This window comes from Lynx rufus, unplaced genomic scaffold, assembly GCF_022079265.1.
Source record: "Lynx rufus isolate CCGP_SWC_20201006 ecotype Redwood Valley unplaced genomic scaffold, mLynRuf1.p SCAF_13, whole genome shotgun sequence".
NCBI classification, from domain to species: Eukaryota; Metazoa; Chordata; class Mammalia; order Carnivora; family Felidae; genus Lynx; species Lynx rufus.
The window spans coordinates 51954506-52242863 of NW_025814827.1; the positions used below are offsets into that span (position 1 = coordinate 51954506).

The 288358-nt window shown below is 36.8% G+C and overlaps 2 protein-coding genes, 1 non-coding gene and 1 pseudogene across 6 annotated transcripts; 3 read left to right on the forward strand and 1 right to left on the reverse strand.

Annotated features, from left to right (window-relative positions):
* Window positions 1–10545: 10545 nt before the first annotated feature.
* Window positions 10546–79004, forward strand: G2E3 (G2/M-phase specific E3 ubiquitin protein ligase). Of its 3 annotated transcripts, none has more exons than XM_047075561.1 (15): window positions 10546–10917; window positions 34228–34268; window positions 39282–39379; window positions 42398–42499; window positions 46208–46332; window positions 48211–48376; window positions 56176–56282; window positions 56967–57083; window positions 60211–60335; window positions 60440–60572; window positions 63438–63745; window positions 66158–66339; window positions 69994–70166; window positions 74880–75070; window positions 76428–79004. In XM_047075561.1, exons 2-15 carry the CDS (start codon window positions 34232–34234, stop codon window positions 76682–76684), a joined length of 2121 nt encoding a protein of 706 aa, XP_046931517.1. In that variant the 5' UTR covers window positions 10546–10917; window positions 34228–34231; the 3' UTR covers window positions 76685–79004. The 3 variants fall into 3 exon arrangements, with proteins under 3 accessions (XP_046931517.1, XP_046931516.1, XP_046931518.1); XM_047075560.1 differs by having other exon boundaries at window positions 10546–10648; XM_047075562.1 differs by lacking the exon at window positions 39282–39379 and having other exon boundaries at window positions 10546–10648.
* Window positions 79005–81231: 2227 nt separating this feature from the next.
* SCFD1 (sec1 family domain containing 1) lies at window positions 81232–199447 on the forward strand. 2 transcript variants are annotated; one of them, XM_047075563.1, is made up of 25 exons: window positions 81232–81289; window positions 87735–87805; window positions 89785–89873; window positions 91121–91211; window positions 93407–93529; window positions 94970–95057; window positions 99604–99693; window positions 102975–103030; window positions 103976–104061; window positions 106158–106257; window positions 124555–124694; window positions 128007–128097; window positions 128669–128742; window positions 129418–129499; window positions 150591–150687; window positions 154410–154480; window positions 156979–157058; window positions 162231–162293; window positions 168228–168303; window positions 176956–177009; window positions 181363–181415; window positions 183887–183920; window positions 185482–185547; window positions 195348–195416; window positions 199071–199447. In XM_047075563.1, the coding sequence occupies exons 1-25, from the start codon at window positions 81232–81234 to the stop codon at window positions 199092–199094; spliced, it is 1926 nt and encodes a 641-aa protein (XP_046931519.1). In that variant the 3' UTR covers window positions 199095–199447. The 2 variants fall into 2 exon arrangements, with proteins under 2 accessions (XP_046931519.1, XP_046931520.1); XM_047075564.1 differs by having other exon boundaries at window positions 81237–81289; window positions 154413–154480.
* LOC124509013 (U6 spliceosomal RNA) lies at window positions 97258–97361 on the forward strand. Its single transcript, XR_006961374.1, has one exon. It is a non-coding gene; the product is annotated as a U6 spliceosomal RNA (small nuclear RNA).
* Window positions 114538–115333, reverse strand: LOC124508878 (MICOS complex subunit MIC27-like; annotated as a pseudogene).
* Window positions 199448–288358: the final 88911 nt, after the last annotated feature.

Here is a 288358-nt window from a genome sequence, read left to right on the forward strand (position 1 = left end):
ATCCAGGGAGTGTGCAGACAGTACCTGCCCAAAGATTTATAGAGGTATTTTTAGGTATAATAGGTGTTAAATTTCTGAACCGGGAGTTTGTCTGAGGGAGCTGACTTCTTCCTTCTGACTTGGCAGACAGTTAATTTTTTCAAACCCCAAGAAACATTCTTTATATTGACATACTGTGTTACAAATGGGGGTCTGATAATCTCCATCTGAGGAGTTGAAGCATTTCTCAATAAAATAGCTTAGAGGTGGTGATTCTGCAAAGGCCATAATAGAACCTTTACAGTAAGTAGTTAATTTAGGGATTCCATTTGGCCAATAGAAAGTACATTTGTAAGCTCGTGGGTCTTTACTACTATTTTGAATATAATGTTTGATGAGAGATTGAGTAAGAAAGAAACATGGGACTTCTGAATAGGGGATTACTAGACGGACCTGATAAGTGACAGGGGAAACAGGTTTCTGTAAATCTGTTGTGCGAGGGGGTACATGAGTGAAATTATACACAAGAGTAACTCTAGGATTAGAATGACCGTACTGATGGAGGCTTTGGATGATGGATCCAACAATTGGTCACATTGGCAACAGTGGTTAGTGTTCCTTGTCTCTCCAGAGTCAGTGTTTTGTTGAAATCTCAAAGAATTTATAATCAAGCTATGAGCTGAAGGCCACAGGTCAGTGAGTTAGAAATATGTAGTCTTCAGGTTGCATGGGACACAGTTACACTCTGTTTTCTCCACATCTTTGCCAGGACTAGTTATTTTCTGTTTTGTTTGTTTGTTTGTTTGTTTGTTTTATCACTATTCTAGTGGCTATATTTCTTGTAATATCTTTTGTTGTTTTTGATTGGCACTTCCCTACTGTTTAATGACAGCATTCTCTCATGTGCTTAGTGATTTGTGAATTTTTCTTTGAGAACTGTTCTTTTAAATCTTTTGTCCATCTTTTAATTGGGTTATCTTCTTATTATTGAGCTGTAAGTTCTTACTATATTATGAATATAAGTTCCTTGTCAAATTATATGATTTGCAAATGTTTTCTTCAAGCCTATGGGTTTGTCTTTTACCTTTGTTAGTGGTATTCTTTGAAGTGCAAATGTTTTTAAAAATGGTGATGTTCAGGGGCCCCTGGGTGGCTCAGTCAGTTAAGCTCTGACTTAGGCTCAGGTCATGTTCTCACAGTTCATAACTTCGTAAATTCAGTAAATTTGAGCCCCGAGTGGGGCTCTGGGCTGATAGCTCAGAACCTGAAGCCTACTTCAGATTTTATCTCCCTCCCTCTCTCTCTGCCTCTCCCCTGCTCACCCTCTTTCTCTTTCTCTCAAAAATAAATAAACGTTAAAAATATTTTTTTAATGATGAAGTTCAGTTTATCAAATTTTTCTTTTATCACTTGTGCTTTGGTATTGAGTCTCGGAAATTATTACCTAATCCAGATAATTTTATAAATTTTCAATTTCCAATTATTCATTGCTAGTATATAAAAAATACAGCTCATTTTTGTGTATTGATTGTATATCCAAAAACCTGTTAAACTCATGTAAAACTGTAGTTGCTTATTTGTAAATTCTTTCAGAATTTGACATAGACAATCTTGTTGTCTGCAAATAAAGAATGCGATTTATTGATTGATTGATTGATTTTTAAAGCCCTTGTTCTTAATATTAGTTTTTGTGTTTTTAGTCACTTGCTGGTATGAATCTAACACCTGGCTGTAATTTACTTGTGATTGACTAAATCATACAATCTTACTGACTCATGGGTTTGTATACATTTTCCTTTGAGAGACACTCAGCATTCCTTGGCACCAGTTTCTTGTAGTGAATCAAGGAAACCCAAGGTTTCCTGGGTAACTGAACTCAATCATTAGGTGAATATTTAGATGGTAAACAACATAACAGGCCAGACAGCCATAAATCTAAACTCCCCTATCAAATCATCTCTATGATAGAAATGGATTTTTCCATCTTTGCTGAAATAATAATTAAGGTGCTTTCATAGGAACTAGCTTTTGTAACCAATTATTTACAGGAATACAATTTTAAAGAGCTCTAAGGAGCAGATAATGTACATTTGGAGATTGTCTCGCTGTCACAGATTTTACAAATGAGTTATACTACCTCTCTCCTTTGCCTTAAATCTATCTAAGCATCTCAATACTACAGATAGCCTTTCTTTGTGCCAGTGATGGCAAAATGTTACCATGCTATTTGACAACTCCTGGGAGTATGTTAGTAGAGAATATATCATCAAGTGGTCTTCAGCGAACATGTGGTATGGGATTTGCACTACAAAAGCATACTGGCCACTACCTGAAATGCGGCAGGGATTGCACCTTGGTAAAATAAGGCCAGACATCAATCAGGGCTCAATTTAGACATGAATGCCCCTCTTAGAAAAAGAAATCTTTAGATAACTTCATTAAATGGGCAGAAAACTTGAGCTTGATTTGAGATCCAAACTTTTTCTACTCAAGGGGAATTCTGGACTGCTTTCTTTTCTCCTCAGTTCTCTTGAATACATGTTTTACAAAAGGCCTAGAAAGTTGGGAGGATTTTACATGCTATGGGTTAGAGAATAGATGATATCTAAGGTCTTTTACCAAATCAACATCCACAATTTTGCAGATAAGAAAACAACTTTCCCATAAAAGCCAAACTATAATATTCACTGATTGTTTTAGGTTAATGTCAAGCTTTTTTATAGCTGCTCATATGTCTCATGGGGTGTGTGAATTAAAATGCTGTGATGGATAAAGAACAGCCTTTGTATGCAAATGAGCTGTGTTTAAATATCAGTGTTTACTGTGTCTGTAAACAGTTCTGTCTACTGTGACCTTCAGCAAATTACTTAATTGCATTAAGTTTCATTACCTATTTTATTAGTCAGGATTAGGTAAATCAACTTTTGAATAGTTTTAGCCCAGTGTTTGGAATGTGGAAAGTATTGAATAAATTTTAGTGTCCTTTTTCCTTTCCTATCATATATCCCCTTCATTAATCTCGTTTCTGAGAAATCTGATTGAGCATTATAATCACTGCCCACGTACTGAGGTTTAAATCTATTACCGTACAAACACCAGAAAAGAGGTGAACTGCTTCTTGAGATACCAGACTTGTAAACCCAAATTATTGAAAAAAGGAGGAGGGAGAGTTACATACCAAAAACATCATATTTGACTACCCACAAATTCTCACTATCCTTTTGAGCAACAGATAGAGTTTATTAAAACTAATGCATTCACTCTTTATATTAACAAGGATAAACTTTTCCCGTTAGCTGCTAAGGTGGAAAGTAGAGAGCAAGTCACTGAGGAATTTATCACAGGCTCTAAGGGAAGAGGTAAGGAGTATGGTGAAGATCCACTTGGGAGGCAAGTCTGGGTGATTCTAAGTGGACCGCCAGACTCAAGAAACTGGACGTGGAATGCTTCATGCTACTGAGAGAAGGAAGATTATGTTGGCTATATGTTGTGCCCATTTTGCCTAATTGTAATTACCTTTAAAATAGCCTCTCATTTAAAGTTTACAACATACCTGTGCAGTAGTTACTATGATTTACATTTTATAAACCAACAGTAATGCTCAGAGGATTGGGTCCTTCATATGCAGCTTGTAAGTAATGGTGCTGGTATTTAAATCCCAGCCTGTCTAGATGTAAAGGCCACTTAGTTATTGTGTGAGTTAGTGTTAGTTCTTACCACTATACCATTGGTCTCCTTGAAGAATTTTCCCTAAAGAACAGTCATAAAGTCTAAGCTAGGCTTTAAGCAAGTGTCTGCCTCCTAAATGGCAATTCTGTGCTCTGGACTTTTGAAATTTTCTTCCATCCCCATCAAAAAATGCAGGTGAGGACCAGGCTGATTATAACTGACTCACTTTATCAACTCACTTGAGAAGTCATTTCCCTCAACTATTCTGGGACGGATTAAAAAATCAAAGTACACAATATAAACTGAAAACAGTTTTGATTGCCAGCAATTGTATCCAAGAATTTTTAAGATTCAGTTCAAACATGTTGTTCATTACTTGATTTATTCTGGGTGGCATTACCAGTGCGTGGAGTTACTCTTAACTGGAAAAAGGCTCTGATTTCTATGTAAACACTTCAGGCCAAAGGATAGCAATTAAAAAAAAAGCAATCCAGACAACCATTTGAATCACCAACATGGAGAGGAGGAATGCTAACATAAACACATCATAACTTTGACCCATATAAAAAATCATGTCTCATAATGGCTGCAAGCAAACTTTGAGCCCTTCTTGCTGAAATCATGCAGTTACCCAGCGGGAATGGTATCATTCCAAATCACTGTTGTTAATAAACCTACTTATTATCCAAACAACCCTGAAACAAGAAACCTGAAATTGCTGTTTTGGGTGGTACTTCCTGCTGCCAGGAGGTGGTGTGTTTGACTTAAAAGACAGCAAACCACAGTTAGATTAAAAATTTAGATCAAAACATTTATGTGAGTGAGACATTGAGGGAAAGAATTCTGTTTGGTAGCAAACAGCCTACTTGTCCTAAAATGCATTCTGATTCAAGTTCAAAAATTGATGTAAAAAGACTGGCCAGGCAACCTAATATAAGGAGTATTTCACTAATTACATAGTGAAAACTCCACACAGAAATTTATTAGCACTGCTGACATATGTATATATGTCATATACTTATTGTCATATACTTATTTGGTACAGTGTTCTCATTATGACTTGCACACAAGAGGTGATCAATTAAATGAACTAATTTGTCTTGCAAATAAGTATATTCTAAAGTATTTGAAAATTACTGAGAATCATAGAAGAAAGCCTATGGAACAGACAAGCCTATGGAAAGCCTCTTACACAGAGGGTAAGAACAAAAACGTCCATTAAAAAAGAAAGTAGAAACAACAAATCTGAGGTAAATACAGAAGAGCAGGAATAGTTAAGATACAGAGTTAGTTGGGGAGATAATTATTTCTATTTCATACTTTCAAATGCTTGTCAGATGTTAGAGAAATAGAATTTTGGGAATAGTCTCATGATAGCCTTTATTCTTCAGAAGGACTAATTGTGACATATTTTAAACTGTGCTGGCTGATAGCCACTAGTCACATGTGACTAATGAACACTTGAAATATGGTTAGTACAGTTGAGATGTGATATAAGTATAAAATGTAGAGTTGACCCTTGAATATCGCGGGGGTTAAGGGCAGTGACCTCTCCCCTCCCCCCACCACAGTCAAAAGTCTATGTATAACTTTTTTTTCTTTTAAGTAGGCTTCATGCCCAGCACAGAACCCAACATAGGGCTTGAACTCGTGACCCTGAGATCAAGACCTGAGCTTCAATCAAGAGTCAGATGCTTCACTGACCAAGCCACCCAAGCACCCCAAAAATCCACATGTAACTTTTGATTCACCAAAACTTAACTACAAATAACCTCCTATTGACCAGAAGCCCTGCTGAGAACATAAACAGTCAATTAACACATTTTTTATATTATATGTACTATACACTATATTCTTACAATAAAGTAAACTAGAAAAAAGAAAATGTTAAGAAAATCTTCAGGAAGCGAAAAGACATTTAGAGTATTATACTGTATTTATTGAAAAAAAATCCACATACAAATGGACCTGCACAGTTCAAACCCATGTTGTTCAAAGGTCAAGTGTCTACCAATTTTGAAGACTTAGCACAAAAAAAGAAAGAAAAAAAGAAAGAAAATTATTAGTTTTCTAATTAAATAATACCAGTCTTCATTTTCCTGTGTGTGTCTTTGAGACTTCAATAGCCCTAACTTTGGAGGCACTGGTTTGGGGGCAAAGCAATATACAGCTTTGTGAAGATTCTTGATAACATAGATGTATCCTAACTTATATAATCACCTCCCTCTTGATGAACAGTTCTTTCCAATTAGGAGTGCATGTTTATTTCTATAGGAGAATCCCAAAGTTGAGAAAATTTGGTCAAAGAGTTACTTTTCAAAAGAGTTGTAGTAGTGCATGCAACCAGTAGATGGGAATGCATATTTTACCACCACATCTTCCAGGTGTTGGATGTTATGATTTGTTTTAACTTTTGCCAGTCCAAGAAAATTTTGGTTGGGTGGTAGTAAGGTTGAGTATTGTTTTGTTTATTGTCCTTTCTCATTTCCTCTTCAGTGAATTACTTGTTCACTTCTTTTGCCCATTGTGATTACTTTTTTGAAAAAAATCAAATTATAAAAATTGTTTAAATTAGAGTTGTTAACCTGTATCGTATATATTATAAATATTATCACAGTCTTTCATTTATCTCTTGAGGTTTTATGGTGAGTCTTGCCAACTAAATACGTTAAACTGTAACATAGTCATTTGTATTTGCAGGAGAGGAAAGATTTTTTTCTCAACCCTCTTATATTCAGAACTTGGAGTCCTGCAGATTAAACTGGCAAAGACAGACTAACAGGAGGAAAGGTATATACTTTTTCTTTTTGATTTTACATGCACAGGGGGTCCATAAGAAAAAAAAAAAGTAAAAACCCAAAGAAGTGGTTAGGCTTGAGAGCTTATATACTGTTTTAACAAAGGGCAGTAGGTTGTGAAATGACTAGACAAAGGAAGAGGAGTGTGGGCTTCTGGGAGTGGTAAATTGTAGGTAGGTAAATATATAAGGGGAACTAATGGTAGATAAAAGTTATTTAGTAAGTCTTTTAATGTAATTTATTTATTTTTAATTTTTTTAAAATGCTTATTTTTTTATTTTTTAAAAATTTATTTATTTTTGAGAGACAGAGAGAGACAGAACATGAGTTGGGGAGGGGCAGAGAGAGAAGGAGACACAGAATCCAAAGCAGGCTCCAGGCTCTGAACTGTCAGCACAGAGCCAGCACAGATCCTGATGCGGGGCTTGAATCCACCCACCGTGAAATCATGACTTGAGCTGAAGTCAGATGCCCAACCGACTGAGCCACCCAGGCACCCCATAAAAATGTTTACTTTTGAGAGAGAGACAGAATGCAAGTAGAGGAGGGGCAGAAAGAGAAGGAAACACAGAATCAAAAGCAAGATGCAGGCTCAGAGCCTGATGTAGGCTTGAACCCACAAATCATGAGATCATGATCTGAGCCAAAGTCGGCCACTTAACTGACTGACACACCCAGGCACCCCTAATGAGGCTTTTTAATGCGGACTCATCAATGCCATCTCCACCTCCACTGCTAAGGGATGTTCTTCTTTTGGTACAGGGAAGAGGGAAAATTTACAAAGGGAAATTTATGCCCTGCTTTTGTTAGATGACAGAAGGCAGAGAATTCTTCCCATGTCTGCTTCTCAGTTACCTTCAGTTCAAAATAATCTTTATGCCAAAGTGGCACATTTTGGCATGGCACATTCATCTTTTATTTTATGGCTTCTAAGTTTCCTTCTTTCTTTAGGAAATCTCTTTAACCTAAAGTAACAGTTTCTTCTAACTTTTCTCCCAACACATTTTTGTTATATTTTTTATATTTCAATCTATAATTCTTGTAGAATTTTTCTACTGAGGTTGAGATCTAACTTTTTATCTTCCAGATAGCCAGTTACTGCCATTTCTTGTTAATTTGTGAGTGAAGATATTCCTTGCCCACTAAACTGAAATGCCACCTTTATATTCATATTCTATGTATAGTTGAATTTTTCTGGATTCTCTATGTATTTATCTTTTTTATACTAATAATTTTTTTCCCTACTACTCCTTGATCAAAGTAACTTTGTGTTAGGTTTTACTACCTGGTAAGACACATTGACTACTCTCGGCCTCTGCTACTCTTCTTTTTCTAAACTATTCTTAAATATTCATCTTCCATTTGCAAATATTGAAATCACTTATGGTCTCCAACTTTTTACATATACTATACTTAAAAAAATTATTTCTAGGCATTTTATTGTTCTTGTCAGTCACGTTGCTTGTGATAAGAATCTTTCAAAGGAAGTTCTAGGAGCTCTTCTGCCACACTTTGTATTGGCTTTTATGTGTGAGCTGATGACTATTGGTCCCAGATGTGTTTTTGTCCTGTTTTCTGTGGCATATGGAGTGAATACGAGGAGGAAAGCAGGGAAGAGAGAAGGTTATATTAGCTGTGGTTCAAAATTTCTAAGGATTCCGTTCTTAGCTATTTCAGATTACTGAGCGGTTACCAGAAACTAAATAAGACTCTCTTGTGTGTTTTTTTTCTCTCCAGTTTTTGCAGCTTTTAGTAAGTGGAATACTCATATCAATGTATTTTACTTAATTTAAGAATTTTATTAGCTATCTGAATGCCCAGTTTGATGGCCAGATTTATTAGTTTAAATATATCCTGCAGTGAATATATTCTTTAAAATGTTTTTAAGTCTGAGGTTACTCAGACTCCTCGATTTAGTCAGTGAGTATTTATTGTAGATCTTCTGCGATAATGAAATGCTGTAGCAGTACTTGAATACTGATTTTATTCAAATTCACCTATAGTTATTCTGAAGTGGGGAGGGGAAGGAGTAACAGTTTAAAAAGTGCAAACAAGCCTGATATTCCACTTAATAGTCACCAGCCCTAGAAAATTTATACAATTAAGCCTAAAAAAATGTCAGTGACTTTAAGGGACCCTCCACTGCAGATGAGAAATTAGTATCATTGGTCTGACTGATGACAGGGCTGCTGGTGATATTTTGTCAACATCTTGACAAGAAATTAAAGAATTTATTGAGAGTCCAAGAAGAACTGAGTAAGGAAAACTCAGATGACAAACATTTAAATAAAACATTAAAACAAAACAAAACTTGCCTATATAGTTGTATTAAGAAATAATATTTTTATTGTATTTTATAATTGTCTTGGGAGCTTCCCCTCCCCCATTTGAGTATTTAACTTTTGCTTGTGAATAACTTGAGGATGTAATTCATGTGAGGAATAAAACTTAATGGTGGGAAGGTGCCAAGACATATGAAAGAAATAGGAAAATATATGACACAGTTTCTGCTTTCAAAGAACTTGAAGGAGCAATATATTTATTCAGTGGGGCCACTTTAGAAATGTGGTGGCATTAAATAATACAACAAATTATAAATGACAAAATGTGTGGTCAAACCATTACCATATAATTTGTTGAATAAATCTATGAATGAATGGACACAGACTATTCAAACATTTTACTTTTATACATTTATTAACTTGATTCTATATCTAGAATATATTAAATTTCTAATATATTCAATTTCTAACAATCTTCACTTAAAAAAAGAATTCAAATTACAAGAGTAAAACATGCTATTAGTTTAAAAATTCAACTGGTTATAAAGCAAAAGGTAAAAAGTCTCTTCACATCCTCATTCATCATCTGACTCACAGAGATAACTTTTTTGTTTACTATCCATCCAGAAACTTTGTGTGCCAGGCACGTTTACATACTTTAAAAGAAGGATACTATGTACATAGTCCTTTTACAGCTGATTTTTTTTTCATTATTTCATTTGAGTATCTACCGATCTACTTCATTATTTTTAGTGCCAGAACAATATCAGATCCTAAAGTATCATAGCTTATTTAATCATTCCCTTACTGATAGACATTTAGGTTATTTCCTATTTCCCACTATTAAAAACAGTACACCAGTTAATAGGTTTACGCTCCCTTCTGTCAGATTATCTGTAAAATAAATTTGTAGAACTCTAATCTTTCAAATTGTAGTTTTGACAGAGGCTGAGGGTGTTCTGTCATGGATAGATTGGTTTGAAATGATCTGTTTACGTAAATCAATAATATTAGGTGTGAGGATGATCTGGTGGCAACGCCAAAATCAGAGTTTAGTTCCCTTTTTTTTGAGGAGGATTGGGGCTAAGATATGTTCGGTCTTTCTTTTCCTTATAGCTCCTACATATATCCCTTCAGAAGCGGTCCTTGGTAAACACTATTGTCCCAAGAATTTCACAGGACAACTGCGTAATAATCATGTAAAATAGTCTCGTTATAGGCGAAGAAAAAAGATTTGTCGCCTTCTAACATGTATCCTCAAGTATTTTATTTGGAACCAGCAACTAGTCCGATCACTAATTTTTAATTTGTGGCTCGAGTAAGTGTGATTGGTGCACTTGGCTTTTTGTCTTCCTTAAACAGGGGAGGGAAAGTGGTTAAATGTCCTACTGTGCCGGGATTGAGGAGGGCCAGGGAAAGCAGGTTTGTGTAGGGTTTGTTTTTTCCTCTGGGCTGCAGCTGTTGCTTACGGGAGGGCGATGGGAGGGGTAAAAACGTCAGGGCTCCATTAGTGCTTTTATTCTCTCCAGTCCTTGAAGGACGCGTCTCTGTCCATTTTAGAAACAAGAGCATCCCCGCAAGAATCACCGGGCAGGAACACCAACGCTGCGTCCGGACTTTTCTGTGAACATATGTAAGGAGTCAGACAAAAGACTCTGAAGCGAAGGTAGCACACCAGACCCAACATGCCACCAGAAAAGAGCCGGGGTCTCCTCGTCCCTCCCCGCAACGTCCCACGTTGCCGTGGGCCCCGCCCCTTGTGGGGGTGGAGCTTAACTCTATTTCCGGCTTGCAGGCGGAAGTGGACGAATTTGAATCCTGTGGGCCGTTGGATGGGGCTGCTCGAGGTCAGCTTTGCGGCTCTGCGAAAGAAGGGAAAACTGATACGACCGCTCTGGAACTTCTGCTCAGCGTGCCTTGGTGAGTGAATGGGGAAAGGGAAGAAACTGAGTATTCCAGGGAGAGAATTCGGACCGTCGGATGGGACAGGGGTCGAGAGGCGGGACAGTGTAGCGGAAATCGGAGGGCCTTGGGGAGTGTCGGGTGGTAGGGCCGGGCGTGGAGACTGGGAAGTCGAGGTGCCGGGAAGCGTCTCGCGGGCCAGCGCTCACAAGCCAACTCTAAGTATTGAGGATTCGGAGGCCCCCCCCGTCCCTGAGATTAAGCCTTGTTCAATCTCTGACTTTCTGGTAAATACAGTTTAGTATTTACGCCAATTGGACTCGAATGCTGAAGCTGTAACAGTAGTTAAATCTAATTGCGAAAGCGTTACCACAGGTAAAAGAATCTTCCTTTATTAAAGATGGAAGGTTAGGGGCAGGTTTAGAATGAGATGCTCTACGTGGCTCTGCGTTTCTCCTAAGAGGGATATTCGGAGTAGTCTTTATGACTTTGGACTGCAGGGAAGTGACAGCCTTTGAAATGCCCGGTGGGGATTTAAACTGAAATCTGAGTATCCTTTGTATTTAAAACCCGGATATTTTTCTTTCACGAGTGACATTTTTCGTGAACCGCAAAAATTCGAGACTCTTGCTGATTTAAACTGACGACGGTAACAGTGATAATTTACAAAGGTCTTAGTTTGCTAACAATAGTGTTAAGGTTTAGTTAGCTCCCCAGAACTACCTTTTCACCTCCTTCATTCATTGGCCAACTGGGTTATTGTGGAGTCATAATGGAAACGCTCTACTAATGTTTCCAGCATTGGGCTTTCTTTGTTTGGTTTTGTTTTGTTTTTGCTGTTTTATTATTAGTGATGAACTACCTCAGATATCAAACTATTTAACCCCATAGCAAAGCCATGCCTTCTGGAATAGTTTGAATGTGTACCCTACGTCTAAAATATAAATGAGTTTAAATATAGAGAAATGTTATGTTATTGAAGACTGTCACACTAATTTTGTGTTGCTTTATAGGAACTGATATTTTGTGTTTCTTTTAAACATAAAAGTGATATTTTGTGTTTCTTTTATGGTATCATACCATAAAAATGTATAAATATCTTTTTTAAAGTATTCTTTCATCTATTACTGGCTAATCCTACTTTCCCATCCTACTAGTGAACTTTTGTTTCACTGTTAACCAGGTAAAATAGATTCAAATGTTGAGTAGTTACGATTGTTGACATTTAAACATTTGGGTGAGACTTCAGCAAAGACTTGAGCTTTACTTTTAAGAATTGCAGACAGGGGCGCCTGGGTGGCGCAGTCGGTTAAGCGTCCGACTTCAGCCAGGTCACGATCTCGCGGTCCGTGAGTTCGAGCCCCGCGTCAGGCTCTGGTCTGATGGCTCAGAGCCTGGAGCCTGTTTCCGATTCTGTGTCTCCCTCTCTCTCTGCCCCTCCCCCGTTCATGCTCTGTCTCTCTCTGTCCCAAAAATAAATAAACGTTGGAAAAAAAAAATTAAAAAAAAAAAAAAAGAAAAAAAAAAAAAAACAAAGAGGGGAGAGACAGAGAGGGGGAGACACAGAATTGGAAGTAGCTCCAGGCTCGGAGCTGTCAGCACAGAGCGCGACTTGCAAGGCTCAAACCCTGAATTGTGAGATCTTGACTTGAGCTGGAGTCAGAGGCTTAACTGACTGAGCCACCCAGGTGCCCCATCTCTACATTTTAATCTGTTACTTGTCCTTACCTGGACTTTTTTTTTTTTTTTTTTTTTTACTGAGTTTTTGCTCTCTCTGCCTAAACCATTGTGAATTTCAAATTTTATTGTGTACACATTACCTTGAAGGGCTTACATTCTGATTCCGACACTTCAAATCTCATAGATTGGTGATCCAGTAAGTCTGGAGGATGGTGTTGAGGAATCTGTAAATTTAATTGGAAGGTTAGAACATTTGACAAGGGTTTTAAGAGTACTGACTTGATCTCTTCTAGCGAGGCATTATACTGGTTAAGGGCATGGAACTGGAGTCAGATTGCCTCAGTTTGAATTCCATCTGTACCATTTTGTAGTTGTATGACCCAAACAAGCTGTATTACCTCTCTGTGCTTCAAATCCCTGAACTGTATAATGGGGATAATAACAATACCTTCCTTGTAGGATTATTGTGAGAGTCAAATGACTCAACACATACAAAAATCTTAGAATAGTGTGTGGCACATAGTAAATGATATATGTATCTCCTCTTGAATTACTAAGCATGTACAGACCACATTACACACATTATCTCAATCTTCACAGATAACACTGCAGTATGTACTATTTTCAGAGTCCAGAGTGCTAACCATTACACGATGGAACCCCACAGTATGTACTATTTTCAGATAAAACTAGAGGCTGAGAGGAGTTCAGTTCTCACACAACTACCAAAATATTTGACCAGGTTCAGAATCTAGATTTGATTAGATTATGCCTCTTTAAAAATATTATCATTATTATTACTTTAAATTTTTTAATGTTTTATTTATTTTTGAGAGAGAGAGAGAGAGAGAGACAGAGTGTGAGCAGGGGAGGGGCAGAGGAAGAGAGGCTGACATAGAATCTGAAGCAGACTCCAGTTTCTGAGCTGTCAGCACAGATCCCGGTGTAGTGTTCAAACCCAAGGACCATGAGATCATGAGATCCTGACCTGAGCCGAAGTCGGACACTTAACCGACTGAGCCATCCAGGTGCTCCATTATTATTATTATTATTATTATTATTATTATTATTATAAATAATGCTTCCTGCCTTTCTCTGCAGTCTATCCTTCCAAATATTGCTTCTTAAAAATCTCTGATTATGCTTTGTCTACCAAATATAATTCTCAGCTCTTTCTTTCTTTCTTTCTTTTTTCTTTCTTTCTTGCTTTCTTTCTTTTTCTTTCTTTCTTTCTTTCTTTCTTTCTTTCTTTCTTTCTTTCCTTTCTTTCCTTTCTTTCTTTCTTTCTTTCTTTCCTCTTTCCAAAGCCCTTGTCAGTCTGGTTCCAATCTCTGTTTACAAGCATCAACTTCGTAATATTCTACCACTCTTTTCCAACCTGTGATGTTCTAGTCATACTACTACCATTGCCCAGATCTGTTCTTTATTGTTTTTATGTGTACTTAACATGAACTTTATGTTCCTCTAAGATTTTACCCAATGGGTTTCAAATAATTTGGTGGACTTCCCCAGGCAGAGTGCTTCTTCCTCAGTGCAATTTAGTTGTAAACATAGCACTAGACTGAGAGATCTTACCCTCTTTGTCTTTATATCTGCAGTTTCTTGGTTCGGAACAGTGAGTGTCCTTGTACTCTGAAACTGTGTTATGTTCAATGAGTGCTTATTATTTTAACAATTTAATACATTGTGTCACGTCATTGCTGAAGAAGTTTTTAAATGTTTTCTGAGGTGATAGTATGTAATTCTGGGTAGTTTAGTAGAGATTTTAGTGATACCATATGGTTTGTATATTTCACAAGTATGGAAAAGTAAGTATAGAAATTGTAGGCTCAGAAGACATTTCAAGTGGGAAAAAATTAAAAGCAGTATTTGCTAACATTCATGGAACTCCACATGCTTTGTATATATTTTCTCACTTAATCCTTCTAGTCATTTTATTATTTTCCCCCAGGCATCAAAAGATTTAGTTACTTAAAAAAAAACTTTTTGCATTTAACTTCCTCCGGGTGGAATTTTTTTATTAGTATAAGAATAATATATGTTAAGTGTAATTAGATAATTATAATAGAGATGTAGTACCACTTGTACATACATGAATATTCATTTCTACATTAATTCAATTCTAAATTAAGAAAATATTGGGGAGTTAAAAAACAGCAAAATTTGCCTTTCCTTTTGAGTGTGAATAGCTGTTATTTGACCTCTTTGCCCATTACCTTTTCTTTTAAAAACTGCCCCATAATATAAGGACGTTATTCTAAAGACCATTGGGTAGGGTTTGGTGTAAGAAGGTTATTAGACTCCCATTCTACAACACCTTCTCCAGCCAAAGTAGTACCATGTATTTGAATCAGAGCTGAATATCCGATGCAGGCTAGACCATTCATATTTCTTCTTGAATTTTGTTTTTTTTAAAAAAATTTTTTTTTTCAACGTTTTATTATTTATTTTTGGGACAGAGAGAGACAGAGCATGAACGGGGGAGGGGCAGAGAGAGAGGGAGACACAGAATCGGAAACAGGCTCCAGGCTCTGAGCCATCAGCCCAGAGCCCGACGCGGGGCTCGAACTCATGGACCGCGAGATCGTGACCTGGCTGAAGTCGGACGCTTAACCGACTGCGCCACCCAGGCGCCCCTCTTCTTGAATTTTGGAGTTGGGATGGCAAAAACTATTAGAGCCAAGCCAAAAAGGTCTTTATATTGCTGAGATCACAGTGGAATCGTGACTATGAAAAATGTTGCATATGGAACCAATGAACAGTGGGGGAGAGGAACCTGTCTTCCAGAGACTAGTTGTAAAAGTCAGTATAAACGTATAACTTTATTCCTTTTCCTTTTTTTGTTAAGACTGTATTTTTTTAGAGCAGCTGTAGGTTCATAGTAAAACTGAGGGAAAGATAATATTGATTTCCTGTGTATCCCTTCTCTCCCACCCCATGCATAGCCTTTCCCATTATCTACATATCCCACTACAATGGTACATTTGTGAAAATTGTTGAACTACACTGACACATGATAAGCACTCAAAATTCATAGTTGAAGTTACAGTTCATTCTTGATTTTGTGCATTGTTTGGATTTGGGCAAATGTATAATGACAAGTATCCATCATTATGGTATCATATAGAGTATTTTCACTGTTCTAAAGATATGCTCCTCTGCGTTTTCCCAACCACTGATCTTTTTACTGTCTTCAGAGTTCTGCCTTTTCCAGAATATCATATAATTAGAATCATACAGTATGTAGCCTTTTCAGATTGGTTTCTTTCACTTTGTAATATGCATTTAAGTTTTCTCCATGTCTTTTCATGGCTTGATAGATAGTTCATTTCTTTTTATCACTGAATAATATTCCATTGTCTGGATGATCCACAATATACCTATCCATTCACTTACTGAAGGACATCTTAGTTGCTTCCAAGGTTTGGCAATGGTAAATAAAGATGCTGTAAACATACATATGAACATTTTGGTGTGGACACAAGTTTTGACCTCTTTTGGGTAAATATCAGGGAGCATCCTTTCATAACTGAGGTAGATCCTACTTAGTTGTGGTATATAATTTGTTAAATACATTGTTAGATTTGGGGCCCCTGAGTGGCTCAGTCAATTGAGCAACCAATTCTTCATTTGGCTCAGGCCATGATCCCAGAGTTATGGGAGCCTAGCATCAGGCTCCGTTGCTGAGCATGGAACCTGCTTAAGATTCTCTCCTTCCCTCTGGCCCTCTCCCCGGGTTGCACTCTCTCCATCTTTCTCTAAAATAAATACATAAACAAACAAACAGATTTGATTTGCTAATATTTGGTTGAAGATTTTGGTATCTGTGAGAGATACTGGTCTGTAGTTCTCTGGTCACGTCCTTGGTGTTGGTATGATGAAGGTAATGATCACAGTAAGCTAGGAAGCATTCCTTCTGCTTTAATCTTCTGAAGGAAGTTGTAGAGAATTGGTATAGTTTCTTCCTTAAATGTATGGTAGGATTCACCAGGAAACCCATCTGGGCTTGGTGCTTTCTGTTTTGGATGGTTATTAATTACTGAGTCAGCTTTTCTGATGCAGTCGAGTTTATTTCTCCTTGTGTGAATTTTGGCAAAATGTGTCTTTGAAGGAATTGGCCCTTTTCATGTAGATTATCAAATTTGTGGACATGAGTTCATGGTATTCCTTTGTTATATTTTTAATGTCCACAGAATTTGTAATGGTATCTCTTCTTTAATTTCTGATATTAGTAATTTGTGTCCTTTCTCTTTTTTTTTTTTTTTTGTCCTGGCTGGAAGCTTACTGACTTTATTGATCTTTCCAAAGAACCAGCTTTGGTTTTATTGATTTTTCTCTATTGATTTCTTATTTTCAATTTTGATTTCTCCAATTCTTACTACTTTTTTTCTTGTTTAATTTGGATTTAATTTACTGTTTTTATAGTTTCCTAGGGCAGAAACTTATGATTGATTTTAGATCTTTTCTTAAAAAAAAAAAAATTTTTTTTTTTAAGTTTATTTATTTTTGAGAGAGAGAGAGAGACAGAGCATGAGCATGGGAGGGGCAGAGAGAGAGGGAGACAGAATTCCGAAGCAGGCTCCAGGCTCTGAGCTGTCAGCACAAAGCCTGACTTGGGGCCTGAACTCAGAGACCGTGAGATCATGACCTGAGCTGAAGTCGGATGCCCAAACGACTGAGCCACCCAGGCGCCCCAGATCTTTTCTAATATATTCATTTAGTGCTACAAATTTCCCTCTAAGCCTGCTTTCACAGTACCTGTCAAATTTTGATGAATTATGTTTTCATTTTCATTTAGTTCATAATATTTTGTATTTTCTCATGAGATTTCTTCTTTGACCCTTAGGTAATTTAAAAATGTTGTGTAGGGGTGCCTGGGTGGTACAGTCCGCTGAGCCTCCGAATTCAGCTCAGGTCATGATCTCACAGTCTGTGGGTTGCAGCCGCGTCAGGCTCTTTGCTGACAGCTCAGAGCCTGGAGCCTGCTTTGGATTCTGTGTCTCCTTCTCTCTCTGCTCCTCCCCTGCTCGTGCTCTGTCTCTCTCTCTCTGTCAAAAATAAATAAAATTAGGGGCGCCTGGGTGGCTCAGTCGGTTAAGCGGCCGACTTCGGCTCAGGTCATGATCTCGCAGTCCGTGAGTTCGAGCCCCGCGTCGGGCTCTGTGCTGACCACTCAGAGCCTGGAGCCTGTTTCGGATTCTGTGTCTCTCTCTCTCTCTGACCCTCCCCCATTCATGCTCTGTCTCTCTCTGTCTCAAAAATAAATAAACATTAAAAAAAAATTTTAAAAATTAATAAATAAACATTAAAAAAATTTTAAAAATGTGTTGTGTAATCTCCACATATTTTGGGATTTCCCACTATCTTTTTGTTAGTGATTTCTAGTTTAATTCCATTGTGGCCTGAGAACAGACCTTGTATCATTTTGATTTTAAGTTTGTTAAGGACTGTTTTATGCCCTAGTATATGTATATGGTCTTGGTGACTATTCTATGTAAACTTGAGAACAATCTGCTTTCTGCGGTTCTTGGATAAAGTATTTCATTATATCTAGTTGTTTGATGATGATGTTGAGTTCAATTATCAAGTCAAGTTCCTTACTGATTTTCTGCCTACTGGATCTGTCCATTTCTAATAGAGAGGTTTTCAAGTTTCACCTGTTTGTCTTTGCAGGTGTATTAGTTTTTGCCTCTCATAGTTTGCCTCACATAGTTTGACACTGTTAGGTGTGTACGTGGTAAGTATTGTTACGTCTTCTTAGAAAGTTGACCCCTTTATCATTATTTAATGCTGTACTTATCCCTTATAATTTCCTTAAAGTCCACTCTGTGTAAAATTAATATAGCTACTCCTGCTTTCTTCTAATTAGTATTAGCATGGTATGTTTTTCTTCATCCATTTATGTTTAATTTATATTTAAAGTGGATTTTTTTTTGTAGAAAACATTGTTGGGTCTTATTTTTCAATCCACCATGACAAATCTTTTTTTTTTTTTTTAATTTAAATTTTAGTATAGTAACATTCAGTCTTTTAAATTGGTATAGTTAGACCACTGACATTCAACATGATTATTGATATAATGTCATCATGTCAACATGATTAACGTCTACCATATTTGTTATTGTTTTCTATTTGTGGCCCTTGTTCTTTTTTCCTGTTTTGTCTCCATTCTTTTTCTGCCTTTTGTGGTTTTAATTGAGCATTTTGTATGATTTTTATTTTTTTCTCCTCACTTAGGATATCAGCTATATTTCCTTTTTAACTTTTTTTTTAAAGGTTATTGTGGTTTTTTTTTTTTTTTTAATGTTCATTTATTTTGAGATAGAGTGAGAGCATGCATGCACTCTCACCAGTCAGGGAGGGAGAGAGAGAGAGAGGGAGAGAGAGAATCCCAAGCAGGCTCTGTCCTGTCAGCAGAATCTGATGACCAGCCGTGAGATCATGACCTGAGCCAAAATCGAGAGTCAGATGCTTAACTGAATGAGCCATCCAGGTGCCCCTCCTTTTTAACTTTTTTTAGTGGTTGCCCTAGAGGTTGCAGTATATATTTATAACTCATACAGTAATTGTATATGTTGTTGCTATTGTCATTTTGAACATACTGTTGTCTGTTAGATCATTAAGAATAAGAAAAATAAAAGTTTTTATTATTTAATGGTCTTCTTTATGTAGATCCGAATTTCTGGATATTTTCTTCTAAGAACTTGTTTTAACATTTCTTGTAAGGCAGATCTACTGACAAGAAATTCTCTCAGGTTGTGTTTGAGAAGATCTTTACTTGTTCACTTTTGAACAGGTTTGAAGGATAATTTTGCAGTATACAGAATTCTAGATTGGAATTTCTTTTTCCTTATCACTTTAAGTATTTCACTGCTGTCTCTTCTTGCCTACATGGTTTCTGAGGAGACATGAAATGCGATTCCTTCCTTTGTTCTTCTATAGGTGAGTTGTTCCCCGACCCTCTCCCCCCACTCCCCTTTTCAGGGTTTTTTCTTTAGCTTTGATTTTCTGTAGTTTGATATACCTAGGTATAGGTATTTTGGCATTTATTCTGCTTGGTGTTCCCTGAACTTAGTGGATCTATGGTTTTATGTTTGACAGTGTGATTTGTCATTAAATTTTTAAAACATTTTTTTAAATTAAATAAGCTTTATGTTCATTGTGGGATTTGCACCCATGACCCCAAGATCAAGAGTGTCATACTCTGAACCAGACACCCCTGTCATTAAATCATTTTAAATAGTTCTTCTATTCCTTCCTCTCATTTGATATTCCCAGAATGTGTATGTTATACCTTCTGTATTTGTACCACAGTCCTTGGATTTTTTTTTTTTTTCCCAGTGTTTATTCTCTTTGTTCAGTTTTCAAAGTTTCTGTTGAGGTATCTTCAAACTCAGAGATTCTTTCCTCAGCCAGGAGGAAAATCAATCAAAGGAATACTTTATTTCTGTTAAAATGTTTTTGATCCCTAGCATTTCTTTTGGTTGTTAGGATTTCCACCTCCCTTCTTACATTGCCATCTGTTCTTGTATACTGTGTACTTTATCTATTAGAACCCTTCACATATTAATCATAGTTGTTTCAAATTCCAAATCTGATAATTACAACATTCCTGCCATGTCTGGTTCAGATGCTTGCTCTGTCTTTTCAGATTGTGCCTTTGCCACAATGATTTGTAATTTTTTCTCGATACTCATACAAGATGTACTGGGTAAAAGTAGTTGCTATAAATAGGCCATTAGTAATGTGGTGGTGAGGTGTGGGTGAAGGGGAAGTGTTCAGTAGTCCTATGATTAGGTCTTAGTTGTTTCACGAGCTTACGTCCCTGGTCTGTAAGCTTAGAAGTATTTCTCAGCTTCTCCCACATATTTCTCAGCTTCTCCCTTATATTGGACAGGATGGCTAGAGTAGGCTGGAGTCAGGTATTTCCCTTCCCCCGAGTCAGTTATGCTCTGATAATATCCTAGCAGGTTAGGCTCTGGTTAACTAGTTTCGCCTGAGGGCAGGCCTTAATTAAGAAGAACTGAATGCTTTGGCATATTTCAAAATGGTACCTCTTCCCCTCTTCCTGCCAGAATGACAAGATTTTTCTCTTATATTTACTGTGGGATCCTGGTCGATATCTTGGTTGAGTTCCTGGTGGTAAATCTCAACAATATTGTGAGAAGTCCCCATAATTGTCCCCCCCCCCGAAGTTTTTAACTCTGAAAATTGTGCACATTGAGCCGCTAGCCATTAGTTAGCTACAGTTCAGATTTTCTTACCCCAGCACTGATCCCGCAGTGGTTTAGCTGGTAAATCTCTGCTGAACTAAGCTGTGACTCCCTGTCCCCACATGTCTCCATTCTTGAGGGCAGTGGTTTTGTCTGGTGTCCCTCCCTCTTACTGATCCAAAAAATGTTGATTTTTCAGTTTTTTCAGCTCTTGTTAGGATGGGGTGGGGGCTTACAAGCTGCTTACATGCTGCTTTTCTTTTTAATTCAAGCAAATATATTTTTTAATGAAGGTATTAACTATATATCTTTCTGGTAATAGAATTTGTATAGAATAAAATTCACCCATTTTATTTCTTTGTTTATCATTATTATTTAATTTACATCCAAGTTAGTATATAGTGCAATAATGATTTCAAGAGTAGATTCCAGGGATTCATCTCCAGCGCATAACACCCAGTGCTCATCTCAACAAGTGTCTTCCTTAATGCCCCTTGCCCATTTAGCCCATCTCCCCCCAACCCTTCCAACAATCTGTTCATTCTCTGTATTTAAGAGTCTCTTATGTTTTGCCCCCCTCTCTGTTTTTATATTATTTTTGCTCCCCTTCCCTATGTTCATCTGTTTTGTATCTTAAATTCCACATGTGAGTGAGGTCATATGATACTTGTCTTTCTCTAATTTCACTTAGCATAATACCCTCTAGTCCCACCCACATTGTTGCGAATGGCAAGATTTCATTCTTTCTGATTGCTAAGTAATACTCCATTATGTATATATATACTACATCTTCTTTATCCATTCATCTGTCAATGGACATTTGGGCTCTTTCCATACTTTGGCTATTGTCAGTAGCGCTGCTATAAACATTGGGGTGTGTGTGCCCCTTGAAAACAGCACATCTGTATCCCTTGGATAAATACCCAGCAGGCAGTTGCTGGATCATAGGGTAGTTCTATTTTTAACTTTTGAGGAACCTCCATGCTGTTTTCCAGAGTGGTTGCACCAGTTTGCATTCCCACCAGCAGTGCAAAAAGTTTCTTCTTTCTTCGCATTCTCGCCAACATCTGTTGTTGCCTGAGTTGTTGATTTTAGTCATTCTGACTGGTGTGAGGTGGTATGCAGTTTCGTTTTAATAAATGTACTTCATTATATGAATGTACCACAATTTATCTCATCCATTGTCTGTTGGTGGACAATTAGGTTACAGGTTTTGACTATAAAACTAAGAAAATTTTTTAGCCACTGTGGATATTTGTGTATAATGCAGCAAATGATAGGTTGCACATTTAGCTTTTAATTGAAGTAAAATTCAGTTTTATAAAATTAGCCGTTTTAACCATTCATTGACATTTAGTACATTCACAGTGTTGTACAACCATCACCATTACCTCCATCTAGTTTCAAAACATTTTTATCACCCCTAAGGGGAAACTGATAGCCATTAGGCAGTAATTCTGTATATTTTATTCCCCCAGTTCATGGAAACAACAAATTTGCTTTCTGTCTCTATGGATTTACCTATTCTGGATATTTCATATAAATGGGATTATATATTATGTGACCTTTTGTGTCTAGCCTCTTTCACTTAGCTTGGTTCTAAGGTTCATCCAGGTTGTAGCATATATCAATGCTTCTTTCTTTTTTAGAGCTAAATAATATTCTATACTATGGATGGACCACATTTTGTATAATATCATTTTAATGAACAAATGAGTCATTTCTATTTTTTAGCTATTGTGAATAGTACTGTTATGAACATATTCAAGTACACGAACCAGTACAAGTTTTTGTTTGAAAATGTTATCAATTCTTTTGGATAAGTCCTTAGTGTAATTGCTGGGTGATATGGTAGTTCTACATGTGATTTGTCGAGCAACTGCCAAACTTCTTTCCACAGTAGCTGTTCCAGTTTGCATTCCCATTAGCCCCATATGAAGTTTCCAATTTCTCTGTATTCTTGTTTTTTTAATTGTAATCATTTGAGTGGACATTAAGTGGTATCTCATTGTTGTTTTAATTTGAATATTCTAATAACTAATGATGAGCTTCTGTTCATGTGCTTGTTGACCATTTAAATATTTTCTTTGGAGAAATGTCCATTCAGACTGCTTGGCCTGTTTTTAAATTTTGTTGCTTTTGTTGTTGAGTTCTAAGAGTTTCTTATATATTGTGGATACTTGCTCTTTATCAGGTATATGATTTCCAAATATTTTCCCCCATTTTGAAGATTGTCTTTTTCTCTTAATTGTGTAGTCCAAATTAATTTTTGTTGTTTTGTTTCTTTTTCTTTTTTTTTTATTGGCTTGTGGTTTTGGTGCCCTGTGTAAGAAACCATTGCCAAATCCAAGGTCATGAATTATCCTTTAAGATTTTTATAGTTTTTGCTCTTTCGTATTAAGTCTTTTATCCACTTTGAGTTTTGTTTTTTTGGTTTTTTTTTTAATGTTTATTTCTTTTTGAGAGAGAGACACACACAGAGAATGAGCAGAGAAGGGGCAGAGACAAAGGGAGACACAGAATCCGAAGCAGGCTCCAGGCTCTGAGCCATCAGCACAGAGCCCTACGCAGGGCTCAAACTCAGGAGCCGTGAGACCATGACCCGAGCTGAGGTTGGATGCTTAATTGACTGAGCCACCCAGGCACCCCTGAATTAATTTTTGTATATAGTGCAAGTTAGGGAGCCAACTTCATTGCTTTGCATGTGGCTACCAAGTTGTCCCAGAATTATTTGTTGAACAGATTGTTCTTTCCCTATTGAATAGTCATGGCACACTTGTTAAAAATTAATTGATCATAGATGTGTGACTTTATTTCTGGACTCTTCGATTTAATCTATATGTTTATCCTTATGCCAGTATTACCCTGTTTCAATTACTACAGCTTTGTGGTAAGTTTCCAAATTGGAAAGTATGAATCCTTCACCTTTTCTTTTTTGGTTTTGACTATTCAGGGTCCCTTGCAATTCATATGATTAGGATCAGGTTTTCCATTTCTACAAACAAGAATATCGGATTTTAATAGGGGTCGCATCAAAACTGTAAATAGATTGCTTTGGAGAGCATTGCCATGTTAACAATATTAAATCTTACAAACATGAACACAGTGTCTTGTCCTCTATTTGGACTCTTTAATTTCTTTTAGCAATGCTTAGTGACTTCTAGTGCATAGAGCTTGCACTCATTGGTTACATTTATTTCTGAGTAGTTGGTTCTTTTTGATGCTATTATAAAGGGAATTCATTTCTTATTTCCTTTATGAATTGTTCTTTGCTATTGTATAGAAATACAACTGATTTTTTTTTTTAAATTTTTTTTTTCAACGTTTATTCATTTTTGGGACAGAGAGAGACAGAGCATGAATGGGGGAGGGGCAGAGAGAGAGGGAGACACAGAATCGGAAACAGGTTCCAGGCTCTGAGCCATCAGCCTGACGCGGGGCTCGAACTCACGGACCGCGAGATCGTGACCTGGCTGAAGTCGGACGCTTAACCGACTGCGCCACCCAGGCGCCCCGAAATACAACTGATTTTTACATGTTCATTTGCATCCTGCAACATTGCAGAATTTATTAGATAACGTTTTTTTTGTGAATTCATTGTGATATCTGCATGTAAGATTATGTCTTCTGCAAATAGAGCTACCTCTTGCTTTAATGTGGATGCCTTTTATTTCTTTTCTTACCAAATTATTCTGGTTGGAATGTCCAGTACAGTTTTGAATAGAAGTGGTGAGAGTGGCATCGTTCTGCTCCAGATCCTTTGTGAAAAGCTTTCAGTCTTTCACCATTGAATATGATATTGGCTGTAGGTTTTCCACAGATGCCTTTTCATGCTGAGGAAGTTTTCTATTCCTAGATTGATGAGAGTTTTTATCATGCAAAATGAATGAGTTTTGTTAAATGCTTTTCCTACATCAGTCAAGATGATCATGTGACCTTTGATGATCATGTGACCTTTTTCTCTTATTTTGTTAATGTGGTGTATTACATTAATTTTCCCTATGTTGAACTACCCTTGCATTACGGGGATAAATCCCACTTTGTCGTGGTATATACTTCTCTTAACAAGGATTCAGTGTTCTAGCTTTTTGTTGAGTAGTAATGTGTTTAGCATTGGTATCAAGGTAATCCTGGCTTCATAGATTGAATTAGAGAGTGTTCCCTCTTTTTTTTTTTTTTTTTTTGGATGGTTTTGAGAAACTTTGCCAGATTTTCTTTAAATATTTGATAGAATTCACCAGTGAAGTTATAGGCTTGGACTTTGTTGGAAGAGTCTTAGTTACTGATTTCAGTCTCTTGATATAGGTCTGTGAAATTTTCTATTTGTGCTTGAGTCTGATTTGTAAGATTATATAATTTGTTTAACCTAGTTAATTATCTAAATGGTTGGCATACAGTTCACATAATCCTTTTTATTTCTGTAAGATCTGTGGCATGTCTCCTTTTTGTTTCTGATTTTAGTAATTTGAGTCTTTCCCCCCACACCTTGGTAAGTCTGACTAAAGGTTTGTTATGAAGAAGCAACTTGTAATTTTATTCTGTTTTTCTATTTTTTATATTTAATCTTTTTGAATTACTTCCTTTTATCTTCCATTTCAGTTTGCTGTTCTTTTTTAGGCCCTTCAGGTATAAAGTTATGATACTATTTTAAGGTCTTTAAATTTTTAATGTCTGTATTTATAGTTGTAAATTTTTCACTGATTACTTTTTGCTATATGCTTTAGGTTTTAGCGTATTTTGTTTTCGTTTATAGCTTTTCTAATTCCCTTGTGATTTCCTGTCTTTTGCTTGTTTAAGATGTGTTGCTTAATCTCCACATTTTTGTGTTTTTTTCCAGCTTTTCTTCTTTGATGTGTTTGTTGGCCTTGTATTTCTTCTCAAGTATGTGTTCAACTCCCAAGCTTGTTTTATAAGGCCAACATTACCCTGACACCAAAGCCAGATCAGGACACTACAAGAAAAGAACTACAGGTCAATATTCCTGATGAGTGTAGATGAAAAAATTCTCCGAAAGATACTATCAAACCAAAGTCAGTAGCACATTAAAAGGATCATAATACCACATGATTTAGTAATTCCACATCCGGATACTTATCCGAAAAAAATGAAAATACGTGATTCAAAAAGATATCTGCATCTCTGTTTATTGCATTATTTAAAAGATGTGAAAACAACCTAACTTTCTCTCTGCAGATCAATAGGTAGAGAAGATATTGTGTGTTTATATACACATTGGAATGCTTAACCATAAAAAATAATGAAATCTTGCTATTTGTGACAACATGGATGGATATAGAGGGTATCATGCTAAGTGAACTAAGTTAGACTGAGAAAGACAAATACCATATGATTTCACTTGTGTGTAGAATTCCAAAAAACAAAACAAATAAATAAAACTAAAAAACCAGAAACAGACTCATAAATACAAAGAACAAGCTGATGGTAGCTAGTGCAGAAGGGGTGTGGGAGGGAATGGGCAAAATAGGTGAAGAGGATTGAGATACAAACTTAGAACTGTCAAATAAATAAGTCAAGGGATGAGAAGTACAGCATAGGGAATATACTTAATATTGTAACAACTTTGTATGGTGAGAGATGCTAACTAGACTTATTGTGATGAGCATTTTGTAATGTGAATGTTGAATCACTATGCTGTACATGTGAAACTAATGCAATACTGTATGTCAACTGTACATTAATTTAAAAAAATGATTATATATCACGATCAAGTGGAATACATTCCCAGATACAAAGATGGTTCTATGAAAATCAATCAGTGTGACACATCAAATTAATAGAATGAGAAGTAAACATCAAATGGTCATACTAATAGATGTATAGATGTAGAAAAAGCATTTAAGAAAATTCAGCATCCTTTTACGATAAAAATTCCCAACAAATTGGGTACAGAAGGAACATACCTCAACATAAAAGCTCAAACATAACAAGCCCACAGCTAACACCATACTCTGTGGTGAAAAGTTGAGAGCTTTTCCTCTGGGATCAGGAATAAAACAAAGGTGCCCATTATCACCATTCCTATGTAACATAGCTGGAATTCCTAGCCCAAGCAGTTAGGCAAGGGAAAGAAATAAAAGACATCCAAATTGGAAAGGAAAAAGTAAAATTGCCTATTTGCAAGATGACACGATCTTCTATTTTGAAAATCCTAAAAATCTTACCAAAAAACTTTTAGAATAGCTATCTGCCTGGAATTAAGAGGGAATTTGGCTTACTTTATTCTATTAATTACCTATTACTATACAATAAATCACCCCAAAACATGGTGACTTAGGACAGCAAACCTTATCTGACAGTTTCTGTGGTTCTAACTTAGGGTTTCCTGTGACATTGCTCTCAGATTGTTAGCTAGTCTTCAGTCATATGAAGACTTAATTGAGGCTGGAGAATTTGCTTCTTTTTTTTTTTTTTAATTTTTTTTTTAAACCTTTATTTATTATTGAGAGACAGAGACAGACCATGAGCAGGAGAGGGGCAGAAAGAGAGGTAGTCACAGAATCCGAAGCAGGCTCCAGGCTCTGAGCCTTCAGCACAGAGCCTGACACGGGGCTCGAACTCATGAACCACAGGCGAGATCATGATTTGAGCCGAAGTCGGATGCTTAACCAACTGAGCCACCCAGGCGCCCCTGGAGAATTTGCTTTTAAAATGGCTCACTCATCATGGCTGTGGATAAATGCCTTATTTCCTTGCCAAGTGGGCCTTTTGTAAGGAGCATCTTCAAGTCCTTATGACTTGGCAGCTAGCTTCCTCCAGCACAGGTGATCCATGATAGAGAGTAAGGGGTGAGTCACAATGCCTTTTATGACCTAGTAGTCATAATATGACCTAATAGTCATACATTGCCATTTCTTCCAGGCGTCTTGGTAGAAGCAAGTTACTGAGTATGGCCACAGTAAAGGAAAGGGAGGGAAATCAGGCTGTAACTTTTGAAGGGAGGAGTATCAAAATGTGAATATCCCTGACTGACCAAGTGGAGGTAAGCAGTGGAAGAGACTCAGAATACTTCTTGAGAGTGGTTTCTTGGAACTCTTCATTAAATTGTTGATGTCTCAAGGAAGGAGAGAATTGTTTGATATTATTTTGAAGACTAAGTTTGTTAAGACTTGGGCTGTTATTGAGACATGTTTACATATCATTGTTTTCCTCCTCCCATTTAGGAAGTCTCAAAGTTCATGCACTGGAAGGAAAACAAATGATAAAATCAATCAAAAATATGTGAATAGTCCTCCCCCCCCCCCCGAAGTTTTGTTTTGGAGACTGTTTGAAATAAAGCAGTCATCAGTCAGGAATCAGCAAAAATTTTAGTTTCAGGTACTGGGCATTAGAAAGAAGGCTAATGTCAACTGGTCAAAAGTATGAAATAAGTGCTGTCTTTAGAACATCCAATTCGGGGATAGCTTTTAATTTTGATATAATTTTAAACTTCTAGAAAAGTTACAGGAATATATACAGAATTCCTGAAAAACAGCCTTTTTTCAGATTCAGCAGTTGTTTGTTTTGTGACATTTGCCTTGTTAATTTTTCTCCTAAAACCTAAAAATCAGCCTAAAACCTCCAGGCATAAAACTGTAGTGGGATACAGTTAGGTTTATTAACTCATTGTAGTGAGAGAGATTGAAGATCAGAGGAACCATTGACTTCTCACTGTAGGGTAAAACAGATTTATTAAAGGATTTTGAAGAAGAGTGGCATCTAGGTGACATTTAAATGAAGTAGTGTTCTGATAGTGTTAAAGCAAAGCCACAGCCAAGCTGTATCTAAAGGAGTCAGCATCAGATCTGGACTGCACAGTGGACTTATGGTGTTGTTTCCTTGAAAACTACAAAATTAAGAGAAAGGAGGAACGTTGTGTTTGGTACCTTTGTTGGCAATTGAGATTTTTTTCTCTGTATCAGTTATTTACTTTGATCCTCTTTGAGAAAGTTTCCTTATGTCCTTTTCTAGTCATTTCCCTGTCTGAGAGACAAGCACTGTTCTGATATTTTTCATGGTGGATTAATTTTGTCAGTCTCAGAGCTTCATATGAATGGAATAATGTAGGTATGAATGGTATGTAGTTTCTTTCACTCAGCATAATATCTGTAATGTTCATCTGTTTTGTTGCATCTTGCAACACTTCTTACCTTTTTATTGCTATGTAGTATTGCATTTCATCAACAAACTGCAATTTGTTTATCCATTTTCTTAGTAATGGACAGGTGGGTTTCCAGCTTTGGAGCAGGAAGAAGGCTGCTATGAACATTCGTGCTTAAGGTTTCTGTCTATATATGTTTTTATTTCTCTTGGATAGATAAATAGATGTGAAATTCCTGCATCAAAGGCTAGTGTCTGGGTATATGTTTAAGAAAGTGCAAAAACTTTTCAGAATGAAAAGTTCCTTTGTACATTTCCACCAACAATTTATGTGAATTTCTGAGTTGATTTATATCCTTTCCAGTGTTTGGTGTTGATAGTCTTTCTAATCTTAGCCATTATTATGGGTATGAAGTGGTCTGTCATAGTGGTTTTAAATTTTTTTTAAGATTTTGTTTTTAGGTAATATCTATACCCAATGTGGGGCTCTAACTTACAACCCTGAGATCAAGAGTTGCATGCTTTACAGACTGAGCCAGCCAGGCACCCTGTTTTTAATCTTTATTAACCTAATTACAAATGATGTTGAACATCTTTTCATGTTTATTGACCATTCATATATCTTCCTTCAGGAAGTGTCCATTTATGTCTTTTGCCCATTTTTTCAAATTGGATTATTTTCTTTTTATTTGTTGAGTTGTAGTTCTTTATGTATTCTAGGTGTAAGTCTTTGTCAGACACAACTTTTACAAATACGTCCTCCTCGTCTGTGGCATGCATATTTACTTTCTTAATTGTATCTTTTGATGAGTGAAAGCTTTTAATTTTGATGAAGCATAATTTGTTTCTTTTTTTAAACGTTTCTTTTTTTAAACGTTATTTATTTTAAGAGACAGGGAAAGAGAGCAGGGGAGGGCAGAGAGAGAGGGGGTGGAGAGAATCCCAAGCAGGCTTCGCACTGTCAGCACAGAGCCTGATGTGGGGCTCGAACTTATGAACCATGAGATCATGACCTGAGCCAAGATCAAGAGTCAGATGCTTAACCAACTGAGCCACCAAGCACTCCATAATTACTACTCTTTTTGTTAAATTTTTTTGGTTGTAGCTTGTAAAGTTAGTTCTATGATCTACTTGAAATTAATATTTCTGTGGTGCGAAGTATGGATCAACTTTCATTTGTTCATTTATTTTCCATATGGATATTTAGTTTTTCCAGCACCATTTTTTGAAAAGACTTTTCACCATTGATTGCTTTGTTACCTTTGTTGAAAATTGAATGACTGGAAAAATATCTATTTCTGGGCTTTTTAGTTTTGTTCCATAGGTCTATATGGAATAGTGTGTGTGTATTAAATTTTTTTTATCTTCTTACTCATTTTTGAGACAGAAAGCACAAGCTGGGGAAGGTAAGAGAAAGAGGGAGACAGGAACCGAAGCAGGCTCCACACTGACAGCAGAGAGCCTGATGCCAGGCTCAAACCCATGAGTTATGAAATCATGACCTGAGCTGAAGTTGGATGCCCAGCCGACTGAGCCACCCTGGCACCCATGGAATAGTATATATTACTACACTTTGAAAAACTGCATAAAGTGCTTATTAGATATTGGCATATGTAGGGAAAAGTCTTTACTATACATGTTTTGGTAGCATTAAAAAATTTTTTTAATGTTTATTTTTGAGAAAGAGAGTGTGAGCAGGGGAGGGGCAGAGAGAAAGGGAGAGACAGAATCTGAAACAGGCCCCAGGCTCTGAGCTGTCAGCACAGAGCCCAGCAATGGAGCTCAAACCCATGAACTGTGAGATCATGATCTGAGCTGAAGTCAGATGCTTAACTGACTAAGCCACCCTAGTGGTCTGGGTGGCTACCTAGCCACCCTGATAGCATTTTAAAAAATGTTTATTTATTTTGGGAGATTGAGGAGAGTGCGTACCACATGTGTGAGCAGAGGAGGGGCAAAAGAAGAGGGAAAGATAGAATCTTAACCAAGGTCCACGCCCAGCACAGAGCCCAACACAGATCATAACCTGAGCCAAAATCAGAGCTGGATGCTTAACAGACTGAGCTACCCAGGAATTCCAGGAGATCTTTCTTCAACGTTTTTTTTTGTTGTTTTTTTTTTTTTTTTTTTTGGGACAGAGAGAGACAGAGCATGAACGGGGGAGGGGCAGAGAGAGAGGGAGACACAGAATCGGAAACAGGCTCCAGGCTCCGAGCCATCAGCCCAGAGCCTGACGTGGGGCTCGAACTCACGGACCGCGAGATCGTGACCTGGCTGATGTCGGACGCTTAACCGACTGCGCCACCCAGGCGCCCCATCAGGAGATCTTTCTTAAGATCAGTTTATAGCCAATGACTGTTGGAGGCTTTTCAGCATGGTTCTGTACATACTTCTGTGATACTTTTTTATGTCTTGTGATACTGATGTTCACTTTTAATTCTTATATTTATTTGTAAGTGTGAGAAAGTTCTTGTTTAGTGCAGAGTTGTGAGACTAGTAATTAACCAAAAAGTTCAGATACCTTTTTTTTTTTTTAAAGGTAACATAGTTATCTTTAAGTGTGTTATAAAGATCTAGGTAGAACTTCCATCACACTGTCCATCAAGAGATGCTCTGGGTCTTTGTAGTGGGAAATGGAAAAGGAGGAGAAGATGTAGCCACTTAGAAAGCTTAGTCTAGAACCTTGCCCATCATATCAGTATCAAATATGTATCAGTTGTGTTCAAATATTTATTAGCACTGTGCTGAATGATGTGGGAATTTTACCCTCAGGGCATTTGCCAGTATAGCTGAAGAATTAAAAAAAAAATGAAATAAACATAATACAGAGTAATATGTGATTAATATTTGCATTAAGGTCATTGAGAATTTAAAATATCTTTATTATACGTGTCTGTATTGTGGACCTCAGTCATTATTCTGAATTACAATAAATCTAAAAGTAAAAAATAGATTCAGTTTACCCACAGAGGGTAGAGGGTAAGGAATTATAAACTGTAGAGAGTGACTCTCAAATGTAAACCTGTGGTGCTGGATACTGACTAAACATCATTTATAAATTAAAATTTTTATGTTTATTCTAACTGAACTGTTATGTGTTTATGGACTTTTCTGCAATAGATTCTTATGTATGAATGGATTTATGATAAGCAGAATTCATCATCAGAGGTTGAATTATAAAGAAGTCCTAATAAAAGAGGCATTTTATCTTCCTATTGTATTTCATTAGTTTTAAGATGAACCCCTACCCCCATGCACCTTTTAACATGTTTTAAAATTAGGTTATGGTCCTCTTTCACTTTTGGCCACTGGGGCAGTCTGCAGTCATTGCATGAACATGTATAAACATCAAAAGCATTGGGACACCTGGGTGGCTCAGTCAATTAAGCGTCTGACTCTTGGTTTCTGCTCAGGTCATGATCTCACAGTTCATGGGATTGAGACCTGCATCGGGCTCTATGCTGCCAGCTCGGAGCCTTCTTGGGATTCTCTCTCCCCCTCTCTTTCTACCCCTACCCCATGTTCTAAACAATAAAAAGAAGTGTTGGGGTGCCTGGGTGGTTCAGTCAGTTAAGCATCTGACTTTGGCTTGGGTCATGATCTCACGGCTCATGAGTTCAAGCCCCGTATCTGGCTAGGTGCTGACAGCTCAGAATCTGGAGCCTGCTTTGGATCCTGTGTCTCCCTCTCTTTCTGCCCCTCCCTTGCTCGTGCTCTGTCTTTCTCTTTGTCAAAAATAAATAAACATTAAAAAAATAATTTAAAAAAAAGTATTGTCATATGCGTATAGAGTATGATCTGTGCCTCTAAAAAAGAAAAAGCCTAAAAAACACTAAAATACTCCTTTAACATTGCATTAATGGTGTGGAGAGGAGATGGGAAAGGTAGGCTGGACCTACTTAATTGGCAAAGCTTACTCAATGTGGGGCTCTTTTGTTTTATAGATTCTTTTAAGAAATACCAATATTGATAGCACAGATGGTTTTGTAAGGAAGAACCAGGAAATAATGAAGGCTTGAAGACAAAATAATGCAAAAGATTTGGCCTATGACTTTTTATAAAAACACAAAAGTGACTTTTTATATAAGAAATCAGTTCTTACAATCAGTATGAAATCTAAGTTCTAAATTGTAAAAAAGCATTGATGGAATTTGATAGCCATCTTTGTGGGTATTTTTGTCCTTCCTTTGATATTTAATATTCTGTTATTTATTGTGTCCTTTTATTATTTTCATGTGAAGTGGCATAGTCACTCAGTTATGGGTTAGTCTATTCCCACTTACGAGCTCTGTGACCTTGGACAACTACTTAACCTCTGTGAGCATTGGTTTGAAAATGGTAAAATGAGATTACATTTACTGACTAGCATTTTAAGTTAATTCTTTTCTACTTAAATTCCAAGAGCTTACACATACATTATCTACTTGAATCTCATAACATTTTAAGTAGGCTATTTATATATTTTTGGTAAAGTGAAATTTTGATGTTAAGATAATGTCCTTCCTCAGGGGCGCCTGGGTGGCTCATTCGGTTAAGCATCCAACTTCAACTCAGGTCATGATCTCAGTTTATGGGTTCATGCCCTGTGTCAGGCTCTGTGCTGACAGCTCGGAGCCTGGAGCCTGCTTCAGATTCTGTGTCTCCCTCTCTCTCTGTCTGCCCCTCCCCACTCATGCTCTGTCTCCATTTCTAAAAAAAAATGAATAAACGTTAAAAAAAAAAAAAAAGATAATGTCCTTCCTCTGTTTGATCTTTTGGAACTAGAGAAAAGTTAGAGAAGGTATATTTCAGTAATGAATATAAGTAACTTTGTTAACTAGTAAGGAGTGAGGAGACAGAGGCAGAACAGTGTCTTTCAGTATGTACGTGGTTGAATGTTGTACCCGAAGAAGTGATATGGCAGTCAGATGCTTAAAGCTCTGTATAGAATCCCTGCAAATGCAAGTCACAAATGTAGTCTGATAAATGTTTGTAGGCTACTTAAATGTGAATGGCATTGCTATTGATGGTGTGACTTTTTTTTCCCTACACAATGAACAAATTCTTGGTAAAGTTATAAACAAAAATAAAATACAAATTTTCTTGATTTAATAGGAGTTCTAGTTTGGAAATAATTCATTTTATTCTAAAATAGCAAGGAAAAAAAGACTGTATTTATGTGTCAAATAGGCTTCAGTTCTAGGTTAATGTAATTATAATAGTTTTGGGGTTTTTTTAGTTTTTTTGCTTTTTGTTTTTTCTTTTTTGTTTTTTACCTGTTCAGAGCTCCAGCTGGAAATTTGAAAGTCTGTACTGTTATATAGGTCTTTTTGGTACATTACAGGATATCCTGCAATCCTCACCTCTTTCCACCAAAAGCCAGTAGTCATCTTAATGTTTTTGACAACTAAAAAAATATTTCCTCCAACTTTAATAATGTTCCCAAACTTTGCCATACTTGTTAAAACTATTGGGTTTAGATGTATGAAAGGTAAGGAAATTAAATTCTAGAGAAAGAAATGATTATGCAACTTATTTGTAATCATGGAGTGACTAAATTTTATTAAAGTGGGTAATTTGAAACTTTAAAAATTAAGATGGCTTATAGTATGTACTTATTTTTCCTAGTAAAATGAATGAAAATAAACCCGGTGCTTCACAGAATCTTGGTAAGTAAAATATTTAAAACATTTTCAGATATAATTATTTGAAATATATAATATTGTTTATATATAATATAAACAAATATAATATTAAGATATTCTACTCTTGCCTTTTTATTATATTAAAACTTTGTAGAGTGCTGACTCAAAATAGGAATGAGTTCCTTGGTCCATGCTTTGTTCATACATCCATATAGTAAAATAATAATGTCGTGTGTATTCATTTCAAGAAAAATCCACTGTAAGATAACAGTTTGTCAGATTTTATTCATATTCTCTATATGTATTTATCAGGTATGTGTTTTATCTGAATAAAACAGCATTATTTAATAAACACAATTTTTTTCATCTTTTTTGTATGACTTTTTCTTAGAAAAGGAAAAATGCGGGTAAGACCATTTTAAACAATACACAAAACCTAACATGAAAAGGAAGACTTATCTGTAGGTGCTCGTAACAGTCTCAAATAGATGCATACCTTTGCTTTTACTTGTTCTTCATTTGTTAGTTTAAACAGTAATATATTGATTTGCTACCATGGAAAATGAGAAATTTAAGTTATGCTCTTCTGCCATTACTCCACTCATTTACCCTTTGTAAGATTTAATTTTTGATGTTCTCTCAAATTAAAAGTATTGTACTTAAAACTGTCTTGACCATCACTAATAAAGAGTGTCTCTTAACTCCACCTTCATGGTTGATAAAGAAATTTGTGCTCTTACTCCTCCCTGTACTTTGCTTTTCTGCTTTTACCTACAGACTTCTACCAACTATGTTAATTGTTCAGAAACTTCGTAATTCATGGACTACCTTCATGTATTTGTTAACTGCAAATACTGCCTTTACTGTTATTACTTAATATTTTTCCTAAGATTGACTCAGTTTTTTACTTATCTGAATGTGTTTATTTCATTATTTTAATACAGCTAGTATCATTTGCTCTAGTTATAAGGTGATCTTAATATAGTGAAGTCAGAAAGAACACTGTTACTGCATTTTAAATATTAAAAGTAAAAGACAACAAAGTACAAATACAAACGAAAACAATCTACATATAAAAATGGATGCCTGAAAACTAGTGTGTTCTACATCCAGTGTTTCCATCTCCTGGGTGAAGGTAGGAAGGAGGACAAATGGAAAGCTGCAGGTTCATGGCATCATAGCATATGCAGCTCTATCCAGTGCTCATCATGAGGACTCCCATTCTGTAGTCTTAGCTAATTCCTTGTATTTCTCTTCCTCTTGATAGCTGCATGCATAGTTACAGCTAAAATTACAGGCACGGGGATGAAAGAATTTAAGATGAGAGCAGATGAGAGCTGCTGGTGTAAGATGTCCTGTAAACAAATGGCAATTTGCTGGAGTTGATGTGGTCAGTTACTCTGTATGGGGACAGAAGGGGAGTTGACATATTTTGAAAGATTGCGGAAAGGGCTTTCAGTTATGGCTAACCTTTAGTGACGGAGGGCAGATATAGGGGGGGATATTTCATAATATTAAATATTAGCTTATGATGTTTTTTTTCCAGTCCTGGAATCTATTTTGTGAGTACACTGTTAAATGTAGTACCATTTCTTTTTCTTTTCTTTTTTTTTAATGTTTATTTTTGAGGGAGAGAGAGAGAGAGACAGTGTTAGTAGGGGAGGGGCAGAGAGAGAGGGAGTCACAGAATCCGAAGCAGGCTCTAGGCTCTAGGCTCTGTGCTATTAGTATAGAGCCCGACACGGGGCTTAAACTCACAAACCGTGAGATCATGACTTTATCTGAAGATACTTAACCGACTGAGCCACCCAGGCGCCCCAGATGTTGTACCGTTTCAATGCATAACATCCATTCTTGATTACATGTATTAACTAAAGGTAAATGAGACTGGCTGCTGTAATAGGTAAATGCTGAAGTCTTAGTGGTTTAACACAACAAAAGTTTATTATTTGGTTAAGTTACAGTCCAGTGTGAATTGGTTAGGGGAATTGGAGCAGATAGGGGGTTTCTGCTCCATGCAATCACTTAAGAGATTTAAGCTCCTTTCATCTTATATTGGTTAGCTACCTTGAGATTCTCAGAGTCTTTTCTCTTCATCTGGTAAGATTTTCTCATAGTTTTACTAGTATGTTATTAGAAATTTTCTTTACAAGTAAATATAAGGTAGAAAAGTTTGATAATTATAATACTAATGTTTATTCAGCTCTATCTAGCTGCCACACCCTTTTAATTATATTACGGTATACCATCTCATTTAATCCTTACTAAGGCATAGTTTGAGGTAAGTACTCTTGTCCTCATTTTTAAGATGAAGAAACAGAGCCATAAAGTGTTTATGTGACTTGTCCAAGATTACACAGCAGGAGTGTGGTGCTGAAATTTAACTCAGATCTCCTTGACTCTACAGTTTGCCTTTATGAAATTATTATTGTTATGGTAAAATACATATAACACAAAGTACACGTAACTATTTTAAAGTATACAGTTTGATGGCATTTAGTACATTCACAGTGTTGTACAACCATCACCACTATCTAGTTCCAGAACATTTTCATCATCCCCAAAGGAGACTGTACCTGTTAGGCAGTTACTTTTCATTTCCCTCTCCTTAGCCCCTGGAAACCACCAATCTGCTTTTTGGGCTGTCTGTGGATTTACCTATTCTGGATAATGTAATCTATTATATTAATGGGGTCATATACTATGTGACCTCTTGTGCTTGGCTTCTTTTATTTAGCATGATGTTTCTAGGCTCATCCAGGTTGTAGTATGTATTAGAGCATCATTCCTTTTTATAGCTGAATAATATTCCGTGGTACAGATATAATGTATTAATTTATTCATTCATCCATTCATTGATGCACATTTGGTTTGTTTTCCTTTTTTAGCTCTTGAGAATAGTGCTGCTATAAATCTTAGTATTCAAGTATTTAGTTTGAACATCCATTTTCAGTTCTTTGGCATATATACCCAGGAGTAGAATTGTTGTGTCATATAGTAACTATGTTTAAAATTTTAAGCAACAAAAAATATTATTTTTCCTAAGTCGCTGTACCATTTTACATTTCCACCAGCAGCGTGTGAGGGTTCCTATTTTTCCAGATCCTTGCCAACATTTGTTATTTTTGGACATTTTGGTTGTAGCCATCCTAGTAGACGTGAAGTTGTATCTCATTGTGACTTTGATTTGCATTTCCCTGATGACAGATGATATTAAACATCTTTTAATGTGCTTACTGGCTATATATCTCCTTTGGAAATTGTTTATTCAAATCATTTGCTCCATTTTTAAATTGGTTGTATTTTTGTTGTTGAGTTATAAGAATTTCTTATGATGCATTCTGGACACTAGACCCTTAGCAGGTATATGTTTCCAAATATATTCTCCTATTCTGTAGATGGTCTTTCCACTCTCTTGAGTGTTCTTTGATGCACAAAAGTTTAAAACTTAGGTGAAGTCCAATTTATTTTTTCTTTTTTACTTTTGCTTTTGGTATCATGTGATTCCTAAGAAACCACTGCCAATCCAAGGTTATAAAGATTTACCCTATATTTTCTTCTCAGAGTTTAGTTTTGGTGCTTACATTTAGGTCTTTGATCTGTTTTGATTTAATTTTTGTATGTGGTGTCAGGTAGGGGTTCAGTTGTATTACCTTGCATGTGGCTATCATATTGTGCTAGTAACATCTGTTGAAGAGACTGTTCTTTCCCTCAGTGAATGATCTTGGCATCCTTGTTCAAAATTAATTGACCATAGATAACATGTATAGGTTTATTTCTAGACTCTTTTTCCCCGATTGATCTATATCATTGTCCTTAGGCCACTACAACACTGTTTTGATTTCTGTGGCTTTTCCTAAGTTTTGAATTTCCTTTCTTTTTTTTTTTTCCATATCAGTCTAACTAAAGTTTTGTCAGTTTTGTTGACCTTTTCAAAGAATCAACTTTAGTTTTTATTCTCTATAGTTTTTCTGTTTTCTATTTATCTGTGCTGTAATCTTTATTTTTTTCTTCCTTCTGCCAGCTTTTGGTTTAATATGTTTTTATTTTTCTAGTTCTTTAAGGTTAAAATTGTTATTGATTTAGGGTCTTTGTTTTTTCATATTGGCTTACATAGAGATCAACCAGAGGTGAAAGCTTAGGGTTTCTGGGGTCTTTTTCTGAGCATGTATCTAGTCCTGAGCATGTGTGTGTCTTTCTAGATTCCCAGGTATCTGTAGGAGCTTTTCAAAGCCTTTATTTATCCTTGTGTCCCCTTTTCCCAGCCTCTTCTTTCCTGGGTGTTTTGGTCTGTTACCTGCTTGTCCTGTCTGTTACCCTTTGGTGCAAGCTGCTTCAGCTAGTATATTTGTCTAAGCACTTTTGACAAATGGTGAGACTCCAGCCCTGAGAAAGTTCTGAGGCAAGCAAAACAAGGGCATGCATCTGAGCTCATCCCTCAGGGATCCACCACACAGATCAAAACACATAATCACATTTCTTTAAGAACAAGGTTCATTTCACCTCCTCTTGGACAAGCCAAACCTGGAACAGGGGCCATCGTACCTAAGGCCAATGCTCAGCTGGAGAGTGGGGGATGGTAGGCAGGTAAGTTAAAATGCCACAAAGTGCTCATCAGAATTTACCAGCTTGTTTCTTTATTGAGCATTCTCCTAAGTGTTGTAAGTTTTAAAACTAGATTTCAGAGTTTCTAAAAAATTGATTCTGACAGTTTTTGGCAGCTTAAATGTTGCCTTAGTGGGGAGATAGTGTTTTGGGGTTTCCTAATCTATTTTCAGTGATTACCCTACTAGTTGCCATTTTGACGACACACTAGAATTCATCATTAAAGATAAATTAAAAAAAATGCAAAGTCTAAAACACTGTTTATTGTTTAGAAATAGGTGTTAGAAATTTTAAGTTACTGATAATAGTATAATGTGATTTGCTCTCTCAGAAAGAATTGAACACCTCACTTGAGAGAAGCTCCAGTTCCATAGGTTTTATTTTAAAAATTTAAAAATATTTTTTATATCTATTTACTTTTTTCACTGTTAGCTTGTGTTTTTTGTCGAAAAAATGATGACTGTCCTAATAAATATGGAGAAAAGAAAACTAATGAGAAATGGAATCTCACTGTACATTACTATTGTTTGGTGAGTATAATTTATAATTAAATCCTGGAAATTTGATATTCTTCTAAAGAAGACAATTAGATCTTGATGGCTGGTTTCTGAGAATTGGATAAGTCATTTAACTTCTTTTTGGATCTCATTTTGCCTATATCTAAAATAAGGTTTTTCATTTATCAAATTCTAAGATCCTGAAATTAGTTGGTATGTATGAAGGAAGACCTGTCATCATTATCTGTATTTTTGTCTAACCCTTTAGGGCCTAAGTGAATAAAGGAGAAAATGGTTAGGGCTTTAAGGTGGTATCTTTTTTTTTTCACTTTTTTGTTTCCATTGTTGCAAGTGGTAAATCTCAGAAAAGAGTTGTTGAAGGTTCAGGGAATAGAAGGAAAGTATTTTACTTCACAGAGAACCTGCAAAAAAAAGTTTTGAATGAAGGTAATAAATTCTTGTGGAAGAGGAAATAGGTGAGTTTATGGGTCACTTGGAAGAAAGAAAAACTGATTTCATACTGAGAATTGGTCTCTCATTTGTTTCCCCTTTCCTTTACCAACTTCTTACCTCACTCAGTCTGTGCCTTATATTAATAGCACCATCACTACCTTAGCATGCCAAGGTTGCATCAGTAGACACAATATTTCCTGATAGTATGTAAGTTATATATTGCTTCTTAGCAAATTATCCTGAAATTTAGCAGTTTAAACAGTTATCTCAAACACTTTTTGAGGGTCAGGAATCTGGTATTGGCTGAGTTTGGTAGTTCTGTCTCAGGGGCTCTAATGAGGTTGCAATTCATATTGCATGTAAATTGCAATATGGGTTCAGTCAGTCATATAAAGGCGAGAGAGGGCAGAGGATCCATCTCTGATGGCTCACTTTACATGGCTTTTGGCCTTAGTACTTTCTATGTGTTGGCAGGAAGCCTCAGTTCCTTACTTCCTGGGTACCTCTGTAGGGTACTCACAGCATGGCATCTGGCTTCTTTTAGAAGAAGTGGTAAAAGAGAGAGAAAGAAAAAAATGGAGAGATAGATTGACACCAAGATAGAACCATATGACCTAGTCTTCACTGTCCCATACCACTGTCACTTTTAATTTATTCTCTTTGTTAGAAGTGAGTCATTAAGTTGAGCCCACATTCAAGGCAAAGGGAAATAGGCCCCATCTCTTAAAGGATGAAGTATCAATAAATATGTACATCTATTTTCATACCCACCCCAGGATCCCTGTTAAAACTCTAGATACTTCTTGAGAAACCATTTAACATATTTCTTGGTGATTCTCTAAGACTATAGTGTTGTGTCTCAGGTACCCTATGGATTAAATAGACTTCTGGACTGGCTTAGGAACCTAATTACTTTGTACCAAGATTTAAGGGAACTTGAATTTGGCATTTCAAGTTTATTTGTAAGTTGGAAGTCTTAAATTTTGTATCACCAAAGAAAACCTTTTCATTTTTCTAAGAGTTTATTTTACTTTTTATGCAGAAGAATCAGGGGAGCTATTTTATTAGTAATTGGGTTATGTTTTCATAGCCAATTCTTTTTTTTTTTCCTTCAAGTTTATTTGGAGAGAGAGAGAGAGAGCACGTGAGTGGGATAGGGGCAGAGAGAGAGGGAGAGAGAGAATCCCAGGCAAGCTCCATGCTTGCCCAAGCACAGAGCCCAGCGTGGGGCTCAATCTCACAACCATGAGATCATGACCTGAGATGAAACCAAGAGTCCAAAGGTTAACCTACTGAGCCACCCAGGCGCCCCCATAACTAATTCTTAAGTAATGTGTATTTTTAGGTTTAGGATGTATTATATTGATTAAAATAATCCTCTAATCACAAATTTAAAGTATTTTTAAATTATTAAATATATTCAATTTTATGAAAATATCCTTTATATTGTTTGTCTTTAATGAGTATGATAATTCAAAACATACCCAAGGCTCAACACGTCAAAGATTCCATTTCATTGTGAACAGGAAAGTACAGTAATGTTATAAATGGTAATGGAATGTTAGAGTTGAAAGAGACTTATAGGGGCGCCTGTGTGGCTCAGTTGGTTGGGCCTCTGACTTTGGCTCAGGTCGTGATCTTGCGGTTCGTGGTTTGAGCCCCGCATTGGGCTCTGTGCTGACAGCTCAGAGCCTGGAGCCTGCTTCGGATTCTGTTGTCTCCCTCTCTCTCTCTCTCTCTCTGTTCCTTCCCTGCATGTGTTCTGTCTCTCTGTCTCAAAAATAAATATTTAAAAAAATTAAAAAAAAAAAAAAGAGAGACTTAGAGACAATCTAGTCCAGTGTTTTTATTTTTGTGTTTAAGGTCAGAGATGCTAAATTACTTGCCTAGAGTTCCAGAAAGTTCCAGGACACAGAGCCTGGTTTGCAAGCCAGGATTTATTCATAGTCCCATGTGTTTTCTTGATTCATGTTGCCTTAACATATTTAAACTGAAGTTAAAAGATTTTTAAAAATTCAAACATTTATGTTAACCATGATTCAGTAGGTTTCCCTGTAAATACTCCTTTTATGATTCAGAATCCAGCTAGATTTCAAGTTGGCCTGAAATATCACTGATAAACTGAATTACCTCCATAACATTTACTGATACTACATTTACACCTTACAGTATTTCCCACTATTTTTTCTAAAACAGGTGTTTTCTGCCTTCCTTTCTTTCTCTCTTTTTCTATTATTTTCTGGAATGCTTTTAGAAACCAGTTTGGTTATAGGAACTGTTAATATACCGTGTCTTCCAAATCAAAGAATTTGAGTAGCCTCTTACTTTGACCATGAAAAATAACTGTTATAGATAAGAGGCGCTTGAAATTTGAGTTATGTCCATTTTTCAGTGGAACATTATCGATCTTCTCTCTATATATACACATACACATGATTTATATATACATATATATATATTTATACATTTTATATACATGTATATATACATATATGTATATGTGTACACACATATTTCATATATATATACACACACACACACATACATATATTTCTAAACTAGTTAGAGTCTGTTTTCTAATTGAGCATATATTTATAGTTGATGTCAAGTGGAATTTGGCAGAGAGGTAAAGAAGAAGAAGGAGTTTACGGTTTTCTAATAGAAGACATCAGGAAAGAAGTGAACAGAGCTTCTAAACTGGTAAGTAAATTGTTTTACTCTTTACACTAAATACTGTAAGTATGGTCATACTAGGGAGGTTTTTTCCCATCAGTTTCCCAACTGGAAATTTACAAGACTTTGATTTTATGTTCAAATGCTTATTTTTGTCAAATAAAGTAAATTTAAAAGAACACTTTGTATATTTGCAATGAGAGTGAGGTTAACCAACCCTCAATAATACATGTGACAATGCTGGTTTCATATCCTTATTTTATTCCAGCCTATCTATCATTTCACCTACTCTTACCATCAGAATTGTGAACATACTTTTACTCTGCTATTCTTCAAATCTTTAATCCTGAGTCAACCCAGTCATTCACTTTTCATTCCTATACCTCAGTTAGTGAGTTGGCATGATGGGTTGAGGTGGAAATTATGCAGCTGGGCAGACCAGTAATTTATGATCTCTACACCTCTTGTGGCCATTCTGTGACATTGTGTACTTTTGTTCACTTCCTTCTCATGTTCTGCAAGGTAAGTACAGTAAAACCTTGGATTGTAAGTAACTTGTTCTGCGAGTGTTCTCCAAGACGAGCAAACATTTCTAATAAATTTTAATTTGATAAATGAGCGATGTCTTGCCATACAAGTAGTATGTGACACTGAATGTCACATGATCACAACTGAACCAGTGGTTCTTCTCTTGCTCTCACTGTGGGATTGTAGGTGATCGTCTCCCATGCTCATATGCTCTGTCTCAGCTCGTGGTGTTTGGCAGAAATCAGTGATTTTTCAGAACGTTGAAAGGTGCCCACAACTGGCACTCATGGGGTTTTTTTTGTCACTTCAAAACACTATTTACAGTCCTTTGCCTTTCCATACGAGAGTTAGGTTAGGAATGCTTTGTTTCATTCTAGGTCAGGGTGCCTGCAGATAACAGACCCTTTCCTCCTCTGCCTTATTGCCAGTTATATTAAATACAGTATATGACAAGCGTTTATTAATACTGTACTGTAGTCAACATCTGTGCGAGTGTATACAGTGGCCCCCGTGCAGAAAAAGTTTCCATTGAGCCAAGAGCAGTGATTCTGTTAGTGATAGTGGAAGTTGTCCTACACATAAACCTCCTCTGTCTTGTCTCCCTCACTTCAGCCATGAAGGTCTTCAAAGGTTAATTTGTTTATTTTTCTTTATATTTTGTGTTTTCTTTATTATTTTGTATTATATTACAATCCTGTAATCATTTTTATATGAATTTTTTTGGGTCATGGAATGAATAATCTGAGTTTCCATTATTATGAGGAAATTCGCTTTGATATACAAGTGCTTTGGATTACAAGCATGTTTCTGGAATGAATTATGCTCGCAAATCAAGGTTTTACTGTATTCTAAACTTTAACCCTTTGTTCATCTAATTATAGTTTGTGAGTCTTCTGTGTGATACCTACTGTATTAAACACAAGGAAAGAATTATAGGTTTCCATGTGGTGTGAGTAGAAATAAGGAGAATTAGAAAATGAGAAGGTTAAAAAAAATGAGAAAAAAAAAAAATGAGAAGGTTGGAAGTATAGGGAATTCCGTCCAGAGGAAATGATAACTGGAACTGATGATTTTTATGGAGTAGAGATGAAGAGCATTGACACATCATAGTTGAAGAAGTCGAAGAAACGTTGTCTCATCAATGTAGGAGTTGTTTACAATGATAGCAAGAATTAGATACAGAGAAAGGCACCAAAGTCTCAAGGCAGGAGAAGTTAGTAGGTAACAGAGGATAGATGTCATTAGGCTCAAAGGACCAGAGTTTTTAAAGTATGAAGGTAGAGTTGTGGACTATAGTCTGTAATAGAGAACTAAAATAATATTTTGATATCCCCCTTGCTTTTTTCCATATCCTCCTCCCAACCCTTGCCAAGTCTGAATGAAAATGAAAGATGATGGGAAAATAAGAAATTTCATCCAAGAAATTCTGAAAGGGAAGCAAGACCTTTATTTTAGTTGAGGCAAAAAAAAAAGGGGGGGGGGAACAGTTATTTTTAAATATGTTGAGGAGGCATGGGACTAGATGGTGGGATATAACTGTAGGGCATAAAAGAAAACCTTGGGTGAAAGGTTAGCAGTGGCATTTATCTAAGGACTATGTGAGAATATTAGTATCAGAATTCCTCAACCTTCTGATGATTAGTGAACTTGTGGTGAAATATGACCTGAAAGGATCTCCTTACAGTTTGGAAATACCTGTTTTCTAAAAACATCTTAATCCTCTGTGAGCGTATTGTGAACCTTTAAAAATATCCTCATCCTTGAGTTGTCTCCATTTGTGACCTGAAGCTAGAGTTCCATATGTCAGTTTATGGGAGGAGCCTCAGGTTGGCAAGGTATTCTCCAGTGACCTAATGGTACTTCAGGGTCAGCAATAAGACTACATACTCCCTTCATCAGTGACCATTTTATAATGGCTGTCTCAAGGGTTCCAAAATGTTTTAGATACTGCTGTGTATTTTAGTAATGATTGAATTATCTAATATTAGTCTTTGTGTTCATATACCAGTGTTATATTTTAGTTAGTGCCATTGGTATTGTGTTTGTTCCTTAGGGCTACCATAATAAATTACCACAGACTAGGTCACTTAAAACAGAAATTTGTTCTCATACTTCTGGAGACCAGAAATTCCTAATGAAACTGTCAGAAGGATTGATTCTTTCTGGGTGCTCTGAGGGAGAATCCCTTCCATGCTTCTCTCCCAGCTATTGGTGGCTACTGGCAACCTTTGGCATTCCTTGGTTTGTGGCACCATAACTCCTGTCTCTGCTTCCAGCTTCACATGTTCACATGGCTTTCCCCTCTGTGTGTCTGTGTCTTAAATGTCCCTCTCCTTTCACTTATAAGAACGCTAGTCATTTGATTTAGGGACCACCCTAAATCTAGGATGGTTTCATTTTAAGATCTTTAACTAACTTACATCTACAAAGACCCTCTATCCAAATAAGATCACATTCATAGTACCAGGAATTAGGACTTGAACATATCTTGTTGGGGGGAGGTCACTATGTAACCGATTATGAGTACCTAACACTTTTTTCATTTAGTTAGGATAGAGTGATTGATCCTAGCAGATTTTTTTTTTCTTTTTTTTTTACAGATTGGTTTCTAGTATTGTTCGGCTGTTCTCCTTGATGAGTATTTCCTAGTTATGTGTTTTTTATTAGATTTGAGACTTTTTTTTTAATGTTTATATATTTATTTTGAGAGAGTGGGGGAGGGGCAGAGAGAGAGAATCCCAAGCAGACTCTATGCTGTCAGCACAGAGCCCGACATGGGGCATGACTCCATGTACTGTGAGGTCATGACCTGCGCCAAAATCAAGAGTTGGATCCTTAACCAACTAAGCTACCCAGGCGCCCTGAGATTTGAGATTTTAATGTATAGCCGTTATGTTTACAAATCCTTTAGTTGAAAGTATTTGAGCCAGGTAGAAAGGAAAAGAAGCATCTCTGTCTCATCCACATGTTAGATGGGAGATGAATCCTTTATGAAAAATTGTTACAGTAGTGAATCTTTAGTGTCTTTAGATTGTTTCTGGGTTGGACAGTTTTTTTCAGGAAATTGCTTTAATATACCATCATCATAGCTGTTGTAAGATGAAAATAATTTCAGACTCCCCACAAAGAATATTCATTTATACCTGGGTCATATTATAGTACTCAGCTTTCGTATGTTATGATCTCTGTTTTCGTATTTTCTTCTAGAAATGCTGTATTTGCAAGAAAACTGGTGCTTCAATTGGATGTGTTGCACCCCGATGTAAACGAAGTTATCATTTTCCATGTGGACTTCAGAGAGAATGTATTTTCCAATTTACTGGCAATTTTGCGTAAGTTAATTAACTATTGAATATGAATGATGAATGTTAGGGAAAAGTAGAAAATGGATATGGATATCCCAATGATAATTCCTTTGTAAAATTTCTTTTCAGAGCTACACTGAGTTTACACATATATGTACATTTATGTTTTAAATACTTCCCTCTTGGGGCGCCTGGGTGGCGCAGTCGGTTAAGCGTCCGACTTCAGCCAGGTCACGATCTCGCGGTCCGTGAGTTCGAGCCCCGCGTCAGGCTCTGGGCTGATGGCTCGGAGCCTGGAGCCTGTTTCCGATTCTGTGTCTCCCTCTCTCTCTGCCCCTCCCCCGTTCATGCTCTGTCTCTCTCTGTCCCAAAAATAAATAAACGTTGAAAAAAAAAATTTTTTTTTTAAAAATAAATAAATAAATACTCCCCTCTTTTATGGAGTCATCACTGTCTTCAAAGTCTTGGAAATTGCCAGTGTAGAATGGGCTTAACAATTAATATTCACTTTCAGCTTTCAACCCTAGAATATGTTACGGAACCCTTAAATTATTCATATTTAATAAAAATTTCCACCTTTCATAAGTCTAGATTTTTATGTCATGTTTTTAGATTTAGGATCCACTTTTCTTCCACAGGGCCAGATATATTTCTCATTGAGTAAATTAAAGGCATTTAAATTTGGTGGAGTCCAAAAATAAATATTATGCCCTGGAGTGCCCCAGACAATGTTTACTTCCTGAATCAAGCTTTAAACATCAAAATTTATGAATTTTAGTATTTGATATTATTAGTGTCCTATTTCTTGTGGTCTTTGTGTTCTTGAACTATTTAATGGATTGTTACCATGTATAAAACTGCAGTTTAGAAAATACAAGAGGAAATAAATTTAGTGACTTAAAATAAGTTTTTACTTACATTTTATGTGTTACTTGATTAAAATATTTTTTAAGTTTAAATTCCTTCTTTTGTGCATTGTTGAGTATAATGGTGTTGCTAACAATATTATTACATAGGATTCTCAACATAATACTAGTTACTGAAATTCTGTGAGTTAAGTCTTAACCAACAAAAGGTACACATTCTGAATGTCCAGCTCTCCTTGCTCATAGATTGTGAAATGGATTTTTTTAAATATCAAATTTATTGTCAAATTGGTTTCCATACAACACCCAGTGCTCATCCCAAAAGGTGCCCTCCTCAATACCCATCATCCACCCTCCCCTCCCTCCCACCCCCATCTACCCTCACTTTGTTCTCAGTTTTTAAGAGTCTCTTATGCTTTGGCTCTCTCCCTCTCTTACCTCTTTTTTTTTTTCTCTTCCCCTCCCCCATGGACTTCTGTTAAGTTTCTCAGGATCCACATAAGAGTGAAAACATATGGTATCTGTCTTTTTCTGTATGACTTATTTCACTTAGCATAACACTCTCCAGTTTTTTTTTTTAAGTTAGTAATAGTCAAGCTTTATTAGGTAAAGAGGTAGAGACAGAACAACTTCAAATTCTCATTATCTTACAATACTATTTCTCAACTTTTTATTCATTATCACTCCTTTAGAGAGAAATATGAAGTTAAATTTAAATGATACCCATTCATATGAATGTCTTACAACCACGAATTTATTTTTCCTTTACTTTTTCTTTTTTCTTTTTTTTTTTAATTTACATCCAAATTAGTTAGCACATAGTGCAACAGTCATTTCAGGAGTAGATTCCTTAGTGCCCCTTACCCATTTAGCCCATCCCCCCTCCCTGTGAGATGGATTTATAGTGCCAAGGTTCCTGTCTATTGTAGGTTAATTATGATACAAATGAGTTTTCTTTTATTAAATGCAAATTACAATGCTAGCCTGATTGTGCTTTGCAATTTATTAGATGTTATTTTTAAATAATTTATATTTTTAGGTCATTTTGTTGGAACCATCGACCTGTTCAAATAATTACATCTAATAATTATAGAGACTCCTTACCATGTACCATTTGCTTGGAATATATTGAGCCTATTCCAACTTACAGCATATTACGAAGTCCTTGTTGTAAGAATGCTTGGTTTCATAGAGACTGTTTACAGGTAAGATATCTTGTAAACTTTTTCTGATATAAAATTTGTTGCTTGCTGATTTGAATTTCATTTCATTTATTTTATTTTTTTTAAGTTTATGTACTTACTTATTTAAGTAATCTCTACACCCAACATGAGGCTTGAACTCACAATCCTGGGATCAAGAGTCATATGCTCCTCCAACTGAGGATGGCAAGGTGCCCTGATTTGAATTTTAAATTGGAAAGAGTTGACATGTGTATTTTACCTGTACTTGTAACTTTTAAAAACAGCTTAATTAAAGCATATTTTACATATGAAATATACTGTACTGAAGAATTACTGTATTGAAATTTACTTTTTTGAAGTGAATATCAAACTAATATTTTAATAAATAGTTTAGAATACTACCTTTTAGTTTTTATTATGCTTGAACATTTTTGTTGTTTTTACCTAAGGCTTTTGTTTGTATTTCACAGTGAATAAAACACAGATTTAATTCCCAAGTTCATTTACATATTTAAGCTTAGAAGACCAAGATATGTGAAATGATAATTTAACTGTAAGCTAAGATACTTAAATGTTAAGAGGCCTTTAAAACAAAAACAAAAACAGAAACAACTGTGGTCAAAACTATATGACAGCTTCTTGACAGGGACTGATTACTGTTTAATGAATTAAAAGCATTAGTTCTTTTTGAAAGCCACCTTGTATGTTAAACTTGATGACAAGTTATTAAGTAGATACCATACAACACATAACATTAAGTAATTGAACAGTTATTTGATTCAGATGATTCTTGAAGATTTTAAAAAGATCTCACTTATTGATAACATCATATACAATAATGTACATGTGTGAACCGGCCAACTGATAGTTACAGTTAATAGAATGCCAAATAATAAAGGATTTAAGTTTAATGCTTTTATTAAAGTTTGGCTTTTATTATTGTTTAGTAAAATATAATGTTATTATTGATTATAGGTTATCCACAAAAGTACTTTTTAAAGTTAAAAGATGTTATAAATCCTCATATTTCAAGGCAGTCTTAAAAGTATTAATAATAGTAAAGTACTTGAATGAATCAAACAATAGGCAACAACTTCAGTTTCTTCTCAAGTAGTGGTCACTCAGCCCAGTAAAAAATAAACTTTCAAAATTACAGTTTCTCATAATAAACCCTCTGCAGTTTCACCAGGGGTTGTGTCCCCTACCTTTGAACTTACAAATCTTTTAAGCCATCCTGATCATTATGTAGAAATAGAGAATATTCAAATGCACCTAATGGACCCTACTTTGTAGCACATGTGGATAGAATGAGTGAAGCACAGAAGTTGAGTGTGGGATCTGATGATGGTGTCTACACTCAAGCTCTTTTGGTACACCAGAAGGCCAGAATAGAACAACTTAAAAAGAACTCGAAATTCAAAAGAAAAAGCTGGTTAAACTAAAATCTGAGGTCATTGAAATGGAAAATATTCTAACTCAGGGGCACCTGAAAAGATTAAATTCCACATCCCCAAATATCTTCTCTCAAAGAAATGTAGCAGTTTAGAATTGTAGTAGACCATTCCAGATTGACCTTGACATTAACCAAAGAAATTGATCTTTTTTAAACCTGAGGACCACATTTTAATCTCAGCACTATTCATAACTTCTATGACAATGTGGGATTTGTAGATCCTGTGCCACCAATACCCAAAGATCAAAGGTCCACTATCAAAACACCAAGGACTCAAGACACAGAAGATGGTGAGGGGTCTCAGTGGAATTGTACTGCCTGTATTTTTTTGAACTATCCAGCCTTAATCTGCTGCAAACAATGTGAGATGCCAAGGCATCTGAGCCAAAAAGCCTTATGTCTATAAAGTCACATGTGAAGTTCAAGAAACTGGTCTGTCATCCAAGTTTTTCACAGTGCTATTCACAGTACATAAACTTAAATAGCATAGTCATCCTATGCTACATAGGATTTTGTCAGAGTGATGGTGTGACAAGATGCTGTTACTCTAATGTTAAATGTCAGTCCACAGAGCTAATAATACCTTAATAATAATACCTTGCCTTAATCTGCTGCAAACAATGTGAGATGCCAAGGCATCTGAGCCAAAAAGCCCTATGTCTCTAAAGTCACATGTGAAGTTCAAGAAACTGGTCTGTCATCCAAGTTTTTCACAGTGCTATTTCACAGTACATAAACTTAAATAGCATAGTCATCCTATGCTACATAGGATTTTGTCAGAGTGACGGTGTGACAAGATGCTGTTACTCTAATGTTAAATGTCAGCCCACAGAGCTAATAATACCTCAATCTAATGTCATGGGCAGTTGAAATTCATCTTGGTTGCCCACTGTCTAACCATGTACAGTGTTACCAGTAGCCCATTATGGATAATTCTTGTTATATTAATGCCTAGGTGTTCCCAGTTACCTTTTCACCCTCATGTCACTACTGAGTTTTGATGGGAGGAAAGAGTAGAATGATGGCTTTCTTTTCTTTCTTTCTTTCTTTCTTTCTTTCTTTCTTTCTTTCTTTCTCTCTTTCTCTCTTTCTCTCTTTCTCTCTTTCTCTCTTTCTCTCTTTCTCTCTTTCTCTTTCTTTCTCTCTTTCTTTCTCTCTTTCTTTCTCTCTTTCTTTCTCTCTTTCTTTCTCTCTTTCTCTCTCTCTTTCTCTCTTTCTCTCTTTCTCTCTTTCTTTCTTTAGCTTTCAGTGAGGGGGTGCCTGGGTGGCTCAGTTGGTTAAGTGTCGGACTCTTAATTTTGGCTCAGGTCATGATCTCCTGGTTTGTGAGACTGAGTCCCACGTTGGGCTCTGTGCTGACACAGAACCTGCTTGGGATTTTCTCTCTTCTCTCTTCTCTCTTTCTCCCTCCCTCCCTCCTTCTCTCCCTCTCTGCTCCTCCCCAGCTCACATGTGCTCTCTCTCAAAATAAAATAAAATAAAATTTAAAAAGTTTTCAGTGAAACACTACAAACATGAAGAAAAAGAACAAGGTTTAATTATTTAAAAACTGTTGCTGCCTCATAGTGCCAGTGGATAGGGGAAGAACTTCATGAATTCGTGGAACTCTTGGCCTTGTCTTTGTTGTCCCAAAAACTCCACTAGGTAAAGCCAGCTTCTGGGATCTAAGGATGAAAAGGAAAGCAGCATGTGTTGTTTGTACAAACATGCAGTGAAATATCCCAAAGCTTTTCCAGCTGTACCAATCTTGAGTCTGCTTTAAGGGATTTCTTTATTATTTTCTTTATTTCTATGTGTATAGTGTGGTAATATTTTGTTAACTGATTTTCTTGTTTCATCTTAGTGATTAAGCATATTGATGTCCCTTTTAGCTTTACCTGAGAAAAGCAGTGCCTTAAAATTAAAAAGCATTAATAAAATGAAACCGTGCACAACTTTTCTGTACTTTGTCCTCATGAGTGCCAGTGTTCTGTGAAGACATACAGACAGATGCTGGCCAGTGTATTGCAGGAAATACTACAGGACTTATGTCTCTAAGTCACACTGTGTACTGAGTTTAGCAGTGGGTGGCACAACACAGCGTTTAGTCTTCCACAGGGAAGCTTAAAACAAAAGGTTTTTAACCCACTGATAGAACAACAACCTTAAGCAGAACTTTCATAAGAGATTACTGTTGGGAAAGTACAGTTTTCAAAACCTGCAAGAGCAGCAGTACGTACAGCCCTTTTTGGGGAGAAGCTTAAATGCTTTACTGTTGGGACAATCAGTATCAAACCTGACTTGGTAGCAATATCATGTATATTTGTAAAATGAAGCTAGTCATGTTTAGGACAATTAAAGAAAAGCTGAGAAAAAGAAAAGCACACGCAAACTTGAACACTGAAGCAACCTCAAACATATCTTTATTTTGATGATATATTTTGATAAAGAAAGTAAATCAGATGATCAGGAATGTATATAACTAAATGAAATAAAGAAACAACAGTATGCATTTTAAAAAACAGAATTATGAAATTATATATTCATGCTTAACAGTGGGGTAAAGGGACGTGACAAAAATGTAACAAAAGGTAGGAGATAATGTTACCTGTCACCCACTGTAAATGTCTGCAAAAGAGATTTTTTATGTGAGTTAGGATTATTACAGGTAATCTTAGATGAATGTCAAAACCTTGACTTCTAGGTTGTATCTGGGAAGGAATATGACAGTCCTAGTTATACCATAGACCCAAAAGCCCTTAATATGGTGCATTATGTTTTAAAATGAGGCCTTGTTTTTTAGCTTCATCTGATAAATCAGTTTTTATTTGTATTATTAATAAAATGTAATTTAGATAAAGAAAAATACCTGAGTAGTTTTTTTGGGTTTTTTGTTTGTTTGTTTGTTTTCGTTTTTTTTTTGTTTTTTTGTTTTTTTGTTTTTTTGCATGAGCCTTGAACTTTTTTATATTTAGGATTATTCAGTTAAAAATGGCAGGGCGGAGCCTAATTTTGTTGGGTAAATTTCATAAATTCTGTCAATTCTTACAAAGAAGTATTTGTAAAAAAGGATCCAGAGAGTGCAATTCATAAATATCGGGAAGAGTTATCTTTGCCTAATGAGGAACAGTTCACATTTTATGACAATTTTACAAAAACAGTTTTTTCTTCATTAAGAATTTGTATTTGAAAGAATGTAATTATTACCAAATGTATCCTCTTGTTAATTTGTAAGAGTATATTATTTTTCAAAACAATTAAGATTTGTCTCAATTATTTGTTGATAATGAAACAGGTCTCAGACTTGACCCTAGTATTCATATGGCTTTGTGTGAACACTGAAAATACCAAATTTCTAATCCCATCATTAAAAAGTTAAAATAATATTCTTACAACAGTGTAGGCCTACTTTATGCAATTATAATATAAAATCACAGCCACACGGACACCTATGACAAATACTAACATGCCGTTATTACTTGATTAGAGCCCAGTAAAAGCTAATTCTTGAGTCATGTTCAGTAAAGGAGCTGACAGTGCTTTGCCATTCTGTCACAAGTCTTAACTGAAATAGTAAATGGAGTTTTTCCCATTATATATCAATACCCAAAGAAAAAAAATTTCTTTTAATTAAAAAAAAATTTTTTTTTAGTGTTTTTATTTATTTTTGAGACAGAGAGAGACAGAGAGGGCAGAGAGAGAGGGAGGGAGACACAGAATCCGAAGCAGGCTCCAGGCTCTGAGCTGTCAGCACAGAGGCTGATGCTGGGCTCAAATTCATGGACTGTGAGATTATGACCTGAGCTGAAGTCGGACACTTAACCGACTGAACCACCCAGGCGCCCCTCAAAGAAAAAAATTTTTTAATTCCTGAACTTCATTAACATAAAAAAGTCGAAGGAAAAACAGACTGAAGAAATAGAATGAGAATTGTATTTGGTTAAGCATATTTCATCATTTGTGACCACTACATTGGGATTTTGTGAGGAGAGCATGCAGATTAATATTTTAAAAATTGGTGGTGCCTGGGTGACTCAGTTATGTGTCCAATTTGATTTCGGCTCAGGTCATGATCTCACCATTCGTGAGTTTGGACCCCACATTGGGCTGTGTGCTGACAGCACAGGCCCTGTTTGGGATTCTCTCTCTGCCCCTCCCCTGCTTGTGTGCACACACGCTGTCTCTCTCTCTCAAAACAAATAAGCATTTAAAAATTGATGGAAACTTTTCACTCTGTGTATGTAGAGAATTGCCACTATTCTTGTTCAGTTTGGATTCCTCCATCATTGCAGTGGTCTTGTTGGTATCTTCCATATGCCCCATGTTGTTGTTTTTTTCCTCCATACTAGACACTTTCATGTATTATATACTCTATTTACTAAGATCTTGGTATCTGTGTATACAGTTGCTTAAAAACCCTTTAGTTCACAGATTTTAGTAACTTGTTGCTTCCCTCGCACATTTTTAAAGTTTATTTATTTATTTTGAGAGAAAGGGAGGGGTAGAGAGAGAGGGGGAAAATCCCAAGCAGGCTCCAGCTGTCATCACGGAACCTGACCATTGGGGCTCCATGTGTCTATCTCTAGAACCTTGAGATCATGACCTGAGCCAGAATCAAGAGTCGGGGCAACCGACTGAGCCACCCACACACCCCTTCCCTCCCACATTCTGTGTGTGTGTGTGTGTGTGTGTGTGTGTGTGTGTGTGTGTCCCACTTGCTACTTGGTGGTTGCTTTTGTTTATATTTTATTTTTTTAAGTAATTTCTACACCAAATGTGGGACTTGAACCCATGAGCCTGAGACCAAAAGTTGCTCACTCTTCTGACATAGCAGTTAGGTGCCTCACTACTAATGTTTTTTGAACCTCAAGTCTAATTTGTTTTCATTATCATTCATAAATTCCCCATCTATCAGCTCAACCTGGTAGCTATTTTTGTGTATCTTTATTTGTTGCTAGCCTCTGCCTTAACCCTCTGTGATATAACTTTAGACACTTTTTTTTTTAAGCTAGACTTTCGAAGGAGCCTACTAACTGTCCTTTTCTCCTGCATGCTTTATTCCTTACCAGTTTTTCACATACATTACTGGCTTTGATTTACCTGTCTAACCTCATTACTGAGTTCAGTATTGCCAGCATGTAATCCCGAAGTATATTATTAATTAGTTCCCTGATCACATTGTGCTCTCTCTTGCCATGGAAACTTGATATGTGCAATTCCATTTCCTTATAATGTCTTTTGTCCTATTTTCCTGGTAAACCTTTGTTTCCTCTTCCAAATTTTGCTTTGACCTCGCAATTCCTGTGACATTTTTGTCAGGCTCTTACATAGACTTAGGTACTTCTTCCTCTCTCTTCCATGTATATACTTAAAGACACACTCTTTTACAAATTATAATTGTACCTCACAAAAATTCCTTGATATAGGATCTAAGTTATTTTATGTTTCTATTTTTGGTACATAGCATAGTGTTCAGCACCTACACAATGGGGGGTAAATAGTTATTAAATGAATATGTGCTGCTAGTTTTTTTAAATAGAGATTGGCTACTCTTTCTAATAGGTTTATAGTTTTCTGTTTCCTTGTACTCTCTGCCTGAGGGCTCTGTATTTCTATGTGCTGAAAGTGAGAATAGGTTTTATAATTCTCCCCTCTTAGGAAAAAAGTAACTTCGAGATTGAGTTAAAAACAGAACCAAGAATAATTTATAGTAATACTTATTTAAACACCCTTCCAGATGAAGTAAGTCAATATTTTTACTGTTTTATTCACAGAGAGTGATGGATAACACAATATTTGAGGACAATAATGACATTAGGGGCACCTGGGTGGCTCAGTCAGTTGAGTGTCTGACTCTTGATTTCGGTTCAGGTCTTGGCCTCATGATAGTGGGTTTGGGTCCGACGTCGAGTTTTGTGCTGACAGCATGGAGCCTGCTTGGGATTCATTCTCTCCCTCTCCCTCTCCCTCTCCCTCTCCCTCTCCCTCTCCCTCTCCCTCTCCCTCTCCCTCTCCCTCTCCCTCTCTCTCTCTTTCTCTCTCCCTCCCTCCCTCTCTCCCTCTCTCCCCCTCTCCTACTTGCTCTCTCACATAAGTAAACAGTAAAAAAAGAAAATGACCTAAGAAAGAAAAAATAACAAAGGTTGAGAAAAATATGTGAGTGATAGATGTAAAGCTAAGAATAGCTGATTCATTAACAATTATTTTTGATCATTGGGGGAAAAAATCTCAAAATTTTAGCAATAGAATAACTTCATTTATCAAAGCTTGAGAACTAGCATAGAAAATTTGTTTTCATAATATATTAAGTCAAAAATATCACATGTTCTGTTAGCTGTTATAATTTATAATTAAATTGTTAACAATGGATTTCTGTTTTCTATTACAGGTTCAAGCAATAAATGCAGGAGTGTTTTTCTTTAGGTGCACAATATGCAATAATAGTGATATATTTCAGAAAGAGATGTTGAGAATGGGAATTCATATTCCTGAAAAGTGAGTACCATTTAGCCTTTGACAAAAAAGATAATTTAAATGTAGTATTTAATAACTGGAAATAATCAAAATAATCATTTATGAATGATTAAAATTATAAATAAGCAGCCATCTTAAATGGGGAAATGTAAAGCTGCTGCCCCCCCCCCCCCAAAACTGCCTCCTTCTTCCCAGATTGCTAGTTCTTGAGGGCAGGGGCTGTGACTTAAATGTCTTATTAATTGACTTACAGTCTCTTAATAAATACCTCAGTGTGTACAATATTAATTGGTTGACTTATACCCAAGTAACAGACTTCACAATGGTATGTATAAATTATCTAAGAGAATCAGGATGTGGTTTAAAGTGTATAAGAAGGATTTTCTTAATACTTAAAGAGGAGGAATCCAGAAATAATGGCACTAAACTTGACGTTTAAAAATTAGAAGTGAAATATTAGGAAAAATGTAAATTTTAGAAAATTTCTAATTTTTCATTTAACATTTGAAAATTCACTGTAAGAATAATTAACTGTAGGATAAAATGACACTAATAGATATATATCTTGAAGAGAATGATTAATCCTAAAAAACAAAAGTTTTATCCTTATCCCCAAGTATGTGAAAAGTTTTTTTATATTCATTACCAATCCTTTTATGTAAAATTTTAGTTCAAAGTGTATTTTATATCTTTCTTCATTTACAGAGATGCATCTTGGGAATTAGAGGAAAATGCTTATCAAGAACTTCTGCAGCACTATGAGCATTGTGATGTCCGGAGATGTCGTTGCAAAGAAGGGCGAGACTATAATGCACCTGATAGGTATGTTGGGAAGTCCCATGTGTTTAGTGTCCTTATTTAAACCGTCGGTTGAGGAAGTAGTTTTCTAGTTCGTGAAATGTAGTTTGGCTCTTAGAATGTTTGAAGTTTTAACTTGCAGGTATATTTATTAAATGCGTTTTTACAGAGAAATTGTTGTCCGCATAGTTGTAACTTATTTCTGTGGTGTATTTACTGAGCCTTCATTTTCTAGAGCTACACTGTCCTATATGGTAGCCACTAGCCACATTGACTGTTGAACACTTGAAATGTGCCTACTCCAAATTGAGAAGTGTTTTAAGTGTCTTCATTTGCTAAGCCTGCCTTAACAACAGAAATTTATTTTCTCACCATCCTAGAGATTAGAAGTTCCAGATAGAGGTACCCGCAGGTTTTATTTCTGCTGAAGCCTCTCTCCTTGTCATGCACATGGTTCCCTTCTAACTTTGTCTTCGCATGATTGTCCCTCTGCCTGTTTCCTAATGTTCTTTTCCTGTAAGAACACCAGTCATATTAAATTAGGGCCCATCTATATGACCTCATTTTATCTTAATTATGTCTTTAAAGGCCCTATCTTCAAATACAGATACATAGTGAGGTGTACTGGGTTTGGGGACTCCAACTTATGAATTTGGAGGGGACACAATTCAGCCCATAACAGTAAGACAAAAATAACTTAAAGTATCTTGTTAATAAGTTTTATCTTGTTAATAAGTTTTAAAGTATCTTGTTAATATAATTTTGTATATTTGTTTTTATATTGATTACATGTCAAGCAAAATCATATTTTGGAAATGTTGAAATTCGTTTCATCTGTTTCTTTTACCTTTTTCAATCATGTACTAGGAAAGTTTAAATTAAATGACTCGCATTGTGTTTCTTTTGGATGGCACTATTCCATAGCTTAATTTAACTAAAATAATCTAGCAGTATTCTTTTGGATCACTATAAAAAGGGTTTGGCATTTGAAATTTATTGATTATTCTTAAGTACTGTCAGTGGATATTGGCTCTAATCTGAATCAATAATCATTATGTGCCCTCTGTGTACACTATACTGTGTTGGATACTAGAAATCAAGAGTATCTTCCATTTTTTAAGATGTAGAATAAACAGTAACCAATCTAGTTTTGTTGAAATTTATGGAGGATATTTCAATAAATTTTTAATCCCTGTTATGCAATCTTACTTAACATGGCAAGCTGAAACTTAAAGTGCAAAGCAGAATATTGGGAGCCTTGTTTCTCATGGAAAGTGATTTGGCTGGGTAAGATACCTCTTATTTGCAAAGACTCAGCTGATGTCTTGCCAGCTTTGAAAAATTTCCCTAAGCAGCTCTTACCATTCCTGATTTCCCATTCTGGGCTGGGTTTTTTTCTTTTGTGTGCATGTTACAATATGATTGACATTATTCAAGTTTGTTTTTTTCATTAGACTGAAAATTCTTTAAGGGCAGAGATCTTATCAAAGATGGCAAGTGTTGTATATTCTTATGTGACTGGTGATCCTGATTATTCATTTGTAAACACCAATAATACCCCCTCTAAAGAGTTGTGCTGACACACAGATAAGATGATGTATATAGATGTGCTTTGTAAACAATAAGGTATTTTAGATTTCTTTTTTTTTTTTAAGCTTATTTATTTATTTTTTGAGGGCAGGTTCGGGGGCAAGCATGAGTGGAATCCCAAGTAGGCCCCACACTGTTAGTGCAGAGCCTGATGTAAGGCTCAAACCCATGAACCGTGAGATCATGACCTGAGCTGAAATCAAGAGTCAGACGCTTAACCAGTCAAGCCACCCAGACGCCCCAGCACTTTAGATTTCTAAGAAGCAAATACGTTCATTAATGCTGATATTTTCTAAATTTATTCACCCAGTCAGTAGTTACCAAGCTCCCTTTTCTTTCTAGCAGTTATTCGAGATTGCTATCCCTTCTTATTTCTCCTGGGGCACAATACCTGCCATTTGAATGCTTTTTCTGGTAATCTCACTCCCTCGTCCTAGTGATAGAAAAGCAGTTTTGCTGAAAGGCACCATGGTGTAGTGGTTAGGAGCATGGGCCTGAATGAAGTCGGGTAAACTAGGTTGGAAGCCTCACTGAGACTTACTAGCAGTGTAAATTTAATTGGGCAAGTTATTTACCCGTCTATACTATGGTTTCCTCTTCTTTAAAATGAAGGGTAACAGTGGTTTTCCCTACATTTTAAAATTACAAGGATTAAACTTTTCGTATAAGAGTGAGAACTGGTCCTAGTGTATATTAAGTGCTGTGCTCTTCTTTCTCTTCATCATCATTTGGCAGAACTATCGGGGGAAGCTGGGGAGACACACAGCTGTAGACCCATATCCCATATCCACACAGAGAGAGTTTCACCTATACCTACTGGACGGGAGGGTTTCCAGTTGCCTCTCTCATCACCTACACATCCATGCACTCAGGGAATGTATATCCATTTTGATTCATTGAGGGTCTACTCATAATCAAACGAAAAGTAGGCACCACACCACAACCCATACCCACACCTATACAGAAAACACATATACCACACAGCCTAGTGGGAAACATGGGGGTGGGGGTGGGGGTGGAGGGGAACAAATAAGAGAATATGAATATGGGCAAGATAGTAACATCTGGATCCTGTTGAGCTGCCCAGTATCGGTGTCTGAACAATCTTTTGTAGGAAGTAGTTCCTCACATTGAATTGGAAAGATATTTTAGGTAAATAATATATTTAATGAATGCTTCTTCCATGTTGGACGCATTCACATAGCAATCTCCCTTTGGCTGTAGTAATTTCCAAATATAAAAGAAATTTTTTTCTTTCTTAATCATATTCTTTCTAGTGTTTATATTTTTGTGTATGTGCATGTACATGTTGATATTTAGTTTAGGTCTTTTAAATTAGCGAATATTTAGAGGAGGAGGTTATAAACATAATAAATGAAATAGGAAAAAAATACTTGAAGAAAAAGTAATATAGTATCAAAGCAGATAATCTATTTTTCCTCCTTTTGTAGAAGAGCTGGTTATATGTGGTTATATGTGCTGGCCTATGGTAGTGCTAGTGGTTGGAATTAGACCAAGTTAATACCAAAATGTAAACATCTGTTTCTCTTTATATCCTCAGCAAATGGGAAATAAAGCGCTGTCAGTGTTGTGGTTCTAGCGGAACACATTTAGCTTGTTCCTCATTACGATCATGGGAACAAAATTGGGAGTGTTTGGAATGTAGAGGTATTCTCTACAATTCAGGTAATATTTTGCAATTTTGAATAAAGAATTTTTTTTAAATGTATATTATTGAAAAGTTTCTTCCTATATTTCTATAATGCTAACATAGGGTTTTAAATCTGCAGAGGATTTCCAAAAAGCCAAAAAGCATACATTACCCAACACTAATAATGTGGGAATAACTGATTGTTTGTTGGAAGAATCATCACCTAAATTACCCAGACAGTCACCTGGAGCCCAGCATAAAGATCTTCTGAGGTATGTATTTTGAATTGGAGAAAAATATAAACTTTTTTTTTTTAAAGTAAGGTCTATACCCAATGTGCAGCTTGAACTCATGACCCCAAGATCAAGAGTCACTTGCAGTAACAACTGAGCCAGCCAGGCAATCCCTATAAAACTCTATTTTGAAAAAAATTACAATAGGAAGTAGCTTTATACACTTAGCATATTAGCTGATGTTAGTATTCTGGAAGAGTGTGTTTTTTCTTTTTCTTTTCCTTTCCTTTTTTTTTAATGTTTATTTTTGAGTGAGAGACTGTGAGCAGGTGAGGGGCAGAGAGGAAGGGGGACAAAGTATCCAAAGCGGGCTCCGTGCTGACAGCAGAGAGAGATCATGACCTGAGCCACAGTTGGACACTTGACCAGCTTAGCCACCAAGCATCCCTGAAAGGCGTTTTTTGTTTCGTTTTTATTTTTGTTGTAATGTTTATTTATTTTGAGAGAGAGAGCAGGGGAGTGGCAGAGAGCAAAGGAGAGAGAGAATCCCAAGCAGGCTCCAGGCTGTCAGTGCACAGCCTGATGTGGGGCTTGAACTCACAAAACGTGAGATCATGACCTCAGCCAAAATCAAGAGCTTAACCAACTAAGCTACCCAGGTGCCCCTGGAAGAGTGTTTTTTAAACTAGGACCAACATATCATCATGAAGTCAGTGTAACCGACATGAAAAAAAGAAAAACAGGCTAAAATAGAATGTGAAATATCAGATTGCACTGCACATAGAAAGAATGTGTATGAAATTTATTGTGTACTAAATCATGATGTAAAATACATATTATAGATCATTTTAAAGGTAGTTTAAAATATCAATATACTGTGTTACTTTATTAAAAGGAATCATTTAATATAGATACTATTTTTTTACTTTATAATCATTTGCTTAATATATTTGCTGTCAGTGTCAGAGGTCTAAATGTCACCTCTTTAGAAAGTTTAAGACATACTTACAAGTATTATTGTATTGTATTAATGCCTAAATATTTTCCTACCTGGTCCGGTTCACCCCTTCCTTTAGGCAACCTGGTGGTCCCCGGCTCCCAGGAGGTCACCATATTGATGCCGAACTTAGCGCAGACACCCGATTGGCATAACGCACTGCAGCCCAGAACTCCTGTGCTCAAGCTATCCTCCTGGCTCAGCCTCCCTAATGGCTGGGACTACAGGCGCGCACCACCGCGCTCAGCGATGCTTAAATATTTTCATAAAAGCAAAATAAGTAACTTTAAAATCATTCATAAACATTTAAATAAGACTAGAATTACAACCTTATTCTGTGTCAGGTATTTATTCAGCCGAAGTTAAGATTTTTAAGTATATATAACTTTACAAAGGAGCTTATGAAAAAAAACAGACAAGTAACATTATAGTAGCTAAACATGTTGAAATATTTTTTGTTAACAATAGTATCAAGTTTAAACTGAGAAAGTAAAGAATTTCTGTGAAAATATTTGATAACTAGATTTATGGATAGAAATGGAATATGAAGTATTCCAAAAGTGTTTGAATATGAAGCTATTTCAAAAAGTAAAGAATTGCTGTTGTAAGATACCACTTGTGTTAACTGAAAATCTGTTAAAAATGTTTTTATATTACTTTTAGTTATCAAAAAAGATGTTCACCTTAGTTTTAAAAATTTTAATATGTAGGTTTCCAAAGATGTTATACCAGGGAAGTTTGATTCCTTGTTCCATGCTTTAGCATCATATTCTAAAAGAGTAGCATTGGCATTTCCATTCCAGGCAGGAGCAAGAAATCAACCTGCTACATGAAGGCATACTTCTGAAGGATAGTCTTAATTTCCAAAAGACTGGTTTTCCTGCAACTTGGGTTAATGAATAGTGAGAGGGTTGTGTGAAGAAAAAAAGCAAAGGCTGACCCACATTGGCGCATTATAATGTTTTAGGATGAGAAAAAATTATACTTGATGTAGAAAGATGATCCATGGACATTGCTCCAAACAGAATTATTTTGAGTACATTAATTCCACGTACAGATGGAGAAATTGAGGCGGGGACAATTGAGTCAGTCCATACGATTGCCTGGAGGTCTTATCAAGACACAGATTGCTAGGCCTCACGCTCAGAGGTTCTGGTTCTGTTTACCTGTTGTGTGGCTCAAGAATTTGCATCTCTGGGGCACCTGGCTGGCTCAGTCAGTGGAGTATGCAACTTTTGATTTCAGGATTGTGGGTTTGAGCCCCACTTTGGGTGTCAAGATAACTTAAAATCTTGAAAGAAAAAAAAAAGAATTTGCATTTCTAATAAGTTTCCAGATGATGTTGCTGCCGTTGGTTTGGAACCACACTCTGAGAATTACTGGTCTATACTAAAAAGTACGATTTAAAGGGTTGTGAATTGTGTTTATAATATTAGCTCTGCTGTTAACTAACTCTATGATTAAAAATACATTGTGTAATCTCTTACAACTGTGGTTTTCTCATAGAGTAAGCAAAGATTATATTTGTTCTATTTTTAAAGGATCTCGTGAACTTGAAATACACTTAAGCAACTGTTTATTATAGCCATTGGCCAAGATGGTGAGATTCTGAGCTTCTGACTCTTATATCTGAATCTACTAAAATGATCAAATTTGATATAAAGATCTGTCAACATTCTCATAAATCATTTATGACATTACGTTTTAATTTGGTAGGAAATTGGGAAGAAGTCAAGAATTTAGAATCAAGTCAAATAATAGGGGACCTGTTGTGTGCTTTTGGGTGGGAGTTGGTGAAGAACTTCCTTTTAATGTAGTTTTCTATTTTTTTATTGGCTATATAACTGCTGTGTCACATGAAGTACTTTAGAGTACTTAACTTTTATGTTTAAATTCATGTTTTATAGGCAAGGCAGCAAATTTAGAAGAGATATATCAACAATAATAATGGAATTAGGATTTCAAATTAAAAAAAAAGCTAAAAGATTATGGATTAATAAAGCCAATATCTGGAATAGTGCCTTAGATGGATTCAGAAATCAAAACTTTAATCCTTCATACACAATTGAAGTAGCATATGTTAATGAAAATGATAATTTTGGAAGAGAACATCCTGGATCAAAGCAAGAATTCCTAAGTCTCTTAATGCAGCATCTTGAGAATTCACCAATATTTGAAGGGTCCTTGTCTAAGAACTTGTCTCTAAATTCTCAAGGTAATTGTTTTATTTATTATTGTACCTACTGAAGATACCATGTATAAAGAAGGAGATAGTTGGTTAGAATTACTATTCTGTCTTGTGGTCGAAATGTATAGTTCACTTTGTTAATAAAATACCGATTGAATCACAGAAAAGAGAAGGGGGAGTGATACTTTTACAAGTAAATTTTATAGTGAAACGTTTTTTATTTAAGAATATGCTTAATTTCTTTATAACAAATATCCTCCTTGGAGTGAATTCATAATTAACTGTAGCTTCTTAAAAATGTACTTTATATTCATTGTAATTTCATTTGAATAATGTAGCCAAATGGCATGGATGATTATTTGAGCCCTTCTTGTTCACATATTTGGAGTTTGCTGATAGGATGTTTCTTTACAACCTAGGATTTTTATCAGATACTATTCTGGTCCATATGTAATGGATTTTTTTTTTAATTTTTTTAATCTTTATTTTTGAGAGAGACAGAGACAGAGCAGGGGAGGAACAGAGAGAGAGGGAGACACAGAATCTGAAGCAGGCTCCAGGCTCTGAGCTGTCAGCACAGAGCTCGATGCGGGGCTTAAACTCACGAACCGTGAGATCATGACCTGAGCCGAAGTCGGACGCTTAACCGACTGAGCCACCCAGGCGCCTCTGTAATGGATTTTTTAATGTACTTTTGCTTTCAAGAACTTTTTGTGTGAAATTATGTATATGATACTTCTCTGGTAAGGAATTAAAACATGCATCTCAGAAGATGGTTAAAAAACCTTTTTGAATTAAAAAAAAAAGCATGGTTAATTCTAGCACTCTTTAGGAGCTTTTATACCACTTTTGCTGTAATAGGAAATTTGAAAGAAGTCTCATTTTATTCCATTTGAATTTCCTTCTATGTATGTCATAGAACTTACTTCCTCACTTTTGCCTGAATCATTAAAATAATTGAGAACTATCAAGATTTATTTGTATTATATGCACTACACTGAGTTTAATTCTAAACTCCTTTTAAAAAACAAAAAACAACAACAACAAAACACAGTCCAAATAATCAGCAATGTTAATTCAAGATAGTTTTGGTGCAGTGAATGAGTGCATGAATTCACAAAATCTGAATTCAGTTTCGTACACATCTGCTTCATTAGTTTTACATCCTTAGGTTAATTATGTAGCCCTCTCTGGAACTCAGGGTGTTCAACTGTAAAATATGACTGCTAATACATTGCATATAAAGTTATTGTTGAGGAGATTTCATTTAGTTCATGTATTGATAATGTTACTTATTAATAATTTGCTCAGAACAATTTTAAGGAAAATTTACATGATATCTTTTTGATTTATCAAAGTACCTAAAACATTTTATTTATTTTTAAGTTTTTATTTTAATTTAAGGTAGTTAACATACAGTGTTATATTACTTTCAGGTGTACAATATAGTAACTTGACACTTCATATATCACCCTCTGCTCATCATGACAAGTGCACTCCTTAGTCCCCATTACCTATTTAACACATCCCCCCACCTCTGTCCCCTCTGGTAATCATCTGTTTGTTCTCTGTTCTTAAGAGTCTGTTTCTTGATTTGTGTGTGTATCTCTCTCTCTCATATTTTTCCCTTCGCTGGTTTGTTTTGTTTCTTAAATTCCACATATGAGTGAAATCATGGGATATTGGTCTTTTTCTGACTTACTTCACTTAGCTAAAACATTTTAAATGATAATTTTAAAAATATTGAAATCTGTGATTACATGGTAAGATAGCATATACTGTTGGGAGTAAATTTGTGCCATTTGGAAGATAATTTAGCGCTGTGTATCAACAACCTTAAAAATGTTTACGTCTTTTGAACTACTAGCATATGTAGGAATTTATAGTAATCAAGTAACCAAAGATATATAAACAAGAATATGGAAATAGGTGTTAATATTGTGTCTCATATAATTGAAAATGTAACTTAGCTAACATAGCCATTATAAGATGGCTTACATTGTAGCACATTTGTAAATTAGTCTTAATACATTTATTAACTGTAAATTTGAATAATTTTGAATAACAGAAAAAGTTTACAATATAATAAGTGAAAAAATGCAGAAGTCAAACTATTTGTGTATATAGTAATATACATATGAGAAATTTACATCAAAATGTGCACACTGGTTATTCTGGTGATAGGATTATAGGTGATTTTTGTATTAAAAGATTTTCTGTATTTACATTTTCCTATTATGGGTCATTTTTTATTCAGAAAAATATATTTAGGTGAGATCTATATTTTATACATGATTCTAATTTCTGTGAATTAAGTTATTTTACATTTATTTAAGTTTTTGGGTATTTAATTTTACTGTATATGTATTCATCACATATGATGGTTATCTTATAATAATAATATAATTATATTTGATGTATTTTTATCTGTATTTACAGCTCTGAAAGAGAATCTTTACTATGAAGCTGGCAAAATCCTTGCCATTTCCTTGGTTCATGGTGGTCCTTCACCTGGTTTCTTTTCTAAAACCTTGTTTAACTGCCTTGTTTATGGACCAGAAAATACCCAACCAATTTTAGACGATGTTTCAGACTTTGACGTGGCGCAAATGATAATCAGGGTAAGAAATGTACTTGTTTATTAAAATAAAGACTATATTCTAGTTATATTTGAATGTAAATGATGGACCTATGATAGAATAATACTTCTCTTTTTGTGGTAGTTAAGGTGTATCATCAGTTCTGTTTACCAGCAGAGTTCACAACCAATTAAGAGATAGATGTTAAGTAAGGTCAGACAACTAGAGATCAAAGGGCCAGGCTTAATGTTGATACAACCAATTGGATAATGTGACTTTGGTCTTTGGTCAAAATGGCTTGTTAACACTTCTCAGAATTAGATGGATTTATCTACCCTGCTAGAAACAACATAAGGCAGGCTCCTTATTGCCTGCTAGAGAGCAGATGAAAGTATACTTTCCTACAGGCACATGGATATGAAGAGAGCAAGGACTTGGCTTATCAGTCAAAAAACTTACTCTAACTTCTACAGGGAGATAAGAGTGCTAGGTGGAGAGAAGGACAAGGCTGAATTTCTTCTTTATAGAAACAGTGGGGAGACTCAGTGTTTCCACCTAAAAATAGTTACGATTTTTTGAGCCCTGTACTACATATGACCTTAAAAACAAAATTTAACTATCATAATGCCCTATAAGTATCCCTGTCTACATACGTGTTACTGATTTGGAAACTAATGGAGACACTGAAATCCATTCAACTTTTTTTCCTTTAACCTCCTTCCTGCTTAAGCCTACTCTGTTGTCTCAATTGATAGGTAGTATAGTTTAATGTTTAAAAGCACATGCTCAGAAGTCAGATTTTAATTTAAAATAAGTGCTATAAACTGTGTAACCTTGGGCATATCAGTTAATCTTGTTAAGCCTCAGTTTTAAAACTACAAAGTAAGAAAGATGGAAGTCTGTCTTTTTTATTTGGCCCAAAACACTTCATCCTAAAATGGTAGTTTAAATTAACCCTTTAACTCTTCAACTTATTTTTCCTTTTTTCCTCTTTACTAAAACATGTACTTTATTATAACTTCGTTGTTTCAGCTTCCTCTTTCATACTCATTTCTTCTTATAGTCAGGCTTCTGTTCCCACCACCATTATCCCAAGTTCCCTAGTTTGTAGCTGATCTCCAGGGATCTAAATCACCATATGCAAAGGCCTTTCTTTCCTCATCTCCTTTTGTAATCACGACTGTCTTGGAATTCATCTCTACAGTTTTTTGTTTATTTTTTGTGGTTTTTTTTTTTTTTTTTTTTAATATTTACTTCTTCCTACTCCTGATACTTGGGGTAGTTTTTAGGTTTGTCTTAACAGTCCTCACTCTGTACTATTTGGAAACCTTCTCCTCGCCCATAACCTTCTAAATGATTCCCAGACTTGTGTTGTTGAGCCCCTAGACTTTTATATCAAATAGGATCTGAATCTTGCTGACACACTAAGCCAAATATATTTAAGACAGAACTATTTTTTCCCCAGAATTTGTGGGGTTTTTTGCCTGATTTTTGTTTTCAAGAGATTTCTTATTTCCATGCCTTTCTGGAGAATGGGTCATTTTCATTCCTCCGTATTCTGTTTATCAGTGTGTGTCAAGTCATCTGTCTCTAAAAGTCGCTTATCTTCAGCCCTTCCTTCTTATTTCAAATGCACTTACTGTACCAAACTCAAATTATGTCTAGGCGTAAATAATTAGGGTATTATTCTAATATTCTTATTCAGGATGATTCTTTGAAAAGTAGTTATGACCACATTGCTTTCTTCCTCAGGAATCTTCAGTAACTTCTCAATACCTATTGAACAAAGTTAGGCTCTTCATTAGGGCATTTAAGACTTCCAGCCCTCCTCATGGCTTTATCTACTCCTATTTCTGTGCTCCTATCCATGTTTGTTCATTCATTTAGTTAACAAGTAACTAGGTACCCTATACTGGTTCATCACTGAAGATAGGGTAGTGAACCAAAGTCCCTGCTTCCTTGAAATTTACATTTTAGAGGGAGGACAGAAGATAAATAAATATATAATATACTGTCATGTAGTAAAATGTATTATAAAAATAAGTAAAACAGGGGGCACCTGGGTGTGTCGGTCAGTTAAGTGTCTGACTTCGGCTCAGGTCACGATCTCACAGTTTGTGAGTTCAAGCCCCACATTGGGCTCTGTGCTGACAGCTCAGAGCCAGGAACCTGCTTCAGATTCTGTGTCTCTTCCACTCTCTGCCCCTCTCCCACTCATATTCTGTTTCTCTCTCTCTCTCTCTCTCTCTGTCTCAAAAATAAACAAACATTTAAAAAAATAAGTAAAACAGAGTAAGAGAGGAGATAATGTTTGGGGTATAATAAGTTGGAGCTTAGTCTTAGCTTCCCTAACAGAGACCCCAACAGATACTCATATCTCCAAAACTTGTTATCTAGATTTTAGTGTAGAGTCTGACAAATTATGGCTGTAGGCCAAGTCTGGCCTGCTGCCTCTTGTGTTATAAATAAAAGTTTTATTGGAACACAACCCTACCCATTTCCCATTTGTTTTGTGTCTGTGACAGCTTTCACACTATAGTGGCAGAATTGAGTAGTTGCAACAGACACCCTATGGTTCACAAAGTGTAAAATGGTCTCTGGCCTTTCAGAGGGCTTCTATTTTAGCAGTATAGTTATGATACACCAAGTCATCTAGGGAATTGGATTCCCTCATCTCTTGTGTAATCATGATATTGTCTTCATCTACATGAAGGTTGTTCTTAAAGGAGGAAATAGAAGTAGAGTTCAGAGAAGTTTGACACTCACATTCCATTAGACAGCTCTTAATCACATATAGCCACATTGAGCTGTAAGGAAAGTTTGGCTGTGTGCCTAACTAAAACTCAGGTTGGGTTTGGGGGCATAAGGTAATATTACCCTTCTGAGTGTGAAGGTAGTATTTTGATGAGGGTAGTCAGGAAAAACTTCTGGGATTTCAGCAGAGATCTGAAATGAATGAGGAAAATCATGTAAATCTCTGAAAAAAGTCTTTTGGAAAGAAGAAATAAAAAGGAAGTTTTCTATTCAAATAGACTATTGACTGCTTTCTATTTTTCTTTTTTTTTTTTTAAGTTTGTTTATAGCGAGGGGCAGAGAGGAGAATACCAAGCCCCTGTACCATCAGCGCGGAGCCTGATGCGGGGCTCCATCCCAAACCATGAGACCATGACCTGAGCCAAAATCCAGAGCCAGACAATTAACTGACTGAGCCACTCAGGCACCCTGACTGCTTCCTATATTTAATCTTTCTTTCCCTGTGTAATTTTGTTAAAGAGCTAACCTATATGGAAGTGTCTGGCATATAAATGGTCAAGAATTTCTTTGTTTTATGTTGTTCCCTCAACTATTCTTTTGATTCTATCCCTCTTTTAAGTCTTAGCTGATACTGTCTTTCATGAAATCTCAGGTTATCTCATTTGCCTCTCTCATGCTATGTAACTGTTCTGTGTCAATTGTTGCCTCAGATGTAAATAAATTTCTATATTAAAGTGGCATTATACTCTATGTTTCTTGAAGGCAGAAATTTACACTTTATTAAACTGGATTGCCATACATTTATTATAGAAAATAATTCTTGATATACTTTCACTCCACTCTGGTGTTCTCTAGAATTAAATTTAAAGTAGTAAGTGTCATTTGAATGTAAATATCATTCACACGTAAATGGGTAAACTGGGTATATTTTCTTCATTATAGGTAAATACTGCAACAACTGTGGCTGACTTAAACTCAATAGTAAATGAATGCTATAACTATCTCGAGCTTATTGGATGTCTAAGACTTATAACATCAATAAGTGACAAATACATGTTGGCAAAAGATATACTAGTTTACCATGTAATTAAGAGAGTCCAAGCACCCTTTGAAAGGTAAGTTGTTTATATGATTCTCTCAAATTACATGTTTAAAGTGATTGTCTTATAATGTTAGATATATTTGATAAAAATTTAAGCTATTTTAAATAGTGCTTTAAAACTAATGTCTTAAGGATAGTTACTGTTCTTAACCCTTTTATATGGAGTTGTGTAAATGTCTCATACTTGGGTAGGAAAAGTAATCATTGTCTCAACTTATAATTATTTTTCTAAATAAAAAATATTTTAAATTTCTTAGCATATAAGCCAACTATTCGATTTCTACTCATTCACTTAATAACTATTTATTGAGCACCTGTTGTCTGCTGGGTAATAAGTACTAAGCATTCTTTGATTAACAAGGTAGGTGTGAGCTTTGCTCTTTGTTAGCTTAGAACACTGGTCTTCAAACTTTTTGTTCTAGTCACCCTTAAAAGAAGTTTGGAAATTTATGGTTCTCGCATTTTTTCTATTCTCATAATATAAAATACATATGAAAGTAAGCATACTGGGACACCGTGTAATCACCACACAAATCTAATAATTACTAGTCAGCCTGTGGCCAGTCTTGTTCATTTACCTTTGTTAATCCATAGATTTAAATACATTTGATGCATTCAAAACCATTACACTTAAGTTCTAATTGTCTCCATATTTTGCCATTGTAAATCTTCTTTTGTTTCTTTTGAGTTTTGTTTTTTTTTTTTAATGTCTCTTTATTTTTGAGAGAGAGAGTGCAAGCATGAGCGGGAAAGGGGCAGAAAGAGGGACAGAGGATCTAAAGTGGGCTTGGAGCTGACAGCAGTGACACGATGTGGGGCTTGAACTCATGAAACCATGAGATCATGACCTGAGTTGAAGTTGGACACTCAACTGACTAAACCATCCAGGCGCCTCTTTTTTGAGTTTTTCTGATGTTAACCTTAATGATCTATGATAGCTTTCTTGCTGTATGGTATGATGAGGTCTTTCAGGCTCTGTTTTGCATTTTGAACTAAGGAACCTTTGTTTCTTTGAAAGGGGAATAGTATTTGAAAAACACAATCTGGATGCTAGGAATGCTTATTTTTGCCAGATTAGTCACTGTTTTTAGGCCTTTTCAGTGAAGCCAAACTAGGAAATATAGGACTGTTTTGGTTTGGTTTCAGGTTTTTAAGGTAAAAAAATATATTGGCTTTTAGTGATAACTTCAAATTCACTACTACAAGATTTTTAACTTTTTCTTTGCTCCATGTTGAGAATCTTAATTGTCAACAACACAGGAGAATTAAAGTATGAAATAATTACTCACTTGATTTATTCCACATTTCATTAATAACAGTCTCAAATAACATTACCAACATTATCACCAATACCATATTAGTATTGAAAACAGATTAACATTTTTCTAGGGCTGTGTAAATTATTGTATTTTAAAAACATTTGGAATATTCTGTTTTTATACTACTAACTGAATATACATTTTATTTTCATTTTTTATTTTTAATAATTTTTATTTTTCTTCTTTTTTCTTTCTTTCTTTTTTTTTTTTTTTTAGCATTTATTTATTATTGAGAGAGAGAGACAGAGCATGAGCATGGGAGGGGCAGAGAGAGGAAGAGACACAGAATCCGAAGTAGGCTCCAAGCTCTGAGCTGTCAGCACAGAGCCCTATGTGGGGCTCGAAGTCACAAACCATGAAATCATGACCTGAGCCAAAGTCAGACGCTCAACCTACTGAGCCACCCAGGAGCCCCTACTTATTATTTTTATTAATGTTTATTTCCTTTGAGAAAGAGAGGGTGAGAATGGACGTAAGTTGGGGGGGCAGAGAGAGAAAAGTGGGGAAAGAGAGAATCCCAAGCAGGCTCCTTTCCATGCTCAGTGCAGAGCCCAACGTGATGCTGATCTCACCCCTGTGAGATCGTGACCTCACATCAAGAGTCAGATGCTTAATGGATTGAGCCACCCAGGCACCTCTATTTTTTGTGATTTTTAAAAATTTTTATTTTAAAATAGTGTCAAATATTTGCATGGTTCCAAAGTCTAATCTATAATGAAAGTATATTGAAAGAACTCAGAGGCACCTGGGTGGCTTAGTCGGTTAAGTGTCTGATTTTTGATTTTGGCTCAGGTCACCATCTCACAGTTTGTGAATTCAAGCCCTGCATCGGGCTCTGCACTGACAGCACAAACCCTGCTTGGAATTCTCTCTTTCCCCACTTTTCTCTGTCTGCCCCTCCCCAACTTATGTCCATTCTCACCCTCTCTTTCTCAAAAAAAAAAAAAAAAAAAAAAAACAACTCAGCTCTATGATACCAGTTGTATTCAGAGGGGTATAGCTTTCATCTTTATCACATTCACCTTTCATTCCCTGATGAAGTAATCATTTTAGTGATTTTCATTGCTTATCTTTCTATTATTTATGGGTTTAAAAATTTTTTTTAATGTTTATTTTTGAGAAACAGAGAGAGACTGAGTGGGGGAGGGGCAGAGAGAGAGAGAGGGAGAGAGTATCCGAAGCAGACTTCAGGCTCTGAGGTGTCAGCACAGAGCCCGATGCGAGGCTCAAACTCATGAGTCATGAGATACGACCTGAGGGAAGTCAGGCACTTAACCGACTGAGCCACCCAGGCACCTCTACTTGGGGTTTTTTTTAATGATAGCAGATAAATATTTGTGTGAATGTGTACTAATTTCTTTTATTAGATAAATAGTAACATACCATCCACTCTTTTTTCTGGTCTTTTTTTTTTTTAATTGGCAATATATTCTGGAGATCACTCCACAGTAGAAAATACTTGTAGTTTAGAATCTCTATCACATGGCCTTTTCCTCTCTGTGTCTCTTATAAAGAGACACTTTATAATCCACTTGTCATTGTATTTAGACAGCCCAAGTAATCTAGATAGGATGATCTCAAGATCTTTAATTATATTTATTTAGACCTTTTTTTCCAAAGGAAAAAGTCTACGTCTTTTCAGTCTACGTCAGGATGACTGACAGTATTAGGGTTTGTTTCTGGCACATCTCTAGAGCTAGAGCATGGAAACAAACTTGGGAATTTGCATGCCTGATACAATTCCTCTGCAAGTGGTTTGTAATAGGGTGGTAGAGGGGTATACAGAGAAATGAGCAGCTAAAAGGGATTTCAGAAAAGGAAATTCATAGGACTAGGTAATAAGGGATGGAAGAGGAAATAGTTAAGGATGACTTTTAGATTTAGCTATCCTAGTTTGAGGGATAATGGAGGCATATACTGTCAATTATGGTTCAGATTCTGGTAGTAAGCTAATTAACTTTCTTTTGGACTTGATAATTGTTTGGTTGCTTGGAATATATGGTAACAATTAGCCTGTTGGGTATATTTCTGGGCTGGAGGTAATAGATTTTATAGTGATGAGTGAGTGTATACCTGCTAAATACAGCCATGGGAGAGGGTAAGGGAGAAGAGAAATTGGCCTTGTTACAGATCAATGAGGGAGAAACAGCAACATTTAAGGCAAAATAAAGAAAGACGAAGCTTTGTAAGAGCCTGAAACGATCTGGCCAGAGAAATAAGAGAAACCAGAAGACTGATGCTGTAGAAGGAGATCATTCGTGAACTTAGGGCAGTTTTTCCTCAGATACAGACAGGAATGGAATAAAAGTGAATAGGAAATAAGCAAATGAAGATAGTGAATGTACATTAATCTTTCAAGTGGGTGGTCTCCTACTTCACCATGTACTTAGAAAGGAAAACAGATGGGATTGAAAGAATTTTTTTTTTCTATTTAAAGATGGGAAAGATAAGCACATTTCTGTGCTCTGGAGGAAAAGCCAATAGAAAAGGAGATGAATCTGTAGCAGGTACCTAAGAAGGTGGGTAGGGGATCTAGAGCCACAGGTAGGGCTCAGTCAGTCTGATAGGCAAAAATAAACCTCCATTCTTCCTTACTAGTAAGAATGTGCATTTTTAAAAGTTTACTTGTATTTTGTTAATTACCCATTCATATTTAGCTCATTTTCTATTAGATTGTTCTTTCAGAAAAATGACTTCAATTTTTTGTATATTAGAGAAATTAGTTTTCTTTAAAAAAATTTTTTTTTCAACGTTTTTTTATTTTTGGGACAGAGAGAGACAGAGCATGAACGGGCGAGGGGCAGAGAGAGAGGGAGACACAGAAACGGAAACAGGCTCCAGGCTCTGAGCCATCAGCCCAGAGCCCGACGCGGGGCTCGAACTCACGGACCACGAGATCGTGACCTGGCTGAAGTCGGACGCTTAACCGACTACGCCACCCAGGCGCCCCTGAGAAATTAGTTTTCTGTCATGTATATAACAAACATATTCCCACTTTTTTTTGTCTTCTTAATTTCTTTTTAGCAGTACATATTTTAATTTTTTTATGTGGCTAAGATTTATTACTACTATTTTTCTTTGCATTCTCCAGGCATCTTCATTCTTCTACCAACTAACTTTGCAGTGTAAAATACTTCACATGTCTACTTTTTTCCTTTTAAAAAGTTGTTAGCTTAATTTATAACTAGTTTATAAACTCAAATAATGTGAGCAGATAAAATATTAATTTTATATTAGTATACCTGTTTGTTATCGATTTAAAAGTATCATATCATGTATATCTATATTATTATATATTTTTCCTCATATGTAAGTATATGTGGTAGTAAATTAGCTAGAAATGTTAATTTGTAATTGTAATACCGAACACATGTATAAATGTTGGCTTATTGTTTATTTCTCTTAAGTTTTAAGCAGGGTCTGAAAACTCTTGGTGTTTTGGAGAAAATTCAGACTTACCCAGAAGCATTTTATAGTATCTTCTGTCATAAACCTGAGAATCTTTCTGCAGAAATCCTTAGTGATCTTTTTACAGTCCGCACATTATCCAATGTACAGTCTTTGGGGTTTTGGAACAGTTATTTACAGGCTGTTGAGGGTATGTGGATGTTTTATTTTTTTTTAATTGTCTTAGAAAATTTGTTATAGTATATTAGTTTATTTCTTTGAGTTTTGCTTTTTGGTAATAAGACTTTTCATCTAACTCCATATTTACAGAATGTATTTCAAGACAAGTTTATATGACTGAGTTAAAAGTGATCAGGAAAGATTACAGAGTAAAGTTAAATTTTGCAATATATTGTCCTCTTGATAATTTGAGGTGAAAGGCATTCTTATGTGTAATTTTAAGAAACAAAACAGATGAACATAGGGAAAGGAGAAAAAATAAGAGAGAGGGAGGCAAACCATAAGACTCAATTACAGAGAACAAACTGAGAGTTGCTGGAAGGGAGGTGGGCAGCGGGATGGTTTAAATGAGTGATGGGCATTAAGGAGGGCACTTGCTGTGATGAGCATTGGGTGCTGTATGTAAGTGGTGAATCACTAAATTCTACTCCTGAAACTGATATTACACCGTATGTTAATTAACTGTTATTTAAATTTTTTTTTTTCAATGTTTATTTATTTTTGGGACAGAGAGAGACAGAGCATGAACGGGGGAGGGGCAGAGAGAGAGGGAGACACAGAATCGGAAACAGGCTCCAGGCTCCGAGCCATCAGCCCAGAGCCTGACGCGGGGCTCGAACTCACGGACCGCGAGATCGTGACCTGGCTGAAGTCGGACGCTTAACCGACTGCGCCACCCAGGCGCCCCAATTAACTGTTATTTAAATAAAAACTTGAAAAATAAATAAATAGGGGATTGCCACAGCATAGAGTAATCCTAAAACTAGTCATCGATTTCATCTTTTGCAATGTTAAGTTAAATTGAATTATTCTTCATCCATTGCTTAGGGCTATGGAAATGGTAAATATCATTGAGCATTAGCTATGTAAAATCATTCCATTTAAATTGAGCAGGAAGGATTTAAATTTTAGTTAAAATTCTTCTTAGGTGGGCTGTTTAGTTGTTTTACACCATTTATTTTTCCTCTCTGCATTTGATGAACTAGTTTCTTAAATAGGGATGATCCGGAAATGGTTTAAAATTATTTTTATTATGCCCACTGAACCTCTTTAATTATATGATAATTTTATATTAGAGAAGGCATTCGAATGTATAATGAGTAGTTCTACTAAATGATTTTCTGAGTTCTACTTTGAGGTTCAAATAAACATTTATTGGATGTACAGTTTTCCTCTTATTACATTTGATCTGGTGATTTAGTTTGTCTAAGATAGATGTTAGATTCTCTGCCTTTAAATATTCATTCACTGTCTAGTTGGGAAAGAGTCTATGATGATAGCAATATATATAACATGGATTTATTTTTCTTTTTTGGTAAACTTTTCAGATGGTAAATCTGCAGTAACAATGGAAGACATTCTTATTTTTGCAACTGGTTGCAATTCCATTCCACCAGCTGGATTTAAACCCACTCCTTCAATTGAGTGTCTTCATATGGATTTTCCTGTCGGAAACAAGTGTAATAACTGTTTAGCTCTTCCAATCACCAATACATATCAAGAATTTCAAGAAAATATGGATTTTGCCATAAAAAACACTCTAAGACTAGAAAAGGAAGAAAGTACTCACTACATTGGACATTAAATGTTTTGAACAAAGACATGCTTCTTTAAAAGCTGCTATTGATACTTTTGTTTCAGAAATCTGTCCATCATCATTTTTCAACAAACTTGTCAGCTTCTTGGCCCAATAAAATTTATGATATGAACATAAAGGAATGTTTTGGCCATTTAAGCTAAAAACTTTTTGTGTTAAAGTATACCAGTCAAAGTTGATATTTTTCTATTTTCTTAAAATACATGCTTCATAAACTTTAATATAAATAGTTTTAAAATAGCTGTACAGACTTTTTTCAAGTATAATAGCATGGTGTATATATTTATATATATATATGTGGGGGAAAAAAACTTGTATTCACTATTTCTGCAAATTAGTATTAGTTACAGGATGCCACAATGTTTTTTCTAGTTTTACAAAATTTTCAAATTATTTCTTATTTTAAAGCATTAAATAGAAAAGCTAATTGATAAATCCTGTTATATAAATCAAAGGCATATATTCCAGGGAACGTGTTATAAGTGTTTTTTTTTTTTTTCTAGGATGGCACTAAATTGATTAAAAATGCTTTTAGATTACTGATTTATATTAAAACAGACCTTCACTGCAATTAGATTATGCCTAATGGGAAGTATTATATGAAAAGCAGAATTGCACAAATATTCTAAAATCTATGGACATTCCATATAGTCTTAAGAACACTTCTGAGGTGGATAAAATATAGTTGAAAATACCTAAGAAAGTGTCTTCTTTAAAGCCTTGTCTTTAATCATAGGATTTTTTTCCCCTCTCTGTATCCCCTGTGTCGTATTAAATCACATTATGTCTGATCCAGAATCATTTTTGGTGTCTCAGTTATCTCAGTGGATCGCCATGTGGTAGGTTTGACTATTTGACAGTTATTTATTACCAAGATGGTTGTATGATAGGTAAACTGGTACCACTGTGTTATACAGTTATCTTCTTTGCTCTTGAAAGATATTGTTATTATAAAAGCAACCTAGAAACACGTAAGAAAGAAATGCAAATAGAATGAAAAACCCACTCTGATGTCACCATGCAGAATTAACTACAGTGTTTCATTGTATCTTACTATAAACTCTTTACCTTTCCTTGCCTTTTAAACTTTATTAATGTTACTAAAAATTAAAGAACACCTAAAAGTAACAAAAAAATCACATAATAACAATTTGAAGATACAAAGTCCCATGGTCACGTCCCCATGTGTATGTTCTTACAAAAGAAGAAAGTGGAAAAGTCTTATGTCCCTAGTCTGTTATCAAATATTAAATGGGTTTTCCACCAAGGTAAATTGGATAAGAGGTAAATCTTTATGAGAGGTTGGTTTTAATCACATTTTTTAAATATACATAGCAGATAATCAACTATCATCATATTCTCCCCAAGACATCCTTTAATTATTGATACTTTTTAAAGGAAAACAACATATCTCTTAATACCAAAGGAAAACTAAAACATAATCCTAATACAATTTCCTTTGTTACACTTACTGACAGACCCAGCAAATTACAGTTTCATTTTAACTTGAAGTTTTTAAGAACTTGACACAAGGCATGTCTTTGTCTTGATTTGTTAAATTATCAAAAGTAATTAAAGGATTAATAAAAGTTTGAATGCCTAATATAAACTTCAAATTTTCCATATAGCTTTTATTCTAAATGTGATGATAAATTGGATATTTCTCAACCCTACCTAGATTTTATGAAATTAAAAACCAGTATAAACCAAATAACCTAATTAAAGCTATTTTCTGGTCATTTATAGTTTTAATTTCTCCTGAAGTGGTAATTAAAACTGATGAAATTTCACACAGTTTTTGGGTAGGGTACGGTAGGGTTTGTATGGAAGCAATATGCTTGGTTGGCGATAACTAGAAACAGTATTTCAGTTCCTCATTTCACTATGTTATGTGTAGACAGGGACTTAGGGATAAGGTATGATGTAAATAATAATTTAGGATATTCACATTTTAAAGTGAAGCATACTTATTGCAAAGCATCTTCTGGGTTTAAGGATGTTCCATTAATTTGATATTTAGGTTAATCTGTATAGTCAAGGCATAGTAGAGAATCCTATATTTATTTTCTGCAGTGTTACTATGTCAAATGGTTAATATTGTGATTGTCCTTTTTCTTTTTTCTATTCATTGTTATAGCCAGTGCACAACTCTTACTGACATTGAATTTCTAAAGTCATTATGCTATGAAACCTTATCAATGTGTATTTGTATTTCCTAACTGTTTGAGTTGTCAAAATGCCATATATTTCAAGTTTGTTTTACATTGGTCTCAATATTGAAGAAAACCATAAAGTCACCTATTACACATCTGCTAATGGTCTTTGGTTAGTTTTAAATTCGTTGTTTTTAGACATCTTTTAAGCCTTTTGTTATGGGAACTTTGTCTGAAGACCTTTTATACAATTCTTTATATTCTTGTACTTAGTCACTTTAGTGTTTTAGTATTTAAGGTTAAAGTTTCTTTAAAATATTTCATCAAACTGGGTTATGATTTTATACTTTGTAATATTTAATTTCCATATTATGAATAAGCCATTGTTTGGGTCAAGTAAAAAGCTTTCATTTGATTACTAACCAGAGAATTCACTTTGGCTTCTACTTTATGCTAAAACTTTCAGTAATTTTTTCCCTAAATTTATGTAATCTATTGTTACTTTTATACTCAATACTGAATGCTAAGTAAAGGAGATTATAATAGGTAAGTTTTCTCCATGACTTTGCCTTTAGTATTTAGCCATTATAAGAAAATGATTAGAACAAGATTCTATTTATGATAATGTAATTCTTTTTTATATAGGGATTATCACATGCTTCTTTGTTAGTTTTAGAATAAGCTATTAAACTACTGTTCATGCTGTAAGTAATGCAATACAAAGTTTTATGCTTCAAGTAATGCAATACAGAGTATAAGAACACATTGAATAATGGATTACTTGAATGTGTATGTAGTTTAGAAAATTTTGGATTGTTTTGAAAAGACCCAGTTTTCAAGTTCTCATTTTGACTCTTTCTTTTCCAGTTGCCCAGCATATGCCAGGTATTATACTAGGTGATAGTTGATGTGTCAGCCTATTTTTCCGTTGTTTTTTTTTTTTTTTAAGACTTCAGATGTAACCAGAAAACATAATTACAATGAAGTTTGTTAAATAAATATGTTCATGCTACTAAATGTGAAGTGCTTATATGAGCTAAATTAAATAACTTGTTAGGATTTATTGAGGTTAAGATTCTGACAATACTAGATCCAAGATCCTTTTCATATTTGAGAGATCCTGAATCCTCTGACTGACACCTGAGAACCTCTTCAGTAAGCCATTCTGTGACATTCTGTATTAAACTTAAAACTATTCCCTAATGTAAAATAATAGTTTTTTTGTCAGGATAAATTATTTAAGGCAAAAATCTGGATAGGTAGAGCCAGGCTACAGTAAATAAGGGGTTAACACTCTGAAGCCATAGTTTGATTCTTTCTGATTTTAAAAATGGGTAACAAATTCCTTTCTCAATCTCAGCCTCACAGGGTCTATTTTCTATTTGTCTACTGTAATCATTCTTCTGTGGAGTATAATATTTTATATGTTTTTGCCACCCTAAGTGCATTCCTTAGGACACTATATTATTTCATATGTATATATTGTATAGAACTGTTAAACATTGTTTTAATGTTTTATATTACTATGACTCAGAGTCCTGGGAAGAAGTCTGTGATAGAACTGAAATGGTTAACAGGTTTGCGTTTGAAAGTAAAAATACACAAATCAAGATTGGGCTTTCAGATACTGGAAGATGGGAAAGTCTATATATTCTACATTCCATGAAGACAAACAACGAAGTACAACATTCCCCTAGGGTAGGAATTGTTATTTCTGTTTAATTACAGTACATCTAGATCATTGGCAATGCCTTCAAAATAACACTGAATAAAATAGTAAATGTTCCAGTTAAATTTTCAGTGAATATGCCAGTTAGCTGTGAAAACTAGAGGATGCAGTTCTTAAAGAATGTAGGTTCAAATGAATGTAGGTTCAAATTAGAGCAATGCTCCAAAGCTGCCTGTTTCCCTGGGAAAGGGGGAAAGGGGAGACCTCTCCTGCTGCACTGGGAAGGAGAATGGAGTCAGCTTTTAAACGCCTACTTTGTTCCTGAAGCTTCATTTACTTTAGTCCAGTGATCTTTAGATCCCCTAGAGCCTTCTCACCACTTAAGAGATCTGTAAACGACCAATTTAGTATTTAATTAGGTTCTTAGCATTACACCACGCTCCTACCCTAACAACTCTATTCAACGCAGCTACCATCTGAGAAGCTGTGGCTTGATTAGATAGGATAAAAATTCCTACTATTACGCAGCTGGAAAGTAAGCACTACCAGGTGTTCAGGTACTAAGTTCACTGCGTCTCCAAGTTCTGAAGAGAGCTGAAGGAGGCGGGATCCGGCCACCAGGAACCTCCCTTGACCCCGCCCCTCTGGGCTTTGCTTCCGGGGCAGTCCGGGCAGCCACGTAATCCTCGGGTTCTTCGCTAACCGGGCAGTGGATGGTGGGAGTCAAGATGGCGACGGCTGCAGCAGCCAGTATTCGAGAGAGACAAACAGGTACGTCTTACTCCCTTCTCCCTGCGGTCTTGTGCCTGTGGTGGGGATTTCTTCTTCTCCTGCTTGTCGCCCTCCCTCGGTCGTGGTGTGTGCAGCTCTGAGATGGACCTCCTGAAGCTCAATCCAGTTCCCAGAGCATCGAGAGCCCCTCCCCTTTTGAGTTTTTAGGCAAGAGATGTAATAGCTCGAGAACGCGGCCTCATTTGTGGTTCAGGAAAAGGGGCATAAGGGTTGCTATGGCCCTGCTCTTGTCCCTTTTCTGCTGGGCCTCAAAAGGCCATCACAAGAATATCTGGCAGCTGGCAGATAACAACATAGATATTCCCCTGTGTTGCCACCTATGAAGTCTCCGGGTTTGTTTCTGTGCCTGGTCCAGGTCTTCTCTAGATTTTAATGTTGAAAGAGTTTTGTTTGGGGGCATTTCCTTCACAATTACAAAATTTAAGTATTCTTTCAGAGCAGCTTACCTTCTGCCATTTCTCTTCTTTGGACCAGTCTTTTGGGGGTACCTGAAGAGAAATGCCCAGTGATAAAGATTTCCTTCTACTGGAATGGAATTCAAGAATGGCAAAAACCAAAAGAATTAGTAGCTTTGTCATTTTAACTGTTTGACAGATTAGTATTGTAAAACTATTAGTTTCATCCTCGATAGAGCAGTCATACAGCTTCTGTTTGTACCGTTAAATGTGTTTTTTTTTAAGTACATATTTCTTCCCTTTAGCTTTCATATTTTTACATGTTAGATATTTTGTTTTTACTTATTTTTTGTAAACTTCTGATGACAACAGAGTTTATACTTGTTAGCTACAGACTAATGGTTTGTTCCTGTTAGCGAATTGTCCTGAAAGTTGGCAGGCTGTGAATTCTGAGGAGCTGATAGAAACAAACCATCAAGAGTATGCACAATTGGAAATTCTTTCCCTTGTAATTAAGTTCTTTTGAATGTTAATTCGAACTGGAAAATAAATGGTTACAATTAATATGGCTTACCAGAAGGGATTTCAGCTGTGCTTGATTCCTTCCTTAGGACTATCTAGTAATAACACAGTGCATATGGAATTGTGTTCTGCTTTTTCCATTAGATAAATTTAGTATAAGCTATCAGGTGAAGTTACGCATAATTTTAGTAAGTAAGGTTTGGGGAATACCTGCCATACATTTTACCAGTAAGCAAATAGAAGCCCCACTTGTCTTTGCAGTATGGTTCTGACAGCTTAATGAAGCTCAATGAATTAGGTCATGTTACATATTAAAATAAAATAACATATCAAGGAAGACTTAGAAAGCACCGTTTTGCTTAGAAACCAATAGAAAGCAGCGTTTTGAAAAATAAAATTTTTATGGTAGTAATTTTTATATGCAGAAACTTTGTAGAATGTTGAATCCTAATATAATTTCAATTTCTGTGGAAATACACTTCATTGTAGTAAGATTTCACATTACAACTAGATAGGTTATGCCATAATAATCATTTATCAGATTAGTACTCTAGTTGAGTTCTGTCTTATTTTCGGACAAAGGTAAACCCCTATATGTGTGCTAGAGTACCAGAAGTAAACCTTTCCCTCATGACTATTGAGAATGTTTTTGGAAGTAACTCAAAATCAGTTCTCAAATATTCTAGATGAAGACACCATGGGACACAGGAATTTGCGATCTATTTGGGTAGATAATAGCTGATACTGAATAGTATTCCTAAGCATTGTTTTAAGTGATTTTATGTGTATTGTCTCCATTTTATAGATGAGAAAACTAAGGTATAGAGAGGATAACTAACTAGCATGGCTATTTTTTGTTTTCCTGCTTGAAGAATATTTATCTTTTAAAGGTCACCTTAAAAGTCATCTGATTTGTGAAAGTTTCTTGGATCACTCACTCTCTTTATTCTTACCTTTAGTGCAACAGACAACATCCTGTGTTATCTATCGTTCCCTTCATGCATGCCTCTCTGTTGAAGGTTCTTGCTCAACACTCCCGCTTCTCAACCTTGGCAAGCCGCAGATCCACTGCTTTCTTTCTTGCAGTGACCTAATGTAGCCTCTTGGCTTTAGATATCATCTATATGCTAATAATCCCCAAGTTTATATCTCAGGCCTGGACCTTTTCCTCTGAATTCCATTTACCCCATTTCAATTAATAGCAACTCCACCCTTGTAGTTGGTTGCACAGGTCAGAAACCTTTAAGGTTTCTTGACTTCTGTTTTTCATATCCCACATCAGATCTGTGAGTAAATGTTATCAGCTCTACTCTGAAAATACATTCACAATCTGACTGTTGGCATTGCTTTCACGCAGGTGCAGAACGCCAAGAATTTCTGCAGTAACCTCTTATTTAGTTGTTTTGCTGTTATATTCCTGTTCCCCTTCATTTTTTTTCCCCACAAAGTAACAAAGTGATCTTGTCACATATTTGCGCAGAACTCTCCAACAGCTTTCCATTTCAATCCTGGTAAAAACCAAAATAATATTATAGTGGTCTACAAGGCCTTATGTGATATATTTCCTGCTTAACTTTCTGATCTGACTGCCTATTACTCTCCCCTTTGCTTGAACACGTTGGAATGCTCCCACTTGAGAGCCTTTTTATTTGTTACCCCTTTCTGGATATTCTTTCAGAGACATCTGCATGGCTCACTCTCTCATCTTTACTCAAATGTTACCCTCTCAGGAGGCCTTTCTTGTCTACTCTATTTAAAATTACACTGCAAGGGGGCACCTGGGTGGCTCAGTCAGTTGAGCATCTGACTTCGGCTCAGGTCATGATCTCACAGTTTGTAAGTTCAAGTTTGATAGCTCAGGGCCTGGAGCCTGCTTTGGATTCTGTGTCTCCTCCTTTCTCTGCCCCTCCCATGCTCATGCTCTGTCTCTCAATAATAAATAAACGTTAAAAAAAATTTTTTTTAATTACACTGCGGGGGCTCCTGGATGGGTCAGTTGGTTAAGCATTTGACTCTTGATCTTGGCTCAGGTCATGATCTCACGGTTATAAGTTTGAGCCCCACATCAGGCTCTGCGCTGACAGCATGGAGCCTGCTTGGGATTATCGCTCTGCCCCCCCCCCCTCAAAATTAATAAACACTAAAAAAAATTTTTTTAATAAAAATGAGTAAAACTAAAATTACACTGCAGCTCTCTCCCCTTCCCTTTGTTTTACTCCATAGCACTTAATATAATCTTATATGCCATATGTTTAACTTAATCTGTTGTCTTTTTACCCCAACTAAAATGAAAGTTCCTTGAGGATAGGTAATTTTTATTCAGTCTGTTGTGTTTAGTGCCATCGGCTGGAGCAGTGCCCAGCATATGGTAAACAATAACTAAACATTTGTTGAATGAATAGTAAATGTGGTTGAATATATAGCAGATGAGTAAAGAAAATATTTCAGGTTAGGGTGAAACTATATTAACCAAGTCTAGAAATGATATGTTTAGAGCCAATAAAGAAAACTAGTTTGCCATTTCATTTAAAAGCAATGATTTAAGCCTATAGGAGAGTTACTCTGATGAAACTAAAAATACATTCTTACATATTCTTTGAACACAGGCCCTGTACTTTATTAAGGAATCCACTGTGTCAAAATCTGTTAACAAGTTAGCCAAGGGTCACAGTTGAAGAAACTCACCTAGATGGGACTAGGAAGGCAGATGTGGGAATATCTGCTGATACTGGCCTTTTTCAGTTAAGTAAGGCCTAGCTCTAGAGAAACTATACACCTGGGACTCTGATGCAGCCTGGGCTGTGGTTTTTCCTAGTTGTCCCAAGAATGTGAACAGTTCCTAGAAACAAGATTTTCTTTTTGTTGGGCCATGGGTGCCAGGGTGATGATGGCTATATTGCCTGGAGGTGGAAGAACTTGCCAAAAGCTCAGTGGGAGAGTTCATTCTGCAGCACCTTGTATGCTTCCTATGTTACTTCAGTTTTAAGTACCAAAGTGTTTTTTTGCTTGTTTATGTATTTTTTTTTTTTGTATAATATCATAGTATTTGTAAGCTTGGCATTTAATAGAGGTTTTTCTAGTGTGTGAATCAATATACCAAAAATTAATACACTGGTGATTTGAATATTATATGGTCAATTATATATACTATATATATAATATATAGTATAATGTATTATGTAGGGAAGAGTATGACCTGTAGATTATTTTGTATCAATAAAGTCTAATCCAAATGATTTTATTTTTTATTTTTTAATTTTTTTAAATGTTTGTTTATTTTTGTGAGAGAGACAGAGCAGGAGCAGGGGAGGAGCAGAGAAAGAGGGAGATACAGAATTCGAAGCAGGTTCCAGGCCCTGAGCCATCAGCACAGAGCCCGATGTGGACCTTGAACACAGGAACCATGAGATCATGACCTGAGCCAAAGTTGGAAGCTTAACCACCTGAGCCACCCAGGAACCCCCAAATGCTTTTAAAGATCAACCAAATAGATTTCAGGGTTGCCAATCTTAAAAATTTAATTACCCAACTAATACCCTTCCTTGAATATTTGGCCTTTCCTTTTTTTTTTTTAAATTATTAATTTTTTTTTTATGTTTATTTTTGAGACAGAGACAGAGCATGAATGGGGGAGGGTCAGAGAGAGAGGGAGACACAGAATCCAAAGCAGGCTCCAGGCTCCAGGCTCTAGGCTCTGAGCTGTTGGCACAGAGCCCGATGCGGGGCTGGAGCTCATGAACCATGAGATCATGACCTGTGCAGAAGTCGACGCTTAATCGACTGAGCCATCCAGGCACCCCAAGGACTTTTCAACTTCACTCAGAAGTATAGAGAGATTTTAATTTTCCTTAGAAAATATTTCTGAATCTGTAATACACATGAACAGATGAGCACTAAAAATCTCAAAATTCAATAACACATAGAGCATAACTGCTTTGATTTTAGAAATTGTATATTTTCTTATCAGGAGTTATCTACCATATCTTTGGGAAAGTCTCACTTTTTCCATGGAGCATATAATGTTGAACAGTATAACTTTTCATTGAATCTGATGAGGCAAATTGGTCATAAAATGTATTACAAGATAACTAAAACATAGACCTACTGTATGAAGGTTTTGTATATGAACCACTTAAATATATCCTATGTAGTTTTTGTTTTTCAAAAGAGTGATGCTGATCTGTGCTTTCAGCCAGACAGTAGTAAATAGACAACAACACCAGTTATCTATTGAGACCACTGCAAATTTGTAGTTGATAAAATTTCTTTTTGCATCTGTATAAAATGTATGAGGAAATGTCTATTGATGTCTTCTGCCCATTTTTAATTGGATTATTTGTTTTTTGGTTGTTAAGTTGTATAAGTTCTTTATATATTTTAGATGCTATCCCTTTATCATTTGCAACAACGTGGATGGAGCTAGACAGTATAATACTAAGTGAAATAAATCGGAGAAAGACAAATACCATATGATTTTACTCATGTGGAATTTAAGAAATAAGACAAGCAAAGGAGAAAGAAAAAGAATAAACCAAGAACAGACTCCTAACTATAGAGAACAAATTGATGGTTATCAGAGGGGAGGTGGGTGGGGAGATGAGTAAAATAGGTGATGGGGATTAAAGAGTACACATCATGATGAGCACTGAGTAATGTACAGAATTATTGAATTACTCTATCATATATCTACAACTAGTATAACACTGTATGTTAACTATACTGGAATTAAAATATTTTTAAACTAAAAAAAAAATGTAGTGTGGGGCTTGTCAGGAGGAATGGAAAAGGCTTCTTTCAGAACATTTTCCACATTGTCATCTGGGGACAGAAAATCTCCCCAAACACTTGCCCAATTAGCTGTTGATGGAATGGTCTTACACAGTCTGACCTGCTTTTACATATCCATTCATTTGATTTATCAGTTTTACTAGAGTGATTTGTGCATTTTGTTTTGAGGTGGTAAGTAATAGATGAGGGGGGTGGGGAATGAAATCATGAAAAACAATGATAATTTTTTTTTAATTCTTTTAATGTTTTTTATTTATTTTTGAGAGAGACACGGAGTGTGAGCAGGGAGCAGGAAGAGAGAGAGAGGGAGACACAGAATCTGAAGCAGGCTTCAGGCTCTGAGTTGTCAGCACAGAGCCTGACATGGGGCTTGACTCACAAACCATGAGAATGTGACCTGAGCTGAAGTCGGTTGCTTAACTGACTGAGCCACCCAGGCGTTCCACAATGATAATATTTAAAAAAATTTTTTATAATGTTTTTTATTTATTTTTGAGACAGAGAGAGACAGAGCATGAGCAGGGGAGGGGCAGAGAGAGAGGGAGGCACAGAACCTGAAGCAGGTCCCAGGCTCCGAGCTGTCGCACAGAGCCCGACACGGGGCTCGAACTCACGGACTGTGAGATCATGACCTGAGCTGAAGTCGGATGCTTAACCAACTGAGCCACCCAGGCGCCCCCGACAATGATAATATTTAATAAGACTGTTTTCATTTCCAGTGGCTTTGAAGCGTATGCTGAATTTCAATGTGCCTCATGTTAAAAACAGCACTGGAGAACCAGTATGGAAGGTAAGAGACTTTATTTTTTTTTAATTTTTTTATTTTTTAAAAATTTTTTTTTCAACGTTTATTTATTTTTGGGACAGAGAGAGACAGAGCATGAACGGGGGAGGGGGCAGAGAGAGAGGGAGACACAGAATCGGAAACAGGCTCCAGGCTCTGAGCCATCAGCCCAGAGCCCGACGCAGGGCTCGAACTCACGGACGGCGAGATCGTGACCTGGCTGAAGTCGGACGCTCAACCTTTAAAAATTCCTGTTTTTTAAGCTTGTTCATTTTAAACTTTATACTTTCTTTCTTCAGACAGACTAGAATTCAGCTGCTTAGGTTTACACTTGTTAGTTCATAGTCACTTTATATTTCTTTTTTGCTAGTAATTGAGAACAACTCAACCTGGTAACTATTTGGGGTGTTTTGAAAACTCTGATGATCCTTATAAGTCCTTTGGTTAACTCTAAAGATGGTTAAGGTCATCTATATGAATTCCTAGGTTAAGCTTCAAAATATCCCCTAATTTTTGCCTTCTTTCATGTTTATTTGTGGGCATCCTGTTATTGCTCCTTGAATAAACAATGCTCGATTATTGTTTCTAAAGCCTTTATTAAGCTTTTGAATTAAATAGCTCGAGAATTTCTTGGGTACAATCTGATTTGTGTCAAATTCTTTCCCTATCCATTACTTATGTATCACAAGATTAATAATATAGATACATTGAGATTTAGAGATGGAAGATATTTATGAGAAATGAAACACCCAACCTCTTAGAACTAGAGCAGAAGAGTTTTAGCTTTTATTTTTTAATTTTTTTTATGTTTTTATTTTATTTTTGAGAGAGAGCATGAGTGGGGAAGGGGCAGAAAGAGAGGGAGACACAGAATCAGAAACAGGCTCGAAGCTCTGAGCCGTCGGCACAGAGCCCGATGCGGGACTCATGGATGGTAAGATCATGACCTGAGCCGAAGCCAGACACTTAACTGACTGAGCTACCCAGGCACCCAAGAGTTTTAGCTATTCTAAAGGAAATGCTGTCATATAGGAAACACATTTTTTTATGACAGCATGTTTCATCCCTCATTAGCAGTTTCTTACTCTGTAAAGAATTATTGATGTAGTTGTAAAGAAACACTAGTTGAAATTTCTCTTTTATTAGCCTTAACTCTAAAACTAATTTTAAGTTAGAAGATTCAGAGTTCTTTCTACCCCTCAAAGATGTCAGTTATAATAGTTTAGAATGTGAAGAAATGTATGTGACAGAATAAGGCTAGCATGTACTCTTTAGGGACTTAATTCTTTAAAATTGTTTATTTATGTTTATTCATTTCCTGAGAGAGAGTCACACAGGGGAGGAGCAGAGAGAGAGGAAGACACAGAATCTGAAGCCTGCTTCAGAGCTCTGAGCTGTCAGCACAGAGCCCATTTCAGGGCTTGAACCCAAGAACCACAAGATCATGACATGAACCGAAGTCAGATGCTTAACCGGCTGAGCCACCCAGCCAACCCAGTCACTCACTCATTTTTTAAATGAGCATCTTACTAACCTGAGATGCTTAAATTACCAAATTTTCTTTACAGTCTTAGAACTTGTTACCCATTAGTTTTGAGAGGGACTATTTTTACTTCTCTCTTTTTAGAAAGGATTGATGTAAACTTGGTGGGGAAGTGTATGTGAGTTTGCTGAATATTAAAGATCCTTTATTATAGCTTAAGATAAGTATTTTGTAGTTGGTAGTACGTTTATCCTAGCAAAAATATTCTATGAGAATAAATTTATGTAATATTAATTTAGCCTAAGTGATCATGCTTTAAAAACTAGATTATGACATACGTGAACGTTTTGGGCAATGACAGAAAATATTAAATTGAGGTAAGTATAAGAATTCAGCATACATGATTTATTAAAATAGAATATACTTCAACATTGTCTTAATATGAGCTCTCTGTCAGCTGTTTATTGATAATGTTTCGAAAACACGTTTTTTTTTAAACCAGGTGCTCATTTATGACAGATTTGGCCAAGATATCATCTCTCCACTGCTATCAGTAAAAGAGCTGAGAGACATGGGAATCACTCTGCATCTGTGAGTTTTAACATGTTTCTAATAATGACATTTGTTTTCAGATACATTGCTAAAGGATATCTTTGGCCACCTTGAAATCCAGTTATTAAAGGACATCATTTATACAGAAAATGTTAGGTTACAGTACTTGTATAAAACAACATTTAACTATTTACTTTGAAGTTAGAAATAATTCTCAGTCTGAGGTTTTATAATTTCAGAATTTAAATTTTCTCTCTCATGTCTTTTCGTAAAGACTAGTTTACCCTCTTATATGAAAGAACAGAACTGGTTGTCTTAAGTTCTCTTCCATCTCTGAAAATTTTTTATTCCTTCAATTTGAATATGCTTTTTATTTATTTTTTTTTAATTTTTTTTTTTTTGCATTTATTTTTGATAGAGACAGCACAAGTCAGGGAGGGGCAGAGAAAGAGGGAGACACAGAATCTGAAGCAGGCTCCAGGCTCTGAGCTGTCAGCACAGAGCCCAACGTGGGGCCCAAACTCACAAACCGTGAGATCATGACCTGAGCTGAAATCGGACGCTCAACTGACTGAGCCACCCAGGCACCCCTGAATATACTTTTTAAAGAATGTCTAAATTAGTTTATCGTTAATATGAAAAATTTAAGTATCTATGGGATAATGATTGTTAACCACTATAGGAGCTATCTATGTTGTCTTCTTAACTACTGAATGTATTTGATTATATTATTTCTGGTATGTTTGATAAATATAACAAATCTGTCTCCCTCTGTCTCTGCCCCTCCCCTGCTCTCTTTCTCTCTCGAAAATAAACATTAAAGTGTGTGTGTGTGTGTACACACACACACACACACACACACACACACTTGATTTTACTTATGGTTAAATTTTTTCATTGTTTTTAAAGACTCCTCCAGCTTCCTGTTTTCCCTCTCTTGGAGAACTGAATTTTTCCTCTGCTCACCCTCCCCCAAACATATTTCTGTGAAAAATGGGAATAAAATTGCTATTGAATGTGCTTTAGTTCTTATTCAGGAAGAATATTGGTATTAGAAATAAAGGTGATTGTAATAGAAGAGATGAAGACTGACATTAGGATCTTACTAACAAATAATGTTAGCAGTGATAAAAGGAGAAGCCTGGGTTAAACGATTAATTGAAGCAAGAGCTTTTAGTGTACTGGTCATTGTCTATAAAATGATTCATCCTTGATTTGAGAAGTACTGTTTTAAACGATCTTTTTAGATAAATGACTAAGAAAAAGTTGAATTTTATGTTCTTTAGGCTTTTACACTCTGATCGAGATCCTATTCCAGATGTTCCCGCAGTGTACTTTGTAATGCCAACTGAAGAAAATATTGACAGAATGTGCCAGGTAATATGAGTTCTTATATGTAGAGACAGGTTTTTTTAATTTTTTATTTATATTATTGATCAAAAAATTTTTTTTCAGGAATAGAATTTAGTGATTCATCATTTAACATTTAATAGCCAGTGCTCATCCCAACCAGTATCCTCCTTAATGCCCCTCTCCCCTTTAGCCCTTGCCCCCATTCAACACCCCTCCAGCAACCCTCCGTTTGTTCTCTAGTTTTAAGAGTGTCTTATGAGTTGTCTCCCTTCCTATTTTTATATTATTTTTGCTTCCCTTCCATTATGTTCTCCTGTTTTGTATCTTAAATCCCACATATGAGTGAAGTCATATATTTGTCTCTGACTGAACTAATTTCACTTAGCATAATACATTCTAGTTCGATCCACAGAGTTGTAAACGGCAAGATTTCATTCTTTTTGGTTGCCGAGTAACAGTTCATTGAATATGTATACCACATCTTCTTTATCCATTCAGCAGTTGGTGGACATTTGGGCCCTTTCCAAACTTTGGCTATTGTCAGTAGCCAAACGTTGGGGTACATGTGTCTCTTGGAATCAGCATTGTTATATCTGTATTTAACTCTAGCAATTTTCTTCCTTATCTCTGTAGACATATATAATATCCAAAACAGTTTCATTTCAGAAATACAAGATTTATCCTAGTTGTTTCTTTTTCCCTTTACAAATTTGTAACTCCTTTTTCTGACAGTGACAAACATGACTCCCAATATCCTCAACATACTTATTTTCTCAGTCCTCATAATTATTAGTCCTTTATCCTTTAACCAATGTCCCAACCTTTGTTAAACCACTGCCCTGCTTGCTACCTTCTTCACACAGCCTCCAAATCCTCAGTTTTTCACATTTAAACATCTCCAATACCAGATGCATCTTAAAATTGATGGTGTGTTATAGAATTTTATTGGCAGCATTAATTCTTTCTTGGTGTTACATAACATAATGGTGCCTCTTTCAATTGACATTTTCTTAGATTCAAAGAAATGCAGGCATACCTTGTTTTATTAGGTTTCACAGATAATTCACTTTTTTAGAAAGAGAAGGTTTGTCACAACCCTGCATCAAGCAGGTCTGTTGATGCCATTTTTCCAATAACATTAACTCACTTCCTGCCTCTCTGTCACGTTTCGGTAATAATCAGACTATTTCAAACTCTTTTATTATATTTGTTATAGTGATCTGTGATCAGTGATAATTCACTGAAACCTTAAATTTTTTAGCAATGAAGTATTTTTTTTTTTTTAACGTTTATTTATTTTTGAGACAGAGAGAGACAGAGCATGAACGGGGGGAGGGTCACAGAGAGGGAGACACAGAATCTGAAACAGGCTCCAGGCTCTGAGCAGTCAGCACAGAGCCCGACGCGGGGCTCGAAATCACAGACCGTGAGATCATGACCTGAGCCGAAATCGGACACCTAACCGACTGAGCCACCCAGGCGCCCCTCAAGTATTTTTTAATTAAGGTATATACTCTTTTTTTAGACATAAGACTCTTGCACACTTAATAGACCACAGTATAGTGTGAACATAATTTTCATAGACACTGGGAAACCAGAAAATTATTTTGACTCATTTTATTACAATGTTCACTTTATTGTGGTGGTCTGGAACTGAACCTGCAATATATCCAAGGTATGCCTGTATGGTTATTTAGATATCTATTTTTCCTAGAGTTTAAGAAGATAAGTAAATTTGATTTAAGAATTTGCATAACTTAAATTATGGTACTTTTGGATGATTGAGAAGTAATACTTCTGGAATGGGTCATTGGAATTATGTCTGAACAGTGAAGGAAGTGTGTTGTTTTATTAAGAGCAATAGAAGGTATTAGCTGCAAAATATAATAAGCATTTTACTATACAAGAGAGCCATTTCTGGAGATTTTTGAGAAAAAGGCAAATAAACTCTTTCAAAGCAGTTTTGTGTGATACTATAATTAGTAGAATTTTATTGATAATAGAATTATAACTTTAATTATTAATATATAGGTCCATTATATCTGGCAACCAAGTAACTAGTACTTCTACATAACTTTCTTCTCTTGGGTTTTTTTTAATTGTCATTTAAATATGTGTATTATCCTGCAGAATCTTACTCTTAGAGTATCTAAATGATTTCTGTCTGTGGTCATCTTTTATATGTGTGCATAGGAATGAAGTATTCATTGTATTTATAGGATCTGCGAAATCAACTCTATGAATCATATTACTTAAATTTTATTTCTGCTATTTCAAGAAGTAAACTGGAAGATATTGCAAATGCAGCATTAGCTGCTAGTGCAGTAACACAAGTAGCCAAGGTAAGAGATTTTGATTAGCTGATGACATTTTGTTAATGTAAAATTTAGTGTATTTTAAAACCTGTTAGTTCACTTAAGTTTCTCATTTACAAAAGACGAGGTCAACCTAAGAAATATTTAGACTCAATACTTTTTTTGATAATGTAAATTACCTATAATTTGAACTAGGCAGAATACACCAAACTAATGGTACCTGTTATTTGATGAATTTGAAAGATAAAAATAAAATGCTTAATCAGTCTTTGTTTTGGTCTAGGATTTGTATCATCTTTTTAGCTCAACTTAGAAATAGTTTGACAGTTGGGTTGTTACAAACTATACTAAAAATATGTTGACATTATTTTATTTATAGTCACTATAGTCACCGTATTATCTTCAGGTCTTACTTAGGAGAGAAGATCCAACGAAGTTACATTACATTTTATAAGAGGGAAGGAATTTACAACAGGCCAGCAGTTCTACATCATATTTACCATTTAGATAGGTTCAGCTTAGTTATAAATAAATCTGTAAAATCTTTTCTTGGTTATAGCAGTACTGTGCCTTGTGCTTCTTGACATTGGACAAGACATGAAATTCTAGGGAATCATATAGGGCAAATAAAAGACAAAACAACCATGCATTTGCTTCCCATTTTTTCCCACTGAGTTTTCATTCTAAGATTTAGATAGTCTACTATTACTTCTGATTAGTTTTTGAGGCTTATGTTTTAATGTTCTTTCTTTTCAAAGTTTATTATTTTACATAAAATAATAGGAATGGTTTTCAGTTTGTTTAACTAAATTCAGTATACTTCTAAGAATTTTCTTAATTTTTTTCCTGATTTGCCCTTCTAAAGAACTAGTATAACTTTTTTCCCACTTATAAGTGTTCATGGTGGAAAAATTGTTACTATGACTTACTTAGGAAAGTGTGATTAAAGTGAACATAAAAATTAAATTGCAATTTTTTTCTTCAAAACTGATATGCATTCCCATCCCAAGCACAGTTTTTGAAAAAATCTTTTTATCTTCATAAATGTTGTTGTCTGAAGATAGTACTCTCCTTCTTGATAATTTATTGACCAAAGTCTTGTTTATATTCCTTTTTAATATCAACTCCTCATTCTTACCCAATGAGGCAATCTGCCACATGGTATAATTTTTAGTTATTAAATATAATGGTAATTTTTTCCATTATTTTCCATTGGTTGATTAAGTCAAGCTAAATGTGCTTTCAGTATTGCAAAATTGGGGTGACTGGCTGGCTCAGTCAGTGTAGCATGCAACTCTTGGTCTCACAGTTAGTGAGTTTGAGGCCCACATTTGGCTCTCTCCTGTCAGCTGGAGCCTGCTTTGAATATTCTGTCCCCACCCCACTCATTCTCTTTCTCTTTCAAAATAAATAAAATTTTCAAAAATATTGTAAAATTGATGTATAAACCTTTTCTTTTATTTCCAGGTTTTTGATCAGTATCTCAATTTTATTACTTTGGAAGATGATATGTTTGTATTATGTAATCAAAATAAGGAGCTTGTTTCATATCGTGGTATGTAAAAACAGGAATATTGTAATTCGTTAAAATGAGTGATGTACTGTAAAAAAAAAAATAGCACATTTAGTACTCTCAAAAACCAGCTTTGTTTACAGTAGTACAACTGTAAAAGATTTGTTAAAGCACACAAAACAAGTCTTAGACTGAATTTTGTCACATATAACAACATGTACTAGACGTGTTTTGCAAGCTCAATGAAGTACCAAACCTCTGACTTTTTAGGTACCTACCCCACAGCAGCTTACATGAATGGTTTATTCATGACAAGTAAGACAGTATTTTAGTAGTAGGATTCAATGAGTCTTCTACTACTTTGACTCTTGGACAAGAACAAGTTACTCTGCTTCTCTGTGCTTTAGTTTTCGTCATCTGTAAAGTGGGAATAATAATACTATCTACCTCACAGAGTTTTTGTGGGAATTAAATGGATTAATGTGTGTAAAATGCCTAGAAAAGTTTCTGGCACATAAGTATTCACAAAAGGTTGGCTAAGGCGTCAACAGCTACTATAGCACTATTAAGGAATGAAGTATAGGTGCCATTTTCAAATACAGATTGTTAGACTCCCTTGATTTTTATACCTTGTTTATTCACCAGTAGATTGAATATTTGTATTTGATCAAATGCTATCTAACCATCTCTGGAGTTTGCATTCCCACTTTTGGTAAACAGACCATTCCTGGATGTAGATTAAAACTAACAGGCCACACATGCATACAAACACACAACCACACAACACCTATACCACATTTTATTGTCTGTGTTGCTTTTTCTGTGTGTGAAACACTTAACATGAGTTCTACTTCTTTAACCTTTTTAAGTATACAATACAGGGGCGCCTGGGTGGCGCAGTCGGTTAAGCGTCCGACTTCAGCCAGGTCACGATCTTGCGGTCTGTGAGTTCGAGCCCCGCGTCGGGCTCTGGGCTGATGGCTCAGAGCCTGGAGCCTGTTTCCGATTCTGTGTCTCCCTCTCTCTCTGCCCCTCCCCCGTTCATGCTCTGTCTCTCTCTGTCCCAAAAATAAATAAACGTTGAAAAAAAAAAAAAAATTTAAGCATACAATACAGTATTTACTATAGATAGTGTTGTATAGCAGATCTCTAAAACTTACTCATCTTGCCTACCTAAAACCTAAAATCAATATTTCCATTGATTATTTATATGGAATATTTTAAAGGAAACGCAGACTATAGGAGATAATGATTAGCCAGTTTATTGAAATAATAATTTTGCTCCCTTAGGATTGAGATGTTTGTGGCTAAAATTTCAGTGGTTCTTAAGTGGAGAGTATGTCCATCTAACAGGACATTTGGAAACGTATAAGGGTGTTTCTAATTGTCACATTTAGCTGGACTCTACTAGCATTCATTGAGCAGGACTAAGGATGCTAGATGTTCTGCAGTGTGTAAATGATGCTCATAACTGAAAACTATCTGCTCAAAATGCCAGTGGTACCTATTATGAAATACTGGACCAGATGTTAAGCTCCCTGAGAGAAGAGAACATCAATTTTTTGTTTTTACTGAGCTCTGTAGCATGCTTTGTTGGTGAAATTAAACAACATCCTTAAGTGTTTGGTGAATTACCCATGTCATAGATTTTTGACAGTTGTTACTTATATAAATCTATTTACAATTAACTGAGTTGTAAATTAATTAGCTGTTTTTTTTTTTTTTAATTTTTTTTTTTTTCAACGTTTATTTATTTTTGGGACAGAGAGAGACAGAGCATGAATGGGGGAGGGGCAGAGAGAGAGGGAGACACAGAATCGGAAACAGGCTCCAGGCTCTGAGCCATCAGCCCAGAGCCTGACGCGGGGCTCGAACTCACGGACCGTGAGATCGTGACCTGGCTGAAGTCGGACGCTTAACCGACTGCGCCACCCAGGCGCCCCTTAATTAGCTGTTTAAGAGGCGCCAGGGTGGCTCAGTTGGTTAAGTGACGGACTTCATCTCAGGTCATGATCTCACGGTTGGTGAGTTCGAGCCCCACGTCGGGCTCTGTGCTGACAGCTCAGAGCCTGGAGCCTGCTTCAGATTCCGTGTCTCCCCTGTCTCTACCCCTCCCCTGCTCACACTTTGTGTCTCTCTGTCTTTCACGTTGAAAGCCCAGTTTTCCTTCAGCTAACCTTAAGCTAAACTTACCAATTGTTAGATTATTTGTAAATCTGGTTATATAAAAACAAAGCACCTTGTGCTTACTTCAGCAACACATAGACTAACATTAGAACCATACAGAGATTAATGTAGCCCCTGTGCAAGGATAATATGCACATTCATGAAGTGTTCCATTAAAACAAAGCAAAACAAACAAAAAACTAACCAAGCACCTTAACTTTTTTGATCAGTTAACTCAGATTAAACAGACTAGATTCTAATCAGTACCAATGAACAAGCTTAGTCCGCATACTTGGTTTGCTGAATTCCCTTAAACAGTTTAAATTGCATTTATAAATTTAGTATTTTCTTTAAATACTTTAAAAATGAGACCAGGCAAATTTATAAATCTAATATTTAAAGAATTTGTAAAAATAATTAAATTTATAGTGAGCCTAAATTCATTACACCTTCACATACTTATAAATGTAATTAATTTTTTTCTTAAAGAATCATAAGTCTAAAATTAAGAATTAACTTAAGAATTAAATTTAAAGTACAAGTTTAATATTAAAGCATAATTATGTGATTAATTGTCTAGATTCTCAATAGTATATTTATAATATTAATAGTTCTATAAGCACTTTACAATACAGGTTCATTTACTTCTCAGAGTAACTTTGTGAAGTAGGTATTATTCCCATTTTCTGAATGAAGTAACCAAGGCACTGATATTCAGTAACTTGATAAGAAAATGGCAGAACCAGGTTACTAAACCAAGGCACTCAATCCAGAGACAGTGTTCTTAACCATTTGGTAATGATGTGCCAAATCCTCTCAGACATTGCAAGTGCTTTAAGTGATCATGTTATACAGATTATCCCAAACATAAATATGTTGATATCATGGCTTTTATTAATATCATCTACTTTTCATGAATTGGGAATTTATCCAATAAAGGAAGCAGATTTATCTTTTCAAAGTCAGCTACTATCTCAAACCAAGTTGTTAACATAAATGAGTTGAGGTCATTGATGGGCATTTTTTTTGACTCTTCGAGTCAATTCTCATTTAGAGGTGTGAGACCAGTTCATAGGACCTCAGGGCTGAAGGCTTCCATTTGGATTTTACCTGTACCAGTGATTGACAGAATGAGTTGAGTATTTCTCCGGATTGGTGTAGCTTGAATTTACATAATTTACATTGTATCTTTTGTCCATTTCATATGATTGAATGAATGAATGACAGTGTGCAACATTAGCACATTCCCTCATCCAGATTCTGTATTGCCTGGTTGAATTCTTTATTATTTTTATGTTCTCTGCATGGTTCATACTTTCTTTAAATATTTCAGTATATCCAGTTGGATTCTGCTGTCCTCTCATGATAATCACAAGTTGTATTGAGTTTTATATTTGTTTTCACATTTGGGGTGTTGGGAAATTAAAAATATTATATAGATAATATTTTAGTCCAGTCAGTCTCTTAAAAATATTTACTGAGCATCTACTTGTCAGATATTGGGCCAAGGTATTGTGTGAGATGGAAGATGAGTAAGGTAAGGTCTTTGTCTAGCATAGTCTTCACAGCAGTGTGGGTTTTTTTGTTTTGTTTTTTTAATGTAGCCCTAAGAATCCTCTGAGGTGCTTGTCAAAATTGCAGATTTCGGGTGCTTGGGTGGCTCAGTTGGTTAAGCATCTGACTTCAGCTCAGGTCATAATCTCACAGGGTTCATGAGTTTGATTCCATGTCAGGCTCTCTGCTCTCAGCACAGAGCCTGCTTCAGATCCTCTGTCCCCCTCTCTCTCTGTGCCTCCCCGTCCTTCCCACTTTCCCCACCCCCATCTCTCTCTCTCTCTCAAAAATAAGTAAACATTAAAAAAAAAATGGTAGATTTCTTAGAATTATCAGAATCTATTGAATTGAATCCCTGAGGAAAAGGGCTAAGAAACTTGAATTTTTAATAGCTTCCAGAGAAACTTCCTCTTCTTTCATATTTCTAGAGTGATTCTTATACCCACTGAAGTTAAGAAACCACTTAGGTACAGTGTAATGCGTCAGAAAAGAAATTCATGTAACTTAATATAATACAAAGAAAATTATATGTGACACTGGTCTTGCAGTAATTGATTTGCATTGTCCTTTTCTGGCAGTAGTTGGTTAATGAGATCAATAGTTTCTGGAAGCCATCTAATGTTTGTGAATAAAATTATGGAATATGATTTTTTTTATTTTCTGGCAAAAATTTTGTATACTTTATGTGGTAGATTTTTTTCTTAATACTACTCTGATTTTGAGGTATTGTGTTTCTTTGAGATAGTATAATTTTTAATGGATACTCATTCACTTAAAAGTTTAACACCTAAAAAGTTTTACTTGTTTAACTATTACCAATGTTATCAAGCATAAATTTTGGTACTTTTTTCCCCATTTGTTACTTTAGCCATTAATAGGCCAGATATCACAGACACAGAAATGGAAACTGTTATGGACACTATTGTTGACAGCCTCTTCTGCTTTTTTGTTACACTGGGTAAGTTTTCAAATCTTTCTGGTTATTTCTTCAAAATAAATTACTTGACAGCTCATTTTCATCTGTTACAAGATCCTCTTGTCTGGATCTCTGTAGGCTCTCTCTCCAGAATTGGGATAAAACATATATACTGTACTATACAGAACCATAATTTTTCTAATAATTTGATGTACTTAATTCCTCTTGAGTTAGCATTTCTTAGCTCTGTTGGGTTGTTTCCTTAGATGTCTTTGGTAATTATAATTTTCTACATTTGAATGGTTTGATGGTGACTTAAACTATGTGCCTGCTAATTTTCTTTTAATATTCCATTAGGAAAAATTTCAGATATACTTTTAAGTAGAAAGATAAGTGTAACTATTAAGGTACACTCAGAAGGTTCCAGAAAACACTAAATTTACGTATAATATTAATCTATACTCTCACAATTTTAAACATTTCTTTGGTATGTCTAAATTTACTTACAGCTACTTTGCATTCAGTACCTAATGTGTCATTTTATGCTTTAGTATTACTAATAGATGTGTTTAGAAACCTTCAAATTGTGGGGCACCTGGCTCAGTCGGTTGAATGGCCAACTCGGTTTCAGCTTGGGTCATGATCCCAGGGTTGTGGGATCCAGCCCCATGTTGGGCTCCATGCTGAGTGTGGAACCTGCTTAAGATTCATTTCCTCTCTCTCCCTCTCTCCCTCTCTCCCTCTCTCCCTCTCTCCCTCTCTCCCTCCCTCCTCCTCTCCCCCTCTCCCTCTCTCCCCCTCTCCCTCTCTCCCTCCTTCCTTCCTCCTCCCCCTACCCCCCTGCCTCCCTCTCTCCCTCCCCCTCTCCCTCCCCCTCTCCCTCCCCCTCTCCCTCCTTCCTTCCTCCTCCCCCTACCCCCCTGCTCCTCTCCCCTGCTCGAATTCTCTCCCTCTAAAAATAAAATTTTTTTAAAAAATAAATAAGTATCTAAAAAAAGAAACCTTCTAATTGCAATTTTAATTTTGTAGACGCTGAAAACCTTAACAGTTAAAATGATCACACTGGAAAGTTTCTCCATTTCACAAATGAGAAAATTAAGCAAAAAACAGATACTGTGAATAGTTAAAGATATAGACAAGTTTGAGGAGAATTCGCATGCAAATTTTGGGGTCCCTCCTTTTAGGGATTTTCTCCTATAATTTCCAGCCCTGAACTCCAGTCTTTGATTCCTTGGCTCATTAAGTCTTCTGTTTTCTGCTGAGCTCTTTCTCTTCTGTGCCTTGCAAACTGGAAAGTAACTTCAGAAGGAAAGCTGGTTAACAGCGTATCTCATTTTTCAAATCTAGCTGTTCTTTCAAGAGTTTTACATTCCTCCACTTTCTGCCTGCTTTTGAGTACCTTCAGTACCTTCAAGTGGAGTTGTTACTGTTGTAAACAAAGCACATGTATATATAACTTTCAGTCATTAAACAGACATAATTAACCTTCCTATTTGCCATCCTACACATTCTCCATAAATGTGCTGAATGCTAAGGTTTTCGTGGATGTAAGATTGTTTTACCTTGGTGATCGTTGTGTTCTCATGATAAAGGTAGATTGAAAAAGAGCAGTATAAAGACCACTGAAGTATTAGAGCTACCTTTATTAGGTACAGTGTTAGAAAGTGATTTTTGCAAAAGAGAAATTGAAATTCCTGCCAGTCTGATATAGGAGGATGTCAATAAGAAGCTGTTAAATGAAAAAAAGCAAATTTAAGAACAGGATGTATAATACCTCTTTTTGTTTTTTGTACTCTTCATAAACGCACTTAATAAGACTATATGGGGCGCCTGGGTGGCTCAGTCAGTTAAGCGTCTGGGCTGATGGCTCGGAGCCTGGAGCCTGTTTCAGATTCTGTGTCTCCCTCTCTCTCTGCCCCTTCCCTGTTCATGCTCTCTCTCTCTCTCTCTCTGTCTCAAAAATAAATAAACGTTAAAAAAAAAAATTAAAAAAAAAAAAAGACTATATGTAGAAAATAACCTGAAGACATCCATGTCTAATTCTTAGTGGGGATTCTTTATTTATTTATTTTTATTTATTTATTTATTTATTTAATATATGAAATTTATTGTCAAATTGGTTTCCATCCAACACCCAGTGCTCATCCCAAAAGGTGCCCTCCTCAATACCTATCACCCACCCTCCCCTCCCTCCCACCCCCTCATCAACCCTCAATTTGTTCTCAGTTTTTAAGTCTCTTATGCTTTGGCTCTCTCCCACTCTAACCTCTTTTTTTTTTTTTTTTCCTTCCCCTCCCCCATGGGTTTCTATTAAGTTTCTCAGGATCCACATAAGAGTGAAACCATATGGTATCTGTCTTTCTCTGTATGGCTTATTTCACTTAGCATCACACTCTCCAGTTCCGTACACGTTGCTACAAAAGGCCATATTTCATTTTTTCTCATTGCCATGTAGTATTCCACTGTGCACATAAACCTCTTAGTGGGGATTCTTTATGGTGCTGGAGTGAAGAGGGTTAACTTTATATATTTCTAATATTATTTGAATTTTTTATAACAGGCATATATAATTTGCCCTTAGAAGAAAAGAGCTTTAAAAATTTTGCTAATATTCTACATTTTTACTTTTCCAGTTGACTGAACGTGCTTTGTATAGAATTTAAAATGCAGCAATTTCAGCATATAAAGATTACAGTGTTCTCAGTTTTCTGAGATTTTCAGTGCAATTGGATTTTTTTTTTTTTTTTTTTTTGTATAACTGTAGGATTTCAACCTTTGATAAAACTTGGAGTAATAAAGAGAGAAGTTAAGAGGTCTAATAGAGTTGATTCAATAATGAACTGAGGCCTTTGAGGAGCTTTTCACGTTACGTGAAGAATATGTTATCTTTAATTTTTTTTTTTTTAGACTGTAATACTTCATTGTTAATTTGTAAAATAAAGAATAATAATAACAAACCACTAAATTAACTAAGCTCTTTTCACTCTTTTCCTTTAAGTCAAATTAAAGTGAATCCTGTGAACAAACTCTTTGAACCTGTCTGTAGGAAGTCATATATTGATTTAGTTAATTCATTGAAAAAAATCTCTGATTGCACCGATTGACCAATGCTATATAAAAAAAATAATCTTTTTTTTTTTTTGACTCCCTGATGTTTCTTTTTTTTTTTTAAACCTTGCTTTTACTCTTGAGATAATAAATCTTCTTATGTTTGTAGCCTGAAATTGTACATACTTCTATTGTATTTTTGATGCTTAGGTGTTTTATAAGTATCCATTTTAATTATTAAGAGCTGAAATCATTGCTAACTATTGTTACAATAGGTGCTGTTCCTATAATCAGATGTTCAAGAGGAACAGCAGCGGAAATGGTAGCAGTGGTGAGTTCATGCAGATATCCATTGGCAATAAATAATAATGTATCAGTTGTTTTCCATAAGTACCTCAAGTGTTTTTGTTAATATTATATGATTACTATGGGTTGTATACTAAATACCAAAAGCAAGTATTTTTATTTTTTAACACTGGAATTCCACAAAAGATAAAAAGTAATCATTGTGTACTTTACATGATGGAGAAAAATGATTTTCTCTGATGTGCTGTTCCAGCTTTTCCTTGTTTACTAAAACGTATATTCGTCTTTCCGCTTTGTGTCTACAAGTAGTATTTTACACAAATTTGATCCCCCAAATCATTTTATATTTAACTTCATTTAGCAAATGTATATTGTCATAACCATTTTTAAAATGAAGTTCATTTTGCTATTTTACTATATTGGAGTAAATTGAGCATTCAAAAATTTGCTTTAAAAATTAAAAAATAAGATTTAGAGAAGTTACAAAACGAATGAAAAGGAAACAAGGTAAGTGGTATTGAAAGATGGAAGATACACTCACCTTGTTTAGTTTTCTTAGCCAAAGTGAATCATTGATTGATGGAGGGCTGCTTTCTTTCACATATCCTGTCTCTATTCTGGAACCTCTTGTGGCGTCACTCTGTGGACACATTCCTTATACAAAGAGTCATGACTGGGGAAAGACGGTGGCTCATTGCAAATTGTTGCTGTACCTAAAGTAAAAATAGTGAATGAAAAGTGATTGGAAGTCAAATCAGGCCTGAGTCACAGTAGAAAAGGCATTGTTCTTTTTAAGTTCAAGTTATGATAATATTGAATAAAGAAGCTAAAATATTTAGATTTTAGAATTGCTGTTTTGTAAAGAAATCCCAAGTTTCTTGATTATGAAACTAAGAACATATTATGATTTTCCTGAACAAAATTCTGTGAAATTGTTTTTTAGAAGTTATTATCAAATTTGATTTTTCAGAAACTAGATAAGAAACTTCGAGAAAATCTCAGAGATGCAAGAAACAGTCTTTTTACAGGTGACACACTTGGAGCTGGCCAATTCAGGTATTATGTTAGTTAATATAGGACTTGAAAAATTTATAGATTTATAGCATTTTTTGGGTTGTTTTCTTATGTTATAAAATACCCTTATACTTGTAATTGAAATTTGTTTCTTTTTAATGAGGTAATCACTGTCACGGTTTTGACTCAGATTGTTCTTGTAATACAAGTGGAATATTTTATTTAATTTACGTTCTGTTGTTAGCATTTTATCTTTTGCATTTTTGTCATCTGTAGGGGAAATTTTTCTCTTTATATGGCTTTGAAGGTCAGAAGCCATTTTATACCGATTATCATTAAGCCTGTTGGTAATAACATTAAAAATAAGTGGAAAACTTGTGATGCTTTTGTATGTCTTGAGCTACCAACTGGTTTCTGTTTTTACCTTGAAATATTTGTTTATTAAAATCAATGGGCAATATTGGTGTAAAGAAGTAGAGAAACCCACACAGATGGCTGAGAATTATTTCAAGGGGAATAGACAATATTTTGGAAAATTAATTCCTACCCCCACTTTTAGGTGAATTAATAAATAAAGCCTGTGAAAATAAACTGATACTTAGAGAGTATAATACCTTCTTGGAATGATAATTCTATGGTAAATTTCCATAGACTTCAAGTTAATTTAGATGGATCCTACGGTCTTATGTACTATTTCTATAATTTGCAGTTTATACTAGCATTGTGTTTCAATTGTTTGTTCGGCTGTCTCGGCTCCTACGTTATTTTAAAATCTTCTGTGATTTCATTGTTGGCTTTAAATATTCTTCAAAATGTTTCTCATTAAAGAGAGCAGAAATGTGAAATTCTCAGCTAATTTTTTTTTTTCAACAGAAGGAACTACTATAGCATATTTTACTTAACAGTTCCCTTCTTACAGTGCTCTTATAAAAGCCTTAGAAACCAATATAAAGGCACTGTTTTATTTTGATAATTTCTAAAAACTTATTTATAATAATATTAATAATAAATAATTTATAACATAGTGGTCATTTTTAATTTGTTGGATGCATTTCTAAATTATTTTAATTAGGAGTCAGTAGCCTTACTGTTGTTAAATACATTTGAATCCATTTGTAGGTTAATGATTCTCCATAAGAATTTGGCAATGTCTGGAGACCTGTTTGGCTTTGACACCTGGGTAAATGCTACTGGAATCTAGTGGGCTACATTATAGGATGCTGCTGAACATCCTACAGTGCACAGAATAAGCCCCAAATCTCACTAGTGCTGAATTAAGAAACTGCCATAGGCAATCCTTCCTTGCCTTTCACCTAGCTCTGGAGTAATAAATGATAGTAGGTGGTAACTTTGCTACTCCTACTTACTTATTGCAGAGTTTTATAATCAGTGCAGTGCATTTATAATCAGTACAGTGTAATGAGTTACTAAAATGGTCAAAGGTCTCTAGCAGGAAAAAACGTGCATAATTAATATAATCAGATAACAGTATCTTGTAAAATTGATGTATACTCTTGATACAGTAGTGCCAAATTGGCAACCAGATGACTTTGTGCCTCACTTTGCTTTAAGTCTGCTTCACATCAATAATATATGAAGTATCTGGTAGGTGAATAATAATATAATTAGGTACCATTGTGGCTTAATGCTTTTAGTTTTATATCTTATAATGGGATAAGGTTTCATAAGGTTCTTCTCTAGAGTCTGCTGTTTTGAATTTGTGTTTACAGAAAAAAAGTTGTAATTTGTTATTTGAAACTGTCAAACATTAGTGTACATTTATAAGATCCTACTCTGTCTTCTAATTTTCCCAGAAACTGACAATAGCTTTCCTTTTTTCCAGAAATGTGAAATACAAATCTGAATAGAAGCAACTTATTCTTACTTTGATAACTATACAATTATTCTGTAAAAGTACTTGTATAGATTTTATCCTTTAAGACAATTCCCTGAGACTTAATAATCTAGCATTATACACAGGCTCTAAGTAGTCCAAAGCATAGAGCAAACTATTATGGAATGTTAGTATTAGCATACTTATTGTTCATATCAGAATGGTATATACTGAAAGGTATTAGAAAAATGGAGATGTATATACTGTTACCAGGAGTTATATAATTTTTTAAATATATTTACAGCTTCCAAAGGCCTTTATTAGTCCTTGTTGACAGAAACATAGATTTGGCAACTCCTTTACACCATACTTGGACATATCAAGCCTTGGTGCATGATGTACTGGTAAGAGGCTAAATATACTACTTTTTACTAAAATGTAGTAACATTCATTGGTCCTTTTAATTTAAAATTAACGTCATGGCTACCAAAACACAGATGAGAAGGATGGAGGTGAGAAATATGAAAGAAAAAGTGACGGGATTTGGTATCACTGGATGTGGATGATGGAGAATAGTGAAGCGTTGAATTTATGATCTTTAAAGTGTAAGATTAATCATTTGTATTGTTGCCAGTGATGGAAAGAAAAGGAATGGAGAAAATGAGTGACTTTTAAAAAAGTTTTCATACAAGTTTTTTCATTTGTTTTTCCCATACTGAGAAAGTAAATAAATAATATGTTTCTCTCTGGGGAGGAAAGCCATAATTTCTCCCTTTTTCCTGGGAATCAGGTAGCCTCATTTTATGGTAAAAAGAAATAGTAATTTTTATATTACACCACATGTTTTCTGAAGTAATTCCATATATTTAAAATCATGTTTGAAACAAAAATCTGTATTTATATGCATACATATATTCATGTATTAAATAGTGTGTATGACATGTGATATACACGGATAAATAAAAGAGCCCCAGCCTTCAAAGGCACTGGGCAGAAAATATGTACACAAATAATTTCCGTGCAAGGCATAATGTAATAAAGCCAGAATAGTCCCCATTTGATAGAAAAATTTAGACCCAAAGTTAAAGAATTTGAACCTAAATCATTTGCTCTGCAAAGACTAGCACTCTAATTTACTAATTTCTGGCCCAGGCCTCTAGGGATTATAGTATATAATAATATCGTTATTGCAAAGAGTTCCTGAAGTGTCATATAGAAAAGAAATGAAAAACATGACAATAGATGGTTTTTTGTTTGGTTTGTTTCCTTAAAACCCATATTCTAGCTATAAGGTTTATTTAAATAAAGTATTTATTTTGAGGGAGAGAAGGAGAGGGAATCCCAAGCAGGCTCCGCACTATCAGTGTGGAGCCCTACACAGAGCTTGATCTCTAGGACCATGAGATCATGACCTGAGCTGAGATCAAGAATCAGACACTTAACCAACTGAGCAACCCAGGTGCCCCTCCTGGGGTCTTGTGTTGTTTTAGACTCTAGGATGAGTGTTGATGTAATAGTAGGCAACTCTGATTCAGTATAGAGGGCAAGAAGAATCAAAGGGACTAATGAATTAAACCCTGAGTAAAGGAACATGGAAGCTAGTTTTAGGAGGTCATGTAAGAGGCTGAAGAAGAATTCAACAACTACTGGAGGGCCTACTCTCTGACAGAATATTTGGGGAAAGATCTAAAGGAGGTAAGGTAGTGAATTAATATCTATATGGGAGAATAGCATTCTAGGCAGAATGATGCCTAGCATGTTTAAAAGATAACAAGGTAGCCAAGATGACCAGAGCAAAGTAAGGCAGGGGGAAAATAGCAAGAGATGAAGTTAAATAGGATATGGGAAACCATGTAGCATAGGACATTATAGACTATTGTAGAGATATTGACTTTCAATTTGAGGGAAATGGGGAGCCACATGCAGTTTTGAGTAAAGGGTGACATCTGATACACATTTTAAGAGTATCACTCTAGCTGCTGTGTTGAAAACACTTTCTTTGGGGGGCATACGAAGAGTCAGGAGACCAGTAGGAAGCTATTGCAGTTATCTTAGCAAGAGATAATGATGGCCTACAACAGGATGGAAATGGTAAGGGTTATGACAATCTTTGGAATGTAGAGCATAGGATTTGCTGATGAATTGGATGTGGGATCTAAGAGAAAGAGAGAAGTCAAAGATAAGTCCAGAGTATTGCTTTTGCAAATGGATAGATGTTATTTATTGAGATAGGAGAGACATGGCAGGAGAAATTTTGGGGGCGAAGATCAGATGTTCAGTTTTAGACATGTTAAATGTGAGATGCCTGTTAAAATATTCAAGCGTAGATATCAAATAAATGTATGAGTGTGGAGTTCAAGAAGAACATCTGGTCTAGAGAAATAAATTTTGGAATAGTCCATATATAGATTTAAAGCCAAGAGATAAAAGGAGATAACTAAGGGGATGAATATAGATAGAAGAATCCAAGAACTGAACTCTGAGGCATTTTTCAACATTTAGAGGTCAAGGTGAAGAATAGGAACTAACAGTATAATGTAGCAAGAACCAACCAGAAGTGAGAGATGAGAACTAGATTTGTGGTGTTTTGGAAGGCAGTGAATTCACTGTTTTCAGAGAGGAGGCAGGAATCAACTTAGACAAATGCTCAGGACTAAGAAGTCACCAATGTGTGTGGCAACATCAAGGTTATTACTAACTGTGGTAAAAGCAGCTTCCATAGTGTAGGGGCAGAACACTGAAGTAGGTTTAAGAGAGATTGAAAGAAGAGACAGAATGAATAGAGACAAACTGAAAGAGTTTTTGCTGTTTAGGAGAATTGAGAAAAGTGGTGATTGCTGCAAAGGTGAGGTAAAAAAACAATTTTTAAATGAGAAAAATTATAATTTTTTTAAATTATATTAAATATTATACATTAAAATTTATAAATTAAAAATTTTTAATGAGAAAAATGCCTCTGTAGGTGGCATTAATGGTCAGGATGAGTATAGACCAGGATTTTTCAACCTTGGCATTGACATTTTGGACCCAATAATTTTTTGTTGTGGAGGGCTGCCCTGTGCATTGTGGGATGTTGAGCAGCATCCTTGGCCTTTACCGTCTAGATGTCAGTAGCACTTTCTCAGTTGTGACAACCAAATGTCTACACACAGTGCCATACCCAGACTAGGAAGAGGTGTAAAACTGCCTCTGAGTGAGAACTGCTGTTATAGACTAATAGCAGGAATTTCAGAGGTGGAGTTGTTTTAGGGAAGAGGACAAGTGAAGAATCTGGGAGTAGCAAGGAAGACCCCTGTCTCAGTCCTGGGTCCAACCAGTTGGAGTTCAGTTAGAGCAAGAAAGTACAGTGGAAGTTTCGAGTAGATGTTCAGAAAAGGAGATTTGGCTGTTGAATGAGTAGGAGTTCCAGAGGGTATGAGAGAATGGTTTCAGGAATTGGTTAAAAGTGAGAGATGGGATCTGAGGGAGGTAGTATAGGGAGCCATACAGAGATGGGCATGATGAGATAGTTTTGATTATCTTAGATTTGGTTGGTGGGTTCCTGGCTTTTGGGTGGGAGCTAAGGGTGGTATAGGTTAGGAGTCATCTCTTCATTCCTGCTGGTTGCATGTGGAGGCTGTATAGAGCATTAAGATACTGCTATTTTTTCTAATGAAAGTACTTGATGCTTTGAGCACAGGAGTTAAGGTATATGTACAAGTAATTGCACTGTGAAGAAATAGGCTTTTATTCCCCTTTGTTGGAAGAGAAAGTTGGGAAACATAACTTAGAGCAGAGCTTTCCTGAAGCCAGATAAGGCTTATACTGGTCTTTGAGGTTTTCAGTGTAGAGTGAAATGAGAATAGAAAGGGCTGTGAATATTAATTTTTTTGTGTGTGCATTACCTTTTATTACCCTTGTATTTTTGTGAGATATATAATGCAGTAATATTTATTTCCTGTTCTTTGGAGTTAAAATAATCCTTTTAAAAATACAAGGTGCTAAAAATAGATGGTAGAGGGTTTGTTTGTTTGGTTGGTTGGTTTTGCTCTCATCTTCAATTCACACAATTAAAAGTTGGCAATCTTGTGTCCGTAAAAATTCAGTTCAAAAAAATATTTTTTAAAATGTTTATTTTTGAGAGAGCACATGAGCCTGAGCAGAGGAGGGGCAGAGAGAGGGGACAGAGGATCTGAAGTGGGCTCTCTGCTCGCAGCAAAAAGCCTGATGTGGGACTTGAACTTATGAACGGTGAGATCATGAGCTGAGCCAAAGTCAGATGCTCAATCGACCACGCGACCCAGGTGTCCCTCAAAAAAATATTTGTAAGTGCCTGTTCCATGCTAGTCACTGGGATATGTGGTAAACAAAGCAGATGTTACCCCCTGATTGCATGGAGGTTGGAGTAATGGATTCCTGTGGACATTTGGGTTATTGTTGGTTTTAGTTTTTGTTACAAATAATAGAACACATCTCTAGTTAACTTTCTTAGGCTAGGTTCTCAGATTCCATATTACCTTTAAACAGTCTTTTCTCAGCATTATTATCAGAACATTTAGGTCTTACGAAAATAGTTTCCTTAAAGAGATTGGTTAAGATAAACTACACAAGTTACACTGACTTAATCCTGTTCGTTAATTTTATTTTTTAATTTAAGATTTTTTTAATTAAAAAAAAAATTAAATTCCAGTACAGTTAACATACAGTGTTAGGGTTTCAGGTGTATAATCTAGTGATTCAGCAATTCTGTATATAACTCACTGCTTGTTAAGAGAAGTGTACCCTTAATCCCCTTCACTTATTTAACCCATCCCCCCTCACCTACGTCTGTTCTGGTTATCGTCTCTTTGTTCGCTATAGTCCAGAGTCTCTTCTTTGGTTTGTCTCTTTTATTTCCTTAGTTCATTTGTTTTGTTTCTTAAATTCCACAGATGAGTGAAAACATATGAAATCATATGTGTTTGAATGCATTCTTTCTCTGACATATTTCACTTAGCACTATGCTCCCTAGATCCATCCATATTGTTGGAGATGCAAGATTTCATTGTTTTTTTATGTTTGTATAATGCTCCATTGTGTGTATATACCATATCTTCTTTATCTGTTCATCTTTTGGCAGACAGCATGTTCTTTCCATAATTTGACTATTGTAAATAATGCTGCAGTAAACATAGCATTGCATATATCCTTTCGAATTAGTGTTTTCATATTCTTCGGTTAAGTACCCATTTGTCCAATTACTGGATCATATGGTAGTTCCTGTTCATTAATTTTAATGCAGTTTCTAAATATGAAAAAACTATAACTGTGATATCATAAATTATGTCATTTTTTTTTTTAGTTAAAACTGCTGCTTTTGAGGTTTCCTTGAAATTTTTAACATTCTTAATAATTATTCCCTTTACCTCCACAAGATGGAGTAAAAGTTCTAGATAGGAACGGTAATCTAAAATTGGAGCTTGCTTTTTATATTAAAAATCTTTGCCTGAAAATCTGGAACACTGATAGTATTTATATATCTAGACCTTGGAAACAACTGAAAAACTCACACAGCTTCCCTGTGTGCCAGAAAGAGTGTGGTCATTTACCATGGGAAATACACTCTTCTAGTGAAAACCTTACAGTGCCCCTTTCCTTTTACTGGGATATAAGAAGCACGATTAATAATTAGTCATGATTCCTTTTTATTATACCCTGGTTGTGGGAAGGGTAGATTTGATTATTCATCTGCAATGAATAGTTACCATTGGGCAAAGGGGGATGGGCATTATTTCATCTTAGTATCTTGTTCTTTACTTGGGCTTTGTTTTTTCATATCTCAGGTGCCCTTTTTGTGTCTTTGGCCCTCTGCTACTGACTTTTATTATTTGAAACATTAAACCACAATTTATACTAATATGTCAAGGGTTTTTTTTCCAATTGAAGAAAGGAAGTGGTTTCTAAATAAGTACTTTTAAAAGATTATTAGAAAAGCATTTTAGAAGCACTCCTTTTTTATTTTTATTTTTTTATTATTTTTTACTTTTTTTTATTTTTTATTTTTTTAATATGAAATTTATTGTCAAATTGGTTTCCACACAACACCCAGTGCTCATCCCAACAGGTGCCCTCCTTAATGCCCATCACCCACTTTCCCCTCCCTCCCACCCCCCATCAACCCTCAGTTGATTCTCAGTTTTTAAGAGTCTCTTATGGTTTGCCTCCTTCCCTTTCTGTAACTTTTTTTTTTCCTTTCCCCTCCGCCATGGTCTTCTGTTAAGTTTCTCAGGATCCATATAAGAGTGAAAACATACGATATCTGTCTTTCTCTGTATGACTTATTTCACTTTGCATAACACTCTCCAGTTCTATCCATGTTGCTACAAAAGGCCATATTTCATTCTTTCTCATTGCCAAGTAGTATTCCATTGTATATATAAACCATATCTTCTTTATATTTGTCAGTTGATGGACATTTAGGCTCTTTCCATAATTTGGCTCTTGTTGAAAGTGCTGCTATAAACATTGGGGTACAAGGGCCCCTATGCATCAGCACTCCTGTATCCCTTGGGTAAATTCCTAGCAGTGCTATTGCTGGGTCATCGGGTAGATCTATTTTTAATTTTTTGAGGAACCTCCACACTGTTTTCCAGAGCGGCTGCACCAGTGTGCATTCCCACCAACAGTGCAAGAGGGTTCCCATTTCTTGACATCCTCGCCAGCATCTATAGTCTCCTGATTTGTTCATTTTAGACACTCTGACTGGCATGAGGTGATATCTCAGTGTGGTTTTGATTTGTATTTCCCTGATGAGGAGTGACGTTGAACATCTTTTCATGTGCCTGTTGGCCATCTGAGTGCCTTCTTTAGAAAAGTGTCTATTCATGTCTTCTGCCCATTTCTTCACTGGATTATTTGTTTTTCAGGTGTGGAGTTTGGTGAGTTCTTTATAGATTTTGGATACTAGCCCTTTATCCGATATGTCATTTGCAAATATCTTTTCCCATTCCGTTGGTTGCCTTTAGTTCTGTTGATTGTTTCCTTTACAGTACAGAAGATTTTTACTTTCCTGAGGTCCCAGTAGTTCATTTTTGCTTTTAAGTCCCTTGCCTTTGGAGATGTGTCAAGTAAGAAATTGCGGCTGAGGTCAGAGAGGTTTTTTCCTGCTTTCTTCTCTAGGTTTTGATGCTTTCCTGTGTCACATTCAGGTCCTTCATCCATTTTGAGTTTATTTTTGTGAATGGTGTAAGAAAGTGGTCTAGTTTCATTCTTCTGCATGTTGCTGTCCATTCTGCCAGCACCATTTATTAAAGTGACTTTTTTCCATTGGATACTCCTTCCTGCTTTGTCAAAGGTTAGTTGGCCCTACATTTGTGGGTCCAATTCTGGAGTCTCTATTCCATTGGTCTATGTGTCTGTTTCTGTGCCAATACCATGCTGTCTTGATGATTACAGCTTTGTAGTAGAGGCTAAAGTCTGGGATTGTGATGCCTCCCACTTCGGTCTTCTTCAATTATTACTTTGGCTATTCTGAGTCTTCTGTGGTTCCATACAAATTTTAGGATTGCTTGTTCTAGCTTCGAGAAGAATGCTGGTGCAATTTTGATTGGGATTGCATTGAATGTGTAGATTGCTTTGGGTAGTACTGATATTTTGACAATATTTATTCTTCCAATCCATGAGCACGGAATGTTTTTTTCATTTCTTTGTATCTTCTTCATTTTTCTTCATAAGCTTTCTATAGTTTTCAGCATACAGATCTTTTACATCTTTTGGTTAGGTTTATTCCTAGGTGTTTTATGCTTCTTGGTGCAATTGTGAATGGGATCAGTTTCTTTATTTGTCTTTCTTTTGCTTCATTGTTAGCGTATAAGAATGCAACTGATTTCTGTATATTAATTTTGTATCCTGCGATTTTGCTGAATTCATGTATCAGTTCTAGCAGATTTTTGGTGGTCTGTCGGGTTTTCCATGTATAGTATCATGTCATCTGCAAATAGCGAAAGCTTGACTTCATCTTTGCCAATTTTGATGCCTTTGATTTCCTTTTGTTGTCTGATTGCTGATGCTAGAACTTCCAATACTGTTTTAAACAACAGCGGTGAGAGTGGACATCCCTGTCGTGTTCCTGATCTCAGGGGGAAAGCTCTCAGGTTTTCCCCATTGAGGATATTAGCTGTGGGCTTTTCATAAATGGATTTATGGTGTTTAAGTATGTTCTTTCTATCCCAACTTTCTTGAAGGTTTTTATTTTTTTTTTGTCATAAAATATGGATATTTTATTTCAGCTCTGGGAAATGAAAAAGTGGGGAACACATCCTTCTACCCAACATTCTAATTTAGCTGACATTAGTTTCAAAAAGGTAAAGCAAATATGTATGTGTATCTGTATGAATATTTTTATGCCCACATATTTGCTCAGATTTTAGTCTCATCAGTGTTTATATATTTAGTCTATTTTTGGTTTTTTTTATAAACACCGCTAAAAATCATTAAATGCATCCCAGTACTTCCAATTCTGCCTCTTCGTCAGTCATTTAATATTGTTTGAATTGAATTCAGTTTGTGTTTTAATCACTTATGTGATTAGTCAAACTGTACATTACATTAGAAGATGTAAGGGAAAAACTTGGTTTAGGTTATTCTATGTATCAGTTACCCTTTACATGATTTTTTCATCATTATTTTCAACTTCACACATCTTGTAGTTCTCTATGCAAACTATTTCAGCTTCTAGTACTGTACATATCTATGTCTTCTGCATGGGACTGCCCATGATCCATGAGCTTGGGGTCAGGCATAAACTGTGTAGCACCTGAGGTAGATTCTGATTTTGTCTTTGTTTCAAAGATGAGTTCTGTTGGTAAAAGCACTCAAAGATTCAGGTTGTGAGTTTTTGCGGATATTTCTATTTCACCAGAGTTTTCTTAGTTTTTTCTTTAGGTTTAGGGAGTGATTCTTTTTTGTTGTTTTTGTCCACAATGATTTAACTGCTTCATAAATTTGCTGGTTTGTAGTATATGCCTTTTTCCCAGTTACCTTGGCAGTTATTACTGACTGAACTGGGTAGCAAACAGTTGCTACAGTGGCCAGTCCCAGAGGATAAGCAATTTTCTTAAACCTAGAACCTTTTCTTCCTGAAAACAAGCCTGCTAATCCTGAAACTGTAATCACTCCAGTTTTTGGAAGAAAATCTCTAGGTGGATTCTTCAGATAGACATAAACATCTTTTCCAAATTGTACTGTATCCATTATCCCATTTTTCACAAAGACATAAACACCCTTGCACCAGCCAATATAATGACCAGTTGTTTTGCAGATGGATGCAAAGCCTATTTGTAAATGACCAGGCTGCTCTTTGACATATTTAGACTGCAGAGGTGGTGTGGTATATATGGGGAGCTGCTCTGGTTTTACTAGCTGCTTTTTCAGTTCTTCTTCTTTGGCTGCATGTACACTTACAGATGCACATATCAGACCTGCAGGTATGGTTGTCAGTTTTCCCATCGTAACAGCCGCCATACCTGTGACCTTCTCCATGTAAGTTTTCATATGGTGGGCAGAGAGGGACCAAACAGTTCAACTCTCTCTCGAGGGTTTTTATTAAGAAAGGATGCTGAATTTTGTCAAATGCTTTTCTGCATCAGTTGACAGGATTATATTGTTCTTATCTTTTCTTTTATTAATGTGATGTATCACATTGATTGATTTGCGAATATTGAACCAGCCCTGCAGCCCAGGAATGAATCCCACTTGATCATGGTGATTAATTCTTTTTATATGCTGTTGAATTAGATTTGTTAGTATCTTGTTGAGAATTTTTGCATCCATATTCATCATGGATATTGGCCTGTAGTTCCCTTTTTTTGCTGGGTCTCTGTCTGGGTTGGGAATCAAAGTAATGCTGGCTTCATAGAATGAGTCTGGAAGTTTTCCTTCCCTTTCTATTTTTTGGAACAGCTTAAGAAGGAAAGGTTTTATCTCTGCTTTAAATGTCTGGTAGAATTCCCCAGGGAAGCCATCTGGTCCTAGACTCTTATTTGTTGGGAGATTTTTGATAACTGATTGAATTTCTTCGCTGGTTATGGGTCTGTTCAAGTTTTCTATTTCTCCCTGTTTGAGTTTTGGAAGTGTGTGGGTGCTTCTTCCAGGTTGTCCAGTTTGTTGGCGTATAAGTATTTATAGTATTCCCTGATAATTGCTTGTATTTCTGAGGTATTGGTTGCAATAATTCCATTTTTATTCATGATTTTATCTATTTGGGTCCTCTCCCTTTTCTTTTTTGAGAAGCCTGGCTAGAGGTTTATCCATTTTATTTATTTTTTCAAAAATAACTCTTGGTTTCATTGATCTGCTGTACTATTTTTTTAGATTCTATATTATTTATTTCTGCTCTGATCTTTATTATTTCTCTTCTGCTGGGTTTGGAGTGTCTTTGCTGTTCTGCTTCTGTTTCCTTTAGGTGTGCTATTAGATTTTGTATTTGGTATTTTTATTGTTTCTTGAGATAGGTTTGGACTACAATGTATTTTCCTCTCAGGACTGCCTTCGCTGCATCCCAAAGCATTTGAATTGTTGTATTTTCATTTTCATTTGTTTCCATGTATTTTTTGATTTCCTCTCTAATTGCCTGGTTGACCCATTCATTCTTTAGTAGGGTGTTCTTTAACCTCCATGCTTTTTTGGAGATTTTCCAGACTTTTTCCTGTGGTTGATTTCAAGTTTCATAGCATTGTGGTCTGAAAGTGTGCATGGTATGATCTCAATTCTTTTATACTTAGGAAGAGCTGTTTTGTGACCCAGTATGTGATCTATCTTGGAGAATGTTCCATGTGCGCTCGAGAAGAAAGTATATTCTGTTGCTTTGGGATGCAGTGTTCTAATATATCTGTCAAGTCCATCTGATCCAATATATCATTCAGGGTTCTTGTTTCTTTATTGATCCTGTGTCTAGATGATCTATGCATTGTTGTAAGTGGAGTATTAAAGTCCCCTGCAATTACCACATTCTTATCAGTAAGGTTGCTTATGTTTGTGATTGTTTTATACATTTGGTGGCTTCCATATTTGGTGCATAGACATTTATAATTGTTAGCTCTTCCTGATGGATAGACCCTGTAATTATTATATAATACCCTTCTTCATCTCTTGTTACAGCCTTTAATTTAAAGTCTAGTTTGTCTGATATAAGTATGGCTACTCCAGCTTTCATTTGACTTCCAGTAGCATGGTAGATAGTTCTCCATCCCCTCACTTTCAATCTGAAGGTGTCCTCAGGTCTAAAATGAGTCTCTTGTAGACAACAAATAGATGGGTCTTGTTTTTTTATCCATTCTGATACCCTGTATCTTTTGGTTGGAGCATTTAGTCCATTTACAAAGATAGGTTTTAGAGTCATTGGGATATCTGTAAGCTTTTATACTTGTAGTAGTGTCTCTGGTACTTTGTGGTCCTTGCAGCATTTCACTCACAAAGTCCCCCTTAGCATCTCTTATAGGGCTGATTTAGTGGTGATGAATTACTTCAGTTTTTGTTTGTTTGGGAAGACCTTTATCTCTCCTTCTATTCTAAATGACAGACTTGCTGGATAAAGGATTCTCAGCTGCATATTTTTTCTGTTCATCACATTGAAGATTTCCTGCCATTCCTTTCTGGCCTGCCAAGTTTCAGTAGATAGGTCTAAGGCTACTCTTATGGGTCTACCTGCTATGGCTGCCTCCATTTTATTTTGCACCTCATAGCATTTTTTAATTCATCATGACTATTTTTTAGTCCCTTGATCTCTGTAGCAATAGATTCTCTGCTGTCCTCTATGCTTTTTTCAAGCCCAGCAATTAATTTTATGACTATTATTCTAAATCCTTGTTCTGTTATATTGCTTAAATCGGTTTTGATCAATTCATTAGCTGTCACTACTTTCTGGAGTTTCTTTTGAGGAAAATTCTTCCGTTTCGTCATTTTGGCTAGTTTTCTGTCTCTTACGTGTTTTAAAAGCTTGTGTGCTGTGCACCTGTGAGCACAGCTGTATTAAAGGAGGGTCATATGCTGTCCAGGGCCTGGCCCTTCAGGACGTGTTTTTTGGGGGATTGTTACTTGCTCTCTGTGTTTGTGACTTTGGTTATTTTATTACCCTACTCATAGTAATATTTTGTACCCTCCACGAGGTGTGCTTTGATTTGTTCCTTGGAGTAGCCCTGTAAAGGAAAACAGGTAGACAAACAGGAGACAAAAACACACAAACACACAAATTACACAAACAAACAAAAACCTAAAGACTAAAACCAAAAAACCCAAAAACACCAACTACAAGTAAAGAAGAGGGTGGAGGCGGTGCTGATGGAAGAGCATATACAAAGAAAGAAATGACAGAAGTGGGGGGAAGGGGGGGTGATGGGGGGTGGGGAGAAAAAATAAACATTGATTAGGCAGAGAGACTAAAAGGCTTAATCCAGAGAGAGAAAGGAAAATAAAGAAGGAGGTGGGGAAAACGAAATGAAAATCAAATTACCCAGAGAAACTATATGACTTGATTATTCCAGAGAGAGAGAGAGAGAGAGGAGTGTAAAGAAGGAGGTGTAGAACATGTATCAAGACAGTGGATTAAATATGCCTGTTGAGACAGACCAATAACCAGAGTAGCCAGCCTAGGGGAGGGAAGAGATAAGGAGGAGGAATGGGGGAGGTGGAGGGTGGAGAATAGATTTATATATCCAGAATTGACCTAGAGTTAATCTGGGTCAATGCTGCAGTGCTTGTAGGTAGTTGCTGTCCACAGGGTCTGTGCCACTCTGGTGGATGTGCAGTTACCCAGTACGAGGGGGCATTGTTTGGCGTTTTCTGGACCCACGTCCATTATGGGCCAAGGGAGTGATCCCTGAGGCCCTGCCTTGGAGTAGTGGTGGGTGGGAATGATCTCCCAGTGTCTTCTCCACGGAGCCAGACCTGGTGGACTCCGTTGGAGTCATCCGCACTGTGCTGCGGGGGCGGTCCTTCTTGCTCCACCAACTCCCATGACCCTGCACTTGGCTAGGATTCAGAGTCCTGCTCCATGAGCTCTGGCGCTGGGGAAGCGCCTCTCAATGTGGCGTTACCATGTAACGCCAGACAGCTGGCTTTGTCTGTGCTGCCACACTACAGGGAGGACCGACTTCTCCTATTGAGGATTGAGAGCCGCTGCCCTCACTGTGAGCCCCGGGGTGGCGGACGCAGGCAGGCTTTGTCTTTTCCCACAGCACTTCAGGGAAACGGCCACCTTATTCTCCTGCAGTCTGCACCCTCGGCCCAGCCACCATGCCTGGGGGTAGTAGACGCAGGCAGGTTCTGTGCTATCATGCAGCCTTCCAGGGAGGGAACCACTTTCGCCAGCTGTGGACTGAGCTGACCTACAGCCGCACCTAGGCCTGGCTCCCCTCCTCCCCAGGTGCACAAACAGGGAGCCGGCCCCAGTCCGAAGAAAGGCCTGCAGTTAGAGATCAGATCCCTCTCAGTCTCAGTGCAGGGTCTTTCTCCTGTCCAGCTCTGTCCTGCACTTCCCGAGCCACTCTTTCTCTTCCCTTTGTCTTTCCACAGAAGACGGTTCCTCCCCTCCGTGTCCACACGGCCTTTTTTATCTCCCCCAGTTTGCAATTACCCACCTATCTTTTTTCCAGCTTTCCCATTTTCTTCCTAGTAGATTCAGTCTCTTTTCCTCCCAGGCTCTGGTGTTCAAGGTCCTTTGGCTTCTACACTTGTTTGTTTAAGAGACACAGGACGTATGGATCCCCCTACTTCACCATGTTGGCCCCCTCAATTCAAAGCACTCCTGTTTTTTAAAGATGTGTGATTACAGTATATTGGATCCTAAGTGTAGTTCAAAGTTTTATGCTTTGAAGATTGATGCTCTGTTGATCCTGTAGTCTTTATTAACACAAAACCCCTTGGACAACACTGTATTGGACTAGTTTGAGGCATTTGCCTAAAAGTCAAGTATGATGTAAACTTCTACTCCCTTAATCTAAGTTGTTCATAGGAAGCTCCTGATAAAAGTGTGTAGACTACATAAAAGCCAAGAAAACAACGTTGACTTCATTCATTTTTTAAAATGGTATTGTTTCATTGTATTTCCATATTCATTGCTATTTCTGAGCTTGAATTAAAATGTTATTTAAGGGAGGGGCTCCTGGGTGGCTTAGTTGGTTAAGCGTCTCATTCTTTTTTTAGTGCTCTGACTTTATTTATTTATTTTGAAAGAGAGAAAGCGCATGTGCTAGCAGGGGAGGGGCAGAGACAGAGGGAGAGAGAGAATCCTAAGCAGCCTCCATGCTGTCAGTGCAGAACTCAACATGGGGCTTGATCTCACAAACAATGAGATCATGACCTGAGCCAAAACCAAGAGTTACATGCTTAACTGACTGAGTCACCCAGATGCACCCCAAACATCTAAGTCTTGATTTCAGCTCAGGTTATGATCTCACAGCTGGTGAATTCAGGTCCCACATTGAGCTCCGTGCCATCAGCATGGAGCCTGCTTAGGATTCTTTCTCTAGCCCTCCCTCTCTGCCCCTCCCATGCTCTCTCTTCTCTCTCAAAATAAATAAATAAACTTAAAAAATGTTTATTTAAGGGAAAGAAGAGTATATGTTACTTGCCATATACTAATCTAGCATTAGGTTGCTACCATTTTTTCCCCCTTATATCCCACTTGCTTAGTATGTAGGATTTTGAGATTTTTATCTATGTTTATGATGCAGCATTGTATAGAGATTTTCTTTTTAAATTAAATGATTCTTAGAAGTATTCCAAGTTAGATTTTTCCTTCCTTTTTTCTTAATGTCTTCACATATTTTTCTTTTCTCTTCCTTTTATCATTGACCAAAGTTCAGGGTTTCTAAAACAGTGCTTTCTCAAAGAAATAAAGTGTGAACTACAGATGAAATTTTAGATTTTCCCATAGCCACATTAAAAACATAAAAAGGAACAGATGAAATTTATTTTAATATATTTTATATAACTCTATAAATCAAATTATTGGCATTTTAACACATCAATTTAAAACTAATTATTTTATATTCTCTTTATATATTAAGTCTTAAAAATTTGGTGTATGTTGTACTTATATCACATCTCAATTCTGACTAGTTACTTTCCAGATAATCAGTGGCCACATGTGACCAGTATCAACTGTATTGGACATCCTGTTTCTAAATCATTATGTCTCAAGTTCTTTGCTAGTTTAGAGAATGAATAAATTGGAAATGTCTGCATATAGTCAGCAGTGTATCTGTAGGGGCTTTTTTAGCCCATGATTCCTAGAGTAATAAGGAATTTTGCTTTAATAAGAATGAACTAGCTTATCAGAGTGTTACTGACATTGCTGAATCTGTACAGAATACCTTGGCATCTGAATTAGGATATGTTGGGTAGTGCTGTTCAATATAAAAGAACCCTTGAACCTCCGTGTATTAAAATAACATATCTATATTCACAGTATTCTTTGTTTCTTGTCCAATGTGGATGGGCAAGGAGAAACTCTTATTTTTCATAATCACTCCCAAATTAAGGGTGATGAGGCCCCATCTCAACACGTACTTTCACAATCACTGTGTCAAGGGGCAAAAATTTGCAGGTTGTATTCATTGTTATGGATAAAATTTTAAGATTTTTTTAGGCAATATTTCATATAAAAAGACAAAGTTACAGGGTGCTATAATGAACCTCCATTTGCATCACTCAGTTTCCCAGGCAATATGCATCTTATCTCAGGCATTATATGATCTATGCATACATACTGCAGCATTTATCTTTAAAGAAGGACCATAATTTTATTATCATACCTAACAAAATTAACAATTATTCTTTGGTAGTGTCTCATATTATCTCTGTATTCAGCATTTCCTAATTGTTTCAAAGACGCATCTTTACAATTGGTTTGTTGAAACAGGGATCCAAACAGTATCTGTACATTGCATTGGTTGATATATCTTTAAGTTTCTCAATTTATAGTAATTCCTCTGTTTCCATTCCTTTTTTATTGCCGTTTTTTGGTTGAAGGAATAGGAATCGTTTTCTAAAGAATTTCCTACGTTTCTCTGTTTGGTTGACTGTATTCTTGTGGGACGCAATTTGACATGGTTCTCTATCCCCAGTATTTTCTGTAAAATGATCTAGACACTTGATTAGATTTGTCTCAATTCTTTGACAAAATAAAAGTTACTTTTATTTTACTTTGCTGTTTTCTCATGTGAATATAAATCTTAGCTCTGTATAAATGGATGTCACCTATTTCATCAAAATGTAATTTTGTTAACATTAGCTCTGTTTGGGTCTACTGGTCTACTTTAACTTGTAAAAGGAAACCAATACTGCTGAAGACTTACCCATGTTATTAGCACTTCTCAGTGTTATTTATTTATAACCCGTGATTGGGGACACCATTGTCCAGTCTTCTAAGTCAAGAAAGTATGAATATCAGAGGGAACAGTTTCGACTGTGCCTGTTAAAACTAATTCTGTTGTCTTGTATTTGTGTATAAATATTCAGTTTCTTTAATATGACTAAGTACAGCACAGAATGTTCTAATTTCCCAGTTTTGAAGACCAAAATTTTTCTTATTTGCCTGGCTGTTAATGCAAACAATGGAAGTGTTCTTGCCATTATTATGTTATTTCTCAAAACACAGTTGCAGGGTATGGTTTAATGTACTAGACTAGACTTGACCTACTTTTATCAAGAGGAAATTAGGTTAGAATGACTAAAATTAACAACTCAGGAAGCAACAGATGTTGGTGAAGATGAGAAAGGGGGACCCTTTCGTACTGCTAGTGGGAATGCTAACTGTTGCAGCCACTCTAGAAAACAGTATGGAGATTCCCCTAAAAATTAAAAATAGAACCACCCTATGACCTGGCAGTTGGACTACTAGGTATTTATCCAAAGGATGCAAAAATGCTAATTCAAAGGGGCACATGCATCACGATGTTTATAGCAGCACTATTGACAATAGCCAAATTATACACACATACACACACACACACAATGGAATATTACTCAGCAGTCAAAAAGAATGAAATCTTGCCATTTGCAGCAACATGGATGGAACTAGAGTGTATTATGCTCAGTGAAAGAAGTCAGTCACAGAGAGACAAACATGATTTCACTCATACGTGGAATTTAAGATGCAAAACAGACGAACATAAGGGAAGAGAAGCAAAAATAATACAAAAACAGAGGGACACAAACCATAAGAGATTCTTAAATACAGAGAACAATCTGAAGGTTTCTAGAGGGGTGTTCGGTGGGGGAATGGGCCAAATGGGTGATGGGCGTTAAGGAGCGCACTTGGGATGAACACTGGGTGCTGTATGTAAGTGATGAATCACTAAATTCTACTCTTAAAATCATTATTACACTGTTACCTAACTTGGATTTAAATTTAGAAAAATAATAAAAGAGGAGATTAAGTTACAATCAGTATTTAATCTGCTAGGACCTAGAAGTTTAATTATTAATTAAAAACTTCTAGGGGTGCCTGGGTGGTTCAGCGGTTAAGCATCTGACTTGGGCTCAGGTTACGATCTCACAGTTCCCAGGTTCAAGCCCCATGTCGGGCTCTGTGCTAACAGCCCAGAGCCTGGAGCCTGCTTTGGATTCTGTATCTCTCTCGCTCTCTCTACCTCTGCCCCTCCCCTGCTGGTGCGCTCTCTCTCTCGCTCTCTCTCTCTCTCTCTCTCTCAAAAATAAATATTAAAAAAAAAAACCCTTCTATCTTAGAACTAAGATGATAATGTAGTCATATTAGATAATTTCTCCACATAATTTCTTTTTTTGCTCGTCATTCATTTACTCATTTACTGATGGCCATATTTTGTCTTTGGCTCACTATTCTTCAGAGTAGAGTTGAACCATAAAATACTGTTATTACACGAAGGAATTCCCTGGGTCTAATGCAAGAAGGAAGGGAAAGGATAGAAAAAATACTCACTTTCTAAAAGTTTAAAAATTATATTTAAGACTATGTTTGTTACTAGAAACAGGCATTAGGAGGCCTGTTTAAATAAATGGATTATGTCCAAATGTTGGACTCCTATACAACCATGATAAAGATGAGGTAGATGTAAATACAGAGGTAGAGAAAAAACTCTAAAATACATTATTGGGGCGCGTGGGTGGCTCAGTTGGTTAAGCATCTGACACTTGATTTCGGCTCAGATTATTAACTCACAGCTCATGAGACTGAGTCCCATTTTGGGCTGTATGTTGGCAGCACAAAGCCTGCTTGGGATTCTCTTTCTCCCCCTCTCTCTGCCCTTCCCCCATGTGTGCTCACACACGCTGTCTCTTTCACAGTAAATAAACTTAAAAAAAAGAATATGTTATTTAAAAAAAAATAAAATACTTTGTTAAGTGAGAAAAGCAAGGTACAAAATATGCATAATGTAATCTAACTCTTTAAAATTAAAAGGATATGTCTATGCTGCCATATGCAAAAATATTTTTCTAGGAGGATACACAACCTTAACATGATTTTTATATATTTTTTTAAGTTTTAATCATTTGCATCTACTATTTTAATTAAAATACATAAACATTTGAAAGTACATTTTGTGTAACAAAACATTAGAAAGAGGTCTTTAAATTTCAGATGTGTATTTTGTCCTTATTAGAAATATTAGAAAAGACAGCAAGAATCTGTTGATTATGTTCCTCATTGTAGGAAATGTTATGGTTCTTAAATTGTTACTTAAAAAAAGATCACTTTTTCCTAGGATTTCCATTTAAACAGAGTTAATTTGGAAGAATCTTCAGGAGTAGAAAATTCTCCAGCTGGTGCTCGACCAAAGAGAAAAAACAAGAAGTCTTATGATTTAACTCCAGTTGATAAATTTTGGCAGAAACATAAAGGAAGGTAAGTAAGAAAAGTATCAGTAAGTGAAAGATTCACCCCTTAAAAATAAATGAATATGTCATATGACAATGAATTTGATTAAAAAAATCAAAAAGATAATAGTGGTTCATCTACACAAGAGGTAGCCATAACTAAATAGTCTGTAGAGATGTCTTTATTGCTTGATTTCTTCCTGATTCCTATGTTGTTTTTTGTTGGTTGTTTTTTAGGGGCCACTTGCGTGTTGATTAAAACCATACTATATGATTTGGTAGATTTTATAGGTAGTTTTTTTTAATTGTGTTGCTATCCATTGACCCTCTACAAGACCATTTCTGTCTTTCATTAAAGTAGGTTTTTGTGACAGGAAAACATTGAAGTGTAATTTTCCCTCTTTGTTCCGTATCTGCCTTCATACAAACACAGTTTTAGATAACTGTGGAGAGAGAATAGCTAAGCCTGAAAATCAGATTTGTTTAAAGCACATTAGAAATAATAATTTGCTTTGTGATTTATTGTAGGCAGATATATAGATCCCATGTGTTGCTATGTCCCTTTAAAGTTTAGGGTATTTAATGGCCTCATTAATTGTTATAAAAGTTATCTAGTGGTCCTTATGGCTAGGGAACTCATTCTAAACAAACTAACCAAAAATATCCTTTTTCTCTGAGAAAAAGAATGCTGCTCATCAACAATTACAGAAGTATAATGTTATTTATTATTACTATTATTTTGAGTATTTCAAGCATTACTGTACCTATATATGTGTCCATGTTCGTGATATGGCTATTCCTTTTGGCCTCATTTATGTTTAAAGAGAAGTAAAATAATAGGATTGATTCAATCAGCTGGATTTTTTGTGTGCTTTATCTATTTATAACTTTTTTTTTTTTTTTTTTAACACTGGAAAGTCACATTGCTTATAACAAGGAATTTTATTTTCTCTGCAAAGAAAAGTCACGGTTTTCCTCTTTCTGCTGTGGCAGTTTAGGTACTAATATGATTGATTTTATTTATTTTTATTTTTTATTTTTTAATATAATTTATTGTCAAATGGCCTTCCTTCCATACAACACCCAGTGCTCATCCCAACAGGTGCCTTCCTCATTGCCCATCACCCACTTTCCCTGCTCCCCCAACCCTCTCAACCCTCAGTTTGTTCTGTGTATTTATGAGTCTCTTATGGTTTGCCTCCCTCCCTCTCTGTTTGTAACTTTTTTTCCCTCTTCACCTCCCCCATGGTCTCCTGTTAAGTTTCTTAAGATCCACATATGAGTGAAAACATATGGTATCTGTCTTTCTCTGACTGACTTATTTCACTTAGCCTAATACTATTATAATTGATTTTAAATGATTTTCTTCTCTTTAGAATTCCATAGTCTGTATTTTTTTCCATAGTGGCAAAGAACAAGAAATTACATTTACGTTATTTATAGAGTATGCAGAGTATTTGAAAGTTAACTTGAAGATAAACACTTTTGGGGGGGCGACTGGGTGACTCAGTCAGTTGAGCATCTGACTCCTGATTTCTGCTCAGGTCATGATCTCACAGTTCGTGAGATAGAGCCCCGTGTCAGCTCTTTGCTGACAGCTTGGAGCCTGCTTGGGATTCTTTCTCTCCCTCTCTCTGCCATTTCCACGCTGTATCTCACTCTCTCTCTCAAAATAAATAAATAAACTTTAAAAAAAGATTCACATTTTCTAATAGAAAAAAGCTTAAGAAAAAAATGTCTTCATTCAAATATGGAAGATTTGACTATTTTCTTTAGACTATATATTTAGGAACAATCTAAGAAGTCAGTTGAATAGTAAGATATTTAATTCTTTGTAAGTAATTGTAGCCCTGAATAACTCTCACTCTAAAGATTGTACTACAATATTAGAGAAATACAGTAATAGTAATGTATGTGCAAAGATACTGGGAGATTGTGTAGAATAAAAGAAGTAACTTAAATCTTTCTGAGCTTCATTTTCCTCATCAGTAAAATGTAGGGATGATAATTCTACGAATCTATTGCCCTATTTCAGAGGGTTGTTATGAAGACAAAGTGAAAAATATAAAGAAGTAACTTGCCCAGAGTCATCTAGTTATCATTGGTAAAAACAAGAATAAAGGCCAGTCCTGGCAGATCCCAAAGGTCCTGGTCTTAATTATTAATAGTATGTACCTCACCAAGACCGTGGTTAGATTAGATGAGAAATTGAGACAGATTTTTAGCATTGTGTTTGGCATAGAGTGAGCACCCTGTAAATGTAAGCAGTTATTGTTTGTTAGTCCTAAGACTAGAAGATACTGGAGATTTCAGGATTATCTACTTCAGCCAGCACATTTAAACATGCTCAGTGCTATATTCTGCCAGCATAGTCTGCTGAAGCTGAGGTTTATGCCTACAGTTGTCATGTAAAACTGGACTGTTTTCCTCAAAATCCTTTCAGGGACTTCTGCCATTTCTCTCAGTCTCCATTGGGTGAAATGTGCTGATTGTGAATGGAGTGTTACCAGGTGTCAGGGCAAAGTGCTTTTGTTTTATTGCTATTCATTGTCTTTTCTTTTTTGAAGGAAGCAAAGCTTCTGGCCTCTGCTAAAGCTGTAGATGAAAATTATTTACATTAGGGACTATTTCATGGTCAACCACACATTCGTTTAGAATTATTCAAGATTAGTGCCACGTGAAACTGTTCCAACCAAAGCTGCTCAATGATTGCAGATCACTTGTGTCCTAAGTCTACGGATATTACTGCTAAACCTCATTTGCCTGGAAGAAGACATCCCACATTAGAACAGCAAAACTGTGGCCTGTATTCTGTTTTTACTAACAGTGTTCTAAGATATTAAGCTTACAGAATTAAAAGACCTTTTTTCACAATTACCTGAATGTAATATTTTTTAAATGCCATGTTTGTAGTTATATGAACCCTTTGATAATCTGTGTTAATTTGGTTAGTAATATTTAATTGATGTTTGGTATACCATGACTCCTCTTCTTTGTTTTTCAGTCACTTAAATATTTTACTTTTTTTCCTAACAGCATATAGGTGAAGAAAAATATGATATGGCTAATGAAAATAATAGAAAAAAATTTAAATGTCCTTAAATGTAGAAGTATTATGATATGCATTTTAAAGAAGTAGTATTTATAATATAGATACTAGAAGGATATAGTTGGATTTATGCTAAGTGTTTTCTGCCTATGTTATATATAAAAAATATTCAAATCCAAATAGGTACATTTAAAATAAAAATAAATCCTCATGGTATATATTTCAGAATTCATACAAAAAGGAATATTTTAATGTCATAATCATAGTTCATCTTGTTCATTACTGTTTCAGTCCATTCCCAGAAGTTGCAGAATCAGTTCAGCAAGAACTAGAATCTTACCGAGCACAGGAAGATGAGGTTAAACGACTTAAAAGCATTATGGTAAGATTCTGTTTGCTGTCTTAGAATTATACAAAAGTAGAAGGACATCTGGAGGGAGGAAGAGGTTAACTTTTTTGTTCCTTATGAAAATTTGAGCCATTCATTGTTTTAATAACAAAAAAAGTATTGTCAACTTACATAAATTATCTCTTAAAAAAGAAATGTAAATACTGAGAAGAGCAAAATTTTTTCAAAGAATAATCTGTATTTATAATCTGAAAAAATATATAATGTGGCTTCATGTTAGAGGTCTGTGTTCCAGCGCTGCACACTCTAACTGTACTGTGATACACTCAGCATGTGGCCATACTGTTTATTACTGTGTGACCAGTGCCAAGCTTCTGCGCTTATTTCCTTATCTGAAAATACTCGGTGCTGCTCGGTGGTCATCCCACCATTTATATTAGACTGGTGGTACCTAGAACTCTAATGTAACTATTAGAGATGGGTGTTTGTTCCTTAGAGGAGAAGAATCGTCACTCTGGGTGACTCAGATCTTAGTGTTTATCCGTAATCTGAGGAATATATTGATTTTTATGTTTCTGGGATCTTTTTTTTTTTTCCTTCTCAGGGACTAGAGGGGGAAGATGAAGGAGCCATAAGTATGCTTTCTGACAATACTGCTAAGCTAACATCAGCTGTTAGGTAAGTAGGCAATATACGACCTTTAAGTCTGTCTGTTGATAAGGTTTATCTTGAAGGCTAAAAGTTGGCTAATATTTTTAATAATAGGAAACAGTAGGTAATGGCATAGACCTTTAAATTTAAAAAACTAAATTGTCTCTTTAAGCTGATTTAAGTTCCTTTTATATAGCAGATCATTTGCTTCTTTCACTAGTTAGAATTGTATAATGGGGATAATTTTACTAGGAAGATAGTATTGGTGATAAAATAATAACAACTTACTATTTTATCATTGCTGCTGTTATTATGTTAACTAAAGGTTAAGCATGTTCTTTCTGGTACTTGAAACCATCAAGGAGAGAAGAAATGTGTTTTAAATGTATATGTAAAATCATATTTCCATTAATCTGATTTTACTCTAAACCTCCAGATTTTGGAATCAGAAAGTGAAATGGTGGAATAATGATGTTTGGGAGGGAGATTACTTTAAACTAAGAAGTATTTTACTTGTATTAAAGTAGTGAATATTGTTATGTGTTAAAGCCTAGAGATTAACTTTGGTTGATATCAGTTTAATTTGTCATTTTATCACTACTTGTTTCCTCAGAGGAAACACCCAGGTGTGTATTTTATTAAGATCTATGTCATTTTCTTAGAAAATTGAATGGTTAATTTTTAATTTTTTGGTACTTGTAGTTCTTTGCCAGAACTCCTTGAAAAAAAAAGACTTATTGATCTCCATACAAATGTTGCCACTGCTGTTTTAGAACATATAAAGGTAAATTTAACCTACTCCCCAATATTTATGCATTCTATTTATGTAGAGTTTTATACTTTTTAAGATGGTTTCATATTCATTATCTCATTGAGGCCTCACTGTAATAATATGAGATAAAATTATCAAAGGCAACATTAGTGCCTTCATTTTTTGCAAATGAGGAAGCTTAAGAATCCAGAAAGATTAGTGATTTGCCAAGGTCACACGTTTAGTATATAAAAGTTACATCTGTGATATTTGTATTATGTTGTCTCAATATTGCTTCAGTACTACCTCTACACTTACTCTGTTAACAGTAGACCTGTGTCTGTCAGTAATAGAGATTTAGACACCCTTCTTACTATAGTACTATCTAAAATATCCATTAACTTTTAGTCTTAGATGAGTATTTTATTATTAAGGGTTCTTACTGTCTCCTGTTGTACTGTGATTTTGAGATAAATGGTTTGTATCTTCTATATGTTGTTATCATAGTTCTTTTATCTCATTACTTTGTTCATGATTACCCCATATCAGTCCTTCAGTATTCTGCTGTCCCTTATTCTCTGGACATGTAGCTGAATTTCAGTGAGAAATTGGCCATACACTAGGACGTGGTTATTACTGACCCTTGCTTTCCGTCTGATATGATATATTTGAAAAAGCAGTGTAAAATAGCTAAATATGTTTATTGCTTTTCAAAGATATTGATAACACCTTGAATTTATGGGAAAGGGACTTAAACATTTTTCTTTATTAATGATTTAAAAAGTCATAGAGATAGGAAGGAACTAATATAGATAGATAATGGACATTGTGCATCATGGAATTTAAACCTGCGTAATTTCTTTTGTTCCACATCTCAATATTGGTACTGGCGATTTTCATGTACCTACAGGGATCGAAACATAATCGTTCAGTTTATAGATGACTCTACTGATATTTTCCCTTCCATATTTAGCATCTCTGTAAAATGGGTAAAGACTGCACAGATCTGTTTGCCTGAGGTCATTGTCTCCTGTGGAGATAATATATATCATCAGGTGAAATACAACAGAGAGCTATATTGAGAATATCCTTCAGTAGGAGAGAAAAGGCTTTGCTTACAAGGTGAAGACTGAATCTAATGTAAAAAGTTTATTGCATCAAAACAAAATATAAGTTCTGGTTTATATCTGTTAACCTGTAATTTTGTACTCAGGATCTTATGATCCATTAAACTAATATTTTTTGAGTACTTGCTTTGTGCCAAGCAGTGTTGCTAGGTGCTAAGTGCAAGTAAGTGGACAAGTAAAAATAAATTCTAAGAAGTTACAACAGTTGTTAATAGTCCTGTGTGGTCTTTAACATTTACACTCTTCTGTGGATTTACTTTGACTTTAGTTTTTGTTTGTTTATTTTTTCATTAGTAAAGTTTATTGATTCTTACATTTTACTTTGTGACCTCAGTTCTCATAGCTGTAAAACCAATAAAATTACCAAACGGAGTTGTGTAACCCAAAGTAACTAATTATTATACTATGGAAAGCGTAGTTTTATCCTATTCATAAAACTTGACAAACATTATCCTGCTACAAATTTATATGAATTACTCCAGGTCAGAGACTAGAGCTTATGGTTTAAGAAAATTCTAGCTGACGTAATTGATTTATTCAGTCATGTTTATGGAGTAACTGTGTGTTATGCTAGGCCTTGGAAATTCTGTGGTAAATAAGACAAGTTATATATTCTCATGGAGCTTCTATTATAGTAACAATAAACAAAGTACCCAAATTAGAAAACAAGATAACTTCAGTCATTTAGGTGATAAGAAAACAAAAACAGGGTGATATGAGGTGATAGAGAACATCAGAGAGGGCTACTGTAAGTGGTTAGGAGTAAGTGGTTAGGGAAATGACCTTTGATGAGGTGATGTTTGAGTTGAGACCTGAACCACAAAGAGCTGGTTAGTGAAAATTCCAGGGCCAGGCATTCCAGGCAGAAGGACTAAAAAAGTGCAAAGGCCTTAAGACAAGGAACAAAGTTAGTGTGTTTAAGGACACAAAGGAAGATTTCTATTATTTTTTTTAATCTTTATTTTTGAGAGAGAGAGAAACAGAGCACGAGCAGGGGAGGGGCAGAGAGAGAGAGAGAGAGACAGACAGACAGAGAGAGACAGGTTCCAAAGCAGGCTCCAGGTTCTGAGCTATCAGCACAGAGCCCGACATGGGGGCTTGAACTCAGGAAAACGAGTTTATGACCTGAGCCGAAGTTAGACGCTTAACCGACTGAGCCACCCAGGCGCCCCAGGTCATAAAGGAAGATTAATGTGCTTATAGTAAGGAGTGAAAAAGTGATAGACTGTGGGATCAAGAGAAATTGGAATTTAAGTGTGATGGGAAGTCATTGGAGATTAATGACATGATGTGATTTGTGTTTTAAATAGAAAAATGAGTCTGAGTGATGGGTGAGTTCTGGAAATAAGTATGGAATTGGAAGACAGCTATTATAGCTGTCTAGGTGAAGAACTGTTTTTTTTAAGGCACAATTTACTATAAATTCTTTATGATTATTTACAATTTTATACTAATGATTTTATATGAGTTTTTCAAAATCAATGTGTGCTAATAGAGGCCATCTGTCTCAGGTATTTTAACATGCCACTGTGCATAACCTACATAATTCTTCTTTAAGACCTGGTAATTTGGCTTTCTTTATAAAAGAAGTTGTTTTTTCCGGGGCTGCTGATTGGCAGAACATTTTATGCTAACTAATTTGTCATTCACTGTGTTGTTAAGTGATTTTATATAAAAGCTACACATTTTGGGATTATTGTTTTGCTGTAACTCAAGGAAGACACCCTTTTGACAGGATCTGATTTAAAGAAACAGTGCTATACAGGACATTTCATTTGCAGAAGGAAAATAATGTCCCCTATAGGACACGCTGTTCCTTCTTGGGTCATTCTAAGAAACCCAGTCACTCAGAACGTTTTTAAATATCATTGATAAAGGAGTATATTTATCTTAAATATTTATATGTAAATTATAGTTGTATTTAATAAGCTGCATACTCTAAGAAATATTTTGATGTAAAAAATTCTTTTAGTATAAAAAAATTAGAATGTTTTCTGTGAAGAGTCTTTGTAATATTGACAGTCTCTTTTATTCTTCCTTGTCAAAATTAGGAAGGTATTCTTTCTTGTCAAAATTAGCACATAAATTCTAGTCCCATTATTTCTCATTACTCCTAGTTATAAAATTTCTTCTTAAGGTTTTCCATAATTATTAAATTTCCAACTTTATAATATTTACTTTTAAATGGCATGTTTATTTGTGCTTTTACCGAGCTACACCATCTACCTCTAGCTATAATGTTAATACAAACTTAATAAGTATTGTTCTCCATGATCTCTTGCTCTCATAACTAGAATTTATTGACGATTTGAGCTTCACTTACTTGCAAACTTTTACTCACCTAAGCAGTAGATATTTTTTATTACTATTGGCAAGAATATTATGACTTTTTATGCAGAGATCTCAGAACATTTCTTTTGCGATTTGTCTTCATTGCAGTTTTGCATATCTTTGGGGATGTTTAGATAATAGCTGCTTCTTACATTTCCTTAGATCATTTTCTGAAGCAGAATACTAGAAGAAAATAATTTGTTTAGAAGTTGTGGCAGTTATCTGGCAATCAGTGTTTTGGTGGAAAGCAGAAACAGCATACCAGTTTGCAACAACGTTGGCAATTATTATTACCTATGCTTATTGATACTCTAAGGATTTTAGTGGGTTGGGTGGTTAGCTTTGGTCTAATAGATGAAAGAGTAAATTGTTGAATTCTCATTTGTTTTGAGTAATCCATACCTTTTAAATCTCTTTTTTTTAGCATTTCTTTCATTTCTAATACAATTTGATTTCTAATACAAAACCACTTGCTGGTTGTTGGGGAATGGCTCCTGGGATTACTTAAATTATTTAAGTAATTTATAGACAAATTTTAGTTTATTTCAATTATTTTTGTCCCACGTGCATAGTCAAACTTAATTAAGTATTCTTTAGCAAGTACCTAATAAAAGGAAAAGACACCTATGTGTAAGTCATAGTAGATGAGAAATAGAAATGGCATTATGTGCTCTTTCCCCTAATGCCCCCACCTGAAGGAAGAGCTCTAACATCTGAACACTCCATCCCGATACAGTTGACAAAAAACAGCTGTTAAGCTATTATGCATTGAGGCGTCATTGGTGCTGAATTGTCATTTTTGTTTTGCTGCTTCTTGTAGAGAAAGTTAAGACGTACTGAATTAGATCTGCAGACTTAATCTGGTCAAGCAAACATGTACTACCTTAGGTTTATACTCTGAAAAGACTTAGCCCTTGCTAGCAATGCTAGCTTTTAACTACAGGGGGAAGGAGGCTCCTCCCTTTCTTGGGCTCAACTTCTTTATCTTTTCTAGGGGAAGATAAGCTTTAAAAATAAAGTAGGAGCTCCCTTAATTGATCTCTACTAGTCAACACACCAAATTAACTGATGGCCTTTATTCCTGTAAAACATAGTGCCTGCCGGCCACATTATGCCATGCTGACAACTGGCCACTAGTAAAAGGCGAAAGATTTATACGATTTGAAGAGAAACCAGAGTGTTGACAACTGGCCACTAGTATGCTTCACAAGTTGCATTTTTTGCTTACCTAAGAGTTACTTGTATTTGATTCCAATCTACGTATGTCAGTTGTTTAAGAAGAGGATTGTTTCTTTAAAACTAAGTTGTACACCTTAGAAAGACTTACTGAAGGTAGTGATTTAACTGTTGTTTAAATTAGTAGTAAAAAGGGGTGCCTGGGTGGCTCAGTCACTTAAGCGTCTGACTTCAGTTCAGGTTATGACATCATGACTCATGAGTTCGAGCCCGGCATCAGACTGTCTGCTGTCAACACAGAGACCACTTCATTTCGTCTGTCCCCCTCCTCTTGGCCCCTCTCCCACTCTCTTGCTCACTCTGTCTCTCAAAAATAAAATAAACATTAAAATAAAATTAGTAGTAAAAAAAAAAAAAACATTAAAAGATTAGAAAATTTTGAAAAATCCTAAACTCGCTTTGCAAGTATCTGTAAGGTTTTTGGTTCCACTTCAAAGAAACTGAAACTGGACATTATATGTGATCGTTATAGTTGTGCTTTATGCAAGAAAGAAAAAAATTCAGTGAAACCACTGTACTTAAAGAAACCACTGTACTAAAAGAAAACCACTGTACTAAGTACAGTCACAACAAGACTGACAGACAGTTGTGCGTTTTAGGTCTTAAGTTAAAAGGCGGTGTTTAAAATGTATATTTATACACAACACATATTTTTTTGTTGTTGTTATTCTTTACATTAATGGACTTTGATTAACTCATCACTACTCCCCTGATCACAGTAGGAAAGAAATTTTACTATACTAGAAATCACAACATTTCTTTAGCTCTATTTTAACTGATCGCTTTAGAGTGATGTCTTGCTCAGTATACATACCAAATGAATGTTCATGTGACCTTGGTGTCTTTTCAAGGCACAGGGGGCAATATATTCTGTAGGAGGAAGTCCCCAAATGACACTTCATTGTCTTCTACCTCTTCTTACCCAGATGAGATTGGTTACTTTCAGAACTTGACATTTTTTTCAATTACAACCAAAGGTAGCTCTCAAATGAGAGCTTTCACTTCTCACTCACTGTAAATTTTGGGAGACTACTTCCACATCTCCAAAAAAAACGGTGAAAATAGCCTTGTCATTGAGACCCAATTATAAAGGTTAAGTGAGAAGAAATAAAGACTTCTCAGAAGTCTTTAATATGACTTCAATAATAAGAACATAAGAACATAAACAGCCTAATTTAAAAATGGTCAAAAGATTTAAACAGAGATTTGACCATAAAAGATACACAGATGACAAGTAAGTTCAACATAAATAATCACTAGAAAAATGGAAACAAAAACCACCATGAGACCTCACTACACATCTGTTTAAAACATCTAAAATTAAAAAAGATCATGCCAACCTTTAGCAAAGATACAGAGAAACTAGAACTTTCATACACTTCTGGTAGAAATGCAAAATGGTGTATCCACTTTGGGAGATAGTTTATTAGTTTCTTAAAATGTTAAACAGAAACCTGTCACATGGTCCAGCCATTCCACTCATAGGTATTTACCCAAAACAAATGAAAGCCTGTGTTCAATGTACACAGCAGCTTCATTGTAATAACCAAAAACCAGAAACACCCCAATGTCCACCAACAGCTGAATTGGATAAATAAATTATAGTATATCCATACAATGGAATACTATTCAGAAATAGAAAGGAAAGTACTATTGTCACATATAGCAATATAGATGAATCTCAAATACACTGAGTGAAGCCACATTAAAGAAGAGTACATAGGGGCACCCGGGTGGCTCGGTTCCGACTTTGGCTCAGGTCATGATCTCACGGCTTGTGGGTTCAGGCCCGTTGTTGGGCTGTGTGCTGACAGCTCAGAGCCTGGAGCCTGCTTCGGATTCTGTGTCTTTCTCTCTCTCTGCCCCTCCTCCATTCACGCCTTGCCCCCCTCTCTCTCTCTCTCAAAAATAAATATAAAAAAAATTTTTTTTAAAGAAGAGTATATAATCTGTGATTGCATTTACATGAAATTTGTAAAAATGCAAGCTAATATGTAGTGATAAAATGCATATCACTGCTTGCCTAGGCACCTGGAAAGGAGTGGGAGGGCCAGAAGGGAGGCATTACAATAGGGAAACTTCTGGGCAATGAATGGTAGGTTGATTATGTGGATAGTGTTCATGATTTCATGGGCATATGCATATGTTAAAACTTAACAAATTTTGTATTATGTGTCAGTTATATTGCAATAGAAGTGAAAAATTCGAACAAAGTGTTCATTTATTTCAAATCTTTTTTTTTTTTTAATTTATTTTTTTTTTCAACGTTTATTTATTTTTGGGACAGAGAGAGACAGAGCATGAACGGGGGAGGGGCAGAGAGAGAGGGAGACACAGAATCGGAAACAGGCTCCAGGCTCCGAGCCATCAGCCCAGAGCCCGACGCGGGGCTCGAACTCATGGACCGCGAGATCGTGACCTGGCTGAAGTCGGACGCTTAACCGACTGCGCCACCCAGGCGCCCCTTCAAATCTTTTAAAAAAAAAAAAAAAAAACAACTTTTTTGGTGTGTGTAGTCCTGTTAGTTTAATTTTGCTTTTGTTTCCCTTACCTGAAGAGACATATAAAAATAAAAATCTTTTGCGCCACAAAGGAAACCATCAACAAAACAACAAGGCAACCTATTGAATTGGAGAAGATACTTGCAAATGACATATCTAGTAAAGGGTTAGTATCCAAAATGTATAAAGACCTTACACAACTCAACACCAAAAAACCCAAATAATCTGATTTAAAAATGGGCAGGAGACCTGAACAGACATGTTTCCTAAGAAGATACACAAATAGCCAATAGACTCATGAAAAGATACTCAACATCATTCATTATCAGGGAAATGCATTGAGAGAGCACCTGTCAGAATGACTAAAATCAAAACCACAAGAAACAGCTAGTGTTGGTGAAAATGTAGAGAACAGGGAACCCTTTTGTGCACTGTTGGTGGGAATACAAATTTGTGTAGCCACTGAGGAAAACAGTATGGAGGTTCCTCAAAAAATTAAAAATAGAATTACACTATGATCCAGTAATTCCACTGCTGGGTATTTACCCAAAGAAAACAAAAACACTAATTTGGAAAGATAATTTCATCCCACCATTTATTGCAGCATTATTTACAATTGTGAAGATATAGAAACAACCCAACTGTCCATCAGTAGATGAATAGGTAAGATACTAGGTACACACACACATGCAATGGAATATTACTCTACCAAAAAAAAAAAAAAAAGAATGAAATCTTGCCATTTGCAACAATACGGGTGAACCTAGAGGGTATAATGCTAGTTGAAACAAGTCCATCAAAGAAAGACAAATACCATAATTTCCACTCATGTAGATTTTAAGAAACACAAAAAAGAGACAAAACAGACTGTTCAATACAGAGAATAAACTGGTCGTTGCCAGAGGAGAAGTTTGTGGGGGGATGGGTGAAATAAATAAAGGGTAGTAAATGTACACTTAACCATGATGAGCACTGAGTAATGTGTAGAATTGTTGAATCATCATATTGTATACCTGAAAATAATATAACACTGTATGTTAATTATACTTTGATAAAATAAAAAATAGCAAAACAAAAACTTGTGTAAATCATAGAGAAAGCCAATGATTAATTTGGTAATGCGAATTTTTTGGCTTTAGATTTAAAGTGACCTAGAAAAGCAAGAAATAGGATATGCTACATAATATGTGGCTAGAAAGCCCAGTAGATCTTTACAGATTTTTTCCCCTTATGGAAGTATGCAGCAGAATAAATACAGAGAAAAGTGAATTGACATGAGGAGTAAAATGTTTAAAAGGACATGCATTCCTTATTTTTTCTCATAAATTTCTCATATTTATTTATACCTCAACTTGTTCTACAGAATTTGAGGTAGCTTACAATAAAAGCACATAGAATAGTCAAAGAGAGAATAATTAATCAAAGTCAAAATCAAACATAGCCCTTAAAATTTTTTTCTGGCCCCTGTTTTCCATAGTCCTTCATGAGGCTTCTATGGAACATGAAATAAACTAGAAGGAACATTGGGACAGAGTTATACATAGATTCCACAAATTAATGGTGAGGTTTCTTCCTTGGTCACATTAAGTTAGAAATAAAATTTACCGTATCCTCTGGTCTTTTATGTCCATGAATGCTTAAATAGGAAATGGAAATTTAATGGTCAACTTTTAAGTTAGTTGTTTCTTAAAACAAATACACTTTTTAAAGCAATGGGTTTTTTTAAAGGTCAGTTATGTTGAAGTACTGATAAGTACCTCAAGAATCAAATTCCATGCTCGAGTTACGTACTGACTGTGATACTAAATGTTAATACACACGCACAATTTTATTAGGTACTCTTTGTATTCACTACAAAAGTAAGTATATCTTTTTATTTTATTTTAAATTTATATCCAAATTAGTTAGCATATAGTGCAACAATGATTTCAGTAGATTCCTTAATGCCCCTTACCCATTTAGCCCATCCCCCCTCCCACAACCCCTCCAGTAACCCTCTGTTTGTTCTCCATATTTAAGAGTCTCTTATGTTTTGTCCCCCTCCCTGTTTTTATATTATTTTTGTTTCCCTTCCCTTATGTTCATCTGTGTTGTCTCTTAAAGTCTTCATATGAGTGAAGTGATACGATACTTCTTTCTCTGACTAATTTCACTTAGCATAATACCCTCCAGTTCCATTCATGTAGTTGCAAATGGCAAGATTTCATTCTTTTTGATTGCCGAGTAATACTCCATTGTATATATATACCACGTCTTCTTTATCCATTCATCCATCGATGGTCATTTGGGCTCTTTCCATACTTTGGCTATTGTTGATAGTGCTGCTATAAACAATGGGGTGCATGTGTCCCTTCAAAACAGCACACCTGTATCCCTTGGATAAATACCTAGTAGTGCAATTGCTGGGTCGTAGGGTAGTTTTATTTTTAGTTTTTTGAGGAACTTCCATACTGTTTTCCAGAGTGGCTGCACCAGTTTGCATTCCCACAAGCAGTGCAAAAGAGATCCTGTTTCTCCACATCCTCACCAACATCTGTTGTTGCCTGAGTTGATAATGTTAGCCATCCTGACAGGTGTGAGGTGGTATCTCATTTGTGGTTTTGATTTGTATTTCCCTGATGATGAGTGATGTTGAGCATCTTTTCATGTGTCGGTTGGCCAATCCGGATGTCTTCTTGCAGAAGTGTCCATTCATGTCTTTTGCCCATTTCTTACTGGATTATTTGTTTTTTGGGTGTTGAGTTTGGTAAGTTCTTTATAGATTTTGGAAGTATATCTTTGTTTTAAGTGCATGTAAAATCCTTTATATTCTTTTGAGTCATTTTATTTAACACCTATGAAAAAGTAAAAGTGAAAGGTGTTATTATTCAAAGCTACACAGATTTTCCCAAATTTTGTAACACTGTTAAATGTGACCCTTATGTTCATTTGTTTACCACTGTATGCATGTGTTTTGGATTTTATTTTTTAACTAATAGACTGTTTTTTGGAGTAGTTTTACATCTGTAGAAAAAAATGAGTGAAAAGTACAGAGAATTTCCATATTCCTCTTTATCACCTACCCCCCCAGTTTTCCCTATTATTAACATTTTGCATTTGTGTGTGGTACATTTGTAACAATTCATAAGTGAATATTAATACGTTGTTATTAACTAAAGCCCATAGTTTTCATTAGGGTTCACTCTTACTATTGTACATTCTCTGGGTTTTGACAGATGTATAATGACATGTATCCATATTACAGGATCATGCAGAAATAGTTTCACTGCCCTAAAAATCATCTGTGCTCTGCCTACTCATCCCTATTTCCCTTCCCCTGAGTTCCTGTCACCCATGTCTTTCTACTGTCTTCACAGTATTGTCTTTTTCAGAATGCCTCGTAGTTAGAATCATGAAGTATTTCAGTGTCTTAGTGATGTGAGTCTAAGACTTCTCCAAGTCTTTTCATCACTAACACTTGATTGTCTGGATGTACCAGTTTGTTTATCCAGTCAGTCATTGAAGGACATCTTGATTGCTTTCAACTTGTGGCATTTGTTTTTCTTTTTTTTTTTAATTTTTTTCAACGTTTTTTATTTATTTTTTGGGACAGAGAGAGACAGAGCATGAATGGGGGAGGGGCAGAGAGAGAGGGAGACACAGAATCGGAAACAGGCTCCAGGCTCCGAGCCATCAGCCCAGAGCCCGACGCGGGGCTCGAACTCACGGACCGCGAGATCGTGACCTGGCTGAAGTCGGACGCTTAACCGACTGCGCCACCCAGGCGCCCCTCAACTTGTGGCATTTGTAAATAAAGTTGCTGTAAATGTCCCTGTGAAGATTTTTGGGTGGATGTGTTTAACCCATGAGGTTGGTTGCTGGATCATATGGTAAGAGTATGTTTAGATTGGTAACAAAACTACCCACTGCCAAACTGCCTTCCAAAGTGGCTGTGCTCTCCACCAGCAGTGAATGAGAGTTCATGTTGCTTCACATCCTTACCAGCATTTGGTGTTGTCCATGTTGGATTTCAGCCATTCAAATATATGTGTAGTGGTGTCGCATTGCTTTAATTTGCAATTCCCTAATAACATACAATGTGGATCATCTTTTCATATGCTTACTTGCCATCTGGGTCTTCTTTGGTGTGGTGTCTGGGCTGTTTATTTTCTTATTGTTTAGTCTTAAGCATTCTTGGTATTATTTGAGGAAAAAGTCCTTTAAAAGATGTATCTTTTGCAAATATTTTCTCTGGTTGTGTGGCTTGTCTTTTCATTCTCTTGGCAGTGTCTTTCACAGAATAGAAGCTTTTAATTTTAATTAAGTACAGCTTACTGATTTTTTTCTTTCATGGATCATGCTTTTGTGTTGTACCTAAAGAGTCTTCACTATATCAAAGATCATCTAAATTTTCTTCTATGTTTCTCCTATCTTCTAGGAGTTTTATAGTTTTGCATTTTACATTTAAGTCTGTGATTCATTTTTATTTAATTTTTGTGAAAGGTAAGGTCTGTGTCTAGATTGTTTTCTTTTTTTTTTTTTTATATATATGAAATTTATTGACAACTTGGTTTCCATACAACACCCAGTGCTCATCCCAAAAGGTGCCCTCCTCAATACCCATCACCCACCCGCCCCTCCCTCCCACCCCCCATCAACCCTCAGTTTGTTCTCAGTTTTTAACAGTCTCTTATGCTTTGGCTCTCTCCCACTCTAACCTCTTTTTTTTTTTTTTTTTCCTTCCCCTCCCCCATGGGTTCCTGTTAAGTTTCTCAGGATCCACATAAGAGTGAAACCATATGGTATCTGTCTTTCTCTGTATGGCTTATTTCACTTAGCATCACACTCTCCAGTTCCATCCACGTTGCTACAAAAGGCCATATTTCATTTTTTCTCATTGCCACGTAGTATTCCATTGTGTATATAAACCACAATTTCTTTATCCATTCATCAGTTGATGGGCATTTAGGCTCTTTCCATAATTTGGCTATTGTTGAGAGTGCTGCTTATGAACATTGGGGTACAAGTGCCCCTATGCATCAGCACTCTGGTATCCCTTGGGTAGATTCCTAGCAGTGCTATTGCTGGGTCATAGGGTAGGTCTATTTTTAATTTTCTGAGGAACCTCCACACTGCTTTCCAGAGCGGCTGCACCAATTTGCATTCCCACCAACAGTGCAAGAGGGTTCCCGTTTCTCCACATCCTCTCCAGCATCTATAGTCTCCTGATTTGTTCATTTTGGCCACTCTGACTGGCGTGAGGTGATACCTGAGTGTGGTTTTGATTTGTATTTCCCTGATAAGGAGTGACGCTGAACATCTTTTCATGTGCCTGTTGGCCATCTGGATGTCTTCTTTAGAGAAGTGTCTTTTCATGTTTTCTGCCCATTTCTTCACTGGGTTATTTGTTTTTCGGGTGTGGAGTTTGGTGAGCTCTTTATAGATTTTAGATACTAGCCCTTTGTCCGATATGTCATTTGCAAATATCTTTTCCCATTCCGTTGGTTGCCTTTTAGTTTTGTTGGTTGTTTCCTTTGCTGTGCAGAAGCTTTTTATCTTCATAAGGTCCCAGTAATTCACTTTTGCTTTTAATTCCTTTGCCTTTGGGGATGTGTCGAGTAAGAGATTGCTACGGCTAAGGTCAGAGAGGTCTTTTCCTGCTTTCTCCTCTAAGGTTTTGATGGTTTCCTGTCTCACATTTAGGTCCTTTATCCATTTTGAGTTTATTTTTGTGAATGGTGTGAGAAAGTGGTCTAGTTTCAACCTTCTGCATGTTGCTGTCCAGTTCTCCCAGCACCATTTGTTAAAGAGGCTGTCTTTTTTCCATTGGATGTTCTTTCCTGCTTTGTCAAAGATGAGTTGGCCATACGTTTGTGGGTCTAGTTCTGGGGTTTCTATTCTATTCCATTGGTCTGTGTGTCTGTTTTTGTGCCATAGATTGTTTTCTTTTACATTAGATGTCTGATTGTTCCATCACCATTTGTTGAAAAGACTATCCTTTGTCCATTCAGTTACTTTCGTTTTTCTGTCAAAGATGGGTTGACTATATTTGTGTAGGTCTACTTCTGTACTCTCTGTTCCATTGATATATTTGTCCTGCTTTTCAGCTAGTAGCACATGGCTAAGTATTGTAGCTTTATTTTAAGTCATAAAATCAGGTATTGTCAGTCCTCCATCTTTTTTCTTCTCCTTCAGTATTGTGTTGGCTATTCTGGATCTTTCTTATCTCCATATAAACCTTAAAATCACTTTGTTGATATCTACAAAATAACTTGCTGGTAGTTTAATGGAGATTGTGTTGAATCTATAGGTCACATTGAGAAGAGCATGGAATATCTCTCCATTTATTTAGTTGTTCCTTGATTTCTTTAATCAGATTAAAGATTCCTCATATAGATCTTGTATGTAGTTTGTTAGATTAATAGGTATTTCATTTCCTTATTTTTAGTACTAATGAAAATAGTATTTTTGCTTTAATTTCAGATTTCAATTGTTCATTGCTAGTTTATCAGAAAGCATTTGGCTTGTGTGTATTAACCTTGTATCCTGCAACCTTTGTATAATCACTTACTAGTTTCTAGAGTTTTTGTTGTTTTTTCTTTGGGATTTTCTACATAGATAAGCATGTTATCTGTAAACAAAGATGGACTTATTTTTTTCCTTCCCAGTCTTTAAATTCCTTCTCTTTCCTTTTCTTTTTTAATTGTATTAGCTAGACCTCCATTATGATGTTGAAAGAGTGCAAGAGGGGACATCCTTACCTTTTTTCTACTATAGCCATTGACTTTTGTGTATTAACCTTGTATCCTGCAACTGTGCTATAGTTGCTTATTAGTTCCAGAAATTTTTTGTTGTTTTTTGAAATTTTCTACATTGACAATTGTGTCATCTGCAAATGAAGAGTTTTTTTTTTTTGTCTTTATTCCAATCTGTGTACCTTTGATTTCCTTCTCTTACTTATTACATTAGCTAGGGTTTCCAGTACAGTGTTAAATAGAAAGTTGAGAGGGAGTATCCTTGCCTCGTTCCTGATTTTAGCTGGAAAGCATCTAGTTTCTCATTATTTGCATTGGTTTTTTGTTTGTTTGTTTGTTTGTTTGTTTTTTTTAATTTTTTTTTCAACGTTTTTTATTTATTTTTTGGGGGACAGAGAGAAACAGAGCATGAACGGGGGAGGGGCAGAGAGAGAGGGAGACACAGCATCGGAAACAGGTTCCAGGCTCCGAGCCATCAGCCCAGAGCCTGACGCGGGGCTCGAACTCACAGACCGCGAGATCGTGACCTGGCTGAAGTCGGACGCTTAACCGACTGCGCCACCCAGGCGCCCCTGTTTGTTTGTTTTTTGAGAGAGAGAGACAGAGTGTGAGCTGGGGAGGGGCAGAGAGAGAGGGAGAAAGAATCCGGACCAGGCTCCGGGCTCTGAGCTGTCAGCACAGAGCCTGACCCAGGGCTCGAACCCACAAACCGCAAAATCATGACCTGAGCCAAAGTTGGACACTCAACAAACTGAGCCACCCAGGCACCCCAGTTGCATTCTGTTTTCTGAAAGAGATTGTAGAAAATTGTTTTAATTTCTGACTTAAATAGTTGATGGAATTCATTAGTGAACCTACCTAGATCTTATGCTTTCTGTTTGGGAAGATTATTCATTATTGATAAAATTCTGTAATCAATTCTATTGATCTTTTTGAAGAGCCAGCTTTTGGTTCCAGTGATTGTCTCTGTTGATTTCTTGTTTATAATTTCATTGATTTCTGCTCTAATTTTTATTTCTTTTCTTCTGTTTGCTTAAATTTGTTTTTTCTTTTTCTGGGTATATATTTTAAGAGTTCAACACACTGTTGGTATAAATTAAAACTAAATGCTTCTGAGAGTCATAGTAAAATAAGACTTAATAAAGTTTACAAGTGCCGTGTAAATATTTTTCTAGAAATATTAATCAATTTTTAGATTTCATTATGTTAATATTTTTGTTTTTAATACTTTTCATATAAACATGTAAACATCACTTCATGTACATTTAAAATTTTTTATTACATAGATCACTTTAGTCAGAATTTATTTTTAGGAGTCAGTATACAATATAATTTGTAGATTAAAGTTGCATGTGTATTCTAAAACAGATTTAAAGTAGCTTTCACAAATAACACATAGAACAAAAATAATAAAATAAAAACTCGGTAGTTATAATGATAATTCTCAAATTTGGCTTTGAATTTTCAGGCAACCAAGATAAAAAACAAAGAGAGAGAGAGATGTAATTAAGTTAAAAAAACGACAACAAAAACCTTCTTACCAGAAAGGAGAATTTGTTTTTTATTCTTTTTTCCTTTTAATTTTTATTTATTTATTTATTTTAAGTACAGTTGACTCCCAGTGTGGGGCTTAAACTCACCCAGAAATCAAGAGACATATGCTCTACTGACTGAGCCAGCCAGGCACCCTTTTTTATTCTAAGCGAAGTGTTGCTTAGCATCATATTACAAAATACATTGTTCATATTGGGCATTTTCTGGAATAAATTGAGTGATACGATGATATTTTTACACTCACATTTTCTATAGCAACTTTAATGAAAGTCAAAGGTCTAATACTAATATATAATTCAGTGAGGGTGTTTTGTGAGTTTCCAATGTAGTAATGTCTAAGTTTATAGTGTCTAGAGTGGAAAGATTGCATATTCTTTAAATATTATGTTACTACTTTATTTAGTTGGTCTTTTGGTAGGAATTAGCAGAGAGGTTGAAGTTACGTATTCTGATTTGGGCCTAAAATGCTAGAAATTCATTGTGCTTGGTTGAGAGAAAAATGCATCTATTTAGAAATAAGATAATCAAGTATTAAAATTGATAGGCTGTTGTAAAAAATAGAAGATCCTAACCAGATTCCTCACCCTGACAGTGCAGTGTCCATCACTGCATAGAAATGAGGTAGAGGTATAAGGATGAATTTTATTCAAGATTTCTAATTCACTCTGTCATATGAACAAGTACTCTAGAGTAAATATATTCATCTACCTTTGTTGTAGAACACCTTCAAATACAATTTAATGTATCATCTGGTTTTTGCACCACATAATTTCTTAACGATGGCAGACCCATTCAAACCCACCAGTATAAAATGCAACAGAATACACACCTAGATAATGGAAAATACGTTAACTTGCTATTTTGTTGTATTATAAAAAGCACTTAAGATTTGGAGAATTCCAGTTATCTTGCAGGGAGGGCACAAGGCACACAATAATAAGTAAATAGTAACAAGGAGTTCATATTCTAGTAACCTACACCAACTGCAAACTATTATAATACAGTGTTCAAGTGCTGCCACCTGGAGGATGGGATATGTAAATACAGCACTAAGAAAATGATACGGATTAAACATGGGGAAAAAAGAACAGGAAAGGAAAGGCTAGGGTGTAGATGGTCTTCAACTTAGGTATAGGTTATATCCTAAAAATATGGTTCTAAGTTTATTTTAGCTTAGGCTATGCTTTACTGTAAGTAAAATGTGATGCACAGACCCCTGTCCTACAAACCATATTTAATTCATTATGTAAAATGTTGCTAATACTGTCTTTCAACAGAGAAGAGTTTATCATCCCATCTCTCTCCTGTGAGAAGTAGGAGAGGAATATTGAGATTCTTAATAGTAAAGGAAGTATAACTCTAATCCCTTTTTGCCTTTACTTTCACTGCTGACTTGTGCTAGGTTATAGAATTAGGGCTTGGAAAAGAGGGAAGGTCAAGAAATACCACTCTATGTCATCAACCAGTCGTAGACTGAGGTGAGAAATGAGAATTGTAACTAGCAGTGAGTAGGGAGTACCAGAATGGTGGTGTTTGTAGCTGGAATGTAAAGAATGGTTAAGAGAAGGAAAAATCCCCTGCAGTTGTAGGAAAGAAAAAGAAATTCATTTCATGCCCTGTATAGGTCATCTGACAAATGTGCTTCGGTAATAGATTTTCAAAAGAGAAAGTAAGAATACCACTTGTTCATCTCAGATGACTCTTAAGAGTTCTCCATTATTGTGAGTGAAGGGACAAGCAGTTTTTTAAAAGGTTCCCTTTTGTCCTTTTCAAACCTGGTGGGCTTTTGCAGTCAAAAAAGTTGTGTGTGGGGGTTATGTTAATTTAATATAAATGTTGAGGTAGTGTACTGAAACATGAAAAACATCAGCCTGATTTTCCAATGGTAACTCTGAAATTGGGAGAAAAACACTAGAATTTTTTAAAAATCACATTCCTCCCTTAGCCCTTTTAAAGAGATTTTTAAGAAATTCATGGCTTTCAGAGTGTATATTCACTGGATATAAGTTGTATTCCATGCATAGTCCTCTGGGTCTCTATAATAATCCTTTTACTGTTTATTCTTGATATTTACTGAAGTTACCAAAAATCTGTTTATTATCTTGACCTTGTTATTTTGTTTTATATTTTTAATTTGTTTATTTTTTATGTGATTATTGTTATCCAAATTGTATTCTCCTTTGAACTCCTATTGTATAAGAATAATTAATCTTTGGGATTACAGAAGTTGTTTCTCTTAGTATTTCCTTTACTTCAAGAAATTGAGAAAGAACTTCTATATATTATCTATCCAGCCAAAATAACCTTTTGCCACATATAAATTACGTGTATTACCAAAAAAAAAAAAACCCAAATATGTACTAATTGACAAATATACTTTCTTTCATAAAGCATAAACAAAAGAAGCAATAAATTGTACTTGAGGAAAATATAATTTTCCCTACTCTTTATCTGTGGTGTACATTGGAGTCTGACCTGGATTTGAATCTCAACTCTCTACTACTTCTACTCTGGTAACCTTGAATAAATATATGTTTCTGTGTGTCTGTTTCTTCATCTTTAAAATGGGACTAATAATTCTTAGTTCATAGTGTTACTTGGAGAATTAAATGAGATTAAGTTAGTAGTTTTCAAACACTGTTCTCTGGTACCCTAGATCACTATAGAGACATTTAATGGGTCGCTTGTATCTATTTTATGTTTAGGGTTCTGCAGAAGATTTGATTTGAGAAAGAGGGTCCTGAGGTTCTCTGTTTAAAAACATTTGAAAGCCATAGCTGTAAGTAAAGTGCCTTGCACAAATAGATCCTGAACATATACTAGTTCTCATATTCAGGCTAGAAAATCTCCACTCCACTCTTTTCTCTCCTTCATGGGAATCAGTATATTGAAATGCTAAGTTAATTTTCTTTAATGCTTTATCGAGGTATAGTTCACATAGCATACAGTTAGTTAACCTATCTAAAGTGTACAGTTCAATGGTTTTTATAGTGTTGTCACAGAGTTGTGCATTCACAACCAAAATGTACTTTTATAACATTTTCATCACCTCCAAAAGAAACTCCCTACCCACTAGCAATTAAACTAACTTACTTTTAGATTCTATTTGCATTGCTTGTTAGAAATTTAAGTGTAAGTTAATACATGAAGACTTAGCAAAATAAATCTAATGTCTGTAGCTACAAAAATCAGTGAACCATGTTTCTTTTCTTCATTCGTTTGCAGGTACAGACATTATACTCCATTATGGCATTGAACCTACTTAATTTTATATATTAAATCACTAAAGACTTGGTTCTTTACATTTTTCACTCCTAGAAGTTCATCCATCTACTTTTGTGTCTTCTAAAGATGACTACTTGATCTGTGTATGTCCTGCTTTTAGTTGAGGAATTCAACAAAGACCTTGTCAAGTACTTGTTATGAGCCAGGTGCTATGTTAAATTCCCAGTGCTAAACGATTAATTAAACACAGTCTAGGGAATTTACCGTTTTAGAAGGGTAGCATGTAAACAAAGGAGAGTGATATAGTATGAAGATTGTTATTATGGAGAGATATGTAAAATGCTGATGGTACACATTTAAGGGGGTAATAAATTCCTCCAAGCAAAAAGGAGATTGATGGGCAACAAGGGGGAACAAATAGAGATTGAAGAGAGTTGCAAAGAAGCTGGTCCCTGAAGAATGAGTAGAATTCACTGCACAGGTAATAGAAGAGGAATGTATTCTTAAAAACTAAGAGAATAACCCAAGCCTATGCCTAGAGGACTACAGGTGTACACAATGTTTAATCAGAAGTCATTGAGGTGTTTGATGTGACTAAGTGAAAAGTGGTGGGTGAAACAGAAAAGGTTGGCTAGAGCAGATCATGAGGGCCTGAAAGTCAGCTTAACACCTTATTTTATATCCTTCCCCCCCACCCCCTTTCCAGTCTTCACTCTAGAGATAATTAGCCTTTACCAGTCTCATATTCAGTTCACATTAACATAGTTCCTACTACCATCATTTTAGTTCCCCCTGGAGTTATCTTTGACTTTTTTCACTACTTTGATTCCCATATCCATTCACATGTTAATTATTAAATATGTCTCTTCCTTTCCGTTCCCACAGCCACTACCATGGTCTCTTTCCTAGGATCTCTTTTCCATTTCTTTTGTCCTTTTTCAAAATTAAAATTTTCCATTCCTAAGACTTCACCTCTTAATCTGTAGTATTCAAAGTAGCATTATACAGTAGTGAAAATAGTTCCTATATCAGGGAATCTGAAGAATATGAAGGACCCAAGGGTTTATAAAAAGGAAGACCCTTATAGGGTTTATTACACTCTTCCAAGAGTTGACTGGCAAGAGAATTCTCTGTGTGCTGATGTAGAATATATTGTTGAGTTAAAGCAAGGAACAGAAGAGTATAGTATATTCCTTTTGTGTCAGAAAGCCGACAGGTATTAGGATATAGACCCTGTTTGCTTACATTTTGCATAAAGGAACTGGACAACTGTAGAAGAAATAGTTGAAGTAAGTATCCATAGGAGTAGGGGTAGAAGAGAACAAGGGTGAGGACTGGTCTCAAAATACCTTTTTATGTCGTATTGATTTTTAAACTGAGTATTTCAGCTATTTAAAACTGGCCTTGTGTGCCACTGTGGGAGAGTGGGATTGAGGGACTCTGATTTTCTGTTGCTTTATATATGAAACTCCTTAGAATGAAACTATCATTCAGACTTCTCCACTCTGACTATGCATGGTGCAATTCCTTTCACTGAAATGAACTCTATTCCTGTCCCCAGTCACTTTGAAATCTCAAGTCAAAATTCATCACTTTCTTCTCTACAATGGGTTAACTGTTTATTTCGTTCTATCATCTTAGCTCAGTATATTTATGTTCTGTGTTTATATTTTGGTTCTTCATTGGTATCTCTGAGTATTCTAATTTATTTCATGAATGGTTTCTACTCTCATTTAAATTGTTAACACTTTCAATAGAAATCATGTTCTTTTCTCTTTTGTATTATTGAAGCATAATTTAGTAGATACTTGATAATGATAATTTGTATTTACTTTGGAGAATCCTAATATTTTAACTTCATTTGGATAGTTTTAATAAGCAAATTTTAAATTGGAAAAGGGATCATATAGGAGAGCTAAGTTTGACTTCTTTTCCATTACCTAAAACTTCAAAGTATTAAGTAGGAAAATTAATGAGGAAGTTAGCTTTGTTTAAAAACCACTAAAAATAATTAGGGTAATTTTCTGTCCAGTTTAAGTTGAAAATGTGTGGATTTGTGCACTAAAAAAGTAAACATAACATGACCACCTGACATTAATTTGCATGGAATACAGTTATTTATTTATATGCTAATTACTAATAAGTACAGTAATTGAGATTGGTGTGATTTTTATCTTTGCTAATATATGACATGCAGAATTCTGAGTTTATAAGTCAGATATGGTAAAATAGTCAATCTGTAATTTTTTAAACTAAGTGTATGATCAAAAGTAAGAAACTTGAAAGTAAATTCTATTAGTAAATGAACACTTATTTTTAAAAATTGATCATAGAAAATAGAAACTTGTAAGCTGAGAGGCCCTTAGTATGTCTTTATTACTTCATATAGTCTAATCTAATATTTATTTTGAAACAGGCAAGAAAACTAGATGTATATTTTGAATATGAAGAAAAAATAATGAGCAAAACTACTCTGGATAAATCTCTTCTAGATATAATATCAGACCCTGATGGTATGTACCATAAATTTGAGGTTAATGTTAAGTTTCAGAGCTGTTGAATCCAGCATGTTCAGTATAAGTAAAATCTGAATAGAATTATTATTTTTCCAATCCATGCCAATAATGAGATAATTAAATGAGCTAGTTTCTGTTGAGAAGTTCGTAGCATAGCAATTCCTGAAGTGGAAAAATGATTTGCATTTTATTTCACTGAACTTCTCTTTGATGGTATTGAAGAACTTGTTGCATTCATTTATTTAAAGTGATGTATCTGGGGAAAAAAAATAAAGTGATATAGCTGAAGTTCAAATTCTGCTGGTTTTAGGAAGACTTGGAAGTATAACATTCAAAGCAGGTGTCTCTAAATGATACACTTCTCATTAGTTTAACCCTAAAGCATTTCCCAAAAGGATATATCTAAAACTGAATTCTGTTTTAAATATTTAGGGACTTTACTTTTAAAGAAACTCCTTAACCAGTCCCTTTCATATTTACGTTTAACTAAATATTTGTATGTTAGATTTTCTTAAAACAAGATATGACTCTTTGTACTTAGAAAATGTTATAATTTTTACTTTCAGTTATAATGATCATGGGGATCCACATAGGTTTTAGCCTCCAAAACTATCCAAACTTTAGAGACTTGTTGATCATTTCAGAATAGTTTTCAATTCAAATCTCAGTAAACTGCTTTTCCAAAATGAATAAAAAGTATATAAGCTATTCAGCTTATATTTTGCATACAAGTCACTTAGCTGAATGATGATGGTTTCTGAGTTAGACTTTGGTATGACTTTTAGACTTTATTCCAAACTGAAAAGTAATAAATTCCAAATTGTTTGTAATTAAAGATTCTTTTCGCAGAAACTTCTCTAAGAAGCTTTAGGTTATTGCTCACACTTTTAAGAAGCTGGATTTGTAGTGAGAACATACTATTTTGGAGTTATTTGCACTTTACAATGAAAAAATGCAAAATATATAAGCCCATCATTTCAGAGCTATTCCTTATTATTTATAATAAGTTTTGACTAAAGTTGAAGCAAATGAATGTATTAATAAAAAACTATCAGAACCTTTCTCTATTCTTTCCCCTTACTTTCTCAGTTTAGTTTTAAAGACATTAACTACAAGAGAACAAGGTAGGCATTCATGCAAAGTGGAAGTCTGGTGCCATTTTAGCCCAAAACAAGATGTTGCAACCTGAGCAGGATGAGAAAGGCATCCACATGTGGGACAGAGGGAAGCATCAAAATCCCAGTGGATTGAGCAGAGAAGCCACATGTGAAAGCATGGGCTGTAAGAGCTGTAACAGATTGAGGAGGGTGACTGTACACAGTAGCAACCCAGCGTCAGTCCAAGTGTGGTGAGAAGTGTGGCCAGGCATGTGAGCAAGTCTATTGTAGAGAATCAGAGCCCACATGGAGTGAGAACACATCCATACAGGCAAGAGGATGGCTGCAGAGAGAGGATATTTGTTATATACAGTGGACTGGTTAAAGAAGTGTATATGTCAGGTGCTACAAATGGTGCCAGGTTTCCTCTTGTCAGAGAAGGAAGAGAAAACAAGTAGAGAAAGGGAGAAAACTATACAAGTAGAGAAGGGGAGAAAACTATAATGAGCTCTATAATGTTGGATTGGAATTGGAAGTATTATAGTCTTGGTGTTTTCACTATATATTTGTCAGACAGAAATAAATATAGATAACATGTGCGTGCACATATATATATATATATATATGTATATGTATATATATATGTGTTCAGTCAACTGAGCAGGGCTGGGAGCAACAATGCCCTAGTGTAAAGACTGTAGCTTATAAATACATTTTCTACTAGGACTCGTTGAAGAAGTAGTTGATGCTGAGGATATTAAAAACAGTAACAGGCATCTACAGGCCCCTAAAACTCAGAGAGAGGGGAGCCTTTCTCTCCTGCTTTAGGAATGGTGGTCCCAAGAGCATACAGCAAGCCTGGTTGCTTTTTTTCTTTGTCCTTTAGCTGCTTAGTCATAGTTGCAGGAAATGCACAATAGAATAGGGTAACTAAAGCCAAAGCTTTCTGACCGAAGCACCAGAAAGGGAAAGCCAAGGGAATTGGAAAGTACCAGGGAGATTGCAGAGAGGAAGGAGCTCAGGAAAGCAAGCTCATAAAGTTGTTTATGAATTCCTGGGCTCACTCCTGAGCTGCACATACATGAATCTGATCCTAAATAGCATTCCTAAGACTAAGAGTTGAAGGGCTATATGATTTCCCAGTTCCCACAGTGGCCACTAGATGGTTGGACAGATCCCAGTAGCACTGCAGAAGGTTTTGAAAATAGAAATCGATGATGGAACCACAACCCACAGATAGCTGGTGGGAACTTTGGCCTGAACCCAGCCAGGCTAATTCCCTGCTAAAACAAAAATAGCAGCTTTCTCCTGGGATTTAAACAAGACCCTGAATTTCATAACATAATATTCAGTGTCTAAGATACAATATTTATTTGTAAACATCAGAACTTTGGAGAACCCATCATTGATCTTTATTAACATTCTTTGCCATATTTAGGGAGTAAGGATAATTTGAGAATGGTTATCTGGATTCTAAACCATATAAAAAACCGATGGTTCATTAGTCACGTTTTGAAAAAATTTTCCTAGTTTTTATTCTATAAGAAAGTATAACACTGCCAAGTTCTTGAGTATTAGGACTTTGAAGTGAGAGTACATATTGTTATTGGTTGGTGGTAAAACTGAGTTACCGGTGACCAGTGCCTCATCACTTTGTACCAAAGTACACCCAGTAACAGGGTGGAGAATAAATGAATTTCTCTGTAGTTTGGGGCTCTGGGTAGTAAGAGTAGCAGATCAAACTCAATGTGAGCAAGAAATTTCTTTGATATCTTACGTTTGTCTTAGAATTTCTAGCAAATATATTTTGCATAATACAACAGTGTTTATTTTAATATATAAATGTATTCTTTTCTCAAATCTTATATAATGATAGAATACCCTCAAGAAAGAGGAGACCTGTATATTTTGTGACCCCACTTTTGAGAAGTATTTCATACTTAGGTTTCATAACCTAACACCTAGAAGGACCATACAGCTGTTTTCCCAGGACAGTCTGATTTTTATATTTATTGTCTTTACATAATTAGTACTGACATCCTTTTTCCATCTCAGAAGTATACTGTTTTAGATGTGTGTGATTATCCTACCTATTCCGTTCTGAGTTTCAATCTAAAAGGTTCATCTCTTGGGGCACCTGGGTGGCTCAGTCAGTTAAGCATCCAACTTCAGCTCAGGTCATGATCTCTCGGTTCACAAGTTCTAGCCTCACGTCAGGCTCTGTGCTGACAGCTCAGAGCCTGGATCCTGCCTCAGATTCTGTGTCTCCCTCTCTCACTGACGCTCCTCATTCATGCTCGCTCTCGCTCTCTCGCGCTCTCTCTCTCTCTCTGAAAAAAAAATAAACATTAAAAAAATTTTTTGAGAAAGGTACATCTCTTATAGACACTTAGGAAGAGAGAATGAGGATACTCCCATATCCCATTCCTTTACTCCCACAACATTTAATCATTTTCCATATCTGTGTGTTACATAGTCATAATTAGAGTGCCTATAACCTTAAATCACTTGAAAGAACCATATTTTATCTTGTCATATTTATATATGCCTTAAATTTTTATATACTTGTGTTGACTATAACAGTTAACCAGAATTCTGAAAGTTTTTTTCCCCCCTGTGTAGCAGGAACTCCAGAAGATAAAATGAGGCTGTTTCTTATTTATTATATAAGTGCACAGCAAGCACCCTCTGAGGTATGTCCTCTTTGTTTAGTTATTGGATAGAAGGGGAGATATTTGTTTGTTTCAAAAATAGAAGACAGATCACTGTGACCAAATAACTACCTCATTCCTTTCTTTAAAAAAAAAGAACAATTTGTTAAGGCTGGTTCTATTTACTGCTGAGTTTTATAGCAGTATTTATTGTCACCAGAAGAACTATCCACTCATGAAATGTCTGATCACTTTTAAGTTGTTGGAATATGAATTGAATTCAAGTGCCCAAATTCTTATTTCTGGGAAAATAGCTATTATAAATGAAGTTAACCAAGTTTGCTATGCTTTTTGTAAGTTTGGCCTTATTTCTCATTATGTAATGATCTTAAAAGCTCCATTTCATTAAGCTGTAGCCACTAATGCTTTCCACTGAATTTATCTTTAACCTAAAGTAAAAATGTAATATTTTAAGGTTATTTAAAAACTAATGTCAATTATAGAACATAAGGAGTCAATTGGAAGAAAATACCCAAACTTCCAAATTGCTATGTAAATATCACAATTTAATTAGATTACACTTCAGATTTATGTATGTGATATGATTCATATAAAAAAATGAAATTGAGATTTTTTTAATATTGCAATCAAATAACTTTTATATCAGTAAATGCTTCACAATTATTGGGAAATGACATATTTCCCTTTCTAGATTTTTTTTTTCCCCTGGAAAAGAGGATTATGGATAATTTTGTTGTTTTCTTTTTCTGTGACGGGCCATCACTTGCTTTAGAAGAAAAAAAAGTTTATAGGTAATTAATTGACTTTGAAGGCAAATGGTAATTTTGGTGTCAGTGTTGTTGCCAGGTTAGAGACCTGCTAACTATCCTGTTAACTCAGTAAAATTTTACTGGTGAGCAGCAAGTGTTAGAACTTTGGAGATGACACCTAGGATGATACAGTAGTTATAAACGTCTTTCCTTTGCCAATACCATGTATTTTTATAAGTCTGATAGATCATAACGCATTTTTTTGGTCAAAAATCTTGGTGTTAAATCGGTAAGCTAAACCCAATATTTGCTTTAGGCCAATTCTGCTTTGTTCTGGGAATACGTCTTTTATTTTAATTTAGTAAGAAAGTGTAGTTTCTTTGTTTTGTTTTTTTTTTTAAACATACATTTTAATGGCAATTTACAAGTCCAGATATTTGCTCATTCTAAATTTTTTTTTTTTTAACATTTGTTTTTGAGAGACAGAGCACAAGTGGGGTAGGGGCAGAGAGAGAATGAGACACAGAATCTGAAGCAGGCTGCAGGCTCTGAGCTGTCAGCACAGAGCCCCATATGGGGCTTGAACCCAAGAACTGTGAGATCATGACCTGAGCCGAAGTCGGACGCTTAACCGACCGAGCCACCCAGGCGCCCCTAGTTTTCTTTTTAGAAGCATCTCATACCTATATCTTAGAGGATTTTTATAGGTATACATACATATATATTTGGCTTATATATAAAAAGGCTTATAGCTTATTTATAATATTTGCTTCAGAATTTATGATTCTGAAACTTAATTCAGAATTCCCTTAATTTGACCACATTATTTTCATTTATTTTTGGTAAAGACTATATTTTCATAACTTTTAAGTGATCATTAAGAGGCTTAAAGCAAATTATGATTACTGATGTCAGCTGATAGCCCCAAAAATGCAAAATAGTGAACATCTCTGGTTGAAGGTGAGCTTTAAATTTCTGACTTGTAAGGGGCACCTGGGTGGCTCAGTCAGTTAAGCATCCGACTTCGGCTCCGGTCATGATCTCATGGCTCCTGAGTTCAAGCCCCGTGTCAGGCTTGGTGGTGACAGCTCAGAGCCTGGAGCCTATTTGCAGATTTTGTGTCTCGCTGTGTCTCTGCCCCTCCCCTGCTCATGCTCTGTCTCTCTCCTTCAAAAAAAAGTAAACATTAAAAAAAATTAAATTTCTGTCTTCTAAAATTTTTATGATGGAATCACTATGATGATAGGCTCCTATAAATTACAGGAATTCAACTGGACATACTCATCAGGAAACAAAAAGAACAAGAAAGAGAAAACAACAGTTTAAAAAGTGTAAGACACCTGATACTCCATTAATGCATTTGGACCACTAGAGTGTATATGACAGGGGAAAACCTGAATCTGCATTTCCCCTCAGTGTCATGCCCCTTGTGTTTCTGGTTCTGAAATATTCTTGGTCAAGCCAGTTGGTTCATATAGTGATTATCCTGAGGAAAGGCAAGTTCAAAAGTGGAGGAAAAATTGACTGACTCACTGAGGGATGACAAAGTACTGGATAGGTGATTTGGGAGTCTGTCAAAGGTAATTTTCATTAGATGTGATTTTTGTCTCGGGTGTCACTCATATACTCAAAATATGACTCCGTTCTACTTGGGTGCCTGGAATTTAAACTCGTGCCTTTGGTCTGACTTTTTAATGAATAAAATAATAACAAAATGGTCTTCTCTTTCATGAAAGTAAAAATTTTTATATCGTTCTTTGCTTATTTCAGGCTGATTTGGAGCAATACAAAAAAGCATTAACTGATGCAGGATGCAACCTTAATCCCTTACAATATATCAAACAGTGGAAGTAAGTTTTATTTTCTTCTTATATAAAAGAGTACAGTGGAAGTCCCAAGAAGATGTTACTAAGAAAATTGAACAGTGCCTTAGTATTTTTTTTTTAATTTGGTGACATAAATATTTCCCTACCTGGCCCTCTCTATCCACAGCTTAAAATTACAAAAAATGGTGATGCCTTTCTTTCCTAGAGAAGTTGATGTTTTCTTCGCTGATTAGATACGAGTGACAAAGACTGAAATGTTTTGGGTCAGCCATCTCAAAAACATCAGAAGAAAATTTTAATTTCACTAGTAGAGAAATGCAGATTAACATAGCACACAGATAAAGTAAAGTGCTGTGCTAAGGATACAGAAAATTAATTGGTGCATTTATACTCTGCTATTAAAAAATATAAATTGTCACCATTTTGCCAGATGGTATAAAAATTTTTTTTTAAAAATCTTTGTGGGGTGCCTAGGTGACTCAGTCGGTTGAGTGCTGACTTTGGCTCAGGTCATCCATCGTCTCACAGTTCATGAGTTCGAGTGCCATGTCAGGCTCTGTGCTTATAGCTCAGAGCCTGGAGCCTGCTTCGGATCCTTTATCTCCCTCTCTCACTGCCCCTCCCCCACTCATGCTGTGTCTCTCTCTCTCTCAAAAATAAAATAAAAACATTAAAACAAATTCTTTTTAAATCTTTGCATACTTCTAAAGTTTCATTCCAAAGAAGTTATTGGAATTGTAAAATCTTAGAAGCAACCAATCTCAATGTTCAACAGTAAGCATTTCCATAAGGTAGAATACAATTGAAAATTAAAATTGATGTCGTATAAGACTAATGACACTGGAAAATGTGTATATGATAGTGAAAAAATAGTTTACAACAAGTGATTTCTCTCTTTGTGTCTAGAGACTCTTCTAGACTTTGGAAATATAATAGTGACCATGTGGAAGGCTCCTTCAGTCATTGAATTTACATTTGAGTGGAGGGAAAATGAATCAACAAATAAGCAAACATGAACAGAATACTGTTAAATGATACTAAGTGGTATAAAGAAAATAACACCGAGTGATAAGATCTTAACTTGGGGGTAAAAGTTAAATTTGTTTAGAAGATCAGGGAACGTGTCTGAGTAGGTGATATTTGAGCCAAAACTTAGATGGCAGTTTTTACATTATGATCTCTATTATCCATCCATCTATTTTTGTGTGTATTTGTATATATGAACATAAATCTATATACATACAATTGCATACCTTGACATATATTAAAATGTTAACAGTGGATAACTCCAGGTGGTAGAATTTCTTCCCTTTCATGTGCTTATCTTTATCTTCCAAATTTTTTACAACAAACCTTACTGTCAAAATATTTCTTTCTTTTTTTTTTTTTTAACGTTTATTTATTTTTGAGACAGAGAGAGACAGAGCATGAACAGGGGAGGGTCAGAGAGAGAGGGAGACACAGAATCTGAAACAGGCTCCAGGCTCTGAGCTGTCAGCACAGAGCCCGACGCGTGGCTTGAACTCACGGACCGTGAGATCATGACCTGAGCCAAAGTCGGACACTTAACTGACCAAGCCACCCAGGTGCCCCTCAAAATATTTCTTAAAATAGGGTGCCTGGGTGGCTCAGTTGATTAAGCATCCAAATATTGATTTCGACTCTGGTCATGATCTCACGGTTTTGAGTTAAAGCCCCATGTTAGGCTCTGTGCTAATAGCATAAAGCCTCCTTGGGGTGTTCTCTCTCTCTCTCTCTCTCTCTCTCTCTCTCTCTCTCTCTCTCTCTGTCTCTGTCTCTCTATCTCTCCCACAGTTAATAAATACACTTAAAAATATTTCTTTTTTTTAATATTTCTTAAAATGATTGTTTTAAGACTATAAGATTGAATATGCTTTCCAAGCTCAACAGTATGCCAAGTTGTTAACAGTGGTTATCTCTGAGTTTTTGAGTTTGAGTGCTTTTTCAAATTTTTTTTTTATGATTTCATTTATTTTTTTAATTATTTATTATGAGTAAATGAGTGGGGGAGGAGCAGAGAGAGGGGGAGAGAGAAGCCCAAGCAGGCTCCATGCTGTCAGCACACAGAGCCTGATGCAGGGCTTAATCCCACGAACAGTGAGATCATGACCTGAGCTGAAATCAGGAGTCAGGCACTTAACCAACTGAGCCACTTAGGCACCCCTAATATTTTATTTTTAAGTAATCTTCTACACCCAACATGAAGTTCAAACTTACAACCCAGAAATCAAGAGCCATGCACACCGACAGAGCTAGTCAGGAGCCTCATTTTTTTTTTTGTTTTTTTTTGTTTTTAAGTCATCTCTACCCTCAACATGGGTCTCGAACTCATGACTCCAAAGTCAAGAGTTATATGGTCTACTGACTGAGCCAGCCAGGTGCCCCTGCTTTTTCAAATTTCTTTTTATTTCACTATGTTCTTGTAATAAGAAGAAAATATACAATAGACCTCTGTTTAAAAAGAGAAACTGAAAACTGCTTTTTCCAATTTTTATAATATATACCTTTACACATTGGCTTTGTGGCATATGTCATTGTTCTTTACATTATGATTTGTGGAGAACTCCTTAATCAAACATTTATTTTTGGAAGAGGAAAGCCAGTCTTGGACATCATTTTATATGGTTATAAAATACGTAATTCCTAGCATTTTTCTTTATAATTATAAAGAGTAATACAAGTTTTTTGAAGAAAATTGTATAAAACTCTGTTAGAAAGGAAGTAAAAATTTACTTGTAATATCATCATCCAAAGTCTACAGCTAAACACTGTATATCTTTTTATATGTACATTACATGTATTTTTTAAAATTTGGGAATTATTAGTATAGATACAGTTTTGTATTCTAGTTTTCCATTAACTCATTTTAGCAGTCCATTTTCTTAAATAATTATAGTGTTTCTTGGAGCACCTGGGTGGCTCATTCGGTTGAATGTCCAGCTTTGGCTCAGGTCATGATCTCACGGCTGGTGAGCTCGAGCCACAGGCCGGGCTTTGCACTGGTGGAGCCTGCTTGGGATTCTCTGTCTTCCTTTGTCTCTGCTCCAACCCCACTTTCCCACCCTCCCTCCCCGCCCCTCAAAAAGAAACATTTTTAAAAAGTTTTTTTTAATAGTGTTTCTTAAATTTTCTTCAGTGGTACTATTTAGTGTGTGAATATTGTTTAGCCATAAAAATGTGCCATGATTTATTGAATCCTTCCACATTGTTTAGATATAGTTCATTCTAGTGAAAAATAAGTATTTGTTGAAGGCAGAAATTCTAGTCTGCTTCTGAAAACATTTGATTCACATCCTCCTTCCTGAACAAGGTTGTGATTTTTGTGTTTGGGATTTCTTTAATGGTATTTTCAGTGAGTTCTGTCCCAGTTGAAGTAGAGTGTTTTTAACATTTCAATTATCACATCTTAGTGATTTTCATTCCGTTTTTTACTCTCATATGATTTTCTCGTATTTATGTAAACTTTTTTTTCTTTTACAAAAACAATTGAAATAGTTAGGAATCATTATAGAAGAGTATTGAGTCACATAAAAGTGTTTATGGTATGCTATTAAAATGTTACAGAACAGTTTTACAGTATATTAATTTTGTTTTTAAAGTATATATGTTATATATATGTGTGTCCAGGGATTAGAGGAATATACACAAAAATCATGATTGTGAGCCTCAAAGTGTTAGGGTTCTTGTGGGAGCATTTTGTGTCCTCAATTCTCTATGGTAAACATACTCCCAGAAGGAAAATATTTTTAAAAGCACATCTAAGTGCCATCTTTTTGCCAGACTTCAGAAATTGTATAGTTTAGTTAAAGAGAATTCTGGACACTAGAAAGATTTGAAAATAAATGACTACATGCAATTAGGTATAAAAGTGTGTGTTGTAGAAAATAACTCTTAAAAGGAAAAATCATTGGGTGGTAGAATAGTTTAATGAAAAAATTGGTTTTGGGGCACCTGGGTGGCTCAGTTGGTTAACCGTCCGACTTTGGCTTAGGTCATGATCTCACAGTTTGTGGGTTCAAGCCCTGCATCATACTCTGTGCTGACAGCTCAGAGCTTGGAGCCTACTTCGGATTCTGTGTCTCCCTCTGTCTCTCTGCCCCTTCCTGGCTCGTGCTCTCTGTTTCTCTTTCAAAAATAAATAATCATTAAAAAAATTTTTTTTGGGGGCGCCTGGGTGGCGCAGTCGGTTAAGCGTCCGACTTCAGCCAGGTCACGATCTCACGGTCTGTGAGTTCGAGCCCCGCGTCAGGCTCTGGGCTGATGGCTCAGAGCCTGGAGCCTGTTTCCGATTCTGTGTCTCCATCTCTCTCTGCCCCTCCCCCGTTCATGCTTTGTCTCTCTCTGTCCCAAAAATAAATAAACGTTGAAAAAAAAATTTTTTTTTAAAAAAATTTTTTTTAATAAAAGAAAAAAGTAGTTTTGAGCAGAGTCTTAAAAGGAAATGCATAATTTCTGTTGGAGAAGAAGGCAGTCCATTTATCCCCCTCAAAGGACAGCATGAACAAAGGCATATGTCTGGGAATGAGGGAGTATGGAATGTGGGGACTGATAAAGAGACTAAACTTAGTTCATGATTGTTCTTTCAAGGCAGCAAGTCTGTTTCATGTTAATGACCAGATATAATAAAAGGAAAAAGTCTTGATGTTTGGGAAATGAATGCATTTGTATTTTTTAAAGAATTTCAAGGGCACCTGGGTGGCTCATTCAGTTGAACATCCAACTTCAGCTTGGGTCATGATCTTGCAGTTCGTGGGTTTGAGCCCTTCATTGGGCTCTGTGTTGGTAGACCATAGCCTGCTTGGGATTCCCTCCCTCTCTCTCCCTCTCTTCCTCTCTCTCCCTCTCTCTCCCCCTCTCCCCCCCCCTCCACCCTGCTTATGCTTTCTCTCTCTCAACATACATAAACTGCAAAACAAAACAAAACAAAATCTCAGTGTTTCAGTACTAATTGTACTGTACTTGGACAACATTTTACATGATTACAAATCATATAGTCAACATTTATATAATTGTTTCAGTGCTCATTATACTGAAACATTGTATTATATTCGTTGAAAGATGATTCTCTTTTCAGAAATGTCTGCATAGTAAAAGTCAGTGGAGTTTTTAATACTGTGATGCTGAATGTTTGCTCTGATAATCAGTTTTTCAATATAGCTTTTTTTTATTTCATAGGGCTTTTGCCAAGATGGCCTCAGCTCCTGCCAGCTATGGTAACACTACTACTAAGCCAATGGGGTAAGTATTTTTAATAATTCTGATGGAATAAGTCTGGTACTCCAGACCATAATTAGACTCTCAAGCCCTAAAAGCACACTGACACTTTGGGGCACCTGAGTGGCTCATTCGGTAAGCACCCAAGTCCTGGTTTCGGCTCAGGTCATGACCTCACAGTTTGGGAGTTTGAACCCTACATCGGGCTCTGCACTGATAGCATGGAGCATGCTTGGGATTTCTCTCTCCCTCTTTTTCTGCCCTTCCTCAGCTTGCTGTCTCTCTCTCAAAAAATAAACATAAAAAAAATAATTAAAAACATGTTTTTCAAAAAAAACATTTTTTAAAATAAAATGTAAGTTAATATATTTTACATGGTATGAGCTATTGGCTTCTTTTGCTTCCTTGTTCTTAAAACATTACATTTTTTTATTTTCAGAAGTTATATGAAGGTTAAAGCTACTTTTATATCACTGCTGATAAGTAATACAGATTTGGAGCTAGGCACTCAAGACTTAGCTTCAAGAGAGATGTAGGCTTACTATTAAATGACAGGGAGGAAATCATTTAATAGTAGGAGGAGGTCTAGGTCTAGGTCTGACTCCTGACTCCACAGAATCCTATAGTGTGCATGATTTTCAAAGTAACTGAACAAGGTAATTCTAACTACTCTTTTTCATACCATACTTGTTTCAAATTCTTTAAGTTTTAGAATAAAAGTGTACAATCCAGAGGAAAACAGTTTTATTCTAGCTTTACCTCAAGCTTCCAGTTTTAATGGAACAGTTTGCAAAAAGCAAAAACACTCAGCTAGGCAAGTGTTTTAAATGCTTGACAGAATGAATCCAGCTAGCCTCACCTTCATACAGTGCTGTGTAAGTTAGCAGTGCCTCGAGTTGCCTGGTACCAGGGAATTGCCTCTGAACTCTTCATTCCAACAAAGATTACTTTCTCTTGTTTCTGTTAAAGCATTTCCACCTTGTCCATCCTTTGATTTCACAGAGGAGTAAAGGCAAGATAGGGAAAAGGAAATTTATTTGGAAATTACTCTCATGTATTTAGTAGACTTTCCAGTTCCATATCTTAAAATCTTAACTGAATATTAAAAGCCTAAAGATTTCTTGTGGATTTCGTAGTTGAGGATTTTAATAAAATGTGTTGTAAGAAAATCTTGATGATTTGAAGGCTATCCCTAGCCTTCTGATATCATAATACAGGAATACCATTCTGTCCCACACAACATCCCTTGATCCCAAATGAGAGATTGACTGAGCCACAAATATATGCCCAATATGGCAGGTCATTTGTTGATGTTACTTTTGTTGTTAAATACTCAAACATTTCTTCAGAATTAAGGTAAAATTCACCAGGTATGTTATGCTTCACATTTTTATGTGATAGAGGTTATGTATTGTGGGGAGATTGTGTAAACACAGGACTGGATCTAGCTGCTGTGATGTAGAGAATATAGTAACTTTTTGACTTACTTGTAATACTTACACCCATATATATTTTCAATATGTTGATGTGTTTTGAATTCCTAAAACAAGTTATCCTGATTTACTATCATTAATTTTATTGTTTTAATAGTAAGGCAAGCAGGGATTTCTCTCCAAGTTATAATTTGCCTAAAACCTATAGACATAGCTCAAAGGTATTGGGGGTTCAGTTCCAGACCACTGCAATAAAGCAAATAATACAATAAAACAACTCAAAATTAATTTTTTGGTTTCCTGTGCATGTTAATTACATTTGTACTGTGCTATAGTCTATTAAGGGTATAATAGCATTTTGTCTTTAAAAAATGTACATATCTTAATTTAAAAATAGTTATTGCTGGGGTGCCTGGGTCACTCAGTCGATTGAGCATCCAGCTCTTGATTTGGGCTCAGGTAATGGTATCACCGTTCATGGGATCAAACCCTGCTTCAGGCTCAATGCTGATAGTATGTAGCCTGCTTGGGATTCTCTCTCCTGTCTTTCTGCCTTCACCCACCCTCTCTCCTCCCCGTGTGCATGCGCCCTCTCCCTAAATAAATAAATAAACATTTTTTTAAATGAGGCTTTTTAATAGTTTGTTGCTAAAAAATGATAACCATCATCTGAACTTTCAGCAATCTTTTTGTTGGTGGAGAGTCTTGCCATGATATTGATGGTTGCTGACTGCTCAGGATGGTGGTTCGTGAAGGTTGGGGTGGCTGCGTCCTGTTAAAATAAGACAATGGTGAGGTTTATTGCATCAATGGACTGTTCCTCTACAAACGATTTCTCTGTAACCACGCATGCAGCTTGATCGCATTTACTTGTAGTAGAACTTCTTTCAAAATTGGAGTCAGTCCCTCAAACCCTGGAACTGTTTTGTCAACAAAATTTATGGAATATTCTAAATCCTTTGTTGTCATTTCAGCAGTCTTCACTGGGAGTAGATTTATTCCCAAGGAACTACTTTCTTTGCCCTTCTACAAGCAACAACTCCTCATTCACTAAAGTTGTATCATGAGATTACAGCAATTCAGTCCTATCCTCAGGCTCTTCTAATTCTAGTTCTCTGTATCCACCACATCTGCAGTTACTTCCTCCCTTGAAGTCCTGAACCCCTTAAAGTCACCTATGAGGGTTTTAGTCAACTTATTCCACACTTTTTTTCATGATGATAGTTTGACCTCTTACCATGAATTGTGAATGTTCTTACTGGCATCTAGAATGGTAAATCCTTTGTAGAAGATTTTCAGTTTAGTTTGCCCAGATCCATCAGAGCAGTCACTATCTGTAACAGTTACATAGCCTTACAAAATGTATTTCTTTAATCAGAGGCTTGAAAGTCAGGATTATTCCTTGATCCATGGGCTGCAGAATGGATAAGTTTTTAGCAGGCATGAAAACAACATTAACTTCAGCGTACATCTCCATCAGAGCTCTTGAGTAACCAGGTGTGTTGGCAGTGGGCAGTAATATTTGAAAAGGTGTCTTTTTTTCTGAGCAGTAGGTTTCAACACTGGGCTTAAAATATTCAGTAAATCATGCAAACAGATGTGCTGTCATCCAGGCTTTGTTCTATTTCTAGAACACAGCAAAGGAGATGTAACATAATTCTTAAGGGATAATTCTTAGGGATTTTTCAGAATGGTAAATTAGCATTGGCTTCGATTTAAAGTCCTCAGCTGCAATAGCCCTTAATAAGAGTCCTTGAAGTTTTGAAGCCAATTGAAGCCAAGTCTTGACTTCTTCTAGCTATGTAAGTGCTGGATGGCATCTTCTTCCAGTAGAAGTTTCTTTGTCTGGGGCGCCTGGGTGGCGCAGTCAGTTGAGCGTCCGACTTCAGCCAGGTCACGATCTCGCGGTCCGTGAGTTTAAGCCCCGCGTCAGGCTTTGGGCTGATGGCTCGGAGCCTGGAGCCTGTTTCCGATTCTGTGTCTCCCTCTCTCTCTGCCCCTCCCCCGTTCATGCTCTGTCTCTCTCTGTCCCAAAAATAAATAAACGTTGAAAAAAAAAATTTAAAGAAAGAAGTTTGTCTGTATTGAAAAACTGTGTAGTGTAGCCACCTTCATTCATTACCTTAGCTATATCTGGATAACTTGCTGCAACTCCTCCATCAGCTCTTGTGTCACCCTGCACTTACCTTACAGAGATGGCTACCTTCCTTTTTTTTTATTTTTTTTAAATATGAAATTTATTGTCAGATTGGTTTCCATACAACACCCAGTGCTCCTCCCAACAGGTGCCCTCCTCAATGCCCATCACCCACCCTCCCCTCCCACCCCACCCCCCATCAACCCTCAGTTTGTTCTCAGTTTTTAACAGTCTCTTATGTTTTGGCTCCCTCCCTCTCTAACCTTTTTTTTTTCCTTCCCCTCCCCCATGGCCTTCTGTTAAGTTTCTCAGTGGCTTCCTTCCTTAAACCTTATAAGCCAACCTCTGCCAGCTTCAAATTTTTCTTTTGTAGCTTCCTCACCTCTCTCAGCCTTCGTAGAATTGGAGAGAGTTAGGGCCTTGCTCTGGATTAGGCTTTAGCTGAAGGGAATTTTGTGGCTGGCTTGATCTATCCATAGTACTCTAACTTTTTCCTTATCAGCATTAAGTCTGTTTCACTTTCTTATTTGTGAGCTCACTAGAGTAGCACTTTTAATTTCCTTCAAGAACTTTTTCTTTGCATTCACAACTTGGCTAACTGGCACAAGAGGCTTAGCTTTCAGCCTGCCTCAGCTTTTGACATGCCTTCTTCCTCACTAAACTTAATTATTTCTAACTTTTGATTTAAAGTGAGAGACATGTGCTCTTTTTCATGCGCCTCAGAGGTGGTAGGTAGACTGCTTTAGGATGAAGTTGAACATCTCTTTCTCAGCTACTGGCTTCCAGAAACTCATTGACGTGGACAGCAGACAGAATTTTTACCTTTTATGGAGGCATATGGCCACAGAAATTGCTGCTGATGCTCTGGGTGGAGAAGGATTATGTAGTCCGAATCAGTGGTGGCAATGACAAACAAGGATTCCCAGTGAAGCAGAGTGTTTTGACCCATGGCTGTGTCTGCCTTCTGAGTAAGGGTCATTTCCACTACAGACCAAGGAGGGCTGGGGAAAGAAAATGCAAATCTGTTCAAGGTTGCATTATGGGTGTCAGTCTTAGTGTTCTCAACTTGTTCTCATTGTGAAAAAGAAAAAGGGGAAGGATATTCCTGGACTCATTGATAATACTGTGCCTCATCACCTGGGACCCAAAAGAGCTAGCAGAATCCACAGACTTCTCAGTCTCTCTAAAGAAGATGATATCCATAAGTATGCTGTGAGAAAGTCCCTAAACAGAGAAGGTAAGAAACCAGGAACCAAAGCGCTCAGTATTCAGCAATCTTGTTATTCCACATGTCCTCCAACACAGATGTCGGCATATTGCTCTGAAGAAACAGCATACTAAGAAAAAAGAAGGAAGAGGCTGCAGAAAATGCTCAACTTTTGGCCAAGAGAATAAAGGAGGCCAAAAAAACTGCCAGGAACAACAGATTGTCAAGAGACAGAAGCTGTCCTCTCTGAGAACCTCCATCTCTTAGTCTGAGTCCAATCAAAAGGAGATTTTCTAAGAATAACAAAGAAAATCAGACATCAAAAAATAAATAAATAAAAGTGAGAGACATGTAACTCTTCCTTTCGCCTGAACACATACAGGCCATTATAGGGCTATTAATTGGCCTAATTTCAATATTGTTGTATCTTAGGGAATAGGGAGGCACCAGGAGAGGGTGAGAGAGTGGGAAACAGGCAGTTGATGGAGCATTCAAAACACACCACTATATTTATCAGTTAAGTTTGCTAGCTTACATGAGCAAGGATTGTGGCACCCCGAAATAATTACAATAGGAACAGCAAGGATCACTGATCACAGGTCACCAAAGCCAATACGCTAATAATGAAAAGGTTTGGAATACCGTGACACAGGGACATGAAGTAAGCAAATGCTAATGGAAAAATGTTTAATTTGAGGGGCACCTGGGTGGGTCAGTTGGTCCAACTTTTGATTTTGGCTCAGGTCATGATCTCACAGTTCATAAGACAGAGCCCTGTGTTGTGCTCTGTACTAACAGTACAGAGCCTGCTTGGGATTCTCGCTCTCCATCTCTCCATCCTTCTACACCTGCCCCCCACTCATGTTCGTTCTCTCTCTCTCTCTCTCTCAAAATAAATAAATAAACTTTAAAAAATAAAATAAGATGCTTAATTTGAGGGCAGCTTTTATTTTTACATTTTATTAATAATTATTGATAGACAATTTTATCACTGTTTTATTGTTAGATAAAATTGCAGCCAAGATATCTGGAAGCAAAAATTCTCGGGTCACTGTTTAGTGAGAATAAAAGTGGTAGGTACAGTGAGCCTCAGCAGGTCATGTGTAATAGGCAAATGATTTATCTGTAACAAATTGGAAAGATAAGTTATACTTAGGGTAATCCTCTTCTTTTGTCCCTAGTCTCTTATCACGAGTCATGAATACTGGGTCACAGTTTGTGATGGAAGGAGTGAAGAACCTGGTATTGAAACAGCAAGTGAGTATACATACTTGTTAGAAAACATTCTGGTAATTTTTGAACATAAATGTTGACAGGTTGATTGCTTAGCTAGAATACCTTCTAGATATATTCAAGTTATAAATATTTGGAATAAAGTAAAATCAAGGGGCCTCTTTCTGGCATATTTAAAAATACGATATTTTCACATGTGTAGTTCAGGGCTCTGTTATTTTAGGTTTTTTTTTTTTTAATTCATTTGGACTTTATTGACACTTTGATTTTCCTTTAACTACTGTCAGGTTTGTAAAAGTACATTGATTGGAAAAATGAACTTACCCTACTTAGAATAATAAACTGTTACCTAATGTATATAAGTTTTAACATATATTAAGAGAATAAGCAAATGAACTTAAAGGTGTAAAGGTCTGTGTAAGTTAGAATAAAATATTTTAAGTAGAATGTATGTTTTGGGGTAATGAAACTACCCCAAAAGTAGTATAGCCTGATTTTACACTTCATTTTGGAATAATAGTTTTGTACAGAAAACATTTTTTAGTGACTTTTGTTTTTCTTTTTTTCTGCTAATCTAATATATAAGTATTCTGCTTCAGAAAGTCATCATTAATTTTGTTTGTTTTCAAATAGGATTTGTTTTTTACTCTACAGTACGGAAATTTTCAAATAAACATTAGTATAGGAATCTTCCCTGAACTCTTCACCAAGCTTCAGTACACAACATCCTGTCATTCTTGTTTGATTATTCCTATTATATTTTTTCTTTTACTTATTTTTACTGAGCTAGTTGAAGGAAAGGCTAAAACATAATATTTCACACATAAATATTTCAATTTATAATGAGAAAGATTTTAAAGCCCAAATTTTTAAGAGAGTTGATTATCAGTTATTCAGATGTGAATAGTCAGTGTTTACTTGTTTTCAGAAAAAGGTTGATCTTTTCTTTCTCTGGGCTTTCTTCATACTTTGATCTTCCTTACAGTATTTACATGGAGTATTTTGTATTGATGTTATTTTTTACTTTGCCCCCCCCCCAGTTTTATTGAGATATAATTGACATAGAATGTTTTACTTCTTGATAAGGATCTTGATAAGATCCTTGAGAGCAAGGAATTTTTTTTACCAATCTTTGAATTTTCCATAGCACTATATATATAGTAAGTATTCAGTTCTTTATTTGAGTGATGTTTTATTATAAAAACCATGTAGTATAAGTAAAGAACAGTGAAAAAAACTAATATGCTTTATTTAATTAAAGGACTCTTGACTTTCCAAACTTAAGATACATTCCAGATTGCATTATTTCCTAATTATTTGGGAACACTTTTTAGCTTCATTATCCCTCTTAGGAATTCTTTTCATTCCCTCACAGTCTACCTCTCTCCTGGTAAAGAGCCACTAGTAAGTATTTAATCCACTCTTTTACTGGTTTACCTTGCTTCCCTGAGTCTGTTCATCTTTCTTCTGCAGAAGGTGAAAAGGTGGAAAGGGGCGCCTGGGTGGCTCAGTCAGTTAAGCGTCCAGCTTCAGCTCAGGTCATGATCTCACAGTTCGTGGGTTCGGGCTCCACGTCAGGCTCTGTGCTGACAGCTCAGAGCCTGGAGCCTGCTTCAGATTCTGTGTCTCCCTCTATCTCCGCCCCTGCTATGCTCATACTCTGTCTCTGTCTCTCAATAATAAATAAAAGTTAAAAAAAAAATACAAAATAGGAAGTTGGGCACATTAGACATTAATGTATTGTACTTTACAGTTTAACCTAGCACTTGTTAAAGAGAAAATTACTCATGACACTTGGGAAAGAACAGGAAGACAGACATTCAGGGGGGGTCACTGTGAAAGGAATTGGGACCACCACAGTAAGGTTTTGTACCTGGGGGGAAAGATTGGGCTCAATTCCAAATACATCAAGGGAAAGTGGGAATTTATAGCCAAGGACCAGGGTAGGAATCAGTGGATGTAAAATTACTGAAAGGAAACATCAGGGATGGAAGAGGATTCTGGTTAAACCACCCTAACAGGATCCTTGCTGAAGACAGGCCAATGAGATCAGACATCACCTGGGAGATGAGAGGATGAGGAACCTGACCAGATAAGAAGGGTAATCAGGTATAGAAAATGAGAGATTCTTGCTAAACTAACTTTAGCAGGATGCTTTTTAAAGTGGGCTGTGCAAATATGGACACAGAAGTTCAGAAGTCAAGTCCTCATTGAAAGAGAGCTCAGAGGAGCCTGAGTCAAGTTTTGTCAAGAGAGAATCCCTGTCACACCACCAATAATGATAGTTATTTAGCATTAACTATGGACAAGATGATTTTGTTATGTGAGACAAAAAGGGAACCACCAGTTCCTAAGATAATGTCTGCCTTTCGGTAGATAGAGTGGGTGTTGTGTAGCCACATGTAGTTAAATTTATGTTTAAGGAGAATTACATATTTTTCTTAATGGGTTACTCTTACAAGGAAATCACAATAGTGGAATAGCTCATAGTATGGAGAAGTTACAGACTTTAATTTTTGGAATGTTCTTATTTACTTTCTGAGCTTATTATTCACATAAATGTCCACTAGTGATGTTTGTAATAGGTGTCTAAACTGATCTAGTTAAATATTTTATTGTACTAACACAATAAACTAACACAAGTTTGTTTAAAGTTCATAAAGTATAAAAACTATCATCTGTAACCTCAAATCCCTTTGCTTTTCTTAACATTGCAAGTAACAAACTGCTTTGAAATAGGCAGTTTCTCACTTACAGAAGTAAATTTTGGAATGATTGGTAGTTATCTCTATCTGTAGGATATTTCTGCCGCTACTACTAGAAGAACCATGCATTTTTTTAAAAGTGTAAGTTAATGAGACATTTAGGCTCAACATAGAGGAAATAAATGTGATTTTTTTGTTGTGGGAGGATGGTTCATTTTATATTTTGAAGTAAAAAGAAAAGTCATACTAAAAAACATTTAGGGGTGTCTGGGTGGCTCATTTGGTTAAGTGTCCAACTCTTGGTCTAAGCTCAGATCTTGATCTCAAAAGTTGTGAGCCTAAGCCCCACGACGGGCTCCACACTAGGTGTGGAACCTACTTTAAAAAAAAAAAAATGGCACTTGCATGGCTCAGTTGGTTAAGTGCACATTACTCTTAATTTCAGCTCAGGTCATGATCTCACAGTTCATGAGTTCGAGTCCCACGCTGGGCTCTGTGCTGACAGTGCAGAGCTTGCTTGGGATTTTCTCTCTCCCTCTCTCTGCACTTCCCCTGTGCTTTCTCGCTCACTTTGTCTCTCAAAATAAATAAACATTTTTAAAAATAAGAAAAAAACAGTCTAATACAATCGTTTGTTATTGTTTCAAAAAAAAAAAAAGAGTATTCTGATGGATATATACCTAATATTTAAATGTTAATTTTTTTCTGGGTATTTGTCTCTGATTACTTCTATCTGATAAATTCCTATAGTTGAATTATAGAATCAAAAGGGTGAACATTTCTAATTGTTCTTAATAAATAATACCAAGTTGCCCTCCAGAAAAGGTATACCGACTAGCATTGACTTACAGTGCTAGTTTCTCTACATCCTTCCCAGACCTTGGTGCATACATGTATGTGTGTATGTGTGTGCAGTCTTTGTCGGTTGAATAATTAAAAAAGAGTCTATTGTTCTAGAAATGTTTAAACTAATAGAAATCCATTTTAAAAGTTACATTGCCCTAATGTTCTAAAATTTAGCAGTACTGCAATGGGAGATCTGGAGCAGTTTGGGAACTAAGAGGAAAGAGATGACCAGAGAAGAGACTGCTAGAGATGAATTCTGCCACTTTCATACTTGTAAAGTTTTGAGTACTTTATGACTCTTAAAATCTCTATTATTTTACACTTTTTAATCTGAGTAAATGTTTTAAGTTGTAAATAAAAAGAATACGATGTCTCATGTGCAGTTTTCTATATTGCCTTTAAGAGCTTTTTATACTTCGTTTCTTGGGCAACATAAGTTTTCTGCATCACAAGTATCAGCTATCACATAAAACCATTTGAATGATATTCACAGATTTGGAATTTGTGCGTGGATAATTGTACAAGAATGTGATGAATAATGTAGCACAAAGTTGCATAATTTAGAAGTTTTCTATTTCACTTTCGATTGTTTGCTAAAATAATCACTCTTTTAAAATGAATTAACAAATAAATTGCAAGCAGTGGAAACCAGTAGGTTAAAAAAAGTTAAAAGGTGTATCATCTAACTCCAGTGTGTGGCCCTTAAGTTTGTGATTTGAAAGAGAAAACTCAACAATAAATGTTTGAAATAGGGAAATTTTAACATTAACTGGATATTACTGTATTAAGAAATTATTATTTTCGTTGTGCTAGTAGTGTTATAGTTTTTTATGAGTTCTTATATTTTGAAAATATATACTGAAATATTGATGACTGAAATGATTTTTTATTGAGGACTTATTTTAAAACAACCTAGGAAAGTGGGGAATAGGTGAGAGTAGATAGGATTTGCCATGAGTTGATCATTGTTGAAACTGAGTGATAGAGGACTGGATGTGTTTTATTGGGTCCATGTGATCTTATTTTCTTGATTTCATTGCCATTAGCATACTGTGATTATGGAAAAAACACCCCTTTATATTTTATTATTTCCTCATCTGTAAGATGTTGATGTGGATATTGGATTCATCCATAGATCCCTTTCTGGTATAAAATTTTAAAATTTTGGAAATAGATGATCCATCTTATACCCCCTCCCTTTTCCTATCTTTACTTCACTGACAACTTTCCATCCCTATATCGTTGATAATTCCTCATTTCCAATGTGTTTCTGGTATCCACACATTTCATCTTATTAGTTACTTGGCTAACATAGTCTTCAAGATAAGCATTCTTGGGGCACCTGGGTGGCTGAGTCAGTTAAGTGTATGACTCTTGATCTCACCTTAGGTCTTGATCCCAGGGTCATGATTTCAAGCCCTGTGTTGGGCTCGTGTTGGGCGTGAAGCTTACTTGGGGGAAAAAAAAAAAAGCATTCAAGGAAGTCCACAAACTGGTCTTCATTCACCAGGGTTTTGATAATCAAGACAGGAGCAATTCTTGTCACAATCTCAATGCTGACTTCAGCATCAGAATATCATCCCAAGCCCAAGGCTGTAAAGGGAAAATTAGAAATAGTCACTATAGACCAGCTGGCAGTATAGAGTACAGTGGCTTATTCTAGGAGAACTAAAGGGAAAAAAATTTTAACTGTTTTAGGTGTAAAGCTGTATTACTTTGCTTAGATTGTTTTTTAACTTCTGTGCACATTCTATTTCAGTTTGTTTTTAAGCAATTACATCATCAGAGATAAGATTAACATTGTTTTTGTTCAGCCTTTTCCAGTGACTAAAATCATAGAACATAACTATGGTCATAAAACCAGTAAGGGTTTTTAGAATCCTTTTTTTTAAATTTATTTTTTATTTTTTTCTCCAAATAAAATTTCTAGTTCATGTATCTAAATTTGAGGATTTTAGAAATAGTGATTCTTAATGTAGGATATTCATGTTTATGAGACTTCTATCTCTCAAATCTATGTCTACAGTAAAGCTTGCTGCTAATAAAGATTTAATGCTAACCCACACGATAATGTTTTACATTTTATTTCTAAAACAGTTCCCAAAAACACTGAAAAATGTTTGGGAATTTTTTGTTTGCTTTTGTTTGTTTGTTTTTACTGTTTATTTTGAGACAAAGAGAGCATGAGCGGGGGAGGGGCAGAGAGTGAGGGAGACACAGAATCTGAAGCAGGCTCCAGGCTCTGAGCTGTCAGCACAGAGCCTGATGTGGGGCTCGAACTCAGGAGCTGTGAGATCATGACCTGAGCTAAAGTTGGACGCTTAACTGACTAAGCCACACAGGCTCCCCTATGCTTGGGAGTTTTTTAAACAGTTAATGAGTTTTTTATTTGATTATATTTCATTTATATCTTTTATTGAGCTACAGAAATTTTTTGTGTTTCTAAAGATGAGTAAGGTAACATTTGTTGAACAAAGAAAATTGTATGGTTTCCTTCTGATGTTTATTCTTTGCTGTAAGCTGCCACAGGTCAGTTTGTTTTCATTCAGTAAAAGTTGGTTAGTCTTGTATATAAATTATTAGTAATATAAAATTGATTTTTTAAATAATTAACTCAATTCAAGCCTTCACTTAGGCAAAGAACAAAACCTGGATATCGCATAGTTGGTGACAAAGAACTCAGAAGTTGTACTGGTTCTTATGCCTTTCCTTTATCATTCTCTACACTTGAAGTTTTCCTTAATCACTGACAGTATGTGAATATCCTATGGTGCAGCAGTGGTAAATAATTCTTTGGGTGTTATGTGGTTGTAAAGACCAGACAAAAACAAAGAACTGTCCCTGGGCTCATGAACTTCTAAAGTATTCTGCTAGAAAGAAATTTTTCTTACGTTATTTAATGATCTGTTGACTGGCAGGTTTGTAGGTATTGCAGAGCTATAAAATACAAACCAAAATTTAGTTGTACCTTTTAGAAAAATCTCATTTTTATACTGCAGGAGGATTTATCATGAGATACTGGTAGAAATACTGAAAAATTTCCAAGTATTTTCAAAAATATAGTAGTATGACTCTTATGACTTTAGTCATTACATAACATCTTTCCTGAATTTGTCTCCATTGTACAGATCTAGTAATGCAATTCAGGGAGCTCAGTGGAGAGTTGTATGCAAGTTAAGAAGTTGGTATAAAATTAATTTAGTAAAATCTTATAATTTTAATGTATTCTTGCTCCAGGTGTTTTTAAAAAATTATTCCCTCCTGTTATCTTGCAAAGCACTTCATCATCTTTTGTTATTGTTAACTGTAGTTAAATATATAAGGGTAGTTTTTTCTTTTGGATAAAGCATTTTTATAGATTTAAATCTGCTCCCAGTCATTCTTCAGAGAATGTCATGGCTTAGACTTATTCCTGCATGAATAAGCTCAACTGTATTTGAAACAAAACTTAAAAGGTAAAATTTTGAGCTGCCTTATTTTTTTTTTTAATTCTAAATTATAGAATTCAGGAAGTATATTTAGTTAGATTGAACCTTTGGTGTTTTGTTTATATTAAAAAGTTCCTGGCCAACACAAATAGGGAATAATGAAATAGCTTCAATTTTACTTGGTAAAATCATCTTAAAAGGTTTTTACTTGCTAATATAGAGAAAGAAAACAGAAATGCAAATTTTCTGTCTGGGCAAAGCAGCATTTTCCATAGTGATAATCCATTTTAGTAACAAAATATTTTATGTCCTAAAGAAAGCAAAACTTTTGTAAAATAGTAACGTGTTTGTTATCGACATTTATTTAAATAATCAGATTTAATGTTGCCTTTGTTGTATGAAGTCTCTAAGATACAAAATATTCTTTACAGAACATCCTGTACAGTTCACAAAGGAAATCGGTTCAAAGTGGACAGAATATCATCCCAGTGGGAATGCAGTTTGAACAGACATAATAGTCACTTAGTAAATTTTCTGTATTCCATGTGTTGTTATGTTCAAAATAATGATAAAAATCATCAGATTGAAATGGAACAGTACTATTTCTTATCCCAAGGCATGTAAGCATGTCAAGAGGCAATCTTCTGCCAATGTCAGTATTAAACATTCATGTTCAACGTGAAATTTACTCTGTAAGAAGACAATGAAGTATGTCATTGGAAATTTGGAGTTTATCCCAGGCAAAACAAAAATGGTCAATAAAATTTGTGTGTATCCATTTCCCCATTTTTGGAAGAGCACAAGTATTTTTTTGGCTTAGAAGAATATAAATTTTTTTCTAATGTTTATTTTTGAGAGAGAGTGAGTATGAATCAGGGAGGGGCAGAGAGAGGGAGACACAGAATCGGAAGCAGGCTCCAGGCTCTGAGCTGTCAGCACAGAGTCTGACGTGGGGCTCGAACTCGTGAACCACAAGATCATGACCTGAGCCGAAGTTGGATGCTCATCCAACTGGGCCACCCAGGCGCCCCACTGGCTTAAAAGAATATACATTAGAAATGAGAGACTCTGAGTTTCTTCAAACTTTAAGTTACTCTTCTTATTCTTTTTTTTTTTTTAATGTTTATTTTGAGAAAAAGAGAGTGTAAGTGGGGGAAGGGGCAGAGAGAGAGGGAGACAGAGGATCCAAAGTGGGCTCTGTGCTGACAACAGAGAGCTAGATGTGGGGCTCAGACTCATGTACCATGAGATCATGACCTGAGCCAAAGTAAACCGCTCAACCAGTTGAGCCACCCAGATGCTCCTAAGTTACTCTGTTGAAAGAAACTCTTACTATCTGCAGAAAAGAAATGGGGGGAAAATGGGATTCTTATTTTATCAGAAGATTGCAATTACTAGTATTAAAAAACAAACATCCAACAAAGTGAAAAGCCCAAACGTGTTTGTACTGAAACCTGGTTACACTTTCACATTAAAAGGACCTTTTGATTTAGAATTATATATTTTTTTTTTCTGGAAACTTCAGTAGTGCCAAGGATATTTACATCTATGACACCATTCACTGAATTCTTAATTTTAGAATGTGTTTAATCAAAAAGTGAGCATAGTTAAATGTGAAATGGTTTGGTTGTTTTGTTAATAGAGAACAATTTTGATTATTTTTCTAATATGTAACAAAATATTTATGTTTTCTACAGAATCTACCTGTTACTCGTATTTTAGACAATCTCATGGAGATGAAGTCAAATCCTGTGAGTAGCGTATAATATTGTACTTGTAAATTCGTGAATGTATCAAACTCAGTTTATGAAAGATAATAAAATCTGAGTTCATTGTGCACTTAATCACAGCAGACTACATGAGGGAAAGAAAGAGTCCATGTTCTCCAAGAGCCTGTTTTTAGTCATTATCACAGGTAATGAGAATTGGTTTTCTCAGCTGCTGTAACTATTCTGGCCAGCTCTCATCCAAATTAAATGTAGATTATATTCTTCATGTATAATTAAATGTAGATAAAATATATCCTAAGGAGCAAGTTTCTGTAAATGACAACTAGTGAGCATCAATTGATGTAGTATAAAGAGTACCCGAGCAATTTAACTTTATAAAATTAAATTAGGAGAGAAGTGAAATTTTTAAGTGCATGTGTTCAGATAGCACTAAATTCTTTTGGGCTGAAAAGTAAATTGAGAGAGATAAATTGTTGGATAGATAAACCGATAAATATTCTTAGCATTTACTGGGTTTCCAAGCTAAAAGAATGTGAAAATCATCACAATCTGTTTCATAAAACAGCCCATCCTGTTTCTATGGCAGCTAGAATGCGGTTGTCACAAGAGTCTAGAATCAAGAAAGGCAGCATCAAAACCCTAGTTTGGATTGATCTGGATCTCTGTATAGACTTGGCAGCAAGGCTTAGGATCCTGTGCTAAGAATGAGCAGTCTTCAGATCAATGTGTCACTTTTTGTAATTGTTAAAACATGGTTATAATATCAAAGGGAATTAACAAAAACTTATTTAAAAATCTGCCCATGTGGAAACAAAGAGTGTAATAAAAACATCCCCAAAAGGGGTAACTACAATTATGAAAGTAATGAGAGAATAATCGTCTATAATGTTAAGATATAAGGGATTGGATTCTTCCATCTAGGAGTTGATACAGAGAAAATGGTATACAATGTAGTAACAATAGACTTTGTTAAAACATCCTAGAATATATGAAGAAATAGCAATTCTTGAAAAGCCTGAAAGCCTGAAAGAAGTATATACTTAAAACTAGTTATCTTAGAGAACAGTAATTCATAATAAGCTATAAATATGTGAGAGATATTATCCCAAACACTAAAGATTAAAAATACGAATAAATGCAGAATTTTAGGCAAATGCCAAATCTATAAGGGGTTAAGGAAGTTAAGTTTAAGATACTTTGTTGCATGACCCTAATCTTGAAGTTGAGATGATAATGATGATAATAAAGATAATAGCTAATATTGCACCCTTTTTATGTGCCAGGAACCATTCAAAACATTTTTCACATTTCATTGAATTCTTAATAGAACCTTCTAAGAAAATACTATTATTTTCATTTTATAGATGAAACTGGCACAATAAAATTAATTAAGGACACAAAGTTAATAAATGGCAGAGCTAAGCAGGCCACATTTTTCACCACTATGATATATTGATTAGGGCAAAGAAACATGCCTTTTATGGAATCACAGAGCTTTAGAGTTTAAGGAAACATTAGAAGTAATTTGAACAATTAGAAGTGATTAGTAATTTGAACAATTAAAGGAGAGGAAACCTTTAGAGATGTTAAGTGACTTATCCCAAGTCACACCATTTTTAATAGCAGAATTGGAACCAAAAGCCCACTATTCCTGTATTTCTACCTGCTACTCATTCTCATATACACATGCTTTCCACAATATTCTGTCATAGATACATGGATGGCTAAATTTGGGGTCTTATTCTAATGTTCCTCTAGGTTGTGTAAGTTCCTTTATTAGTTCTTTTGACTTTCACTGAATAACTGAAGGCACATTACTACAGACACATTTTTTAATTAGAAAAAGTAGATTTTTTCCTGCTTTGAACACATTTGTTCATCCATCTGCTAGATGAGACAGCTGCCTGTACTTTCTCTTCTCCTTTTCCTGTTCCCAGATAGACAACTTGATTTGGAGCATTGAAGATAGTTTAGCAAAATACCAAAGAGATTAGCAAAGTGTACTGTGTTAGACTTAGCTAGTAGTAATCTTGAATGTATCTTATCTCAAAGGCTTGAAAATGCTATAACCTAATTCTAGATGAATTCTTTTTTTTTTCTTCAAGTTTTTATTTAAATTCAAGTTAGTTAATACAGTGTAGTATTGGTTTCAGGAGTAGAATTTAGTGATTCATCACTTACATATAACATCCAGTGCTCATCACAAGTGCCCTTCTTTTTTTTTACTTAAAAAAAAATTTTTTTTTTAATGTTTATTTCTTTTTGAGAGACAGAGACAATGTGAGCAGGGGAGGGGCAGAGAGAGGGAGGCACAGAATCTGAAGCAGGCTCCAGGCTCTGAGCTGTTAGCACAGAGCCTGAGGCAGGGCCTGAACTCTCGAACCATGAGATCATGACCTGAGCCAAAGTCAGACACTTACCTGAGCCACTCAGGAACCCCCACAAGTGCCCTTCTTAATGCCCATCACCCATTCAGCCTATCCCCCGCCCACCTCCCCCCCCCCCCACCATCAACCCTCAGTTTGTTCTCCATAGTTAAGAGTCTCTTATGGTTTGCCTCCCTCTCTGGTTTTATATTATTTAATTTTTCCTTCCCTTCCCCTGTGTTCATCTGTTTTGTTTCTTACATTCCACATATAAGTAGAGTCATATAGTAGATGCATTCTAATCACTTACTAAGTGTTCTCCTTTGATTGTTTTGACTGGATAAATTGAAAGAAGGGATTAAGACAGTATCACATAGTTTTCATCTTGTAAATCTGGCTGGCAGTGGCTTTCTGGAGCTAAGTGTTAAAGAATTCTGATGCAACTTTTGAGTTCACTGGAAGTTCTGTAATTGGTTAAACCCTGTCCACCACTGAGTACAGGAATAGGTGGTGGCAATACATGCAGAGCTTATCACTGATCAGGTTGGGGTAGGGCCATCCACACTCCAGAAAAGAACAAATTCCTCTGGCTGACTGTGCTATGGAAGGAGAGAGAGGCAGAGATTAGGAAGTGATTACAGTGGCACCTGGGTAGCTCAGTCATTTGAGCATTCCACTCCTGCTTTCAGCTCAGATCATCATCCTGGGGTCGTGGGATCAAGCACCACACTGGGCTCAGCACTGAGTATGCAGCTTTCTTACGATTTTCTTCTCTCTCTCTCTCTCTCTCTCTCTCTCCCTCCGCCCCCCCTCTCCCCCCTCCCTCCCTCCCTCTGCTCCTTTCCCAGGCTCTCTCACTCTGTCTCTAAAATAAAATTTGAAAAAAGGAAATGATTGTGTTACAAGCAGTAAAACAATACTTCTCAGCTCCTTTAATATCAAGAAGATAGTTTCTCCACAGTCCTTTATCCACAACTTCTGAAATCTACAAAGTTCTGAAAATTGGAAAGATGTTGTATAACTCACTTGGTGGCAAAACCTAATTTTAATTCAAGTTGAGGCTTGAATTTATCCTACTTTATGTTAATATTCATATACTTAGCTATAGAATATTAATGTGGTAGATGATGGGGTGGTACCTGCCGGGAATGTTACATACACAGTTTATGCATTATATTAGCTATCTAAAACTTTTTAAATTCAAAATTTCAGAATACATCTAACTTTAAATGTTTCAAATAAGATTATGAACCTGTTTTGGCTCGTCTGTATATTCAGTAAAATCAGGGCTAAATAATAAAACTCTAAAATAGAAAACAAGACAAAATAATTACTTGGTTTATAAAATGGTAAATTTTCAAGAAATAGTATAGTAGTATAGTATAGTAGTTAGAAGCTTGGGAATTGAAGCTAGACTTCCTGGGTTCAGAGTCTGGAGTTCCCTTACTTACTAGTCGTATGATCTTAGGAAAGTTCTATAATTTCTTTGTACCCCATGTTGCCCATCTGAAAAAAAAGAGATAAGAGTAACTACCTCACAGATGTTGTGGGGTTTAAGTGAGTAATTTCATCTAAAGCACTTAGAATAATGTTGGGGCACCTGGGTGGCTCAGTTGGTTAAGCGTCCGTCTGACTTTGGCTCAGGTCATGATCTCATGGCTCACAGATTCGGGCCTCACATTGGGCTTTGTGCTGACAGCTTGGTGCCTGGAGCCTACTTTGGATTCTGTGTCTCCCTCTCTCTCTCTCTGCCCCTCCAACCCCCCTCAAAAATAAAAATAAACATTTAAAAAAATAATAAAGCATTTAGGATAATGTTTAACATGTAGTAAGTGTTCAGTTGGTGGTGGTGACACACATTTAATTAATCTACCATATTAAAAGCTTAATACTTTAAGCTTTTAATAAAATACTTTTATTAAAGTATTTATTAAAGCTTTTAATAAAATACTCAAAGCCAAACCGTAACTCTAAAGAGAAATCAAGTTCTGTTTGCTTTTTTTAATAGGAAACTGATGACTATAGATATTTTGATCCCAAAATGCTACGGGGCAATGACAGGTAAGCAGCTCTTGACTTGTGTAATTTGTTTATAGGTTTCCCCACCCCACCGAGAATGGAAAAATTGATTTTTTGTTACAAATCAATAATTGCTTATTAAATATTCAAACTATATAGAAAACTGGTAAGTGAACAGTATGTATAATCTCATTACCTAGAGATAATCATTGCTAATTGTACTTAACATTTTGGTTCTTTTCCTTTCAAGTATATACACTCACACACCAAAAAAATACATTATATTTTAGTTGTTTTGGTTTTTCTTAATGACGAGATGGCAGTATTACAAAGTGTGTGGGAAGGGGAATGTGAATATGTTTTTAAATGAATATTCTTACTGAACCGAAGCAAAGGTGGGAACTTTATGTTGACTACCCAGTTGTTGGATTTTTTTGTTTTGTTTTTTATATGGTCCATAAAATCCAGGCCCTATGGATTGTTATAAATATTTTATGGCAATGAAATACTCCACAAGTAATTTCTCTTATTTTGTAACAAACATGGTATGGAAAGTACTTGTTTACTTCATTATGGATATTATGTTTCAAGGTTTAATTCATGGTAGTTTGAAAAACAGCCTACAAGACATAGAGAAAGAATAGAATTAGGAGAAGGAAAAACCTTCTTAGAATGATCTTTAGCACCAAAATTTGGGTGCAACTGGTTTCTTGCTTACATCTTATGTTTGGGATCTTTAGAACTATGTTTCTGCTTTATCCCAAGCTTTTGCATCTTTGTAAGATAGAATTGATAATCTAATCACTAGATCGATGATGATTAGATTGTTTTGGTAACTTAAAAGGTTCTTTCCAGAGATATTACCAGAGTTGCAAAAGCAGCAGCTAATAACACTGGCAAAAGAATTTAACAAAATAAATTATCAGAGAGAGAGAGAATGAGAAGTGACAGCTAATAGGTATGGGGCTTCTTTTGGAGGTGATAAAAATGTTCTGAAATTAGACAATGGCGAAGATTGTACAATTCTGTAAATAGACTAAAAACCACTGATTTGTACACTTTGAAACAGTAGATTTACAACTCTTTTCCTATCTTGATACTCCCCAGTTCACAGCTTACATTTTAGTCTTCCTTGTATTTGCATATGGCTAACAGGTAGATTTGTTTTGCTTCTTAAAAAATTACTGAGAAATACCTTAATTCTCCCTGTAGTTTATGCATAATAATGAGTATTAGCATTGATAAGACAGAGGAATTCAGTTTCATTTTTAATAGATTCAGCCTTCTGAGCTATTCTGTCACAATTAATCTTGGTTATTAATAACTAGTAATACTGTGCTATTTAGGTCTCACCTCCTTATTCCATCCATGTCTACTCTCAGAGGAACTTAAAACACTCCAGAAGGAAGTTAAACACTGATGAGGTGTTTCAATCAGGTGGACTTCTGGCCCTTTTCATGGAATATTCAGACAGGCCATAGAAATGAGGAAAAGATGATAGAGCTGTGGAATCAGCCTTTAAATAATTAAGGAAGGGATAATACCTCTCTCCTCTTGGTTGACATTTTCAAAAATCTAAGCTCTCTTTGTATAGCCTGTTTTAGCACTGAAAACAAATATATATCTGACTCACAAAAGCTTTGAAAAATACTTTTATTGTAAGATATCTTGGCACCAAATAAGTTTTTTTAAAACATAAATACAGAAATGGTGGTTAATATATATAATGATATATAGTAGTATACATAAATACAAAGAAATGAGCTACAGCAAAATGGAAATACCTCCTTCCATCTCCCCTCTAAATTGTTATCCTTCCCCCACATGTGTTGACATAGTTTTTTCACAAATGTAGCTACTGACAAATTATGAAATTATGTTGAGTATGGTAAAATTTTATGTAATTTACCACTAAAATAGGTACTTTATCAACTTACCTTATACCCAGATTTTATTCCTTATGAGAGCTGCTGCTCAGTGTTGCCTTCTCCCTCTCAGTTTTCTCCTAGAATTTTTTTTTTAAAGTTTATTTATTTTGAGATGGACAGAGAGAATCCCAAGTGGGCTGTGCACTGACAGTGGGAATCCCGATGTGAGGCTCAAACTGACGAACCATGAGATCATGACCTGAACCAAAACCAAGAGTCGGTCACTTTACCGACTGAGGCTCCCAGGTGCCCCTAGAATTTTATTTTAAAGCTAACAGATTGCCCTACTCCCTTTTAGATACTGACACATACACTTCTTCTAGCATATTCTTCTGCATTCATTTTAAAGTTAACAGATTGCCCTACTCCCTTTTAGATACTGACACATAGACTTCCAGCATATTCTTCCTCATTCACTATTTGGATACACAAAACTAAGGACAAGCCTCAAAGAAAGTGAAGGAGGAAGGATTGTAAATACATTTTTATAATTAGTGTGTGTGTACATGCATGTATTTCCCTATGTCTTTCATCTGTAATGAAAGCCTCAGGTGAAATTTTCAGTATCATTTTTCTTTGTTACAGCTCAGTTCCAAGGAACAAAAATCCATTCCAAGAGGTAAGTTCTATATAAAAATTCTCTGCCTCTAAAAAGGAAGGAAGATGACCAGTTTGAACAATTATCTTCATCTTAAACATGGCTTTATTACAGTTACTTTCCGGTAATCTTGATACATCCAATTCTGTGTACCCAAGATTCTTTTTAAAAAATTATTAGTAACTATATTTTTCTGATGCATAAAACTACTTAAAAGAGTTTAAGCTTACTAATAACTGACACAGTCAGTGGACACTTGGGCTGTTTCCCATAGTTTGGCTATTGTAGATAATGCTGCTGTAAACATTGGGGTTCATGTATCCCTCTGAATTAGTGTTTTTGTATTCTGTGGGTAAACTCTTAGTGGTGTAATTGCTCAGGGATCATAAGGTAGTTCTTTTTTTAACTTTTTGAAGAACCTTTTCCAGACTGGCTGTACCAGTTTGCATTCCCACCATGTATGAGGGTTCCCTTTTCTCCACATCCTCACCAATACTTGTTGTTTGTGTCGTTGATTTTAGCCACTCTGACAGGTGTAAAGTGATAGCTCATTGTAGTTTTGATTTGTATTTCCCTGATGATGAGTGATGTGGAACATCTTTCATGTAAGTGTCCATTGATTGATGAATGGATAAAAAAGATGAGATAAAGATACATGTGTACACACACACACACACACACACACACACTGAAATATTAGCCATTAAAAAGAATGAGATCTTGCCATTTGCAATGACATGGATGGAGCTAGAGATTATTATGCGAGGTGAAATAAGTCAGTCTGAAAAAGACAAATATGATCTGATTTCACTCATGTGGAATTTAACAAACAAAACAGATGAACACAGGGAAAAGAGGTAGAGAGAGGCAAACCAAGCAACAGACTCTAACTATAAAGAACAAACAGATGATTACCAGAGGGGAGGAAGGTGGGGGGATCAGTGAAATAGGTGATGGGGATTAAGGAGAGCACTTGCTGTGATGACCACTGGGTGATGGTTGGAAGTGTTGAATCTCTGTATTGTACACCTGAACTTAATATTGCACTGTATGTTAACTGGAATTTAAATAAAAAGTAAAAAAGCTGATACAAAATTAACAATTCACAGAAAAAGGAGTCTAAGACTGTGGTAAAAGTTTTATATGCATAGAACTTCCTTCTAAAATTGGATTCCAAATTTGTGAAGATACTGTGACTGTGATTTCATTTGAAATACAATAAGCTTCTCAATAAAAATACAGTGAAGAACATATATTGGAGATTATGTAAATGCTAATTTTGTTTTTCCTACCTACAGTAAATAACCTCAAATTCTAAAAAGCCTTCTAGAGAAAGCCCTTTAGATTTATTTGCTATTACTTAATTGTATGAAGAATGAGGTCAGTTTTTTTTCTATACTTTTTGGAAACACATTTTTTTTTTAATTGAAGTAGCATCAGGTACTTAGGATGTGACCTTTTGCTAGCTTGTATTTTTTTACCTAAGTTGTGGAATATGCTCCAAACTAAAAGCCATGTTGCTTGAAAGTTAAAATACTGATTTTTTCAACTTACCTGTTTCTTTTTTCTGTTTGCATTTTAGGCAATTGTTTTTGTGGTGGGAGGAGGCAACTACATTGAATATCAGAATCTCGTTGACTATATAAAGGTACGTGTTGGCCTTTTAATTCCTTAAGCATTTGGTATTTCACAGTTCCGTGTCTTTAAAATACTAGCATTGTCTGGTGGCTCTTTTGATTCTCAACCCTTTTTCTAGAGGTAGTTTAAAAGTCCTTATATATATGGAAAAATGCCCATATGCTCATTGTTTTCCTATTCCTATCCTGTTTCTGGCCTAAAATTGTACTTGATCTGGAAAATAATGTATCTTACTGATGTACTTGGCAGCTCTCTATCCTAATTTGACTTTACATGTTTAGAGACTTTAAGTAAGCTCCTCTTCCAAAAAGTCTACCTTAGTGAAATGAGTTAGCAAACCCACTTCCCCGAAGTACTTTGCCCCCATCCTGTTGACTTAAATCAGCAACACACTTGGAATGTCTGCTTTTTCAGCAAACAGGAGATAGCAAATTAGCAGTAGAGTGCTAGTCAAAGCCGACAGGAGCAGCAGGGACTAACAGACAACTAAGCAAAAGGATATGAAGAGCAAAAATGCCATTTAAAATGTAGGGGCAGGGGCGCCTGGGTGGCTCAGTCGGTTAAGCGTCCGACTTCAGCTCAGGTCACGATCTTGCAGTCCGTGAGTTCGAGCCCCGCGTCGGGCTCTGGGCTGATGGCTCAGAGCCTGGAGCCTGCTTCCGATTCTGTGTCTCCCTCTCTCTCTGCCCCTTCCCCGTTCATGCTCTGTCTCTCTCTGTCTCAAAAATAAATAAACGTTAAAAAAATAAATAAAATAAAATAAATAAAATGTAGGGGCAATAGAATTATCAGTTGTTGGAATGACATTTTGTAATCTTCATTTATTTGCTTAACATTAAGTAATGATCATTCCTTATGTTCTATGTTATGTAAGACTTTAAAAAGGTGGAGATTTTGGTACAAGAGGAAAAAAAAGTCACAGATCTTTAAAACTATCAGGCACAATTCCTGGGATCCTATTTCAGTTGCAGAGTACATACTTCAGAGTGTGAACCACCAAGATCTATGTAAGATGCTGTGGTCTCAGGGGAACATCCATCTTGTACAAGGAGAGGTCTTTGATACCCTCCTCTGGTCATATAGTCAAAACCAGGCTGCATGAGCAGGCTCAAAAGCAGTAAACCAAGGAAACATAACAGGAACCAGGTGCAAACCATTAATCTGTACTATTTCTATAAACAGTGCTGACAAGCTAGTTCAAGTTGTCCCCTAATCTATCTGTGACCCTTGCAGGGGACTATATTAATCACTAGTTGATCTATTTCATTTAGGTTTGGCAAAGGGTTAGCTATATGAGTGTTCCAGGTGTTCCCAGGGATAAACAAAGGGCTGCAACAGACCAGCTGAAATTAATCCGTACTTATACATTCCACACACCCCAGTCCTGGTTAAGCTTTCTTAATTAGACTTGTCAGCATTCTTCTTTCTGCATCTTTTTTTTAACATTTATAGAACAGAAAAACAAGAAGGATAAACATCAAAATATTAATCATTAGTGGAGTAGAGTGGCAGAAATGCAGGTATAACTTTAAAGAAACATTACAGTCTGCCAAATACTGCAGACTTGTTTTTATTCATGTATAAGCTTCACAACTTACCTCTTTCTACTATAGAAATTTTAATTTTGTGAAATGTATTAATAAGTTGATGCTGTGTAACAGTTATCAACTAAGTGTAGTTTTTTGATCAGTTCCTTTCATCAGAAGAACATCAGACTGTCAGTGATAGGTATGTAAGCCCTTTATCTTTTACTTGGTCTCAGTTTCCTAAGTATTTTTCCTTGATTATTATTCTGCACCCACAAAAACATGGTGTGGAGGCAGTAGGACACAGGCTACTATGACTAGTCAGGCATGCAGAAGACATTTTAAGTTCCTGTATCCAAGCACTTTTCTTCACAGATCATCACTTAGGTTAATAGTTACACACTGGTCTTTAGCTCTGCTGTTGAATGAATTATTTTGTATGCATTTTAGTGGAAATAGTATCCTACTTTTGCCTCCCCAGAGGGATCTTCTAGAATATACAGAACCTGTAAAAGAAAAAGGAGGATTAGAATTATTCAGAGGATTTATCCCCTAGATGTTATTGGCATCATCACGGCATGAGTACCTGCAGATTAAATCATTCTTTAAACTCCTGGAAACCATCTTGGACCTTCAGCTTCAAATGAAGGAGGCAATTTCTGCAGGCCTTGTGGGCATGTGTAAATATAGCTCAGAGTGTTATTCTCTTGCTCTTGGCCTCTTACAAGGTACAGAGATAATGTTAGCTTTCTTCTTTTGTATTATTCATTTATTGGCTCCTTTTTCAGAGTCATTTTTACCCAGAATTTGGCCCCTGATTTAGAAGACTGTCAGATTCAGCAAAGATGACTGATCACTAGAGCTGGCAGCAGTATGAGACTGGCCAGTGCTCTCCCCTTTGTCCATTCCCAGTGATGTCCATTCCCAGTGAAGTAGAGGTGGATAAGTGCACGCTTACAGGACTCTCTGGTCCTCCCATTAATCCCAGTTTAGACAGGTGGAAATAGAAACAGCCCTTTCCATCACTCCTCAAATTAGAGGTATTGTTTTGGTGTCATGTTTGCAATTGATCCATGTCCCTGAACTACAGGATCAGGTAGAGAAAAAAATTTTTTAGAAATGCAGAATAAATTTTTGTCAGTTCCTGTGTTATTACCTCTCTTCATCTCTCCCTTATTTCCCCTGCAGTATCTCAACAATCTATCCACTGTTGATTTCCCCCTTTAATTACATGCCTGTCATATTTTAACACACATTCCATCATACAAGCCACAGAAAGAGATGTGCCCAATTTAGAAAATAAGGTTTTCCAAATGTTCCAATTTTCAGTCCATCTACTTTGTGTTTGGTAAAGTACATAAGTCAGTCTATTGTATATGAGGCTTCTTAGCACACTTGTTGAACTGCACCTGCAGCAACATGGGTTTCTTTATCAAATGATACATAAAAAGGGACTCTAAATTGAAACAGTTTCTGCTGAGGACTCTAATAGAGTGTTAAAGGTGTTTGCTTCACTAACCAGATGTATAGATCCAAAATCAGTGTCTATTCTGGATGAAACCTGCTACTGTCCACCTGGAACCATAGGTCATAGTCCAGTGTTATTCTGTGTAAATAGTATGTTTTCATTTCATATCTTAGGTATATACCTAGGAGTGGAATATCATGGGTCATCATAACTTTAATGATTAACTATTTAAGGAATTGCTAGACTGTTTACCAAACTGATTGGACCATTCTACATTCACACCATTGATATATGAGGGTTCTGATATCTCCACATTATCACCAGCACTTGTTATCTGACTTTTTGATTCTGACTATGCTAGTGGAGTGGGATAGTAACTCATTGTGGTTTTGATTTGCATTTCTCTGATGACTTAAGACATCAAATAAACATCAAGTTTATTTTCATGTGCTCATTGGTGTATCTTTGGAGAAAGATACATTCAAATCCTTTGCTCTCATTTTTAAAATTTATTTTGCCTTTGTATTATTGAGGGGTTTGGGTTTTGTTTTTCTTTTTAGGGAGAGAGAGAGAGTACAAGCAGTGAAGAGGGAGAGAGATGGAAGAGAATCTCAGGCAGGCTTCATGCTCATTACGGAGCCCTAAATGGGGCTTGATCCCATGACCCTGGGATCATGACCTGAGCTGAAATCAAGAGTCAGACACTTAACCATCTGAGCCACCCCAGTGCCCCTTATTACTGAGTGTTAAGAGTACTTTATATAATGGTCTGTGATCAATTCTGAGTTAATTTTGCATGTATTATGAAGTAAGGCCCAGCTTTCTTCTTTTGTATGTGGCAGTCCAGGTTGTCCCAGCACCATTTAGTGAAAAGACTTTTTTGTTTTTCCCTATTGAATAGACTTGGCAGCCTTGTTGAAAATAAGCTGATCATACATGTATGGGTTTATTTCTGGACTTTCAGTTCTGTTTCATTGATCCATAGATCTATCCTTGAGCCGGTACTATGCTCTGTAGATTACCATTGCACTGTAGTAAGTTTCATACTCCAGACATGTGAGTCTTTCTACTTTATCCTTCTTTTTCAAGATTGTTTTTGATTTCCTGGATGCCTTACACTTTGTAGGAATTTGAGAATCAACTTGTCAGTGTTAGTCAGGATTCTGACAGGAATTGCATTGAATCTGTACATCAGTTTGCAAAGTCTTTTCATCTTAACAGTGTTAATTAAGTCTTCTGATCCATGACATGGGATTTTGTTCTCTTTGTGTGGATCTTCTTTATTTTTATGATTTTTTGTTTGTTTTTATTGGTTTCAGAACATAAGCTTTGCAGTTTTCATTAAATTTATTTCTATGTATTTTTATGCTATTATGAATAGAATTTTTTTTTTAAGTTTATTTATTTTGGGAGCGAGCGAGTGAGCACACGCATGAGTAGGGGATGGGGAGAGAGAGAATCCCAAGCAGGCTTCTTACTGTCAGCACAGAGCCCAACATGGGCCCCAAACCCAATGAACCTTGAGATCATGACCTGCGCCTAAATCAAGAGTCAGATGCTTAATCAACTGAGCCATCCAGGCGCTCCTGAAGTTTTTTTCTTAATTTCATTTTTGGATTGCTCATTGCAATCCAATAAAAATGAGTTTTTGTGAATTGATCTTGTGTCCTACAACCCCGGTAAACTCATTTCTTAACTGTTAGGGGGGGTTTTTTTAGTATTTTTAGAACTTTCTGTGTAGGAGATCATGTTATCTGTGAATAGAATTAGTTGAACTTCTTCCTTAGCCTATCTGGAATGGTTTTTCCTTTTTCTTGCCTAACCACTCTGTCTAGAATCTCCAATACAGTGTTGAATTGAATAGATAAGTAGCAGACCTCCTTATCTTCTTCCTGATCTTAGGGTCAAAGCATCTAGTCTTTCACCATTAAGGATAATGTTAACTATGAGTTTTTCATAGCTTCCCTTTAAAGCCATTACATTTTAGTAGCTACTAAGCCACCCAGTGTAATTATTCTCAAAGTTCTTTTTTTTTTAATCTTATTTAGTGTTAATGTTTCCTTTGTTGTGAATTCAGGAAGAACTGGGCTAGGTCTTTGACATTAGAAACCCCTATCAGTACAACTATGTAGTATGAAACAAAACTTATGGCTATGGCTACAAGAGTGGAGAATTATCTGACTTGGCCTTTGAGTCATACCGGTTCACATTGGGCCAGTTTTGTTGGGAAGGCAAAGAAAATACTACAGTAATTCAAACTGATCAAGTTAGCAATGATGTTAATCTAGCTCATAATGTAACTGCTATTTGGTATAACAGTGATGTATTTGATAAAATTAATTTTAAGACACTCAGTAATATTAATGAGGATGCCTGATCATGCCAGTTTTATTCAAAATAGTATTAGAAGTTCTAGCCATAACAATTAGGCAAGAATAAGAAAAGGCATCCAAATTAGAAAACTATTTGCAGATGACCTATAGAGAAAACTCTAAAGATTATCAAAAACTGTCAGAACTAATAAATTCAGTCAAGTTTCAGGATACAAAAATAATACCCAAAAATCTGTTGCATTTCTATACACTAATAAACTGAGAAGTAAAAAAAAAAAAAAAAAATCATTTACAATCACATTAAAAAAATAAAATACTTGGGAGTAAGTTTAATGAAGAAGCTGAAAGACCTGTGTAGTGAAAACTACAAGCCATTGGTGAAAGAAATTGAAGACACAAATAGGTATTCTGTGTTTCGTGGATTGAAAGAGTCAATATTGTTGAAATACCCATATTCCTCATAGCAATCTACAGGTTCATTACAATCCCTGTCAAAATTCCAAGGGCATTTTCACAGAAATAGAACAAACAATCTTGAACTTGTATAGAGCCACAAAAGACCCTTAATAGCCAAAACAATCTTGAGAAAGAACAAAGCTGGAGGAATTACACTGCCTAATTTCAAACTATAGTACAAAGCTACGGTAATTAAAACAGTGGAAGAGAATTGACAGACCAGAAATAAACCCATGCGGTATATGGTTCATTAACTTAAAGATGTCAAGAATATACAATGGGGAAAGGACAGTCTCTTCATTAAATGGTGCTGGGCAAACTAGACAGCCATATGCAAAAGAATAAAATTCAACCACTATTTTACACTAGACACAGAAGTTAACGCAAAATGGATTAAAGAATTAAACCTAAGACCCCAAATCTTAAAACTCCTAGAAGAAAACAAGCCATAAACTCCTTGACTGACATAGGTATGGGCAGCGATTTTTTTTTTTTTTAATCTCACACCAAAAGCCAAAGCAACAAAAACAAAAATAAATGAGACTACATCATAGTAAAAGCTTCTGCACAGCAACAGGTACCATCAACAAAATGAAAAGGCAATATACTGAGTGGGAAATATATTTGTAAATAATGTATCTGGCAGGGGGTTAATATCCAAAATATACAAAGAACTTACACAATTCAACACCAAAAAAATTAATAATCCAATTTAAAAATAGGCAGAGGACCTAAATAGACATTTTCCCCAAAGAGACACAGATGGCCAACAGACACATGAAAAGATGCTCATCGTCATTAATCATCAGGGAAATGCAAATCAAAACCACAGTAAGACTCACCTCACACCTGCTAGAATGGCCATTATCAAAAAGAACAAGAAATAACAAGTGTTGGCAATGATGTGGAGAAAAGGGAATACTCATGCACTGTTGGTGGTAATGTAAATTGGTGCAGCTACTGTGGAAAAGAGTATGCAGATTCCTCAAAGAAGTAAAAATAGAATTACCATATAATCCAGCAATTCCACTTCTAAGTATTTTTGTGAAGAAAAAAAACACTAACTGGAAAAGATATCTGCACCCTCAGTCATTGCAGCATTGTTTACAATAGCCAAGATATAGAAGCAACTGACAGATGAATGGTAAAGAAATTATGCACGCAGGCATGCATGCACACTGAAGTATTCAGCCATAGAAAAGAATGAAGTCTTGGTATCTGTGACAAACATGGATGGACCGTGAGGGCATTATTCTAAGTGAAATAAGAGAAAGACAAATCCTGTATGGTTTCTCTTTTATGTGGACTCATTTAAAAAAAAAAAAAAAAAAAACCCTCTCAGATATAAAGAACAGACTGGTGGTTGCCAAGAAGTAAGTGGGAGAAATGGATGAAGGGGATGAAAAGGTTAAGAAAAAAAAAAAAAATGAAATGTACTCTTAAGCAAAGAGTACACTTTCAAAAATACAAGAAAATTGAGGCACCTCGGTGGCTCAGTTAATTGTCCCAACTCTTCAGCTCAGGTCATGATCTCACAGTTCATGAGATTGTCAGTGACAGCACAGAGCCTGCTGAGGATTCTCTCTTTACCTGTCTCACATTAAATAAATAAACTTAAAAAAAAATGAAAATCGTTTGTGATTGAAATATAGAACATACTGGCTATACCACAACAGTGTGTATCTAAAAGATGCAATAGATAAATGACACTCTAGTGGTCTCCCCAGAATGAACGTGTTTGACAAAGGCTTTTACATCTCTCAAGAGAAGATGTACTAGGAAAAAACTCCATAGACCTTGGCCTTTTGAACGTACTAGTAGAGCCAGCTGCAAAATGAAACCAGTAGCCAGTCCTTTGTCATAGAAATAACTATCTTCTTAATTTCTTCACTTTTGAGAGCAGACATTTATGTGTGGAAACATATTTATTAAAGCATAAGTATAGTTTAGAAATTTATAATATCTGGAGTGCCTGGGTGGCTCAGTCAGTTAAGCATCTGATTCTGCATTTTGGCTCTGGTCACGATCTCACAGGTTCTTGAGTTCAAGCCCCCATCAGGCTCTGCACTGTCTGTGTGGAGCCTGCTTAGGATCCTCTCTCATTCTGTCTCTGCTCCTGCCCTGCTCATGCTCTTTCTCAAAAAAAAAAATAAGCTTAAAAAGAAATTTATAATATCCAATTGTGCAATAACCTGTTATCAGATATTTTGAAGTTAAAAGGTACATCTAGAAAAGAAATCAAAGTTCAAACTCGAAGGTATCTGGGAACTCAGTCATTTGCATAGGTTTTCTGGAACAAATATATAAAGCACACAAAAGACTGAATATGTGTTCCAGTAGAGAAACCTTTTGCTTCTCTTTATAGTTACAGAAATAATATGCACTAATATTCAAAGGCAATTTGCTAATAAAACTGTGTTGACCCTAAAAAATTTGGTAATAAGTAACCAAATGTATAGGTAATTTAACTTTAAGCCACCATAAGTTCTTTTGATGGAAGGTGATTGGCTAGAGAATGAAATAGATTTAGTTAATAATTGTTACATTGGATCCAGGTACTGGTACATTTCATAAAGTTCAGTTTTTAATGGAAGGAGGAAGTATCAGGTTTATGCATAATTAAGAGTAAGTTTGCACTGAAATATTGGCTGCAGTGTTTAACCCTATTCCTCATTGGTTGATACAGAAAATTAGTGTTTTGGTGTTAATGTTAATCTGTAAATGCTGTAGAAGATACAAAAAGAAAAATTATGATGAGTGATTATTAAAGCTTGATGAAGGGTGCGGATGGGATGGTGCAGGGAGTGTGGACTAAGTACATGATTAATCTCCTTTGCTAGTTTATTTCTCTGTGAACCTTGGAAGCCATGGTGCTAACATTTCGCCAACCACGAATGAAATGTCATAACTAGTGATTAATGTAGTCCGATGCTAGGGTCCAAGATAGACTGGGGGCAACTAACACTAGCTTGTCAGCACTGCTTAATAGAAAACATAAATATGAAAGAAATGAGGTGCAAATCACCAATGTTTTGCTTCCGTTCTTTGAGCCTGGTCATGGATACATGATCAGAGGGTATGAAGACCCCTCCTTGGACAAGACCGAGCTTCCCTGCAACCAGAGTATCTGCACTGTAACTTGAGATTCACAAATGAAAATAAAATGTGTTCTGTGCTACTGAGATGGGATCCTAGGGCCTGTGCCTAGAATATTTGGACTCTTCTAATGTTTCCCTTTGCTTTCTTTATCCTACTATGCTATGACCTCTACTTTTATTAATGTCTTGAGTAGATCCTGACATTATATGACCCAGTTATATGACCAATGCTGTGTAATTGTTATATGTAACAGTGAGGTATGACTGTTTTTGTTGTTGTTCTCAGAGAAGGCCACCTAGAACATTTATTCAGCCAACCAACTGTGTTTATTCAGCTGATACATCACAGAGAACTGTCTTTCTCTTGTATTACAAAAACAATTATGTTTCTTGATGAATTATCATATTTGCTTTGTTATGGAATAAACTTTTCAAATTACAGAAATGAATTTTCTTTCAAGTACACAATACATATAATAATTACAGCATCAAGGACTTACAGAATTCTTCAGTAGAAGTTTTGACTGCTGTAATTGGGTTACAGTATTCTGCCAAAATTATGAATGAAATTATTGTAAATCCTATATTGCATAAATGAGACTGCAGTGACCATTCATGCCATAGTTGTACCATATCCTACTGTCAGCATAACAAAACTAGCGATGTTTTCTTCAGGTAGTACAGATCTTATGTTGGAAGAATGTTGACCTAAGATTTTATAGATAATCGTTTGTGTGAAACGTGGCAGTCACTTTATTCCATGCAATTTTAGAATAGATATGTGTATACTAAAATTCAACAACCTCTTCCCTCGCCCCCCAAAAAGACTTTGAGGGGTAACAAAAAGTCTTAATTAGGCTTAATCATTCTTCTGGGTAATATTGAAAGTATAACTTGTTACTTGTATCTGAGTTCTCTTATTTTTACAGGGGAAACAAGGCAAACACATTTTATATGGCTGCAGTGAACTTTTTAATGCTACACAGTTCATAAAACAGGTAAAGTGTACGTTGGTAGTTTGTTTCTTGTAACATACCATGACTTGGTGATGATATTTTTCAAAAGAGCAAGAGAATCATCATACTCATTTGAACCAACTGAAGCCAAAAACCATAGGAGCTATAAAAATGTAAGGTTTTAACATGGACTACTATAAAGAAAATTCTGATAAATAATTATTTCAATTGTCCCAAATCTTTGAGAGGATAAATTCACAAAATTTAGAATTTACAACAGTGAAGTATATACCTCCTAGGTGTACATTCCTGGGTTGTGAGATGTGTTCACCTGAATAACCCAGATTCCTGTTCAAGATACAGAACCATCATATCACAAAGTTCCCCAGTCAATCCTTGCCCTTATTCAATCCCCAAGCAGGTCTTGATATTTTTCCACCATAGATTATGTAATGTATTAGAATAGGCAAAACTAAATGGATTGTTTTTTTCTTGGATGAACTAGAGGATTCTCAATTTAGTTAATTTTTTTAATGAAGCAGATGTTTATGCTGATTTTTGTTTTGATTACTTTGGGATATTAAATTCTTTAGTTTTTCTTTTTTAAAATAAGCATTTAAAGCCATAAAATTAAAAACTCTTGCCAAACACTGCTTTAGCTGCATTTCACAAATGTTAATACATTTTCATCACCATGTTTTATATATATATATTTGGGGGGGAGGGTTTGGTTGTATATTTTTAATATACTTGTTGGGTTTTTTTAAATCTCATGTGATTTAGAGATGTTGTTTTCAAGTGTTTAGGGGTTTCCTAAATATCTTATTGATTTCTAATTTAATTCCCTGTGGTTAAAGAACATTCTGCATATGATTTCATTGTTTCAAAATTTACTTAAATATCTTTTATGGTTTCTCTTACTGAGCACTTCGTGTGCACTTCAAAAAGAACCTGCATTAGGCAGAAGTGGTAAGAAGGGTTCTGTAAATTTCATTTTGGTCATGGTAGTTGACAGCATTACTTAAATCCTCTGTGTCTTTATTGATGTGTGGTTTTGTGGGGGTTTTTTGGTCTAGTTCTGTCAGGTATTGAAAGACCAGTATTAAAATCTCCAGTTATGTTTGTGGAACTGTTTCTCCCTTCAGTTCTGTCACTCTCTCCTTTTAGTTGTAGGTCAACTTATTGTTAAGCTCTGTTATTAGGTACATACAGATTGAGGATTGCTGTGTCTTCGTGATGAATGCACCCTTTCATTATGCAGTGTCCCTCTACGTATCTGGTAATACTCTTTATCTTGAAGTCTACTTTATCTGACATTAATATAGCCACTCTAGTCTTAAGGTTTGCAGGTTATAACTTTTCCGTCTGGTTGCTTCAGCTTGCCTATGAATTCATATTTAAGGTGTTTATCTTGCAGATGGGATATAGTTGGAACCTGTTTTTTTTTTCAAAACCATTCTGACCATCTCTGCCTTTTAATTGGTGTCTGTTGGTCGGTTAACATCGAATGTAATTATTGATATGATTGGGTTTAGGTTTACCATTGTACTGTTTGTATTCTACTAGTCTTCTGTTAGGCCTTCCTCCTTTCCTACCTTCCTTTGTATTACTTGAATGCTTTTTTATTTTAGCTGTATCTCTACATTATTAGCATTTGCTCTAGAGATCACAATATATACATCTTTAACTTCTCATAAACTAGAGTTAATATTGTACCACTTGCATTCAATATAGCATATAGACCCATTCCCTCAGCCTTTATTCTGTGATTGTCACATATTTTACATCTGCATATATGTCATTAACCTCACAAGACAGTACACAGTGTTACCATTTGTATCACTTCACTCATCTGTATCATAAAGAAGCCTTTCCCTTTACACAGATACGATTTTCAGTGTTCTTCATCCCTACCTTTAGTAGATTTTGATTTCCATCTGTTGACTGCAAAACTTCTTTTAACATTTACTGTAGTTCAGGTATGCTAGCAGTGAATTCACTTAATTTTCTTTTATATGAAAATGTATTTCACCTTTATTCTTAAATATTTCTGCTGAATACAGAATTCTGGATTGACAGTTTTTCAGAATTTTAAAGATACTATTCCACAGTCTTCATTGTTTCTGATAGGAAGTCAATAGTATTCAGATCAATACAATTTTATATGTAATAGGTTATTTTTCTCTGGCTGCTTTCAAGATTTCCTTGTCATCTTTGGTTTTCAGCAGTTATGATGTATTTATGTACAACTTCTTGTGTATTTATCTTGGGGATTACTGAGCTTCTTGAATCTGTATGTTTATATATTCACCAGATTTAGGGAATTTTCTGTGCTTTTCGTCAAATATTTCTGTGTTCAATTTTGTCCTCTCTTTGGGACTCCATTCACCTGTATGTACAACATTTTATATTCTGCCACAACTCTCTGAGGATTTGGGGTGGGGGGGTTGTTTTGTTTTTAATTTTTTTAGTAGTCTCTACACCTAATGTTGGGCTTAAATATAATTTAAGTTGTACTATCTCCAGATTCACTCTTTGCTTTCTTATCTCTTTTCTACCATTTGAATAATGTTGTATTTACACCATCTCAAATTTTCATTTGGTTTTTTTTTTTTAATATAGTTTGTGTTTTTCTGGTTGGATTTTATGTCATTTCATTGTGAGCATATTTTCTATTGTTTCATTGAGGATAGTTGTTATAGCTTCTTTTAAACCCTTGTCTATTAATTACAACACATGGATTATCTATCTCAGTCTCTCCCCTTTCCCCCTAGACAATGGGCCCAATTTTTCTGTTCATGTATTAGTTTTAGATTGTATCCTTAACATTGCTGTTTTGGAAACTGAATTCCATTTCCCTAAAGAGTGTTGATTTGGGCCTTCAGCCGGCAATTAACTTGGTAAAATTCACATGTCAAACTCTGTCTCTTGGGCAGCAGCTCACATCTTGCTTGTTAGTCACTCTCATTTGTGCCTGGTTCAAGGTTTTTCACCATAGATATCAGAAAAGTTCATGTGCAAAATTTAGGGCTCCCACACTCTGGACCTCTCCTTTCCTGGATTTCCTCCTCATCTTCAGCGGCTTTAGTTGTCCCCATACTCTGGGTCGTTCTTGAGGTTAAGAGCCACAGAACTCAGCCAGTGCGGGTCTTTGCTTCCAAGTGTCACCTCTGTTCCCGAACCTGCCAGCTTGCAGTTGTTCTCCACTGCCTTCAGGTAGTTGGTTTTTGCATGTTGTTTAAAGTTTTAATTGCTATCCCTGGGAGAATTAGTCCAGTAGGAGTTTACCCAGCCTTCCAGAATTTGAATGCCTTTTTTCTTTTTAATGATGTTTTGGAAATATCAAATTAAAATATGTGGAGAAGTAAACTGTCAGCAGTGAAGTTGTATGTGAAAGTTTTCTTTACATTTTCATACTGAGTTAATATTGATTTTATTCTCAGTGTTTTTGTTTTCCATTAGTTGAATTTGTACCTATAATGTTGATCCATTTTTTTTTTATTGTGACAGCATTTATTATTACTATTCAGTTTTAAATGAATTTCAGTTGGTGGTGAATCTTGAGGAAAACTTATTCTAGATACAAATGCAATGAATGAAATAATGGAGCTTAGATGTTACCATGATTAAAGAGTACATTTTTAAGGTGTATTTCTTTTGTGACTAAAGTAAAGCTATTTTTATGTTTTGTTTTAGCTGTCACAACTTGGACAGAAATAACATAAAAGAACCTTAATATGAGAAACTACTTGGATAAATGTAAAGACAAAAGTCAAAAGAGCCAGATGTTTTCTTCTTCGTATCAGTGTCCTAACATTGAAACTTAGAGTTAATTTTTAAGGAAATTCTATACTTAATATAATGTATACTAATTAAAAGAATAAAGCATTTCAGAAATAAATTTTTAACATTGTACATTTTCTTTCCTGTTACGTTTGACAAAAGAGAAAGTACTTAGGAAAAGTTCTGCCTGAATATAATATTAAAATATTATTATAATGGATTTGTTATGACTGAAACCAGTGAAAATTTAAGAATTATGCAAATATTATTAAAAAAATAAAAAGAGTGCCTGGGTGGTTCAGGTGCTTTAAGCATCTGACGTTAGCTCAGGTGGTGATTTCACGGTTCATGAGTTTGTGTCCTGCCTCAAGTGATCACAAGACCCACTTCTCTCTCCCTGCCCCTCATTCACTTGCATCCTCTCTCAAAAAAAAAAAAAAAAGCAAATGTTACTTGACTGGTTAATGAATCTCCTACTGGTATTTTTTTTTCTTGTATGCACTTTAATAGTAAAATTACCTCCCCGTGGTTTTCTGGTCTGCCATGTTGCCTCTAGACTTTACTTACTTAAAGTCTCTTCTTCCTCTAGCACACCCAAATACATCTTATCACATAAAATCCCTTCATTATATAATGACAACAACTAACATCTAGAATGGACAAATACAAAACATTTGTCCCATGAAGATCTAAAAAATATGGAAAATTAAGTGTTAAATTTGGTTCAAACCTTCCTGGTATGCAGCACCAACAAGGAATGTTGACCAATCATGAAACTCAGCTCTAAGAAAAAAGCAAACCAGTTGCTCCAGAGGAAAACCTCTTACTCCTCTCAAGGCCAGGGAGTTTTGCTCCTAATGAGCCTCATCAAGAGGAATCTCTAATGTTACAGATAAACATCCAGATAATAGATAAAACAGCCAGATTCACAAGACCGACTTTCTCTATTCCTACCCCTCAGGAGTCAGTGCCATCATACAAAGCACAGGTCAAGAAAAAGAGGTCTCTTTGGGTAGTGACCTGCTAACCTGACTTGGTCCTGGGCTATAACTTAAAATCTGTTTGGGCTGCTGTAACAAACTACCACAGACCAGTGGCTTGAACAGATTTCACATAACTTGGGAGGTTAGGAAATCCAAGGTGAAAGTGCCAAAAGCTCAGTATCTGGTGAGGACCCTCTTTCTGGTTTGCAGACAGACATCTTGATTTATCTTCATATAGTAGAGAGTCCTAGTCCCTTTGTCCCCTCTAAGAGCACTAATCATATCACGGGGGCTCCACCCCTGTGACCTCATGAAAACCTAATTACCCTCAAAGGCACCACCTCTAAATACTATTATATTGGGAGTTAGAACTTCAACCAAAGAGTCTGTAGGTAACACATTCAGTCTGTAGCACCACATCATCTGCCAAAGTGATCAAAGTGGTTCGTGTTCGGGGCTTGAGACAACAATGTTCATCAAGGTGATAAGCTCCAGAGAAGATAAAGCAATGTCCCAGTTTCCTTAGTAACAGAGAAGTTAGACTTTAACATATGTTCAGAAGATATTTTTTTAGGTTAAAACTTCACCAAAGACACAGGAGGTGGTCTCTTTTCATGTTGTGTTTGCAGCCAAAAATAAGTTAGAAATAGTGTCCTCAATGAATGAACAATTTTTTTCAAGTTTGCCTCAATTCACTTAAAAGAAGACCATTGCAAAGGTTCCGAGAAACGTTTCTATGGGGCCTGTAAAGATTTGGGGCCCTTAAAAAAAAAATCTCTGGGGAAACCTTGGCTTTTCTCAAACTGTCCACAGCCTAGCCCCATCTGTCCTGGTGTGAGTTCCCCAGCAGGCCATCCACAATACGGCCAGGGTCACTGTTGATGCTGTCTTGGGCTGGCAGCTCAGCAGGTCCATCCCCTCAAGCCCCTAGCGTGGCTGATTCAGAAACCAATTTTATCTGCCCCCAAAAATGATTCTTAGAAGAATTGATTACTGCCATGGTAAAGCACAGATCAAGGGTAGAGGTCAGTGGGAAAGGGAAATGCTGTGCCTGATGATTTACAAAAGTTACAGCAGTTAATCCTCACAACAGCACTAACAGGTAGGTGGTACAAATTTTATAGATGGAAACAACGCTCAGAAAGTTAAATACCCTGCTCAAAGTCATAGCTGGTACGTGGTGGAGCCAAAGATGGAATACACATCCCTGTGCTCCAAACGCATTCCCTGTGCACTGCTTGAAATCGCCTAGCTGAGGAAGCAGAAGGCTTGAAGTCTTGCCAAGCCACTCCAAAATGATCAACCTGACTCCGCCACTTCACCTCTCTCTTTTCTCCGGTGTGGAATGAGGTATACAGAGTAGGGGCATCTTATGGCAGAGCCTTCATAGTAATGCAGCTCACCTGGGCCAGCCAGCTCAGGGTGTTCAACCAAACAACCATCTTACTACTGAGCTCACACACATGAACTGGCAGGAATAGCCACCTGACCAATAGAATTTGAGTAGTTGGGCATAAACATGGGAAAGATCGATTGACCTGGCATAGATGGGGCTCTAAACTAAAAGGAAAAGGCAAAATAAAAAAAGGATTGAAAGGAAATTCAAGTCAAAACAAAATCTGCCTTGAAACGGAAGCTTCCGTTTCATCTCCATCAGGTAACTTTGTACTATAATGAATTATAAGACAAACTCACATCCAAGTAGGCTCACAATCATGACCGTAAAACTTACAGTTTTTAGGTAATAGTCAAAAGAATTTGAAGCTAGGTGTGAAGATTTAAATTTAGTTAAATATATCCAGGTCAGGTGGTGGACATTTGTAGAAATTTTTAATTTTGTTAAAATTGCAAGGCACAGAGCAACCTGGCTCTACAGGCTGATGAGACTGTACTGATGTGACATGGGACTAAAGAAAGCAGTAACCTGGATTTATCATTTGTTGTAGTGACCACATCAAAACAGACTAAGCAGAACTAGGAACTATTCAACTTCACTTTGTTCTATTACTCTGGGTTCAACACAATCCTGGAATTTCAAAAATTGATATCCAAAGGGATCCCTGAATGTTGATGAGTATGTACCAGACTTTAAGTATTTATAGCTGCTTTTACAAGAGAAATCTCGATGGTTCTAAATTATCAAGCATCAGCCCCATCAACATGGCTCAGTTTCAGTAGGAATAACTGTGCTGGAAAAGCAAGCTGTGTGTACCAAGATGACGTGGTATCCTAAGAATCCAGAGACAGCCACAGGAATTCTAAGATCTCCTGAAGGATTATGGCTAAGTGACTAAAATGCTGATTTGCATATCGGCATCATTTTCCCTGATTTTTGTCACCCCAATCTTACTTCATTCATATTTCTCAGGTGGAGCTAACTATTCCTGACAACAAAAATTGATAAAGGGATAGGTGAGTAGTTAAACCCAGCCAATGAGAAGCTATTAGTTTCCTGCTGAGGTCACTATTTGAAAGGCTTAAGAGAGCCACTGTCTGCCAGACTTAAACTGGAGGGCCTTCAAATGAGGCTATAGATATGGCCACAAGACACCTGAGAATGAAGACAGTGCAGAGCTTAGAGGTAACATCATTTGAACCCCTGGGTCTTACACTAGTGTAACTTGACTGTTGCAGCCAGCAGCAAAGCCTTGAAAGAGATACAAAATCTAATGGATGATTTAAACATCCTAGAAGAGCCAGAGAAATGCCAACCCAAATATAAGAAACAATGATTCTCAGACATTGAACATCAGAAAGCACAGCATAGTGATTCCTAAGAGAAGGGAAGCAATCAAGATGCATCCTACAACTGCCCCATTTTCCTGGCGAGATTTTTTTTTGTTCAGGATGCAGCACAGGCTCCTTGAGTTGCTCAGACAGAGCTAGGCATGTGGGTAAGTCAAGGCAGCTAGCAGTCACAAGGCAGGATAATAGGGAGTGGAGAGCTCTAGAGATCTGCCAAGGGTCTGATGAATGCCTGTGAGTGCAGGTGAGGAGGAAACCACCTGAGGCCAGGGAAGGAACCACCTACAAGGATCACAGGGAGGAGGAACAATCTTTGCCCACGTGGGACCAGGAATAGTGTCTGTTCCCATCAACCAATTACCTCATAATTCATAGAGGATTAGCAAAAGTACTTAACAGGCTTTTGCCTCAGAGATGGGGAATATAAGCCCTAGACTAAATGCTGTTTTGGTCCCACCTAACCTTAAAAGCAAAACCCCAAAAGATCAAACTGTTACAATTAACCATGTACAAAAAAGCCTAAGAACAGAGAAATAAAAAAATATCTAAACACTCAACAAAGTAAGTTTAGTGTCTGCAATCCCAACTGAACCTTACCAGATAAAGACACAGGCAATAAAGCTCATCATGAGAACCTTTCAATAGAAACAGACCCAGAAATGCCACAGATGATAGAATAGACAAAGACATTAAAACAATTATTAGAACTATATTCCATATATTCAAGAAGATAGAACATTTTTTAATAGAGAAAATATTTTTAAAGGCCCAAAATGGACTTCTAGAAATGAACAACTTAAAGATCTGAGAGGAAAAATCTATTAGATCTATCTGTAGAATAATAACATTTATAAATTGAATTTAAAACTTAAGAAGAATTAAGTTTTTCAGATTAAGTTTAATGAACCATCAACTTTTTAAACAAAAATAGCTCCTTCAGTATTTCTTTGTGACCATAAACTTACACTGATAGAATCAAGACATACCTGAAGCTCTTTTTTTTTTCCCTTCCAATCACCTGTTTCAGTAAGTTCACTTTTTGGCTTAAGACAGTTTGAGAGAACTTCCTGCCATTTTCCAGGGAAAAAAAAAAGACATGAAATAGTTGACAAATTCTGAACAATATACTAGTCTAACTGGCTTTGAGGAAGCACATTCTATTTCACAGAACTGCTGAAACTGATGTTGAAGTAGAAATGGATTCAAAATTGAGATGTGCCCAGAGAATACAAACCACAATTCAAGAACTCTCTTGTCCGTGAGAGACCAGAATTTTCATTGATTTTTATTATATTTGACAGTTACTTACACTAAGTCTACAACTATACATCTTTGTGAAAATACAACTGATTGTTTTGGGACTGCTTTTTGTGCTAAAATATGCTTTGAACTGTTAATTCTGTGAGTAATTAAGTTATGCAGTTCACACATAAGTGAGTTTCTGCTCGGGTATCCTCGATTTTTAAAAAACTGTGATCATGTAATCTCCAAGTATGCTACCATCATTAATATTCCAAGATTACAACCAAAGTCACAGAAGACTGATTTTTTTTAATTATAATTTTTTTTAAGGTTTATTTATTTTTGAGAGAGACAGAGACAGAATGCGAGTGGGTTGGGGCAGAGAGAGGGAGGCACAGAATCTGAAGCAGGCTCCAGCCTCCAGGCTCCGAGCTGTCAGCACAGAGCCTGAAGCGGGGCTCGAACTCACGAGCTGTGAGATCATGACCTGAGCCGGAGTCGGACGCTCAACCGACTGAGCCACGCAGGCGCCCCTGATTTTTATACCTCTATTCCAATTTACAACTTAATATATACCAAGAATCAGGGGCGCCTGGGTGGTTCAGTCGGTTAAGCAACTGACTTTGGCTCAGGTCATGATCTCAAGGTTTGTGGGTTTAAACCCAGCGTCAGGTTCTGCACTGACAGCTCAGAGCCTAGAGCCTGCTTTGGATTCTGTCTCCCTCTCTCTGCCCCTTCCCCACTCATGCTGTCTCTCTCAAAATAAATAAATATTAAAAAAGAAAAAACAGCCACACATTAAGCCTGAGTGATACTTCCTATTCGCATATGCAATTCTCCAATCCATTCCTAATAAACTAGGAGGAGTCTTAATCCTAGTACTCCTAAAATCCTTAATCCTCCTAAATCCTTAATCCTCTCCATCCTAATTCTAGCAATCATTCCCCTACTCCACACTTCAAAACAACGAGGAATGACATTCCAACCACTTGGCCAATGCCTATTCTGATTCTTAGTAGCGGATCTACTCACCCTAAGATGAATTGGAGGACAGCCAGTAGAACATCCTTTCATCACCATTGGTCAACTAGCCTCCATCCTATACTTCTCAACTCTCCTCATCTTCATACCTATTTCTGGCATCATCAAATATCTTTTAAAATGAATAGTCTTTGTAGTATATAAAATACCTTGGTCTTACAAACCAAAAAAAGAATATCTGCCCTCCCTAAGACTTCAGTGAAGAAGCAGCACTTTGTTAGGTGCTCTAGATGTTAGCCTATGTAATCCTAATGATAAAGAACTTAAGAAAATAGGTAATGCAATTCCTGCTTTACAGATACAGAAATACAAGGTAAGAGGTTAGCAGCTACCCAAGGTTATTCAGTTAGTAAGTAGTGGAATGTGAACCGACCAGATCGGAATCTAGAACCTTTTCCATTTGACATGAAGAATTACAGGATGATAGAAGTATTAGGATATTCAGAATTAAAGGATAGAAAACTGAGAGATACTTAGACACTCTGGGGATGCTAGAGTTACACAAACAAAGAGATTTATAATTTCCTCAACCCCAAAAGACTGGAGACAGTAGCTTAGCTGTTTCTAGCCAGTGTATATGCCATTTCCAGAAATGAAGTTTCTAAATCCTAACTCAGGGTGGGAGTTTTTAAGAAAGCCCCTCAGAAGTATGCTAGCTTTTGCTGGGTTCAATGAGATCTAGTAGATAACCCTCGGCACACAAATGGTCCTCTGCTCTATCTACTTGCTCTAGATAGCACCTTTCTGTCCTTGAAAGAAAAAGCCATTTCCATTATCTTTCCTAAATGTTGGCGCTTTTTTTTTTTTGAGGGGGGGGGTGGTGGTCAGCTGAAAATATGCCTCCATTATACAAATTTGAATACATCCATACCATAGAACCCCATGCAGCTGCAAAAAGTCATGAAGAAACTCTTGCTATACACTATTATGGAATGGTCTACAAGACTACAGATGTATTGTTAAATTAACAACAAAAAGGTACAGAACACTGCATGTAGTATGATGCTCTGTAAAAAGAAAAAAAAATTCTATACACTTATTTATCGTGTGTGTATATAGACTATCCCAGGAAGGATACACAATAAACCAGCAACATTTGCTTCCTAAAAAGGGACCTGGGTGCCTGGAGTACATGAATGGGAAGGAGATGGAGAGGCTTTTCACTGTAAACCTCTTCTATGCTTAGAGTTGAGTACCATTTGTATATTATCTACTTGATTAAAAGTGTGAGAGAAAAAATACCTCTTTTGCTGTAGAAGGAGACAATAGGGAGTTTTAGCTCACAAAATCTAATCCACAAGTCTGATGGAGTCTTCTAATTTCCTACTTTACTTTCTCCCTCTGTAGCACTAAATACTGTTATCTACTCCATTCCTGAGATTTTCCTTTGGCCTCCTTGACTTAAAGTACCAAATTAGAGTCATTTGATTTGCAGTATGTTCCTGTCATTCCTAAGATTCAGACATCCTGGATAAGAATCAAGGTAAGGAAGTGTCACTGGATTTGTCATAGAATACTTTGTACAGGTACAGCTCATGTCACTCCATCTTGACAGGAGTGAAAAAGGAAGAATGGCTTCCTTTTACAAAGGTCATTGCTAATGTCCGCATTAAAAAATATTCAACCCCAACTGAGCATCGGGAACCAGACTGCCTGAATTCAACCCCAGCCTCACCTCTCATTAACTGTGTGGCCCCAGGCAGGCTATCTCATGTCTGTAAACCTCCATTTCCTCATCTCTAAAAAGGGGGAAAGAAGTGTCCAAATTCATAGAGTTGCTGTGCAGATTGACATAATCCACAAAAGCGCCTGTCGCCGGGTCTGAAGCTACAAGTAGGTACTGCACTGTAAGTTCAAAGGTCAGGGGCTGCTACTTCGTCCAGAGACCTTTACAGCCTCCAGGCACTGTGGGTGGTTTTGGAGTAGTTCTCACAGACAAGAATCCAGGAGCGGCGCCTCGCTCAGCTCTGCAGTCTTGGGGCTCTTTGTGGCTACATCAGAGATGTGCCAAGACCTTCCTCAAGACGGGTGCCACTGTTGTTCAAAAGGCTGCTATGGCCATAACACAAGCTCTAGGACCTAAGATTCTGTAGACAGCAAGGCAAGATTCTGTACTCCAGGGGCACCTGGGTGGCTCAGTCAGTTGAGCGTCTGACTTCGGCTCAGGTCATAATCCTGCAGTTCGTGAGTTCGAGCCCCATATCGGGCTCACTGCTGTCAGCCTGTCAGCGCATGACCTGCTTCGGATCCTCTGTCCCCCTTTCTTTGTCCCTCCCCCCCACTTTTGCTCTCCCCAAAATAAATACTAAAAAAAAAAATTCTGTACCCCACTCCACAACCCTCCCAACTGCTGAAATGTGGGGTCCAAGGTGCAGCCTTCCTATGTTTACACAATTATAGTTCTGTGAGGAAGGCAAGTCTCCCTCACTAGCCTCTGTGGAGGCAGCAGTTCAAATATCTCCTCTTAGAATACCACAGAATGTCCCAAGTTGTCCCCAGGCTGTAGTAACAGGAAGGGAAGGAAATAAGTTAAGCAATTTTCTCATTCCTCAGGTGCCATCTGTGATTTGCTCTGCCGCCCTCCTGGCGCAGAGTCGGCTGTGACCACCCCCGTGTGGTCTGCCTGTGGGTAGCGCATGCCAGCAGTCACCTCTCCCTCGACTGCCCATGCGGACAAATGTGCCAGCATCTGCGCCCGTGTATCTGCCTTGGCATGGACTCTGAATCCTGACAAGACATCAAGACCCGGCTCCAGTGTAGCCCTGACAGGCTCCCTGAATTCAGAGAAATGTTTGATGGTCAACCACCCTAATGCTGATGTCAGAGCGGATCCAGCCCCAGAGACAATCCTTGGGCTCCAGAGCACATGACGCTCAGGTTTCTAATAATTTGCTTGTGTTTGGGAGGAAAGCCATCCAAAGGTGTGAGTGAAAGAGACCACTTTGAATCTGAAACCAGTCAAAATAAAGATAGTAGTTTTTAAAGATTAGAAATCAGTTCCCTGCATGTAAGGGACATTTATTCTCTGTCCTCTTTAGGCAACAACTTATCACCTGGTGTTTTCCTTCCCTCCTCTACCTCCTCACACATCCCAGCTTTCATATCACAATATATAGATATCCTAAATATATACAGAAAATAGATGCCCAGGAAAAAGCAAAATTAAATTTTGTCCCCACTGCTTTTAAATATTGTAAATATTTACTGGGACACCTGGGTGGCTCAGTCGGTTCAGCACTGACTGTTGATTTTGGCTCAGGTCATGGTCTCATAGTTCGTGAGATCAAGCCCTGTGTTGGGCTCCATGCTCAGCACAGAGCCTTGCTTGGTATTCTCTCTCCCTCTCTCTCTCTCTCTGCCCTGCTCTGTTCTCGCTAGCATGCTCTCCCTCTCTCTCGAAAAAAAGAAATAAATGAACATTTTAAAAACTTGTTAAAGGGGCACCTGCGTGGCTCAGTCGGTTAAGCATCCGATTTTGGCTCAGGTCATGATCTCACAGCTCATGGGTTCGAGTCTCACATCAGGCTCTGTGCTGACAGCGCTGACCCTGGAGCCTGCTTCTGATTCTGTGTCTCCCTCTCTCTCTGCTCCCTCCCCTACCCCCTCATACTCTCTCTCTCCCCCCCTCAAAAATAAACAAACATTAAAAAACAATTTTAAAAATTTGTTAAATATTCCAGTTTGTCTTCTCTCAGGGTGTCCTCATGCACTATCATTAAGGAGTAATGGCACCTGATCATTTGACTTTGGGCCATGTCTCCAGACTACATGTCCTGTTTTCAAATTTTAGAATGTAATTATTTCATTTCAAAGGAAAGAAAAAGAGAGGATGGTAATAAGTGAATAGAGTACATCAGGGTTTGGGAGCAATTGCTTTATTACTCTCTTAAAGGTTCTGAAACTATAGAATTAGAGCCACTCAGAATTGAAGGGGACCCCAGGGACCCAGCCTAGCTGCTCAAGGCCTATCACCCCTCCACCAACCTAGACCCCACCGAGGCCAGCAGTCCTTCAGGGTTGGGGCTGTGCTTTCTTCCCAAGGCAACCAGAGCCATCCTCACAGAGCAGAACCAACCCGCAAGGAAGCTCAGGAATGCCACCTTCATATACGCACAAGCACGTCAAACTTCTGACACTTGACCATACACATAATGATTTGGCTTGAAGAAAAAACTTATCAATCAGCCATCAAAGAGCAGCTAATTCTTTTTTTTTTTTTTTACTTGCTTGATTTTTTTTAATTATATATTTATTTATTTTTTTATATATGAAGTTTATTGACAAATTGGTTTCCATACAACACCCAGTGCTCATCCCAAAAGGTGCCCTCCTCAATACCCATCACCCACCCTCCCCTCCCTCCCACCCCCCATCAACCCTCAGTTTGTTCTCAGTTTTTAACAGTCTCTTATGCTTTGGCTCTCTCCCACTCTAACGTCCTTTTTTTTTTTTTTTTTTTTTTTTTTTTTCCTAAAACTTCAAATGTGTCTAGAAGAGAAGCCCTCTTGCAGAGAGGATCCTCACAAGTTCTCCAAAAGTCATCATGTTCACACAGCGACTATGAACCGTAACACAGGACTTATCAGTTCTACTTACTGAAAATTGTCTACTTTGTGGAGTAGCATGGGTATTTGTGAAGAAAAGAATCCATAACTGTACTTATAATAAATAGGTCTGCCGGCACATAGCACCATGAGCAGAAAACACTAGGAAAGCTTTGTCATCATGAGAAAACCCAGGCATCAGATTGCAGCCAACCTGCAATCTGCTTATCTCCTTTTGCTTCTCTCCTGTTTTCTCTGATGCTCCAGGTACCTAAATAAGCAGGCCTTGTTGTCATCAGTACGCAAAAGCCACAGTGGGGCTCAGCATTTCACTCACATTAAGTTTCAGTGGAGATGTTCACTTGTGTACCAAGGAGAACAGAAATAGGAAATTCCAAATGCCCTGAAAAAGTTCTGCCTATTTTTTTTTAATTTACTTATTCTTGAGAGAAAGAGAGAGAGAGAGAGCGAGCACAGGTGTGCACATGCATAAGCAGGGGAGGGGCAGAGGGAGCGAGGGAGAGAATCCCAAGCAGGTTGGCCCTTTTTCTCCCTGCCTGCCTTCTTGTGCTGGGACGTTGGTCTTCTCCTGGCTTTGGACTGAGACCTACACCATCAGCCTTCAGACCCAGGCTAGAATTACACAACCAACTAGCTTGCAGAGAGCAAACTGTAGAACTTCTCAGCTCAGACAATCATGTGAGCCCATTCCTCATAATAAATCTCCCATTATACATGTGTGTATATATGTGTATATATGCACATTGCACATGCATATGCACATTCATGCTGTAATATATCACATATAGATATACATATAAGGAGATATATATATTCCTACTGATTCTGTTTCCTGTTTCTCCGGAGAACTCTAGGACAGATAGACTAGATAAATTGGATGAATGGATGGATAGATAGGATTAGATTAGGTAAGGTTAGATTAGATAGACAGAACCAGAGAACAATAATTTTAAAGTAGGCCTGGGCAGCAATGAAAATAATGATTGTAACATTATTTTACTATTTACTATAACATTGACTGAGTCTCTTCCTGTGCTGGGAGCTGGCCAAGTTTACAGATGTGTGCTGGGGCTGCAGCTGTGCAGGGGAGAGGATTCAAAGGCTCTGGCTGTGGAATTAAAGCATCACCATCCTTCAAGAACTCTGCTGGGTACACAGCACCGTCAGAACAGCTGTGTTCTGTACAAACACCTTGGTTTTGTCTCAGCTTCATGACAGAGAACTGAATCCCTGTCCATTACTTGGATTTACACGTGGGTAATGGACAAGGCTGAGAGCCAAGAGAAGCCACTTGAGGAAGATCATCACCATTAAATGAGGAAGAAATATAATGAAACCAGCCCTCTGGGGATTATCTAGAGGTATAGGGAAGACAGGGATCTGGGGTAAAAATAAACTGCACAACTAAAGCCAACCCAATGCTGCTGGAAATACCCCATTCCCAAGAAGTGAGGTGGGCAATGAAAGCTGCTACCACTTTGAATCTGTTGGTCTCCAAATGAGAAGTGGACATCAGAGGGAAAGAGAAAGAGTTGAAGAGAAAGAGAAAGAGTTCAGTAGGAAGAGGGCCAGGTGGCTGGAAGAAATAACTTGTGTCAAAAGAACATTTTCACACAATTCGCCAAGACAAGGTGGATAACCAGGCCCTTCTAAGGGACCCCAAAATGGCCACAAGAACAGGAAGTCCTCTAAGCCCATCCAGGTGACATCAGAGGCATTAAACAGCAGAATGTGTATTTTATACTGTGTTGATAAAGCCTAGATAGGTACTCATAGACCATTTTATAGGTAAGACAAACTGAGACATAGAAAGAGGTTTTCTGGGGGCACCTAGCTGGCTCAGTTTATGATCTCACGGTTCATAGGTTCGAGCCCCACATCGGGCTCTGCGGGCACAGCTCAGAGTCTGGAGCCTTCTTTGGATTCTATGTCTCCCTCTCTTTGCCCCTCCCCTGCTCACACTCTGTCTCTCTCTCTCAAAAATAACTAATAATAAACATTAAAAAAAATTTTATTTAAAGAAAAAGAAGAAGCCGGGACTGCAGTTCTGAAGACTGTGCTCTCACCTGACTCTACCACACCACCTGCTTAGCAGAATTTGGATTATCTGGACAAAGCCCCAGATACATGTAGGGAAACAAGTGATGTGTTTACATGAATTTTGTCACAGTTTATTTATAAACCTCAGGATAGGGTCCGACATCATGGCCATCCTTGATCTCTGGTATGCAATATACTTCATCCCACCCAGGCCATCAGTTGCCTTCTAGTTACAAAAAAAAAACTGCTCCAGAGGTGCCTGGGTGGTGCAGTAGGCTAAGCTACCAACTTCTGCCCAGGTCACGATCTCATGGTTTGTGAGTTCAAGCCCCACATCAGGCTCTGTGCTGACAGCTCAGAACCTGGACCCTGCTTCAGATTCTATGTCTCCCTCTCTCTCTGCCCCTCCCACGCTCGCTCGCTCTCTCTCTCTCTCTCTCTCGGAAGAATAAATAAACATTAAACAAGTGAAAAATAAGACTGCTTCAGCAAAAGCCTTGCAAGAGCCTTGAGTATCTACCTCGTTTGGCCCTTTCTGAGGGAGACAGCCTTATGTCCTGACCCTGCTACCCTAAATTCATTCTATAGCACACGACCTACCATCTGAGTCATTGGTGACTGGATTAGCACCTCAACATATACACTGGCATAAGGCAATCTTAGCCCAAGAGGGGAATCCCATATGTAGTGGTGGCTAAACCCAAAGATTTTCTCTCTTAGGGCATTTTTAGGAAGAAGGAGCAGGTAGGATCAGGTTCAAAGGCAGAATGATGTTCAGAGACAGTCAGAGCAAAGGGAACTCAGCTTGGCTAAGGTGGGCCATGGTAGAGAACAAGGGTTGGTTTCATGAAGTCCTGATACTAAGGGGAAAAGACTATGCCATTGAGTCACAATGCATCCTCATGGACATTTTGGGGACTAAACTCTTTCCCAGACTCATGAAGCCTGGCCACAGGTGTTCCTGGCTTCCCTTGTGCCAGGTAACAGGACTGTCATCTGGGTCTGTGTGAGTCCTCACAGTGAAGCCACCCAGTCGTTGAGTTAGGCTGAATAAGTCTCTGATCATGTAGCTAGTAGCCATCAAAAGAATTATACTGTTAAACTACCAACCAACCAAGATCAGTTTCTTTTTTAATTTTTTTTAAGTTTATTTATTTATTTTTAGAGAGACAGAGATAGCGTGAGCAGGGGAGGGGTGGAGAGAGGAGAGAGAAAAAAATCCCAGGCAGGCTCCACACTGCCAGCACAGCGCCCAACGTGGGACTCAAACCCACAAAACCATGAGATCATGATCTGAGCTGAAACCAAGAGTCAGATGCTTAACCAACTGAGCCACCCAGGTGCCCCCAAGTCAGTTTCTATTTCGAAGAAATTATTTGGGGAATGATTACTTCTTTCAATACAACCCCAAGACTTAGCAATGGCAGAGTGGGAAAGAGACAATGCTGCAGACAGTGTGCTTTCTGGGACACAGGTCTGACTTTGCTTTTCCATGCTGTTATTGCCTTGTTATTATTCCTGGTCTTCATCCCAAATCTCATGAACACTTCTCTTTAGCCTCAGTAACTCCACCAACTTATCCACACTCATGATCTTACTTCCTTTCTGACAATGAGATTCTAACATTCCTGGAGTTGAGAGGCAAAAATCAAGAAAGCAAGCAAGAAAAAACTATTACATCGACTGGATTGACTGGAGCCTTCCACTGCCATCTCTTTCTTGCAAACATTACCACGTCTTCGTTGGCTTTTGTCTACTTCCGTCAGCCAATCTATGACCAAAGAAAAGCAACAGTGGTCTGGTGTCCTTTCCAGGCACTGCAGAACATCCAATGCTAGCCAAGGTTTGCCACTGGAGTTTTTACTCTCTTCTGAATGTTAACAAATGTGACTGCTCTCCCACCTCCAAAGAACACTGCTGGCCTTAATCAAAAACCATTTTGTGTTTTTCTCATGGTTGGGACTTTGGATGGCTATGGAGCTAGGAAAATCTCAGTGACCCCTTAGCTTGGACTCTGATTTGTTACTCTTATTAGGAAGGCCTGAAAGTATTTAAAACTTTATTTTGAAGAAAATAACATTTCTAACATTTCTTCGGGTGTGAAAAATGTTTTTTGTTAGCTCAGGTGTGTTAACATAATATACGTAAGAGTCTCTCTCCACCATACCAGATCTTAGCAATGCCTGTTTCAGAACCCAAGTGATCAAGGTTTACAATATACAGACATATTACTCACCAGGCTATAAGGTGCTCCCAGGCACTGTGTCAGAGTTTTATTCATTCCAGTCTCCACCTCCCCATAAGACCTGATGCTTGAAAAAGGCTCAGAAATCATGGAGGGATAGAGAATGAGGAGGGGTGAGAGGGCAGCATAAATGAATTTTAGGACCATTCATCAAAATTGTACATTTGACATTATAAACTCTCCGAACACACCCATCACCAAGTGAAAAGGAGAGAAGGCACAAACTGTCCTCTCTTTTCTTAACCACAGCAGTGTTTTCCCAGGTCAAATTATCCTTTGAACATCTACACTCTGTCACATAAAAAAAATAGACAAAGCCTCCACGTAGGACTAGAAGTGACCTGTTTGTGTCTTTAACAATGTGGCTATTCTCTTCGTGTTTTTAAGGAAATGTGTGGAGATGTCACTGGGTGGTGTAGTCTTACTGGATGTCCTCTTAGATGCCCCCCAACTGAGCATTATTCTAGAACAGAGCTACTCTGGCTATAATAAGCACATGAATTACTTTTAAGCTAAAATTTAAATGTTAAATTATGTAGCTAAAACTTCTATTTAAAAAAGTGGCTCTTACTAGCCAAACAAGGTCTATTTTAAGAATTGGCAACATCATTATCTGTGTTTTCCAACGTGGTTTAAATTGTACATACTGCACTTTCAACGATTTCGCTGAAGTTCAAAATCAACCTGCAAAATAAAAACTAATTTTTACTGAGAAGATTTCCACAGAAATCAGAGATCTATGAACTGGGTCTCCAGCAGGAATGACCTTGGCTGAGCAATGATAATTTTATCCCTGATGGTTAATAGCAGGATGGCATGATATATAGGTAAAGTCATCTCTAAGTTGGCAGAGGTCAACACACACGCGCGCACACACACACACACACACACACACACACACACAGGTCTCAGTTTATAATGAGAAGGATTCTAATTTCTCACGAGTGAAGGACAAGTAGATCACCCTCATAGAGTTTATACTCAAGAAAGAAGACATAAACTAAATAATAAATTTGATAAATGACCTATTATGTTAAAAGATTATAATTTCTACTGGAAAAGAAAAAGCACTACAAGGTCAGGGATAGAGAATGGGCTTGGGAAGAATAGTGTTAAGTAGTCCAGGGCTAGCTTTGTTGAAAAGGTCAGAGTTGAGCAAGGACTTGAATGAGATGAAGCTTTGAAGAAATGTTCTGATTTCTTCATTAAAGAGTCTTGCCACCATGACCTCCGCACACAGGATCCAGTGGCCTTGGTTCCAGTAAACACATGGGGGCTAATGACAAGAAGGCGAACAATCCTAGCATTTGTCTGCTCTTCATCAGGGTGGGATGCTGGTGCTGTTTCCACATCAACTATTTAGCAACATTCCCAACCATGCACATCAGTGTTAGTGAGCTGGGATGAAAGCATGTGTTCCAATGACAAAGTCCCTTCTCTTTTCACTGCCCCAGCCTGCCTATCTAGTATTTTGGGTTCCTTAGCATCATTCTCCATGGACAGTTGTAAGGAAAGCTTTATACTAGGGTCATTCTTATGGATATAGAAATTGATATATTTGAGATATGGTAATGGTGATAAAAACTGGAGTCAGGATCTATTTCCATATTCACAAAGCTGAACTTTGATCTGAGAATTCTACCACTGAACAGACTTAAACCACACCCACAAATGATAAGTAGATCAAGTGATCACCCAACACTATATACCTTCGTCAACTTAGGGTGCTGTAACATATTATCACAGGCTGGGTGGATTAAACAACAAACACTTATTTCTCACCCTTCTAAGACTGAGAAGTCTGATATCAAAGATCCAGTGTCTGACGAGGGCCCACTTCCTTGTCTGCAAATGACCATCTACTTGTAGGATCCATATGTGTTGGAGAGCAAGGGAGGAACAAGCTCTCCCTAGTCTCTTCTAATGGCACAAATCCCATTCATGAGGGCCCCACCCTCATGACCTAATTACCTCCCAAAGACCCTACTACCTAATACAATTACATAGGGGCTTAGGATTTCAACATATGAATTTGGGGTGGGAGGAATACACACATTCAACCTGTAACACTATTAAAAAAAAGATTTTTTAACACTATCGTAAATTTAGATTAACTGCAAGTCTATAAATGTTTATACACTTCAAATTTCATATATTACACATCATTCAGATGTTGCTTGTACTTTCAAAGTTTAAAAACCATCTGTAAAGTTCTCATTTCTCTTTGAGTATCCATTAGGGCTGCCAAAGATCTGGTTAACCTTAATGCAAACACCAGTGCCATGGGCTCAAAGAGTCAAAGACCTTCCACGTTTCTCTTGGTGCAGTTTCAGCACACACCCTCTGATTCCACATCCCCCTGGCTGCCCTCTCTCTCCAAACCATGTTCATTCAGAGCCCAGCCCCTATGCTGTACGCATAGCAAAATACATGACATAAAATTTATTATTTTGAAGTGTACCATTGAGTGGCGCTAAGTATTTTCACAATGTTGTACAACTATCATCACTATCTGGTTCCAGTTTTCATCATCCCCAACAGAAACTTCATCACCATTAAGCAGTGCCTCTGCATTACACACTAGTAACCACTAACCTGCTTTCTGTCCCTATGGATTTGCCTATTCTGGATATTTCATATAAGTGGAATGATACAATATGTGGCCTTTCACTTAGCATCGTGTTTCCATTGTTCATCCATGTTGTAGCATGTAACAGTACTTCATTCCTTTCAATGGCTGAGTGATACTCCACTGTATGGATGTACCACATTTTATTTGTCCATTCATACACTGATGGACATTTAGGTTATTTCCACCTTTTGGCTACTGTATACTGTGTATATTGCTGCAATGATCCTTCATGTACAAGTTTTTTGTTTTAACACCTGCTTTCAATTCTTTCTTATATTAATTTTTATTTCTTTTTTAAAGTCACTCATTGCAAGCATGACAGGAAGCTGGTAGGTTTACTAATGATGTGGGAGATGGTGAAGCAGAGTCAAGAGGAGTCACATTACAAAGTGAGCTGCCTTCCCTCATCTCTCCGTCTCCAGATCCTTGGTCTCCTGCAGGCGCCAGAGACAAACCTCCCATCTCTTCACTCATATTTGTCCTCTTCCCAGTGAGGTCCCTTGAGGTCTCATGTTTTTTTACCCCAAGAAAATTTGTCAAGGAAATTCTTCTAAAGAAAACAGCCTTCTTGCTGAAAGCAATTCTGCTAAATATAATTTTCTTCATCTTCTTGCATAAGGACCTACGCATGGGGAAGGTGATTAACCCTAGAAACCAGAAAGCACACATCAACGTGGGTTTCCTATGATGAGGGAAAAGACACTGACAGCACAGTGTAATTTCTGGTAAGTTCTGCCTCACAGGTAACCCATTAGTTAACTGTGTACTAGTACGCAATGAAATTGGGACCTAAAGCAAGAAAAGGATCTTTGGGGAATTAAACATAAATAGAAAGTAACAGAGTATGAAGCTCTCAAACAAATCAAAGCAGTTGATTGAGCTTTCAGTCCCTCGGTCCATGGTCCAAAGCATATGGACCACCCTTGTTTTTCCCTACAGAACACAAAGAGATAAGACAAGATCACCAGAAAATCTAGGATCTGGCTAGAACCAAAATTGAAGAGCTGCTCAGCCTGACAAGCTACTAGAATGGAAATGTTCCAATAATTGTACATTCAGCTATTGACAATCTGAGTAGGGGCTATACTAATAAGAAAGAGAATAGGGCAATTTTCCTGTTGAGTTACAATCAATTCGCTGATGCCTACTATATGCCAGACACTGTAGGAAGCTAGGGATACACTAATGAATCACACTTGGCCCATCCCTCCATGGCACATGACACCACACAAGGGAACTGTTGATTATACATAAACCTTTTTTAGTCCATCTTCTCCATTTGTTGAAGTCCTATTTTGAGCCCTCGTGACTCTCATCTGATTTTCTGAATTTATCTGTGAACTGTTTTTCACGACTCTTAGGCTCACCTCCCTATAGGCTGCCCTCCACTCTCACCATCCTGACTCACACAAAATTTAAACCCAATAATAATGACCACACATGGAGCATTTTCTGTGGGCCAGGAATTGTTAAGGACTTGACATTACTTCATTCAATCCTTACCTTACAAATAAGGAAACTGAATGACAGAGCTAAATAGTTTGCTCACGATCACCTAACTCGTAAAACTGATAAGCTAGGTGGTAGAGCTGGGATTCAAAACCAGTTTTGTCTGAACTCTTTTGTTTGTCCTTAACTACTGTCATATACTGCCTCATTTAGCAGCCAAAATTCTTAGTATGTAAAACTGATTTAAACAGAGAAGGGGTTTATTTTTAAAATGTTAAGTCTAGTTCTACTTCCACAAGATGTAGAAAACCACAAGATACCCTAACAATATGAAAACTTAATAATTTAGTACATAAAATTTTATTTACTTAAAATTTTGTTGAGATGATCAGATCACCAGGGTCTTCTGAAACCTGCAGGTAGAGAAGATACATTGAAAAAAAGCCTCCAGCATCTGGGGCCACCTACTAAGCATAAGGGAATAGCAACCCACTACCAGAATTTTAAGTCTGTGGTGCCATGCAAGTAACCATACAGACAACAAAACTCAAGCCCATCTCAAGTGCTGACTAGATTAACTTAGCTGTCTCACTCCACAGTAATGGACTGAGAGAATAAAAAATGTGCCTATTTCTGATTTATCTCATTCTCGACTGTTCTAGGCAGTGTCCAGCATCCAGGGAAAAATTACAAATACAGGCTTTATCTCAGATACGGCAGGTTCAGTTCCAGACCACTGCAATAAAGTGAATATTGCAATAAAATTAGCCAAATAAATTTTTTTGTTTCCCAGTGCATATAAAAGTTATGGTTATACTCTATTATAGTTTATCAAGTGTGCAATAGCATTATGTCTAAAAAAAAGGGTACCTTCATTTAAAAAACACATTCTTGCTAAAAAAAAATGCTAACCATCGGGGCAACTGGGTGGCTCAGTCAGTTAAGTGTCAGACTTTAGGTTAGGTCATCATCTCGTGGTTTGTGGGTTCAAGCCCCATGTCAGGCTCTGCTGAGAGCTCAAAGCCTGGAGCCTGCCTCAGATTCTCTGTGTGTATGTGTCTCTCTCTCTGCCCCTCCCCCACTGGCGTTCTTGCTCTCTCTCTCTCTCTCTCTCTCAAAATAGAGGCATTAAAAAATTTTTGTTTTTAAATGCAAACTATCATCTGAGCTTTCAGCAAGTTGTAATCTTTTTCTGGTGAAGGGTCTTGCCTCAGTGTTGATAGTTGCTGATAGATCAGAGTGGTGAATGCAGAAGGTTGGGGAGGCTGAAGCAATTTCTTAAAATAAATCAACAATGAAGTTTGCTGCATCAATGGACTCTTCCTTTCACAAATTGTATCTCTAACATATGTGATGCTGTTTAATAGCATTTTACCCACAGTAGAACTTCTTTCAAAATTGGAGTCAATCCCCTCAAACTCTGCCACTGCTTTATCAACCAACTTTAGGAAATACTCCAAAACTTTTGTTGTCATTTCAACAATCTTCACAACGTCTTCACCATGAGTAGATTCCATCTCAAGAAACTACTTTCTTTCTTCATCCTTAAGAAGCAGCTCCTTGTGTGTTCACGTTTTATCATGACATTGCAGCAATTCATTCACATCTTCAGGCTCCACTTCTAATTCTAGTTCCCTTTGCTATTTCCCCATATATACACTTACTTCCTCCACTCAAGTCTTAAACCCCTCAAAGTCATCCAGGAGGGTTGATAACAACTTCTTCTAAATTCCTGTTAATGATGCTACTCTGACCTCTTCCCATAAATCACGAATGTTCTTTTTGGCATCTAGAATCCTTTCTAAAAGGATTACTACTTAGGGGTGCCTGGGTGGCATGGTCAGTTAAGCACCTGACTTTGGCTCAGGTCATGTCTCGTGGTTCATGGGTTCAAGCCCCCCCATCAGGCTCTGTACTGACAGCTTTGAGCTTAGAGCCTGCTTCAGGTTCTGTGTCTCCCTTGCTGCCCCTCCCCTGCTTATGCCCTGTCTTTCTCTCTCAAAAATAAATAAACATTAAAAAAAAAAAAGGATTGCAATTTAGTTTTCCCAGATCCATCAGATGAATCACTGTCTATGGCAGCTATTACCTTAAAAAATGTATTTCTTCAGTAATAAGACCTGAAAAGTCACAATTACTCCTTGCTCCATGGGCTACATAATACATGCTGTGTTAGCAGGTATGAAAACATTAATCTTATTGTACATCTCCATCAGAGTTGTTGGGTGACAAGGTGCGTTGTCAATAAGAAGCAATATTTGGAAAGGGATTTTTTTTTTTGAGTATTAGTCTTAACAGTGGGCTTAGGGTATGCAGTAAACCATGTTGTAAACAAATGTGTTACCATCCAGGCTTTGTTGTTCCATTTACAGAGCTCAGGTAATATAGACTTAGCATAATTCTTAACAGACTGAGGATTTTTGGAATGATAAGTGAACCCTGGCTTCAATTTAAAGTCACTAGCTGCATTAGCCCCTAACAAGAGAATCAGCCTATTCTTTAAAGTTTATTTGAATAAATAATAGCTAAAAATTTCTGTAAGCTGGGGACAACCAGGCTCAGCAATCACAGAGAGTTCCAAACAAGATGAACCCAAGGAGGCCCACATATGACACATAATAATTAAAATGTCAAAAATTAAAGATAAAAATAGAAGTTTTAAAGCAGCAAAATGAAGCAATTAGTTATATACAAGGGAAACCCCATAAGGCTATCAGCTGATTTTTCAGCAATAACGTTGAATATTATCATACTACTCCCTTCTGGCCTGCAAAGGGCTAAAAGGTAAAAATCTACAACCAAGAATACTCTAACCAGCAAGGTTACAATTCATAATGGAAGGAGAGAAAACCAGTGTCCCAGACAAACATAAGTTAAAAGAGGTTATCACCACAAAACTGGCCTTACAAGAAATGTTAAAGAAACTTCTTTAAGTGTAAAATAAAAGGTAATAATAATTAGAAATAAAAATATTATGAAAGGACAGAAGACTCACAAAATAAAGAGATGTAAAATATACAACATTACACATTAAACATGGAGGCGAGGAGTAAAAATGAAATTCTTTTAGAATGTGTTAAACTTAATGTGTCAACTTAATATAGACTGCTATATACTTAGGATGTTATATATGAACCTCATAGTAATAACAAATGAAAAACCTAAAATAGATACCCAAAAAATAATGAGAAAGCTGAGCGTAATACTAAACAAGTCATCAGTTACAAGGAAAGAGAGCAAGAAAAGAGGAAAGGAACAGAGAAGAACTACAAAAGCCACCAGAAAATAATTAACAAAATGGCAATACCCACCAATAATTACTCTAAATGTAAATGGTCTAAATGCTCCTATTAAAAGACATAGGGTGACAGAATGAGTTCAAACAAAACAAACAAAAAAACCCCACAAGACCCATATCAATATGCTGCCTACAAGAAAACAATTTCAGACCCAAAGACATACACAGATTGCAAGTGAAAGGATGAAAAAGGATATTCCATGCAAATGAAAGTGAAAATTAAAAAAAAAAAACACGGTATCAAAATACTTGTATCAGACAAAATAAACTTGAAAACAAGACTAACAAGAGGTGCTTGGATGGCTCAGTTGGTTTAGCGTCCGACTTTGGCACAGGTCATGATCTCACGGTTTGTGGGTTCGAGCCCCATGTCAGGCTCTGTGCTGACAACTCGGAGCCTGGAGCCTGCTTTGGATTTTCTGTCGCCTTCTCTCTCTGCCCCTCCCCTGTTCGTACTCTGTCTCTCTCTGTCTCTCTCTCTCTCTCTCTCTCTCTGTCTCTCTCTCTCTCGTCTCACAAAAATAAATAAACATTAAAAAAAAGAAAGAAACAAAACAAGACTAACAAGAGCAAAGCATACTACATAATAATAAAGGGATCAATCCAACAACCAAATATAACATCTGTAAATATTTATGCACCCTACATTGGAGCACCTAAATACATAAAGCAAATCTTAACTGACATAAAAGGAGAAATTGACAATAATATAGTAGGGGACTTTAACACCCCATGTACATCAATGGATAGATCATCCAGGCAGACAATCAATAAGGAAACAATGTCTTTGAATGACACATTAGACCAGGTGGACTTAACAGATATATACAGAATATTCCATCCAACAACAACAGGACACACATTCTTTTCAAGTGCACATGGAACATTCTCAAGGATAGATTACATGTTAGGCCACAAAACAAGTCTCACTAAATTTAAGAAGATGAAAATCATATCAAGCATCCTTTCCAACCACAATGGAATGAAACAAGAAATCAATTACAAAAAAAAAAAAAATAACTGGAAAAACACAAACACATGGAGCTAAGCAACATGCTACTAAACAACCAATAGGTCAATGGAAAAAAATCAAAGGACATCAAAAAATACTTGAAGACATATGAAAATGAAAACACGATGGTCAAAATCTTTAAGATGTAACAAAAAACATGCTAAGAGATTATTATAGCACACAGACCTACCTCAAGAAATGAGAAAAAACTAAACAATCCAATCTTACACCTAAGGGATCTAGAGAAAGAAGAACAAAGCCCAAGGTTAGTAAAAGAAAGGAAATACTAAAGATGAGACGGGAAATAAATGAAATAGAGACTAAAATAAAATTTAAAAAGATCAATAAAACCAAGAGCTGGTACTTTGAAAAAATAAACAAAATTGATAAACCCTTAGCCAGACTCATCAAGAAACTAATAGAGAGGACTCAAGTAAATAAAATCAGAAATGAAGAAGTAACAAGCAATACCACAGAAATATAAAGGATTATAATAAAATACTACCAAAAAATATATGCCAATTAATTGGACAACCTAGAAGAAATGGATAAATTCCTAGAAACATAATCCTCCAGAACTGAATCAGGAAGAAATGGAAAATCTGAACAGACCAATTAGTAGTAATGAAATTCAATCAGTACTGAAAAAACTCCCAGGGGTGCCTGGCTGGCTCAGTAGGAAGAGCATGTGACTCTTGATCCCGGGTCATGAGGTCGAGCTCCATGTTGGGTTAGAGATTACTTACTTACATACATACATATGTACATACATACATACATACATTTAAAAAAAACTTAAAAAAAAATACTCTGGAGCACCTGGGTGCTGGCTCAGGTCATGATCTCACAGTTCATGGGATCAAGCCCTACATCGAGCTCTGTGCTGACAGCATGGAGCCTGCCTGGGATTCTCTGTCTCCCTCTCTCTCTGCTCCTCTCCTGCTCATGCTCTTTCTCAGTAAACTTTAAAAACATAACAACAACAACAACAACAACAACCCACTCCCAAACAAAAGTCCAGGACCAGGTACATTCCCAGGTGAATTCTACCAAATATTCTTTTTTTTTTTTTTAAGTTGATTAATTTATTTTGAGAGAGAGAGAGCAAGTGCAGGAGGGACAGAGAGAGAGGGAGAGAGAATCCCAAGCCGGCTCTGCAATGTCAGTGTAAGGAGCCTGATGTGGGGTTTGAACTCACAAACCTGTGAGATCATGACCTGAGCCGAAATCAAGAGTCCAGTGCTTTATCAACTAAGCCAACTAGGCACCACATACCAAATATTCAAAAAAGAGTCAACACGTGTTCTCCTCAAACTACTCCAAAAAACAGAAAAAGACGGAAAATTTCCAAATTCATGCTATGAAGTCAGCTTTACTCTGATACCAAAATCAGATAAAGACTCCACTAAAAAAAGGAAACTACAGGCCAACATCCCTGAGGCTATGGATGTAAACATTCTCAATAAAATACTAGCAAACTGCATCCAGTACATTAAAAAAAAAAATCATTCACCATGATCAAGTGGGATTTATTCCAGAAATGTAAGAATTGTTCAATATCCCCAAATCAATGTGATACACGTTAACAAAATGAAGGATAAATAAAAATCATATGATCATCTCAATAGATGCAGAAAAGCATTTGACAAAACCCAACATCTGTTTATGATAAAAACTCTCTATAATGTGAGAGACATAAGGGCCGTATATAAAAATTCCATAGCTAACATCATGATAAGTAGTGAAAAACTGAGCACTTTTCCTCCAAAATCAGGAAGACAAGGATGTCTACCCTCACTTTTTAAAAAATGTTTATTTATTTATGAAAGAGAGAGAGCGCGAGAGCACATGAGTGTGAGTGGGGGAGGGGGAGAGAGAAGCAGAGAATCCCAAGCAAGCTTGCACTATCAGAGCGGAGCCCAACATGGGGCTCCAACGCATGAACCATGGTCTCATGACCGAGCCGAAATCAAGAGGTAGACACTTAACTGACTGAGCCACCCAGGCACTCCTCAGTCTTGCCACTTTTATTCAACATAGTACTGACAGTCCTAGCCACAGCAATCAGACAAGAAATAAAAGGCATTGAAATTAGTAAGTAAAATTGTCACTATTTGCAGATGACATGATACTATACAAAGAAAACCTTAAAGACTCTACCAAAAAGCTTTAGAAAGCTTTTAAATAAATTCAGTAGTTTGGGAATACAAAATTAATATATAGAACCCTGTTGTGTTTCTATGTACTAATAATGAAGTAGCAGAAACATTAAGAAAACAATTCCATTTACAATTGCACCAAAAAGAGGGTCACCGGGGTGGCTCAGTTGGTTAAGCATCCGACTTCAGCTCAGCTCATGATGTTATGGTTGGTGAGTTTGAGCCCCGCACTGAGCTCTCTGCTGACCACATTGAGCCTGCTTCAAATCTTCTGTCCCTCTCTTTCTGCCTCTCCCCTGCTTGTACTCTGCCTCTCTCAAAAATAAATTAATTAATTAATTAAAAAGAATAAAATACCTAGGAATAAATTTAACCAAGGAGGTGAAAGACCTGTACTCTGAAAGCTATAAAACACTGATAAGAGAAACTGAAGATGAAACAAACACATGAAAAGATACTTCATGTTCATGGATTGCAAGAATTAATATGGTTAAAATGCCCATACTGTCCAAGGGCGCCTGGCTGGCTCAGTCAGTTAAGCAACCAAATCTTTTTTTTTTAATTAATTTTTTTAATGTTTATTTGTTTTTGAGAGAAAGACTGAGGAAGAGTGTGAGCGGGGGAGGGGCAGATAGAGAGAGAGAGGGAGACACAGAATTTGAAGCAGGCTCCAGGCTCCGAGCTGTCAGCATAAAGCCCAACACAGGGCTTGAACTCACAAACGGTGAGATCATGACCTGAGCCAAAGTCAGACGCTTAACCGACAGAGCCACCCAGGTGCCCCATCAAATTCACCTGTAATAAAAGCCCTAGTTTGGGATTCATCCCAATGTTACAGTTCACGACAGATCACAAGTTCTGATATTTATTCTGGAAACATGGTCATATAAGCCATAACCATAACAATTGTACGAATTAAAGAACACAGAATTACATATAACTTGTTAAAGAAAAGACACATTTGCCATAACCTCAAATGATGAGTATGATATCGATGTTGAGAGAAAGACATTATAAACAGAAGAAACCACAGTAGCAAACACAGAGAGGTAGGAGAGTATGGGCACACTTAAGGAATTACAGGTAACCTGTTTTGGTTGAAGGGTCGTATGTAGCTGAGATTTTGTTTATATTTTGGGAAATATTGAAAGGGAAGGCAGGAAACTTTAATTTGGGAGCAGATTATGGGAAATCCCCAAATCCTGAGGTAGGTTATTTGTGTTTAAATCCACATGTATAGTGAAACTATTGAAACTTTTTGCACAGGCACATGGCATGATCAGGGTGGGCTGCCAAAATGAGTAATTTATGACAATGTAAACTTGAATTGGAGAATGTGAAAACTGGACTCAAAAAAGATGAGTTAGGGAGGAGAAGCATATACCGGGTTGATTATAGTTTATACCTGGTTTCCTTATATAATCATTAATAGCACGTTATTTCAGTCTCAAAAATATTTTGGCCTGGATGACAAATTAATACATTCCCCAGTTAGGAGACATTTTTTTAAATATAATTTATTGTCAGATTGGTTTCCATACAACACCCAGTGCTCATCCCAACAGGTGCCCTCCTCAATGCCCATCACCCACTTTACCCTCTCACCCGCCTCCCATCAACACTCAGTTTGTTCTCAGTATCCAAGAGAATCTTATGGTTTGCCTCCCTCCCTCTCCGTAACTTTTTTTTCCCCTTCCCCTCCCCCATGGTCTTCTGTTAAGTTTCTCAAGTTTCACATATGACTGAAAACATATGGTATCTGTCTTTCTCTACCTGACTTATTTCACTTAGCATAATACCCTCCAATTCCACCCATGTTGCTGCAAATGGCCAGATTTCATTCTGTCTCATTGCCAAGTAGTATTCCATTGTATATATAAACCACATCTTCTTTATCCATTCATCAGTTGATGCACATTTAGGCTCTTTCCATAATTTGGCTATTGTTGTAAGTGCTGCTATAAACATTGGGGTACAAGTGCCCCTATGCATCAGCACTCTGGTATCCCTTGGGTAAATTCCTAGCAGTGCTATTGCTGGGTCATAAGGTAGACCTACTTTTAATTTTTTGAGGAACCTCCACATTTTTTTCCAGAGTGGTTGCACCAGTTTGCATTCCCACCAACAGAGCAAGAGGGTTCCCATTTCTCCACATCCTCACCAGCATCTATAGTCTCCTGATTTGTTCATTTTAGCCACTCTGACTGGCATGAGGTGGTATCTCCGTGTGGTTTTGACTTGTATTTCCCTGATGAGGAGTGACGTTGAGCATCTTTTCATGTGTCTGTTGGCCATCTGGATGTCTTCTTTAGAAAAGTGTCTGTTCATATCTTCTGCCCATTTCTTCACTGGATTATTTGTTTTTTGGGTGTGGAGTGTGGTGAGTTCTATATAGGTTTTAGATACTAGCCCTTTATCCGATATGTCATTTGCAATTATCTTTTCCCATTTCGTTGGTTGCCTTTTAGTTTTGTTGATAATTTCCTTTTCAGTGCAGAAGATTTTTATCTTGATGAGGTCCCAGTAGTTCATTTTTGCTTCTAGTTCCCTTACCTTTGGAGATGTGTTAAGTAAGAAATTGCTGCGGGTGAGGTCAAAGAAGTTTTTTCCTGCTTTCTCCTCTATGGTTTTGATGTGTTCCTGTCTCACAGGAAATGGCCCTTTATCCATTTTGACTTTATTTTTGTGTATGGTATAAGACAGTTTCATTCTTCTGCCTGTTGCTGTCCAGTTCTCCCAGCACCATTTGTTAAAGAGACTATCTTTTTTCCATTGGATACTCTTTCCTGCTTTGTCAAAGATTAGTTGGCCATACATTTGTGGGTCCAATTCTGGAGTCTCTATTCTATTCCATTGGTCTGTGTGTCTGTTTTTGTTCCAATAGCATACTGTCTTGATGATTACAGCTGAAGTAGAGGCTAAAGTAGTAGTAGTAAAGGCTCAAGTCTGGGATTGTGATGCCTCTTGCTTTGGTTTTCTTCTTTAATTTTACTTTGGCTATTCGGGGTCTTTTGTGGTTCCAAACAAATTTAGGATTGTTTGTTCTAGCTTTGAGAACAATGTCGGTGCAATTTTGATTGGGATGGCACTGCATGTGTAGATTGCTTTGGGTAGTATTGACATTTTAACAATATTTATTTTTCCTATCCATGAGCATGTAATGTTTTTCCATTTCTTTGTGTCTTCTTCAATTTCCTTCATAAATTTTCTATAGTTTTCAGCATACAGATCTTTTACATCTTTGGTTAGGTTTATTCCTAGGTATTTTATGATTCTTGGTCCAATTGTGAATGGGATCAGTTTCTTTATTGCCCTTTCTTTTGCTTCATTATTGGTGTATAAAAATGCAACTGATTTCTGTTGTATTCATGTATCAGTTCTAGAAGACTTTTGGTGGAGTCTGTCAGATTTTCCATCATGTCGTCTGCAAAAAGTCAAAGTTTGACTTCATCTTTGCCAATTTTGATGACTTTGATTTCCTTTTATTGTCTGATTGCTGATGCTAGAACTTCAAACACTATGATTAAAACACAGTGGTGAGAGTGGACATCCTTGTCATGTTCCTGATCTCAGGGGGAAAGCTCTCAGTTTTTCCCCATTGAGGATGTTATTAGTTGTTGGTTTTTCATAAATGGCTTTTATGATGTTTAAGTATGTTCCTTCTATCCTGACTTTCTTGAGGGTTTTTATTAAGAAAGGATTAAGCATTCAAATCTTGATTTCAACAATACAGAGAGTCCTCAAAAAGTTAAAAATAGAAATGCCACATGATCTACTTGTTTCACTACTGCGTATTTACCCAAAGAAATGAAAACTATTAAAAAAGAACAGATGGAGAATAATTTCAGCAGATAGGTGAAAATTTTAAGTGAAATGGAAATTCTATACCTAAAAACATGATATGAGAGATGACCTATTCCTTTAGTGGGTTTATCAACACACTAAACACAGCATAGAAAAGATTTAGTGAACCTGAAAATAGATAAATAGAAATTATCCAGACTGAAGCACCAAGAGAAAAAGATTGAGGGGGAAAAGAACGTGTTGAAGATATTGTGAAATAGTATCAAATAGAAGTAATTGAAGATGCAAAAGGAGAAAAGATAATGAGAAAAATTATATTTTTTCCAAAATTCATGAATCACAGGACCAAGAAGCTCAGAGAACCCCAAACAGAATTAAACACACACACACACACACACACACACACACACACACACACACAGAGACAGAGTCAAACTGCTGGAAATCAACATTAAAGAGAAAAGCTAGACAGCAACCAGAGAAATAAGAAACATAACATAATAAGGAAGAAAGCAAACTTTTTCTCAGAAAAAAAAAAATGAAAACCAAGAGATAATAGATGTGACATTGTCTTACAGTACATAAACAAAACAAAAAAAGGTTAGTTCAGAATTTTATGCCCAGCAAAAAAAATCTTTAAAAAATAATAATTAAATAAAAACTGTTTTAGACAAACAAAGAGAATGCACTATCAGATCTGGTGCACTATGAATATTAAAGGATGTTCTTCACGCAGAAAGATTGAAACTAGATTGAAATTTGGATTCATACAAAGGATTGAAGAGTCCTGAAGGTGGTAAAAAGTGGAGATAGATTGTTTAAAGTTTTTCTTTAGATTTTTAAAAAAGATTATTGTCTAAAGCATAAGTAATAACTATGTATTTTAAGGTTAATAACCTATATAGATGCAAAAAGTAAATCAACAGCACAAAGGATGGAACAGAAGAAATTAAACTATATGGTTATATATTATTTGAAGGTTAAGATGAAAAGTTAAGATGTATATTGTGAACCCAAGAGCAAAAACTTAAAGAAAAATACATGTAACTAATAAGCCAATAATAGAGACAAATGGAATTATTTAAAATACCCAATAAACTTGAAAGAACAAAGGAAAAGAGAATGAAAGCAAAGAAGAGATGGGATAAGTGGAAAACTAGTAAGATGGTAGATGTTAATCCAACCACAGCAATGATTACATAAAACATAAAAAATCTAATATGATTAAAAGGTAGAGATTGTCAGATTGAAAGAAAAGGCCATCCACAAGGATGTCACTTTAAATATACAGACATAGATATATTAAAATTGAAGAATGAGAAAACATAGGCTTTACTATGTGAATACTACTCAAAAGGAAGCTAGAGACATTACAGAAATATCAAAGTTAACTTCAGAGTATTTCCAAAGGTCAAGAGAAGGCTTATCTATGGATAAACAGTTCACCAGTGTTCCTTTTTCTCCACATACTTAGTAACACTTGTTATTTACCTTTTCAATACTAGCCATTCTGACAGGTGTGAGGTGATAGCTCATAGTAGTGTTTATTTGCTTCTCCCTAATCATCAGGGAAATGCAACTTTTCATGCATCTGTTTGCCATCTGTATGTTTTTGGGAAAATGTCTATAAAGATCCTCTGCCCATTCATCAAGAAGACCTAATAATCCTAAATATCTTTGTGCCTAATAGCAGTGGCTTCAAGTTATGTAAAGGACAACTGATGTAACTAAAAGGAAAAATATACAAATACACAACCACACCTGGGAGAGGATATTTGCAAATGACATATCCAATAAAGGATTAGTATCCAAAATATATAAAGAACTTATACCAGGGAGCCTGGGTGGCTCAGTCAGTTAAGCATCCGACTTCTTCTCAGGTCATGATCTTGTGGTTTGTGGGTTTGAGCCCCGTGTCGAGTTCTGTGCTGACAGCTCAGAGCCTAGACCCTGCTTCAGATTCTGTTTTTCCCTCTCTCTCTCTCTGCCTCTCCCCCAGTTGTGCCCTGTCTCTGTCTCTCTCTCTGTCTCTCAATCTCTCAAAAAAAATGAACATTAAAAAAAAAAAGAACTTATACCACTCAGCACCCAAAAACCAAATAATCCAGTTAAAAAATGGGCAGAAGACATGAACAGACATTTCTACCAAGATGACATACAGATGGTCAACATATACATGAAAATATGCTCATCATCATTTATCAGGAAAATGCCCATCAAAACTACAATGAGTTATTACTTCACACCTGTCAGAATAGCTACAATCAATGCCACAAGAAATAACAGGTGTTGGCGAGGATGTACAGAAATGTGAAACCTCATGCACTGTTGGTGGCAATGCAAACTGTTGCAGCCACTTTGGAAAACTATATGGAGGTTCCTCAAAAAGTTAAAAATACAGCTACCCTATGATTCACTATTATACTAATGGGTATTTACCAAAAACTACAACAACACTAATTCAGAAGTATACAAGCACCCCTATGTTTACTGCCGCATTATTTACAATAGCAAGACTATGAAGTCTTGCCATTTACAACAGCATAGATGGAGCTATAGAGTATAATGCTAAGCAAAAAAATGTCAGAGAAAGACAAATGCCTTATGATTTCAGTCATGTGGAATTTAAGAAAGAAACAAAAAGTAAACAAGGGAGAAAAAAAAGAGACCAATCAAGATACAGACTTAACTATGGAGAGCCAAAGGAGAGGTGGGAGGGATGGGTGAAATAGGTGATGGGGATTCAAGAGTACATTTCTGATGAGCACTGAATAATGTATGGAATTGTTTAATCACTATATTGTACACCTAAAACTAATATAACACTGTATGTTAACTATACTGGGATTAAAATTAAAAACTTAGTAAAAAATAACTTAAAATTTAAATTAGGGGTGCCTGGGTGGCTCAGTTGGTTGGGCATCCAACTTCGGCTCAGGTCATGATCTCACGGTTCATGGGTTTGAACCCCACATCAGGATCTGTGCTGACAGCTCAGAGCCTGGAGCTTGCTTTGGATTCTGTGTCTCCCTCTCTCTCAGGGCCTTCCCTCTCGAGCTCTGTCTCTGTCTCTCTCTCTCTCTCTCTCTCTCTCAAAAAGTAAATAAACATTAAAAAAAATTTTTTTTAATTTAAATTAAAAAAAAAATGGAGTCAGGGGGCCAGAAAGGGGAGCTTTCATGTCTTACCATTCCATGGCCTTAACTGCAAGAAGGCAGATTTTCTCCTTGCCCAGCAACAAGTTTAGCCAATTAAAAAATACCACAACTTAGCCAATGAGAAACTGTCCCCACTCTGAACTCCCACTTTCCTCCAATGGACTTTCATTCAAAGAGCCCCTCCCCACTTCCTCCTTTTCTTTATAAGATATCATTCGCTCTCCAGATTTACCTGTGGTTTGCAGGGGCTTGCATGTCCTAAATTCCAATTCCTCTGCTATTCCAGACTAAACCCATTTTACTGGTAAAATAACTGACCGTTTTACTTTTAAGTCAACACTAACCATGAGCTATTGGAAACTGAAATTTTAAAACAGTTTAAAGCACATTATAAAACATGAGAAATTACAAGTACCATAAGATACAACTACAGCCCTGTGATGAACTCCATGCTGACAACACCAAGCCTGCTTGGGATTCTCTCTCTTCCTCTTTCTCTGCCCCTCCCCCACTCTTGCTCTCTCACTCTCTCTCAAAATAAATAAACTTAAGAAAAAAAAAAGATACTACTACAGAACTACTAAAATGACTATCATTAATATGACTGACAATGCAAAGTGCTGTTGAGGATGCAAAGCAACTGGAACTTTCATACTTTGATTATAACATTGTACGTTTCCATAAGCACTTTGGAAAACAATTTACTGGTTTCTTATGAAGTTTTACATATATTTACCATACGACCCAATCAACTCATTCCCAGGTATTTACCTAAGAAAACTTTATGTCCATAGAAGAACTTGTACATACATGTTCATAAGAGCTTTATGCACAATAGTAAAAAAAACCAAACAAAAAAAAACTGGAAAGGAACCAAATGTCCATCAACTGGTAAATGGCTAAACAATTTGTAATGTAACCAAATATTAGAATATTACTCAACAATAAAAAGTAATGAATTGGTATCCTCTACAACAAGGATTAACCTCAAAAGCATTATGCTAAGTGGGAAAAAAAAGACACAAAAGCCTCATATTGTATGATCCATTTATATCAGTGTTTGGGAAAGGCACAACTCCAAAGACAAAAAGTCAGATCAGATCAAGGCTGGAAACAGGGAGAGGCAATTGACAAAGGGGCACAAGGGAACCTTTGGGGGAAACAGTCTATATCTGGTGGTATTGGTTAAACGCCTGAATACACTTGTCAAAATATCACTCAACTATAAACTTTAAAAGAGTTCACCTGATTGTAAATCATACCTCAGTAGATGACAGAGGAAGGAAACTGGACAGCTCATTGCATCTCTTGGAGAACCAAGTTTGGAGGCTACACAGCCAGCATAATGCTAAACATAATGAGAGGGAGAGAGAGAGGAGAGAGAGAGGTGCTGACAGAGAAGCGGAGGTGGGGGAGAGACAGAGAGACAGCCAATACTGAACTGGACAGCTCACAGCATCTCTTGGAGAGTTGGAGAACCAGGTTTAGAGGCTATGCAGCCAGCAGCAAAGCCCAAAATCATGCTGGGGAGACAGCAAAGTAAAATTATTACCTCTGCTGGGCAGGGACACCACAGTCTCCACCACCACCCTGAACCAATACTCTTGGCCTTGACCCTTGGGTGCTTGCCCCTGCTGCCTCTAGAAACCAATGGCTCCATCTCCAGAAATGGATTGCTTGAGGTCCCAGCTTCTTCATGTCACTCTTTAAAGTCTGGAGTGATGACAACTGATTGGCAGAGCCCAGGTCATATTCCTATTCTTTAATTGCAAGGGATAAAGAAAGTACGTATCACTTTCAGCTTCTACAGTGGGGACACTTTCTGCATCATAAGGTAGGGAACTCCTCTAACAGGGGAAGCAGGTTCCCTACCATCTCTCCAACATCATTATTTGCTGAGTAGCCAAGAAGAGTGAAAAATGTCCACTACACCTCCCACATCATGACTCTGATTAGGAACTCTAAGTGCTTATAGGATAAAATCTGAACTCTTGTATACACAGCCTGACCCTTACCTCAGTGACCTTTGGCCCAGTATCCTTAAGATACTGTGTCCTGAAGATTCTCTCTGAACAAATGACTCAAGTTAAGACCTATCTGAAAATCCTCACTAAGCCAAGAAACACAGAAATGAGAGACCCTCAGATCCCAAAGGGGCACAAGATCAGATCCATCTAGTCTAAGCCTGGAGTTAAGATGATAATGTGGCATGTAGTTGAAATTTGTTGTGAAATGCTTCTTACTGATAACTTGCAAAGTCAACAACGAGATTGGAGATTCTAAATTACTCTCCCTGCAAACAAACAAATGAAATGTAGCTAACAGATACAACTGACCTGAAATAACTGCCTTAATTTTATTTCTGTCCCCTCTGACGGAGCCAGGCAACTACATGAGCCATGAAAAACGGGCATCACTGGGCAGAGAACCTGGAGATAGTGGCCCTGGAAACCCCAAATCCCTCTATGGAGGACAGACCCCAGAGTCTCCCGCATTTCCCTCAGGCTGGGTCACTGATACTTCCGCCAGGTACAGATTCACCGCCGGACCGATTCCATTTCACCTGGTCCTCCAGTCAGCCTTGTATTTATCTGTGTTTAGACATTCTTCCTTCTGCAAAGCGTCTTCACAGTAAGTTATTCTGCCTTCCTTGTTTAAGATGGCAGTGTGCCCTTTGCTCTCTTTCATCTTTGCTTTTTCCCTCTACAGTAGCCTTCTGAGAACATAAGGTTTTTGAATCCATTTGTGGATTTTTAAGATTTTGATCCCATTTTTAAGGCTTCTTAAAATCTGTAACAAAGGCCCTCACTCCCCCAACACATATTGTGTGGCGCCCTCTTTCCAGGTGGGCTTCAGTAATGCAGATCTCAACTAACCCACAGGCTACTGAGCGTGGAAGCTGATGGCCAAGAGGCAGTACAAAAACTGAACTCGCAAAGACAAAGTGGCCCAGGATAAAGGAGTCACGGTGGGCATCCAGAGACGCCCAGGGGACCAGATCGGGAGCTGGAGGGCTGCTCTAAGCACTCACCACGCCCCATCCCATCTTCAACACTGGGGTGCTGGGGGCTGCCTCACCAGTTCACCCCTGTCTGTGGGCCTCCTAGGGCCTGACAACAGCTCTTGGGGCAAGAGAGAGGATCCAGCACACCCAGCTCCCAACATACGTTCCTAAGAGCTTTCAGAGCAGAACGTTAAAAAATTTTTTTTCTTTTTCCACAAGAGAGAAAGGCTGAAGTCATTAGCAAAGGAAAATCCCAAGAGACATCACTGCTTTCCCAAACAACCTCTCTAGGCTTGGGAACACGTACCGTTCCCGTTTTGTACCCAGGGAGAAAAACTTTTTATAACCTTACAAAAAAGTTACATAAACAACACTATCCCCTTTGTTGGTTTCTTTTTTTAAAAGGGATTGTTTTGAAAATAGATAATTTTACTGATCCGGGAGCCAAGAATTGTTGCTCTGTCTTGAGGAGCGGTTGGACGCCCCTTCTGGAAGGATTGTTTGTTTGCCTAAGATTATGCATGCTGGCCAGGGGCAGCCAGAGGAGCTGCTGCAAGTGCTCCCTCAGGATTGGGCACAGTGGCACCTGCAGGGCTTGTGGGCCCTGCTCTCAAGGAGCACCAGCCAGCTCACTCACCCCCTCACTTGGGATTTCCTCAAATCAAAGCTCTCCCTCACTGAGGATACAAAGGCAGATGGGAGTGGAGGGCCGAGAATGTCTTTACAGGCAAGCGAGCAAGGAGATAGATGACACACAGAAAAGGAACATACGCTTTGACAGTGTCGAGAAGCAAGCAGGCAAGGGCAAGGAGTGGAGAAGAGAAAAGGCCAACGGCCAGGTAAAACTTAACAGGTTAGAACTAATTGTTTGAAGCTGTTATTTCCAGTGAAAGGAGTTAACAAACAAACAAAAAGATAAAGAGAGCTCCAAGGGAATAGTGGCTTAAAACAAGTATACTCCTCTGAGCGCCTGGTTGGCTTAGTTGGATAAGCGTCCAACTTCAGCTCAACTCATGGTCTCACAGTTCTTGAGTCTGAGCCCCGCATCGGGCTCTGCGCTGACAGCTCACAGCCTGGAGCCTGCCTTGGATTCTGTGTCTCTGTCTCTCTCTGCACCTCCCTTGCTTGTGCTCTGTCTCTCTCTCAAAAATAAACAAACATTAAAAACAAACAAACAAAACAGGTATACTCCTCCACAGGAAGTTCGTTAGGTCTATTTCTACATTCCCTACTCAGTCTCAAGCAGAGGGGTCAGACTCACCGGAGGAAATGGTTCCAGAATCCATGCTGCTCTGATGTACAGTTACTAGTATGCAAAGTAATAGGATACAACGTGGTGAGAGGGGAACTTGAACCATTCAGAAAGCTCATGCATGTGTATATAAATTTGCCTAAAACAGAAGTCAAGAAGCTATAAATGGATGCTCCTCCATCCAAAGACATGGAACAATTAGTTCTGATAGAGGACCCAAGCTGAATTTCCTTCAAGCAAGAATGCCTCCCACACATGTGCTTTGTGACGCAACTCTCTGAGAAACAGCTCTCCTACCACAACCCAAGCCGCTGGGGTTTGAGATTCTCCTCTTTAATTGTGGCCACTCCAGAAGAGCAGTTTTCATATTGATGTTATTCTTTCATAGGAGTGTGAAAAGCCAATCTTTGAAGAGTCATACATTGCTTACAATACCACACAACATTTTTGTTTCATGTTCAATTTTTTTTTTACACAATACCACTTCAACAATAGTCAAGACCTTCCCTTCAATACTGAAGCTTCGCAGAGTCAAGACTTGTTCACTACCCTGCTCCCAGGACCTCATGGAGGTGCTCAATAAATATTAGATGAATTATCAATAATGGGAACAAACATACACCAAGCTAGACTATTTCCACTTTCTGGATAATGCCCTCTCAGCAGACACGATCAGCAGAGTCATGCTCTGAACAGAGGGGAATGCTTTCATACTGGCACAGCAACATTTAAAGAAGGAGCTGAGGGTTTCTATTTGTTGATTTACAAAAACACATCGATTTTATTCATTTTGAGCTGAGAATCAGCCTGGGAACATGAGAGGAGGCAGAAATGTGGGCATGTTGATTTCCTGAGAGACGGTGCCAGTCAGCAACTCCCGTACCCCAACACAAGTGCATTCTTTGCTATTTTTCTTGGAACACCATGAGAGTATGTAGAGAGTCTGTCTTATCAGCTTCCAGGTGTAGGCAGTCCACGAAGCCACTTCAAAGAGGAAAACGGGGAGGGAGAGGAAGACCCGAAGTAATGGAACCCAGGATATGCCTGCTGGGGCAAGAACCTTTTCAGATACAATCCCGCCCCCTGCAACTCTCCCATTATTTCCATGTCACCTAGGCTTCCCACTGTTCCCTTGGATTTTTTTTAACGTTTATTTTTGAGACTAAGAGAGACAGAGCATGAACGGGGGGAGGGTCAGAGAGAGAGGGAGACACAGAATCTGAAACAGGCTCCAGGCTCTGAGCTGTCAGCACAGAGCCCAACGCGGGGCTCGAACTCACAGACCGCGAGATCATGACCTGAGCCAAAGTCAGATGCTTAACTGACTGAGCCACCCAGGCGCCCCTGTTTCCTTGGATTTTTAAAAGACCCTTAGTAACCCACATAAGGAAGGGTTTTGTTTACCCTCATAGAGGAAACAACTGGAAACTGCTGGAAAGTAGTAATAGGCTGCACTACTTTTTCTCACTCCATCAAATCTATGTTAACTCTTTGTGATCAAAACAAGAAAAGAAAAACAAAAGTTTTTCAGTATAAAGCAGATGTGCCTTTTAGGAGGATTTTATATTTACATGGTGTTTAAAAGGCCATTTTATGCTGATCTGAACTTCCAGTTCTAAGTCAGGGAGATGAAAAGTACAGCATATGGAATATAGTCCCTAATATTGTAGTGACTTTGCATGGTGATACATGGTGATTGCACTTATTGTGAGCATTGCATAATGGATATAAATGTCAAATCACAATTCTGTACACCTGAAACTAACACAACACTGCATGCCAACTAGACTTCAGTTGAAAGTAAATTTTTTACAAAAGAGAGGAGGGGTTCCTGGGTGGCTCAGTCAGTTGAGCACCCAACTTTGGCTCAGGGACTGATCTCATGGTTCGTGAGTTCAAGCCCCGGGATTGGGCTGTCTGCTGTTAGCACAGATGGGCTGTCTGCTGTTAGCACAGAGCTCGCTTCAGATTCTCTGCCCCTTGTTCTCTCTCAAAATAAGTAAATAAAAACTTTAAAATATATATAAAAAAAAGAGAGGAACCTTTTTTCTCTTCCACATACAGTGAATCAGCTGGGGAATGAAGGCATGTTTCTCTTTCCTGTCCTCTCATATTTGTTTTGGTCCTTATTTCTTCTACCATTGCCACTGATGCACTGGGTTCTCCCTGGGGTCTGCACTTCCGAACATATTATTTTTCAAACACTCTTTAAGTGGCTGTGCCCTTTCACATGGAGAGAAAACCGCTTTTGCAGCCTTCTCCCCAACTGCTTCAAAATCTACAACAACCGTCTGAAAACAGCATTTTCCTTGCTATGTCAACAGAATCCAGTCTAGCAGCAATTCACATGTGGTACTGAATCTTGAGCTGATGATTCCCACGTGTGAGGTATTGCTGAAATCTACTCTCTTGAGTTCTCAGACCTACTTTGCTATTTTCTGCAGGGTTGAGAGGAGTACCTCATGCAATCTCGCTTAAATTCTCAGAAGGCACTAGAAGTCATGCCCTTTTCCTCTCTAAAATCCCAGGAAAAGGTCTTCTGTATTAGTTTCTCACTGTTTGTGGTTGAGAAACATTCTGTAGCTTCCGACAACAACTTAGCTGGGGTGATAGGATCTTTGCTACGTAACAGGTAAAGGAAAATAGCAAGGAGCAATATCAAGGCTTTATGGAAATTTTTAACACCATTTGCAGAACTCGACTTTGAGATCTACTCATTAAATTTGTTCATTTGTTCACACATCCATTCACACATATTTTGAGTGCATATTCATTGTCATACACTGTTTTGGGGGCTGGGGAACAGCTTCTATGATTCATTTGGCAGCGTAAAAATATTCCCCAGCACCGTCTGATTGCATGTGTGAAATTTAGAGTGCTCTAACTTCATCAATACAACAACAGTGTGGCGTAAGAGATTTTATTTAATAAACACTATGCCATCTCCCTCGGGAGTACAAATTTGCACACTCCACACACTGGGAAAACAGCCTTCTCCTTAACCTACCAAGATCATCAGAATACTCCAAAACTGTCCTGTTTTGTTGACTGCATACTAAAAAACACAAACAACGGATCCAGGCCCATTTGGTGTATCAGCTTGGTAACAAGGACTGAAGCCTAAGGCCGGCTATAGCCACAAAGCACACAGCTCAAGAAAGGACTCGGCCAGCCATGCTTTCTGGTAACGCAGAGCTAAATGGCGCCGCAAAACTTTGCCACACAGGCAGTATACTGTCCAAAACACATGGGTCATCCAAGAAATATGAAGCCAAATTAAAAAGGCCAGAATTCCCTTTGAAAGGCCAGCAGACAGCATGGCGCCAGCCTGGCATCAAGCTCCAGACCAACATCAACTTCTATAAATCAGGGGTAGCATCTAACCTCTTCTGGTGCATGGTAAAACCTGGACCTTCCACAGATGCCAACAACTGACTTGTTCGGCAGTTCAAGTAGTGTCACCTGAATATTAAATACCAGGACAGATCCAAAGTCACGGAGGTCCTGCAGTGTGATTGGTCTGCCAAGGTTGAAGCTGTATCTATCATAGTGCAAGTCCACAGACCCGATAGCCATGACACCAAATTGTACCAGCAGTGGCCATTGGGGGGTTATTGGCCAGGAGAGGACACGAGGCAGACTTCGGAGTGGTGGTTACAGAAGACACACACACACACACACACACACACACACACACACGTACAATTTCTAACTGGCACAGCACCAATTTCACATGAATTTCTTCTTAGGGAACTAGAAAGTTTGGGTTGGGTTTCTTGGTAAAATTTTTTGGAGGGTGGACAAATCTTAATTTCTTACTCTACTAATACCATTATTCTACTAAATACCTCCCCATCCTCCTCTACACCTCACTGAAACAGTGGATAAGTGAAAGCAAACACTGAGACAAACCAACAACAGTATTATCAACTCATGGACAAGTACTTAAACCCATATCTCTGCTTTATGATATTTTTCCCCTAAGGAAACTGAAAAATAGTCATGCACTTACTGTAACAAAGAATTCCTTTCCAAGTTTCCATGTCTTCACCCAAAGGCTCTTCTTCTAGATAAGGGCAAAGGAAAGAGATTTAAAACTAAGCCAGGCTGAACTACTTTACTGATGAGGCATTCCCAGTAAAGCCTGCAACCTATAATATTTAATTGTAAGTTACAAACTAGGAAATTAAAGACTTTCAGCTAGCCCAGTGTTTCTGGGGAGAAAAGAAAGCACACTAATTAAAGACATAAAGCCTGATTGTATTCAGGTGCCTTACTGAGGAATCGCAATCCTTAATCAAAAAGTGAGGTGAGGGGGGTGTATTTTTTAAAAAAACATTCCAAAAGAAAAATGTTAAGTACAGAAAAGAGATGGGGAAAATGGAAAAACAAGTTCACAAGTTTGGTGCTTTCAACTTGTATTGAATTCTTAATTTTGAAAAACAAAAGCATGATATTTTGTTACATAAACCCCCCAAATGATAGCAATGATAATCTGTAAGTTCACAGCAAAAATTAATGGTTATCAAAGGTAACTGTGAGCGATAAATTCCATCGGAGCTCATCCACCCCCACTTTACAGATGAAAAAAACAAAAGTTAAATCAATGAATTAGAACAAACCACGGGTGACGCCATGCTCTTGTCAAGCAAACAGAGCAACCCTAACAAGGCACAGAACTGGAGGATCTTTGAGATAGCCTCCCCACTATACTGGCTTTGCCTTCCTTCCAAAACTACATCTGGTTTGTGGAAGGCTTGAAGATGGTCCAGGGAAGAGAACAAAGTTCCTGCAAGAATGGAAAGAGGGGCCACAAAGAAAGATGAGAAACAAATGGAAGTAAATACACTGAGGTTGCTGGGAAATGGTTACCCTAGGGTCCACCTAGGGTAAAGATATACCTCTTGATACGCGTAAGGAATTTTTTCACCATCCTAACTATCGTTAAGGGGATACTTCAGAAGCATCAAGCACACTCACATTGTGGAGCTACCACCTCTACCGCCCATCCACAGAACTCTTTTCATCTGGCAAAACTGAAACTCTGTATCCATGAAACACTAACTCCCCATGCTCCCTCCCTCCTGGCGGTGGCAACCAACATTCTACTTTGTATCCTACGAGTTTGACTACTCTGGGTACCTCGCATAAGTGGAATCATACAGTATTTATCCTTTGGGGACTGGCTTATTTCACTTAGCATCACGTCCTCAAGCTAAAGAATTATTTTTAAGAAGATATTTAATAAGTATTAGCTGAGGATGCTGACCAGCTGTTTTCCATCTACCATAAGGACAAAGAAAACAGGAGAAAATGAGTTTAAACGGCAAGGGTAGAAAAAGCTGTCAGGCGCTGGAATAGAAACTCTTAAAGGAAAAACTATGCTTTTCCTTTAACCCTTATGGAGGTGCTATAAACAATATGTTAACATATATTAAGTTGGTGTTCCCTTATGATAAAATCTCTTAAAATTATGAAATTAACTAAACAAGCCCTAACTGAACCTCTGATTATAATGGCATGGGAACTACCAAACAGAATATATTGTCCTTTCCCTTGAAATAATACAATTTACCCCAAGCAACAATGTACCTTTCTTCAAATTCTTAAGGTATTTAACATTTTTACCGTAAACCAGGGATGACAAACAGCTATTAACTCAAGCATCAATTTTTATAAACTGTTAGAGACTGCCTAAAGCCTGTGATGAATTCTGAGCCCAAGACTGGGCACACACACACACAAAAACCATTGTGATTAGTTATTGTTGTTTGTCATGGGTCAGGAAGAGACAAACAAGGGTGAGTGTCATATTCTGGCCATTCCTGTCAAAACTCTTCTACTTTGTTATGCCTTATTGATTGCTTACCACTAATCACTATTTGTTTCTATTTATCTCTCCAGCTAAAATGTGCTTCACAATAGTCATCAGTACTGTATCTTCTACTTACTTACTTAGCATCCCCACAAAATAGCATAATATTAAGAACTGTATAAACACATGCACCTGGGTGGCTCAGTTGGTTGTGCATGTGACTCTTGACTTTGGTTCAGGTCATGATCTCACAGTCCTGGGATGGAGCCCTTCCTCAGACTCTGTGCTGAGGGTAGAGTCTGCTTAAGATAATCATTGTCTCCTCTCTCTCTCTCTCTCTCTCTCTCCCTCTCTCAAAAAGAGAGAGAAAGAGGGAGAGAGAGAACCATATACATAATAATGAGACAAACAGTTAAGGAGAAGGTTTCTTGAAAAATGGCAGAGTAGGAAGAACCAGGAATCTTTCTCCTCACCTGGACAACAATTGCACTTAACAGAATCTGTCCGATGTAACCATTTTGGCACTTTGGAGTCTATAGAAGGCTGCTACTTCCAGGGGAAGACTTAAATGGTAAATAGTAGTTAATTTCAGAGTATTTCGGCTCTTATCACAGTAGCAACCATCCCCCACCCTCAGCCACGTGGCAGGCAACTGTGCACATGTTCCTGAACCAGCTTGCACACAGCTTGTGGGAGTTAGATCAGGCAAAAGGACCCTGTGTTCCAAATATTGGGGGACGGGGGAGGGGGGGCGGTGTGTTCCTGGATGGCTCAGTCAGATAAGAGGCTGACTTCACCTTGGGTCATGATCTCACAGTCAGTGAGTTTGAGCCCCACATCGGGCTCTGTGCGCACAGCTCAGAGCATGGAGCCTGCTTCGGATTCTGTGTCTCCATCTTTCTCCGCCCCTTCCCTACTCATGCTCTGTCTCTCTCTTTCTCTCTCTCTCTCAAAAATAAACCTTAAATTTTTTTTTCAAATATCAGGGATCTGTGCATTAATCGCTCACTTCTGATTGCTGCAATTCTGATCACAGAGGTACAAAGAGGGGGGCAGCCCTTGTTCTTGCACCTCCCCCATTACTGGAAGGCCTCCTTCCCTGCAGCTGGAGTGATTCCCAGGGGACTTAAAAGGCTAGTGTCCTTTCCCCAACTTCCATCATTTTTCTTTTTTATCCCTTTTGAGAACCAGACATTACAAACTAGGATATTCAAAATCAACTGTATATATGGGGATGATTAGAAAGTGACTACACATGTTCAGGGAAAGCTTCAGAGAAACCTCAGAAGACGTTGAGACAGAAAGTGGCTGAGAGAATATTTGAAGAAATAATGGCTGAAAACCTCCCAAACTTGATGAAAAACATGAGTATAAACCTCCAAGAAGTTCAGTGAACTCCACATAAAATGAACTTGAAAAGATTCATACCAAGACACATTATAATCAAACTGCGGGAAGACAAAGACAAAGACAGAATCTTGGAAGCAACAAGAGAGAAGCACTCCTCACATTCAAGGGATTCTCAGTAAGATTGTAAGTAGATTTCTCATTAAAAACTTTGGAGGCCAAAAGACAGCGGGCCGATATATTCCAAGTACTAAAAGAAAAAAGAACTCACCAAAGAATCTTCTATCTGACAAAACTGTCCTTCTATAGTGAAGGAGAAATTAAGACATTAGCAGAAAAACAAAAACCGAAGGCATTTATTACCACCGGACTTGCCCTGAAAGACCTCCTTGAGGGAGTCCAGGAGGGTGAAACGAAAGGACGCTAGCCAGAAACTCCAAGTTGGATGAAGAAATGAAGATCTCAATAAAGATAGATACATGGGCAATGATGAAATCTAGTATTATTGTAGCAACTTTTGTGACTCCACTTTCTCTTTTCTACATGATTTAAGAGAATAATACATTTTTAAAATGTTGTCTAAAAGACAGTATTATTGTAACTTTGGTTTATAGCTCCACATTTTGTGTTCTACATATTTTTTATAAGTATTTTTTAATGTTTACTTTTTGACAGAGAGCATGAGTGGGGGAGGGGCAGAGAAAGAGGGAGACAGAATCCAAAACAGGCTCCGGGCTCCAAGCTGTCAGCACAGAGCCCCACTCGGGCTCGAACTCACAAACCACGAGATCATGACCTGAACAGAAGATGGATGCTTAACCAACTGGGCCACCCTGGCACCCGTGTGTTCTACATATTTTAATGGTCTTACAAGAATTTTTAGGTTTTGTTTTGGGGAACACAATGTGGAAAAATGTAACTTTGTGACATTGACAACTGAAAGGGATAGGAATAGAACTTACAGGATCAGAGTTTTTGTATAGTATTCAAGTGAAGCTGGTATAAATTCAAGTTAGAGTGTTATAACTTTAGGATGCTCAATGTAAGCCCCATAATAACACAAAGAAAATAGCCATGGAAAATACACACAACTAAATGAGAAATTTAGACACTTCCTTAAAAAAAAAAAAAAGCAACTAACACAAAAGGAGACAGTAATGCAGGAAATGAGGGATAAAAAAACTCTAAGCATATACAAAACAAATATCAAAATGACAAAAGTTAGTCCCTTCTTAACAGGAATTACTTTACTTTATTTTACTTTATTTTATTTTATGTTATTTTATTTTATTTTTGAGAGAGAGAGAGAGAGAGAGAGCCAGGGAGGGGTAGAGGGAGAGAGAGCGAGAATCTCAAGCAGGCTTCATGCCCAGAGTGGAGATGATGCAGGGCTCTATCTCATGACCCTGAGATCATGATCTGGACCAAAATCAAGAGTCAGACACATAACCAACTGAGAGGCCCAGGCACCCCAAAAAGTACTTAAAGTTTTTTTTTAATATTTATTTATTTTGGGGAGAGTGCAAGCAGGGAGGGGCAGAGAGAGGGGGACAGAGGATCTGAAGTGGGCTCTGCATTGACAGTCTGACAGCAGCGAGCCCAGTGTGGGGCTCCAACTCACGAATCGCAAGATCATGGCCTGAGCCAAAGTCAGATGCTCAACCAACTGAGCCACCCAGATGCCCAAAGAATTACTTTAAATCTAAGTGGGTTAAACTCTCCAAAGACAGATATTGTCAGACTAGATAAAGAACACATGATCTAACTATATGCTGTCTACAAGAGACTCACCTGAAGTCCATAGACACAAATAGATTAAAAGTGAAAAAATGAAAAAAAGGTATTTCATGCAAATAAGTGACCAAGAGAGAGGAGAGGGAGCTATATCAATACCAGACAAAACAGACTTTAAATCTAAAAAGTTAATGAGACAAAGGAGAACATTATATATTAATAAAAGGTTCAATATAGCAAGAAGATATAACAATTATAAACATTTATGCACCTAATGATAGACCAAGTAGGATTTATTCAAGGGATATAAGAATGGTTCAACACATAAAAATTGATCAATGTATGGGATGCCTGGGCTCATTGGTTGAGCATCTTGACTCTTGATTTCAGTCCAGGTCATGATCTCACAGTTCTTGAGTTTGAGCCCTGTGTCGGGCTCTGTGCTGACAGTGCAGAGCCTACTTGAGATTCTCTCTCTGCCCCTCCCCTACTTGCGTGCACCAGTGCACACCCACTCTCTTTCTCTCTCTCAAAAATGAATAAATAGGGGTGCCTGGGTAGCCCAGTCAGTTGAGCATCTGACTCTAGATTTCAACTTCAGGCATGATCCCAGGGTCATGGGATTGAGCCCCATGTCAGGCTCCATGCTCAGCTTGAGATTCTGCTTGAGATTCTCTTTGTCTCCCCCTCTCCCCTGCTCACTCTTTCTCTCTCTAAAATAAAAAAAATTAATAATAAATAAATAAACATTTAAAAATTGATCAATGTAAAACACCACATTAATAGAATGAAGAAAACTCACATAATCATCTCAATCGATGCAGAAAAAGTTTTTGAGGAACTCTCAAGCACTATTGATGGGAATGTAAATTGGTACAGCCACTGTAGAAAACAGTATGGAGGTTCCTCAAAAATTAAAAATAGAAATACCATATTTACCCAAAGAAAATGAAAACACTACTTTGAAAAGACATATGTACTCCTATGTTTATTGCATCTTATTTACAATAGCCAGGATTTGAAAGCAACCCAAGTGCCCATCAATAGGCAAATGGATAAGAAAAATGTAAGACATTATGTATTATTATAGATAGTATATATATTATATATAATGGAATATTATACAGTCATAAAAAAGGGTGAAATTTTGCCATTTGAGATAACATCGTTGGACCTAAAGAGTATTATGTTAAGCGATATAAGTCAGACTAAGAAAGATAAATACCATATGATTCCACTCATAACTGGAATTAAAAAAATGAATAAACAAAAAGCAGAATCAGACCTATAAATACAGAGAACAAACTAATGGTTCCCAGAGGGGAGGAATGTGGGGGGTTAGACAAAATGGATAAAGGGGAGAGGGAGATACAGGCTTCCAGTTATAGAATGAATAAGTAATGGGAATAAAAGTCACAGCATAAAGAACACAGTCAATGATATTGTAGTAGCAATGTAATGGAACAGATGGTAGCTATACTGTGGTGAACATAGCATAATGTATAAACTTACCAAGTCACTAAGTTGTACACCTAAAACCAACATAATATTGTGCGTCAACTACACTCAAATTTTAAAAATAAATGCTTAAAAATTTTTTAAAAGGTTTGACAAAATTCAACATCCTTTCATGATAAAAACACTCAACAAACAAGGAATAGAAGGAAACTACCTCAATATAATAAAAGCCATATGTGAAAAATCCACAACAAACATTATTCTCATTGGTAAAAGACTAAAAGATTTTCCTCTAAGATCAGGAACAAGATAAAGATGCTTACTTTCACCACTTCTATTTAACATAGTACTGGAAGTTCTAGCCAGGCCAACTAGGCAAGAAAAATAGGTAGAAGACATCTAGATTAGAAAGAATGAAGTAAAATTATCTCTATTTACAGGATAATATGATCTTATATACAGAAAACCCTGAAGATCACACACACACACACACACACACACAGCTAATAAATAAATCCAGCCAACTAGGATACAAAGTCAGCACACAAAACCCAGTTAGATTTCTATACACTAACATCAACTATCTGAAAAGAAAGTTAAAAAAATAATTCCATTTATAATAATATTGAAAAGAATAGAATAACCAAAGAGGTTAAATGCTTATACACTGAAAACTATAAATTATTGCTAAAAGAAATTTGAGAAGACATAATAGATTTTCCATGTTCACAGATTGGAAGACTTAATATTGTTAAGACATCAATACTATCCAACACAATCTACATAGTCAATGAAGTCCCTGTCAAAATTAATAATATAATATATAGATAATATCATATAATAATAGAAACCCATCCTAAAACTCATATGGAATCTCCAGGGACCCTGAATAACCATAATAATCTTGAAAAAGAAAAACAAAGCTGGAGGATTCACACCTCCTGATTTCAAAACTTAGAAAAGCTATAGTAATCAAAACAGTGTGGTACTAGCATAAAGACAGACATATAGACCAATAAAATAGAATAGGGAGTCCAGAAATAAACCCTCATGTATATGGTCAATGATTTTTTTATATTAAATATAATTTATTGTCAAATTGGTTTCCATACAACACCCACTGCTCATCCCAACAGGTGCCCTCCTCAATGCCCATCACCCACTTTCCCCTCCCCCCCACCCCCATCAACCCTCAGTTTGTTCTCGGTATTTAAGAGTCTCTTATGGTTTGCCTCCCTCCCTCTCCGTAACTTTTTTTTCCCCTTCCCCTCCCCCATGGTCTTCTGTTAAGTTTCTCAAGTTTCACATATGAGTGAAAACGTGATATCTGTCTTTCTTTACCTGACTTATTTCATTTAGCGTAATACCTTTCAGTTCCATCCATGTTGCTGCAAATGGCCAGATTTCATTCTTTCTCATTGTCAAGTAGTATTCCATTGTATATATAAACCATATTTTCTTTATCCATCCGTCAGTTGATGGACATTTAGGCTCTTTCCATAATTTGGCTATTGTTGTAAGTGCTGCTATAAACATTGGGGTACAAGTGTCCCTATGCATCAGCATTCCTGTATCCCTTGGGTAAATTCCTAGCAGTGCTATTTCTGGGTCATAGGGTAGATCTATTTTCAATTTTTTGAGGAACCTCCACACCATTTTCCAGAGCAGCTGCATCAGTTTGCATTCCCACCAACAGAGCAAGAGGGTTCCCATTTCTCCACATCCTCACCAGCATCTATAGTCTCCTGATATGTTCATTTTAGCCACTCTGACCGGTGTGAGGCGGTATCTCAGTGTGGTTTTGATTTGTATTTCCCTGATGAGGAGCGACGTTGAGCATCTTTTCATGTGTCTGTTGGCCATCTGGATGTCTTCTTTAGAAAAGTGTCTATTCATGTCTTCTGCCCATTTCTTCACTGGATTCTTTGTTTTTCGGGTGTTAAGTTTGTTTTTGACAAGAGTAACAGATCCATTCCATGGGGAAAGGGCATCCTTTTCAATAAATGGTGCTGGGAAAACTGGGTATCCATATGCAAAAGAATGAAGTTACATTTTTTACCTAACACCATATACAAAAATTAACTCAAAATGGATCAAAGACCTATACGCAAGATCTAAAATTTAAAAATGCTTAGATGAAAGCATAGGACAAAACTTAATGACATTGGATTTGGGGATGATTTCTTAGATGCAACACGAAAAGCACAAACAACAAAAGAAAAAATTGACATATTGAATTTCATGAAAATTTTCAAGTGTTGTGCACCAAAAGACACAAACAACAGAATAAAAAGGCAACCCACAGAATGAAAAAAAATATTTTCAAATCATAATGGATTTGCAATGATAAAGGATTAATATTGAGAATAGTAAAACTAAAATTCAACCACAACAAAACCTAATTCAAAAATGGGCAAAAGACTTGAATAAACATTTCTCCAAAGAATATATTCAAATGGCCAATAAACACATGAAAAAATTCTTAGTATCACTAATCATTAAGGAAATGTAAATCAAAACTACATTGAGATACCTCCTAACACCCATTAGAATGGCCACTAGCACAACAACAAAATAACAAACGTTGGCAAGGATGTGGAGAAATCCGAACTCTTTTGCATTGTTGGTGGGAATGTAAAATGATACAGCCACTGTGGAAAACAGTATGACAGTTCCTCAAAATATTAAAAACAAAATTACCATATGAACCAGCAATTCTATTTCTGGTTATACCCAAAAGAATTGAGAACCAGGTCTCAAAGAGTTTTTGGACACCTATGTCCATAGCAGCATTATCTGCAGTAGCTAAAATGTGGAGGTATCCACTCAAGTATCCATTTCACACAGTGAAATATTATTCAGCCTTAAAAAGGAACAACATTCTGACATATGCTAGAACATGGATGGACCTTGAGGATGTTCCACTAAATGAACTAAGCCAACTGCAAAAAGACAAGTTCTATAAGGATTCCACTTATATCAGATACTTAGAGTAGTCAGAATCATAGAAAGTAGAATGGTGGTTGCCAGGAACTGGGAAGAGCGAAGAAAGTGGAGTTATTATTTAATAGAGTTTTGTTTCACAAGACAAAAAGAGGAAGATGGGTGGTGGTGATGTTGTACGACATTATGAATGTATTTAATGCCACTAAACTGTACTCTTAAACATGATTATGATGGGGGGTACCTGGCTGATTCAGTGTGGCACGTTGAGTCTAATCTCAGGGTTGTGAGTTCAAGCCCCACACTGGGTGTAGAGATCACCTAAAAAAATAAAATCTTTAGGGGTGCCTGGGTGGCTCAGTTGGTTAAGCATCTGGCTTCGGCTCAGGTCATGATCTCCCAGGTCGTGGGTTCGATCCCCACATCGGGCTCTGTGCTGACAGCTCGGAGCCTGGAGCCCGTTTCAGATTCTGTGTCTCCCTCTCTCTCTCTGCCCCTCCCCTGTTCATGCTCTATCTCTGTCTCAAAAATAAATAATAAATAGTAAAAAAATTTTTTTAATTAAAAAATAAAATCTTAAAAAAATGATTATGATGGTACATTTTATGGTATACGTATTTTACCACAATACATTTTTTTTTTGAAAAAAAAAAAGAAATAGATACCGAGGCAATTACCTCATCCACTACTCATCCATTTACCTGTCCTCTGGATCCCATCCTCCACTCCCCCATTTCAGTCCTTGCTTCATAAATATTCCTTCTCTTTCCTTTACCTTCATCGTTTCCATCTTCAATGACTCCTTCTCCATAGCACATGAGCATGTGTGCTCCTACCTTCCAGGCTCTTTTTTCCCTTGTCCTCCACAGTGAAACACAGAAAAGAGTGGTATAAAATGACCACCTTCAAGTCCTCATCTTCCAGTCCTCTTCCGAGCTATGCAATCTGGGCCTTTGCTTCATGTAGCCTCCTGAAAATATTTTTTTGCACTGATCACCAGCTATCTATTAGTGGCCAAATTCAATGTACTCTTTTCAGCTCTTATAAAGCCTACCCTCTTTAGAATATCAGACGTCCTTAACTTCTGCATCCTTCTTTCAATTATTTCATCCCTTGATTTTGGGTATTACCTCCCCTTGGTTATTTCTCTTCTTTCTCTGGCTGTTCCTTCTGACTACAATTGATATGGGTATGTCCCTAGGGGTCACTACCTCTTCTTTTCTAACCATACAAACTTTGAGAACTCCCTTCAACAACCATGATTTATATCTGATCATCCTACTGCCTCCCACATAATCCAACTGAAGTGAAAATGCCATGCACTCTGTCTCACCATATCTAAGATTAAATGCATCACCTTTCTGCCCATTGGTCTCCCTCCCACATCTATCCCTTCACACACATATACCTTACTTTCTATCTTTATGATTAGCACCTTCATCCATACAACTGCCCAAGCCAGAAACCACGAGGTCATCCAGATTTTTCCCTGTTCTCTTATTCTCCACATCTTTATCACTCCTAATTCTTCCTCCTTGACATCTTTCATATATTTCCTCTTCTCTCCATTCCCACTGTCCATGTCCTGGATCAGGCCTTTATCATCTCTTACCCAAACAACTGCAACTCAGTTACCCAGCGTTCTTGCCTCCATTTTGGTCCCTTTATGTCACCATTAGAACAAGTGTTCTGGCCCATGAATCTGCTCCTATTGCTTCCTTGCTGGAAATTCTTTAAGGGCTCCTCATCACCTACAGGTTTAAACTTAAACACTTATTTTTTTTTAATTTAATTATTTTTAATTTTTTAATGGCTTATTTATTTTTGAGAGAGAGAGAGAGCATGAGCAGGGGAGGGGCACAGAGAGAGGAAGACACAGAATCCAAAGCAGGCTCCAGGCTTGAGCTGTCAGCACAGAGCCCAACACGGGGCTTGAACCCACAAGCTGCAAGATCACGACCTGAGCAGAAGTTGGGCGCTCAACCGACTGAGCCACCCATGCACCCCTAAACTTAAACACTTAGAAGGGCATATAAAACCCTCCATGATTTGGTCTGCCTATCCAGCCTCATCCCCTACCTCTATCTCTTCCTACATTAGTCTCCAGCAATAACAAAGTCCCTGCTATTCCCAGAACACACAATTTTCCCATCTGCCTCCATGCTCTGTACTTAAAACCTGCTCTTTCCTCTGCCTGCTCTCTCCCTTTTCTACCTAGTATACAGACATCATCTTTGGAATCTCAATGCCAATATGAAGTCCTCTGTATTAGGTAGGACTCTTTAAGCCACAAGTGATAGAAATGTATCTCTACTGGCTTGAGCCTTAGTGGAATCTACTGTGTTATGTAGCTAGGAAGAGTCCTAGGAACAATTACAGATTCAGTTCAGCATTTCCTCAAACACATGCCCCAGCCTAGCCTCTCAACCCAGAAGGTTATTCACTTTATGTTTCTATTTTACTCTAAATTTTGATTCAGTTAAGCTGCTTAAAGAGTATTTTTAAAGACAACAGCTGTAGTAATCTAGACATAGAAATGAGATAGAACAGTTTTTCCCTGGTTGGCTGTCCTACCATGTCTATCAATAACTAGTATCATTGTACAGGCTTTTTCAGTGTAATAGAAAGGAGATACACTTGAAAAAGTTTAAACTGATCAAAAATAACTGATGAAATTAATGGAATAATTAAACAAATATTTCTGTGGTCTAAGACTTTAAAAAAGAAAAAAAACAGAAGCAGTCAAAAAATGAGAGTAAGTTGTTCTAAAGGTGACTCTGAAGTTCTCTCTCATCTAGTTTTAAATGCCTCAAAGATACTGTCCTAGGAATAAAAAAAAATAAAATAAAATTTAAAAAGGAAAGAGACAAATAACCTCTGCAAAATCCATCAGTAGACCCACCCAGGGTAGCAAGAAGCCAAGTCCAGTTGTAAAACATCTGTGTAGGAAAAATAAAAAAGCATCCTCTCTTGTTCATTTTCAAAGTTACTATAGAAACAGATCTTCCCAAGAATCTCTGCTTTCTTCTACAGCAGATATCTGCAAAATAGAGCCTATGGGCCAAATTCTGCCCAACGCCTGTCTTTGTAAATAAAGTTCTATTAGAATGCAACCACACCCATTTGTTTATGTATGGTCTATGGCTGCTTTCACACTACAGTTGCAGTTTCTGAAACAGAAACTCTATAATTCACAAAGCTAAAACTATTTGCTATCCAGCTATTTACAGAAACGGTTTCCTGACCCCTGTCTACACAAAGAGAAGAAAGATTTTCTTTATTTACTGGTGACCATGAAGAGAAGCTTGTGATCTGTGATTCAAGATTTCTGCAACAATACAAGACTGCACCTATTTTTTTCAAATCAAGTCATGAATTTCTATGCAGTCTTTTACTGAGGTACCAAACTCCCTTTTTCGCCTTTTCATTTTCATAATTTGGGTCAGTGTGTGAGCAATGTAATATGTAGTGACATGTGACCGTTGTGTGTATTAGATCAGAAATGATGACCTAGCCTCCAGAACACGTCTTAATAAAACTTGTGTGAACCAAAGACAAATAGCAAATCCTTGTAAAAGTGGCCAGAGACATAAACTCAAAAAGAGACAAAACTAAACTACATGTATATTGGTAAAGGATGCATACATAGAGAGGATAACTTTTTAAAAAGCAAGGAACTATTGTTTGTAAAATTAAGATATCTGTTATCTCTAGATAGATGATGGGAGAAGTGCCAGCAATGTTCAATTTCTTTATCTGAAGGGTGGTACCCGAGGGGCTGCCTTATGGTTTTTCATGAAGCTGTATATACCTGTTGTGTGTACTTTTCTGCATGTATTTTATTTTATTTTACTTTCTTAAAGTTTATTTATTTAAAAAGTTTATTTATTTTGAGAGAGAAAACATGTACAAACAAAGGAGCGGCAGAGAGAGAGGGAGAGACAGAATCTCAAGCAGGCGTCACTCTGTCAGCATAGAGCCTGACTCGGGGCTCAATCCCACAAACAGTGAGATCATGACCTGAGCCGAAATCAAGAGTCAGATGCTTAAACGACTATGCCACCCAGGTGCCCCGTATATATTTTATATTGCACAGTAAAAGAAGAATAACTAAGTAGTGCGTTTGTAAATATGTTTTATAAGTACTGTTGTTGGTTTTTTCCTTAGAGATTGTTTGATGAAAAAGAGTACCTTCTGAGGAAATGTTTTTCATGTTGGTGGTTTCATTAGCATCATCACAGTGTTATTTTGACCTGTAGAAGCTTTTTTCCCAGAACTTAGAAATATCCACTTCTTGGAGGTCGCATTAATGAAGAAGAAATTTGACCAAAGACAGTATTTTCAAACTTAAGAGAACAGTTGGTGAAAAAAACGACTATCAAATATAGTAGCAGAACCAATAGAAACATATACTACAGATAAAGGATAATGTTTTGTGGTGAGCGGGTAGGCAATTTTTATCTCTGTTGTCATTGAAATCTGTTCATTTCAGTGTCTGCCTAAGAGCTATTTATTTTTGAAAATCAAAACAGATTTTAATGCATAATACATTTTTGTTGTTGTTATTTGTGCCTGCATAATTAGTCTCTCATTCTTTCTTTCTCAAACCAGCAGAGAACTGTTTTGTATAATAAAACTTGAGGTTCCACACATAAACATCCCATGTGAGCCTGTGTTGTGGTAGATCATAGCACTGTTAGTGCCTTTTAATTTTATTTCTGAATCTGGTCTGGCTCCAACCTAGCCCCAGTCCTTAAGGGCTGCCCATTCTGAATTTGTCCAGTTCGTATGATTTTGGCGACGAAGTCAAGCTTCCGATATACTGTTTTAGTTGCAGCAGGCTGACAGAAGGTAGAAAATTACAGTATTTCAGGAGCTACTTCACAGAATTAGGGTGATCTTTACATTGCAACAAGAATAATTGGATCTGGAGAATTATCAGACTCCTGGATTTCTCTTAGAAATTAAATATACCTTGAAATGTCAAAGGATAAATAAGCCACAGTTTTCTCCTGGCCATGTATGAAAATTCAACTAAAATTTTATGGGACAAACTATTACTACTTGTACAATCTCCTCAACTTGGAATGCTGCTCTCATCAGGAAGAATATCCCCTGAATATCCCCACTACTTGGTTAATTTTATCTGCCTCTATTATGTGTATAGGGATCTACTAAGCCTCCCCAACCCTCCTCTTTGGTGTTCTGGAGAAAGATATAAACAAAAATTGGTTTCTTAAAAAGTTGGTTTTAGAAACAATAACATGCCAGACTTACTGGGGATGTGAGTGAGAGATAACACATTGTTTATATTGTATCATATTGTTCCAGTGGTTCCCAAATGCAAGTTCTCCTCCAGTCAGGGATTAATTTTGCACCAGCCCACATCACAAATGCTACCCTTAGCACAAACCGTCTTTCACCCTATAATTACGGCCTTCTTGATTTATGTCAAAAGAGTTTTTCCTCTTTTACGAAAATGAGGTAGATAAGAGATTATGGTGTTTTAGATGGTCTTATTTAGTTCCTTTAAATACTTTTTGAAATATTAGTGGTCTGTGAAATCGAAAAGTGTGGGAAGCACACTAACTAGAAGATCTCTTCCTCATCATATGGCCTTTTCACTGAATCACAGAAGATTCCGACCATCCGGTGCCAGCTGTCATGTCATCCGCTTTAACCAACACTGTTGTATCTGACATATTCAACCATCCACTTCTTCCTAAAACCCCTACAATGAACAGACTTCAGTGACACAAACACACAAATCAACCAAGGAGCAGTTTTTCTCTGGTTGCTCTTCTATTGCTTTTCCTGTTTGCATATCTATTTCACCAAGGGAATAGTTGTAAGTGTGGGCATTCCTACAAACATTTCTGTCTCTCTCCACCTCCATCTTTGTCTCTCTCTCTCTCTCTCTCTCTCTCTCTCTCTCATTCACTGAATGGTAGTAAGAACACTTAACATGAGATCCACTCCCTTAACACGTTTTTAGGAGCATAATGTCTGCTTCTCTTTTTATTTCTACTCATTCCTTCTGGGAACTGTTGTCTTCAGGCTTTAATTACCACTTCTGTGCTGATGACTTTCAACACTTTAGATCTGAGAGCTTAAACCACCAGAATTCCATCAGTCTTCAGGCCATCTGCACTGGGATGGCCCACCATGAACTCCAACTTTCCATCTTCACAACGAACTCATTTTGTCTCCATCAAACTAGCTTACCCTCACAAATTTCCAGATTCCATCAAGCCCTTTACTGGCAACCAAAACCTCCTTATTCTTTTATCCCTTCTTTCTCTTTCATCTTCTAAATTCAATCACCCCTCAAGTCATTGCAACCCATTTTTCAAACTATCGACACAAACCTTGGCATAAAAAGACCTACGTATGGTTGCAGGCTTTGGTACTTAATAGCTATGGGAATGTTTTTTTTTTTTTTAATTTTTTTTTTTTAACGTTTATTTATTTTTGGGACAGAGAGAGACAGAGCATGAACGGGGGAGGGGCAGAGAGAGAGGGAGACACAGAATCGGAAACAGGCTCCAGGCTCTGAGCCATCAGCCCAGAGCCTGACGCGGGGCTCGAACTGATGCACCGCAAGATCGTGACCTGGCTGAAGTCGGACGCTTAACCGACTGCGCCACCCAGGCGCCCCAACTATGGGAATGTTTGATAAATCCTTACTGTTATGACTGAAAGTTTGTGTCCCCCACAATCCTGATGTTGAAGCCCTGACCCCTAATGTGATGGCATTTGGGGACGGGGCCTCTGGGAGGTAATTATGGTTAGACAAGCTCATCAGGGCAAAGATGTCATATGACTGGTGCCCTTATAAGAGGAGACACTGGAGGGCTCACTTGCTGTCTCTCTCTGAGTGCACTTAAAAAGGAGGTCATGTGAGTACACAATGAGATGGCAGTTGCCTATCAGCCACCTACAAGCCAAGGGAAGAAACCTCAGAGTTAAACCTACGTTGTTGGTGCCTGATCTTGGACTTTCCAGTCCCCAGACCTATGAGAAATAATTTTATGTTGCTTAAGCCACCCAGTCTATAGTATTTTGTTTTCATAGCCCAGGCCAACTAAGACATTTAGCCACTCTATGTCTTTGTAAAATATGACCAGTAATACCCTGCCTTTCTCGGAAATATTAGCTCTTTCTTTTCTCCATCCCCATTTCCATCAACATACCCAAGGCCTCCGTCTGCCAACAGACTGTTGAAATAACCACCTAGCTGAGTTCCCTATTTCTAGTCTGCTTGCCTCATTCCACTCTACCCTGCACTCCACAATCAGATGAATATTCACTGAAATCAAATCAACCACATCACCCCAATTCTCAGAGCTGTCAGTGGTCTCCCACTTAATCATTGGATAGTGTTTAAATTCCTAGATCTGGCATTCAACTATCTCAGGGTATCTTTAATACTATCTATTCAATTTTCTCTCCAAAAAAAAAAAAAAAAAAAAAAAACCCTCTTCATTTCTACAAGATAGTTTTACTACTAGTGCCTTTTAAACCTAGGCATATGATGCTTCTCCAGGCTGGAAGGTACTGAACTTCCCTTCTGTCTGCCCAGATACACTCTTCAATTTACCCCTCCTCCAGCTGCTCCAGGGACTCTAATTTCCAGGCTGCTCTAATTACTCTTCATTTTGATACATAATTACATGCCAGCTTCCATGTCTTAACTGCTTCATCTAAGTACCTATTATGGCTTCAGATAAAAAATCAAGCTTCTGGGGAGCAAGACCCATGTCTTTAAGAGCTCTCTATAATCCTCTACACCTACCCCTATGACATACACATAGTTGATCCTCAAGAAATACTACTGGATTAATGTGGCAAGCCATCACCTGATATAGATACAGCTCACATAAAATGTTTCAGATACATAGCAAACTCTAGAGAATAACAACAAACACCCTGATTTTTAAATTGTATGTTGGCTTCCAAAATCTTAAGGAAGTAAAATGTTTTAGATGTTGTTGAAGTCTTTTGTACCTCGCCCTGGTCCCATTCCCATATTCCTGCCCTAGAAGTATCCACTTAGATATGTATCCTTACCATCAATGCTTTAATACTTTAATTACTTGTATAAGTGGCCATATGTGCTACTTGTTGTGTTTTTAAATTTTACATAAATGTTTATGCCATATTTATTCATCTACAAATTGCTCTTTTCAACTCATTATTAGATTTTGAGATCTATTTACACTGACAAATCAAGATTTAGTTTAGACATTTTACTGTTCCACAATGTTCCATTATATGACTATACCATGATGTATTTGCCAATTCTCATACTGATGAACATTTAAGTTGTTGTCAATTGTTTGCTGTCATAGGCAATATTAATTACAATGAACATTCTTGAGAATGTGTTTTTGATGGAGGTGTTATTAGCTAATGCTATGGTGGTAATCATTTTGCAATATGTAAGTGTATTGAATCAACACATTGTATACCTTAAATTTACAGAATGTTATATGTCAATTACATCTCAATAAACCTGGAAAAATTAATAAATGTAAAAATGAATTATCGTTTTAAAAAAGACTGTGGGTAATGTGTTTTCTTTTCTATTGTTTACTGTCATAGGCAATATCACAATGAACATTCTTGAGAATGCAGCCCACTTCCAAAACAACCCACAAATAAAGCCTGTAATTCCTCAACAATGGTTCACATGTGTTCTCTAATTTTTAAGCTTTCAAATATTCTAATCAGATCTTAGGCTGGCTCATAGTATTCCACAGCTGATTAGCGTAAAGATCAGGACCCAGGCTACCCATCTCCCAGTCTCAGGACAAATGCTTTATCCTAAAGTCCACCAATTTCTAAATATCAGTAAATACCGCATCCCTCACTATCAATACACCATAGCTAACATCCACTAACTATGTAAAAATGAGTACACTGTGTCTAGGTAAACATTTTTCTTCCCAACTTAAAGTTTTTAATATCTTGTTAGCCATCACTGAATAAATATTTGTGGAACTCAGCACTGTCAGGCACGGTTCTAGGCACTGATTATCAGATGGTGAAGCAGACCTTCTCTCACAGAGCTTACATTCTGAAAAGAACAGATAGGCAAAAAATAAATAAGTGAACACAAAATATATCAGAAAGGAATGAGGTTATGATAAAAATTTTAATGGAGATATGACAGAATATAACTACAAAAGGGATCTTAAATGTTCTCACCACAAAAAGAAAAAAAAAAGAGGTGATTACGTGATATGATGGAGGTATTAGCAAATGCCTTGGTGGTAATCATTTTGCAATATGCAAGAGTATTGAATCAATACATCGTACACCTTAAACTTACACAATGCTATATGTCAGTTACATCTCAATAAAGCTGGAAAAATTAATAAATAATAAATATTGTAGAAATAATTTTTTTTAAAAAAAGAGTGTGGCTAATCCCGACCACTGGTGTGCAGCAGAACTTTCTGCAATGGTGGAAGAGTTCTATACTGCACCATCCAATATGGTAGCCATTAGCCATAGTTGAAATGGGATTAGTCCCACTGAGTAACAAAATTTTTAATTGTATTGAATAGTAATTAATATAAACTTAAATGTAAATAGCTACATGTAGCTAATGGCTACTGTACTAGACAGGATAGCTTGCCCAGAAACACAATACTAGTAAGTGGCAGAGATGAAATTTGAACCCCAGGAGTCTGGCACCAGAATTTACATCAACAACTACTACATCATACTGCCCTACTGGCATAGTCACTGAAAGGAGATTTCCTAAGTGGTTTTGCTTATTTGTTAGTTTGCGAGATAATGCCTGTTTTTGTGCTGATGGAAATCAGTCAGTGGAAAGTGAAAAATCGATGATGTAGAAGAGAGAGAGAATGCAAAAGGAAGACATCTTGAAAAGATGAGTGGGGATGAGATCCAGAACACAAGTGAAGGAATCAACCTTGGGTGGGAACAGTGAGCTTCATTCTTAGTAACAACAGGGAAAGCATGCACTGAGACTGATGTGGTAGGTAGATTTGGAGACAAGACAATAAAGGAGTTTCTGCTCATTGCTCTGTCTCAATGAAGTATGAGGTAAGATTTCAGCAGAGAGTGAAAAAAGGAGGGAAAAGAACAGGAGTTTTTGAGAACAGAGGGAAAGTTTTGGAGAATGGTAAGTGTAGTAGAATGTTAGACAGTGTTGAGTGCCTATTTGAGATTCATAGCCATGAATTTTAAATGAAACCACTAGTATAGTTATTTGTTTTTCTCCAGCAATTTTAGATGATTGGCTACAGGCACAGAGTAAGCAATTATATGATCTAAGTACAAAGATGGGAGACAGAGACAAGGGAATAAAGGGATTTTTAAGGAAGGGATTACACATGGAATCCAAGCTGGGCGAGGAAGGAAATGAAGACATGAGAGTGACAGCAAAAATGTAGTAAAGTCTGTCATTCCAATCAAAGTATGAATGAGGGATTGTTTTGTTTTGTTTCATTTTTATGGAACCTGACAAGCTGATTTTAAAATTTGTATGAAATCATAAAGGGCTGGGGTGCCTGGTTGGCTCAGCCACTAGAGCATCTGATTCTTGATCTCAGGATCGTGAGTTCAAGCCCCTTATTGGGCATGGAGCCTACTTTAAAAAAAAAAAAAAAAAAAAAAAGGTTGAGAAGATCCAGGGCAGTCTGAATAACCAGGCTGGGAAACTTGCCATCGCAGATGTCAGGACTTATTTAAAGATATAGTAAATAGGGGCGCCTGGGTGGCTCAGTTAAGCATCTGACTTCGGCTCAGGTCATGATCTCATGGTTCGTGAGTTTGGGCCTTGTGTCTGGCTCTGTGTTGACAGCTCAGAGCCTGGAGCCTGCTTCAGACTCTGTGTTTCCTTCTCTCTCTGTCCCTCCCCCACTCAAGCTCTCTCTCAAAAATAAAGTTAACATTAAAAAGTTAAAGATATAGTAATTAAAGTAGTACAATACAATATTGATCTCAGAAACCAATGTAATATTGGTCACAGATAGCTAACAGAATAGAGAGCACAGAAAGAGACCATGAATATATAGAAACCTGGTTTAAGGCAGAGCTGACATTGCGCATAGCACTGATGGGACATACAATACATGAGGCTGGTAAAATAGGTTCTCCATATTAAATAAATGAAAATTAATCCTTAACTCACACCACATTTATAGATTAATGGCTTCAATATAAAAGCCAAAATTATAAACCCTTTGAAAAAATAAAGAATATATATATGATCTCAAAGAAGAATTTCTTTAAAAAGAAGGCACAAGCACAAGCCTAAAAGAAGGAACTGATAAATTTGAATACTTTAAAATTAATAGCTTCTCTTCAAACAACATGGTAAAGAAAGCAAAAACATAAGCCACAAACTAGAAATAGCTCTTTTCAATACATATCGCTTAGAAAGGATTATAACCCAGAATATATAAAGAACCCCTACAGATCTACTGGAATCCATCCAATAAAGGAAAGTAAGCAAAGGACATAAATAGGCATTTCACATAACAAGAAATGTGAGACGCCCAGAAACATAATTCAAAATCATTACTCTTTGTGATAATCAGAAAAATATAAATTAAACCCACAGTGAAATATCATATTGTACCCTTAGATTAGCAACATTTTATTTATTTTAATTAATTAACTAATTAATTAAAAATTTACATCCAACTTAGCATATGGTGCAACAATGATTTCAGGAGTAGGTTCCTTAATGCCCTTACCCATTTAGCCCATTCCCCCTCCCACAACCCCTCCAGTAACCCTCTGTTTGTTCTCTATATTTAAGAGTCTCTTATGTTTCGGCCCCCTCCCTGTTTTTATATTATTTTTGCTTCCGTTCCCTTATGTTCATCTGTTTTTTATCTTAAAGTCCTCATATGAATGAAGTCATATGATAGTTGTCTTTCTCTTACTGAAGATTAGCAACATTTTAAAAGTTTAACCATATATGGGGCACCTGGGTGGCTCAGTCAGTTAAGCGTCTGACTTTAGCTCAGGCCATGATCTGGCGGTTCATGAGTTTGAGCCCTATGTTGAGCTCTGTGCTGACAGCTCAGAGCCTGGAGCCTGCTTTGCGGATTCTGTGCCTCTCTCTCTCTCTCTCTCTCTCTCTGTGCCTCTCCCCTGCTCATACTCTGTCTCTCTCTCTCAAAAATAAATAAAACATTTAAAAAATTATAAAATTTTAACCATATAAAGGACTTTATAAAGTTTAAACCATATATAAGGATATGGGGCATGAACTCTCATACATTGGTGGTGGAATAGTAAAAGAAAGAAGTCACAGAATCTGTATGCCATATAATTCCATTTATACTACATATAAATGCAAAAAAAAAGTGTTTTGACCCCCAAATTTCTATGAGGATCAGGCTAAGGAAACTACTCAGTTGCAAACATGAGCCATCTGGTATAAAAGGAAGGACGACTTAATTCAGAGCCAAGAACTATGGTGAAACACGCCAGGAAGCAGGATTGGGCCCATGTAAAGGAACAAACAGGTGACATGTGCTTCAGTTGGATTTGAGAATTAGACCAGTGACTACTACATGTCAACCCATCCCTTTGTATCTTTGTTTGTTTGTTTTAGAGAGAGAGTACCATGAATGGGGGAAAAGGGCAGAGAGAGAGAGAGAGAGAGAGAGAGAGAGAGAGAGATCTTAAGCAGGCGATCTTAAGCTCAGCGAGGAGCCTGATGCAAGGCTCAAACCCACGACCCTGGGATCATGACCTGAGCCTAAACCAAGAGTCGGATGCTCAACTGATTGAGCCACTCAGGCGACCCAACCCACCCCCTTTTGTACAGGAATACTAATTGCTGTTATCCTATCTCCGTATCACCAGTGTCTTGGGTGTACAGAGGGCAGGTACACGTGTTTCTTTAGCTCAAGATATTCACTGTAACAGAAACTATACTCAAGTTGTGGTATCCAAAGAATTGTACCTGTACCTGGAATCGGACCCAGTGCTGAAAATAAAAGCAGGCTTTGGGAACCTTTGGAAAGGATGAATGTAATTTGAATGTAGGAAGGGTATGAAGTGTGGCAAGAGGGCAGACAGTGGAATAAAGTCAAAGACAGCACTATCAACTCCTTCCCCACTTATACATGCATATTGTTTCTCAAGTCAAAATTGCAGTCTAATTCCCCTCCCTCTGAATCTGGGCTGGATTTTTTTTTTAATGTTTCTTTTTTGATAGAGAAGGAGAGTGCAAGTGGGAGAGAGGCAGAGAGAGAGGGAGACAAAAGATCCAAAGCAGGCTCTGTGCTGACAACAGAGCCCAATGTGGGGCTCAAACCCATGAACCATGAGGTTATGACCTGAGCTGAAGCCAGATGTTTAACCAACTGTGCCACCCAGGTGCCCCTGAAACTGGGCTGGCTTTAATGATTTGCCTTGAACAACAGAACACAGTGGAAACAAAGTTCGAGGACATCCATGGATTGGTTATTAAAGGCTTTAGAGTTTCTACATTAGCACACATGCTCTTGGCACATTCCTCTTAGAACACTGAGCCAACATGTAAAAAGTCCAGGCTACTCTTCTGAAAAAGAGGTGTGTGGAGAAGCAATGAGGTACCAGACACTGAGTGAATATCCAGCCCAGTCAAGCCTTCAGGTGACTCCGGTCCCAGCCACTATCTGTCACAACAGCATGAGAGATCCCCTAGACAGACTTAGACTCTGAAACAAAACTGGAAAGGCAGAATGGGGCAAGCATATTTCTCAGTATAATAATAGGTGTCTAGACATGATGATAGATTTAGAAATTCAAATGAAAAGTGAATAAAAGAGTAAAAAAAAAAACCCAAAAAAAACAAAAAGGCTGGCATTAAGGCTAGGAATTTCCCTGCATGTCTGGAACTTCCTTCCTGTTAATACACAGACCCTGGTGATCTTTTCCCTTACATCTCTTATTACTTTCTAAAGATAAACAATTTCAAACAGTTTGGCTCTGTGAGTAGTAAGATGAATAAATGTGCTTTTCAGCTTTAACAAAGGTATAGAGACTGTGGGAAGTGAATCTCCAGTTTAAAGAATGAAGATAACCCCATATGTATATGTGCTCTAGAAGGGGTGCTCTGTAACCCTCGAATGACTGCATTTGTTGTAGGTGTTAGTGTGACCTTTATGAAAGAAAGTGTATCATATCATAGGATGGCTCACCTTTGCCTAATTCCGGCTCCCCCATTCCTCATCTGCCCTTTCTATAAAGGATGGTGTAGGTCAGATAATCTCTTTCCACCTCTCCCTTACAGCAAGTGTGTGTGTGTGTGTGTGTGCGCGCGCGCGCGAGCACATGCACACGCGTTCACGTGTGCACACACTTTGTAAACTAAGAACTGGAACCCTCCTTGGTATTTACGTTGCTGGACAAAGCAAAACAGAAGTAATATATTCCTATTGTTCACTCTGTAACACATTCAACAAGCAGTCATTACACTCTTTGTAAATCATTGCTACATGCCAGATACTATGGTAGACAGTGGGGCTAGAATAATGAGCAAGACCAACTCCCAGCCCCAAGACACTCATAGCTTATTCTGAAAACTGGAGTTGTGAATGTCAGGGTAAAGGTAGTAAAAGAGGTGAATTACAGGGTTCTGTGCTCAGAAGGAGGAAGGAAAGCTTCACAAGGATGGTGACAGTTAAGCTGACTCTTAAGAAAGGAATGACAGCTCACCAGGGGGACATTAGAGAGTATGGCTTTTGGAAACACCACAGTCAAGTCAAATCTTCTCAAGGAGTGAAATAATTGGGGCACTTGGGTGGCTCAGTCGGTTAAGCAGTCAACTCTTGGTTTTGGCTTAGGTCATGGTCTCACTCTTCGTGGGTTCAATCCCTGTATAGGGCTCTGAGTTTACAATGCAGAGCTGCTTGGGATTCTCTCTTTCTCCCTCTCTTTGCCCTTTCCTGTGGGGAATAAGCTTAGGAATCCCCCAGTCTTACACCAATGTGTTAACAAGGCATAAGGAAATACAAAGCTGTAGAATGCTCACACCCAAGTTTGGGTGAACCAAATTGGCACCCCAAGAATAGGGGGTGCAAATGCGCCCCAAAATAGAAAGGGGTGCAGAGCCCCCAGAATAGAGAGGGAGGGGCAAAGGTCCGGAATAGGAACGGGCACAAAGGTGCCCAATACCTAGGTATATGAAATAAACAAGATTAGATATCCAGGGTGGAAGCACCCCCAATTTAGTACTATGGCAGAAAGGCTGCTTTCACAGGAGGATAGGGCCAAGTTAGGTAAATTGGTGAGTTGAACTATGGACCCCTGCGTGGCAGGCAAAGCAGCCCAGAGTGGAGATGGTTAACAAAAGAAAAGGTGCCTTGTTAACCCTGAGGTTATTTCCCCTATCTTTCTTATCCCCTAGGCTAGCTAAGATAAACAGACACAACGCCTCCTGTCTGCCATTAACAACCATCTACTTATCCGCCCAGCGCCAGGATTTTGTTTTATATTGACCCGAACCCCAAACACTGTATATCTTCAAAACCCCCCTTTTCTCTCATGTCCGCAAGTTAATGTTCACAGATTCATTGTCCCTTTGTGCACGTCCATCACCATGTTTGTAAGCCTTCTGATCCTAATGAAAACGGAGCAAGGACACTTATTCGGGGCTAGTGTCTTTTCCCTGACATTAGCCATCTCTCGCTTCAATCCTGCGTATGCTCTTTTGCTGGCCAAAAGAGAACTTTAGACTTAGAGTCTACGACACCTTCCCTGCTTTCTCTCTCTCTATCTCAAAATAAATAAGTAAACATAAAAAAAAGGAATGAAATAATTTTTAGTTCTTGATACTTACTGATTTTTCACAGACCAGACTAATACATCCCAGTAGCTCATCACCACAGCATTGAGTTCGTGCATTACTGCAGCAGTTACTCTTACCCAAAGAAACATGTATTTGTCTGTCTTACTGAAGACAATTGCTGTGGTTTAGCCTTCATATATCCCAACCTTTGGGATGGTTGTCATTGACCTCAGGTTTCTTTGCCTAGGCATGGTATAAGTCACTGACAGAAAAATCATTGACTAATGAAAAAGAAATATAGAAATGTTCTATCATTCTTTTTTATTCCTTTGGCTCTGAAAAATTCTATAACCAGCCAGGAGCTATGTTTAGACAGCCATAATACATCCTACACGGAATAGTTAGAATCTCAATTGATCAAAATGACGTTTTCCTATAAAGGAAAGAAAACACAAGCAGGTTAAGTACCCAACAATTTGGTTTAGTAAGTTATGGTGTATCAACATGACAGAAAACTATTCAGCCTCTAAAAATGATAATTAAGATGATTATGTATGGTACATGGGGAAAAATTCAAAATAATTTATACACATGGATTGCAGTAAAATGTATCTGCTATGAAATATTACTTGGAAATAACATGAAAAAAAACTTGCATCAGTAGTTGCAATGGGGAAATGTCTAGCATACTTTCTTTCCAGATTTTTATTTATTGTTAGGTCATCTTTTAATTTTTAAAAGTTTGGTGTTTCTAAATAGTGCTCCAATGTGGTAACCAGTTGCTAAATTCAGTAAGTCTACCATCTTCCTCATAATTTGTATACTGTTACAACTAACAGCCCAAGACCACAAGAGCTATTGCGTGTTGCTCTCATGGAGTTCAGTGACAACAACAAAAATATCTTATACTTTGTGATCTAAGAAAATTGTAATATAGAACCTTTCCTTTAACTCCATTATATTTTTCTTGGCTAGAATAGGGCCATGGCTCCTATCTGTTGGCATATTTTTGGCTACAAAAGGAAGAATAACAGAAAAAATAAGAGCATGGCCAGTCTTTTCTTTCTAGGTTGCATTATCTTGGGGTCTCTGTATTGTACTTTACTGTCATTAAATGAGATGATAATAATTGTGATAATATTCACAATTAAGTACCAAATCATAATTATGATAATAATTCATGGGGTTTTTATAAAGACCAAGTGACACGATCCATGCAAAGTTTGGCCAATGTGGCAAATCCGTAGCAGCTATTTGTTATCTCCTGACTCAGCAAGTACAAATCTTCCTGACACCATTTATGCACTTCTGTGCCACTCCCTAACCATTTCTCTTGGCATATGCCCTTCTTTTCCTTTTTTATTCTTACCCCTTTAAAATCTGAATTTATCAGAGCACTTTCTAGAAATACTACCTTCCCCTTTTCCTTCTTTTTTTAACTAGATCATTTGTGACTCAAAAGTCACATGTTATGACTTTACATGTTGTATAAAGAGTTCTATCCTGTTTAAACCACATTTTCCTTGAAGAGACTCATGTCACAGAATCATGCTCATCTATTTTATGAACTTTTCCAAATCTGTATTCCTACATGCCAAGGTTCCTATGGAATTCTTCCTCTCTGGCTATCCTTAGCCAAAGTGAAACTGTATCTTTTTTTTTTTCTTCTAAATTAAAAAAGAGAGAGAGAGACACACATGATATACTAAAGAATATTAAAATAAGAAGTAAGTCACCCCCTCTTCTTCCAAAGGCAAACATTATTATGTGTTTTGTGTATCCTTTGGAAATACTCTATGCATTTTCAAGCACATTTATATTTGCGTACATGAGTGTATATCACATTTTAACCCAAATTAGATCAGATCATATACACTGTAATACAAGTTGCTTTTGACTTAGCAACATACCTTGGAAATTGTTTCATTTCAGCACAAATAACATCTTGGTTTTTTTGTTCACAGATGTATAATTTGTATACTTTTCCATTGTATGGATGAATCCTAATTTTTTTTACCAGCCCCATATTGATGTTCATGTGAGATATTTATTATTTTTATTTACTTATGTATTTGAAGTAAGTTTCACACCCAGTGCAAAGCCCAACACAGGGTTTGAACTTACGACCCTGAGATCAAGACCCGAGGGCAGGGGTGCCTGGGTGGCTCAGTTGGTTAAGCATCTGACTCTTGGTTTCAGCTCAGGGCCTGATCTCACAGTTCAAGAGTTTGAGCCCCATGTTGGGCTCTGCACTAATGGCACAGAGCCTATTTGGGATCCTCTCACTCCCTCTAAACCTCCCTGGTTCACGCTCTTGCTATCTCTCTCTCTCTCTCTCTCTCTGTCTCTCTCTCAAAATAAATAAATAAACTTAAGAAAGAAAGAAAGAAAGAAAGAAAGAAAGAAAGAAAGAAAGAAAGAAAGAAAGACAGACAGACATGAGCTGAGATCAAGAATTGGATGCTTAAGCAACTAAGCCACCCAGGTGCCCCGATTTATATTACCTTCCTACAAACGTGCTGCAATAAATATCCTAAACCTCATATATATGTATTTCACACAGCATATAAATACCCATAGCACATAAATAATTTTATATTCTCTCTTTTATATGTATACATTTTGAAAGTCTCAGGGAATTATATTCAGTTCTTCTATTATAGATAAAGCAAATATCATCCTTAATAATTCAGATGTCATAAGAAAATGTCATTTTGATTAATTATGATTTTAACCTTTGTAGGCATAGGATATATTAGAACTTTCTAAACAAAGATTCTGACAGATTACAGAATTCTGGAGTCATTGATATAAGAAAAAATTGATATAAACATTTCTTCTTAACAAACTATTTGTCAGTGACAAATCAATCCTATATTTACAGTTATCAAGAAAGAAACTTAAGGCCAACATCTCTGTTATAGCAAATGTGCAAGTAATATCTGTTAAATTCCTACAAATGTAAAAGCTGACTCAAAGAATACATACATTAATTGACAAATACAGTTAAACTATGCTCCAAACACATTGTACATGGTACCTGTCTTCCTCAAGTTTCTCATTACTTGTCCATTACCAACAAATTTTATCTTATGGTCAAAATTTGATCTACAGCATCTGTTTTTCTATTTGATTCCTTAACATTCTGAAAGGTAAAGTCAAACATTGCTCTCTGCACTGTTTTAATCCAAATAGATCTTTGGGAAAAGTGGTTTCATCAGTATCCTTTTCACCAATATTCTCTAAGAATTGATGGTCAGGGGGCACCTGGGTGGCTCAGTTGGTTAAGCATCCGACTTTGGCTCAGGTAATGATCTCACAGTTCCTGAATTTGAGTCACTCATCGGGGTTCTGTGCTGTCAGTTCAGAGCCTGCTTCAGATCCTGTCTCCCTCTCTCTGCCCCTCCCCAACTTGTGTGTGGACACACATTCTCTCTCAAAAATAAATAAACATTTAAAAAAAAGAAAGAATTGATGGTCAGATCCTGGATGAACACCAGTGGACAACTGGAAGACCTAGGAATTTAAAATAAGGACAGCCTTGACTGAGCAGTGTCATTAGTTCATTCTTCTAATGATAGATCATCTTAACCATTTAGATCTGATTTGTTTAGTATCTCTAGGCTCTAATGCTAATTAATAAATATAAAAATGGACTTCCAGATGTGCCACCAGCTTAGCTAACCTTTATCAGCTTAAGATATAGAAAGGGGCCTTCTAGGGCAGAAAAGCAAAGGCTTCTTTGGCTCTTTCTGGACTATAGATGTTACATTCTGCTGCTGCCAATAGCACTCCTCTCGCTTATTCCTATTTAAATATGGTGTCACTGCATTTAATCAAAGACAGGTCCAGGTGTGTTCTGCACTGGATCCATCCCTTATGCAGAGTCCGGTATGAGAGACTCCACTATTCATTTATTAAACCAACAAAAACGTGTAAGTACACACCCCGTTCTGAAATAGCAGTGTGAACGAAACAGACAAAAATTACACCCTCCTGGAGCATTTGTTCTAGTGAAGTAGAATAAGACAATAAACAGAATAAGTAAAATAGAAAACATACTGGATGGTAAGAAATGCCATAGAAGATGGGGCGCCTGAGTGGCTCAGTCGGTTGAGCGTCCGACTTCAGCTCAGGTCATGATCTCACGGTCTGTGAGTTCGAGCCCCACGTCGGGCTCTGTGCTGACCGCTCAGAGCCTGGAGCCTGCTTCCGATTCTGTGTCTCCCTCTCTCTCTGCCCCTCCCCTGTTCATGCTCTGTCTCCCTCTGTCTCAAAAATAAATAAACGTTAAAAAAATTTTTTTTAATTTTTTTAAAAAAAGAGAAGTGACATCACCACAGATTCTACAGATATCAAAAGAATTATAAAGGAGTATTATGAACCACTTTATGCCTATAAATCTGACAACTCAGATGAAATGAAATTTCCTTGAAAAAAAAAAACAAACTACCAATGCCCACTCAAGAAGAAATAGATAACCTGAATAGCTATCTTTCTATTAAAGTAGTTAAAAACATTCCCTCAAAGAAAACTGCAGATCCAGATGGCTTCGCTGGCGAATTCCACCAAAACCTTAAGTTAAAAATGAAGCCAATTACGGGGCGCCTGGGTGGCTCAGTCGGTTAAGAATCTGACTTCAGCTCAGGTCATGATCTCATGGTCTGTGAGTCTGAGCCCTGTGTAGGGCTCTGTGCTGACAGCTCAGAGCCTGGAGCCTGCTTCTGCTTCTGTGTCTCCCTCTCTCTCTGCCCCTCCCCTGCTCATGCTCTGTCTCTCTCTCTGTCTCAAAAATAAAAAATAAAACATTAAAAAAAAAAGAAATGCCATAGAAGAAATAAATTATACTTCAAAAATTGAAATGGAAAAGGCAAACAAGATCAGTAAGATTGTATCAATGTCAATACTGACGTTGTGCTGGTTGTATATTATAGTTATGCAAAATGTTACTTTTGGGAAAAACTGGGAAGGAAAGGTCTATGGGATCTCATCGCTTTACTTCATACAATTCCATGTGAATATATACTTATCTCAGAAAAGATCTCCATTAAAAATTTTTAAATGAAAAGTCTGCTTTTAAATAGGGCAATCAGATAAGGGATTACTGAAAAGGTAACACAGAGTAAAGACCTGAAGTTGGTGCAAATTGGTAAGAGTGCTCCAGAAAGAGGAACCAAAGGGAAACAGATAGCTGGCCTGCAGGGTTCAAGAGACTACTAGCAACAAAATGAGTGGCCATAAAGCAGTGAATGTAAAGAACAGAATGAGAGGGCAGGTCACTGTATACTTTGGCTTTTACTCTGAATGAGAGGGAAAGCAAGTGGATGGTTCTGGGCAGAGGAACAGGACAATCTTGCTTACATTTTATTACTGTCATTCTGGCTGCTGTGTTGATATTAGACAGTAGCAACCAATAGATGAGCTGCAGTCTTCAAGTATGGATGGCATTCTGCTAAAATTACTCAGACGCCAAAGTGAAATGCCTCTGTCCCTGTCATTGACTCATGCCAGATTCTGAATGGAACCCACTGATTCAAGGAATTTTCTCAGATTCATAAGAAACATTTTGATAGAATTTTCCTCACCCAGGAAAACTACAAAATGAGTTAAAGTATCTGCCCTTTTTGGATAAACTCCTCCCAGGAAGCTTTGCTTACATTTTCTAAACAATCAGTATTTAAATTCTATACACAGAGAATAGCTCCAAGAAGTTATAATGAGAAAATACTCCCTTGGAAAACTATGTTTCTTCTATTCTCAGAAGCCATTTTTTAATTTTTTTCATGTTTATTATTTATTTTTGAGAGAGAGAGAGACAGAGACAGAGAGCACGAGCCGGGGAGGGGCAGAGAGAGAGGGAGGCACAGAATCTGAAGCAGGCTCCAGGCTCTGAACTGTCAGCACAGAGTTTCACACAGGGCTCGAACCCATGAACCATGAGATCATGACCTAAGCTAAAGCTGGATGCTTAACCGTCTAAGCCACCCAGGCACCCCTCTCAGAAGCACTTAAAAAAATTTTTTTTTAAATGTTTATTCATTTTTTGAGAGACAGACTGTGAGTGGGGGAGGGACAGAGAGAGAGGGAGACAAGGAATCCAAAGCAGGCTCCAGGCTCTGAGCTGTCAGCACAGAGCCTGACCAGAGGCTCAAACCGCCAACTGTGAGATAATGACCTGAGCCGAAGTAGGACGCACAACAGACTGAGCCACCCAGGGGCCCCTCAGAAGCATTTTTTAAAACAATAATTTTGCTTTTCACGTTGTATTGGGGCCTCCTGAATTTGACAGCTTGAGAATCATAAATGAGCTTTAAACATTTGATGACATAGTAGAAAATAAAGAAATAAAGAGAAAAGATAGTCTTTTCCTCTGAGACTCACACCTTAAATTTTAAAAAGAAAGTGATAATTGATAATTTAGATGAAGACCCTGAAGAGGTTGATTTTCACCAGTAGTTATTCTTCAAGATTGATGGGCATCTTTAAACTATTGAAAAGAAGGAACATAAAAAGCAGCTTAACCAAGATTCTGGCAACTAGAAATTTCTACCACCTGCTACCTCTATAAATTCAAAATACAATGATAATTCATGTTCATAACGGTTCGTGTGAGGAACTACAATCCAGAAACACCTTCTGACTCACCTAAGAAAAATTGTGTTCAATATAGCATTTTGAATATGTTATAAATTTTGAAGACTTGAGATTTTCCATTTGTGTGTGGCATGTTTGATAATAAGCTATTAACCAGAATATTCCATTACTCAGAACTGCCTATTCTTCCCCATCTGTGTTGGTTAGCTGTATAAAATTTCAAAAATAGAATTTCTAGACTTAAGATGTAAATCTGGTCTTTGAATATTTGTCATGAAACCTTCTCAAAACTGATCATTCCAGAGGCAATCACTGAATTTCTGTAAAGAACTTTAGTGATTATCCAATCTAATTCAACAACCATATTACATTTGAGAAAATTGGTACCAAAAAATGTTAATACATGTAATCAGTGGTAAATGCCCAGAGAAGTTTTGACAAACTGAGAAAAGAGATGGTAGAATTCAAAGTCACTGAGTCTCCTGAAACCCACGTGGCAGGGTCTCAGAGAAAAAATGGCTGAATAGAGAAGCTGAGAAACTTAAATAGGATCCCTTGAGTTCCCGGCCACATAACAAGTTGTTCATGCTCAGGATGAGACTTCCTGAGGCTAGACTGAAACACCAATGGAGGAGCAATGACTGGGAAAAGAACAGTCACTGGGAGCTGAGAGCTGGACAAATGCTGGAGCTCGCATGGGTGGGCTGGGAGACCGTCTAGTGTGGATGGCCAGAGCTGAGCTCCCATAATGGGATTTGTGCCTTACGAGAAGAGGAAGACACCAGAGCTGCCTGTCTCTGCGATGTGCACATATAGCAAGAAAGTGGCCATCTGCAAGTCAGGAAGAGGCCCTCACCAGGAATCGAATACACTGGCACCTTGATCTTGGACTCCCCAGCCTCCAGGACTGTGAGAAGTAAACGCCTGTCATTTGAACTACCGAGCCTGTAGCATTTTGTTATGGCAGCCTGAGTTGACTAACATTTCTGGGCCCACTTTTTCTGCCTTCCCTAGAGCCTTAGCCTCCTTGACTGTGAATTTGAATGTAGAGCTCCTCACATTTCAGTCCTAAACCACTGCTGCCCCTCACTATCTCAGCTCCAGTCACAGTGGCCCAAGTCCTGTCCCCATATTCGCGAGGCCTCCTTCTGTCCAACTCAGCGCCTTTATATGTCTTGTTCTTCCCATTAGGGAAATTCCTTCCTCTTTCTCACCAGCCTAAATATATAAACTTCTTTCATATCTTAGTTTACCCATCACTTCTGCAGGAATGTCTTCTCTTACTTAACAGACTAGGTCAAATTCCCCTAGTATATGCCTTCATAATACTATGATATTCTTATGAGTGCTAAACATTGTAGCAATTTATGTCATAAACCTTTAAAACTTAGTATCTGTTAGGGCACCTGGGTGGCTCAATTGGTTAAGCGTCTGACTTTGGCTCAGGTCACAATCTCATGGTTCTTGAGTTCAAGCCCTGCATCAGGCTCTGTGCTGACAGCTCAGAGCTTGGAGCCTGCTTCAGATTCTGTGTCTCCCTCACTCTTCTCTGCCCCTCCTCCAGTCATGCTCTGTCTCTCTCTCATAAAAATTAATAAAGGTTAAAAAAAATAAAAACAAAGGTCAACCTCTCTCTCTCTCCCTCAAAAATAAATAAAACATTAAATAAATGAATAATAAAAACACAATTTAGTATATTTTAATTTTTTTAATGTTTATTTATTTTTGAGAAAGAGAGAGAGACAGAGTGTGAGCAGGGGAGGGGCAGAGAGAGAGGGAGACACAGAATCAGAAGCAGGCTCCAGGCTCAGAGTTATCAGCACAAACACAGGACTTGAACCCATGAACTGCGAGACCATGACCTGAGCCCAAGTTGGACGTTTAACCGACTGAGCCACCCAGGTGCCTCAGTATCTGTCTTTTATACTACACTGTGAGTCCCTGGAGGACACATTGAAAATCCTAAGTAAATATTTATAAAATGAATAAATGGATGAATGAATGAATGAATGCCTTCCCAGATAATGATTTCATAAGTAGTTTGCAACAAATTTTCCTAGTAGTCAATAAGTATTTGTTGAAAGAATTAATGACTCTCCCTATGCTCTACCATTTTACCTATAAAATAGGTACTTACCCTGATTACCACATACGGGCTTTAAATATATTTTTAAAATTACAGTGGTTGAGATTAAAATATAAAATGGCATCTGTATTAGTTTGGGTAGGCTAAGTAAACTACTGAATCAGATGCAAACACATAGTGGCCTGAATACAACAGAAGTTTATTTCTTGTTTATATAATTGTTCAAAACAGGTGTTCAGGTCAGCGGGCAGCTTTTCTCTATGCACTGATTCAGGAATCAAGTTCCTTCCCTTCTGCGGCTTCCCTGTGGTCTTGTTTCATCTGCATTCAGCGAGTAGAAAAGAGAATGGAGGAAGAATTGCTATTCTTCAAAAAAGCTACAGTCCAGAGGTGGCAATCACTTCTATTCATCACATAGCTGTCTATAATGTCATATGGAATAAGGAAAGAATGAATTTGGGAGGCAACCAATGCTCTCATTACTACCATTCAAATTTAAGGTCCCTTACTGTTTTAGCTTTCCTGTGCTTTTTGAACATGTGGCAATTACAAGTAGCGAAAATACTTGGGGCTGAAATTTGCTCTGATTTAACAACAATAAAAACCCTCTATTTCCTATTACTGAGAGGCAGTGGTACCCCAAGTTTGTACCACAATTATCAGGTTGTGGAAGTTAGGTCTTTTCTCATTCTCTGTTCTCCAAAGTATGAAAAGAAAAAGGAACACTGCCTGGGTGGCTCAGTCAGGTGAGTGTCCAACTCTTAATTTCTACTCAGGTCATGATCCCAGGGTCATATGATCAAGCCCCACGTCAGGCTCTGTGCTGGATGTGGAGCCTGCTTGAGATTCTCTCTCTCTCCCTAAGCCCCCTCCCCTCTTGGGCGCGCGCACACACACATACACACACACACTCACTCTCTCTCTCTCTCTCTCAAATAAAAATGAAAATAGAAAAAGAAAAAAGAAACATTGAGGAAAACATGCCTGGAGTACTATTTATTCATAGGCAATTCACATACTGTCTTCCAGTGACAGTTTAAAAGTTATTAGGAAAAAAAGTTGCTTGGGGCACCTAAGTGGCTCAGTCGGTTAAGCGCTGGACTTTGCCTCAGGTCATGATCTCACAGTTCATGAGTTTGAGCCCCATGTCAGGCACTGTGCTGACAGCTCAGAGCCTGGAGCCTGCTTCCGATTCTGTGTCTCCCTCTCTCTCTGTCCCTACCCCACTCACGTTCTGTCTCTCTCTCTCTCAAAACTAAATAGACATTTTTTTAAAAAAAGCTGGTTTACTCTTCCAACATAATCAGTTCTTAATTATTTATATGGTGGATATCATCTGCTTGCCCCTCCAGGTCTATACACTCTACACTTTTCTGTGCCTCAACAGGCTGACTGTCCACACAGTTAACTGGCTCCCTAACCCTCTGGTTTCCTATTGGGTTTAGACAAAGAAAAGCATCAGCACGGGATCAAAGCAAAGAAGGTGTCACAATGGACTGGCTACTTTTGCAGCTCATCCCAGAGGCCACAGCTCCTATCGGGAGGTCCTTCCTACTGTGGCTCTCCCTCTACAAATGCTGCAAATTGCTTCCTCCCCTGCTCCAGTAGAATCAGTGGTGGTATCCCCCTGTTGGCCAGCCCCAGGGTAGCACAATAAATCATGTGATTTCTCTAAATTCTACCCACACTTTGTAAATCATTTCTTTATTAAAATCTCCTCAAACTACTTCTCTGTTTTCTGCTGGAACCATGACTTCTCAAAGTGGCCCCACAGAATCCTAATGCTAATGTTAAAACATACACTAGGAAAAAAATAATTTAGTTCACCTATCAAAAAAAAAGCCATTTCCCAGATGCTTTTGATCATAGAATTTCCCCCCTATTTATTTTAATTTTTTTAACTTTTATTTATTTTTTTTGAGAGAAAGAGAGACAGCTTGTATAGAAGCAGAAGTTTAAAAGGGAAAAAAAAAGGCCATGAGCTAGATTCCTTTACAGGATAAGATCTTCTGAAAATAAGTTCACAGCCATTCAAAACTATAAAATATATGAAATAATCTATTGTAAAAAAAAAAGATACTATAGACATACAAAAAAGAGGTGGGGGTTCACACTTGAATAAGAGAAAACTAAGCAATCTGAAATCACACCAGAGGAGGCACAGAGAGAGAATGAGACAGAATCCAAAGCAGGCTCTGCGCTGTCAGCACAGAGCCTGATATGGGGCTCAAACCCATGAAGAGTGAGATCATAACCTGAGCCGAAGTCGGACACTCAACCAGTTGAGTCACCCAGGTGCCCCTAACTTTCCGCTTTTTTTAAGAGCATCTAGGGAAACTGGCATTCCACAGGATACACTTAAGAAAACTCTGGTTTATGCCAACAGAAATAAGAGAAGAAAGACACATATAACTCTGCACAACTTCTAAGAATGCTCAAATTGTTTCTATTTTGGCTCTAAATCATGTCCTATCACTTGCTTGATGATGACATAGCACACACACTCTTGTCCTCCCACAGACATGCACATACCCTTGGCACCAGGCCTGAGTCCACAGGTAAGACCCCAGGACCCACCTTCCTAACTTCAAAATCAACATGAAGGTCACCAGAGATAACCCACCAAGGACGTTTGTCATTAGAGAGATGCAGACTTAAGACAGTATTTTTGCTTTTCATTTAAAAAGTTTTCTAGGGGCGCCTGGGTGGCTCAGTCGGTTAAGCGTCCGACTTCAGCTCAGGTCACAATCTCGCGGTCCGTGAGTTCGAGGCGCGTTGGGCTCTGGGCTGATGGCTCAGAGCTTGGAGCCTGCTTCCAGTTCTGTGTCTCCCTCTCTCTCTGCCCCTCCCCCGTTCATGCTCTGTCTCTCTCTGTCTCAAAAATAAGTAAACGTTAAAAAAAAAATCTTTAAAAGTTTTCTATTTTGGGGCACCTGGGTGGCTCAGTCGGTTAAGCATCCACCTTCGGCTTAGGTCATGATCTTATGGTTTGTGAATTCAAGCCCTGCTTTGGGCTCTGTGCTGATGGTATTCTCTCTCTCTCTTCCTCTCTCTCTCTCTGCCCCTCCCCTGCTCTTGCTCTCTCTCTCTCAAAATAAATAAACTTTATAAAAAAGATTTTATTTGGAAGCAACTTAAAATTTTTAACAATTATAAAAAGAAAATAGTACAAAGAATACCCATTTGCAATCCCTATCAAAATAACACCAGCATTCTTCACAGAGCTAGAACAAACAATCCTCAAACCTGTATGGAACCACAAAAGACCCCAAATAGCCAAAGAAATCCTGAAAAAGAAAACCAAAGCTGAAGGTATCACAACCCCAGACTTCAAGATGTATTACAAAGCTGTAATCATCAAGACAGTATGGTACTGGCACAAAAACAGGCACTCAGATTAATGGAACAGAATAGACACCCAGAAATGGACCCATCAATGTATGGTCAACTAATCTTTGACAAAGCAGGAAAGAATATCCAATGGAATAAAGACAGTCTCTTCAGCAAATGATGCTGGGAAAACTGAACAACGACATGCAGAAAAATGAACCTGGACCACTTTCTTACACCATACACAAAAATAAACTCAAAATGGATAAAAGACCTAAATGTAAGACAGGAAGCCATCAAAATTCTCAAGGAGAAAGCAGGCAAAAACCTCTCTGACCTCAGCCACAGCAACTTTTTACTCAATAAGTCTCCAGAGCAAGAGAAACAAAAGCAAAAATGAATTACTGGGACCTCATCAAAATAAATAGCTTCTGCACAGTAAAGGAAACAATCAGCAAAACTAAAAGGCACCCAACGGATGGGAGAAGATATTTGCAAATGACATATCAGATTAAGGATTAGTATCCAAAATGTATAAAGAACTTATCAAACCCAACACCCAAAAAAACAAATAATCCAGTGAAGAAATGGGCAAAAGACATGAATAGACACTTCTCCAAAGAATACATCCAGATGGTCAACAGACACATGAAAAAATGCTCAACATCACTCATCATCCAGGAAATACAAATCAAAACCACACTGAGATATTACCTCACACCTGTCAGAATGGCTAACATTAACAACTCAGGCAACAACAGATGTTGGTGAGGATGTGGAGAAAGAGGATCTCTTTTGCATGGCTGGTGGGAATGCAAACTTGTGCAGCCACTCTGGAAAATAGTAGGGAGGTTTCCTCAAAAAATTAAAAATAAAACTACCCTACAACCCACTACCAGTAGTAATTGCACTACTAGGTATTTATCCAAGGGATACAGGTGTGCTGTTTCTAAGGGGCATATGCACCCCAATGTTTATAGTAGCACTATCAACAATTGACAAAGTATGGAAAGAGCCCAAATGTCCATCGATGGATAAATGGATAAAGAAGATGGGGTATATACATACAATGGAGTATTACTCTGCAATCAAAAAGAATGAAATCTTGCCATTTGCAACTATGTAGATGGAACTAGAGGTATCATGCTAAGCAAAATAGTCAGAGAAAGATAAATATCATATGACTTCACTCATTTGAGGACTTTAAGATACAAAACAGATGAACCTAAGAGAAGGGAAGCAAAAATAATATAAAAACAGGGAGGGGGACAAAACAGAAGAGACTCTTAAATATAGACAACAAATAGGTGTTGTGGGAGGGGGATGGGCTAAATTAGTAAGGGGCATTAAGTAATCTACTCCTGAAATCATTGTTGCATTATATGCTAACTTGGGTGTAATTTAAAAATAAATAAATTTAAAATAAATAAAAATAAACTAGAACATTTATAACAAAAAAAAATACCCATTTACCTTTTATCCAGATTTACCTATTTTTGACCTTTTCCCTCATTTCTTTTGTTATTTGTGCATGTTCTCTCTCCCCATATATCCATAATTTTTCTGAGGCATTTGAGAGTAAGTTATATACATCATGATACTTTATCCATAAGTACTTTGGCATGTCTTAGCTAGGAACAGGAATATTCTCTTCTGTAACCACAATATAATGATCAACATCATAAATTTACATTGATGCAATGTACCATCCATAATTCAGTTTTGTTAGCTGACCTAATAACCCTTTATAGCGACTTTTCTCCTTCCAGTGAAGGTTTTCTCTAGTATGGGACCCAGTCTGGGGTCAGTGGTTGCACTTAGTTACCATGTCCCTCAGTTTCTTTTCTTTTTTTTCCTCAATTTCTTTTAATGTAGAACGTTTCTACAGTATGTGCTAAATCAACATTTTTTAACAAAGGAAAAATATTGACTGAATGAAGAATTGTTCCTTTGGCAACCTATTTCACTACCAATCCTGTCATGGAGTTTTTTAGTATCAACTTCAATACCATCTTCTGTATAGAAAAATCCCTAAAACATACTAGAGGCTACCAACTCTGGGCAGAAGCACATTTAAAAACTAAAATTTCCTTGGCTTTTATTCATTGCATTTCTGTTTAGTTTTCAGAGAAGAAAATTGTATAATCAATGTATAGCAATTTCACAGACCTTCAGAGTTAGAAAGAGTCCTCCCCGGAGGCACAGGGCAAACGTCTCCATGGGCTCGGCAAGTCGAGTAAAAGTGAAGCATGGTGTTTTGGTGTAACTCCCAATATTATGAGCTGCCTTGCCAGAAAGCTGCTGATATCAGGAGGGCCTCACATGGCTGAACCACAGCTCCCTCCTCACTGTTACCATGAATAAGGTCCCCTAGCCAAATAACCCTCCTTATCCTGCTTATCCCCGAGGTTACACTTCCTGCTTATCCCCGAGGAAAAAATTTCCTGCCAGCATGTAAAATGATTCAAACAAGACAGCCACATCTTTATGTGAGAACCAGGGGTCACCTCATCCTTTTGGTACTATAAAGCCTGCCACCTGAAGCCTCGCTTGTTCACCCTGCTCCTGAGTGTAACACTCATGTCGCCCTGGACTACGAGTACATGTGATTAATAAACTGTTATTCATCTCAGCTGTCCAGTGTCAGGTGTTCAGCTATCCCTATAGCTCTAGGATACGAATCCTTCCTCACTAATAAGGTGAGCAAAGGGCAATTAGAACAGGTATGGACCTGATACAGAAACATAGCTACCGCAGCAAAAAGTGTAACAACACCTAGCCTTAGTCCTTCCTGCTAGGAACTGCTGGGGACACAGAGGACCAGACACGACTTGCCCCAACTTAAGTAGGCAGCTGCTATTCGGCACCGGTTTCTTGTTGACGGGCAGAAATGAGGACATAAAATCACCAAATTTTCCAGTTTTCGCAAGACACTGGAAACCTGGATTTTATGTGCAAATCTCCCACTTCTTAAAGGTCTTTCTTTCATTCTTTCAGCTCAAACAAAACCCATCTGGAGTGGTTTTGTGAGGTGCCAGTTTGTAACCTCTGTCCTGGAACTTAGTACTCTGATCCCAATACTTACATAACATTCTGCCCTTATGCCTTTTAATATCATTCATTTTCCTGCTAACACATCCTACTAACATTGCTGAATCAAAGAAGGTTTACCATACCTTTAAAATTAAAAATGGTAAAGTTAAAAATTCAAAATTCAAAATTGTAGCCATATTTGTTTATAATTCCCTGCTGTATATATTAAGGCATTCTGTTATTTCCCAGCAATGATTAACCGCACTGAATTTTATTCTGGCCACATTTCACTCCCCTTTAATTTCTAGGTCCATGCTGGATTCTAATAATATCCTTTCAGGTACTTCCTAACCACATTCAGCTTGCAGTGTTCTCTCCTTATATCATTCCAAACATTAATAAAAATAGCAAAGGTCATAGCTTAAAAATAAGACCTTTAAAACACCTGTTGTTATGTTCCTCCCAGATTGACATGACACAAATAATAACATTCTTAATTACTTCCAGGAAATATAATAGAGCATTTTTCCCCCAGGATGTCACTTTTCAAATACTGGTAAACAGTAGTTTCAGAAGAGGTAATAGTATTACTATGGGGACAAACAACACTACTCTTTAACCATGCCACATTTTAATAGCCTTGATGAGTTTAAAAGTGTATTTAAAAGCAAGACTTTTAGGGGTACCCAAGTGACTCAGTTGGTTAAGCCTCTGACTTGATTTCAGCTCAGGTCATGATCTCACAGTTTCGTGAGATCAAGCCCTGCATCAGGCTCTGCGCTGACCACTTGGAGACCTGCTGCAAATATTCCCTCTCTCTCTGCCCTTCCACCACTTGCACCCTCTCTGTCTCTCTCAAAATAAATAAACTTTAAACAAAACACTTCTGGGGTGCCTAGGTGGCTCAGTTTGCTAAGAATCCAACTCTTGATTTAGGCTCAGGTCATGATCTCACAGTTTTGAGGGTTTCAGCCCCGCATTGGGCTCTGCGCACTGACTGCATGGAGCCTGCTTAGGATTCTCCCTCTCTCCCTCTCTCTCTTCCCCTTTCCTGCTCATGTTCTCCCTGTCTCTCTCAAAGTCAATAAATTCAAAAACTTAAAAAAAACCACGTTTAAAGTGTATTCATTCATGTATGTATTCATTAAACAAACTTTATTGAGCACCTATGATGTGCTGCTCACTACTTGAGACACTAGGAATACATTAGTGAACAAAATGGAATAAAATTCCCACTCTCATTAAGTTCATATTCCATAATATTAGGCAGAATAAAAAAAGCAACTATATCTGTTGATTATAGCTAGGTAAAAATAGGTAAACTGATGGACAAAATCAGAAGAGACTATGTAAAAATTAAAATAGTAGGTGCTTATGTTAGGGAAGTTACAGACTGCTTCTTTTCTATTCAATGTAAAACTCATGAGCTCGTAATGAACAAAAACAAATATAAAACATAAACAACTCCTTGCAAAATTTGCTAATCTACGAATTGATTAATCTGGAAATTCATAAATAAATAGAATGATCATTGTCATAGGCCATTCAACATACCATGTAACAAAATACCATAGACTGGATAGCTATAAACAGAATACTTTATTTCTCATACTTCCGGAGGCTAGAAGACCAATGAGGGATACAAACCATCAACAAAATGAAAAAGCAATCCACTGAATGAGAGAAGATATTTGCAAATCATATCTCCAATAAGCGGTTAATATCCAAAATATATAAAGAACTTATATAACTCGACACCAAAAAAAAAAAAAAACTCCGTAAATAATCCAATTAAAAAATGAGCAGAGGACCTGAATAGACCTTTTTTTTCCAAAGAAGACATACAGATGGCCAACAGACACATGAAAAGATGCTCAACATCACTAATTATCACGGAAATGCAAATCTAAACCACAATAAGATATCACCTTACACCCGTCCGAATGGCTAAAACCAAAAATACAAGAAATAACAAGTGTTGGTGAAGATGTAGAGAAAAAAGAACCCTCATGCACTCTTGGTGAGAATGTAAATTGGTACAGCCACTGTGGAAAACAGTATGAAGGCTCCTCAAAAAATTAAAAATACAAATAGCATTCAATTGAGTACTTCCACCTGTTGAATATTTACCCAAAGAAAACAAAAACACTAATTCAAAAGATATATGCACCCCTATTTTATTGCAGCATTATTTACAATAGCCACGATAGGGAAGCAACACAAGTGTCCATCAACAGGTGAATGGATAAAGAAGAAGTGGTATATATATACAATGAAATGTTACTCAAACATAAAAGAGAATGAGATCTTGCCAATTTGTGACAACATGGATGGGCCTAGAAGGTATAAAGCTAAGTGCAATAAGTCAGACAGAGAAAGAAAAATACTTATGATTTCACTTATATGTGGAATCTAAAAAATAAAACAAACAAAAAGCAAAAACAGACCCATAAATACAGAGAACAAACTGATGGTTGCCAGAGGGGAGAGGAGTGGGAGAATGGGCAAAATAAGTGAAGGGGGGGGAGAGATAGGGTCTCCAGTTATGGAGTGAATAAGACATGGGGTTAAAAGGTACAGCACAGGGAATATAGTCAATGGTATTGTAATAGGCTGTGTGGTGACAGATGGTAGCTACACTTGTGGTGAGCAGAGCATAACATGTCAACTTATTGAATCATTATGTTGTACACCTGAAATTAATGTAACATTGTGTGTTAACTATGTTTCAATTAAAAAAAAGTAACAGGTAGGAGTCAAAGGACATCATTTAAGATTGACAAACCAGCCAGTAAAAAGTAAGAAAAAGATAAGTGCACTCTTACTTTTTTTGATATGAAATTTATTGTCAAATTGGTTTCCACACAACACCCAGTGCTCATCCCAAAAGGTGCCCTCCTCAATAACCATCACCCACCCCTCCCTCCCACCCCCCATCAACCCTCAGTTTGTTCTCAGTTTTTAAGAGTCTCATGTTTGACTCTCTCCCTCTCTAACCTCTTTTTTTTTTCTTCCCCTCCCCCATGGACTTCTGTTAAGTTTCTCAGGATCCACATAAGAGTGAAAACACATGGTATCTGTATTTCTCTGTATTTCACTTAGCATCACACTTTCCAGTTCCATCCACGTTGCTACAAAAGGCCATATTTCATTCTTTCTCATTGCCACGTAGTATTCCATTGTGTATATAAACCACAATTTCTTTATCCATTCATCAGTTGATGGACATTTAGGCTCTTTCCATAATTTCCTCAAAAAATCAAAAATAGATCTACCCTATGACCTAGCAATAGCACTGCTAGGAATTTACCCAAGGGATGCAGGAGTGCTGATGCATAGGGGCACCTGTACCCCAATGTTTATAGCAGCACTTTCAATGATAAGTGCATTCAAAGACACAAATACAAAGATAACCACAAGAAAAACAATACAAATCTTCCTAAATACCAACATTTTAAAATTTTAAAGCAAAGAAAACACACTACACAGAGAAACATAGTAAGTATAATTACATCCAGTAATTATAAGATAATGTGACAAAGTTGAGATGAAAGATATAGATTATGAGATACAGATAGCAATAATAACATATCATAGATAGATAGCAGTATCAATAAATCCTATCAATGAGTGTTAATGGACTTAGCTTTCCCATGAAAAGAAAAAGAATTGGCTCAGAAATCTAATCAGCTCTATACCATATACAAAAGATAGTTCTAAAACATGGTCATTTAAAAAAAATTTTTTTTTCAACGTTTATTTATTTTTGGGACAGAGAGAGACAGAGCATGAACGGGGGAGGGGCAGAGAGAGAGGGAGCCACAGAATCGGAAACAGGCTCCAGGCTCTGAGCCATCAGCCCAGAGCCTGACGCGGGGCTTGAACTCACGGACCGCGAGATCGTGACCTGGCTGAAGTCGGATGCTTAACCGACTGCGCCACCCAGGCGCCCCTAAAACATGGTCATTTTTAAAAGGCTAAATAAAATAAAGGAATAGTCAAAAGTATATTAGGGGGGCAGCCAGGTCACGATCTCGCGGTCCGTGAGTTCGAGCCCCGGGTCAGGCTCTGGGCTGATGGCTCAGAGCCTGGAGCCTGTTTCCGATTCTGTGGCTCCCTCTCTCTCTGCCCCTCCCCCGTTCATGCTCTGTCTCTCTCTGTCCCAAAAATAAATAAACGTTGAAAAAAAAAATTAAAAAAAAAAAAGTATATTAGGCAAATGGAAACCATAATAAAGCAAGGTTGCCATCTTGGTATCACTCAGAGTAACATTCAGACTAAAAGGCATTAAATAAGACAAAGGATGATACTTTATGATGTTAAAAGCCACAACTCATAAGGAAGATATAACTTGTACCAAATAAGTCAGTGACCACCTATATGAAGTAGACGCTACAAGAGGTAGAGTAAGAAATAGATAGACCCTCAATAGGACACTTTAATGCCCCACTCTCAGTACAGCCAGGTCTAGCCAATGAAAAATAAGTAAGGACCTAGAACATCTAAACAACATAATCCATGAGGTCAACCATATGTATATTTCTTGGAATACTATACCCTAATAATAGAGAATATACTTCCTCCTTCAATATAGGTGGAACATCCACGAATATTAATTATGTTTTAGGTCACAAAGAAAACATTGAGTGCCATAAAACAGAAATACTACAGACAACACTGTTGCATCACAATGCAATAAAACTAGAAATTTTAAAATGTAATCATAAGGTAGAAAGCCACTTCTGGAAACTAAAAAGTCTTCTATTATATAAATCTTGGGTAAAATAAGAAATGGACATAAGTTACACAATCTCTGAAAACGTATGATGATGAAAACACTGCAGAACAAAGTATATGGGTATGTTTAAAGCAATGATCAAGGAGAATTCATAGCCTTTGTTGGAGGCTGAAAATAATGGTTATATAAGTTATATTTACCTCCTAATCCCTAGAACCTAATACTGCCTATACGGCAAAAGAGGAAATTTAATTATGGATCTTGAGAGAAGGAGTTTATCCTGGATTATCCAAAGGGGTCCAAATAACATCACATGTATGCTTATGAGAGAGCAGCATAAAGAGACAGACAGACACAGAAAAGATGATGTGAAGACAGAGGCAGAGATTGGAGTATGTAACCAACCATAAGCCAAGGAGTGTCAGCAGTCACTGGAAACTGGAAGAGGCGAGGAATGGATTCTCCCCTAGAGCCTCATGGGGGGGGTACAGCTTTGCCTACATCTTGATTTGGGGCTTCTGGCATTTAAAACTGTGACAGAGTAAATTTCTTTTTTTTTTTTAACGTTTATTTACTTTTGAGACAGAGAGAGACAGAGCATGAACAGGGGAGGGTCAGAGAGAGAGAGGGAGACACAGAATCTGAAACAGGCTCCAGGCTCTGAGCTGTCAGCACAGAGCCCGAAGCGGGGCTCGAACTCACGAGCTGTGAGATCATGACCTGAGCCGAAGTCAGACGCTTAACCGACTGAGCCACCCAGGCGCCCCTGACAGAGTAAATTTCTGTTTGAACTACTAACACTGTTGGTAGTTTATTACAACAGCCCTAGGAAGTTAATACAGCCTTAAAGACCATTATTAGTAAAAATTTTTAAGTAAAAATAAATGAATTAATTCCCAATTCAAAAAGCTAGAAGAAGACTAATAAAGCACATCCAAAATAAAGGAAATAGTGGAAATAAAAGCAGAAATCAGTGAGATGGCAAACAGAAAAATAATAGATCAAATTGTTGTCAAAGATCCTGGTTCTTTTTTTTTTTTTTAAAGCAACAAACCAGACAAACCACTAGGTAGTTCAAACAAGACAAAATGGAAGAGAGAAAAAATATATAAAATAATGTGTAACAAGGAATAATAACTATTAACAAAGAGGAAATTTTAAAATCATGAAAGACAATTCCGCACACCTCTAAATAAATAAACTTTATAACCTAGATGACATGGAAGATGTCTTAGGACAGTAGCATTTAACAAAATTTACCCCAGTAAAGATTAGGAGCTTAAATAGATCAATTTACATAAAGGAAAAACATCCTGAAAAACTTACCAAAAGAACCACGTCCAGATGGTTTAAGAGAAGAATGCTCCCAAACATTTAGAGACCAGATAGTACCATTGCTACCTAAATTTTTTCAGAGAATAAAAACTAAAGAAAAACTACTCCCAACAAACAAATTCCAGGACCAGATGGTTTCACAGACAAATTCTACCAAACATTTTAAGAAGAGTTAAAACCTATTCCTCTTAAACTGTTCCAAAAAAAATGGTAGAAGGAAAATTTCCAAATTCATTCTATGAGGCCAGTATCACCCTGATACCAACACCAGATAAAGACACTACAAAAAAAAAGAACTACAGACCAGTATCTCTGATGAACAGAGATGCAAAAATCCTCAACAAAATACTAGCAAACTGATCCAACAATACATTAAAATTTTTTTAATGTTTATTTTGAGACATAGAAAGAGAGAAAGTGCTAGTAGGGGAGCGGCAGAGAGACTGGGAGAGAGAGAAAGAATCCCAAGCAGGCTCCACACTGCCAGCACAGAGCCAGATGCAAGGCTCTAACCCACAAACCAATTGGATAATGACCTGAGCCAAAATCAAGAGTCAGACATTTAACCGACTGAGCCACCCAAGCACCCCCTGATCCAACAATACATTTAAAAATCATTCACCATGATCAAGTGGGATTTATTCCTGGGTTGCAAAGGTGGTTCAATATTCACAAACCAATCAATGTGATATATCACATCAATAAGAGAAAGAATAAAAACCATATGATCATTTCAACAGATGCAGAAAAAGCATTTGATCAAGTACAACATTCATTCATGATAAAAGCCTTCAACAAAGTAGGTTTTGAGGGAACATATCTCAACATGATAAAGGCCATATATGAGAAACCACAGCAAACATCATACTCAAGGGGGGGGGGTGGGATTGAGAGCTTTACCCCTAAAGTCAGGAATAAGACAACTTTTATTCAACCACTTTTATTCAACATAGTACCAGAAGTCCTCACCACAACAATCAGAGAAAAAAAGAAATAAAAGGCAACCAAATCAGTAAGGAAGAAGTAAAACTTTCACTCTTTGTAGATGACATGATACTATATACAGAAAGTCTGAAAGACTCCACTATTTGCAATGACATGGATGGAGCTAGAGAATATAATGCTAAGTGAAATAAGTCAAAGAAAGACAAATACCACTATTCCCCATATATTTGGAATTTTAGAAACAAAACAAACAAGCAAAGGAAAAGAGAGAGAGAGACAAACCAAGAAACAGAGCGATGTTCAAACAGGTGATGGGGATTAAGGAGGGCACTTGTGATGAGCACCAGGTGATGTATGGAAGTGCTGAATCACTATTTTTAACACCTGAAACTAATATAACACTGAATGCTAACTATATTGGAAGTAAAATAAAAATAAATAAAATCACCCAGAGTAGCAAAAAAAAAAAAAAAAACAATAAAGGAAAACTTTCTAATTAAATGTATGAAGCAAATTTAACATTAATATCTAATATCACTTATAAGTATACATGTCAAATTTCCTAAATAAAATATTATTGTACAGACTGTAATATCACATTAAGAAAATAACACACCAGGGGCACCTGGGTGGCTCAGTTGGTTGGGCATCTGACTTCGGCTCAGATCATGATCTCACAGTTCGTGAGTTCAAGCCCCACATCAGGCTCTGTGCTGACAGCGTGGAGCCTGCTTCCGATTCTGTGTCTCCCTCTCTCTCTGCCCCTCCCCTGCTCACGCTCTTTCTCTCTCTCTCTCAAAAATAAGTAAACGTTAAAAAAAAAAAAAAGAAAATAACACACCACAGTCAAGAGAATTTGCACCAGAATTAATTGCAAGGATATTTCAATATTAGGAAACCTATTAATATTGTTCACTATTATAATAGCTCTATGGAGAAAAATCATATGATTTTTCCATTATAAATGCTGAAAAGAATTTCAAGAAAAATTAACACCCATTCTGAATCAAAACTCTCATGAAAATAGTATTAGAAGTACAGTTCCTTAGCATGTTATATACCTTAATGCTAAAGCCAGCATCTTCTTAATGAAGAAACAAGGCAAAAATGCCCACCATCTCGACTACTATTTAACATTGTGCTGGAGATGTTAGTCACAGCAATTAAAACTCCTCACCCTGAAAAAACAAGAGAGAGGTTAAGAATTGGAAAATAAGGAAGAAAAACTATTATTATTTGCAGATGACATGCTAATATAAGTGGAAAACCTTAAAGAACCATTGATAAAAATAACTTAAAATATTCCAACAAGATAGCCTTATGTAAAATTAGTATGCAAAATCAATGGCTTTCATATACACAAATTCTCAATGAAATTGATATAATGAAAGATATAATGGAAGAAAAAAATCTCATTTAGAATAACAACCCAAAAAACTACTTAA

Coding starts and splice junctions, on each gene's coding strand:
- G2E3 (XM_047075561.1), top strand. CDS start 34,232: ATGAATGAAAATAAACCCGGTGCTTCACAGAATCTTG. Junction 63,746..66,157: donor CTTGTCTCTAAATTCTCAAG/GTAATTGTTTTA, acceptor CTGTATTTACAG/CTCTGAAAGAGAATCTTTAC. Junction 70,167..74,879: donor GTCCAAGCACCCTTTGAAAG/GTAAGTTGTTTA, acceptor ATTTCTCTTAAG/TTTTAAGCAGGGTCTGAAAA.
- SCFD1 (XM_047075563.1), top strand. CDS start 81,232: ATGGTGGGAGTCAAGATGGCGACGGCTGCAGCAGCCAGTATTCGAGAG. Junction 81,290..87,734: donor TATTCGAGAGAGACAAACAG/GTACGTCTTACT, acceptor TTTCATTTCCAG/TGGCTTTGAAGCGTATGCTG. Junction 168,304..176,955: donor ACCTGGTATTGAAACAGCAA/GTGAGTATACAT, acceptor TGTTTTCTACAG/AATCTACCTGTTACTCGTAT.